At 37.3% G+C, this 215,018-nt stretch overlaps 9 protein-coding genes across 9 annotated transcripts; 5 read left to right on the plus strand and 4 right to left on the minus strand.

Annotated features, from left to right (window-relative positions):
- The first annotated feature begins 26,718 nt into the window (after positions 1-26,718).
- Positions 26,719-35,928, plus strand: LOC139140036 (peptide chain release factor 1-like, mitochondrial). Its single transcript, XM_070709028.1, has 7 exons — positions 26,719-27,518; positions 29,413-30,054; positions 31,084-31,166; positions 31,543-31,729; positions 32,374-32,537; positions 33,607-33,724; positions 34,323-35,928. The coding sequence occupies exons 2-7, from the start codon at positions 29,478-29,480 to the stop codon at positions 34,685-34,687; spliced, it is 1,494 nt and encodes a 497-aa protein (XP_070565129.1). The 5' UTR covers positions 26,719-27,518; positions 29,413-29,477; the 3' UTR covers positions 34,688-35,928.
- Positions 35,929-37,124: 1,196 nt separating this feature from the next.
- LOC139140037 (UDP-N-acetylhexosamine pyrophosphorylase-like) lies at positions 37,125-74,047 on the plus strand. The gene is made up of 11 exons (XM_070709029.1): positions 37,125-37,252; positions 38,787-39,086; positions 50,004-50,208; positions 51,918-52,093; positions 53,202-53,374; positions 55,289-55,482; positions 62,489-62,629; positions 63,360-63,545; positions 65,703-65,775; positions 68,301-68,385; positions 70,495-74,047. Exons 2-11 carry the CDS (start codon positions 38,816-38,818, stop codon positions 70,521-70,523), a joined length of 1,533 nt encoding a protein of 510 aa, XP_070565130.1. The 5' UTR covers positions 37,125-37,252; positions 38,787-38,815; the 3' UTR covers positions 70,524-74,047.
- Positions 74,048-78,872: 4,825 nt separating this feature from the next.
- On the minus strand, positions 78,873-97,749 carry LOC139140039 (deubiquitinating protein VCPIP1-like). Its single transcript, XM_070709032.1, is given in 16 exon segments — positions 78,873-82,151; positions 82,652-82,839; positions 84,181-84,369; positions 84,856-85,072; positions 85,662-85,740; positions 85,742-85,971; positions 86,428-86,658; positions 87,274-87,463; positions 87,989-88,132; positions 88,816-88,903; positions 89,213-89,422; positions 89,814-89,925; positions 91,429-91,559; positions 92,212-92,340; positions 95,614-96,484; positions 97,560-97,749. Coding segments are annotated over 15 exon segments (3,945 nt in total). The 5' UTR covers positions 96,473-96,484; positions 97,560-97,749; the 3' UTR covers positions 78,873-81,203.
- A 289-nt stretch (positions 97,750-98,038) lies between these two features.
- Positions 98,039-123,681, plus strand: LOC139140038 (protein phosphatase inhibitor 2-like). The gene is made up of 4 exons (XM_070709030.1): positions 98,039-98,194; positions 106,207-106,368; positions 114,790-114,884; positions 119,592-123,681. Exons 1-4 carry the CDS (start codon positions 98,124-98,126, stop codon positions 119,810-119,812), a joined length of 549 nt encoding a protein of 182 aa, XP_070565131.1. The 5' UTR covers positions 98,039-98,123; the 3' UTR covers positions 119,813-123,681.
- Positions 123,682-128,344: 4,663 nt separating this feature from the next.
- On the plus strand, positions 128,345-132,221 carry LOC139140042 (large ribosomal subunit protein uL11-like). Its single transcript, XM_070709035.1, has 5 exons — positions 128,345-128,543; positions 129,759-129,832; positions 130,389-130,569; positions 131,192-131,391; positions 132,147-132,221. Exons 1-5 carry the CDS (start codon positions 128,507-128,509, stop codon positions 132,150-132,152), a joined length of 498 nt encoding a protein of 165 aa, XP_070565136.1. The 5' UTR covers positions 128,345-128,506; the 3' UTR covers positions 132,153-132,221.
- Positions 132,222-133,175: 954 nt separating this feature from the next.
- Positions 133,176-153,033, minus strand: LOC139140040 (SPRY domain-containing protein 3-like). The gene is made up of 9 exons (XM_070709033.1): positions 152,966-153,033; positions 145,943-146,181; positions 142,866-142,990; positions 142,105-142,255; positions 140,367-140,549; positions 139,738-139,945; positions 138,997-139,111; positions 138,027-138,186; positions 133,176-137,406 (listed from the first exon to the last, which is right to left on the minus strand). Exons 2-9 carry the CDS (start codon positions 146,177-146,179, stop codon positions 137,272-137,274), a joined length of 1,314 nt encoding a protein of 437 aa, XP_070565134.1. The 5' UTR covers positions 146,180-146,181; positions 152,966-153,033; the 3' UTR covers positions 133,176-137,271.
- Positions 153,034-153,227: 194 nt separating this feature from the next.
- LOC139140041 (protein XRP2-like) lies at positions 153,228-176,008 on the plus strand. The gene is made up of 9 exons (XM_070709034.1): positions 153,228-153,421; positions 165,767-165,884; positions 169,502-169,593; positions 170,828-171,000; positions 172,548-172,651; positions 173,447-173,575; positions 173,949-174,020; positions 174,260-174,359; positions 175,073-176,008. The coding sequence occupies exons 1-9, from the start codon at positions 153,351-153,353 to the stop codon at positions 175,240-175,242; spliced, it is 1,029 nt and encodes a 342-aa protein (XP_070565135.1). The 5' UTR covers positions 153,228-153,350; the 3' UTR covers positions 175,243-176,008.
- A 12,660-nt stretch (positions 176,009-188,668) lies between these two features.
- LOC139140043 (uncharacterized) lies at positions 188,669-199,845 on the minus strand. Its single transcript, XM_070709036.1, has 7 exons — positions 199,660-199,845; positions 194,300-195,320; positions 193,196-193,528; positions 192,165-192,484; positions 191,852-192,007; positions 191,029-191,184; positions 188,669-190,703 (listed from the first exon to the last, which is right to left on the minus strand). Exons 1-7 carry the CDS (start codon positions 199,699-199,701, stop codon positions 189,507-189,509), a joined length of 3,225 nt encoding a protein of 1,074 aa, XP_070565137.1. The 5' UTR covers positions 199,702-199,845; the 3' UTR covers positions 188,669-189,506.
- A 2,383-nt stretch (positions 199,846-202,228) lies between these two features.
- On the minus strand, positions 202,229-212,159 carry LOC139140044 (uncharacterized). The gene is made up of 7 exons (XM_070709037.1): positions 211,968-212,159; positions 208,642-209,627; positions 207,697-208,023; positions 206,386-206,741; positions 205,533-205,688; positions 205,046-205,201; positions 202,229-204,723 (listed from the first exon to the last, which is right to left on the minus strand). The coding sequence occupies exons 2-7, from the start codon at positions 209,087-209,089 to the stop codon at positions 203,452-203,454; spliced, it is 2,715 nt and encodes a 904-aa protein (XP_070565138.1). The 5' UTR covers positions 209,090-209,627; positions 211,968-212,159; the 3' UTR covers positions 202,229-203,451.
- Positions 212,160-215,018: the final 2,859 nt, after the last annotated feature.

A 215,018-nucleotide genomic window follows, 5' to 3' on the forward strand; every position in this document is an offset into this window, starting at 1 on the left:
AATGTTTTATTTTTCTTTTATTGCTACAAATGTAGCAAATAAGCAAAGTGAATCAATTCAAAGTCTAAGCATGATGTCTTTTCAAGCCTTTCACCGCCATTGTTTGGCCCAAACCCATTGTTGTCAACAATGATTGTAGACCTGTTTACAGGGAAGTAGAAGGTGAGCAGGTATCAGTCCTGAGATTTGTATTTCCCCTTTTCTCTTTCTCAATATTACCAGTACACCTACCAAATTGATATGAGTCACGGAATTTCCTATACCAACTGAATATCTCCTAAATCTTAACATTCTACAGAAATACGACTTCTTGAAGCAAATTGCAATTTAAAGCTTACGTATGAGAAAACTGATTGAATTGAAGCAAAACTCATCTCCCATTTTCTTCCATTCATGCACTTATCATGAAAACGCTATCCCTAACCGATTATTCTGATAAAGATCTGATAGAATCCATCAATGGTACAACTGTTCATAAATGGAAGTTTTACTGTATTCCTACTTTTTCATTATATTTCATGATTTATTACAGAATGGAGAAGTTCAAAAGAATTCAATCACTTATCTTATCAGTCATATTTTATTGTAGCAGACTATGTAAGATAAAACCCAAATAGGGAACAGACAAATAGCTACAGACTGTGTTGTTAGCTTGCATCATTGAACATCATACAAATCATACTCAATATTTAAGGTAGCACATGCTTCGAAATTGAAAGATCGGAACTATTATCTAAACTTTCCTCAAGGGAATTTCGACCATTCTCTTTCAAAGTTGAAAATAAAAATTGGGGTTAACTGTGCATATATCGGTACTATGGAAACAAATTACCTCAAATTTACTGATATTTGAAATTCAAAATGGTTGACCATCCCTGTATGGGTAAAAATAAAATTTCTGATTTTCACAAAAGTAAGATGGTGGAAACTTTCTTCACTCAGTGAGCTCCAAACCGATTCAAAACAAGTGGCAGGTCAGCGCAATATTGTAAAAATTTGAAGGTCTGAATATCCATCCCCAAGGCGCATTCTACCTCAGTGGTTGTCCATGCATGGTTGTATTGACATGTATGTATACTGGAACATATCGGACAACTGCAAAAACATTGCACAGAAAAAATACATGTCCATGAACGTGCTCATGTATTCAAGGAAACTCATGATATATGTGGAAGTTCAGGAGAAATACCTAACTTATCACTGACACAACATGACAGTGACCAGCAAATTAATCTAATCCCAATGACTGGAAGAGATATATTACATTTCAAAACTAACCCACTACTCTGGTGTGTAACTTATTTTTGTTTTGATTGAAAAATAAATTTACAATTGAAGTGGATTGTGGCTTACTTTCTTCAGAACAATGGAATAAACCTCAGCAATATTAAAAATCTTTCAGGCCTGACTTTCTGGTAACTTATCAGAGCTGTCCCTATATAATGGGGTTAGGCTTGAAAGGGTTAATAAGAATAATTAAATCATGTTACATTATAAAGCTGATTACAAACTGCCTTCAACTTCAAGGTGAAATACCACTGAATGCTTTTAGTATTGTAAGCTGTACTCTGATACATTCAGCATATCACAATCAAACTTCCTACCGACAATTTTCTGAATGTCCTGGAGAGAATACAATACTAGTACAGTAGGTAAGGTCAGGTAGCATGTCTATCGGAAGCTAATGCATTGTACTTTAAAGTAATCTTGAAATAGGGTAATTTACAAGCACAGCAATTGGCTGGGGCTGAGTTGGGTCTTTCTAAATTCTGGGTAGTGTACAGTTTCTGATATCAAAATGCAAGTTATAAGAGGAAAGAGTACACTAGATAAAATGCAGAAATTTATAAGGGATAAAAATCATTTGACCAGAAACATTACTATTGATTATGGATATAAAGTCTTGGAACGTATGAACGGCATAATTTGTGGAGTGAAATTGAATGAAATGCATCTTTTATTTCTGCAACTAACAAACATGTTTTATGAACTTGTGTAGGCAATATTTTTTCTGGAAATTTATTGTTCACTGAAAGAGATTAGTGATTTTATTAGCCTGACAACCAGTGCATTGAAGATTTTTCTGGAAGCTGATTTACAGTGTATGTTTATGATACATTCCTTTCAGTGGATCAGGCTTGCTTGTATCAGGTACAACCACTCTGTAAACCTAACCGCCTTTAATGATCAATGAAATCTATCACATTCAGCAAGTTATTCATGCAATATTGATCTGGTATCATTTAAATATCACTCACATTGTATATAATTACACTTTTCCTGTCCGATGCTTTTCAATATAGACATAAAAAGATTTTATTATGCCGCATTTGATGTACATATAACAACTGAACAAAATGTCTGTCACAGTAGTTGCTTCTTTGTTTTGTGGTGATTACAAGTTGCCAGCCTATAAATAAGTCATTCAAAAATAGAAATTGTAAGGAAAAACTTTAGACAGGCTAAAACTCATTCATTATCTGATCACAAAATATTCTTCTTTCAAATCACAATGCGTAAGGACTGGGTAAACTTCTTTCATAATCTGCTACAATGTGATGTCAGGCAGGATGAATCCAGACACAAGCTCCTGGTTCAGTACCATGCTAAGCTTATCACATGAATAACTAGAGTTCATATAATTCTCTTCAAATTATTCGGCTGCACTTTCTATTGATTTTTGAGGCATAGAAGGGCTGCTATACGTCATATCTTTACACGATATATTTTGATAAAATATTAACGAGTTTCTGTCGCTGTCACACAACAGTGTAATGTGCACTACGTTACTTGTACAGTAAATACACATACAGTTATCATTCATGATTCATACCCACGGGTCAACCTCCCACTATTGAGAGTTTGAAATGATTCATGTCTCTGTATTCTGCCACTGAGTGAGAAAATGCCTACCTAAAATGTCCCATCTGATCTGAAATATCCATTAATACTCACAAAAATTGTAATTATAACACATTTTTGATAAGTTTAATCCATTTTTGATAAGTTTGATGCAGTATGTGATAATGTGATACAATATCCTGTGTCCTTAGTAATTCAAAAATGGCCATCTGATGGTATACCACAACACAATCATAATTGGGTGATTATGATAAAAGTATGAAATAAATTTTCTCCAAAACATTCTATTTGACCTCTGCAAAATTTTAACTAATATTTTCCATATACACCACCGATCCAATGATGGCATAGAAAATAACGGGGAGTTGACATGAATGGGGTGAAATCTGTAAATGGATTGGTGACACAAAAGAATATTCTGTTACCATTAAATTGTCCGAACTCAATTTGGTTTGATTATTGGATAAACAATATTTCCATAACTTGCCTATGATAGCATCTTGATAAAATGCAAAGTCTTCGTCACTAGTAGTAGTAGCTGGATAGCAATTTTGGCTTCTACTTTACACATGCACATAAAACAATACAAATTTGAAAATTTAATCACAAAGTTATGCCGGCAGTTCATGTTTACCAGCCATGCATGTATCAGTCAATATAGAACTTATTCACTGAGTTATTTTGATTGTGTTGCTACTGGTATGAAGGTGTGACTATTATATATATCTTGACTTCATGTTCCACAACTTTGGAAATTAACTGACTCATCGGTTCCTTCTAGCCGTGTACACATACTTGACACTGTGATCGTTATATTGGTGCTTGTAAACCTGTATACCAGTAATAATTTACTCAACTCTTTAATAATCAAATTTTGGTATAACCCTATTGCTTTCTGCAGCAAAGTCAGACCTCTTCAAAGAGAAATGGGGTGATAGATTAGGTTTTTACTGAAGAGCAATGCTGCCATGTACAGCATACCGGTAGTGCCTGTACCAATATGTGAATTATTCTTGTATGCTGTAATCAACATATAACTTCCTGTGTGGAATTGTGACTGTTCAACATTTACAAAACTACCTTAATTTGTGAATTGCCAGAACTTTGATATACATGCATTTGTGGGTCACTTTGAATAGTTGTTTTCCTTGTATATTTCCTAACATAGAAATGAAACGATTACATATTTTATTATATGATATATGCCACTGGCACTGCTGGTATTGGTTAGGAATGTTTACAGGGAAACATATAATTCCCTAAATAATAAATGCACATAAGTAATAAATGTCATAGTTCATTTGATATGCCATGTTGTAAAGTATGATGTCTGTTCAGTTTTTCTCACATGTTGAAACATTATAGATTGAGCCTACTGTCACTGGTTATTTTACAAATTAAATAGGAGGGTATCTTTCAAATGTTGTATTGGCATTAAGGCAGAAAGCACCTCAGGTACAGATATTGGGACTATCAAAGTTTTGCAATTCTTTTCTGATATACCAGGGTACCATTTGTGGAGGTTCATGTTAAAGCTCTTAGTTTTTCGAAATTTGAAAATTTTATTTTTCTCTGTGGAGTTAACACAGGGATGATGGCCATTTTGAATTTCAAATATCTGTATATCTTAGGTTATTTTCTTTAGTACCAAAATTTGCACGGTGATCCCCCGATTTTTATTTTTGGTTTTGAAAGAGAATGCTTGAAAGATTCCTTAAGGAAAGTTTGCGCAAAAGTTTAAATCTTTCACTTTCAAAGTGCATACTGGTACTACCTTAAACAATGTGAAGAGAATTCTTGGTGTGAATTTCCTTGAAATATGAAACCTTAATGCTAGAGAATTAAGAATATCCATAATGACAGGAAAACAGCCTCACATAAAAAACCTTTTAGATTCTGCTAAGATGACAATTTTTTGACCTAGATGATCGGTTCATTAAACAACATTCCTATTGTGCCACAGTAACAGTAAGAGGAGTTCTTAACAGTTATGCTGGTTTCCTTGATACTATAAGTGAGTGGGCAGGACTGATAGAATTGTTCACAAGCTTCTGGTACAATGTGGAATGTAGTTATCACGGAACCATGCATTAGCGTGTTGGTCTCAGCAAACACAAGATATAACAGCAATCAATTTCTACCCCTGCTTGTGAGTCAGGATTAGTTTCACAAATAATTACAGCTATTGACTGTGTAGGAATAATTTACAAACCAGTGTAAACTAAGTTCACTGTAATGCTATAAAGGGCTAGTAGCTATATAATTTTGGATGATTTTTTAAACTATTTTTTAATATCAACTACATGTACATTTTTACCCCACAGCATGTAAAGATAAAGTGTTCAACTTGTCAACTCAGCCTATTCATGCGTAAACTGCATCGTTATTGTTGACAAATGAATTGTGGTCCGGACTAGAATTCAAATGTAAACAATAACGATGCATTCTACACATACACAATTTGTTGACAAGCTAAATAGTGTGTGTTTCAACATGCTTTGCGGAATATCCAATCATCCATAGTTACAGCTACTGGTCCTTTAAACCATGCCATGTTAGGAAGCCACCTGAACCAAGAACCATGAATGTTTCTCACAATATGTAAGAAACTGTACTATGGTAAAATTCCTGATGCAGCTGAAAACTACCAGTGATTAAGCCAGTCTTATTCATATTAGGTAGTAATGCGTCTGTCTGTAGATATCTTTTTTTGGGTGAATATTAGAGACATATCTCATTTGATGATGATGACATCATCAAATGTACTGGGACCCACAGTATTCTACAGTCCTATGCATGTTCACATTTTCCTAAATATACAGAATATATCACATACTTATTCATCATACTGTACATGTCTTAATATACAGTAACTGCATTGTACCAGTGGCCTGATATCACACATACACACAAACTCACTCTTTCTCTTTCTCTTTCTCCCTCTGATACAACATATTCTGCATCGTTGACAAAATGATTTTATCTATTTCATAAATAGTGCTCACTACTGGTAAAACTACCAATTTGCCATTGTGAGGGGCTTCCATTCATAGAGTACCTTTCTAAATGAGTAATTCTTGCTTCTTACAGCACAAAACATCAGACACCCAACATCATATAACATGATCAAAATGTGACGCAAAACTTCATCGGTAAATGCTACAGGACGCGTGTTTAACAAAATTTCATTTTTTCTTTCTGCAGAATTGACTGTGAAGACCAGGACCATGATTGGTATAATATACGCACTTCATTTTCCTAGCATTTGAATTCAGCAACTTTTATGTACATATCTCCAAAAAGCGTTGATTCAGATTAGTTATTTTAGTCAGTCTGATCATGTCTACATTGTTACGGGTATGTTGAAGCGGCACCACTGTAGTACACAAACAGACACTGGTGAATATTTTGAAGAGCTTACTTGTTCAGAGAGATAACATTTAAATTCATTCTTGTAGACAGTAACATCATTAAATATTTATTAATGGCAAGCGATGTCAATCAGGTAAAACTGCTTCGCTTGAGGCACACTTTCCCAAAGCAAATGTCAGGAATATTTGACCCAGATACAAAGGGATTAGTTTGATATTGATGGAAATACGGTGTTTTCAACAATAAATTTCATTTTCATATGATTTTGACTGGTGTAAAATTTCAAAGTGATGCATACTAAGCAGCAGACAAATCTTTTTTCCTCAGATTTGTAGTCTAGAGTAAAAGTGATAACGTGCATTTTAATTCCTTTCTTTCAAACTGACCTTTTGCTTGCAAATATATCTAGATAATCCCACATACAGTATTAAATAACATGATACGACACCAACCTTTACAGTTCAAAGAAGATTTTTCTTCCCTGCATATCCCGCAGGGCATACCCTTCAATGCAAGGTACAAAATACCCAACATGAATGAATACATGTACCGTTTCACATTTCATCTTTTCACGCCTTTGTACAACAAAAATTTCATCTCTTCGCCTTGCACAAGCCACCGACCCAGAGGAGGCATTAAGTATATCTAGAGCCAGTCTTTATGAGATGCTGTCTACACTTGCTAATAAGGATCTGTATGCCTCAACTAGGGTAGCTTCCTCTTTCTGAGATGTCAGTTATGCTCCTCTGTCAGTCCATGAACCCTTAGTTCATCTTCTTTTAAAGCAAGCATTTTTTGAAGTACCTTCAAATACTGAACATGTGAAAACACTGAATTCCCTAATGGTTATAGGTCCCATAGCATTGGCTTAATCATCCTCAATAAGGTATCTATTATTAAATTTATTCAGAGGAAATATTTCTAGCCTGTATTGCATATGCTACCCAACATTAAAGTTTCTAAATTATGTTGTCTTTAAATATTTTTTCCCATCTACAATACTTGTAAAAACGTACATGTATGAAGAGGAAACATCATGGTTTTGAGTAACAAGAATATTTATATAACAGAAAAAATATACACTAAAAAATTGTAAAAATTACCAGTCTGAAAATCTTTTCATGAGTAACTAAACTATCCTGCAAAGCAATACAGATAGATGGATTAAAACTATTGAAACTACAGACTAATCTGTCTCCTTTATCACAGTATGTCTGTATGTCTATTTTGGTTGGTAACGGAAGTTACTATGGGCAATATAGTTATGGTTCAGTGCACTGTACATGTATCTGACTCCAGACAGTCAGATGGTTATACAGTACTCTGAGAATGTGATGTAATTACACAATAGAGTCTGAATTTTTTAGTCAGCCATCATAACAATCAATCAAAGAGAGAAACATTTCTATTTCCCTATAAATTTTTATGGAAAAATTGATCAATATTAATGATGCAAGAGTCAAAGGTGAAAAAATGAAATGGCAGTGAAATAAAACCCTACTTTTGCCTCAACTGCAGCTCGCATTCTGATAAAGTCTGTGACAAGAAAGTGGTTTTGTGAAGTGGTTGTAAAATACATACAGTGCCTTGTTTCCATCACTGTGCAATCACGTCAAAGTACTACAAATACAGAATATGTACAACTGGGTTCAGTGCCCTTGAAAATCCCTTAATCCTACATTCTTGCCAATAGATTCAATCTATAGTAATCCGTTTGAAGTCTCTAGAGATTTTTCATGGGGGGAAATGAGAATCTAATTTCAAATTTCAAATGCAAAAAGATAATATTATATTGATACAATGATGTCAGTATTCCACTTCAAGAGATTCATTTGCAATTCTTCAGTAATTCCAATCTAATCTTTCTTGCCATTCTATTCACATATATTTCAGATAATGATTATCACATGAAGCATCTTGGATGCCACCGTGTACCAAAACTCTGGTCATGTAACTGCTTTTGCCCCATGACAAATATTGAGGTGAAGTACATGAATATTGCATCACGACGCCCACCAGCATCAATTTGTCAAAACACATCAACCTATCTCCAACTCACCCTAGCAATATAACCCCAGGAGTTCAAACCTGCCTTGCCTTGTGCACACAAATGTAAAGTCGTGTATTTTTTGTAATTACTTGCCGAGACAAGTATTCAAAATAGTTGGTTTTATTTAATAATATAACTAACCACACCGTGATATAATGAGATGACTGGTTGAATAGGTCAATATTAGGATTCTAAGCAAGGAATCAATCATCCAATTTGGAACTTGCCTAAGACTGTTACAGATGAAGTGGAATGCGCTTGAGGGCAGACGATGGATGATTACCAAATTGCTGATGCTAAATTTATCCTTTAATGTGAGGATGAAGCAATTTATTTTCTTTCTTTGTGTACTTTACCTGAAGAGGTATGTAAACTTCGTCCATGGGGGAAAACATTTCACTACATTAGACATGTTGTTGAAACCTTCAATCTTCATTGGGCAATACTGAAGAAGGTAAACTGTGAGAGAGCTGACATGTACCATTGATGTTAGGAAACCCTATCATGAGAAACTACATCTCAAATGTTGGTGACAAGGGGGACCCAAACTCTGAGTGATCTGATTCAAGCAATAAATCACTCACATGATGGACATACCCTAACATTTTTACTAGTTCACAACATAATTATGTAAAGTACCATAGCCATGGCACATACGGAGTATGTTAACTTTAGACCACGTCTGCTCTGCTCAAGATCTGCATGCAAGAATTATCAAACACAAACTGGTTGTACAATTCCAATTACCTTTGAACATGCAGCACTATCTGGGTACACTCCACTGTACAAAATTACAACATAATCAAACTGTGAAACTCTGATATTACTTCACACGTGGAAGACACAAGTGATGACATATTCAGCGATTTAGCTGAGAAAACTTAGACATCCTACTAGGTCCCAGCGTCCATATCATCATGTAGCATTCAACTGCTATTGAGTTTTATCTCAGAGTTTGATGGTGAACTTTTCCAAGGCAGATTGCAGAAGCCCAAGAAATGATTGTGGCATTTTATGAGCAATTGTAATCTTTTCCCGGCAGTCTAATCAAATTGGAATGGGCGACCTACCACTTTCTGGATGATCCTTGGACCATGATATTACTTGTACAACAGCCTGGTAAGCTTTAGGTTAATCAGACAGACATGCTAGGGGCAATATCTTTACAGCACACTTCATTCCAATTTTTTAACTGTCACCAACGCAAAATATGTCCAGTCGGTGGAATCATTTATAATTCAATTCACTTTGCGCAATCAGGATGGGGAACTATGCACGTAATTGGATCAGCAACTATCAGTGCAGAAATATCTCAGTGAGCTTCTCAAATGAGGGTATACAAGTTGAACTTTGCTGAAATGAACACTAAAAACTGGTAGCTGGCTTTACAGACAGTCCTGCAAAGTAACTGTTCACGTTACATCCCAACATCAGAGATGAATATGTTGAACAATACGGTATGAAGCAGTCCACATTTGAAATGAAATATGTAACAAGAATTGCCTTTTTGAGTCAAGATTAAAATAATTTCCACTTTAAATATAGTATGAGAGAGACATATATATATGTTTGAATAATACTTTATGGTATACAAGGAGAAATACTGATCTTCACTAAAGATTTGTGCCAGCCATACATTTGGTTGTCATGACTGTCACATGTCTGCCTTGTATGTATTTACAAATATAGACAAATAATATAATATAATATAAAACTTGATTTTGCTGACAGTTGGCTAATCCACTGGGAGAGTACTGTATCTTATAAATGTTGTCACTGTACACATCACCCAAAAAACAATTTAATACATGAGCTAAATATTTAAAGAAAACTTTCACTTCATGTATTACAAAGTTCCGGTGGTCATACCGAATAGCTTCAGAAAATATCAATGATACACCATCTAACAAAGCTAAAACCAGCATCAGGATCAAAGTGAATGTCTCAGAAACAAAATATAGAGTCAATGCCTTAGCTACATTGAGAGCATATTCAGATTGTGATGAGTATTGGCTGAAGAAAATTTAGGATTTGTCATGATGAGTATAGTGTGCATGAGAAATTGCTGAGTTGATAGTAATCATCCAAAATTTTAAACAAGCGAAGATGGCTGATCTAAACAAAAACAATGTAAGAGGGGGCATGTGCATTAACCCTTTTCCTGCCAAGTCCATACTTCACCACCAGGTCAACATGGTTAAAACTAATGAAACACAACATATTCAATATGATGTATTTTAACATAATACTGTTCATTTTGAAGGCTGTTGAAAACATAATACTGTAAAGTTGATTTTTTTGGACTAAAGATGCTATAAAAGACCAAACCAAGTGGGTGAAAATACATCATGTTTTGGCTCAATACCACTTTTACTGACTTGGCTGATGGGGAAGTGATACAGTTATTACTGTCTGGCAGGAAAAGGGTTAATATCAAAGCATTTATCACCATTAGTATTGTACATGTATAAAGACTTGATAGACCTATCATATGATAGAAGTACATTTTTCACAAACCAAGGCTAGGTTAATTATTGTCTCACCTGCAATCACTGCGACATCAATATAAATGCCAATTGTTTCATTCATTCAAAGTCCCAGTATCCTGTGATTAGTCTTTGGAAGTTTGTGGGATCTCATGGCAACTGAAATCCTGTGTTGGAAAACAAAGAAAAAAACACTTTCTGGATGAGGAGAAGGCCTTAATTATTTGACATAATCATAGTACAGTGTATATCCATAATCCACCATCTTACAGTACCGGTATATTAACATCCACGTACTGGCACTCTTCCATACTGGCATTATCTGAAATTATGGATACACATGCATAGGGTATATCACAATGGTTGTGATAAATTAAATATATCCTATCCTGCTTGTATCAGGGTATGTGAAACACGTTTACACTGTCTTTAACATGACACTCTGCTAGTTTGTTTAGATGGCCTTGATGAGATACAGTACACTTCCTTGAACAACACAATGTATGCATGGATCAAACAATGCAGCTTTTAACTTGAAGAGGATATTTTGTTGACTTTATAAATTCAGATTTATTAATAGAAAGTGCATATCACGAGCTGTACTCTCATTTTGGCTAGTCACAAAACCTTACATTAAATATTTATCCATTAGTCTGTGCTTGAAATCAATATACCTCATTTTCTGTTATGAAGACTATGTTTAGATCATCAACTTAACACATTAGACTAAAAGATTGGAAACACTGGATCCTGTAACTCCAGGCAGTATTTCTTGAAACTGTCGGTTCTTGACCAGATTATTACAGGCAATGTGCCCTAAAAAATATATCCGTGGATTTCTAGATGTGTACAATGTACCGATATAAAACCAACCTCAGACTATCTTGGTTGATACTTTGTATACTTACGGTACATTTATTTGTCATTGGGAATAATAGTAACACAAACATGCCATTGAAATGAGAATGAAAGTAAAGCCTGAATATACCAGTACAAAAACAGTCTGTGTAACATGTCTACCAAATCAGAACCTGAAAACCAGGAAGGCTTACATTTGCAACTAAGCTGATCAGGCACTATTCAAAATTTGAAAACATGAGTAATCTCAATGGCTGTAGGGAACTGCTAACATCTGATATAAACTAGAGTTCATTTCCTGACTGAGGACAATTTTAGGACAGGGAAAACCAAGCTGTTGCAACATTATCCACTTATCTACTCACAGCAGGACACGTAATCACTTCAAAACATTCATTAACCATCGCAGTGAAGGAGCCTAGAATCAAAGTTAAAAATAAAAATCAGGCAATGCTTTTTATTGCGATTTTGACTTAAAGTCAAGACATCAACCAGGTCTCTTTCTTCGGACAGAATCCAATGTGATGGTACAAATGGGAGTTCAGTAATGTTTGAACTGGAAAATATTTGGTGAAAAGATCCTAATTATGTCAAATGCGAGGGTTGTGTGGGTTGGTTGTTGGTCACAGGCAATCTACAGTAGAAGCAAATGACTGATGACTGGAATGTTTGCACAATGCATTCGAGGACACAATTATCAGTATGAATCAGAGTTTTGTAAATGTCACGTTCTCCATATAGTACTTTAATTTTTCGTTTCAATCAACTGCAAGACGCATTCGTCTGCATGGCATTCTGATATTGCTTCTAGTAAAATGATAATGCTACAGAAATGTTTGCAGCTCTAGGTGAGACTAACGCATGATTTTAAACAGCTTTTAGGAAACGGTGCACATAATGGTACTAGTACATATACATGGAAATGGAGCTGTGCATTTACAAAACATGAAATTAAACAGAATCGTAACTCAATGAAACTGACGCTGGTCTACATAAATGGTATTTTTTCTCTGATTAATAATTTAAAAGTAAAACAATACTCAGCTGATTAGAGGTGATAGGATTAATTAACTGCGCATAATTATCGTCAGTGTTACTGATGACATCATCAATTCAGTGCATGGTACATCAGCCAGTTGTTGTTCAATAAAGATGAAATTTCAATTTTCATGTTGCTTTCTCTGCAACATTTAGGACAAAAACAGAACATTCCATCAATTATGGAAACAACTCTGGAAAAAAACACTGAACTGAGCTAAAACAGTTCAAGATGCCCCTGAACACAACTTCAATTTTTTCAATCGCAATACCTATACCACAGGCATTGAATGCACAAGATAACAAGCTTTCCATAATAATGAATGATGAACACATTTTCTGGATCAGTGAATCACATACATCACTGATTGATAATGACAGCGGGTAAAATACCCACATGGGACTAAATTAGAGTGAAAATGTTGCTCTGCAATTACAGCCCACCAGCCATTTTCCTCCAGTTCTGATTTTGCTTTTTATTACATATACCGGTACGATGACGACAATTTTCACTCCTACACACCAAGCTATTAGTCCCTAAAAGACTGACTTTACAATGTACATATGCCATGCTGATCAGATGGCATCAAAAGCTGTGGGTATATAGTGAACAAGAAAGACACCAAATCAGACACTGCATTTTATACAGATTCAGAACAACAAAGATGAGCATACAGAACAGTCCCACCATTAGTAATTATCAACCAATTCTTCCTCCTGTAATGTAAGAGGAAAGTTACATTCTAGACTTTTGATATTTTTATCAATTTGATTAATTCTGTAAAGGCCTCTCCCTTTCAGGCATGTTGAAATATGAAGTATCAGCTTCGCAGACACAATCAATGTATGATGTACAATATGTGCTGTTATTTTGACAAATGAATTCTTGTCAACACCACGCTTCACTTGTCAACAATAATATTACATATTTTCATGCACAGGCTGTGTTGACAAGCAAACATTGGACATTTTGAAATGATTGGGGGAGAATTCTATTTTACAAAGACAAAAAAAATAATAAAATATAAAATTGAATCAAAAGATATAGCCTATGACGTGTCATCAGGTTTTTCATACACACCACAAAACAACCAACAAGCCTGGATTATCGGACCATTGGCTATAATTAAATGTTACAATTATCAGTGACCAGTGCACTTGGGTACTTTTGTAAATATACAATAATGGCAGAAACATCAAATTTTAATCAACAATATTCATAATCACAAATTTATTATTAACACATTTATTTTACACTTTTAATTAATAATGCTTTATGGCCCTGTGGGTATAGTTTGGATTCTACAGTGAGAACCTGATGAAACGACATCTACAACCTTTCTTTCAGATCTGAAACTAAATTATACATCCACTTAATCGGCCCGATTAAAATTTAACCTTGTCATTCTGGTTTCAGGCCGTATTATTGACCTTTACACAGGGGTCAAAGCTTGGACTTCTTTGGACAGGATATTGCAATGATTTCATTTCCTGAAGACGTGAATTTCATAGATGACCTTGACATTTTACACAAAACAGGGCTGGCACTTTCTCTTGATGGTTACAATAAATTCAATGAGCAATGAGATACAATTATAGGGTAGACACTTTCAGCTCTTGCATGGTGCAGAATGTTAACATTCTTTTTTTGCAAGGTCTGTAAAATGCCATATTTCTAAAATATGCCTTGGCTTGGCTGTTGTCTCAACTACCATCTGAATACACCAACTTGCATGTTTATTGGCATAAATATTCTACATGTATTGCTGTAAAAATGAACACTGTCTTAAGGACGTCTTTGAGGTGCTGAAAATGACGCATGGCAGATCCTAAGTCATCCATGAATTGATGCAAAATATATGCTGAGCCGACCGGTACTACATACTAGCCCACAGGCATAAAGTCTCAGCTAGCAATTACTGAAAAATAATTGCTTCAACCAAAAATCCTGTCTTGGTAACAACTTGTTTCCCAAAAGAAAAGGTCCACAGTGTCAGGTAGATAATGTAGGTGCAGAAACTCATGGTAACAAATCGTATGCTATAGGAATACTTGTCTAAGAATGTTTAGAAATGTGTTCTTCAAAGTGATTTATTTATGTACAGGGAGGACATGTACCAGGTATTTAAATTTTTGATGTTAATATTTTTCAATGGTTGATCTATTTCATTATCTTCAACAAAGCACATAAAGTGAACACTCTGTTAATTTTCAGAAATAAATACTTGCACCTTGAGTACAAGAAAAACACAGGCATCAGCATCAGATGTGCCTTTTCATAAACAACACCAACAACAGTTTGTTTTTACCTTCAAAGGGAAGTGACATTCACTACAATCTGATATTCCTTAGTAAGATGGATAGTGAGAAAGGACAGACTGCATGATATTGTGTAAATATAATGAACTATTACACACAGTGCCTGAGGTACAGTATGGTACATACTGCTTTACCGATAATACACCCTAATGGTGTTATTTCCCATGTTGAATTCTCTGTTTGCAAAAGCTGACAAAAAGGTGAAAAAATCATTAAATAGAGTAGTTGCAATATTTTCAATGCTTTTTATCTTGCCATCAAAAATGAGCTAACAACATTGCATGCATAATTGTTGCTGTAATAATTGCTTTTTGCTCTTCTGCTTTTCCTGCCAAGAAGAAAAAAACATTACATTTTGACATTTATACAATTGGTCTGTCATCTGTTTACATACTTTCAATTTTCTTAATGGATTTCATCATTTTCTTCCTTCAGCTTTTTTCAAATGACTTAAATATAATATACTGATGCTACCAGGTGTTGCCATGTACCTGTGATGTTTTTTCAACACTTAGAGTTTCACACTGAAGTCATCATTGAAGTTTAATTTACATATAGTAGGGTACGGGTTCAATTCATTTCAGGACTGGGTCACCATTATTTCCTGCTTCTTGAACAAAAAATGAAATTCCATTTAATGCTTTCACTACCAAATATCAAGTTCAAAGTTATATTGTATACCATTGTTTTTAAATAGAGACCTAACACATAATGTAATACATGTATTCCCAACTGTCTTCAACTGGGAATGGACAACACTGTATATTCCAAATATCTATATAGAGACTTGCAATGCATTATTTCCCCCAGTTTTCAAGTGGGAACCTCCAATGTATATTAAATACTGACTGTTGACTGTTTCAGATGCATACATTCATTGCCACTGTTTTCAAATAGGAACCAACAATCCAGATTATATTACTGTTTTAAAACGGACACCTACAGTTAATTATACACCCACCGTTTGAGACTTAAATACAGCATATTTCACTCTTTTCAAATAAAGACCTATAATATAATACATCCCCATATTATGAATGTTACATCATAATTCTTGGAACCTTGAAAATACATCTAAGAACATGCATTGCGAATAAAAGTACGGTAATGCTGATTCAACTTTTATAGAGTAAATGATTGAAATTTGAAGAAGCCTTTGTTGGTTAATTTCTCAAATGAATTGATAATTCTCTCTAAAAGGAAATTCTGCTGTAGTAGAGAGAAAACAGCTGCCATTCATGATTGGTTAAATGTAAAAGTAGTGTATCTATCGGTTCATCTGAATACAAACACATTATGATCAGACATCACATAGTCAACAGTGATGTGTTTGTGTTTCAGTCTTTCAAATGCAACTGTAGCTGATACACATCTCTTGAACACATACGGAGTACCATTTTCTCAAGGGTCTATGGGAGTACTCGAATCTTGCAAATTGAATCTCATCAGAAATTTTGAACTTTCAAGGCTTGCAATGGAATAAATAAGTGCATATTCAAAAAACCTATTTCTTCTAATACAAAAAATAAAATGGTCAACCACAAACATAAATGTGTGATATGCAAAATGTAAATTTGGTACATGATATTCAAATACAAATTTGGTACATGAGTGATATGCAAATGCCAATTTCTGTACATGAGTACATGTATATGCAAAATGCACATTTGGTACACGAGTTATATCAAAATGCAAATTTGGTATATCTACCGGTAGAATATGCAAAATGCAAATTTGGTAATGAGTGATCCGCAAAATGCAAATTCAGTACATGAGTGATATGCAAAATGCAAATTTGGTACTGTGTGATATGCAAACTGTGAATTTCCCAAATTTTGTACTTCACTCCAGAGACATTACCCACTCTTGTGAGCTACGGAAAATATTTAATTCAATTCAAAAAGTTTCATTTTTTTCGGACATTTATTGAACTTTGTAGATGTTTATATTACTGGTGGTTGCCTATAAAATTTCTTTAAAGTATATTGCCTATCTAGAAGAAACAAGGATACTTTTACATGCAAGATTTACATCTAACAAGTTTCCTGATACATTGACATCAACCCCTTTCTGTGTAGTTGTGAAGGGCAGCATTCCAGTAACAGTGGTCCTAAGTCATGTCACCAGGGTTCCCTTGAGAACGTTGATGCAATCACATCAGAAGACAACAGATACAGTGCCACGTTCCCATACCATTTACTATCTTCGCAAATCATAGTGAAGAACACTATGAATCATAAAGATGTACAATTCATTGGCAGCAGATACATGTATTTCTTCACAACAGATTTCAGACAGAGCTGTCAATAGTCATGAAGAATTCAAAAGGCCATCTAGAATTTTCACTGAATTGACAATTTTAAAATCCACGACATTGTTGAAGGCAATTTTGCTGAAATAAGTGTTCTAGTCATGCACACATTTGTACATTTACACCGTCAGAGAAAATCATCCTTGTTGTTACAAGTTGATTTAATCCAACGAACAGAACACCCAGGCTGGTACCGTATCTTCAATCAAGTGGCATGTACGCCAACTATATCTTAACTGTGCCCCAATCAGCCATTAGAACACTGGCCGTGACAGGAGTATCGTACTAACTGCTGTTGCCATGGCAACAATCTTGAAAGTGAACATTGAGTGCATTTCAAGATTACACAGCAAGTACCACCAAAACTGTAAGAGCTTTTCAGGCACAAGTAGTTGGATGTGCATTTGTCTGGTATTGGATCTGAAATAGCTGCCACTTTCTGTGCTGCACAATTCACGATGTGTTGAAACCAGTTGTATTGAGATGAGAACATTTTTCACATCTGAAGGATGTTTACATCTCATTCTCACCAAATTCATTTCAGAAGCAAATTTTCACATCTTTTTTTGAAAATTTTTCTAGCTTTTTTGTAGATAGACCTCTTTTAAATGTACAATCATTAGCGTATCACATGAGGAAACATTGTAAAATATTATTTGTGTACTAGTCATGGTGTGGAATGCCACTGCATGTATCAAAACTCTGTGTATACCAAGATCTCATTGTAGAGGGGGACATGATTCACGCTTGTGTTTATTTAAAATTGGTTTTGTTTTAATATGGGGAATTTACCCAATAACATATCCTGGAGAGAAAACATCAGAGTACCGGCAGGTAAGAAATTTTTTTAAACTAAATTATAATTTGTAAATCTTTACATCTTATTATGCATACAACATGTATGTCTCTGGCGTGAATTAAATGTTAGTATCAGTCCATTTACTGAACAGACCTAGACTTGTCTCTGAATTCTCCTTATTCAATACTCTGAAGTGATATATTAACTATGAGACAAAAGTTTATTGCTAAAAAACCCGAAAAACTTGAGACAACAATCATATATCATTCAAAAACAGTGGGTACATACACGTGCATCTAGCCTAATTATTTGTGATGTCACTCAAACTCTAATCAGAGCACTCTGACAAATGCACAGAATGTGAAAATTAAATTGATATTGGGCTGGTAAAGCTCTCATACTCAAGTAAATTGCATATTTGTGCATGACCACACAGCGTATCTTGAGAACTAACAGCACATAATGAATTAGATTATGATTACAATCCTTGGGTTGATACCAATTGCTGCCGATGTGTCAAATCCAACTGTGGTACAAAAATCCTTTCTATGCCATGGATTACGATCAACCTGAAACACGTTAAATCGTACCAGACGGACAATTTATATATTTTGCATTTATGTCATTTTCTCATGAAAAAATAATTAGCTTGATCACTTCTGAAAATCACAAAATGCCTTGCAATTTACAGAGAATATATAAATACACTCTTGATACATGAAGAAATACACAAGGATAGATATACATTTAAAAAACGTTAAACAGGTATAAACCCATGCATATACCCATTATTTACAACGTAGTCAGACATTGAGGCTAAATATACTTCTCTTACAGTGTTTCACACTGACATTTACTTGAACACTTGAGCTCTATTATCTCACATTTATTTATGTTATACCGGTACTTGTATTGCATATTAAAGGCCATACAAATTTTTTTGTTTTAGGGTAACCCGACATACAGTCTTTCAGACCTGCCCACCAGCAAAGTCCTGCCCAATGGATGAGCAGTTGGCCATATTATCAGAAATATGTAGATTTATCTTATTTTTGCCTTGTGTTACTAATCTGAGCCTGAAAATCTATTCCTGAATTTCTCCCAAATGATACGCACTGTGTACACTGTAGCCAAGCTGAGTACTACTCCAACCAACTTAAACTGACTCATAGTGGGAACAGAACATGTAGTAACATTATTACATATCATGTATCATACAATAAACCTCATTTCAATGATGAAATACCAGATTTATTACCTGTACACGTACATATGCATCACACAGGGAAACGTAGATCTGCATTCTCTTATCTTGGATTGCTTGAGGTCTACATACGGTACACAAGGGAATGATTATCTTAGCTGTAAGGTATTGACAGTTTTCAAATCACCTGATATACGTACTAGCTGCTGTCAGAAAAACCAGCTGGCCACAACCTTTACTGAGCAGTGTACTCACTATTGTACAGTGGAAATATCAACTCTGTGGATATGAAGCCACTGAATATCAGCCTGGGTATTATGGTCTGCACAGCACCGCAGTATTTTTGACAACTATCCTGGGTAACAATATCAAACCACTGACTATCCATACAAATCAATTGTCAAGGTAACTGTAAAATGTTTCACTTTACAGTAAATTTTGATCTATAGCTGTTAACGCAGTAAAACAATTATCGTTGTCTGCATAATAGAAATCAGCTATTATCCCATTGAACATCTAATTTCTAAAGCATATTTCATTTCATGTGCTTCCACTAAAACTTCAGCAATGGAATGATCAATGTACCGGTATGGGAGTATGAGTCTTTCCATTTTGATAACTTGCATTATTACATTTTCATGAAGCATCACCCTTAACAAAACTAACACAATCGAAAAACACATTTAGACACCTACTGGTCGTGATGTACATATTTACATATTCCAGTACAACTGGATGCAAGGATAAAGTAAAGGATATTACATATTATTGCTGTTTTGCTGTCTCATATTCATATCATACAACAACCAATTTTACTGATTACATTCCTGGTTCATGCACTAGTTCTGAGAAAACACTTTTGTTTAATTCTTACAGCCTTTTAAACGATATGACTCTCAAATAATACATTTTTCAAAGAACTTTTATCTACATATGCAAATTAGTTGTAACCAGTATCTTGACCTTGCTATTAAATGCTTATCTTTGTGGAGCTGGTGGTTGCATGGAATTCTTGTTGAGAGCGTAAATTTTTTTCTCTCTTTAAAATTATATACAGACCACTATACCCATCTTATTTCTGCGCAAACTAGCAATGCTTCATCGTGATCATTTATAAACTCACTTCACCTAAATTTTTTGAGAGTACCTGACGACAAAGAACTGCCAGTCTGATATGAAAGTCAGAGCTAATAATCAGCAAATTATACCATGGTATAGCTCATAATCCGTGTATGAATCGACATTGAACTAAATCTAACACACTCTTTACATTTGCTGTCAAACCAGAGACTGAGTAAAAAAATTTGGACAATTTCATCGGTCTACCGGTATTGTGTGAAAATCTTAAATTCATTAAAAATTCAGAGCTGGAGTAGGAAAAACCGTTCCAGCCTGTCACAATCACTCAATTATCGCTATGTTTTCATTTCTCATCAAAGTGATTGCAAACAATCTACGCTTGTTTGCACGACTATTTCTCAATTTCTGCGGTAATGTCCTTCCTGAAAACATTAAGCTGATTGCCTCTGGTGGGGGAAAATTATATACTAGATATTTTCAAGGAATAAACAGTAAAAAATAAAAATTTGGGTCATGAAGTCATTCTAACAACTTATGATTCTCGCGAATAGTGTCAAACACTTTGATTGGTTGCATTTATTAAATAAATTGTAATACAATCAAAGCTAAAATACCTTGGAGCAGAAAATTTTTCATACTTTTAGCGGTGTATTGTCAAGCTGGGCCTAGCTGCACACAGCTGTACTACTGATTTCCATGGGAAGTCTCTTAATTGACGATATTTTTATGAGCGATTGATATTTTTCTAAAGTGAATAAAAATAGCCCCAGTGTGATTCTTACCCGACAGATCAATAATTCAGCGCATACAAAAGTGACTGTTTTGCTTAACGATAACGTGCAATCGTGGATATTCCATTTTGGATCTTGGCCGCACAAAAAAATTTGCATCAGCAGATAATATTTAGATGAAAACACACATGGCATACATTTCAATATTTTAACGACAGCCATTTACGCTGCTGATTGACGCCTGTGAGTTATAAAAAATCACTTTAAGAATATCTTCATCTCACCTTTACATAGCATGTGGTTTTCTCTCCCAGTCGGGCCCCTCTTCTCTTTCTCCTTGCCTGGCTCATTACATATTCATGAACAGTATTAAATCTTATTATCGTGTGTATGTGACACAACTTGGGGAAGACCGACACTGAATGGAAGAGCCACGTAAATTGATTTGCGGCAATTAATGGGCACTCAAATGAATTGGTGACATACAGCAAGTAGCTAGGCTATCATTAGATGCTTCACATTTGAAACATTTAGGTGTGATTTTGGGGTTGTTCAGTCATAGCTGAAGGCCCCTTGTATTAGGTTCAGATATTAAACTCTGCAGATGTACATCCAGATAGTGATCTTGTTCGTGGGCTATGTTCCACCTCATTAACGAGATGTCCAAACAACATGTAAATCTCGCTCTTACTTATAATTTATTATTTAATTAAACCACTTACTGTTTACAACCTCTGAAACCTCCACAAAGCATTTGATTTAATTATTTCTGTCACTCTAAGAATAATTTTTGGTTCAAAATAAACTTCAAACATTTTAAAAATAATCTGAAGCTCTATGTATTATCTTATCTTATAAATACTTTCAGAAAATGACGTTTATAAAGTTTAATTTATGTCATTATTTAAAAGTATTTGTTGTAGACATCAATTTGCTTCCATCATTTGCTTTTATTAAAATGTCCCATTGAAAAGATATTATTGGGAAGAGAAAGCCATCATGCCTTCTCTGTGTCCTGAACATACTATGGTAACATTTTTAATTTGAATAAACACAGCCAGTGTAGTAAAATTATACTACAGTGTACTATAGTATAGTAATTGAATTTGCTTTACTATCACTACTATTGGGTGAAAATTTAACAAATTTCATCAAGTGAATAAAAAAGCAATGTTCAAACTTTTCACTGCTAAAACTTGTCAATAAACCCCTTCAGATCTGATAATGATTGGAAAAATTATGAAAAATTACAAATTTTATTACCACTATACTACATAAATTGCAAAGAATTTTAATCAATTTAAAAAAAAATGTAATTCTTTTAAATTGTCAGGGGTACCTTCAAAACTTGTGCCATTCCTAAAATGACACTGTAGCCAATATTTTTTATAAATCTTACAACTGCAGATGTAAATTCTCATATGCCTTCTGTAATGTGATAAATTATCAATTTACAAGCAGAAGGTGCACTCTTACTCTAGCAACCAAAACCAATTTTCACTCAATAGTATAACGTTTCATCGGGATGTAATCTACCTATTACTATATGTATTACATGTAAACTCCCCTCAAATCTGCATCCAGTGATGGAAATATGATTGCAGCCTGGAATGTTATTACTAAATAACCTAAGTAAGTCTCACTTAGATAAGAAAACGTGCCATTTATCAATGAACAAGTGCTACATGATCACTGGTGTCACAGCTAATGAGACTTTCTAAAATACCAGAGCCATAGCAAACCTCAGGCAAAGCTACATAAATACTTTTAATGATAGAATAATCTCATTGGCAACAAGCTTAGATGAACAAGAGTTTGTCCGACTTTTGCCTTGTTCAAGACTGATCCATGTTTTATCAAAACAGAAAGTAAAAGACACAAAGTGATACAACTAAGACTGGTTTGTAAATTTCATTTAACATATTTTCTCCTGTAAATGTTATCAAGAAAACAGGACAAAAAATCTTCTCATTTTAATCTTTACAAATTAACACAAACAACACCACACAAAATCATTGAATCACAGCAATAGCAGTTCACAGAATTACAGACTGTTCTCTATTTTCTGAAAACTGAGAACAATTGATTTAAATCAAATTCTCAAACTAACATACTTATCCATTAGAATTTACACCATGGGCTGACAAATTTCATCCAAAATTAAATTAGTTTTGCTGAGATAGGTTTATACAAAAGTAGTTTATCACGGTTCGCATAAGAGGATTTTCAGCTTTTGTCAGGGGATAGTCAGCCATACTGAGTCACCTAGTCAAAGGACTGACCCCATTACATGTTCGAGACCCAATTTCCAAACTAAGGAAGAGATGTACTTGCCTTGACATGACCTTCTAGGTACGAATTGCTTGATGCCTGACACTTTCATTTTGAGATAAGAATTTTTCCCCTGAGTTAAAATCTGTGTTTACATTTTCTTTCTGCAAAGTAGCATGTCAGCTCCGGTATATAATGCAAGGATAAGCTGTAGAGAACCCTAGACTGACTGGACAGCAATGTAATCAGTTGTTGTCAGGCATCTCATGATCAAACATTTCTGTCGCAATATTTTATCGCAATATCACCATGAAAAAATGAAAACATTTTTCTAACTCGTTCATTTTTAAAGCAGTTTCCACCATGCATTTCCATTTTACATTGGATTAATAATGAATAATATGAATAATAAATATGAATAATTTTTTTCATGGTTCGTATGCACGAGCTTCGAAACATTTCTTCAAAATAATGACGAAAATTATGCGGGACCGTCACTTTATAAACAGGTTTTGTTTCAGGAAATAAAATGTCTAACACATACAATTATTTGAAATTGAATACAACTGCAGTCCATAACAAGATTAAGTATTGATTTTCATAATAGGAGCTGGCATGCAACCTCTGGTCTTGTGAATATGAATTTGATGAGTCTATATAGACAGTCATTTCAAAAAATCGCATTGCTGAGTTGGAGACTTCATTTTCCTGAAAATCTGCCACCAAGGACATTCTGCCCTGCATTATAACCCATCCAATATTTCCAGCAAAATAAACTGAACTTGAACTTGCTGTATGCGATAATAAAAAATTTCTCTGTGACTCACTTCAAAAGTCATGTTGGTAAACATACGCATACTTTCCAGAACGACAGTGTTTCAACCTTTCCTAGCAGATGGATCAACAACACTGGGACTAAAAGACCATATCTCTGTAGCACTGTTGTACTACTTTGCTGAACAATACTGCAAAGTATTACTTAATATTGATTACTTCCCATCAGGCATTTCAATGCAATACTCAATTTACCCAAAATAAGCCTCAAGTAATATTAATCTCAAAACCTGTCAGAACTGTGAACAAATAATTGTTATTTCAGTGTTAATTTTAGAAACTCAGAATTTGGTATCCATTCGCAATAAAAAAGAAATTGCTGAAATTCAAATTTAATATTTATATTATCCTTCTTGAAAATATACAAATATTCTTATCAAATGCACTTCATCGGTAAAAGTATCAAAACTAATTATGGAATAACTTACATTACACGTTTGATAAAAACTTGGCTTTTCCAGTAAAAGATCGGGTACTGAACAAGCAAAATGAGTTGTAGCTGGCTGCAGTTTGTGTGGTACAGATTTTGAACTTAAATACTTAAGACAGACACTGCTGGTATAATATCTCATCTAAGCCAGCATGGTGTAACAGATTCATGTCCTGTCATGAGTCTGTCCTCTTGTCTCTATTGTGCTACTCAATGCCTGGTATGCGAGTCAACGCCCTCTCATGGCAGTGCCAGCCATTGTGTAACCCAGTACAGAACCAAATCTCTGCAGAATTTGAAATTTTCCCCATTCCATAAATCATGAACAATTTTCACACTGTCAAACCGACATGAAGATCCCATTTCATCATGAGTTCTCTACCTTTAAATTAATCGCAGAACATTGAAATGCAAAACAGAAGCACCCATTGTAAGGAATACATATGTCATAAACTATCCCTTCACAGTAGTGCTCTCGCTCAGCCCCTTACAAAAATTTTCTGATGGAATTTGCCCAGAATTCGCTTCACTTGAGGTCACAGTCTATGGCAATATATAATTTTAAACATCCTCAGTCGACTCAGACACAGGCAACTTACAAACGATATGCAACGTATCTGTGATGAGACGCTCATGCAGAACAGTTGAATATCTATCCTGAACAAAGCTTGAAACGTATCACGCAGTCGCTAGTAATCAATGAATATGAACTAATATTGTAGTTGTTTCTGATTCAGGCCATACAGAAACAAATAAATCAAATAAAAATGTGTGGCATTTGACTCTTAAAATATTATAAGTTGCGAATGTCATTGATTTCAATTGTTTCTGCACAAATGTACTAAATGTATTCTTCTGTGTTAATTAGAGCAAATAGAAATGTGTTGCACAACAAAACATTCAACAGCCCACTGTTTCAAGTTTGACTTCTAAAATGAATAGAACTGTTGTCTAATTGAATAATCAAATTAATTTATCATCTTAAATGATACTGCAGCATTTGCTCTTAAGTTTGTGTACTTCATGGATGATTTTATCAAACGTGAAGATTTCATTATTAAAATGTTTATAGCGTACTTGGCTGGAGAATTTATTGCAATTTTGTTGAAAGGGTTAGTGCACAAAGTAAACAAACAACATGGCTTGGCCCAGCCAATCCAACACATTAAGGTCAGCGACAAACCAGTAGCAAAGAGGAATCATACACCATGAAAAAACCAATCGTCTCCTTAGTAACAAAATCACTGTAGAGGTGACTGCTATAATACACTACACTGAATCATGGAGTTCACTCCAAGACTGCATAAAATACAGGCACATTACGACAGGTATAAAAGTTGTCAGGAACAGTGAGATACTGTTTGATTTTATACACTCCTTCATACATAAAATAGCTAGGACTTATCGGCTGAGATATACAAATTGTGAGCAGTTGTCAATGATGTAATGGGATTGACTTTGAGATTGAACGCTTAAAAAATCAATGATGCAGTACAAATAAAATTATGATAACCTGTGATATCCTGCTGCTATCATCAATTTTCGACGCTTGGAGATGAAAATATTCGACCTAGGGAGGTTTTCAACGATCACAACACGCGCCTGGCAATGTATACAATGAATGCCAAATCAATATCCGGTCACTCTTATCAGAGTTATCTGTGTCAAAATCACGAATAGGAACCACGGGTCAATAGCACTTCACAAGACACACTTAATTGTTCCAACAACAATCTGATGGCGACGATAAGATGTTTATCGCAAAATAAATTTTAATTGAAGTTTAATTCTTAATTCGGTCATGGAAACTTGATGATACGTAAAAGACACAAGTTGGGATTCCCTCGAATACCGAATATGAAAGTTATCCGAGAGAATTACCCATTTGGGCATAAGGCTGTATTCATCCAACAATTTTCACACGTGTAATTGACGTAATACCTATTAAAGTTGTCCGCCAAAAAAGTTGGGCAAAATGTTAGGATAATTTTGATTTGTTTTATTTTCTACGCCCCCGGTCTACGCCTACGTAATTTTGATGTAAATATTAGCACTTTCACTGGGTCAACCCTTGTCTATTTTTTTCCCGCACGAGCAATCACGACTGGTGTTTCAAAACGTCACAGCATGACTCGTGCCCTTCGCCGCTCGAATCATGGCTGTCACTCTTATGTTTCAGCTGCACACAGGGGGACTGGCTGGATCGGTGGAAGTATCTAACTTTCTAGGAATGTATCTTTCGCGTAAGCACAGCCTCCACGGCTACGGCCTGCCTACATTGTATGTGATTGTGAGTGCTGTCATAAATTTCCTGTCGGGTTTTATAAACGCACTCTGCCAAGCAGAATCGACCTGTGCAAGGAAAAAATTCAAAATGCCACGCTGGCAAATAGAAATTGTGACACTTACACTAAACTCGAAATGTTCAGCACAGCAAGTTCGCTTTCGTGCACAAATCGTGTAGAGAGAGACTCCGGATTACCTGGTCGCCATGTTCATTCAAGTCGACACCTTTTACCCAGTATGCATCATTCAGAACTGACGACGTTTAGTTATGAGTGTTGTATGCTGGGATACAAAATGTCTGCGCCCATCATATTATGTCGACCGCATGGGCAATAAAGAAGAGTGGTGAAGGAAATGTTGTAAATGCATTACCTTATAGGGTTTGCTAATCTTACGCTTCAATTTATAGCTCTCGAATTCATCCAACGATTTTCTTACGTGAACTACTATATCAGGGTTCGCGATTGGTCCATGTTGCCTGTGCATGGTGGAGCGCTGGAGGTACTGTGATCAGTTACAAACAACAGCAGAAGCTACTAAGAAGTACCCTGCTGGGCTAATGGCAGTGTCGGTGATCGGCACCATAGGTAGGAAGTCGACACTGACCTCGACCACCTTGCTATTGGTTATAAGTTAAAGATGAATGCTACATAAACATAGGGAACACCCTGACAAGTTTCGAGTGAGAATACCATTTTTACCACAGGAGCTTGGCTCATCGCTAGGCACACAGTCCATGTAGCCGACAATGAGATGCAAATGATATGCGGTCAAGGTCTCCTCAACTAACTTTCAGCTGGTTCTTCACTTTCTACTATTTTTATAGTATTTTTTACAAAGGCACAGACTTATTCTACCTGCAACTTAAAACTGATAGTGATTTTGTAGCTCATTCTTTACTATTTTTCATAGTTTTTGGTAGCCGGTAACAGACACTTCGTGTTCGTGTCGGCTACATGGACGATCTGCCCATCGCTAAGCAAACTCAAAGCCTCTATGATGCTGTTGTATCATTAGGGCTTCGGAAAGCGACGAGCCAAGCGCCTGTGATTGCAATGGCGCAGATACACGAGATATGTAGCTGCAAAATTGTAGCTCTACAGTGAGGCGGTCGGTGAGTTTTGGTTTTTGAGACATCGCTCACCAGTAGAGCTACAATGCCGAAGGCCCTGTAGCATACAAAATAAGCGCGCCACACATGGCGCAGCATTTTCACTTAAAATCCCACATATTTACTGCATTTGGTCGTACCAATTTATCACTACTGAAGACTAAACACTATACTACACTAACCTTGTCGTTTATGGGGTTTGGTATTAGCACAGACACGTCGATCGCGTTCCATAAACGTTTTTCTGGGAGCCGCCATTACCGGAAGTTGGTAATGGCGGCTCCAAGAAATGTTTTTGGAACGCGATCGACGTATTTGAACAAATACAAAACCCCATACACGACAAGGTTAGTGTAGTATAGTGTTTAGTCTTCAGTAGTGATAAATCGGTACGACCAAATGCAGTAAATATGTGGGATTTTACATGAAAATGCCGCGCCATGTGTGGCACGCTTATTTTGTATGCTACAGGGCCTTCGGCATTGTAGCTCTACTGGTAAGCGATGTCGCAAAAACCAAAACTCACCGACCGCCTCACCGTAGAGCTACAATTTTGCAGCTAACGAGATATGTAGGGGCAAGGCACAGTGGCTTGTGGTAAGGTACAGTGTACACGGCGGGCAGCCTTTGCAGCGTTGACTTTTGTCCTACCATAGACAGTACCCCTCTACTGTCTATGGTCCTGCACACAGGTACCGTGGTAGTTGACAGTGCTTCTAGCTAGTGTAGTGCTGTCAACTAAGGTGGTGCCTGTGGTCCTACATTACAGGGGCTGTCCGCTTTATACCTAATCATATGCGTCTACAACATAAGGTATGAAAACCCTGCAGCAACACAAGGTTGGCAATACATGTTCAACCGATGATACTTACCTCCCATAACTTGCTAAACTTAGGTAGATTGGCACTCTAAAATATATTCCCTAATTGCTCTTGTGGCAGCACACTTTAAGAAAAGTTATGTTAATATCATGATTTGACTATGAATATTATTAATAAGATTTTTGCCATTTTACTAGGGTTGAGCTTTCTACTGCACTTTACAGTACTTGGAAAATAACTGAACGGGTATCGGTCATACTTGATATAGCTGTCTATGTCATGTCCAAATATAACTCACACTTTATATGTACACATACTACTGGTACCAGTTTTTGGTCTCCTGCTGTAACTTTTACATGCTCACTAAGTAGAAACCCAAATATATGTCAAATCATGAGGAACACGGGAACAGAGATGTTCCATGTCTGTGGTAATGATAATAGATCTGCCTATTATTTCATCGAGAACTGAGTTTTAAACTGTAAATCTGTTTGCATGATTTATTTGAAGTGTGACTCGTGTTTTTCATCCTTTTTATTCCATTGCCAGGATATCTGGAAAGCTACTGACTGAAAAATCATCAATGCTAACAGAGTTGGATTCCTTTCCTTACCATGATGTCTCTGCTACATCCAGACAGCATTGTTAGACTTGTAAGGATGTACCAATGTATGAGATTCTCAGTAAATCAGTTCAGGAATCTCCATTGCAGATGGATCACAAGTGATGTCTACAGACCAATTTTCAGAATCAGAAATGATAACCTGTGCAATCTGTGGGTGAAGAGATGCCAGTCGGCGGAAAAATATCATACACTTACTAATCAACAGCACCAGACTCATGGTCTTTTGCCAAATTTGGAAAGCAGGTATCTTAAGCATTCTGAGCTTTTCCGTTGTAAATGCTGTTTTAGCAATCACAAGCTTGTGACCTGGGTGAAATGCCATTACGGAACCCATGCAAAATTTGCGGACTTCTCACTGAGTGATTCCAAAGTCCAGGAGTACTTGTCTAGTTTGCTGGCAGAGTACAGTGACATTGAAACAGAGTTAACCGGAGAGAGTACTCTGATGGGCAAGAAACAAAGATCTTTGCACAAAAGGAAGATAGAGATTATGCCAGTGGTGGAGAAAATCAAGGCATGGGAGCAAAAGAAATCAGAACTGGAGGAAATTTGTAATTTACTGAAAGGTAAAAACTGTATTCACTTATTTGCTGTTGTGCAAGATGTACTTGACACTTCTTTTCATATCGGAAAATGGTGCTAAGGCATTAACTCCGAAGAATTGATGTAAATGAAATTGACTCAAGGTTTTGTACCAATTTCACTGATACTGCCAATGACACTTACAACATTTACAACACTTTCAAGGGCAGAACTAGACTCTCCACAGTCGCTGTGCCTTGTTTTGTGCGCGCCCACGATGGGCCTGCATTCGAAGGCTACGCTGTGCTAGCTGTTAGCACGCGCTGCCAGACACAGCGACTGTCGGTTTTTGCAAGTATATGAATATTCATAAGGGTAGTGTCGTCAAAAGAAACACCTATCTAACGGGGCGGAGAGAATTTTTACTAGTAGCTGGTAGACTTATATACACAGTATGTTTTTATTTTTAATTTTTAATTTTATTTGGCTATGGTAGGCCTACTTGTCATTTTTTTTTTTGATTAACGGATGTGTGCAGTTCTATAAAGTACCCGGATCAGGCAGAAATCCGACCGGTCGCTTGCAAGAACGTCCAGACCCTGGGATTCGTGTCGCGTCTCTGAAGGGCGCGCGCGTGTTCCAACAGGGAAGAACGCGAATCGCAGGGCAGAACCTGTGTAGCATTGTATCTAGGTCAATTGCACTTTCATTGTCATTTACAAATGCTTAGCGATGCTCATTTAAATAAATATGCACCCCTTCCCAACCAATAATGGATGAAAGGAAATTTTGCACAACATAATGTATGAGGCGAAGCAGAGTACATTATGTTGTGCAAAGCTGTTTTGAGTCCATTTTGTGGCTGGGAGGGAGTGCATTATTGCTATAGTTTTTGCAATGCCAGGGAATTTGTGGACGTAGAAAACATCTGGGCCACAATACTGGATAATCAGATATATTATCAGTAATAATCTAGGGGTGATGACATCACAGAATTCACTAGTGACAAAGCTCACAGTAATATAATTCTCATTAAGACGAGTTTGACATGATAATGCTTTCATCCTCCGTAGATAGCAATGACAAAGAAATGCAACAACTGGCAGAAGAAGAACACAAACAGTGTATTGAAGATTTAGATGAAATAGAAAATGAAGTAAGTTTAATAATTCCTGATCATAGATCTGTTTATAATAAAAATTGGTGTTTTTAAATGACCCACAATTTATCCTTTTGCTTACTTAAAATTATTGAATTGGACAACATTTTGTCACTTTCCTTGTGGTACTTTTTTTACGAATGGTGCAATTATTGTTGCTGGGAAATAGCAGACTTTTAGCTCAACACAGTAATCTAAAAAGTTTCAAAGTTCATTTTGTGTGTAACTTACTATAAGGAGTTGCTTTCATTTTACTCGTCATGACTGAACAAGGAGAGTTGTGACAATGCATATAGCGCCCTCTATGTGTATTCTTAAAGTACTCTTGTTTATTTTCAAATTAGCAAAGTCCTGGATCTATGTACATTTGCAGATCCTGTCCTCACTAGTTCCATTGGATGACACAGACAACACTGATGACATAATTGTTGAACTGACGGCTGGTGTTGGTGGACAAGAAGCAATGCTGTTCACAAATGACATCTTCAATATGTATCGCAGATATGCAACCTTCAGGGGATGGAGCTTTGATGTTCTTGATATGAGTGATAGTGACATCGGTTGGTACATTTCACAGTTCTTGTCTTTGTTAACTGCTATTTAAAGCACTGGTTATCATTTTCCTCACAAAAGTTTATCTTCAAAATAAGATACATCAAAGTCCTTTCCAGGTATATCACACAGCATATGTAGTGCGTTATCCCAAGGCTGACAAATTTGCAGAACAACCATTCCAACATTTTGATATTTCGATGTGTCAATCACATAATGCACAAACTAATCAGGTTGATGAATTAAAAATGTTGAAGTACAACTTGTACAGTCACAATCCACTACCTTGATGTATTCACAGTCTCCAGACTGACAGGTTTACCAGATTTATACTCATCTAATATTGTTTCCTTAAGCTGCCCTCTGGTGGTGACCAAAAGCACCAGCATAATTCTAATCATTGAATTTTGCAAAACAGCAAATCACTGATGATCTTATGTTGGAACCTCACAATCCCATCCTTCGCTCTTGTCCTACACCGAACAAAAACTGAGGAAATGCATTGAAGTCTGGTAGTAAAAGGTATATACAGTGTATTTGCCTTGTCATTTCTTTAACCTGACCTCAGGCCGTGTTTTTCATAGGCAAGCTTAACTTGGTTGCACAAAGTGACATTAACAAATCAAGCTACAGGGCTCCTCACTCTTTTCAGGTGGAATGAGAAGAGCTACAATTAATGTGAGAGGTGCAGAAGTTTACAAGTGTATGAAGTATGAGGGCGGTGTTCACCGAGTGCAAAGGGTACCCAAGACAGAGAGACAAGGCCGTGTTCACACAAGTACAATGACAGTAGCAATACTTCCACATCCAAAACAGGTTAGAGCCTCAGTTATCGTGATACTTTTGTCCACATACTGCTGTTCTACTATATTTGGAAAGGCTTCTTACCCTTTGAACTCTGACATCTCATTTCCCATGACATCATCATAATCCATGTCAGGATGTCTTTCCTAATGCTTTTCGTTAGTTTCAATCAATATATTTTGTCAAAAGTTAAACTTGATAAATGTCTCTACTTAGAGTGTACAGTAGAAATCTGGCATAATACATAAAATTATCAGATCCATCCCACACTGTGGAGTGTTCTGAAGAATTATGAATCATAGCTATACTTTTATGACTATGATATTGCAATATTGCAAGCCAAATTTATAAGCACTGAATAGATGTTTCATTGCATCATTGCATCATGGGCCAATGGCTGGAGCAGTGGACGCACAATCACAGGATGGTGAGTTGGAGCCCCAGCATGGCCATGGTGTTGTGTCCTTGAGCAAGGCACTTTATTCCTCATTGCTTCTCCCCATCTTGGAGTGATGGGTACCTGGTAGGACAGTGGTTGTAATGTGTGCGTTTAGCTCTGCTAGCCTGCACTTATTGACTGCACATGTGAGCTGTTGTTTGCTCCCCAGGGGGTTGAGTGGTATCATATTAAGTCCAGTGACCAGGGGCAATAATAATTGTAAAGCGCCTTGAGCACATGTACTTGTGGATATGTGCGCTATATAAGAACCCATTATTATTATTATTATTGCAATTTGAAACATATCTGGGAAACAGGTCATAAAAATTCAAGGAAGATGTGCCTTTACAACAAATCCTATAGACCTAGACAATGCATAGACAATACCAAGGTACTGTCTATGCATTAATCTCTGAATCAACACATTTGGCTTTTCAGTGAATGTTCAAGGTAAAAAAATTCTGTGATTATGAGAATTTAATTTAACCTTGAAAGTGTGGAAATCACAAAGCCTGGGAATAATACCCATATCCTAAATACTTGAATATTTGAAGAAAGAATCATACAGTGCTATTAACATAACATGTTTTTGTTGATTATTGTTAATATTCCGTACTTCTGTTTCTTTGTCATTACTTGAAGATCAACTTGTCCTTTGACCCAGGTGACCTGAAAATTGAGACAAAGAGAGCAAGTGGAGCAGGGGGTCAACATGTCAATAAAACAGAAAGTGCCGTAAGAATTGTCCATCTACCGTCTGGTGAGTAGCAATATAGCCTAGAATACTGAGTTATGAAACCTGTGTTGTGACAATCTTTTCTCTTTCACATCTGCCAAAGCTTTTCCACAAAATGTCAACATTTTCAAAAGGTACAAATACACTCACTACTCTACAGGTTTGGATTTTCTTTGATGCAAGGGTCACTGTTGAAAGTGCGGTCGATTTTCAAAATTCAAATTGTTGTACATTTGGTACTCTACATCATGAAACACTCTGAAAAATTGACAAAAAGCAAGGTGACAATATTATACCTGCCTTGCTAAATCTGATTTTATGTTGATTCCTCACACAAATAAAACTGGTCATTTCTTTTTACCTACAGTTTGGTTTATTTGTGATCTGAACTTGTAGAAGTTAGTTTCTGCACATTTAGTGTTTGTTGCTGTATGTGGTCATTGAAAATGCACTAAGATTAGCGTATATATATGTTAAGCATCAATTTTGCTGGAAACATTACTGTATCTGGTAAATATTTGAACATACTTCAAAATGTTAACTGTGTTTGGTTAGTTCTCAGACTGTCTGGTGAGGCAAAAGGTTGAAAGGGCTTGAAAGAATTTATTTTATCAAATTTCAGGTATTGCTGCAGAGTGCCAACAGGAGAGATCACAGATTAAGAACAGGCAAATAGCAATGAAAATGCTGGAAGCTAAACTTTACAACCGGCAGCTTCAAGAGCAACAGAGCCGAGAACGCCAGTCACGGAAACTTCAAGTTGGAACATCAGCAAGATCTGAGAAAATAAGAACTTATAATTTTAATCAAGATAGGATCACAGATCACAGAATTGGTATCTCTGTTTTCAATATTGAAGGATTTCTCTCGGGAGAGGAAGATCTCGATGATATGGTACAGTCACTACAAGATTATGATAGTATGGAAGCTTTAAAGGAACTGATTGAAAACAATGCTAAGAGTAGTGTCAAGGAGAATAAAACATGAATTACCAAAGTCTTTGTTTTTTCAAAATTCATATGTACTCAAAAAGTCAAATTAAATACAATAGTGAAATTTGAGGTAACGCGGTTTGTGATATTGACCATAGCTTTAAAGTTTTACAAAAGGGTATACTGTGCAGCCTCTTCTCATACCCTTGCCGTGTTTCCATTGGATTGCACTTGTGACAGTGACCTTTGCAAGGTAGTCATTGACTCAACATGTATGTTTTTAACTATTTGGTGATGAACTGTGATGTTCTCAAAACTACAGAAACTTTGCCACATTCAAAGAAGACAGTGCTCACCCAGTCTTCATTATGACAACGATGAGACATTCGTTCAGGGCCCCTCAAATAGCTCTATTAAGCAACTGGACCCCCTAGCATTGTGTTGATTTGTACAATTGCTCAGTGTGGGCCTAGTGTTTCTTAAGTCTTGCAGAAATTTTTCTGTCATTATATATATTACATACATGTACATTTTTTGTCCACTTTGATTGGACAGCAAAAACATAATCCTACAATGCAATGTACTGCATGACGTGTATCACAAAGGATATAAAAGGAGACACAAATGGGAGTTCGATGAGTGTGTGTCAAATTAAAAGGGGCCAGGATGTTTTGAATTACTGCAATAACATCTTTTTTCATGAGTTTATGTTTGTGAATACGTAGCACATATTTTGTGTCAAGAAGTTATGGTGCATTTCAGCTGTATGTCTGATTCACAGATGAATGAAAAGACCTTTGAAGCAGTAAAATACATTTTCACAGCAAAAACATTCAAGAGGTACTCTTTTCAGCAAACTGCAGGATACTTTTAAATTGCAGACCTGCATGTGCTTTCAGTATTGGACAAAAGATTGTTCCGAAAATGAACCTGAAGTACCAAAGTGTATGATAACATTACTGGTATGGCCAAGTGAGACACAAAGATGCTCTGTATCAGCTCCAAGTTTCTCAGTTTTTACAGGCCATTTGAAATGCAAATCATTGTTAAAACAACAGTTTCCAAATACAAATCATGATTTAGACTACAAGAAGGTTAATATTCTTTCATTGCTGACACACTGAAGTTTTATCAAGCCTCAACCATGGTGCTCCCATTTCCCTGTGTTTTAGGCCAGCAACTCCCATCACAATCTCTCATGAACCACGGGGTACAACAATGTATCAATTTTCATCAACAGGAAAACTCTGTAACAAAGATAATTCTATTTATTAAAAGTTGAAGCATTACAAAGTGTTTGCAGTTTTCTGTAATTCACTAGCACAGCAAAAGCATACAGCAGTAAGAATAGTCTGTGCTTGTGCATTATTTATGAAAATGGTAATAAAATAACAGCAGCTGTGTTACAAATACTGCTAGTACAGGTGTATATTTCATTGCCTAACAGTTACAATTGAAAATATGCATATTCCCCACAGTATCCCGGTAGATTGTTTGTGGATATGTATGGTTTGTGGGTTGGCATGTATGCCCCATGTTTAGACATCAATGTGGGATAAACATCTTTATGTGTTAGAGATAGGTACTCACTAAATTTATTTGTCTTATTATTATTCATCAGTGTTGGAGTCCCACAGGTTAACCCTAATGTACTAATATGCTTTAACCTGATTGTATCGTTTTCAATAGCAAAGCCGACCCTAATGAAGCAGTGGGGGGGGGGGGGGGAATGTTAAACAGAGTCACATGTCATAGTCATGGGGTTCAAATTTTTAATTGAAATTGAATTTTAGGCCTCATAAATGCCCCTGGTTCAAATTTTCCTTACTTTCACATCATCAAAGAACCTGTGGTTGTCAACTGTCACTAATATAATGAGTAACAAAGTTTTTCTCAAAGTAGTTTGTAGTTAATCCTGACAAATTCATCGCGTACACTATATAAATCTTTTAATATGAGGGTAATGAATCTACTTTGGAGAAGCAGGTTTACAAAATTTGTAAAGTGGTAATTCCGAGTGGCAAGTGAATTTCCATAAATGACATCTGAAGGTCCAGAACTGCGCAGCTGTCAAAACACTAGCTGTGATTGCTTCTGAAAGTCTATACGATTGTCCTTCATCAGTGTACTTCATAAGACCCTGTACTATAAAGTGAACATTGAATATTGATCAGTGGGAATATTTAAATCATGATATTTTAAGATTTGTTATGTTTTCCAACACAATCCTGTCATTTGTACTGAATTTGAAGGCACACGATATTAAAAATTTTGAAAAAGTATGGATAAAATATTATAACATCTTTTCTTCTTTCAAAAAGAAAAGGGAAATGTCGTCTCCCGTCCGGTTTCTACGGAAAAGCTTATTTTCGGGATTGCACATGACGAGGAGCACAAGCACTGACTGCTAACTGACCACCGCGCTGTAAATTTCGCCCTCGTGCGATGGCCAACATAAAGCAATGCATCATGGGAAAGTTGGCCTGAAATAATGACGTCACAGTTTTTGTGTAGACCTGACACGGTAACCAATAAAATATCAACAGTCTGTAGTGGAAGTGGAGCCTTGTGAGCGTAGTGCACAGTGACTGTATCCCCTTCATTGGATAAAACGTGATCGGTAAGTGTGTAACGGGCGTGTTTTCTCATCTTTCATGCGGCTGGTCCCGCTGTGGACCCGGTAAATTCTTTCTGGTAGCACTTGGACCGCTGGACGTTTCGATACAAGTGCAACCGTCCAGTTTCCGTGACACACGATCTGTAGCCGAAGAGAAGGCCCTACGCCCGCCTCACTCGCGTCAGCGCTGGGCGCTGCCACTGTACCGGCGTCCCCACCCAAGCCTTTTAAAAACTACGTCCGCACCGTACACATTTTCGTGTAGCCATTTCATGATGTATGTAGCTATTATTCCCGTTCATTTTATTTTATCAAGTTCTTCCTACCACAATTAATTTTGCCGTAAAAGAGATATCTAATATAATCTACGGAGACAAACCACTTTTGCGCCTGTGGATGTCGACAGCGCAGCGACGTGTCCGAGGCAATACAGGTTTCAGATGAGTACTGAATCCCGTACCCCTCATCGACCTTCATAAACGAAACCTTGCTATAAATGTGAGTGTGTAGGCGTTCACAGTGTCAGTGCATAACTTGTGCAGATCCTCTTTATCACTGGTTTGATGCGTAAATCATCTTGCAGAGAGGACAACTCAACGTCTGAGCTGTCGCTATGTCAGGCAGAGGCATATTGTTTTACTTGTGAACCTATGAACCCTGTTCTCCGCTAGCTGCATGCCAGTGCCACGTCGTATTGCAACGTTGCCGTATACCCCATCATCTTCATACTGTAAACATTTTCACTGCCACGTCTTCATGCCGCCAGGGCATAGTAGACTTGCAAACAAACTTATCATTTTGATGCAATAATCACAACAGACAGTCACACTGCACAACCCACACATACATGCATGCACACAGCAGGGTAGTGGTACTTGTACTCTGTCATGGATGTACCACACAATCTGTGGCACGTCCATGGTATACTAAACCATATACCAAGTTGCTGTGGGTCTGTAACCGTATCGTATACATACCACTCACTTAAACATGGTTACAGTAGGGTTTTGGACCTGCAGCAAATACTGAGTGTTGAAACTTTTTGGAAACAAGACAAATGGAATCTATATAATACTCAATCCACTTTCTGATAGCTCAACCTAGATGCAGTGCTGTAGCTCGAGGTTTTGCTTGGGTATGTGGATCAGACAGCAAAACGGTACCCCACATACCCAGGCAAAACCTTGAAATACAGCACTACAACACAGCTCAACCCAGAAGTAAAATATCACATGCCCAATACCCTCACACTAAATCATTAGACATTGTGAAGAAGTCTTGACTTATCTTCAGGTCTTGCATTCTCTGAAGTCTGTGAGTGTTTTGCAGTGGTGTAATGAGTGTTGATTCAATAGTGAATTGTGGGGGCCGCTGAGCTTGTTACCATGTGAATTTTCAGACTTTAAAGCTTGTATAAACTTCATCCAACAAAATTTTGTTTTGTGGCCATTGTCATTATCATAATATGTGTCTTCAGGACTTTGAGTTAGCTTCCATTGCTAGTGATTACATTCTAGTTTTTTCATTCTTTTGACAGTGTTTCATCGATCAAAAACTGAAGAAATCATGGACATCGCAAAATTAAAGGAAGAGATAGAGACACATGGTCAAAGTCACCTCCTAAAGTTCTGGGAGGACCTAACTCCAGAGCAGCAGAAGTTTCTGTACGAAGACATCAAAAGCATAGATCTGGCTGAAATAAACAGATTTTATAAAGCAGCGACAGACTCAATACAGAACACAGAACTTATTGACGACAGCATGGAACACATTCCATCAGAACAGTTTGGTTCAGTAACAAGGGACGGAAAGAAGATTTCAATGTGGGCAGAGGAAGGTTAGTTCCATTCATTGTGCAGATCCCGGTGCAGATGCTTGTTCGATGAAGCTGCAGCAAGCTTCTCTCTTTTACTGTTTCTTTATGCATACACTTTTGATTAGATTAGCTGTTATGGAAATAGAAGCTCTCAGATGGATGTTAGATCTTCATCAGCATCACCAATAATTGATCCCACTCCTGGTTTGAAGTCTGTAACTTCAAAATTATGCAATTTTAATATAAACCCTTTTCCTGCCAAGTTCATATTTCACCATCACATCAAGTTGGTTAAAACTAGTGAAGCAAAACATGTCCCATATGGTGCATTTTAACAAAGACTTGAAGATTTTAAGGTCCCTGAAGACACAGATACAGTAAACATGACTTTTCCAGACTAAAGCTGCTATAACATACATGTACCAAGCCAAGTGGGTGAAAATACATATGGTTTTGGCTCAATACCACTTTTTACTGACATGGCAGATAGGGAAGTGGTACTATCTTGCCGGTAAAAGGTTAAAAATTCACGTATACTATCTGTGAAATCTATCAGACTTGCTGCTTCCTCAAAATCGAAGAGACATCAAAGTGTGATAGGATCATACTTGTTCCTTTTTGGTGACAACAGTTCACATATCCTCCTAACATCCATACAAAGATACAAAATTTATTTATGATCCAGGAACACATGCAATGTAGTGCTCATCAGCTTATGTTGGATTGAACTGAAAAAAGTGAAGATATCCGAGAGAGCAAAGTGGTCATGATCATAGATTTCCATCAACATTTATGTGGTAGTTTTCCATGAGCATTATTAGATGCGTCATAAACCAAAGTTTAACCTTCAACTGTAATGGATAGTTCAATCTACAGTGGTCTGTCGTTCAGCTGCAAGGTTAATGTTGTAATGCATGGCATCTGCTTGAAGTAGATAAGTGACCAACCGGTAGAAAGCTATAGCACATACATGTAAGGAAATGTAGATCTTGCACATGGGAAGAGGGGTGATAGTTTTGTGCAGTTGTGATTTATATTTTTAAGGTCACTGAGTTTGATAGCAGTCACATGTTGTTCTGCAGCAAAGTATGAATAGTGTAATCCTATGAATTGTGCAGTGCCTAGATTTTATTCACAGTTGGGTATGCTACCCTGATAAGCACACTCCAATATGTGACTATTGGTATGTAAATAGGAACACCTGTTGTCCTTTTTTCGAGTGAAAATTATTGTACTGAATCATCAGTTGGAAAGTGTTCAGGCCTCGCAAAGATGTTTTCATTTGGGACGTTACAAAAATATATTTAAGCTAATCTATTGAAATGAACTGTCAGATTTCCAAAATGGTTGTCATTATATGTAAGCTTTCCAATCATGATGACCAAAGCTTCGACTTTTGCCAGAGTTGATTCATGATACGAGTTGTTAATGCAAGCAGATGATACTAGCAGAAATGTATGGCTACTCATTGAAGTACACCAGATACATACAGTGTCTCCTTCAGACTACACTAAAATATTGTTATGTAGGTCATTTCCCCCACACTCATCATGACCTGAGTTCAATTAGTCTAGAACATCTCAAGGTCACTGCCCTTGATGACCTCACAACCTTGAATTCAATTAGTCATGTTTGGAATGTTCTGGAAAGTTGATTAGTTGTGTAAGGGAGATAATTTTAGAACAGTAATTAGCATGTCAATAAAAGTTCTAGATTGTTCTTACATGCCTTTATAAAAGGGACGTGCCAGCTTCCAGTCAGACTTTTGGGATCGTGTCTCTTGTGTGTTACTAAACTCCAGCAGTAGTCATTCTCTAGACTTTTCAAGACCTTCACTGCCAACGCTGGATTTATACTGTGGACTTTGTGCAGCTTCAAGCCTGCAAGGACTGTTCATTCATCCAACTGACTGTTACAACTCTGAGACTGGAGCTTTGCCGTCCCAGCTGAGATAAGTAGTCTGTACACTTTTAAAGCTTGTACTCTATCCCTAACTTAGCAATTAGTTTTATTTTTGTAATAAATTTGTTTTAAACGTTAACTGCTGAGTTCACCCTTTTGTTCGTTTTCTCTGCACGTAACAAATTGGGGGCTTGTCCGGGATACGAATATTTTGAGCCGTTTGACAACATTTTGCCTACCTTTTCAAAACTACTGTATACTGTGAACTCAGCAAAATTCAATCATGGCGGAATTCAAGCCAGACGAATTTATGGATGACCTTGATCAGGACACATTTAATTCCCTCAGAAAAGACAACCTCATAGCACTGGCCAATTCCTTAAAGTAGATGTCAAAAGATCTATGCGCAAGCGAGAAATACAGTTCAAGATTGCAAAACATTTAGTTAATCCAGGCCATTTTGGGGAGTCTGCCCTGAAAGATTATGAACCTGAGTCTTCCTTTGAACTCAGAAAATTAGAGTTAGAAATACAGGCAGATTGGCACGTGAAAAGTTAGCAATGGAAGAAAGACAGAAAGAAAAAGAATTACAAATGAAAGAAAAGATTGCAAATGAAAGAAAAAGAAAGGCAGGAAAGATTAGAAATGGAAGAAAGACAGAGAGAAAAAGAATTGCGATTAGAAGAACAGCGATTGCAGGTAGAAATAAAACGTTTAGAGCTTGGACAGTCAGGAAAATTCTTCCCTTCAGACAAGTTTGACATCACTAAGCATTTCAGGTTAGTTCCCCCTTTCCAAGAAAAGGATGTTGATAAATATTTCCTTCATTTTGAAAAATTGCTCAGAGTCTGAACTGGCCTAAGGAGTCCTGGTCTATGCTTTTGCAGAGTGCTTTGGTGGGTAAAGCCAGAGAAATTTACATTCAGTTGTCAGTAGAGCAGGCTTCAGATTATGATTCTGTGAAGGAATTAATTCTCAAGGGCTATGAGTTGGTGCCTGAAGCTTACCGTCAGAAATTTAGGGATTGTGAGAAGGTGAAGGATCAAACTTATGTTGAATTTGCTCGAACAAAAGAACAACTGTTTGATCGTTGGTGCTCTTCTGAAAAGGTCAGTCAGAATTATGACAAATTACGACAACTTGTTTTGATTGAGGAATTTAAAAGGTGCATCCGGAGTGACATCAAGACGTTTATCAATGAACAAAAGGCAGATACATTGGAGGTTGCTGCACGTTTGGCCGATGATTATTCATTGACCCACAAATCTTCATTTCTCAGCAAACCATCCCAGTCCTTTTTCTACAGAAACAATGCAGGTAAATTTAACTCCAGCTTTTCATCCAAGAATTTCTCAAAGGAGAGTAGAAAATCAAATGACAACAGTTCACAGAATTCAAGTAACACTTCCACATCATCAGATCCCAAGTCTCAATCTCCTTCTGACAAACAGTTCGGTACACTTTCTTGTAATTATTGTAAGAAAGACGGCCATTTAATGTCAGATTGTTTCAAATTGAAAAGAAAACGTGAAGGTCAAAGTGGTCAAAGTGGATCTAAGCCCACCGGCTTTATTTCTTCATCAACTCAATTAGAGTCTAATAATTGTGCAACACATTTTCTGAGGTTAAATCCCTCTCAACCCCAATTAATGAGGTCAAGGTCAATTCTTCTCAAGATAGCATTATGGGTATTTTCGAGCCATTTATTCATAATGGTTTTATATCACTTTCTAGTGATTTCTCTTCCGCTACCCCTGTCAAAATTTTAAGAGATACCGGGCTTCCCAGTCTCTTTTGTTGGCAGATACCCTGCCGTTTTCTGAAAAGTCATTTTCAGGTTCTAAAGTTCTTATTAAGGGGGTAGATTGCAATGACTACATTCCTGTTCCTCCTCTTCATAATGTCTATTTGTCTTCGGACTTTGTTTCTGGACCTGTGGCTTTAGGTATTAGGCCTTTTTTACCTTTTGAAGGGATTCACCTTCTTCTTGGAAACGACCTTGCGGGGGACAAGGTCATTACTAATCCACTTGTGACTGATAATCCTAGTTTAGATCAGGATCCAGAGCCAATTGAACAAGAGATACCCGATTTATTCCTTCATGTGCCATTACTCGAGCCATGTCAAAGAAAACTTCCGAGAATCAAAATACTCTCAAAAATAATGTCACAGATGTTGACTTAAATGACACTTTTCTCAGTCAGGTGTTTGACACGGATCATTCCGTTATCCCTCGTGGATTTGAAACTTCCAGTAAAACTTCTGCTGACCAAAGTCAGACATTTTCTAGATCAAATCTCATTGCAGAACAACACAAAGACCCAGATATTTTGTCTTTGTTTGACAGGGTAGATGATGAAGATAAAACTTCAGATAGCTCTGTTTCCTATTATACAAAATCTGGTATTCTCATGCGTAAATGGAGACCTCCAGATGTTTTGGTTGATGACGATTGGGCTATAAAACATCAAATTGTGGTTCCAAAGCCCTATCGTGCTGAAATATTGCGCCTGGCCCATGAAACGCCCTGGGCTGGTCATTTGGGAGTAAGGAAAACTTATCATAAAATTCTCAGTCACTTTTATTGGCCTAATCTCAGGCAGGATGTAACACATTTCTGTAAAACTTGTCACACATGTCAGATGGTAGGAAAGCCGAATCAAGACCATTCCAAAGGCCCCTTTACAGCCAATTCCTGCATTTCAAGAACCATTTAGTAGGATTCTAATAGACTGTGTTGGGCCCCTACCAAAAACAAGATCAGGAAATGAGTACATGCTGACAATAATGTGTACATCAACTCGGTTCCCAGAAGCCATACCACTGAGAAATATAAAGACAAAGACTATAGTGAGAGCTTTAGTCAAATTTTTCACTTTATTTGGCCTCCCTAAATGTGTCAGTCCGATCAAGGCTCCAACTTTATGTCTGGAATTTTCCAACAAGTAATGATCAGCTAGGCATTAAACAGTATAGGTCATCCGCCTATCATCCAGAAAGTCAGGGTGCTCTTGAGCGATTTCATCAAACTTTGAAAAACATGATTAGGACCTACTGTTTTGACACAGAGAAGCAGTGGGATGAAGGAATTCATTTTCTGCTCTTTGCTGTTAGAGAGTCAATTCAGGAGTCTCTTGGTTTTAGCCATTTGAGCTTGTATTTGGACATACAGTCCGTGGCCCACTTAAGCTCGTTTAAAGAGAAATTCCTATCAGACGATGATGATTGTCTGAATATTTTGCAATATGTGTCAGATTTTCGTACAAAACTCTCTAAAGCATGTGAATTAGCCAGAGAAAATCTTGAGTCATCTCAGCAGTCAATGAAAACCAAATATGATAAAAGCACCTCAAAACGGAAGTTTGAACCAGGTCAAAAGTTCTTGTTCTACTTCCAATTCCTGGCAAACCACTCCATGCTCGTTACTTTGGGCCATACCTAATTGATAAGAAATTGAGTGATTTAAATTACATCATAATAACACCTGACAGGCGAAAACAAAAACAGCTATGTCACATTAATATGCTTAAGCCATATTTGGATAGGGATAATCCTACTATAACTCAGCCTGTCAGTGCAGTCAGTTCAACCATTATGAAGATAGTGATACTGAAACTGACTTGAGTGAAAATACTCTAAACTCAAAGCTGGGCTCGGTCAAGCTTCAGAACTCAGAAATCCTGGAGAAGCTGGAGTCTACAAAGTTGGCACACCTCCAGCCAGAACAACAACAACAGGTGAAAGAACTGCTCCACGAATATAAACACCTGTTTCAAGATGTTCCAACGAGGACAAACGTCATCTATCACGACGTTGATGTTGGGGACAGTAAGCCTGTAAAACAACATCCATACAGACTGAATCCAACAAAAGCGAAATATCTCCAGGAAGAAGTCAAATACCTGCTGGACAATGACTTTATTGAACCCAGTAAAAGTAACTGGAGTTCGCCGTGCATACTTGTTCCCAAATCAGACTCACAGTTATCGTATGTGCACGGACTTTAGGAAGGTCAACACTTTAACAAAGACAGACACTTTCCCAATCCGAGGATTGATGACTGCATCGACCGAGTGGGAAAAGCCAAGTATGTGACAAAATTTGACCTACTGAAGGGATTTTGGCAAGTCCCTCTGACGGCTCGTGCTCGTGAAATATCCGCCTTTGTTACACCAGACGGATTGTTCCAGTACAAGGTGATGCCATTCGGAATGAAGAACTCTCCGGCAACGTTCCAACGGATGATCAACGACGTCATATCCGGGCTAGACGGGTGTGCAGCCTACGTTGACGACGTCATTCTGTATAGTGACACCTGGGAGGAACACATCAAGCTCATGCGGAAGTTCTTTGAGAGACTGAGCAAAGCAATGTTGACTGTCAACCTTGCCAAATCTGAGTTTGGTTGGGCAAGGGTAACTTACCTCGGACATACTGTAGGACAGGGTGAGGTAAAACCTGTTGATGCCAAAATCAGTGCCATTTCAAGTTTTCCCATACCAAACTGCAAACGACAACTGATGCGCTTTCTCGGTATGGCTGGTTACTACAGAAAATTCTGTCCAAATTTCTCCACAATTACTGAGCCTTTGACTAACTTACTTAAAAAGAAAGTAAAGTTTGTTTGGTCAGAGCAATGCCAACAGGCATTTGATACACTTAAAGCCATACTGCAAAGTGCTCCAGTGTTGTCTGCACCAGATTTCACTTTGCCATTCAAATTAGCTGTGGATGCTAGTGATACGGCTGCTGGTGCTGTTTTATTGCAAGAGGATAGTCATGGTGTAGATCATCCTGTTTGCTATTTTTCACGCAAATTTAACAAATCCCAGAGAAACTACTCTACAATTGAAAAAGAGTGTTTATCTTTGATATTAGCTTTACAGCATTTTGAAGTTTATGTTACTTCTTCAAATCAGCCAATAGTGGTTTATATTGATCACAACCCTCTTGTTTTTCTGCAGAAATTTAAAGGCAAAATCAGAGATTGCTAAGATGGAGTTTAATGTTACAGGAGTTTAATCTTGACATTAGACATATCAAAGGCAGAGACAATTTAATTGCAGACTGTCTCTCTCGTATTTAGAGTTTATTGTTGTTCACTTTCAAGAAGTTTTACTTTAGAGTATAAAAAAAATTGAGTACTTAATCTTTTCAGATTACATTTGTAAAAGAAAGATTTTTCTTTGAAAAATTTTCTTTTTTTGAAGAGGGGGTGTGTTATGTAGGTCATTTCCCCCACACTCATCATGACCTGAGTTCAATTAGTCTAGAACATTCTCAAGGTCACTGCCCTTGATGACCTCACAACCTTGAATTCAATTAGTCATGTTTGGAATGTTCTGGAAAGTTGATTAGTTGTGTAAGGGAGATAATTTTAGAACAGTAATTAGCATGTCAATAAAAGTTCTAGATTGTTCTTACATGCCTTTATAAAAGGGACGTGCACAGCTTCCAGTCAGACTTTTGGGATCGTGTCTCTTGTGTGTTACTAAACTCCAGCAGTAGTCATTCTCAGACTTTTCAAGACCTTCACTGCCAACGCTGGATTTATACTGTGGACTTTGTGCAGCTTCAAGCCTGCAAGGACTGTTCATTCATCCAACTGACTGTTACAACTCTGAGACTGGAGCTTTGCCGTCCCAGCTGAGATAAGTAGTCTGTACACTTTTAAAGCTTGTACTCTATCCCTAACTTAGCAATTAGTTTTATTTTTGTAATAAATTTTGTTTAAACGTTAACTGCTGAGTTCACCCTTTTGTTCGTTTTCTCTGCACGTAACATATTAAGGACCTGGTGAAAAGAACATCCTTGCATAGAACTTAGAAGTGTAATCGATCCTCGCAACGCATGGCAAAACATTTTGGAGAACTGGAGCACTTATTGTCACAGCAAGTGCCTCTTATAGGAAATGTAAAATAGGGAACTTCTGGTTTTTGTAAATGTACATCATAAGTTTGACCGGTTCCTGTACAAAAGAAAATGTTCATCTATCGTCTTCAAAACAAAAATTGAATCAACGTACTCTCTTGAAGAAGAACGAGCTAGAATGGACTTGTTATAGTCAATATAATGTTTAAAACGTGCCCATATTGCATACATCATCCATCAGGCACTGACTGAGTGATTAATTCTATGTACAAGTTTTGAATGAGCCAGCTTGTGCATCAGCTTTGTACATTTCAAATGAAACTGAAAAATGTGATTCATCTCCCAGCTTTGGGTAGGGCTTTTAAAAGTTGTTCATAAATCCTCTCCCAGGCAGGCAATGAATTTGTCCTGTCAAAAACCTACCAATATTGATCAAACTCTGAACACGGACAAAATTGATGTCCACAGTAAGCAGTTTCCAGTTGAGGAAGATGCTTTAGAAGTTTGGTAAAATATTTAACATATCTAATGTTACCCTCTTCACCTGAAATATGGTAGGGGAAATGCGGATATACATAGCACTGTATATGTATATTTCACTACAGTAAAACTGATCTTAACATCCCTCAACTTACCAAAGAGTTTTTCAATATGTGAGGTACATTCAACCCAGTACATGAGAACATAGACCCTTGTGTCTTGGTCCAGGCATGGAGGTAGCAGAGTCTCTGCTACCTCCATGGTCCAGGGGGCTATGCTTAGACACAGCAAGTTTGAGCAGACGTTTACAGTTCAGATTAGCTTATTGTCCTGTCAACAGTTGATGTTGTAGTGCAATGTACTTACATGGAGTGGCACGATTTAATTTCCTTTATCTCGATATTCTGAAATGTGTAATTCAAAGGGAAATTATAGAATTTGAATTATAGAAATTAAATAGATTTATCGGTATGAGACACCCGTTAATAAAGTTGTTGTCAAGATATAATTGTGTCAACCAATATCATGTGAATAGAAATATCATCATATCAACCAATATCATGTGAATAGACTTCAAGGGAACGTTACATGTATGATAATTTAACCAACACATCATACCTATATTAATACTGACACATCATACCTTATGGTAATACTTTAATCACACATCATACCTTATCTCATCTGAAATGAGTAAATGTGCAAATGACATGCAAATCTGGTTTTAGTTCATTGTTCGGAGTAAGAGGATCATGTATGAGGCATCACAACCATAGATATTCATAGCCAACCCATACTGGTATAGCTCCACAGCTGGTGCTTGTTTGAATCAGTGAAGCCCTGCAGGTGATGTAATTTGTACTTTGACCTCACCGGCCTGTCTGCTACTGGACAGTGCAGGGCGTGAGTGTGGTGTGATCCAATTGTGTTCTTGTGTTTGTGGTCAGGTCATGAACCCCATGCACAATGAAATCAAGGCATTCATAGCCATAGGTGTTTGAAACATGGTCAGGGACTATATGTGAGATATAGCATTCTTGTCATTAGACCTGGTCCTGAATGAAGACATAGGTATTCATCAGAAACAAAAAACACACATAAACAATGATATGCTATAAAAGCTTCAAAACTATCATCCAAGAAAGTACTACAAACAGATGCCATCTCCTTTTCTGTAATTTTCTTATTCAGGGAAAGGGATTGCATATTTGAAATCATAACATAGTACCGGTAGCTACATTTTTCTACAGAGATATATTTATCTGATGCACATGTTGCAAGTGTTAATATTTGTTAACTTTTAATCCGTCCTAACAATTTGCTTTCAGTTTGACCTAATTACACATACTTTACTGTGAATCAGTTGTGAATTTAAAACAGATTATAATACAATGAACAGGTAATAGCCTGAATTTTCTACAGATGATGATGACTAGTTTATGGTTAATTTTAGAATCTGAATATCAACACAAACACTGACCAGTGTAACAATATAATATAGTCCCACTTTCAAGGAATAGATGACATTATATATCAAATATGAAACTGCACTTACATATTATATGATATACTGTCCCTTCATGAATTGTGGAGGGACCACAACATGTATGATAATCATAGAAAAATAAATTGCTGACAAGTTTGTACCAAGAAATGTTGTCACTCGCCATATTTGGATTTTGTACTCTCCATATATAGAAAACTGGCATATTTTCTTAAGACAGGAGTACATGTACAAGAAATATCAAAGTTTGCAAAGCTAACATTGGACAATGAACTAAATGGGAGTGGTCTTTGATTGTGTGAATTGGTAAATGAAAGAAGCCCTTGCTCTATAGAGATGTAAATACCTGTATGTATGGAAAGATACCCATTGTATTCATGACCTTCTTGATCGGTATTTAGGTTACTAGTGGAACAAGGCTACAAAGCAGACACACCATACAATATGTCATAAAGCAAAATGAAAATTAGAATACTCATCAGTGAAAAAAAATGTCTGTCGATGCTGTTGTGGCAGGGAAAACTGAATAAATGAAATTAGTCTATTTGTCTGATGTGTAATTCAGCATGAAACAGAAGTTTTAGCAAACAGAAGCGAAAACAAAGAAAATCTTTAGTGTTTGTATTGCAAGTGGAGGCAGCGTTTTGGATTTCTCTACCATGGGTTGAATACCAGTGTGAACGCTGCATGTAGTTCCCAATGAAAATAAGAACACCCTGCCAACAACATACAACTGTCATTCTAGTTGACAAAACCTTGCATTAACTTAAATCATTTAAATACTGAACAGAAATTCAATCAATCCCTTTTTACCAATTTGAATTTTTGTAAGCATCTTTGTTAGCCATTTACCCATAGATTCCAGTAAACAGACCAGCAATCACCATTGATAACAATATGTTTGGGCCAAACCAAGGTTAAAAAGTATGACAAATTCAAGTTCAAAACAAACATTGTTCTCTGACCATCAATTAGCGTTGTTGATGACTTACAAAATCACACTAAACTTGTTTTAAACAGTTGCAGCTGTAAGTCACATTGGGTGCAGGGACTGTGTGAAAGTTCATCAAAAATTTTGCATGTTCAGAGCTAAATTAATCTGGTATTTATGTTTTATAATCCCCTGACAGGAAAAGGATTAAAATGGTGATTTTTTTTTGTGTTACAAATGTAAATTACAGGTTTGAAGCGGATATCACTGGGCAAGGTGTGTGTGCTGCTGCTGGCCGGTGGACAAGGCACAAGACTTGGTGTCAAGTATCCCAAAGGAATGTATGACGTCGGGCTGCCTTCCAAGAAAACACTGTACCAGCTACAGGCGGAAAGGATATTAAAACTTCAAAGGTTGGCGAATCAAAAAACAGGAAATAATGGAGAAGTGCCATGGTAAGGCTAAGTTCTGATATTTGATGAACAGATTGAAATAGTTGTAAGGTCATTTAATACATTACACATTACAATAACCTGAGTACACAAATTGAATTTGAAAATGATATATGTTTTATTGTACATGGATATCATCATTAATATGTAGGAAGTACTGGTATCTATCAATCATATTTATAGACAGTAATAGGTTTGACAGGAATATTATATTTAAAACATGAGATGCAATGGCTCTAGACTTTCTTGCTAGAATTGAATGATAAATGTAGGTCACAGAATTGAAAATAATTTAAACCTTGAATATGCAACTTTACAGGGAAAATTACTGGAATAAGTAGCCTGTTTGTGTTCAAAGGAAATGAATGTACCATTAAAATCAGACTTCAGTGACCCTAATTGAGATTTGCTGTTTATTAATTTACATACTTTTAGAGACACAAGATGTAAAAGTTATGTAGACATTACTGTTGTGAATTTTGCATCATTTGAAAATTTGATATTAATCATTCATGTCTTGAAATATGCTGATAGTGTAGAATATAGTCAACAAAAGATAGATTTTGTCCCAACTAGTCAGAGACAATAGGTAAAGAAAGTGATAATGAAAATTATTACTTTATCCTTTACAAATGTATGCTAATGAGAAAACCAGGTACTCAAATATATTGCATACCATGATGTGCATTCCAGTGATCTTATATTTAACTCTTGTCATACATTGAGAATATATGTTGTTTGTAGTAGGTATTGAATTGTTTTCATGGCGTAATGCCAAAAGGAAAACACAATATGTCCTCTTCAACAATTCTGTTATGAATCCAAATTAAAGAAAGTCAATAAGGTCAACAGGTGGTCGGCTATTTCTGTCTTTAAATAAAAAACAGCAACGTGGCACTGCAGAAAAATGTGGTATGATGTCATGATGTAAAGATATGCATACAGTGACAGTCCACAAAGTACTGGTATTGAAACCGACAAAGAGTTCTAAAATAGACAAAATTATCCTAAATGGACAATAGGTCTAACTTTCAATAATCTATTATCATTCTTTATTCTCTATAAAACAAGCCAATATTTTAATCTTGTTACATGTAATTAATGTATGGTGAAATACAATTTTTGCCAATAAAATGCGGTGATGTCGTTGACAAGTGAATTGTATATATAGCCTAGGCTAAAATTCAGTTGACATCGATACATAGACATTACTGATCGCACATACAGGCTGTGTGGAACATAGACATTTCAACATGATTTATGAAGTAGAAAAGGACATAGAACTAAAATATCAGAAAAACGCATCCAAAGTTGATGGACATATTTTAAATGGATGTACACAAATATTTTTAAAGGATGACAGTCAGACTTGCAGACTGTTGAAATAAATGCACATACAGTTACAAAATGCATGAAATATGCAGTGTTATTAACTGATAAATAGACAGTCACGATTAATTGCTCTCCACCAAAAATCTGATAAAAAAGGTTAGGAATTACAGTATATTTTTCTGTTTTAGCCACTTTTCGCTGATATATATATGTTTACTGTTTTGTAAGCTAGAAGAATTGATATATATATTTACTGTTTTGAAAAGGCTGGCATGTTTTGCTATGACTGAAAGGTACAGCTTTCATCATAGGAATATTCCTTTTCAGTTTGCTGGTGTTTTGAAATTTAAAATATTACACACTGTTACTTTACCTCCTAGGTATATCATGACAAGTGAGCACACGCTGAAACCAACCAAGGAGTTCTTTGAGAAGCATGACTATTTTGGGCTGAAAAAGGAAAATGTGATTATGTTTGAACAGCAGATGTTGCCATGTCTGAGTAATGATGGTAAAATTATCATGGATGAGAAATGGAAGATTGCTCGGGCACCAGGTAAACTGGCAATTTATTACTGTGGGACACCACAGACGCACAGTTTGGTTTTATTATCTTAACAAAAAGTGGACTCTTGATAATTATTTCAGATTTTTTGCTGAGAGCGGTGAAATGACACATGGTTTACCTTTTGCGGGTGTCGTGAATACTCACTAATGTGAAATGTTTGAAAAAGAAGTTTCATATCTGAAAAAACATGAAGGCAAAATGTTAGATCCTACTAGTCCTAACAGTACACTTGAACAACAATGAGTTTAGCTTACTCTTGAAACTGAACATTCACTTGGAAAGAATAGATAGGCAAACACTTCAAAACCATATTCCCAGTGGCCTAAAACACATCGACCTTTTGTCTGTTGACAAAATTTCATTGAACTTGAAATGAATACAAGATTTGCAGTTTTCTATCTTCCACGTTTTTCTCATGGGCATAACATTGGGTAATGTTAAAAATTCGTGAAAAATGCCTACCCACCCTAATCCTTGAAATAAGTCAGTGAAGACTGATGTATTGATTATTTTTCAAGTGAGTGAAAACGTAATATTGATTATCAGTCAAGTCTATGGAAACATTAGTCGCCATGTTCCAATTTTGTTTGGAGTCAATGAAAACTTCTCAGTTGTATTCCAAATCAATGAAAATAATGTTTCAATTCATTGAAAATAAACTGATGACGTTTCACATCAGTGCAAATTGATAAATTAGGTACTTGTTTGTTTGCTAAATTTTACTATTGAAATGGCAATATCAAAATTCATCACGATTTCGTTAAAAGAGCTACACTGTAATCATATATACATTACTTCTTTCCAAAGCTTTTTACCATGGTTCCCCTTTTGATAGAAATACAGTACATGTAATTATCAAGAACTAAAAATTTAACCGTACTATAAAATCATTTGTAGTATTTTTCAGAGCTTTGCAAAAGCACTGAACAGAACTGATAATGCAATACTGTATTGTCACTAGTTACGAGATGCATAAATCACCTGCTGGCAAAAAAAAATTTCTTTTCTGAAACAAAATGGAAGCGGTACATTGTTATATCGCTGTAGCATTGGGACAAACATTTACACTATGATCACGTTGCTTTCCATCCAACAGACGGCAATGGTGGTCTTTACAGAGCTCTGGGAAAGTGCAAGATCATTGAAGACATGGAAAGGAGAGGAATCAAGTACCTGCATGTGTACTGTGTTGATAACATCCTTGTCAAGATGGCAGATCCAGCGTTCATTGGATTCTGCCTTAGCAAAGGGGCGAACTGCGGTGCTAAGGTGAGCGCAGTCATGTGAAAATAACAGCTGTTGCTTCTAATTAAATTATTATACTTAAGGAATGTTTTAGTATGGTTACGTTTGGACAGATGTGCATTGTGATTTTAGGTGGGAGAGATTTGACAGCTATGCTTGTTTAAAGTTGGGTAAGAAAGTATTGTATGTTCAAATCTTTATAATCAACACTGTGCCATTATGGAATATTAGACAGGCTTGTAAAGCCTTGATTGTTGTAAGTAGTTTCTGCACAGAATGAGTTCAAAACATGGAAATGGAAAGAATATCCTGTGTAGGAATGTCCTGGATTAATAGAATACATACATTTTTGCTACGGAGGGTTCAACTTTCTCAAATGCCTGAGTTGAAATTCAGGTTGGCAACCAAACTCATCTTAAAAACTGCACTACAGAAAATTTAGATTTTGAAAGAAAAACCTGGCAGACTAATGATCAGCTTGTTTTCTCAGAGAATCTTAAAAAAACTCACAATAGCTTTTCAGAAAACTGGTTGTAATTAAAATGTAAAAAGTTGTGATATTAGAGAAGCCATTTATTTTTAAAATGAAGATCTGACTTGTCTACAAGATGCATGTTAGCATGGTTAGATGGAGCAGGCCAAGTTTGACATGTTATATAGTGTTGTAAAAGCCATTTCCTTTCCAAGTGAAATAAGAACAGGTATAATCCTGATCAGATAAAACAGAAAGCAAATTGTTTTTCCTTGATTTAAATTCAAGCAAAAACAAAGTTTTGCAAGGAATGAATTAGATACACACACACACAATGATAGGTGAACCATATCAGGAAATGTACATCTTAACAAAAAAAATTCCTCATCAGTAACTTTTATTTATTATTTCTAGTTTGATACGCTATAAAGACATTTGCAAAAAGCAACAAAAGTTTTATATGGGTGTAAATTTACAAGTTATGTAAATAAATTCATTGGTGCTTGTTCCATGTCCTTGTTGTTGTCTCAAAAATACCATGCCATGTAGTCGTGCACACAAAGAAATAATTTCATCAGAAGGTATGATTATCCAAAAGCCATCACAAACTGGATTTCAGGTTTCAACATGTTAATTAAACACAATTCTCATCGACCAAAACTGTTAAAACTGATTTCATAAAGAGAATTCTGTGCTCGGGTTTGTGAAAAATATTGAAATAAACTGTTCCATGTATTATTAAAAACTGTAACTCTGTTTTAGAACAGTGGTATCGTTAATTTTCTGGCTGCATTTTTTCTCATTCTCTGCTTAGTGTTCCTTTGTTTTAACTTTCTTTCATTGTCAAAAACCTAAAAATTGATGTGAAGACAAAATGAGAGGCATATTGTAAACCGTTGGTATATTTTAGGTTTTGGTAATATAACATTACAGAAGAGGTCAAAACACCATTGTTCATAATGTGTTGATACTGTCATAGGTTACACTGGCAGTTTTAAGAGATCTGGAATCAACAGAGATAGAATTACTCCTCTTAGATAAATTCACATAAAAATGCAGTGTAGTAGTTTTTTTGGAACAAGTCTTTTATGTATTGTCTCTGTATCTAGGCTATTGTATGGGGCAATTTGTGGCAGACAGGTTTTTCGAACAAATTTGTACTCGTAAATTCTTGGCTGAATCACAGCCTGTGAATAAATACAATGAAAACATGAAAATAAGAATTATCACTATGCAAGCTTTGTATGATGGAATGTCTTCATGTATGATGTTACATAAAATGACAGCCAGATGGTCAAATTTTTAAATTTAAGGAATATTTTCTCCAATCAAAAAGCAGATGTGTGGCCCTTTTGTGAAGAATTCTATTTTTACTTCTCAATATTAAAAGAAAACAGTGTTAAAACTTATTTCAAAGTACACTGCCTCCTAATACACATGCCATTTCCCTTTTGTTCCCTGAGCAGGTTGTAGAGAAAGCCTTTCCAACAGAGCCTGTAGGTGTCGTGTGCAAAGTCAGGGGCAAATACCAAGTTGTTGAGTACAGTGAAATCACGCTGAAGACAGCTGAGAAGAGAAACGAAGATGGCAGACTCACCTTTAGTGCTGGAAACATCTGCAATCATTTCCTAACTCTGGACTTTGTCAAGCAAGTTGTAAAGTAGGTAACAATTTCTAGTTTTCAGACTTTAAAAATTATATCAAGGTCAAGAGGTATAGCTCAAGGTAACAAGTGCTTGGTGATAAATTTCAAAGACTAAAATTTTCACAATTCTGTGCCCGTTTTGAGTCTGTATGAATTCAGTTTCATACCTACAGAAAAAATAAAGATATCATCATCTTTTCTTTGTGAAAATGAAGAAAATTTTTTGCCCCATGGAGTCATGACATCTCCAAGAAAGGCAGCCATTTTTAATTTCAAATAAACATGAATATTCATCGAGTGGGGCCATCAGTATCTGACATATTCTGTGCTCTCTGTTTGAACATTTCACTGTCCATTTTCATCCTAGAGACTGCAGCTCTGATCAAAGACTACTATATAGTAGTTGGAATGAGCATTTGGTTTTTTATCTGAATTCAAATTAATGTTTTCTGTGTAGGATGGAAGGTGGGGATGGGGATGAAACACTAGATTTGTATTTAAGTTGAAGGTCTGCCCTCTTTTGTACAAAAATCAGATGAGTGACATCATAGCTGAAATGATAAGATTAATGTGTGTCTGAATCTTAAGTCAGCTGACTGCTAGTGAATTATGTAAATAAATAAATTATTGATAGAGAAGAAATCCAAAATTCACAAAATAATAATGTCAACTAGAGAGATATTACCAAATAATTTAAATACCTCAAAATAAATCAACCAGTTATTAAATACTAGTAGTATGGAGAATATGATGCAATGAAATTAAACTGCAATTTTGGAGTTATGTAAAACAAACATATCCATTATGATGAGTTCAGCGAGTCCTCTCTGTCTGTCAGGTGTTCTCAGAATGTAGTTTCATTTCCAAACCTCATGTCACTCGTTTGTTGAGAGGAGTTTAAAGGCCAGGGACTTGATACCCGGGATCAAGTTAATCCCGTTCACCTTTGACATTCACGGGCGGGATCGAATGTTTATGTCTGTGTTAATTACGGCAATGATTAGTGTGCACAGGAGATTGTAAACAGGCCAATGTGTTGACATGCAAACAACAAATTATACGTAACAGAATATAACGGCGAGACCAGTACACTGAGCAGACTGAGAAACATTTCCTGAAGCGGCCCGCGATGCTTGTAGCAATAACAGGGGTACTTCAACAGTAACGACAAAGGTACACGACGCCGCTGCAACTGACGGCTTTATTACGTTCCGAATTAGGCCTACCCTGGGCCCGGGCGCGGGCTGCAACTGTACAATCGCTGCAGCTAAACGATAGCGTAGACGTCGTGCCATTGCCAAGATACTCTGCTATTACCGATCGTTTCGTCTACAGAACTACTAAAAGCCCTCTCACTAAAAAAATAATTACGGTTTGAAATCGTTGAATTAATCTGAAATTAACACCGTGGTGCATTAATCTATAAAAGATTATTAACAGAAATAATAAAATGTAACATCACCGATCATAAGAAACGTGGTGTTGAAGAACATATTTCTTTGAAGAGAAGACTGTAGCGACTATTTTCTGTAAGTATAATATGACTTTAGCAAACTTGCGAATCAAGCATCTGAAGAGTATCTCCAACACTTTTGGTTTTGTTCTACTCTTGTTATAAAATAAGTCAAATTTCGGGAAAGTATCTGTACATTTTCGATATCTGTGCAGCGCAAATGTGTAAACCGACACAGCATCCATCCATCCTATAGACCATGATCAGTTCGCGAGTGCATAAACCACTTCTCTCTCTCTCTCTCTCTCTCTCTCTCTCTCTCTCTCTCTCTCTCCTCCTCTCTCTCTCTCTCTCTCTCGTCTAGCCATTTGATGTTTTATTTTGCCGACATTTATTTAACGCTTCAAGATCACCGCTCGATGTTAATGTCGATTTCGATTTACGAAGTTTACCGGATAAACTTCGGAACTGGAGACATGTCACGACATGGAGCTAGTTATCACCATCGAAAGTCTGTAAACGTTTCTGCTCCCGAATGGACGTATTTAAATGCACAGGTGACTTCGTGCGTAAAATATTGAATTGCAATATGAATTTCACAGTTGAGAAAGTCTATGACTTTCAAACTAGACGTACAAACAACAATAAACATGGCGGATCAATGATATCGACGCATATTTTCCTCGCGACCGCTGGTGAGAGCGACTCGCAGAAATTTTCCAACCTGGCAAGTATGCTGGGTATGTACATGTAAACTAATAACAAAAGTTTAGCATTTTCTGTAAATCGATAAGCCTTTCGAACACGAAAGATTCGGATATCTGAACCTCGACAGTAACTACGCAGCTCGAAAGTTATCCTACTACAGGACAGGAACATTGGTCAAAGCCGGATTTCGCATGGTAGCTATGGAAACACGCTGTTCATTCTTAGAAAGCATGCAATGTACTGCGTACTGCTGATAACTCCCATGGTCCGTGAACTGTTGCGGTCCCTACACACCGTCAGTTGCCTAACATTCACAGGATTCAATCACGTGTGTCTTCAAATTTTGATACATGAATTCTACCAATCATCAACCACGGAACACATAAAAAACAATGGTCTTGGGTACGGGTTCAAGGACGTTCACGAAGAGACACCATCATTGTCGCAGAATTGTTTTGACTAGTTTTAGGAGAATATGGGCGATCTGTGTACGGTCGCACATCAAACCGACAAGTGTACGCTTTTAATAGATAAAAATATGATGTCCGAATTTTTTTTTTTTATTCAACTATATACAGAGTCATCGCCTTCGTTATCGCCTAAACATCCCGGGGTTTTTTTCGGAGAAACTGCAACATGAATATCCCCTAATGCATAGAGTACGAATGTTCATCCAATATATTTATTCACTGTTTCGCAAAACATCTCGTCAGATATGTGCTTCAATTGGCGAACGGACCAAGTTTTGTACGTTGGTCAAAAATAAATGACAATATGTTTGGATATTACATCTGTCATATTAGGACAGAGTATTGAAGATGAAAATACTTTCATCGATCGACAAAGAAGAGAAAGAATGAGTCAGTGAATATCGAATCATAGACGGGAGGATCGAGACAGTCCACTGTCTATAGTTTACTCAATTGTGAACAAAAGTATTTCGATGAATTGACTAATGCAAACAGAAAGGAAATTATATTCAACTTGAAAATAGTCACCGCTTTTCCTTGACATCGGATTCCATGGCAATGGAGCAACACACGATGTCGTTTAGGTCCTCAAAAATCTTTTAATACGGCAAGACGATAATAACAATACTTTTCACCGTACGACAGCAAAATCTCAAAGAACTTGAATCTGAACTTTACATGACAGTTCGATTGGAAATAGCGGCGTGTCGTGGTACGGCGTCTACGCAAGAACGCGCTATGGCTTGAGTGACATACTAGCGGGCACAGGTGCTCGAGCTGCGTAGTCTGCTAAATAGATCGCTTTTCGGCTCGGTCTATCGATCCCGTAGCCGACATGCCCGCACTGCAACCTAAATGAGTGTTTAGGTTGCAGTCGTGGACATATCGACTACGGAATCGATAGATCGAGTCGAAAATCGATCTATTTAGCAGACTACCAAGCTACAGAGCGCCTGTGCTTGCGGGTCTGCACTGCGGTCGCTCCATCTAATTACAATGATGTGGCGTATCTATCATGTTGACATCGCAAACGTTTACCGCTTCACACCTGTATCGCGTCCTTTTTTGAGTGACAGCTTGCAGACCTTTGTTACGGCCGCTTGCTACGCTAGTTGAAGACAAAGAGAAATACCTTCATCGATCAAAATCAGCCTTATTTATGCTCAAATCTTAAAATTTTATCGATACATTCAATCACTAGACATTCATAGTTAGGTATAGGTGCATGGACGCCTAAATTTCTTCGCCTGTGACCATTTTGGCATGGTTTTTACGGAGCGATCGAGCGTGACGCCACCCAAGCCACGCTTTGCATGAACTAACCCCAACGGGGGGCAGCTAGCTATTTATACTCGGCCCTGCCCTTTAAGCAGCAGACATTTGAGTATGTGCATCTTGGCAAAGAAGATGACCAGTCAGTGCACTTCCTTCAGAATATGCAGAGAGGTAGCAGTGACAGTTTGCACTTCAAGGAATAACATTTCTACAAAAAACTACAATATTGAGAAAAATAATCATTTAATACATATTATAAAAACTCCAATATCAAATAATGTAATATTTGACAAATACTTTTGACTGAAAATGATGAATAGAAAGATGGACATAATGGTTCATAATTACATGGTCTGTTGCTAAAAATCCATACAGCTTTTATTATTACCATTATCAATTTATTTCTGCATATTTTTGTTATTTACTTTCTGTCTGTTGAATTACATATGATGGTATGTGTGGCTCATATACAGGGCTGTAAATATTGGAAAAACAAATGTCAGAGGTCATCACATTTTGCAGTTCATGCAAGCTGTGTAATGTTAGGGGTTCAGTTTCGGCAGTAAATAATCTTATGTCATAAATGCGAAGTGTTGGTCATTTGTATTTCCAGCATCCACCTATGCTGTCCACAACATAGATTTCATTAACAATGTACAATAGGAATCAGATACCACTGATGACCTTGGTGTGGAAACAAAGGAAGCTAGAAATTTTTTTCATTTCCTGTGTAGGGTAGCTGTTAATGGGGTGATAATTTTTTTGTGAATTTTGTACAACAACATTCCCATTTTTGTACTTCAGGCAAGCAGTGTTGGTATGTTGCAACATAGACCCTCGAGGGTCTATGGTTGCAATCAGCATTAATGTCCCTGGTGGTGTACCCTTTAATTACAATGGAAATATAAGTATCCCATTTTAGTTTGGCCTCCGCTGTAGAAGGTCCTATAGTTTAAGATTGATATGGTGTCAAGTTTATCAGTGCTAGAAAGGAAAAGAGAAATTTATATGTTAAAAAAGAACTATGAAATTTTTCAAATCAATAAAATTTCATGGTTCTCTTTGTGAACTTCATAGCATATTACATGAGACATTCAACCATGAAACTCAAGCACTTAGCTGCCAAGACATTGCTGTATTTTTGATATTGAAAAATCATTGTGTTGTTGTTGTTCAGAAATACAGTAAAATATGGAAAGACCTTTATAAAGCCCATTTCATGTATCTTAAAGGACAAGCCAAAATTAATGCCATACAAAGAATCCCCAGCATGAAGGTGTTACTTTGTAGGTCAGGTAGAGGCAATGCACAAACAGAAACATACACTGTGTGCTACTTTACAAATATTTGAGGACTTTAACAAAAATATTTGATGAATTTTCAAGTGGCTATTCCAATAATACTGCATTGATATTTTAAAGTACATACCGGTATATAGAATATTTACCGTGCTGTTTTATTGATAATAAGCTGCCATCTGGAACGTTTTAATATTTAATGATACACTGATCAGCCAGCAAAATTATGGAGTCCGAGATGAATTATTATCATATACCCATGCCCATATTGCGTGATCAATATTACATGTTTGACTTTCTGGTTTTTTTGAGTACTCGTACAAAGTCCTGAATTTTTATTCACACGTACAGAATAGGTAAGATTTTGAGAGCTCCACTCAAATCATCAATTACAGTGTTTGTACGATGTGTTCTCTTCTGGAAATCTTAGCTTCTAAAATGGAACAGCTGTAACTATCTCTCTTAACTTACGGTATGCAGAAGTAATAATAGTAAAACTGCTTAAAGGATTTTGTACAAAAACATCTTTACTTTCTTGATAAAAATGTTGAGAAATAAGATGATCAGAATGACTACTTGTGTTTGTTTTTGCATAAATATAACACGGATTGTTAGCTGTTCCTCCCTGACATATGAGAATCAGCTGACAGGTAGAAAATAATAACATCTTCTGAATCTGAAAGTCCTTCAAAATTAAAACCAGTCAAATGATGTCATGTTTTAAACATCTGTTACCATGCATTTCAATCAACAAATATCATATATGCATACAATAGAGAAATGAACCAATAGGCTTAGCTCTGTCCTTGCTTCAGTCTTTTGCAACATATGTATCATTGGGTAATTAGGGTGCATCACCTGATCAGCTCATCCAGTTTATAGTCACCAAACAGGCTTTATGCCTACAGCTGTGCATATCGGCCTTCTTGATGGCCTTCTATGATTCAGAATGTAGCTGGAATGATCCATGTTTGTCGCACACATTCTCCGTGTTTTGAAAAAACCTATATGTATGCACTGGTAAGCTGCAGACCAGCTGTGACCGAGTTCATTTAGAGTTGGGCCAGTGCTAAGCCTTTGTCCTTGCCAAAGAGACTGGGCCAAACAGCTGTAAAATGTAGCAATATAGCAAAACAAGATAAAACATTGGATTCCATTGCATAGTGCATTCTTGATGTGGTTCTTTTATACTCATCAACTTACTTGTGTGCATATTTATCAACTTTAATCAAGATCATTATTAAGTTTCATATTTATCAACTTTAATCAAGATGGTTTTCCAGTTTTAAATCCATTGAAACAGTTAGTGCTTGCCATTCTTTCAGTGTAGTGAATGAAATTATTGAGTCATCTCTGAAACAAAACAAGAAGCCTAATATCCATGTCAAAAGCAGTGTCCCTTTCAGTAATATTTAATCTAGCAAAAAACAATCCCAGTGACATGTATACTGTGAGATTATGACCAACTTATGACATTATATGCAGGAGGGATAGCAAGTGCGTACATGGAGTGAACTGGTCAAAAACTGAGTGGTATACCCATTTCTGGAGTTGTTTACTGTTGATATATTGTAAAAGCATATTGGAATTCTGATGTGGACTTTTCTTTTTCTGAGAGTTTGTATGCTTTCCAACTGTGTTATATCATGCATATAACACAGTTATTTTCATGTTTCAACCAAGCAGATAGGGGTATTTTCAGCATCAGTGTACTGAATTGATATACCTGAAATGTAATTACTGTCAAGTTTAATCTGTATTACTGGATTCTTTATATTTATTTACAAAAGTAATTTTTTTCTTTATTCTCTGCACAGTGAAAATGAAGTTTTCCTGAGGCATCATGTTGCCAAGAAGAAGATTCCGTTCATTGATGAGAATGGAGAAAGGATGACGCCGGAAAAACCGAACGGAATGAAGCTTGAAAAATTTGTATTCGATGTCTTTGAATTTTCAAGGTGAGACAGCCATATTGTGTTTCAAAATGTTGACATGTATGCTGTCTGCTTTAACCCTTGCAATATTGTGGTTTGGCTCAGACTCTTCATTATCAATGGTTATAGTGTGGACCTATCCACAGGGAATCAGGTGTTGACATGTGAATCATCATACCACATACAGAAAAATCACTTTATCCTCAAACTGTTCAGTTCGCAATCGATACATGTACATTTGCAAGAAGAGCCATTTAGCTCAGCGAGCAATTGTTTTTGATATCTATTTTCCATTGCATTGCCCAAACTTTAACTTTGTTAAAAAAATATCATTTTACCCATGTCAATGTTAACACATTGAAAGCATTTTGCCACTTCCTCGTCAGCCAGTGTGTCAGGCAAAAAATAGGTAGTATGCAACTTGAAAGTGAAAGACTTTAACTTTGGCTCAAACTTTCCTCAGTGAAACTTTCAATCATTCTCTTTCGAAATCATGAATAAAAAATCACGGTTCAAGGTGGAAGTTTTGGCACAAGAGAAGCAATGACCCGAGTAACATTTGCCGATACTTCAAATTCAAAATTGTCGCCATCCCTGTGTTAACTGTATGGTGAAAGATGAAATTTTTGAATTTCCAAAAAACTAAGACCGTGAAAACTTTGTTTACTCCAAGAGCTGCAAAATGAGTCCACACAAGCGTTAGATTAGAAAAGTATTGTAAAATATGAGTAACTATGTCTTTTTTTTTATCCAGTGAGTTTGCTGTGTTTGAGGTGCTTCGTGAGGATGAATTTTCACCCCTGAAGAACAGCAACAAGGCTGAGAAAGACAACCCCACCACAGCTAAACATGCGCTGCTGTCACTTCACCACAGGTACATTTTGAATGCTGGCGGAATGATACAGGACCCGGATGGAACACTCATACCAGCAATCCCAAGGTACAATATATATCCAAACACTCACCCACTAATACTTTGTTGAACTCCACAATATACATTAGACTCAGAATCTTTACTCTACGATACACATATAGGGATGACAGTATGAAGGAAGAAAAGAAAGAAATATAGAAATCACAACCCCACATGTTTTAGGATATTGTCAGGGGGAACTTAACAAATGAAGACTTTTAGTTCCAATCACCAAAGCTCTCCCTGAGAAAATTGTTTGCTGTATTCATATTTAAATTTATTCATGGTATATGCTTTTCAGTGATCACCCCATCCAAGTTTTCAGAAACGCCATACCTTGCTCTAGTTGCATATCCTCCAGGGTGACTGAAAACTATTTTAGATGTTTAAGTGTATGTAACCATAGTAACTGTTCCATCAAAGCAATAGTTTAGACCCAGAATTCAAACAGACCATGGTACAAACAAAACCACATGCACAAATGCACATAGAAATACATGTATTTCCATAGTGTATATACATATGAGTTTGTTTGTGCCGGCATCATGTGATCATTTGGGAGTACTGAATCTAACATCCTTGCATCCTACATATTCCAGAGAAGGACTTTTGTTTTTCTTATGCATGAAAAGATGGCAGTTGTATATATTTAAAAGTGGTGTTCCCCTACAGTAACACCCACTCTTGTATGGATTAGCATATCCAGCCTTGTGGCAACAGGAAGCACCAAATCTTCAGAAGAGTGGCATTTCCCGTGAATAACAATGTCTGTAACCGTGTGTAGATTAACTTATGCCACCCAGAGATACAGCGCCCTCTGTGTCAATTTCCATGTCTGCCATTGTTTGTATTATAACAATCTTTGTATTGTTTATCCGTACCGTATTAAATTCAGTAATATGTAGAAGTATGACATTAAATGTATATATTGCAAAGAAAACCGTAACAAGTACAAGTAATTAATAAATTTTAATGGCTGGTACATGAAAATTTACCTTGTACAGTTCTGTTGGAATGGCCGTATGATGTCTATTGTCTGAAACTTCTTTTGCATGTTGAATACTGGCTTTGAAATCTGTCCTCTTTTTCTTTTCCTTCTGTTTTGTCTTTTCTGTGTAGGGATCATAGGTTTGTGCAGCAGCTGTAGTTAGTAATACTGTATAGTGTCATTTCTGCCGTTCTTCCACAGAGCTAGATATTGCAGTTGTTCAGTGACTGAAGGTGTTTGCTATTCAAATCCTGAGTTATAAATATTTGGTGGTTGGTGGTTGAACAATTTATAAGCCACATTTAATGTGCTGCTATCAAGCTTTGCTTTACTTTTGCTTTGCTTGGGTTACGATGGTGCAGCTACCCACTTACAGAAAACAGGGAACGAAGGGTTTATGTCAATTCATCTCATGTGTAAGCACAGTCAATGTCACTCCCCCATTCTTGATAAATCAACAATTCCATCAGTCTGCAACTTAGATGTACACTGTTTATCTTTTCAACAGGGAGTTAGGGTTCTAATCATTGAAAATATCTAATTTCTATTATTGTGAAAATTTCTCAAACTACAAAATAATTGTGTACTTTATGTGTTCCCATGTTCATGCACAAACAATGTCATACTCATAATTTCTAAATATTGTATAAATTCTGTGAAGCAGATTGGTTTCATTACATCGGTTGTCATAAGTGTATCAATATTTCAATCCGTTATAGTTGTACATGGTAGGCTCTGTCACAGCCCATCACTGGCTACACACTACAGACACTGCCTCTTTCCTGCCCTGATTTTGAGCTAGTGTAGCCTGACTCAGAAAGCTAGCATGTACGAGTTCACTGTGCTGCAGCACAAAATCAAGGCATCAGAAGGCCACAGCGTGTGTAGCCAGCAAGGTAGCTGTGAGAGAGCCTACCGTTCATGGTAGTACTTAAAGTCAAGGGAAACTATGCACATCACATTATTATGTAATGTAAGAATTGCATTTGATTAATTTATATTTCACAACTTATCACTGATAATGAACACACTTTAAGTGGAAGTCATACTTTGAATTTAAACTCTCTTGAATGGAATGTGTCAAGGATTATACCAGTTTCATTCGCCAATGCTTGCATGTAACACCACATATAACAATTAAGCCTATACTATCTTACCACAGTAAACATTACAATTCTGTTCTTATTTTTTTTCAGTCGTAAGGCCAGTGAAGCGGACAGCTATCCTGTTGTCTGTGAAATCTCACCTCTGCTCTCATACGCTGGAGAGGTAGGTTTTCCTTGTTAACCTGTTACAAAAGAGTTTATTTCATCATCAAACAGGGTACCAATTTCAATTTTCAGTGTTAGCTAGAATGTGCCTCAGGCACAGATAGTCAGACTCTAAACCTTTTACAGTGTTCTTTTGACCTACCTCTTGTGGGGGTTCATTTTAAAGCTTGTGGAGTGAATAAAGTTTTCACCTGCTTAGTTTTGTGAAAATGAGGAATTTCCTTTTCCCCTAAAGAGTTAACATAAGGATGGCGGCCGTTTTGAATTTCAAATATTGGTAAATATTGGGTCATTAGATTCTCTAAATTCAAAACTTTTAATGGTGGCACCCAATTTTCATTCTTGAATTTGAAAGAGAATGGTTGCTAGTTTGCTCGACAAAAGTTTGAGCAAAAATTGAAGTCTTTTATGTTTTATTTGTGAACTACCTTAAAATCCTCAGCAAAATCTCTACTGAGTGTTTAATATGCAAAATGACACCAGCTAATAGCAGACAGTTGGCCAGCCTTCACTAATCATGATACCTCCTGTGACAGATCCTTTCCGTGTCATATGGTAATCCACATATTAAACCAGGAATAACCTTACAGCTTATCTCTATAATGGCACACATGTTTTAGGATTTGCATCATACATGGGCATTACAGTGCAGTGTTCAGACAAAGTGATGTCTCTTTGCCCTATCAAATTGTAATCTGCACAACTCTCAGAGTAGAGTGGTTCGAGTAGAGTGGTTCTACAGAAATGTATGTCCATATAATGCTCAAGGTTTTAGTAAAGCAGCTCCCTACATCTCCATGTGGCTGACTTTCAACATCAGCAAACATCCTGTGAGAGACAACACTAACTTGTGAGTATCACTGGACACAGTAGGATATTGTGTGGCTTCTACATATCATGGCAGCTCTGATCTTCAATTCGGAATCCTTTCCATTTCATAATCCAAATCCAGCCAACCAGAAATAACCTTACAATTTAGTCTAGTTCCCTGGCCCCTTCCTAATGCTGCTGGCGCTGCACTCATGAAAAGGGTCAGGTATTGGTTATTGTAAGCATGGCTGTCATTGGTCAAATAGTACGAGTGCAGTGATTGCATTGAATTTATTTCCAACTTGGAGCTACCTTTGAATTTACATTTTGTTCGCCCATAGAGTAATTTTACCTCCAAGGTTTCCTGAACCAAGCATCCTATGTTGATATTGAATGAAAAGCAAAAATCACTTATTTTTGAGTCGCTGCCGTACATATGAAAGGAGGGATTGTCTGTCACATCTGAGAAACAACCATGAACAATAATTGTCATTTGATCACTAAATGCCATCATAGAAGAACAGTATCAGAGACTTAAAAGTGAAGTCATGCAAATAAACTTCAATGTTCAATGCTTTGCCGTCTAATTTCAAAGCTTGCCACAATACATATGTGCTGATCACATGATCTTGTCAGGTGACGGGTCATTAATATGCAGTCAAAATTCAAGTCCCTGCCCACTTTTCTGACGCTGCCGTAAATTTTCTTAATCTGTTGTTCAGCCCTCCACCCCCACCTGCAAGCAATACATGTCGTTGTGTTTATCTTCACTGGTGTTTTAGCAGCAATGATGGTCTCAGCCATATTGTTGTATCAGCTGTCTGAAATCATGTGACAGTCCACCATTTTGACCTAAATGGTGGCCCATACCTGACCCTTTTTGTGAGTGTAGTGCCGGCAGTGTTAGAAAGGTGGCAGGGAACCAGACTACTTTACAATTCTACTCTGAAGTGACACTGGTGTTCCAGGATCAGCTTTAGGCACAAGGCTTTGCTTTTGCAGAGATACAAAGGATTGTCCTTGTATCTTAAGATAGTGAAAGTGAAAGACTTAAACTTTTTCATTACACCCCTGATGAAGAAATCGGTTCTGTTTTATGATCAGATTCAGCCATTAGCTTATCTCTGCAGTGGCACACATGTTATAGGATTAACATTACACATAGACATTGCTTTGCACAGATGTAAAATATTGCCCGTACTCCAGCTTGCAAATATAATCTGCCCAGCCATGAGCAATGAGGCTGTAAAACGGTCTGAAAAAATTTCAACCATTTTATGCAAATATTACATTGATTTCTTTGTCATTTTAAGGAACAATAACTGTAACTATGATTTTTGTTGTGTCTTGATTGTCAACACAGCCATGCAGTGTTGATATTGAAATTTAGTCCAGACTGATATTGTGATGCCAACCTTACATGTGTACAGGCTGTGTTGACAAACTGAATACTGGTTGTTTCATCATGCCTATGGGGATAGGACAGAGAAGTGTGGTTGATTCACAGATCAACCATAGTGACAATTTATGCAAAGGTTACAGTTGCCGTCCCTTGAAAATGATTTCAGGGTAATATTGTATCCTCAAAGTGTAAACAATAAAAAAAAACAGTTTGGCAAATAACTGGTGTGAATGAAGTATCATGTGTGCTTCTTTGAGAAAGGTATTGTAAACGATCTTTTCATTTATGTTTTTTTCTTTTTGAACTTCCAGGGTCTTGAACAGATTTGCAATCAGCGGAAGTTTACACCACCGGTTTTGCTCACAGAAAAAATACTGGAAGATTATGAAGACAAAGGTCAACTTATTGATAATTAGAGCAATTTAAAGTAAAGAAGAAAATGAAAACTGTAAAAAACCTTAAAAAAAAAAAGCAATTCTTTCTTTAAAATTCTGAACTCATTCCTCATGAACGCATCAGTGATATAGAATGGCAGCAATTCTATGATTTTTTGGTCTCAAAATGTCATTTTGTACCAAAGTTGGGGATGATGTTTTGCCAGTCAGATGACAAACATAAATCTTTATGAATTTGGAGTGACTCAAAAACAAAAAACAAAGACTGGCAACACCCGCCTCGACTATGGAACTTTATTTAAATGTCACAGAAATTTATTTTATCTGGGCTTCCATCGGTGCTCTACTACTATGCTTGCTTTGCATCTCACATATCTATGCCTGCAATAAAAGCCACCTAAATCATTTTATCTAATTCAAAACACTTCTATTGTTTCAAACCAGACTCATTTATCCTTTTCTTTGTAAGTGTCAATCATAGCTGATGCCCTTGATTTTAGGAGGCACGGTTTTATATTTGTAATGTTAAGTTTATTAAAAATAGTTTTGACTGTGTTTTTAAAGAAAAAAAAAAACTTGTTTACAATGTTTGAGATGCAGCTAAGAGTTGAGAGGTAATAAAAATATCGACATCTTAATTCACATTTTTTTGCGTCTATTTTCAGCAAGTTTTCTACATAACATGAATTTTGATTTTGCATAATTTTTTTTTTGTTTTTTTTGTTTTTGTTTTGTTTTGTTTTGTTTTGTTTTTTTTTGGGGGGGGGAATCATGCAAGAAGTCCAATAGTTTATTTTATTGATTTCAGTGTTTGTGCTTCTTTGTGGTGTGTATATATCACATGACAGTCTCCTGGAGTCACATTGTGTGGTCAAATTGTTTTGTCTGTGATGTCATTGTACAGGTTCTGTGTCATAGATTGTACTTTTGCTGCAAGTCTGCATAATTGCTTTCTAAAAATCGATGCTAATTTTCTTCCTGCCAGTGTGCACACGTCTTTAAATTGTTGCCATAATTTGCATATTTATGATAAATAAATTGATTATATTAAAATGATAATAATATTCCTGAGGCACAAGTGCGTCTTTTGTTAGTAGGCTCTCCCTGGGTAGAACCATGTCTTTGCAATACTTTGTGAATCGGTTCACTGTGGAGCGCTACAAGCGTAAGCTATAAAAGCAAATAGAAATACTGAGACATACAGCAAAGTTGAAAAACTGTTGACTGAAGAATGAATTTTGGATATTCAGCCTGGATTCATTGTAACATTGGCAGTTGTGCAAGTGTCAGTTGCCGTGTTTGGTGAGCTTTGTAGCTACCCTGTACCTGCTACTCACATCATAAATGTGCTGTGTTGGTACTTATGAAGTGTTTCAATTTGTCAGACACTGCCTTTTTTCATGTCTTGCATTCTTGTTTTCCGTCACTGAGGGAGAGGCTGCTGTCTCAACTTTTTCTCATGATTTAATTTTTGCTGGATCTCTGTGTCAGTATTTAGGTACAGGCTAACCCTTGTAAAAACATTTTGCTTCAAAAAAATAGATGGATTCGATCAAGGAACATTTTCTCATGTAGCAGAAAAATTGACAAACTTTAGGAGTTTGCAGTGATTATGTCAATCCTTGGGACACTCTGACACCTCTGAAGTTTGCAGTCACTAAAGTAGATTATCAAAATGCCTGAATGTAAACATTGAAGGTGATCATTGCTAATTTGAAGGAATTTTACGATGTTAACACAGCCTTTGGACAGTTCTGATAATGGGGGCCACTGTATTGACAGGAGATTCAAGAACTCTTGAACTTGACCATGACAATCAAAGCGCACGCTACATCTAGCATGTTCGTTGCACTAACAATACTCTGCCTGCAAAACATAAACGTCATTTTAGAAGAAAAGTCATTTTCAAATAACTGACTGCTCTATGCAGAACATCAACTGTACATCTTTTTTTCATCTTTCCACTAATTGATAAATACAAGCTTGCTATTGTTGCAGGTAACTCCCTGTCGTCATCTCTTGTAACACCTTTTTTCACTTGGCAGAAACAAAAAGCTTTCCAAAACTATCATTGAATGTCATTAAATGACTATTTTCGTTTTTACCGCAGGAGAAACACTGTTGTGCAATAACATATGATGGTGGACGAAAACTCTAAATCTGTGAGAACTAAAGCAAGACAGATTGATAAAGAAAGCCGTTTGCAATCTCGATGCCATTGTTACTACCTCAGTCATGTACTTTATTTGCTGTGTTGTGGCGACTACATCAATACTAACAAGCCATTTTCATTTGTGTGAACAGCAGTAAGCAGTGGCGGCCATCTTTGTTTATTGTGTCTCTCTGCATTTTGGTAAAAATTTTATCAGTACTTTTACGTATGTTGAATATTAGTTTCAAATTTTTTTTTTTCACCAAAACAGGTCTGACAAATAACTGGCAGTTAAATGTGCTTTTAGTTTGTTTGTTATGGAAAAATGTAGTTGATACAGTTGTCGTGCAATGTCTGTCCCAATTTTTGTCTTGTTTCAAAATCACTGAAAAACATTTTTTTATGTTTATATTCTCTTTTCTGATAGCATTGCTGCATGCACAGCAACCTGTCTCATAGACAGATAGCACAAAACACCCACAGTGCATTCACAATACAAAAGTGTTCAAACACTCGGCACAACTTATTTTATACATGTTTTAAATGTATTACGGGAAATGTTATAAATTGTATCAAATTAATTTTCCAATAACAGACAGGTTTCATTATTGCTTTTGTAAAGTACTAATAGAAGGTTTAGAAAGACCTGTCTGCCTTTGATGAGAACTGCAAGTCATGTTTTAATGTCTTGTGGATTTTTATACGGAATCCAGTACACACACTAAATGCCAGCATTGTGGTCCGTTTTTATGTGCAGTGTGCAAAAGAAACAATGTTGCTATGAAATCATCCAATCAGAGTGCTGGTTATGTTTCAAAACTTGCTGAATATAGACAAATCATATTGAACTTTATGTACTGAATGGTGGCTTTTTCTTTCATTCGATTTTGGCATTTGAATTTCGGAATTATCTTCCAAATCTTTATGAAAAGCAATTTATTACAATATTTTTTGAACGGAAGTGGGTTTGAACACAACTTTTGATTTCTAACATCATTTTGTTTAATAATTCTGATGGTTTTATCCAGGAACTTAGCTGTTTTTACTGAGCTATTTTCATACTTTGCTGCACACACAATCAAAATTTTCCATCTAACATTCTTCATCACAATATTTTTAACGGTTATCGTAATGATGTTATTGCTACCAAAGACATTATAGGGGTTGAGGGAAGAGGTATAGGGATGCAAATCAGGAGACACTGTTTTCAAATATTCTAGTTCGAAATCCATTGTTCCAACCACTTTCTTCTTTTCCATAAAAAAATTACTGTCAAATGTATTTGTTGATCAGTATGGAATAGTTGATTTATTGTCAATTTTTTTTTTACATTCCATGCACTTTTGCAGTGAATTATTCCATTGTCTCCATTGCTAATGACAACCAGCTGAAATCATTCCTTTTGATCAATGATGTTGGTGCTGTCTAATATGTATACAATCTAAGCAATGTACACATTATTGAGTGAGATTAATCATTTGCATAATATTTCCAGTCAACGGAAGACCTGTATTTTTTTGTGTGACACATTTTTCATCAACCGTCTATAAGTTTAATGCCAAACTCCCAAATTCAGCTGTACAACTTGTGAGTGCTCATCGAAGAATTTGATGGGTAAAATTTTGCTCTTGTAGCAAGTTTGATGAAAATTTACTTGAACTTTTTGATGTTCAACAATGTCTCACTGAATTCGTGTTATCATATAGTAAATATAATTTTTGACAAAATGAATTTTAAATTTTGTGAATCTAAAGACCTTGGAGACTATTGCATCTTTTAGCCCTTCAGAAGTTTGGAAAAAAAATAAATAAACATGATTTAACAAAGTATTTACTGAATGGGTAGTGACAAAATTTAAAGAAATTCTGGCTTATGGAAAAGCTTTCTGAAGAGCTTCAAGCAAGCGTTGTGTCAATTAAAATGCCCTTTAATGTTATTGTGGATTAATACAATAGAAAGTAAAAAACATACAACTGTATTAGATGTACCTATTTCTATGTGTAATAGTGCTGGGGTCCTGGCTTTCCATTGTGTAATCATTTGTGTTGGTGTGACAATTTTAATCAGCGTCAAGTGCTCACTGCTCTGACTAGACAAAACTACTACAAGCAGGCATTATATTTGTATTAAGTGCATTATTACTGAGATTGGTATGAAACTGGAAAATCATTTGGTTGCAAGTTTGATTGTTTTAAGACCTCTCGGTGTTCTGTCCTGTTTATTTAAACATAAATAAACTAGAATCTGATGGTCAGTAAACTTAAACTGTGATGAATTGTTTTGTTGTGAAAGATACATTCATTTAGAGTCTGATATTCAGTGAAATGGCATCACAACCGCGGACAAAGTTTCAAACTCCTGCAAAAGTTTTGTGGTGAAATAATCTCAGGTCATTAAAGGGTTGAACGAAAGCTGTCACTTGAGGGCGCTCTCTAAGCTCCCCTTCTTAAGAGTGGAGAGCACCCTGGAGCAATGGATCTTTCAGTCTAATTTAAGGGATAACATCCATCAGTGTCTTTTAAAATTATTTCAGTTGTTTTTGTTTCATATGAGCAACTATTCATGTTGTTCTGCTCAATGAACTGTTAATGGCTACCCTCTTAATCATCAGATCTCTACTCCCAAACTGCTTGTAGATGTAATAGTAAGTGCTTTGATGACATAATTTATAGTATATGCCAAAAGTCGTGCCACGAGATAAATTCTGTTATTTATGATACACACCTACATGACATATACATAAGGTGTGAGTGGATCAAGCTGCAATGATTGATAATTAAATGTGTTTCAGTAAGCAGAACAACAAATTACTCTTCACATGAAAAGAAAACTAATTTGAAAACAGTTGCTTTGTCCCTTTCAATACTTCATTATCAATGTCAAAATTTCTGTTGGATTAATGTCAAGTTCACTGGAAATGCATTAAAACAGCTTGTTGCTACGTAAGATTGGTTTAGTTCATATCCACAAAATCTAGATGTAACTAAAATTATCTTTATTCTGATAAGTGCAATTTCAACACCAACAGGGTGGCTTCTTCCAAGAGTTCCATCAATTCATCTCACCATCAAAAGAGAACTATATGCGTGCTATGAATTAGTGTCATACAGTTTTCAAAATACAGATGTCAAGTTAATAAGACATGCTACTCCAATTTTCCTGGAGATATTAAAATATTTGAAAGAGCTTGCCTTATATGTGACAGTTCAGGAACCATATCGCATTTCAAATCACCATGAATTTGTATTTTTCTTAGTAAAGGGGCAGCATGAAATTGCAAAACGTGCATCTCCCAGACCACAGTGTGATCTGCATACAATTCTCAATGACACATGGTTATATCTTGATGAGAAAAACAAAGCCCTAAAACAAATATATTATATGCGGTTGTTTGTGTAATTTTTTAAATCTGATGATGCAGTACTAGTGGTTTTGGTATTTGTAGTGTCACTACTTTATGTAATTTTGGTGTAATTGTCTGATAAATGTATCGTGGATGCGTTTAGTAATACTTCCTTTCTGTCTCTGATCAAATACACTTTTTCCATTTTTCTTGGTTTTGTTGTTCAAGATAACATACTTTTGTTAAACATACTCAGTCCAAAATGCGTTTAATTTTACTGAAAATGTAATGACACTGTGGTTCAGAATAAGTAATGTGTGCGGTATTTGTTACTAACAAACACTAAAAGTGAAGCTGACAAAAACAACCAAATTCCATACAAATGAAATGAAAATATTTCAAATTTTGAATTCAAAACATTTGGCCATATTATGGTACTGTCAGTGTTTAAAAATTGATTTGTAATATTTCATTTATATGAGGCAAGTTTACCAGTTATGGATGGAACATCAGCTATATTTCAGTTCATTTTATTTCATTGGATGTGCCGATGTCAATGTAACTGGTTGATTATTTGATTCATCGTAGCACAATTGAAATGTAGTTTATTTTACTGTAAATTATAATAAAATATTGTTAAGTTTATGATGGTACTGAGCTGTCACGTCATTCATTCCTGTGAAACCAAATCCCTGCACTTCACTGTGGTGACAGATTGGAAGATAGGGGGAAGGGGGTAGAAGGATTAACAATGTTTTGAATACAACCTATAGCTGGCTTTTTCTAGATGGTGACAAGTGAATTCTGGTTCGGACTAGAATTCTTGCTACCCTCAGTAGCTTTTGTCTTGTGCAATGGGGCAAAGTAAATGATATTGAAATGCATTGTGGGTAAAATGTCACCTCACCACAGCAGGAATTCGAGAAAGTGATCTCATACTCATAGATACTTTTGTCTCAAATGTAATCACTGTTTGGCAAAAAGCTGTGTTTATGCATGAACTATATAGCTAACCTCATCCATCCTTACATCATTTTAGGCATTGCTGGCATTAAATTCCTGTACCACCGAAAAACTTACTCTTACTTCTGTAATCTTATGTAATTATCTGTAGAATCTGTCATATTTAAAGTATGGTTGACTGCCTGAGACTTTTATGACCCACCTAGGTCCCAAATTTTAAGGGTGCTGAGAATTCAAAAGCAAAAATCATGTATTTTACAAGTATAGAGGCCGTATTGGCGAGCTAATTAGCAGGTTACAAAAACTCTGAAAAAAATAAACAACTATATAGCTAACCTCATCCATCCTTTCATCATTTTAGGCATTAACTGTTGACTCACCACCCCACATAGAGCACAGATAGATACCTTTCACACTCTCATATAAAGGCTGGGACATATACTCCATCGTCTATATACAAAATGTGGTAGTTTTTGTTCAAAAAAAGTACAGGTACCATTTGTACCAGTGCAGCTAAACCTGAACCTTGTTTGAGCCAATAAGGGACGATTCAGAATTTACTTCCAGGGGGGGGGGGGGGTGGAGGATTTTCTATTTTCTCGGTGATTTTTTTCCATGCCCCCCCTAGTAAATCATAGAAAAAATCTATGGCCCCCCCTCATCTTTCCTGGTTTTTTTCCATGGCCCCCCCTAATATATACATGCATGCTTATACATTATAGACATATCCAGTCTAACAAGTTGCAGGAACTGTAGTGGACATTTAATCGATGATATAACAAATCATTTCAGGGTTATGTGACTAAAAAAGAATGATTTGCAGGGACTGCAAGTGGCACACTTTTGGAAAGGGTAGCAATAAACATATCTGGTTGTAAATTTCTGAAGAAAAGTTAATTACTAAATATTAATACTTTTCTGTTATGTCTCACTGATACATATGATGCACACAGAGACAAGCAAAGATGTCAGTTAGAAATGGTGAACAGAAAATCAGAGGAGCAGATAATTGGCAAAGTGATCTTTATATCTTGAAGTTTAATGGTACATCATTTGCAGATATCCAGATATTTCTGGAAAGTGAGATGCACATGTACATGCACACGTTCAGCATACATTTTCATTTGATGATGCTGAATATTTGCAGACTCACCGTGAAAGTTTTAAACATTAGGAATTAAATTGGTGAAAGCCAACTTGTTTTTAATTTTCTCTTTTTTTCTAATTTCGTTGTCATAAAACCAAGTAGCTGCCACTGAAAGCAACAATGCTGAGGAATATTTTAGAACATTTCTTGGACAAAACACCTTATCCAAAACATGAATTCACATGTTATTCTGCTCATTCCATTCACAATCCAATGTTCATATTAAAATGCAGACAACCCCGTGTAAGTCAAAATTCACATTTTGTCAGCAGTATTTTTCAAAATTGACAGAGCATTCATATTTCAAATTTTTTTAACAAACTTTAATTTTAAAATAGTCATGATGTGCATGTTTTCAGATCACACGAAACAATACATGTTAATTTGGGGTTTTTTGCCTTTTCTGCCAGCCATGAAATCTTTGATTATACATCAGAATGAATGGGACACAAAAGTATTAGCATCAATACACAATGTGTAAGCCTATCCACATTTCTCCTAGCCTCATACACACTGAGATCACTTCTTGGACTACAGCAAATTTCTTGTGTACACAATATTTCAACAATCCGACACCATAGCATTGGTGCAGTGCCACATGATCTTCTGGATGCACATACAGGATTGTTATTGGAAAATCAACCCTTTTGTAAATTTTTCACCATATATTTTTGACAGTAATACATAATATTTTTATTTTCAACATTAAAAACTATTCGCTGAAAGCATCTTGAAGATGAGACGGCCATAAATTTATTTTCAAAAAGTTTATAGTAGATGTAAGCACTGTAAAAAGTTATGTACATGTAGAACATTTAAAAAATTTAGAAAGGGTAAAATTGATGAGAATGAAACATAGAAAAAAGGAGCAGAAAAGAAGAGTAGCAGTAGCAGTAGTTTACTCAAAGGATGAAGTGGGTGTATATTTGGGGTAAAAAACCTCAATTTTTGTATTAATGATAAAATTAATTTAAGTCAAAAACTAGACAGTATTTTCTGAAATGTAATATTTCACTTGAAAGGAGAGTATTCATGTAGAAAAAAAAACAATTTTATTTGGCATTATCCATCCTCATTTTAAAATTGTAGGGGTTTAAAGACCGACACTCTAATAATTGATTAAAATCATGATCAGCAAAATTAAAATGCCTCTTATTCAAAATGCCTCTTATTAAAAATGTAAGAGCTTTATTGCCAAACAAAACCAATTGATAGTTGTTGTTTTATATAGCATTTAAAAAACATAATGTGAAATTTCAGAAAATTTGACCCAGCCTGAGTGGAGTTAAATTCTTTGGAAATTTTGAAATTGGGAGGAAAAAGAAGCCAAGAAATCGGGTGATTTGCATACATTTGCATAAATTAACACTTCTTTATCATGCAACTTTCAACTGCTTTACAAGCTACAAGGTAAACCCAACCTTAAAAAGACATTTGCTGTAATTTTTAGCATTTGTTCAATGTTCATCTCTGTGTATCAGCATTTGTTTGTTATTCTATCACTACATAGAACACCCAATGCTGTATTCAGCAAGATACCAGTGTGAACATAAATGACCATTGTTATTGTTGATAAATGAATTCTAGTGTGGACTTGATCTGAGATCTCTTTTCAACAAAAACAACCCTGACTGTTCACTGTAGGCCTATGGTTTGTATCGACATGCTAAATACTGGACATTTCATAACGTTTCAGGGAGGAGAACAAGATACTGCAGTAGATGCATAAAACAAACCAATGTGAATATTACCGAATTTGGCAGCTAAAGGAGTTTAACTAAACATGTTGAGTTTATCTGTCACCCAGGTAGCATCTATGGTTCTCTTTTGTAGAGATCAGAAATTCTGTGCAAATATTGAATTGATGTTTTTTTTCCCTGGCCCCCCCTAAAAGATTGTGGTATTTTTGTCTGGCCCCCCCTAAATTTTCTTGAGAAAAATGGGTGCCCCCCCCCTGAAAATCCTCCACCCCCCCCCCGGAAGTAAATTCTGAATCGTCCCTAAGGAGTGTCGTATGGAAAAAGTTACACCACTAGAGGGCGCCAGCAAGTTTTCTCCAACCTTTGACAGTTGAAAGGTAACCCTGCCACAGATGTGATTTGCAGTGATACACACAATTTATGAATATTCACATGAAGAATGACATTTCCCTGACAGACAGTAAATTATTGCTCTAAACTGCACAGAAGCTTGATCCTTTTCTGTGAATTTTTAAAAATTTTGCTGTACATAATTAGCTAACATCACTGGTGGAATTCACCTTTTGGTATTCTTTTTTAAATACATGTAGGCCAACATATGATATGTAACAGTCTATTGATGGTACTTTGTTATTTTATTTCCTTGTCCTGACAAAGACAAAACTGTAGGTTTGATTCTTATCCTAGATCTCTTACAAAATTATACTGCGACATGTTTTTTGCCCATTTGCACCTTTCACCCAAATCAAATGTAAAAAAATGCTGACGCGGCTTGTCAAGTGTGACAGGCATGAGGTCGACAAACAAACCCTTTCCTGCTTTTCAGCATTGGTTAAGAGACTAAATTGATATAAAACTTGTGAAATAGTGCACTGTATAAAGCAGTTACTCTGATAAATTTTGAAACGGAAGAGTAATCGGAGAGATGAGTAAAGGGTTATACCGTGTGTATATCAATACACACGTGTTCACTGTTAGCTGTTTTGTTTTGACAAATCATGGAGTGGGAAGTGCTTCACCATTTTAAAAGAGAACATTTCCATTCATCTTAAAAAGGATCAGATTTTTAAGGTGGTTGGACCCTTGGTATACAAGAATAGGGGGTGACAGCTATATGGCTTGCAGAAGTGCAAATATTACCCAGAATCCAATAAAAGAGCCATGACTCTAAATATTTAAACATAAAGCTTTGCTTTATTGGTATCACCTACAACACTTATACAACACCATCAATATCATGATACATGAATGATCAACTGACTGACTTGATTTCAACCGAGGATTCTTTAACTTGATTCACAGTTACGTCAGTGTTTCAAATCTGACATACAGCTCAACTCATGTGAAACTAGACACTGATATGTGGTATTGTGTGAAATTAGCATACTCTGGCTTTCGTCAGCTAGGACATGGTGCTCCAAATAAATTTCATGTTTGTTTCATGTGTGAAAATCAGTGTACACCAACTCCTAGAATAGAGAGAGTCATTCTTCACATGGCTAGGAAAATCATGATCTGTTTTTCAAAAGTTAATTGAACATTACAAACAAACCAGCAACTTAGAAACATGATCTTGACAGGGCACTGTAGGGCAATGCTACTTGACAGCCATGCATCTGGTATCAAGTACAGAGTAGTACCAGACTTACTTTCTATAACAGGTCTATCTAGATTTCAAGACAATGATATGCATGAAAGTCACTACAGTGTTCACAGTGGACCTCTGATCAAACCTGGCAAAATATTTCACAGGACATGCAAAACAGGATCCATAATTATGTAGCATTGTACATACGTTACCATGCATAAACCATGTACACAGTTCTGTAGAACAGAATATTACACTCACTACACAAATGTTTTCAATATTAAGAGTCTTGCTTTTCTTTGGCTCGCACCATTGCAGTGATACATATTTGGCAATTCTCTCTCCTGAAGCAAGAAAACAACTTTTAAGGCATGGAATAGTAGGTAGAGTTCATTCTGCAGGATAAAAGCATGAGAGAGAGTTTTCTCTTTCAATATTGTGAGATGATACATATGTCTGCCAAGAGTTTTGATGTTAGCATAAGAAGATACCCTACCAAAATATTAACCAAGCTAATGTTGATGTATGATATAAAGAGGGCTTAATATAAGAAACCTCTCCACACTACATACAGAGGTTAACATTTTGGAAGGCATCCTCATCTCTTAACCATGTATTTATAATGGATATTAAGAGGTAATGTCACCGTTTCATGGGCAGTAGACTCATTAACACTTGGCACACACTGAACAATGCTACAAAGAGACAATCCTAGGGAGTCCAGTTGCTTTATGAACAATGCTACAAAGAGACAATCATAGGGAGTCCAGTTGCTTTATGAACAATGCTACAAAGAGACAATCCTAGGGAGTCAAGTTGCTTTATGAACAATGCTACAAAAAGACAATGCTAGGGGGTCCAGTTGCTTTATGAAGCTGTGGAAAGTCTCAAAAACAGAATAGGCCAAGTGTTTTTTCAGGTGTGTTACTCTATTTTTTCAATCTGTAAGCATGTACACTTGAAGTTTATGCAATAAGCCTGACTGCAGGTGTTTCCGTTAATCTTTCAGCATGTCTGGAGATGCTGACTTATCAAAAAAAAATGAAAAAAATAATTTCAGAACAGATCAACTTTGTCCCGCTAAGCTGAAGCAGGAGTTTACGTCTATCTGTCGGCCACGTCTTCACGGTTAGAAAGCTCAGGAAGAAAATGACAATGAAACCTTTGATTACAATCAGTGGCAGCAGTCAAGAGTGGGCAATTCACCATTCCACAAATCTACAACCAACAAAATTTCAACATTGACCAATGCATAGGAAAAGAGTATTCAGAAATAGGATGTAAATAGTTTCATTTTAGTTTTTGATATCTTGAAAGTGTCTGTTTCAAGGTAGCAACATCACAGAGAAAAGCCTCTAGTATGCTTAGTGATAATGAAGTTCAATTTTACTGCTAAGAAAGTGCAATCGGGATGATGTGAAGTTACCAAAGCATACATAAAACTCATTTTAACTTTCATAGACTACCTTGACATGTGGCAGGAAATGTTGAAAATTATCATCATTTCTCAAATGTTCAATCATTTCTCGATAAGTTCATGATTGGAAGAAATTGAAATAATTGCACAGAGTCGTGTAAGACTTTGTTATACAAACATGTGATAGAAAATCAAAACATCAGCAGCCTGTTTGTCAAAGTCCATCAAATCACACCATCAAGCATAACTCCCACAAAACGGACCTGTGACCTTTGAACCTATTGACCTTTGACCTGTCTTTGCCCCAATAGGAGACCACTTGTCACCGAAGTACAAAGAATTACAATAGTTTGATTTGTCATGGTGTTACTCATGATTTTCAGTAAAAAAAGGGTAAAATTCATTGATGATTTCAATGCCTTGGGTTACACTTTCACTTTAATTGAGGGTAGGGGCTAGATAATACTTTGGACACTGCATAGCGAAAAAAAGGCTGAAAATAGAGAGGATCAACTGTCATCCATCTTTTCTGACTCTAATTTGCAGTCTTTTGTTTTGTCTGTCTCCTTGATGTCCTCCGTGGACTCCCTAGTCAGTATCGTGTATCCAGGACCAACTTTCTTGGCAACAAGATTTCCTTCTGTTTTATCAGATTCACATGATTCGTTCACCACATCCGTAGTGACAGTGAATGGCTGAGTGTCTGTCCTCACCAGAGCTGGGGCATCAGATTCTGACATATCGCAAGCTGCGGCTGCTGTGTGTAAAGACGAGGAGACCTCAGTGTCATTTTCCATGGCAGAAGACGTTGCTAATAAGTTGGGACCAGAACTGTCAGTCAGCATTGGTGAAATTGGAGTGGTTGGTTCAATGTCCATCATATCTTCTGTTTCTGCTTTGTCACCAAGGTCATTCTGATCTATTTCTTCCACTTTGACATCAGTTTCAAGTCTATTACCATTGTCATCCTCAAGGGGGTCAGTTTCAATTTGCTGTTTTTCACTGTCACTCATTTCAACACTTTCTGATTTCACAGGTTCCTTGTCTCCACCCTGTGCACCAAGCTCCAGTCCATTACCACCCATTGTTTCATCGGATGGTGCACTTCCTATCGCACTGCCACTGCTTTGAGTCACACTTGCATCCGTTCCATGTGTGGCCCCGACAGTATTCCCCGACAAAGTGTGCGCCTGTCCCGTGAATGCCACTCGGCTTGATTTTTCCCGGCTCATTCCTGGATTGATCACTCCGCTGGCGCCTGCTGCTAACCTTCTGGAAGAGCTTTCAACAGGCTGTTGAGCGGTGTTTCCATCATCACCACCAACAACAGCACTGATCTTCTCACTGGCCAGTTTAGACAGATTGGCTGGATCATCAACGCCAGGGGCGATAGCAAAGTGACCAAGTGGTTCAAGACACAGTTCTATTCTCTCAGCTGAGGCATTGTATCGAAATGTCTGATTAGAGATAGAAAAAATAAAACCTTAAAGTAAATCACCTATTACAATTAAAGGGATTACTAACTTTGAAGCAGCTTGTCACGATATTTTAAGTTCTCACACTTTACCTACATAAATGTCAAAATTCAACATTCATGGATTCAAAATGTATCTTCTGGTTCACATAATATCACACACAAAGATGCACAATTTTTATCGTTGTCAATTATCTTTACAGATGTTTTTCCCTTTTTCAGAATTTCATAAAATCAGTGGTAAAAATGTTTGTCTTATTCAGAGATCATAAGAATAAATTTGTTTCTCCTCCGAAATCATATGGTGTCAGTTGCATATCTGTATGTAGGTGACATTTTTAAGACTTCTGACACCATTTTTTTTGAAATGTGTGTCAAACAAAATTCTGAAACCATACATAATTTGGTAATGTGTGTCAAATGGAATTCTGATGCCATGATCTTATTAAGTAATAAAGGTCAACAAAATTCTTATACCATTACCTTATTTGGTAATGTAGGTAGGGTGAAATGTTTGTTATCAGCCAATCCAAGGTCTCTCTCCACTTGTCTGTAGAATAGTCCACTTTTGGTAAACAAGTGAGGCATCTTTTGAACATATCCCCATAGGTCAGTCCCAGTCAATGTTGCCATCAACGCCATTGATGAAATTTGAAGGTCTAAATCAGCACCTACCAGGAGAAGACAAAATGTAAAATATGCTGAAACAATTACTCTATCTGGTATTATCATATAACCATACCCATAATGTTCTATCTTTGGTGATGTTTACTGTAAATTATCAGCCATAATATTTTTCATTATCCATCAAGATATGCATGTTAAACATCACAATTTTTCCGATGTTCCCAAAAAACCTTCGCAACTTGCGAGTAAACAAAGTTCACAAATAAATGGCCACCACTCTCCATCTACACTACAATGTTGCCAACATCAAAAGGAGAAGGACTTTGCTGGCCAAGGATACAGGATTCCATGTTGAATCTTGTAATGTTTAATCCTAAAGAAGTTATTTTAAAGGTTGCAATGCAGCCCCCCTACTGGCATAAAGGTAGTGTGCATGTGGTATGACAGTGTGACATAGCCTGTGTGACATCTGTTGACATGGCCACACAGTGTGAACAAACAAAATGGCCACCTCTCCGCTCAGTATGATGATCCAGAGAGTTGTGAAGCAGAGTAGAGTTTTGTATGGATAACTATGGTAACATCATATTTGACCATAAATAGTGCTTCCTATGGGACTTCTTTTGGGTCCTGTAATCTTTACTTATAATGTGTTCATTGAGGTGGGAGAATTGATGCACATGGTGTACATTTCAACGGAAACATCCTATAGTTTATGAATGGAGCCTGTTCTCATAAATATTACCATATTATGCGCATAGTGCAGTTAAAGTAGAGCTAAACAATTCAGGTTTCCATATCATTTGAAAAGTTCAGGGCATGGGTATATCTGATACTCTATATCACCTGCTACTTGATGTCGTATTTGTGTCATGTGTGCTGCATCAGAAACAAGATGAAGACGCAGTGTCTGACATCCAACAAACGACACCTTTTCTATTCACTGATTATGCATGAAACATGTCATATTCCTCTACTCTTTTGAAGACATGTATCTGTTTCTCAAAAGGACTCTTCCTGTATCACATTTACCATTAAAATTTTAATTTGAAAGCAAAATTCACATGGAAAGTTAACTGACAAGATGTAAGAGTAAAGCATTTGAAAATTAGAAAATAATCAAAGGGAAAAACTTGAGATGTAACGTATACGCGTTCGTGGATCTTTACACTGAATGTAGATGCTTAGATGTATTGATCACAATTTAATACAGACACTGTTATAGACAAAATCCCTTGTTAGAAATATGACTGCTCTCCTCATCGCTTTACAGATAAAAGTGAGAAATGACCTGGACCTATGATAATGCAAACCCTTAAAAACTTATTTTAACTTTCTGGAAACTGACAGTCAGGACCCACTCACTGCCTTCCTTCTTAAGTTACCTTGTTCCTGTGCAAGATTTTCCATGCCAACGTTACCTTGTTCCTGTGCAAGATTTTCCATGCCTTGCATGAGCTCACTGCTTGTTGAGCTGAGATCCTGGTGAGCTGTGCTAGTCTCACCACTCCATGCCTGTCTGCCTTGTCTTGACGGGTCATAACTCTCTTCCTGCTGGGTGTCCATGGGTTGTTCTGATATGAAAAACCGATAAAATTTTTTTTTTTCTGTCAGAACTTGAAGGTGTAGTCAGAAGTCAAATGTTTTAAATGTGTTCTCACCTTTTTTTTTTACAATGTGAAAATGAAATCAACTACTAGTAAGTTTTCTTTTTAAGAAATGTTGTACCTTTATTGTCAGAAAATGGAAAATAGCTCAGGTTTGAAGATTATGAAAGTGTGCACATCGTCAGAAGATATCATATTTATAATTGCTTACATGTTCTTAGAACACCATATTACTGCTGATGTGCAGCTGCTCAGTAGATTTTAACCATTTACAGCAACTTAAGGAGTCTGAATCTAGGGCTATTGTGCAGCTGATTGGCTGTTTGGAAACCCCTCAATAACAACGAATTTCAGCCAACCAATTGACTACAAGCTTCAAAAATACTCTGTACATTAGCTCTCAAATTACTCCAATGAGAAAGTACCATACATAGATTGTAATTGAATGACTACCTTTGGGTTCATTTGGATCAGGCAGTATTTCAATCATGACCTTGTCTCCGTGCTGCAGTGGTACCGGCTCATCATCTTTGCCTTCTTCCGGGGCTTTCAAGTCTCTGGGAGGAAATCCATACTTCAGTTTCTGTCTCTCTGCTGGCACCAGTAGTTCTTGCTCTATCTTCATCTGTAGCTCCTTGTAAGTGATGGCTGTCTCTAGGGACATCATCAACTGTAGGAGACAGGAATTACAATACTCATTGTACATGGGAGACAGAATTACAATACTCATTGTACATGGGGACAGAGGCTAAAAGTCTCTGTAAGAGTGTCAGATAGCAATAGCAATACACGTATACCTGCTTGAATTCATCATTATGTGTGCTGAAAAGGACCTAATGATGAGTCTATATTGACTTATCTGAAAGGGGCAAATATTTAGTGGCTATTGATTTTATGTCTCTGCCTCTTTGAACTATGACCTCCAGGGTAACTGATGACATCATACAGGGATTTAATCTTGAACTTGACGAGGGTTAACAAGGATAATCTGTATTTCCAATCAGGTATATCACAAAGTAAGTCTCCCCTTCCTCCCTACAGCTTTGTGTCAACTCTGGATCTGATAAAGACCAGATCAATCTCAGAAATTGTACATGTACACCAAATTTACAGAATTAACCCTCTGAAGTGAACATTCATGTATAAGCACTCACCAGAGATCTTACTTATTAACACAATACAAAAAACATTTGGTTTACTAGTATATTTGACACTAGTAACATCTTAACACTATTCAAATGCACATTGCTTTATTCTACCTGTCTTCCATCTGAAGTGGAAAGCCTGATTTTCTTTCCGCTTGGCCTCTGAGGCTGAGCTGTCGTCTTGCACTTTCTTGGCGGTTTCAGCACCTCCGGCAGTTCCTTTCTTACTGTCAGCATGCTTTGGAGACAGAGGATCTTTCTTTGATTCCTGATCTTGTTTTTTCTTCCAATCTTCTCTCTGTTTTCTCTTCTCTTCCTCCAGTGTTGCCCTTCTCTGTTGTAACGCTGCGTGTGATTCCACGCGTTCTTTGATTTCTTTTTCTTTCTCACTCAGAGTCAGTTCTTCCTTGTGGAAAGTCTTACTCTAACAAAATGACAAAGGTGAAAACAACAAAATGACAAAATGACAAAGGTGAAAACAACACAATAGACTTTCTACCTCTCCTGCTAGAAAATGCCTCTTTGTACCAAGAGAATTTAGTATGAGTCCAGTGAAATCAAAATCATCAGATACGTGAAAGGAAAAACTGAAAAGTTTCAATGTGTTCACACTTGAGCCCTTAATCCAGGGTTCAAGGACTTTCCAGAACTTTCCTGGAGGCTTTCAAATTCAAAGACTTTCAAGGAGCGTAAAGACCCTGTTCATTGAAACATATTACAAATTGGCAGCAAATTATTTGTCTGAAATGTCTCTGTTTGCTGATGCTGTTTCTAAAACGCTTTCCACTCTGATGTTTACAACTTGAATATCTGAATTTAATCAATTAGAACAGAACAAACCTACCAGAAAGACAGTGAAACAAAATATGAGTTGCAATACCTTGAGACCAGTAAGAATCATCTTAGTTGGAGACTGCTCCATGGGGCTTCTAGGACTTGTTGGACCAGGTGAGGCCAATGATCTTCTTGGACTTGTTGGACCAGACGAGGAGTCAGATCTCCTTGGACTAGTTGGGCCTCTGGATGCCCCAGCTTCAGGGGTGAAAGGTCTCTCTGGTGCCTGCATTCCAGCCAAGGTGATGGGTTTGTAATCCTCTTCCTTTCTGGCAGTCTGTCGGCACAAAAAGCAAAATTGTGATTTTTATATTACCACATACAGTACCATGAAACTGAAAGACTCAAAATTTTGCTCAAACTTTCTGTGAGGAAACTTTAAACCATTCCTTTTCAAAATCGTGAATAAAAATTTTGGGTCACCATGCCAAATTTTGTACTGGAGAAACAAATTATCCTACATTTACCAACACTTGAAATTCAAAATGGCTGCCATTCTTGTGTTAACTCTTTGGAAAAAAATTAAATGTTTGATTTTTGCAAAAATATGCTGGTGAACACTTTATTTACTCCAATAGCTTTAAAGTGAGTCCCCATAAATGGTAGATCAAAAGAGTACTGCAAAGTATGACAGTCCAAATATCCATCCTTGAGAACAAAATGTATAAGTATTAAACTACGAGTCAGATAGGAAGAAACACTTAACAGGATATGCAAGTCTTTTGTGGAATTGTTCAACATTCATTAACTCTGCACAGGTTGCACCTGGAAATCATAAGACACTGTCACTGTCAGGCTTCTAGAGCACACACTGAATCCCATTATGAATATGTCTAATACATGTGCATGGGTTTACTGACAAACCTCTCAACAAAGAAGAAAGATAGCTTACCATCTTGAGAATAGAATCAGCCACACTGTGTACCAGTCTCTCACTGCCAAACTCCCCAGGGAAATGTTTCTGTACCATGTTGGATGCAATCTCAAAGGCATTGCTGTTCATGCTGGGATCTGACTCGTACTGAAACCAGTAACAAGTCTCCTTGACTGTCCTGCCACTCCATGATAACTCCACTGGTAGACTGGAAATACACATATAATATATACGATGTCTTTTATCAGTCATTCAATTTACAAGTTGCCACTTGTGCAGTGTGACGACACTGTTGCAAACAACCACTGTTTACTAACAGTTATGTTGATTACATGTCCATACAATGAATTTCCATGCTTCTAAAAGTTTTTAATATTCAACACTTGTAAACCATTTACATTTTTAAACAGAAATTTTTTTCTCCGATTATAACCATGCATTTGCAATCACTAGTACATCAACTGTAGTTGCCATACTGGCTTGAAATTTCTCGACGGAAAGTTATGCAATGTTGAAATAACTCAAAAATTCTCTTCTCCCACTTCTAGTAATTCCCATGTTATGCTATGAACCATTTATTTTACCTACATTCTGAACTTACAGGTAACGAACTTTTAAACTCTGTTAATAATAATGCAGCTGAAAGCAAGGAACATCTTCCAAGGTATAATGTGTTGTTTGGACATACAACATCACATTGTTCCATCACACGGCAAAGTTTGATGTGACTTACCTCTCTGGTAGGTTATCATACTCTTTACCATCCCAGTAATGTTTAAATCCACAGTTACATCTGGTGTCTGGAGCCGGTGTTTTTGTCCTGTCACCATTGATGTACACAACAGATCCATCACCTTTCACCACACGCACTGAATTACTGTCAGAGTATAAGTATCATACACTTTCAAATTAAAATTATCGATAAAACAGAGACAAGGTTCCCTTCAGATCTTGCTTGAATTTGATCATTTTTATTTCTTTACTTTATAATTCAAAACGACACTCACTGAAAATAACCAAAGACTGAAGAATTTTCGCCATTTAAGATACTAGTAATGCAATGACAAACACCAATGAATGACAAAATTTCATTTACAAATGTGTACGATAAACTTCCGCCCAAAAAGACTCCAAGTTATGGGAAAAGGTAACTGCCATATTATTCTTATACTTATGAAAATCAAACCATTGCAGCCTTATATTAAAAGACTGTCAAAGTGTTTCTTTTAGTTACATCTAGCTCCTCTATTTTCTAAATAAATATATTCATTTATGCAAATTTATTCAAGACACTGTTCAAGTATGTAAATAGTAGTGAGATGCTATCAATGTAGCACATGTAATGGCTGAAGATTGTGCACTATGTGAGACGTAAAGACTAGAAAGTTGCCTATGGCAGAGAAAACTGCTATGTGCTAGACAACCACAGCAGTGCCTAACATCACAAAGATGAGAATACAACAAACAAATCAAAGTAAATAGTCAAATCACCTCATCCTGCACAAGTTCTTCGACTTCATCTGTTAAGTATGACTAACAAATATGTGACATTGAACTCACCCTTGACACCATGTACACTGAGAAAATCCACTACTCTTCATGTCTGGTACCAGTTCATCCTTTACTGGATCGTATGAGCATATCAAACCTACAAAAACACACATTGCCATTACAAAATGTTTTCATTACAAAGGCAAAACAGCTCTGATGAGACATGGAACAAGCAGGTAATTTGTTTCTCTGGTACTAAACTTTGTACAATGACTCCTGATTTTTATTCTATATGTTGCTGAGAGAAGGGTTGAAAGTTTCATTGAGGAAAGTTTGAGAAAAAGTTTAAGTCTTTCACTTCTGAGGCGCATAATACCTTAACAGAGTTTTCCAACTCTTAGGATAATTGCACTATCAATCAATCAAACTTTAAAACTATTTCAACTTTTTCACAACAGATGCTCACCGTGTACAGGGAATGAGTATTTTTTGTTGTGCTGCAGTTTCCCATGTGTGTTCTCAGCCAAGTTGTACAGCATACCGCCTCTGCCAAACCAATCCGGGGAGATGTTAAACTCACTGATGGCATCACAGGTCAGACATCGATACAATCTCCCATCATTCACTGCTTTCTGAGCCGCTTCTATCACTTCTTCTGGAAGCACTCCAACAATTCCTGAATTTTAACAAATTATATCAATTGAATGCTCAAATAAATAAGTAAACTAAGTGATGAAGAGGTCACTGCAACAACAACAATTGACATTTCAGTTGATGATGGTAATACAAGCATATTATTTGACAAGAATTGTTATCTTCAATTACAGTTGTTTCCTTGGAACAACTAGCATACAGAAAAGAGGAATGTATTTATATTTTTTCAATATTTTTTCAATTAAAATGTAACACAGACTTCAGGTATATAAGTACAAATCAGTCAATAATGCCGTAACGATTAACTTAAAAGTAAACTTGTAAATTTACGTTTGATAATAATTCCACCTGAGTATTGTTTGTTTTCGTTTACTGTTTGCTACCTGTGTTTGTTTGTTTTTTTTTCAGCTTACCAGATCTTTTGTAGACATATTGATGCATATCAGCCACCAATGCAGGATGTACCTCATGCTTCTCCACAAACACTTCCTCCATAGCATTGGCCAGTCTCTGTATGTATTTATCCTACAGAAAGACCAAGAAATCACTGAACACTTGCTGTGTCTGTATTCTGCCATCACATGCAATAATGACTCATACTTATCTACTTTGATAGCTTATATAATGCTACATACACCTTAGGGACAGATATTTACAATTCTTCTTTGGTAATTTTCAAGCTTATCGTGTAATTAAGTTTTCACTGGCAATATTTTTGTGAAAATCGAAAATTTATTTTGCCCAATAAAGATAACACAGGGATGGTTGCCATTTTAAATTTCAAGTGTCGGTAAATACCGGATAATTTGTTTCTCTGTTACCACATTTTGCATAGTGACCCCTGAGTTTTATTATTTAATGCTTTCTTACAGAAAATGTGAACAAAAGTTTAATTCTTCCTGTTTGGAGGTGCAAACTATCGTATTATTTCTTGTTGCTTTTCCAGTTACCTACCAATATTTGGCAAAAGTAAAAACAATTGGTAAGAGGCAGCATTTTGTACAATCATGAGCTAATGTACAGTGTCTCGGAAGATTTTAGCTAATTGGTTGGCTAAAACTCATTGTTCTTATTGAATCGTTTCTGTACAGCCAATCAGGTTGAGAATAACCCTAGATTCAGACTCCGTAAGTTGCTCTAAACAATAACAATCTACTGATAAGATATAACCTTCCAAGACACTGCACCTTGCCTGTTTAAAACCTATAATTAAAAACCTACGGGGCTCCTCGGAATAGCAAGAGCTTCAGTACTTGGCTGGAAGGAGTCGGAAAAACTCTCTCAATATGCAAATGTTTGAGTTCACTAACCCCTTTGCTCATGATTTACTTGTCATCAGACCTAAAATTTTCATAGATTACTTCTGGTTCATGGAACAAACACAAAATCACATGGAAAGCCTATAGAGATTCATGTATTTCTTTTTCACGGCTGCAAAAGTTATGTGTCACAGTTGGATGTACCAGGTGGTTTGGAGGATTCCAATCTCACAGGAGAGATCACAGAGATATGCACTCTTAGCTAAAAGGCCCATAAGCTGTATCTTTTTTCATTTTATTAGATGCAGTGGTTTGAAATCAAATACATCTCTTGTAAAAATACTTGCCAAAGGGTGAACACACATTTTCAAACATTAGCAATAAACGTACGACATTAGATTTTAACATCTGGCCATCCCAAATATACACACAAGCACCTAAATTTATTCAAACAAATCCATCACCAAGGATTGAAACTGACATTTTTAAAGACAAAATGGCTTAATTACAGGAATCCAAAACATCTCTCCCAAGATTGAGTGGCATTTATTGGTAAGTAAAATGCAAAAATATGCAGCTAGTGCGGCTTCTATGCAGAATTTATCCGATAAACTATCACATGGTTTGCCATTTTTTCTCTTTTTAATATGGAGGCATGTCATGAATACAATGAATCACAACAGGGAAGCAACTGGGAAACTGGGAAGAAATTCACACCACACAGGCTCAACATAGGGCAATGACACATTCTGTTTTGTTGTTCACCTACCCCAAGGGTTCTGTCACCACCAATGGTACACACATCATCTAAATCAAACTCAACATATTGGTTTATATGCTCAGGAGGCATACCCCATGCCTTTGCTAACATCCATCTAGGTATTCTTGGCAATGGAGCACCTAGCAAATACAGAAGAAACGGAAATAAATTTTAACACCAACCTGCCGGGGGAGGGGGAATTTTATGTTTATTTTAGTATCACACAGGTATTTATACGTCAATAAATATCATCAAATGCATGTAGGAATTTCAAAGAGAAGCTGCCCTCCCATTTTCTTGAATGTCAAGGTCTCTAATACACCATTTACCATACTGCATGATAACTTTATAACATCTTGCATTGCTGAGGTTCACAACTTCACACTTGTCCCACAACACAGCACAAACATTCCTTTGCCTAAGGAGAAGGTTACTGCATAAAAAAATATGCATGTATGTTCCACTTAACTTCATATAACACTTGAATGCAGAACTTGATTTGTTTCATATGGTTGTTATTTGACTGATATATTTCAAATCATGATCCAGATCATCTTTACGCAGTTTGTATAAAATCCTTCTAACAATGTAAATACAAAGGGAAAGAGTTTCTTCAACTGAAATACACACTTATTATCAGTCGCTGAGCAATAAAATATTCACATTAGGGCGAAGACATTGTGTGTATACCAGTACACAATCTTTAAAATCACACTCATGTATAAGAGTGTACAGAAAATTTTTTGCTTTTTTCCCCCTTCCTTTTTCAATACAAACCACTCAGATACATACCTTTGACCCCTACTAATGGAATATAATGGTTTCTTCCAGGACTGCTCCAAGCTATACAGATTGGTTTATTCAGTTTTCCATCTTTACCTCTGCACTTCTCCACCGGTATAAGAGCTGGCAGAAACACACCTGGCATCGGACAAACAAATAGTGAAGATATTCTCCATGAAATTTTAATTTTTCATTTGTCATCCAATCTTCATTCTCTGATCATGGTTTCACCCTCTAGTACAATCTCTTCTGACATATTGAACATACACCTGTGTGTGCTAGTTACATGTACTTACACAGGGTTGCTGCAGGGCTACTCATAAAGTATAGATGATACACTTTGCACAGTGTATCAGTTCTTTGAACAGCAAAGAAGATACAACTGTGACTATATTTGTTTGTGTGATCTATATCATGCACCAGCATGCATAATGTCCAATCAACTTTGGAAAAGATTACAATCAATGTATATCATAAATAACTGTATGGAAAACGTGGGTCAGCTACTCATAGGAGTCAGCAACTTGGTGTACTTTGTTTAGGGGCACGTGGTGTTTGAATTTTCTATCTTGCATTTGTCAAGATTCTGGCATGAGTGCCTGAGCACTACTAGTGCCACAATCCCTGTTCAAAAACTAGTTTCGTAAACAACTAACAGCATGCAATCTGTCCTCATGAAATCCTAGTATTTTAGTTAGAAAATGCCAAAAGTCAGAACACGAAATGGCATCAGATGAAAGACAAATTGTTCTATTGGATCAAGTAACCTGATTGACATGGACCATGTCTCATGTGACATACCCTATACACACAGTCTGACTGACACCATGAAAATAATTGTACATCAATAATGTAGACGTCACAAGACATGCACATGTGCCTTAGTGTCCTGACCCTTTGACCAAGAATTCAAACCTAGATATATAAACATTTCACACTTTCAAATTTAGACAATAACTTTCCGCTGGCGATGTATATTTGATGACTTAAAATGCACTAGACAGAGTGACCTACTTTTTTCACAATTGTAAACTTATCAACTGTAGTATACGTGAATTTCAACATGGACAAAAGATTTACAGACAGCAACAACAGTTAAAACAGAATATTTTTTCAGTAATTGCTGGCTACTTTAACCTCTTGATTACCAGAAAGTGGTAAAATTGCTATGCCAAACAGACCTTGAATATGTGCAGGATCTTGATGGAACTTTCCTACGCTAAATGTATATAGAAATTGATCATGACACTGACAGTTTTTGACATTCAAGGTACTGTAGCCAAGGGGTTAAAGTCCATGTGCCACATAACCTATATCCTTCTAAATGTCTTGAGTAATATCATCAACTTGTGTGCATTTCTGTCTTCTAGTTTCAACTGCTTATCAAAGTAGATTATAGAACACTACAAGGAGTTTTTGCCAAGCTACAGTTTGAGACTGGTCTTGCTTGAAGAATGTTGTCAAGATAGTTTGCTGCTACTTGCCAAACTGTGATTGATTGATTCATTTTGTTTACTCTTATACTTTGATCTGTCTTAGCCTGGCCAGCCCAAAAACAATTTAAACAGTGCAACTTTCTGGTTTATGTCACTCTGTATGAAGAGACTCAAATATTTTGGGTATAAACTCAATTCTGGTAAATATAGGGGTGAGTGACTGTCGTGACCAAAAGCCCTTTTTAGAATCTCATTTACTTTGAGGGTCATGTTATCAAATCATTTATCAAGTAATAGCGTATTCTTGTACCCTATTATTTTATGCTTTATCATAGCATTGCACCACAGATCTGAAGATTGTTAGGGTAGACGCATCAAAAGAATCCTCTTCATATTTTTCGACCATGAAATACACTGCTGAAATGAGATTGTAGCTGTCTTGTCCTGTGAAGGTTTCCAGTAATTTTAAAACCATCCTCTGAGATTTTTTGCTGCCTAAACTCCTCACACATTAAATTTTGATCTACTTAAAGAAATGAGTTATTTTAGGGTGATTGACTCTATACAATCTTGAATGCTTAACAATAACACCATCTTACTAGTTAATGTTGACATGAAATACTGCAAACACCAGAGACTGAAGATTCTATTTATTGCTTCTTATGGCTCAGTCCAATTTATCAGAAGATATTAAGAAAGCATTGCAGTATTCCACCACAATTGCTGTCAACACCATACATGCAATCCACCCAATTATTCCCAGAGTTTGAGTTTTGTTACTAGGTGTGTCATATCGGAGAAAATACTGGTAATCTAACAGGGGCATGTTGCAGAGAGACCATAGCGTAGTTCAAAATAAATATTTTGCATTAAACTGCAGGTGTAGGATTCTCTTCCATCAGTTTGCTTTGGACACAAATCATGCAGTCTACAGATGGAGACATTAATTCAAGATTGCATTCAGTGAAAACGTTTCCAGTGAAAGAATGTTATGTGCACTGTGATGGGAAAACTGTCATGGGGCTACTCTGAAGGGTTTAGTTTCATTCTGGTCCTCTTAACTTTGTAATTTTCACTAACTCTTCAAGACACAGTAAAGTACTTGTTATAAATTGTTATAATGTACAAGTATAGATAGTAGTGTTTGGTGACAGTGCTGCTTCCTGAAGACATTCAGCAACAGTGACAATGACTGGTTTCCAAATCAAACGTCAAATATTCTACTCATATAGTGTTAATTTTTACTGAAGCATCATTGAATGCAGGGAGTATGAATTTTATTCCAGCTCTTTAAGGTTCTATGTTGATGTCATTGTATCTAGTCTGTTTTCGTTTTTTTGTTACAAGTAATGACACTGTATCTTATCTTTTAGAGACCAAATTTAAGTTATTGGTAGATGAGGAACGTTCAATAAAATTGACCCATCTCTGCCGGTAATGACCACTGCCATTTTAGAACCCAGTCATTTTAAGCACAGTTGGCTTCTCTTCATTTTATGAACTTTCTGATCCATATAATTGAACATTAAGCACTGTTGATCATAAAATCTGATGCACTAGAAACATAATTCTTTGAAGTTTAGAGGAAGGGAGTAAGACCCAATTTGTTTTGCTTGCATCAAAATCGCGATAAGGATTTTGCTGTAACAAAAACAATTCAGACCGCGAAACCACAACAAATACGATATTTTAATTGCAACAAATGAGATTGCCAAAAGTCATGACCCTGAGTATGACCTGTCTGTTGCACAATTTTGGATTAAGTAATTTTGTTTTGAGGAGGGACGGGGTTGACACCAAACAACATGTAAGGTATTGTTCCTGGTGAGTCAGCTTTTTGCTACTAAACCACGTTTGGGCCATTGAAAACAATTTTTACAGGCCACAACTGAAAGGTTCCAATATCATAGTTGACATGATATGATGATGAGTGCTGTCGGAGAATCACTGATATGTTACAGGGGACCCCACAAACCTGAATAATCAGCCAAACTTGAAAGTCCACTGAGGGAGTCCAGCAGAATGATTGGGCGGTGCAAGACGTTGGCCAAACCAAAGATATGGATGTTGCGCAGTCCCAAAGCTTCCCCATCGCTAGGGATGAATTCTGGGTCACATTCATCAATAATTGTGCTCCACTCATCTGTATCGATGAAGTCACTGAACAAAGCCTGGTACCTGTCCAGGTAATTTTGGAAGTGCCTATGTAAATTAACTCTCAAGGCATGCCAGAACAACTCTCGCCCAACCAGGGCTCTGGACACTGCATGAACAAGGCAATGTCCATCGCCATCAGCATGTAAAGGTATGAGCAGTTCTTCACTGTAGTTATTTATCCGGTGTATTGTTTCAATTGTATCCTGTAAGTATTTCACACTTCCTGTCTGGTCACGTCCATACCCCACGATGTTGATGTGTTCACGGTTGATCTGAAATGCTCTGTCACCGAGTATGGAGCAGTCGAAGATGTCACCTTGATTGAGACTTCTAAGAGGCTGTGCTTTGCCAGCTTTGTCCATTCCATACGTTGTCAACAAGGGACCAAGCAATTTACACTGATAGTTGGATAATCCCAAAAATCGCACTGAATCCGTCCCTTTCTTTGGTACAACGTTACCGAGCAAAACATTACGAACCATATTATGGAGGGCTATTTCCGGATCTGTAACCTGTTCAACATTTTTAATGGTAGACTTTTCATGTCTCTGACCACAGCCAGTACATTCTATGCTAGTGTCCCATGCAGGAAAAAACAGCTTTGTCTTGCATTGCTCATCAGGGCAGAATCCACTGAGTACCCTGTAAGGCTCACGGCTCTTAGATCTTGACAACATCCTGAAATTTGCCTTCAAAGAAAAAAATAAATGAAAAACCACATTACTTTTACATGTTACCGATGGAACTGAAATGTATAGAGACTATTGTTCATGACCAACCAACTTTTGTCAACCTCTGATAATGATTCTTACAGTGTATTGTGACTTCATTTTCACTTTGGGATAAGAGTCTAGAAAGTAACATAAAACAATGTCACTTGCAACATTAAAGCCGTTGGGTAAATTTAAAAGATATGTCGATTATGCTCTAAGAGCTGTGTTTGTTAAACTATCATATATACCAGTGCAGAGTTCTGTGTCTTTACTTGTACTGTCGAGTTGTATGCAATCTTTCCTGAACATTTCAGATATCACAGATTTCTTAATTGAGTGCTTGATAAATTTCTCTCACTGGCTAAGTCCGAAACAAAGTTTACTTGTACAGCCCAGTTTTCAATAGTCCTGAGTTGGCACTAGCAACATCATTGTCAGCAAACTGTGTTTTATATCATCAGGTTGGTCTAAAAACATAGGTAACACAATTCTCATGGGCCAGTACTTGGTTCTAGTACGACAACAAGACTCTACACAATATTCCACAAAATTCCACGAGAAAGTGAACATGCTTTATAAGAAGATCGAGCCATAAAGAACTCAAAATGGGCTGAACGAAGGTGAGCGTTTGTAACAAAACTTGTGGAATCCTCCTGCAGCGAAATAGTGAGCAGCATAAACGATTTACAATCATGAGAGCATCTACTTTCGTTTTTCAATGGGACTTGCAACATGTTCTCGTTTGAAGGGGAGAATGTTCTGAGAACCAGTGCTAAGAATTAACACCGTCGTAATTGATAGGTCTTATAAGGGGGCTTTTGTGCACCATTTGCGCCTGCGAGATACCAAACGTAAGACAATATGCGCAACCGAATACAGGGCATCAGAAAGTATCAGCATGGTAAATGAACATCATGAAATGTGATGTCAGCCATATTTTGCCCTATGAGTACTCATAAGATCTTATCATAATATCTCTCCGACACTGTGTTCTGATATTTGTATCGATATTGTGACAGCTTCGAACGAAGTTATTATAAGCTTAACTTACTTTGAAAGCCTTTACCTTTGTTTGCCCTGATCGAGGGCATAAAACGTTCTCAGTGAGCCAGCACTTGTATGTGTTGTCAATTCAAACACGGAAGTGCAATGTCGATGTCTGGGTCTTGTTTACAATGGTTAGCATGTATTACGTGTTTTGATTGGTCGCTCAAAAATTACATATGCCATATTAACATATGTGATGTATGCTAAATCAAGCTATTAACAGAGGATTGAAAAGGTACTATTATATTTTCCTCGAGGAAATATCTACTACGCAGTGAAATTTCTTCTTTATCACGTTCGAACATAGCACCTTGTGGCGCACGGGTTATCGCAAATTGACCAATCATCAACCGTCTTTCTGAGTGAGTACAGGCAGTCAAATCGAGGTCAAAAGTTAAATGAGGACATGGACTTGACCTCTGAGATTTATGAATCAGACCATGATACTTACGTACGTTCGATAAAAAATTCAAAATAATGGCCATAAGTCTTGTAGAAAACTCTTCATTTCATATTTTTCATCGAAGGACAATATGACACATTCACGCATGCGCGAAAACTCCGGAACATGGCGGAGAAGCAAGTAAAGGGTATTCTCAAAAATGCTAAATATGTCGAGCAACCAGGCACCAAAAGCGAGTAAGTATTGTTTCAATAAATTTCATTGATATAGTAGTGTTCCGTCAATATCCTACATTTCCACGGTTACAAAATAATTAGATGTTCGCCACCGAAACTCAGTGCCGCGCCATCCCTCCATCCACAGAGTGCACACGCGCGTCACGGCGACTGTTGATATCGGTAGACTACTGTACAGCACAAGCTGTGTAATACTTCTTGTCAACAGTAAACCGGCTCGCGCCGTCGCGTGTAAAATGCAGTGTACAAATGTCATCAGCCGTGTCACATTCGCGCTGCATTCTTAAACCGTCCTAGTTATTATACTGTTGTTCACTATCAAGTTCATTTAAGTCATGTGTATATACCTGTACACAATATTTCCTGAACATTCACTTGTAATTGCGGTGTATTCTGGTACATGTAGCAGCAATGAAGCACAAGCATAGAGGTACCTCCGTGGTACAGGCAAACCAAACCTCAAAATGTGAATATTTATTTCCAAATAAACCATTGGCTGTACACTGGAGAAAATGTATATAAGAACAAAGAAAGATAAGTTCCTGTTCCCAAGAGAGATTCGACTTGTTTATGTACCTCTTATTAGAGAACATAATTTTTCCAAATATCAAATTGTAATTTTGGTGTTTTCTAATTGTCTTCTGTAGCAGCATTGACGTGAATGCTATACAGCTCACAATTTGTTTCTGCAAATGTCTTAAAACCAGACCATAAATATGCAGGAAGAATGAAAAATTTTCCTTCCACACAGACAAGAAAATATTCTTCATGTACTAGGACTCACCATATCGCCTTTTACCGTACGGTATATTAAATCACCGTTATCTACCCAAGAAAGCAACAAATGTGATATAAAGTATCATAATGTGATATAAATTATCTTGCCATTACAACAGTTGAAAAAGAATAAAATGTTGTCTTGTAGTATTTAAATTTTATTACTCATTTAAAAAATGCAACCTCAGTTTATCCTCTGTAATTTAGGTATTATACATTAATTTTGTTTTAATTACCTGAATTAACACTTTCTCAATAATTCTGTTTTCCATTTCATCCAATTTTCTGGAAGTACCAAAAAGCATCATACTATAAATCTTGCTTGTGTTTTCATTAATGTTTATATTAAAATTATTGATTCATTTTGTGCAGTAATTTAAAGTGCAAAGTTTTGTCAAATATTCAGTTTAATGTGAAATTAGTCACTGATTGCTATGGACTGTGTCTTGCATGAAGAGAGAAAAAAAGACCCTCAAGGGCTATGCCAAATTGTACCATGCCTTAACTGCCATGTAAATACTGCTGGAGCCAGATTTAATGACCAGCTGATCGGAAAGCGTCATTCATTAATCATGTACACAAAAATAGAAATTCAACATTGTGTATATGGTGTTATGTAGGTCATTTCCCCCACACTCATCATGACCTGAGTTCAATTAGTCTAGAACATTCTCAAGGTCACTGCCCTTGATGACCTCACAACCTTGAATTCAATTAGTCATGTTTGGAATGTTCTGGAAAGTTGATTAGTTGTGTAAGGGAGATAATTTTAGAACAGTAATTAGCATGTCAATAAAAGTTCTAGATTGTTCTTATATGCCTTTATAAAAGGGACGTGCACAGCTTCCAGTCAGACTTTTGGGATCGTGTCTCTTGTGTGTTACTAAACTCCAGCAGTAGTCATTCTCAAGACTTTTCAAGACCTTCACTGTCAACGCTGGATTTATACTGTGGACTTTGTGCAGCTTCAAGCCTGCAAGCCAAAGGACTGTTCATTCATCCGACTGACTGTTACAACTCTGAGACTGGAGCTTTGCCGTCCCAGCTGAGATAAGTAGTCTGTACACTTTTAAAGCTTGTACTCTGTCCCTGACTTAGCAATTAGTTTTGTTTTCGTAATAAATTTTGTTTAAACGTTAACTGCTGAGTTCACCCTTTTGTTCGTTTTCTCTGCACGTAACAAATTGGGGGCTCGTCCGGGATACGAACATTTTGAGCCGTTTGACAACATTTTGCCTACCTTTTCAAAACTACTGTATACTGTGAACTCAGCGAAATTCAATCATGGCGGAATTCAAGCCAGACGAATTTATGGATGACCTTGATCAGGACACATTTAATTCCCTCAGAAAAGACAACCTCATAGCACTGGCCAATTTCCTTAAAGTAGATGTCAAAAGATCTATGCGCAAGCGAGAAATACAGTTCAAGATTGCAAAACATTTAGTTAATTCTGGCCATTTTGAGGAGTCTGCCTTAAAAGATTATGAGCCTGAGTCTTCCTTCGAACTCAAAAAATTGGAATTAGAAATACAGGCAGATTTCGAGCTAAAAAAATTGGCATTAGAAAAAGAAAAAGAATTACAAATGAAAGAAAAAGAATTACAAATGGAAAAGGAGAGACAGGCATTAGAAAAAGAAAAAATACAAATGCAGTTAGAAATGGAAGAAAGACAGAAAGAGAGGGAATTGGAAATGAAAGAAAAAGAATTGCAAATGGAAGAAAGACAAAGGGAGAAAGAAAGAGAGGAAAAGAAAAGGAAAGAGAATTAGCAGAACACCGACTGCAGTTAGAAATAAAACGTTTAGAGCTTGGACAGTCAGGAAAATTCTTCCCTTCAGACAAGTTTGACATCACTAAGCATTTCAGGTTAGTTCCCCTTTCCAAGAAAAGGATGTTGATAAATATTTCCTTCATTTTGAGAAAATTGCTCAGAGTCTGAATGGCCTAAGGAGTCCTGGTCTATGCTTTTGCAGAGTGCTTTGGTGGGTAAAGCCAGAGAAATTTACATTCAGTTGTCAGTAGAGCAGGCTTCAAATTATGATTCTGTGAAGGAATTAATTCTCAAGGGCTATGAGTTGGTGCCTGAAGCTTACCGTCAGAAATTTAGGGATTGTGAGAAGGTGAAAGATCAAACTTACGTTGAATTTGCTCGAACAAAAGAACAACTGTTTGATCGTTGGTGTTCTTCTGAAAAGGTCAGTCAGAATTATGACAAATTACGACAACTTGTTTTGATTGAGGAATTTAAGAGGTGCATCGGAGTGACATCAAGACGTTTATCAATGAACAAAAGGCAGATACATTGGAGGTTGCTGCACGTTTGGCCGATGATTATTCATTGACCCGCAAATCTTCATTTCTCAGCAAACCATCCCAGTCCTTTTCATACAGAAACAATGCAGGTAAATTTAACTCCTCCTTTTCATCCAAGAATTTTTCAAAGGAGAGTAGAAAATCAAATGACAGCAGTTCACAAAATTCAAGTAACACTTCCACATCATCAGATCCCAAGTCTAAATCTCCTTCTGACAAACAGTTTGGTACACTTCTTGTAATTATTGTAAGAAAGACGGCCATTTAATGTCAGATTGTTTCAAATTGAAAAGAAAACGTGAAGGTCAAAGTAGTCAAAGTGGATCTAAGCCCACCGGCTTTATTTCTTCATCAACTCAATTAGAGTCTAATAATGTGTGTAACACATTTTCTGAGGTTAAACCCCTCTTATCCCCAATTAATGAGGTCAAGGTCAATTCTTCTCAAGATAGCATTATGGGTATTTTCGAACCATTTATTCATGATGGTTTTATATCACTTTCTAGTGATTTTTCTTCCGCTACCCCTGTCAAAATTTTAAGAGATACCGGGGCTTCCCAGTCTCTTTTGTTGGCAGATACCCTGCCGTTTTCTGAAAAGTCATTTTCAGGTTCTAAAGTTCTTATTAAGGGGGTAGATTGTAATGACTACATTCCTGTTCCTCTCCATAATGTCTATTTGTCTTCGGACTTTGTTTCTGGACCTGTGGCTTTAGGTATTAGGCCTTTTTGCCTTTTGAAGGGATTCACCTTCTTCTTGGAAACGACCTTGCTGGGGACAAGGTCATTACTAATCCACTTGTGACTGATAATCCTAGTTTAGATCAGGATCCAGAGCCAATTGAACAAGAGATACCCGATTTATTTCCTTCATGTGCTATTACTCGAACCATGTCAAAGAAAACTTCCAAGAATCAAAATACTCTCAAAAATAATGTCACAGATGTTGACTTAAATGACACCTTTCTCAGTCAGGTGTTTGACACGGATCATTCCGTTATCCTTCGTGGATTTGAAACTTCCAGTAAAACTTCTGCTGACCAAAGTCAGACATTTTCTAGATCAAATCTCATTGCAGAACAACACAAAGACCCAGATATTTTGTCTTTGTTTGACAGGGTAGATGATGATGAAGTAAAACTTCAGATAGCTCTGTTTCCTATTATACAAAATCTGGTATTCTCATGCGTAAATGGAGACCTCCAGATGTCTTGGTTGATGACGACTGGGCTATAAAACATCAAATTGTGGTTCCAAAGCCCTATCGTGCTGAAATATTGCGCCTGGCCCATGAAACCCCCTGGGCTGGTCACTTAGGAGTCAGGAAAACTTATCACAAAATTCTCAGTCACTTTTATTGGCCTAATCTCAGGCAGGATGTAGCACATTTCTGTAAAACTTGTCACACATGTCAAATGGTAGGAAAGCCGAATCAGACCATTCCAAAGGCCAATTTACAGCCAATTCCTGCATTTCAAGAACCATTTAGTAGGATACTAATAGACTGTGTTGGGCCCCTACCAAAAACAAGATCAGGAAATGAGTACATGTTGACAATAATGTGTACATCAACTCGGTTCCCAGAAGCCATACCACTGAGAAATATAAAGACAAAGACTATAGTGAGAGCTTTAGTCAAATTTTTCACTTTATTTGGCCTCCCTAAATGTGTCCAGTCCGATCAAGGCTCCAACTTTATGTCTGGTATTTTTCAACAAGTAATGGATCAGCTAGGCATTAAACAGTATAGGTCATCCGCCTATCATCCAGAAAGTCAGGGTGCTCTTGAGCGATTCATCAAACTTTGAAAAACATGATTAGGACCTACTGTTTTGACACAGAGAAACAGTGGGATGAAGGAATTCATTTTCTGCTCTTTGCTGTTAGAGAGAGTCAATTCAAGAGTCTCTTGGTTTTAGCCCATTTGAGCTTGTATTTGGACATACAGTCCGTGGCCCACTTAAGCTCATTAAAGAGAAATTCCTATCAGACGATGATGATTGTCTGAATATTTTGCAATATGTGTCAGATTTTCGTACGAAACTCTCTAAAGCATGTGAATTAGCCAGAGAAAATCTTGAGTCATCTCAGCAGTCAATGAAAACCAAATATGATAAAAGCACCTCAAAACGGAAGTTTGAACCAGGTCAAAAAGTTCTTGTTCTACTTCCAATTCCTGGCAAACCACTCCATGCTCGTTACTTTGGGCCATACCTAATTGATAAGAAATTGAGTGATTTAAATTACATCATAATAACACCTGACAGGCGAAAACAAAAACAGCTATGTCACATAAATATGCTTAAGCCATATTTTGATAGGGATAATCCTACTATAACTCAGCCTGTCAGTGCAGTCAGTTCAAACCATTATGAAGATAGTGATACTGAAACTGACTTGAGTGAAAATACTCTAAACTCAAAGCTGGGCTCGGTCAAGCTTCAGAACTCAGAAATCCTGGAGAAGCTGGAGTCTACAAAGTTGGCACACCTCCAGCCAGAACAACAACAACAGGTGAAAGAACTGCTCCATGAATATAAACACCTGTTTCAAGATGTTCCAACGAGGGACAAACGTCATCTATCACGACGTTGATGTTGGGGACAGTAAGCCTGTAAAACAACATCCATACAGACTGAATCCAACAAAAGCAAAATATCTCCAGGAAGAAGTCAAATACCTGCTGGACAATGACTTATTGAACCCAGTAAAAGTAACTGGAGTTCGCCGTGCATACTTGTTCCCAAATCAGATCACAGTTATCGTATGTGCACGGACTTTAGGAAGGTCAACACTTTAACAAAGACAGACACTTTCCCAATCCCGAGGATTGATGACTGCATCGACCGAGTGGGAAAAGCCAAGTATGTGACGAAATTTGACCTACTGAAGGGATTTTGGCAAGTCCCTCTGACGGATCGTGCTCGTGAAATATCCGCCTTTGTTACACCAGACGGATTGTTCCAGTACAAGGTGATGCCATTCGGAATGAAGAACTCTCCGGCAACGTTCCAACGGATGATCAACGACGTCATATCCGGGCTAGACGGGTGTGCAGCCTACGTTGACGACGTCGTCCTGTATAGTGACACCTGGGAGGAACACATCAAGCTCATGCGGAAGTTCTTTGAGAGACTGAGCAAAGCAATGTTGACTGTCAACCTTGCCAAATCTGAGTTTGGTTGGGCAGGGTAACTTACCTCGGACATACTGTAGGACAGGGTGAGGTAAAACCTGTTGATGCTAAAATCAGTGCCATTTCAAGTTTTCCCATACCAAACTGCAAACGACAACTGATGCGCTTTCTCGGTATGGCTGGTTACTACAGAAAATTCTGTCCAATTTCTCCACAATTACTGAGCCTTTGACTAACTTACTTAAAAGAAAGTAAAGTTTGTTTGGTCAGAGCAATGCCAACAGGCATTTGATACACTTAAAGCCATACTGCAAAGTGCCCCAGTGTTGTCTGCACCAGATTTCACTTTGCCATTCAAATTAGCTGTAGATGCTAGTGATACGGCTGCTGGTGCTGTTTTATTGCAAGAGGATAGTCATGGTATAGATCATCCTGTTTGCTATTTTTCACGCAAATTTAACAAATCTCAGAGAAACTACTCTACAATTGAAAAAGAGTGTTTATCTTTGATATTAGCTTTACAGCATTTTGAAGTTTATGTTACTTCTTCAAATCAGCCAATAGTGGTTCATATTGATCACAACCCTCTTGTTTTTCTGCAGAAATTTAAAGGCAAAAATCAGAGATTGCTAAGATGGAGTTTAATGTTACAGGAGTTTAATCTTGACATTAGACATATCAAAGGCAGAGACAATTTAATTGCAGACTGTCTCTCTCGTATTTAGAGTTTATTGTTGTTCACTTTCAAGAAATTTTATTGTTGTTCACTTTCAAGAAACTTTACTTTAGAGTAAAACAAAATTTGAGTACTTAAATCCTTTTCAAGATTACATTTGTAAAAGAAAGATTTTTCTTTGAAAAATTTTCTTTTTTTTAAGAGGGGGTGTGTTATGTAGGTCATTCCCCCCACACTCATCATGACCTGAGTTCAATTAGTCTAGAACATTCTCAAGGTCACTGCCCTTGATGACCTCACAACCTTGAATTCAATTAGTCATGTTTGGAATGTTCTGGAAAGTTGATTAGTTGTGTAAGGGAGATAATTTTAGAACAGTAATTAGCATGTCAATAAAAGTTCTAGATTGTTCTTATATGCCTTTATAAAAGGGACGTGCACAGCTTCCAGTCAGACTTTTGGGATCGTGTCTCTTGTGTGTTACTAAACTCCAGCAGTAGTCATTCTCAAGACTTTTCAAGACCTTCACTGTCAACGCTGGATTTATACTGTGGACTTTGTGCAGCTTCAAGCCTGCAAGCCAAAGGACTGTTCATTCATCCGACTGACTGTTACAACTCTGAGACTGGAGCTTTGCCGTCCCAGCTGAGATAAGTAGTCTGTACACTTTTAAGCTTGTACTCTGCCCCTGACTTAGCAATTAGTTTTGTTTTCGTAATAAATTTTGTTTAAACGTTAACTGCTGAGTTCACCCTTTTGTTCGTTTTCTCTGCACGTAACATATGGTGATATGCCGTCCAAGCCAGCATGACATGAGGCACAATGGTCTTCTTTGAGGCAAGGATTTTTTTATGTTACAAGTGGAGGTAAAGAAAGAGCACACAAAGAAATTTCCAGAAATTTTGTGAAGACATCATGATAACTTAGCAGACTGGTCTAGAGGCATAAAGACAGGCATAAACAAACATCATATTTGCACAACCAACAAAAAGTAGTCACTACTATATGCCCCATGGTTTAATTAATATAGAATGAAATTACCACCGGTCATGTTTACTTCCTCTCATTGCCATTTTTTTCTTTAATTTTTCCCCCTTGCTGCTACAGAGATGGTGTCAAATGGGATGAAATGAACATTATAGCAACACACCATCCGCCTGATAAAGACTATGGTCACATGAAAATCGATGAGCCCAAAACTCCATACAATGCTATGGAGGATGATGACGAAGAAAGGAGAGCCATCGATCATGATGATTTGGCTTCAAAGTAGGTATAGAACATGAGTGACAGTGCGAGTATATGAACCAGTTTTCATACTTTAAAAACAAGCAATGATCTGCATTGAAAAAGTAGAGTCTATGCTGTTGTGTGTGCATAGTGAGTTACCATGTTCATCGTCACAAAATTGCTAAATTTTGTCAATTGGAATTGATCACTCTAAATAAAGAGTCCTAGTGGTACATTTTCAGGGCTCGAAATTAACTTTTTACCCTGGTAGTCCCAGTGGGCTACCATTTTCTGAAGTTGGTAGCCCAGCGACAAGGTTGGTAGCCCATGCATGAATGAAGAGGTTTTTTTTGTAAAGAATATTTTATTTATATCTAGACGATGAACGATTTATTTTCATGATTCTATCCAGTGAGTGAATTTTCTGTCATTTGACATCAATACCTGCGTGATACATGGCCTTAGGAGAACGGTTATAGCATGTGTAGTGGACGAAACGGTGACGCCTCAAAGTTTGACGACCTATTCACACATACGCAGAGCTTTGATGTACGCAATGACAACGACTTTTCACTCACACGTGTAAACATAACATGGCTAAAAATAGATTGGCTATGAATTTCAGGATGACAACTTGGTACAGTCATGTTCCTAATACTTTCGTGGCAATTTTGACTATATTTCCCCCGGAAAGCTAAATGTGTGGATGGCCCGACAGCTTTTTCTTTGCAGTTTGAATAATTTGTGTCCAATTGTGATTGATAAATTGTGACTAAATAAATATGAAAATGAATTTTCATGGGCCATCATTTCTCGAGCCTGTTATCCAAGTACATCAGTTCAGATATAAATGATATTTTATTGAAAGTTTGTCGCAAAAAATTCGACATGTCCTTTCTGTGTCCAGCTGGGTTGACTGTATGATCGTCGGTATAGCATGTGTAGTGGCGTCAGCGATCAACATCATGTCGCCCACTAAGTAATTTCCTGTCCCAGGCTTTGGTAGTCCGTGTGGGCTACCATTTCATGGACTTTGGTAGCCCCAGGGAAAAGTTGGTAGACTGTGGACGCGGGACTACCGCTAATTTCGAGCCTGATTTTTGAATACTTAAAACCATGCACCATGAAATCTTTGGTGATGGTTACTCTATAGACATGCATGATCAGCCAAGCAGCAAAGCTGGACATCAGATTTCAAGACACAGACTTTCATTCATGAAAACCATGAAAGGGTGAACAGGCAAAATTATAACCTAGCTTGCATATTCATCAATGTTATTACAATGTTGGTTAGGTGTACAAAATGTTTTTACTAAGTAGTACATTGGTTGAGAGTATGGGTCAAAGTTCCATCTTTTTTTATGGATTTAAAAAAACTATATAACAATGTCCTGCGAACTCAATTCAGTATTGTTGATACTTTGCAAATGATTTGGTGACTGTAAATATAAACCTCAATGTACTGTGGCCAGAGATAAAGAGTTTGGCCAAGCAGTTTGCTCATTAGCATATATGTATTCCTAGTAGATACCACAAATTACATCACTACATCCTGTATTTCCTGTCAGTGAAAGCAGTGAGACATTTTGTTTGTGTCCAATCTTTCAGCATTTTTTGAGATGCAAAACAATAAGACCGACTCCTCAATTCATACCAAACTGAGAGAAAATGTCTGATGAGAGTGAAATTTATCGCTGTATTAAAGCTCCTTATTTGTCATGTGAATGTATGGCAGGCAGCGGGAGACGGATTGCTAGCTAGCATATCAGAGGCTTTCTGCCAGCAAGCAGGCAGAATTTATTAACATTTCATGAGTGCTGACTACATGCCGATGGGGTCACCACTCTCAGTGTAACTGGCAGAACAGTCTAATCCTATAAAAATACCCTGTGGAATATGTAAACTTTTTTGAAAGAAATATCCTTATTTAAATGTGAAGTATTCGGTCATGGAGTCACTGCCTCTTGGCTTTGATGGGAGTATATGTACTTGTAATGCCAGGCAATTAATAAACCAATGAGTAGAATCAAAAGAAGGCAGTTCTTCAGGAATAAAATGTGTATTTCCACTGTGCTATTATCCACTCAACCAATATTATCATAGTGAGTCACAAACCATTGAAGATACTTCAATGAAATATGAATTGTAATTTAGAAAAGTTTACCAATCCAATATTAGAAATTTAATCTTGAAATGGAAAATGACAAAGTGGATAATTAGCAGTATTTGAGGTCATTATGTGTTTGTTGATTGTATCAGTCCAATGAAACAGTCAATATTACACTGTCTGATCCCCCGAGTGTTTCCTTTCATGAGAGAATAATTGGACAAATGATCTGGTAACACTGCACACAGCCAATTAAGATGTTGAAATTTATTGAAAAGGGAACTATAAACAGGAGGAAAGGCATTGTGCTGGTGGACACTAAAGATGTATTTACCTTGTTAAAAGGTTTCCCATTCTTATGATGTATGGTTTATGCAATTGGAGATTGCCTTTGTCCGAGTAAGTATTCATACATCCCAATTATTCATCACATGTGACTATATAACCAATTACCCCAGACAGAAAAAAACACCAATGAAAATTTTCACATTGCATTTAATTTACTTATTTCAAGCATATAGTTCTAATTGTGCATTGCACATTGTATCCCTAAAACTACTTTCAAAACAGGTGAAGGGCTATGGCCTGGTTTGGTGACAGGGATATAAAGGGATTAAAAGCATTAACCCTCTTGAAATGTGCGCAATTTAATGTATGGCTAAGATTAGGATAAGGAGAAATAAATTTATAACATTTTTAACTGAAATGATCAGCTTCTAGTGATTGATAACCATTCGTGATTTCTCAGGCTACTGGTAAGATTAGCTGTTGATTGATACAATGGTTTAGAAGACATCTATTTGTCAAAATCACTTACTGATACATTAGACAGGTTAAATTACATGTTTAACTCCAATGTGAGAAATTGATATGGTATCAGAAACTATAAGTATTAATAAATAATTGTCTTGAATCACTTGCATGTACTGATAGCCAGTGTACATCTACATTCTGTACATGTTCCTAGGTACAATTACCTGTCAGCTGTGTATTGAACTAGAGCCGTTCACCAGTTCATTGCCTTTGTCCAGATATGTTCATTGAAGTTGAGATTTTTTTGTGTGAATGAAGTTTCCCAGTGACATTTTAGAAATAAAAAAGTCATGAAAATGGTCAAGTAAAAATACTTGAAATCTGCACATGTATATTTATATTTATGATACAAAAAAATTTGAGATGGAGAGAACACAAATCTTGTCCAAAAAAGTCACAGACTTACCAAAATAAATATTAATAGAAGTCAAAAATCAAAAGTCAGATCGAGGTGATAATTAGAAATTTTAGTGATCTGCAATGTAGAAATGAGCAATATACCAATAAATAACAGTTAACAGTCAAAACAAGTCAGGTTTGTTATCAGTGGGACTTTGATATTTGGCAAATAATGTCCTTATGAGTGTAAAGGATATAAGATATCTTCAGTTTTGGATCTCATTGCAAAAAATAGTAAGGCTGTTTTCACTTTTCAGAAGTAAATGTACAGTAAGATGAAACATTTTAGTGTATCTACTGTGATGTTTCCAGTGGGTGCACACAGAAGTTGTGTTAAGCCCCAGGCAAAAAATAAAATCACTGAGTTGACATAATTGTGGGCAAAAGGGCAAAAAGCAACAGCCCTTGCATGTGAAAACTGTCAAGAGAGGCTGATTCGTGAGTGAGAAAAGATAAATTTGTGGGAGTCAGATGCAGTCTTTCACCATGGTAATAATTCCATGTAAATACCTGCACTATTGCATCAAACTACTGACTGGATATAGCCAGCAGGTCAACTGGGGTCATCTGAGTAAGTGGTCCCATGGCAACTGCTTTAATAGTTAATCTAGAGTATTTATCTATGTGGCCATGTGGAACTAATGCCTGATTAAATGAGAGTGATAACACATAACTAAAGAGGAAATTTCATCGCAAAAACAAGTTTGATGTAAAATACTCTACGGCAATATAACAGTCATGAATTAAGAAGTTAAATATGAATTAAGAACTTCCACATTTGGTTTCCAGTAGCTTTGCAAGATTATGTCAGAAATGAAATTCAATCTGTTTTTAATAGCTTAAAATTTGACCTTAGTTATCAGTATACATATCTTTATGATCAGTGCACACTACTATTTCATGAGATGTCACTTTTGAGGCTTACGATACGTGTCCATCATTGCAATTGCTTATTTTATGCACTCATTTTAATCATTTGTATGCAATATAATTAACCTCAGTATCCATACAGGAAATTCATAAAGTAAAATTCAGCGGTTAAAAATAGATTGAAGAAGGCAATAAAAACTTAAAACGTTGAATATTTTCATCTGAATTATCTTGGTCTTTGAGGGAAGTTTGGAGGGGTCACTGGAGGGTGAAATTGAGGCAAATATCATAAATGTAATATTTGCAACACATGGGCAATAACTCTCTTTGAAATATATTTCTATATTTGCTATCTATACATGCTTCTTTGCTTTTAACTCTTTCCCTCCCTCTTTCCAATGTAGAGGTCCAACTTTGCCTCAGAATTGAACAGGACTTTCCATCTTGTGGTGGCAAAGTGGGTAGGGAAGACGAGGCAAATGTAAAGTTGGTCACGCCTAAGTTTTGCTATCTGTTTGTCAATGGTGCATCTGTACCCAGGGCCCTACCAGAGAGCTATGTCAGTATTGTACTGTACATTCCCCTTCATGGCCTAACATTGAGTGTGTTCACCGCTGCGTTGTCAGTGATATTACCAGCAGTAACTTTGAAAATGTTACCTGCATACCTATTCAAATCGTGATGACAACACGACATGCCTTGGGAAATCAAACACTGAGTGTCTGTCAAAGCCAGTGAGCCGACTGATAAAATTTATACAAATACGTGCACATGAATGTTTAGTCGTCAGCGTTGAATAAATGCAACTGCAAGACATGCTGGACCTGTCTTTTTTGAAAGTTACACAATCTGGTGGTGGTAAAATGAGAGTCAAGGAAATAAGCGTCTTGAAACCAAAGACCTAAACTTTTGCTCTAACTTTCCAAAAGGAAATTTCAAACCGTTCCTTTTCAAAATCACGAATAAAAATTAGGGAGTCACCATGCACTAGGGAAACAAATTAGTCAATATTTACCGACACTTGAAATTATTATTTTTTTTTCAAAAAATAAGCTAAAGGTAAAAGGTACACTAAAAACTGTATTTTCTCCATAAGCTTCAAAACAAGCCACCACAAGAAGTGATCCAAAATAGTATTGTAAAAGTTTGAGAGTCAAGATATCTGTCCCCAAGGAACATTCTAACTTAAGGCCAGAGACGTCAAAAATATGATTCCCTTGATTTCAACACATGAAAGGTGGTTGTTGTTTTAAAAATCAGAAAATCACCCCAATAATTAAACAGTATATAAAGCACCAGCATTCAGTATGTAGTATCATGGGAAAGAGACAAACACTTAAATAATGGTGTTTCCATGAACTTTATTAGGTACTAGTATTGTGTGGTACAACAAGAATACAGTCACTGTGTGACCATAAAACATTGAGTTGCATTTGAGTTGCAAAAGTGAGAGGCAGGATTTTCTGATTTGAAGAAAGAATGCTGCCTTGGCTACTGCAAAGTGTTAGCTTTATCACAGTGATCTAGATGAATCAAAAAATCCATTGCCATGGAAACACTTCATGCAATATAATACCTTAATGGAGAGACAGCTTTCAAAAGTGAGGTTTGGTCATACCGGTATACAATAACAGCAGGGGTAATAGAGAATAAAATGTATTTAGACCTAGCCTAAAATGTTATGGTATTGTTGTACTTTACTCATGGAAAGCTTTCTTCATAATTATTATCAACAAAAAGATACAAGGGTAAGTATATGCAATGTTTGTAGGAGAAAGGCAGATTTTGAAATTTAAAATGATAAACCACTGTCTGCTTACCCTGTCGGAAAAAATTAAAATATTTAAATTTTACAGACACACACAGACAGACATACAGACAGACAGACACACACCACACACACACACACACACACACACACACACATACACACACACCACAATGACAAAATTTAGCTTAAAATTTGTAGAGAATAAAACAATTTAGTTTTGCATAACAGACCAAAAATGAAAATCTCAAATTATGATAATCCTAATGCATAATATCCCCAGGGTGCATGGAGTCTGCAAGATTGATTCCTACATTATGTCTAATATTAGATTTCAATGATGATTCATGTGCACGGTGTAAACAAATACAAAATCCATTTCTCAAATCTGCCAGCTAAGCTGATAGCATTTAAGTAAATTTCTATGAGAATTATCATATAGACAAGTAATAAAACTACACATGGTTGCATGTTGCACCTGAGGCCAAATAAACCTTACTGTTCCATAAATACGGCAAATCTGTTTTAATCCATCCTTACTTAGTACTTCTAATCACTCCTGGCAGATATGACGGTAACCAACCATAGCTTACGGCGTAACAGTTCAGATTATAAAATGTCAGTGACTGCACTGTACATGTCAACAGCATTGAAAACATGGAGATGTCTGTTATAAAACAGCCCAGTCTGTGGTTTCATGTTTTATAGTAAAATGTAAATAGTGTATCAATGTAGAATTTCTGAGTGATGACTGTTGAAAAGTATCATCAGTCAGGGTTGTCACTGCTGTGTTTTAACCCTTTTCTTAGTTGTCACATGGTCAGAGGGACTGTGTTTGCCAGGACTGTTTTGTGACCCTTTCATATTAAATGTTCTTGAAACAGTAACCAATTTTCTAGTCAACAACTTATCTTTCAAGAGAGCTAAATCAAAAGCTCACAAGATTAATGTACTTTCATATCATACCATGTAATACATCATACTTATCCTAGAATAAAAGCTACCTGATTGAAATTTACATTCTCTTCAGTCCAGGAAAGCAAAGTACATTGACCTATTTAAAGCAATTTTATCATTCAATGTAAAACATATTTCTTTAGCTAGCATCCATTGTTAGTGAAATTTAGCTAAGTCTGTCAATTCACTAATTTCTCATGACGCTAATTTAAATTTTTCTCAGTGTTTACTATGGTTAAGATGCCCCTTTAGCTAAATTAGAAACTGGCTGGTTGTGATGAAAATTCAAATACATTTAAAAAGCATGCAGTTTATTCAAGGTGTTTTACAGTACATGTATATCATTTTACTGTTTACCAGTGGTTGTGTAATTTAGAATTCCAGCTGAAAAATATAGACCTCTCAGGCTTTGCCAGTTCTATGCTCAATATGCATTGGCTGAAATTGTAAATTATCATTGGTTGGTCTTCATTGTAGCTTATTACAGTATAATGTACATTACTTTAATAAATGCACTGAGTGAAGCTCAGTGACTTTGGTAACTTTTGTTCCAAATAATGGTTGCATCATTGAATTTGAAATGAGTTCACTCTTTCTTTTTCTTCAAAACACAGTCTCTTGGCAATATAGTTCATTCTGGGAAAGCACAGTCTGCAATATCATTCCTGTAATTATTAACCTATCCCACAATTCTGTAAAGTCACTCTTAACTGTTTGCACTTTGACCCCAGTGACCCATGACATCATGCAGGGTTTAACTTCCAAACAAGGATTCAAAGGATTGAAGTAGTCATACCTTTCAAAAACTTTTAACATTAAATTTGGTACAAATCATTTGGTTTTTGTGCACAAGTGCAATCTCTGTTTAAGGACATACAGTGCAAGGCTTAAAGTCGCATCTCTGTCAACGCTGCAGTACCCATTAACTCTCAAACTTTTATATAGTGCATAGGGTAACATATCCTGTAATGGTATAATGACTCATTATCAGTTGATCAGCATAGTAAGACTATACCAAAGTCATACATTTTGCATGAATATATACATTCATTTCAAAAATCAAGTATTGGATGGACTCTGTAATTGTTCCAGTATATTTTTCAGATCAAGTCATGTACATTGTTACAATCTATTGATTAAATCTATAATTTCAAAGAATCATAGAATTATTTAATTTGTTACAATCTATTGATTAAATCTATAATTCTAAAGAATCATGAAATTATTTAATTTGTACATAGAATTATTTAATTTGTTACAATCTATTGATCTATAATTTCAAAGAATCATGGAATTATTTAATTTGTAATAGAAAAGGAATGATTTGGTATTGCCCTATATCCCTTTTATCCTGAATGAAAAGAAAATAAATAGTACAACAGATACAGTGAAGAGAAAGAAAAAATGTAATGTACATCTCAGTGAAAGAGATATTACTGATATATATGTTATGAATTATTATTGCATTGCAGTTATATCAACGTGAGCCTTAAGACATCAGTAGTTTAACATTACATGCAGTCTATATTCGTCATTTGTCTTGTAGGTTAGAAGCTAAAGGTGAAAAGAGATGGTGGGAGAAAGAAGAGGGGGAAGAAGAAAGTAGTGAAGAAGAAACTGAAATGACAGATGAACAGAGAGGTGAGCTTTGGTTCTTCCACTCTGATCCAGAATAGTTTGAAGACTAGCAGGCAATAAAAATAAATAAATAGGCTGGTATGACGATATACATCTGTGTGCATTATATGTGTAATAGCGTAGTGTACATGCACAGCTGTGTAACTGCTCAAATGCTTGGAGGATGGGGGAGGAGGGGCAGATGCTTGAGGGTTGGGGAGGAGGGGGTTTATGAACAGTTACAAGTCATACTCATTCTTTTGAGCTTAATTTCTGATTCATCATGCTGCACAAAAAAACCAAACCCCCGTGGTAATGCCTTCAGCATTTGCTGCAGGGAGGACAATGGTCTTTGGTGATTGTCATTGTCTTCACTGTACTGACTTGGCTCAGGTAGGCCAGATGGCTTTGGTTTTAATTAATGATAATTAAGTATTCCAATTAAGTCTGGTATGTTATGGCAATATAATGTCTTAACATTGCAAGCCTATATACAACATCAGTTTTACCTTCTCGTGTCTATTTATAGACAGAGAAGGTATTAGAGTTGAAAACCAATATGCTGCTGTCAAGAACTTCCGTCTGTCAAGACTTCCGTCTGTCAAGATCCGTTGACGTCATGCCATTGTGATGGGTCATATCATAAACTGGTGGGGGTGTTCATGGCTCAGGTTGAGGTGTGGGAGAACGATTTTGAGCTATGACAAAAATCAAAAGGGACTTAGCGGCATAGCCACAGTGTTAAGCCTTTCTCCAAGGTTTCTTAGTTGACTACAATCTATTACAGACTACTGAGCTGACGTTAGGGGTCCTCACTTTGTGTTTGCTCACTCTGTGAGCGCTGGTGTTTGGTACTGAGTTGCGTGGATATCCCTCATGGCCTCACGTGATCTGGGCCTGTTGCATAATCTGCAGAGATGATCTATATGCCTCCGAGTCTGAAAACTGTCATTGTGTAAGCCTGTCGGCATTTTCTTGCATTTTTTCTCATTTAATTGTGCAAAATATCGGCGAGTACCTCAATATTTCAAGATACCCTTTCTTCCCAATCGTTTCCTGGAGTTTCAGAGTCATATGAACGAAAATGAGTGAAAGTTTTAGACAGGAAAATCGGACGTCAGCCATGTTCAATGTTCACAGTACAATCAGAAGTTTACGTGGAGGAATTAACCAACAAACACAGGAGTGTTCATGATGCCCGCCCTCTAGAGGCAGACCCTCCTATATGAAGTACCACATTTGATGCTTGTGGAAAGCTTGACCACACAATGGAGCATTTAAACTTTTAGAAAATGACAAACTGAATAAGAAGGTATTCAGAAAATGTCAAATACTGAGGAAAAATGCGCAAATATTCAAAATAAACAGGTTAACTGATTGGTCAGCTATAAAAAACAATGAAAATGTTTATGATCAAAAGTTTTTGAGATGCGCACATTTTAACAAATACAGAAATTATTAACATTATAAATATAAGACCAAACTATTTTTTCAGGGATGGGACAGGTTGGAAATGAGGGATGAGAGACAAAGGCACTCCTATTGCTGCATGTGGATGCAGCCACACCATTTCATTTACAGCATACTTATTCACTGTGTTGTGTTCAAGTTCCATATTGTACTGACTGTCATACAAGGATAACATAAGCAAATCAAATCAAATAGAAAAGGATCAATGCTGTTGTGTGGATTTTGCTGAACATGGCTGATATTTCGCCCTATATATTTGGTATCCAGCAAAGGCATATTTTGATGTAAAGTCAAAATTAACACTACATTGCTGACAATATATTTTACCGTTTCTGCATGAATTTTTCTTTTTTAAATTATAGTATATTAGTACTTCAAACAGATTAACAGTTATCGTGATGTCAACCATAATTTTACATCACAAAGACTGTAATTCTGCCAATTTTTTTTGTTTTTCAGTCATTTTATAAATTTTGCACTGCACAAGATGATTGAACAAATTGCAATGTTTGAATTGTAAACTCAAAGAATAAAAATCCTTTGGTCACAAATTAAATTTTTTTTGAAAAGAAATTTACTCTTAAACACTTTTAGCATATATTCTTACATGGTCATGTATTTTAAGGAAAATATGCCTATTAAAAACAGTAATTTCTTCACTTTCAATTTTTTTCAATACTATGACAATTATCAGCCATGAGGTTATACAAACACAAGACCAGATAGGCGTTTTTCATCATTTCCACAGGACTCTTTGGAAAATCCATTAAAAACAGTTAAAAGTGACTGGAAATGATCACTTGGTATACATTTAATTTACAGATGCCAGGTTGTGTATTTCACATGCACTCAGGTCAGTAAGGAAGTGCGTCATTACTATTTTGGACTGTTAATTCTTATTCTGAATTGTTTAACTTTTTTCCACATTGAACTATCTTTAGGCAGTTTATACTGTAGCTTAGAATTTTTTTGATTGATGTATTTAATCATCTTTTGGGTTCTTTGGGTCATATCCACCTCATGCCCCTACATCATCAACTATTTACCAACAACTCCATGCCAACAACCAATTACCTGACCTGGCCACACATTAGAGAAGGTACAGCGTCATTACGGTATTTTCATATTCCTGTCTGATTTCAATTCAGTTTCAACTCAACTGAATTGCAAAGTATCACTCTAAGTTCCCTTGTAACATGTGATATGCGGTCAAAAACACTGATCCAAAGCTGCTCAAGACTAGCCTTGAGGATTGATGCCAGAACTTTCCATTTGCCACATTCTTAGTCTTATATCTTAATCCATTATTGTTATAAACAGCTACATTACTCCATTATGAAACTCTAACATTTGTACAAGTATTTGAAAATTTCAAATTATCTGTCGAAGCATAATAAAATGAAAAAATAGATATTGTGGTAGGTATATTGAGCATGAATTTCAATGATATGTACCGTTTTCCATACAAAAAGAAACTAAAAGTCTTAAATATGGATATTTCCCTTGTGGATTTCACAGAAATAAAGTATGCCAGGTTAGTTGATTCCACTTTGTCAGTAGAGAAGAGACAGAATAAAGAAAATTGCCTGTTCTGTGTATGTTTACCTTCAAAAGAAAATTTGTGACTTGGATAGGGAAGTCTGGTTTTCCTGTTAGGATTAATGGATTCAGTGAAGTGCAGGCATACAAAGGTATGGCCATTCAGAAACTCTCAAAATGAAGAAGAATTAAAAACTGAATTCTGCAGGTTACAGTCAGTCAATATAGAGTGACTTTTATACGTGGATGATATGTTTGTGTGTCTTGGCTGATGATATTTATCAGGGTGACTGAGAAGGCGAGACAGAAGAATACTTGGTTGATACTGAAGTATTTTATAAATCAAAATAATATAACTCTTGCGGGTCCAATTGCTTGACAAAGGTATAGGAAGGCCCCCAAAGGAAACCTGATTGTTTTCACAATGAAGATTCAATGTTCAATGCTTTTCACATTTATCGCCACTGGGTTGTTTTTTTTATTTTTAAGGTAGAATGCGCCTAAGGGAACGATATTCTGACTCAAACGTTTACAATACAATTTGGTCTGCAACTTTGTTAGGGGCTTGTTTTCAAGCTATTAGAGTAAGAAAACATTTTAGTTTTTTTGAAAATCAAAACTTTTATTTTTCCCCCATAGAGTAAACACAGGAGTTGCAGCCATTTTGAATTTCAAACTTTGGTAAATATTGGGTAATTTGCTGCTCCAGTACCAAATTTTGCATGGTGACCCCTGATATTTATTCTTGATTTTGAAAGGGAACGATTTTAAGTTTCCTGATGGAAAGTTTGACCAAAAGTTTAATTCTTTCAATTTCAAGTGAACTACTTTAAGATATACAAGGTAAAACAAATGTGTTGATTGCAGTCATAATATTACATCATATTTCCTATTTCCTGCATATCGTTATCTGGGGAAGCGCCATGGAATATTGTTATCTAGAATTGCAAACACACTGACCCGTCAGTGTTGCCGATTGAAAGCATGGTTTCCGCCATGGTCAGCAGAATAGGTTTGTGGACGGCGGTCTGCAGTATGTCCTCTAAGATGTATGTGGCATTTCTTGGCCATCTGTGGCAATTTGAGAAGTTCTGAAAATTTCTGCACACATGTGAAGTACCGTACATGACATGAAGACTTGCAGCTTGTGTCAAATAAAACTATGTGGTCCGTCACGTTTACAAGGAAAGCATGTTGTTGGAACCTTGTCAAACTGCATGAATGCATTTATGCATGTCAACCCAAGGTACCATATGTGCCACAAAACTGGAAAAGACTTTGATCTTTTGTTCAAACTCTCTGCAAGAAAAGTCAGAACCATCGGCTTCCAGACTTGAATAAAATCAGGGATCACTGAGAAAATTTTAGCACTAGAGAAACAAAATTCCCTAAAATTGACAGATATTTGAAATTCAAAATGGCAGTTGCTATCCTTTTTTTGCAACTCTATGGGGAAATATATAATTTTTGATTTTCACGAAAACAAATAGCTGAAAAAGTTCATTGACCCCACAAGCATAAGAAATAAGTCTGCACAATCAGTATACAAGTAAAGTTTAGTAAAAATAGTAAAGTCTGAATATCTGTCCCACAGGTAGCTATCTTAAACTGTTCACCCCCAGTTACCTGTAAACAGGTCCACAATCACCACTGATAACAATGGGTTTGGGCCAAACCATGGTGATGAAAGGGGTAATATTTTGTTCTGTCAAACATCCACAGAAGAGAAGAAGAAGTTTGAGCAGAAGAGGAAACATCACTACAACGAATTTTACAACATGAAACTAGCCAAAAAACTCATCGAACAAGAACTTGCAGACATGGAAGATGATGACGACGATGAAACACAAGCCAGCACAAGTACGCAACAACAACAGAAATCAGAGAAAGCTGATGACAAATCAAGTAAGACAAGCAATGATGCGGATGAAGTACAACTCTAATTTATAAGGAAAAAAAGAGACAGTTCTAAGACAGAAAAGTCTGTTTCATTTACTATCATGTTATTTGCCAAGAGATGCATAGTTTGAGCAATAACCTGTGGTGGGGAGCTTAAAGAATATATTTTAAAATGTACTGTTATGTTTTTTCTTGGAAACTTTATTTCATGTTCAACTTTCCATAGCTATTATAAATATTCTTTTGTGGTATATATACGCAATTTGTCTTGAATTTTGGTTACCCCCTTGTCTTAGAGCTTGCCTCATCCCATGCTGCTCAAATTGCCAAAAAGATTAATGAAAAAAAGTACAACCAAGGGTCTTTTCGAGAGTTCTTATAAATTATATTTTATTGTGAAGTATAAAATTAATGAAAGATTATTTTTGATTGCGTAGTGCTGGTGTAGTGATGGTAAGGTGGGTATTGCAAATCAAAGCCATTTCTCAGCTGTAGACATATATTTGTCTCGTGACAAAGGTTGACACCTGGTGGGTTTTATAATTAGCAGTAGATAACTTAATGGAAAAGGTTATCATGTAGTACACGGTATTCACATGTTAGCTAATCCACCATCACCACCAGTATCCCTCCCCTCTCTCTATCTGCCCATCCTGCTATGGGTTCTGTCTTGTTTTTAAAAGTCATTTAAGTTTGCATTTTACCTCATTTAGACGTAAGTTAAGTAAGCGGAGATTCTTTCGTTGCTGAAATGTTGAAGCACTGTGCCTTGCTGTAATGATCCACATGTCTGAGTGGTTTTTATTCAGAACAGCCTTATAAGGTATTTGGGATATTCAGCAACTGAAAATGAAGGAATTTTCAGATGTTCTGCTTTCAAATTACTTGTTTATTTACATGTATACACATGACATGCCCTAGGAATTTCAGCTTTGGCGTTGTGTTTGACTTTTGGCAAAAGAATCCTCCCCTCTAAACGCTGAATACATGTGAGATTTTTGTATTTATTTGTCAAGGATTCAATTTTAGGGTTTATGGATCACAGAATATACCGGTATTCTTGCTTTTGCTTTGTTCCTATGAAAGGTGAGACTCAGACAGAAAAGTTATGGGGAAAAAAATGGAGTACTTTTTCTTCAGTGCTTGAATTTAACAGACATAAAACCCAGCTTCAAACATGATTTTTAGCAACCATTCAGATTTCAATTCTAGACTCATGTTTCACAAGTGATGATGTTGTCCATCATGTTTTTTAAAAAGATAATTTTCCAGATGCAATAATTGAGTTTGATTTATTAGAATGATAGTAAGACTCCTGTAGTCGTGTAATTATTACCACCGATGGTACCAGCGATTACATATTTTCCGCTTTTTGCAGATTGAAAGTCAGAAGTCTAGTGACTGCAGGGCTCAACAAATTGCTGTAAATATTTGCATATTTTCCTCAATAGGCTGTTAGAGTTTTGCCACTGTATTATCATCTATTTCAACATGCGTAATTTGAGTGTTCAGAGCAAAACGTGAATTGAAAAATCTGAGAATTTGTTCCAAAACGGTCACTTGCAGCTGAACAAAAATAAAGGAAAGCCAAAGTAGATAAACATGTAGTTTCACTAGAATGAGACATCTTTGAAAACTCATCAGAAATCACACCGAATAAAACTACTGACAGATTTATGGAACTTGGGGTACTGGATAACTCCAAAAAGCTCAAATATATTCATGTCACCTGTTTCTCAAATATACACCTATTCATGAAAAGTATCATATTCTTAAAGTTTATTGTAAGGCAGTGTTCATGTCTTGATGTTAATGTTCTGCAATTTCATTTTGTTTCAAGAAATTCAGTTCAAATCCATGCAGTTTTAGGGCTTGTGTTTGTACATTAGTGTCAGCAAGATCTTTGTGCTATAGACTGTAGAAAATCAAAGCTACTTGCAGTGTTTTGCAATAAGAAATTTAGACCCGCACTCATGAAATAATTCCCCTCTTTACTGTACTTTCTTCTCTCTCTCTCTCTCTGTCTCAGTCCTCAGCAATTAAAGGTAAAGTAACTATAACTTTTGATGGTTTGTTTCATTATATTTATTTTTAAAAACAAAAATAGTGAAAAAATTGTGAAATAGTAAAAGATGATAAAAAAAAAATTAGCTAGAATTTCTTGTTCTACTGCCAAAAACATGTTGAGATACACAATGTTGAGATTGTCAACTCAGCCTGTACATTGTTATCATTGCCCAGTGAATACTAGTCTGGAGTAGAATTCAAATGTAAACTACAATTGTGCATTTACACAATGTAGACAGTGTGTTCACAAGCTAAGTAATTGATGCTTTCACATGCTTTTTGGAGTTGAACAAGAACTAGCAATTAGCATATAAAATGAAAATAGTGAAAAAAATTCATCAAAAGTTACAGCTCCCGGCCCTTTAAGTCGGGTGATTGCGTTTGCACTTTGGGATGGTAAGGAGAGAGGCAAAATTTCTGGTCACTCATCCCTGGGCCCTGTTACCCCTATATCTAGACGTGTGGTTTATCCAGTAGTATAATATTCACACAAATTAACAGGTCTGTTGCCATGCCATTGTTTGTCATAACGGTAACTCAACTCATCAGTACACTGTTTGGCATAGGAAATGCTATCGAATACAGATTGACAATCACATAAATGGAGGCTTTATCAAATGTGTACCTCAGAAACTTGTATTTACTCAACAGAAGATTCAGAAAAAATATTTGAAGTGTTTTTTTTCAGCGTTTACAAGATTAAAATTTAAACAAGATGAACAATCTGTGTGCAGCCAGAGTATCTTAATGATGTTTTATTCATGAGAATTTTGAATAAGAATAAATTTTATGTTTAGAGGTGTTGTCCAATGATGGTCCTAGATAGTCCTGTACTACCGAATTCCATCCACTTTGAAACAAGTCGCATGATGTATTCCATATTTTTTTGTGAATGTGTAAAACTCATTTGTGGTAGAGCATTTCTTTGAAGGTTTTTACTGTACTATTATACTGTCATCAATAGAGTTTTTTTTTGAGGTTTTTTCAAAAATTTTGTGCATATTTTTCATATCATACAAGTACTGTGATTGAGAATGTAATGGTGCTTTGTTTCAAGCAGGTTTTGATTTATATGTAAAGACATCTCTTACCCTGTTCATCCCCAATTCTCTGTAAACAGGTCCACAATCACCATTGGTAACATTGGGTGTTGGACCAAATCACAATGGTGAGAGGGTCGAGCAAGTGAGAAATCATTTCAATTACAGTAAAAAAGCTCCTCTAGTTGTAACTTTTCATGTATTTTCAATAATTTTTGGTTTGTCTCTAAAGAATACATTCTTTCTCTACTTTCATACTCTTGTCGAAACGTCCAGAGTCCATTGCGCAACATGTCATCATATGTGTGCAATGTCCATTGACAACTGAATTTCAGCCTGGATTAGAATTCAATGGTCAATAAAACCATTGCATATTGTATGCAATGTATCTGTTTACGAGCTAGTACAATTGTCAGTATCCAGAATCTGAGGGAGAAGAGCATGAAAATAAATGTTTTTTAAAGAACAAGAAGAATGAAAACATCATTGAAAAATACTGCGATTGTTCCTTTTAACATCATTCATGAAAGTATATATTGAGCAATGAAGCTTGACAAAGCATGTGTCAGTGAACTTGAACTTTCCAGAAAGTTTCGCAGAACTGCCTTTACAGAGCTCAGATTTTTGCTTGAAATATGTTCAAACGTGCAGCGAATGCTTTAAATATATTCAGTTAAATAAGAAATGCATTCCCTACTGCCATGAACAGTGGAGACTTTCCATCCATGAGCTAGTAGTATCTCAAATTTTTCATCAATGTACCTAAATGTTTTTTGAAATACAAAAATCTTCATTCCTTCCCTGTGTATGTGTATTCATGTGTGTGTGTTAGTTAAATATAACTAGAAAGGTAGAGTTAAAAATACAACCATGGTTCTTACTGCTTGATTGAAAGGAAGGGTGTAGCAATATGGAAAGAGCTGCTGTTTAAAGTTAATGCAGTCAACATTGCATCTGTTATTGTATTTAATAGAGAAGGTGGTTTCATTTTTTTGGAATAAAAAATTAAGGAGTGAGAGTTTTGTTCATGCAGGGAGAGTTGAACATGAAAAAGGCATATCATAGCTGTATGGTTTCTATCTCAGCATGGAAACATGTCCAGATGTGTCCTTTCAACACAGTGTAGGGAGTACAGTTTAAACCCTTCACCCCCAGTTCCCTGTATACAGGTCCAACTTTACCATAGAAAACGATGGATTAGGGACAAACCATTGTGGTGAAAGGGTTAAACCTCCCCTGTATGCAGGTTGTCATCCACTGCAGTGTAAACAATGGATGTGTACCAAGCCATGGCGATGAAAGAGTTAGGTTGTGAGCAAAGATCTCTCTGTACCTCATGGTTGAAAGCGAATAGCTGATAAGTTCTGTCGTGTGAAAAAGCTGCAGCTGCAGGGCTACAAGTTCAACCGTTGCTGTTGTCCTATTTACATGCACAGAGTTGGTCACTTTAAATCAATATAACGTCCTTTCAAGATTCTTAGTGAATTTCCTTCTTAAACCCACTTCCCTGAAAGTGTGGCTGCATTACTCTGGACGTTTCTCAGTGGTCAGATCTGACCTCATCGTTGTAAACAAAGTGGGGATTGCACCTCATCATCTTTGTTTGTTGGTTTGAAAGTACAGAACAGAACTTTGGCATCACAAATTGGGGATTGCACCTCATCATCTTTGTTTGTTGGTTTGAAAGTACAGAACAGAACTTTGGCATCACAAATTGGGGATTGCACCTCATCATCTTTGTTTGTGGGTTTGAAAGTACAGAACAGAACTTTGGCATCACAAATTGGGGATTGCACCTCATCATCTTTGTTTGTTGGTTTGAAAGTACAGAACAAAACTTTGGCATCACAAATTGGGGATTGCACCTCATCATCTTTGTTTGTTGGTTTGAAAGTACAGAACAGAACTTTGGCATCACAAATTGGGGATTGCACCTCATCATCTTTGTTTGTGGGTTTGAAAGTACAGAACAGAACTTTAGCAACAAAAATCACACCTGTTGACAATTTGAAATGAGGTTCATAGTCATTTCAACATTCATGGAGGTACTTTTTATAAATTATACTTAACTTTTGTTGTTAAAATTTCTCTCTGAGTGACCGAGTCCTTTCATTTCAAAATGGTTGATGTAAATGCTTTTTGTTTATGTATTTAATGTATTCGATGTTGTTTATTTCCAGAAATTAAACTTTTCTTTATATATTTTCTGATATATTGTTACGATATTTTTGAAGAGAGGGAGGGGACCCACGACTACCATACCAGTTGTTACTGTTACATAGAAAAATTATACATCAGTGCAGTAAAGTCCGCCCCCCCATTTTTAGCTCCTCAGTTTTATATACTGAGGAGCTGTTAGAATTTTTTCTATGTAGAAGTCCACCTGTTCCATCGGAAACAATAGGCTTGGACCAAACCATGGTGGTAAAAGAGTGGCATGATGCATGGCTGGTTATTTGTATGATGTCAGAATTACGGTATTTTCTCAGCTTAAAGCGTTCAATGCCAGTGCACGGGCTGAATGCTATTACCTTCAAGGGAGAGTTTAGATTAATGTACTGAAAACAAGGTAAAAAGTTGCAGAGCTGTACCATCACATGTATTGCATACTCCCACATTACTTTGTAGGAATGCCAGTTCATGTAACTTTATCATTATTTGATGACATCATGGTTTTACTTTTTATTTCGTAGAAAAATAATCAACTGGCCACGTTATTGCTATGGGTAGTGTCGTGTTATTTGCTATGACAATGGACAGCTCAATGTTCTTTGACAAGCAGAATAAATGTATGTCTTTCTGAAACCAATACAACATAAAAGCGTAGACCTCAAACTCCCCTCCCCTCCCCCATAAAACAGGTATTTGGAGTAAAATTTGAATATTTTTTCTGACATTGAGACATTCACAATGTATGTAGCTTAATGAATGTCAATGTACAGATTTGCTTTTGCCGCAAATCACTTCCTATGTTGCAGAATACAAACTTTTAAGTCAGACACTTTACTTTTCAAACATAAGCATTGAGAAGTTTGTCGTCAATGAACATGGAAGGAAGAAAAAAAACTTGAAGAACAATGAACTGAAAAGGGAAAATGCTTATTTTCATTAGCCTTGCCGGTTCTCCCAAAGTCCTGTACAATGATTGGATAGAAATAAAATTACACAATGTTGTGTACAGCCACTGACGCAACTCCAGATAAATTCAACCATTGCTCTTAGTGTACTTTAGTGAAGACTTCTTTTAAAAACCTGTCCCTACGGACACCTCTCTAATCAGGACACCTCTCTATTAAGGACAGATTTATCAAACCAAAAGTTACACTTTAAATAGAATTTCACCTGTCTATTAAGGACACCTCTCTATTAAGGACACTTTTTCCATTCCCGAGGTGTCCTTAATAGACAGGTTTCACTGTACATTCATCGTATATTTACTGTGTGTGGACTATGTAAAGCCTTTAAAATTTCCATTAAATTTGTGAACTTTTTAATGTTATGGAATATTTGCCCTGGCACTCTTTCTTGCAGTTCTACAATCCCCTTGGGGTAATATTTTTTGTCTTTATTTGTATGTGATAACTTACATGTCACAAAGTGGTGCAAATGTTAAGATAATAAAAGAAGAGTGTTGTTTTATGAAATCTGGTCAAAATATGTTTTAAATGTATATGTGCATCTATGTATGAGTGTGTGCATGGATATAGATAAATATTTACACATATACATGCTGCTATGTCTAGTATGCATATGAATAGTATATGTGTCGAAATATATGATTATACATACATGTATTTGCATATATCAAATATTTGTATATTTAAGCAATAAAGCACATCCAGCGATGGTATACGATGAGATTTTGACCAGTACATGACATATATACACGAGCAATAGCGCGTGCATGCATGAAGTGAACTTGTCAAAACAGAGTGGTATCGCTGGGTGTGCTTTATTGCTATAATATCATAAAAGCATATCAAAATTCAGGCAGGGAAAGTCAAAAAAGGATCATCGCTCAAGCCAAGAGCTCGTGTGAGTGCCAGCCATGGTATATCGTGAATATACCACTGTTCTTTTCTCGTCTTGACCAATCAGGTCGTTGTATTTCCGCCATCATTATACTGGATATAGATATATGAATAAATTTGTATATGCACATGAAATTGTGTATGTATATATAAGTTAATATATTTGTATATGTATAATTATATCATACCAGTATATTGATGGTGTAAATGCAGTGATCTGATTGGTCGAGATGTGAAATGAACCGTGGCATATTGGCAATATAGCACGGTTTGCACACGCACAAGCTTTTGGCAAGAACAAAAACCTATTTTGACGTTTCATTCCAGAATTTCAATATACCGTTATAGATCACACCCAGCAATGGTATACCATTCGATTTTGACCACTTCACTTCATATATGCACTCGCTATCACAGGTGCATAATGCTTAAACATTTGTCAATATATGATTTAATCTATATGTGCATAAAAATATAAATATGAGTAAACACAAATAAACATCTGTCAATCATTGTATAAGTAAATTATATACATTCATATATACATATACCGTATAAGAATATAAATGTGTGTGTGTGTGTGTGTATATATATATATATATATATATATATATATATATATATATATATATATATATATATATATATTTTTTTTTTTTTTTTTTTTTTTTTTTTTTTTTTTTTTTTTTGCACACACACACAAACCTGAACATACATAAACAGATTATCCCCAGTGGAACATTTGATATTAAAAATAGCAGAAATTTGATTGAAGCACACTTCCTCCACATCTGGGTGTTGCAGGTTTGGTCGTGCTCGGGCAAATCCCCATCTGTAAAAAAGAGTGATTCACAAACCGATCTGAGTATGTACCGTGCACATCTCTTCACAAGATTACCCCTGTAATATACATGATGTACATCAATACACTTCCAAATATTCTACAACAGTAGATATGGAAACGAGAACAATATTCTTGATGACACATCCTTCACAGTAAAAAAATGTCCCTATCAGTACATTTATATTGTAGAGGCAGATCTAAAGGTGAAATTGCATGATTTTCTTGTGACTTACAAAGTTTTTATCTGTATTGAGGAAGGAGCAGACAGGGTCTGTAAGCAATCTTCACCTCAGAAATTTAACTGTGTGAGTAATGGACTCCACTGGGATTTTCAAAAAATCTCTCGGCAATTCGAGTTTAACTGGAATAAGTAGTTGTATTCACAGTCACTCGTGAGCTATTCAGCTCTGGGACTATTCGCCCAATAGACGTGTGTACAAACCAAGCATAGGTACACACGTCTATGGGGCGCATAGTCCAAGAGCGGAATAGATCACAGGTGACTGTTGTTGTATTGAAAGGCAAACGGTCATGCATTGGCGTCACTCAGGGAAAAAACGAAAGTCACCCGCAATATTGCATGGGGGCGCTAGTGCCACTCGACTGTTTGAAACCGTACTCCGCGAAGCGATTTGTCTTTTCCTGTGTCGAAATAGCGGTGTAAAGTGCAACTCCTTTGGTCGTGTCCATAATCGGACTCATCCACACTTTCACCGGCTTTATTTTATCAAGTGAACGTAACAGACAAATACAACAATGCCTCCCAAGTTCGATCCAAATGCAATTCACATCGGTAAGTGTCCCTGTCATATGAAGTAGGATTGTTTTTCAACACGATGTTTACAAGTGCCGTAAAATTCAATATGGCGACTCCCATGGATCACCATCATGGGAGAACATACTTCACCATAGTTATGCTTCACCGCACTGCGATTGACATGCTTACGTTGTTCAAGCACAATACACTGTTAGGAATAAAGCTAAGATAACTGTTACTCTAACTGCTATTCCCTAGCATTGTGAATTAGGACATATGACTGAACATGAGACGTCTGTGATTGATGTTGATCTTCACGTTGAGCCTAGTCAACCTCCAATCTGAATCTTCCGAGGTTCAGTTGAATTGCTCGCATTCATCAACACGACACAGTGTAATATGTTTGATGACTGCGTATGCTTTGAAGTCCATAATTCTTGTTCTTCATGATTGCAATGATTTCTATGGTAAATTGATTCGAATGTGTCACACAACCCATCCTACTAATTACTGCCCGTCACTGCCCGTCAGGAAATTAGCCTTCCAATTACTGTAATCAGTCGATATTTCAATACCAAAGACCACTACTCTTTGTAAAAACGAACGAAATAATATTCCAAGATCCGAAAAATGTTGATTTTCGAACGAGTAGCAACGCTAATCGTGTGATCGTACATGCATCACCATTGGCCATACATACTGCCCGTCGACGTCCGACCACTGCCCGTCACTGCCGTCGGGAAATTTACCTTTCAACGACTGTAATCAGTTGATATCTCATATCAAAAACATTACTTACTATACAACCAAACAAAATTGTCGTCCCAGACCCCAACAACGTTGATTTGCGAACGAGTGGCAACGCTGATCGTAATCGATGTCCGAACACTGCCTATCATCACTGCCCGTCGAGTAGAGAACTTAGCGCTCCAATATTCACGTTAGTTCTGAGACAGGACTCGGGCATTTGGAGTAAAACAGACTCTTATTTTGTAGCTTTCTATTACATAAGTGGTCTTTGGTATTGATATATCGACAGATTACAGTAATTGGAAGGTTAATTTCCTGACGGGCAGTCGACGGGCAGTGACGGGCAGCGACGGGCAGTAATTAGTAGGACCGTCACACAACCCATCTCACACAACCGGAGGTAGCTCTCTCCTTCGCCCAATGAATGAATGAATGTGTCAATGCAAAACATTGCAGTGTATCCGAAATTCGCTGTGATTTATTCTCCATCTGTGTTTCCAGTGTACCTAAGAGCAACTGGTGGTGAAGTTGGAGCAACATCATCGTTGGCCCCGAAGATTGGTCCGCTTGGTCTTGTAAGTAAAATATTTAAATACTTTATGATACGTGTCATCGCTGCATGTTTCAGTGGTGATCGAACATTGTTACAATATCATGAGAAGGAAAAGTGTAAAGGCACTCACAAACTTGAATATTTATTGCGTTGTGGGCAATAGATACATTAATGCTAACCAGAACACTATCTAGGGTTATACAGTAGGCATTTCCTTTTAAGGCTCTCCACCACCCCCACACCACAATCAAAATTTACAGAGAGGGCTCAAATCCTCCTGAAAACATAATTTGCACTGACCTAGCTGTAGCAAGATCAATAAGCACATCATTTAGTGTGAGTCCAGACTGTGTCAGCACATATTAGGGAAAGCGTGTTATGCTTTCAGTGAAATGAATTTACTCTCTTCAATGATAATGAAAGTTGAACGCAAGCATACACACTTTCTGACTACTCTCCTGGACACAAAAAATAGTTTGTCAAGTGTTATGTCAATGTATTTGTCATCTCCTGCATGAAAATAATTTTTAATTCATCACGATAAAACCCACTTTCTCTTCCAATCCTGTTTTTGACAGTCTCCGAAAAAAGTAGGTGATGACATAGCCAAGGCGACTGGTGACTGGAAAGGTCTAAGAATCACAGTAAAACTTGTCATCCAAAACAGGCAAGCAAAAGTCGAAGTAGTTCCCAGCGCATCATCACTTGTCATTAAAGCTCTTAAAGAACCACCACGTGACAGAAAGAAGCAGAAAAATAGTAAGTTATCTGATACTTCTTTCACAATTTTGTAAGTGAGTCACAGTATTTTTGGAATGTCACAAACAGAAAACAGCATATTCAACCAAATGCAACATAGTGAATAAGAACTTGTTTATATAAAATGGTTGGTCAGACGACAGTGTGTGGTTGACTATACAGGGTTAGTAGCAGGAACATTTGATGATTTTCTTTTCACTCCTGTATCGTGTTCTATTCTCAAAGCATCTTCAGATAAACAGTATTCAGCTTGTCAACATAGCGTGTACATGTGTAGAATGCATAATTGTTGACAAGTTATAAGTCTGGACTTGAATTCAAACTTACACAATAACAGTGACTGGTACATATGCTCTGTCCACAAGCTGAAAAGTAGGTATTTTTCAACATGATTTGGAGAGTAGAACAAGAACTTGCAAATGATAGACAGGACAAAAAAGGTAAAAAAATCCTCAAAAGTTACAGTTACTGTCCTGTTAAAGCTTTCACGCATGTAAAGAGCTGAGACGGTAATAATGTCCCCAAGTATTTTGTTTGAGTGTTTCAAAGTACAAAGCATTGAAAACAATAAATGGTATGATTCAGTCTCTGTAAATACTCTCTTCTCTCTTACCATCCTCAGTTGTACACAGTGGTAACGTCACCCTAGACCAAGTTATCGATATTGCACGCATCATGAGGCCTCGTTCAATGGCACGCCATCTCTCTGGCACTGTCAAGGAAATCCTTGGAACCTGTCAGTCTGTGGGATGTACAGTGGAGGGCTGCCCACCACATGATGTCATTGAAGGCATCAATGATGGTGAATATGAAATACCAGAGGTATGGTCAGATCAGTCATAGGGTATCTTGCAAATGTACCTCAGATTTGTGTTTTGCTGTTTCACACGTTTTCTCCTGTCAAACCTGGGCCATGAAAGAGTAATTAATTGTCTTTCATCTGTAATGGGACTACAGCTTTACACCGTCCCAGGTGTAGATGCTGCAAAGTATTTGTTACAGTGGTTTGTGTTGAACCGTTGACAATACGGGAACTAGACACACTGTCTGAATTGAGGTGTTGGCGACATCAATAGAGCAACTTTGCGATAGTTAGAAAATTTTTCTGGAAGGAGGTCACGCATAGTCAAAACAACACCACGAATCCACACATATCCCACTAACTGTCCACAACTTATCATTGGCAAGCGTCATTTGTGCAGACCTGGTGGTGGTGTTTTGACTACATCTGGCCTTTCAAATTTGACCTTTTAGATATTGTCTGGTGTTACCATCCAGACCATAGTTACACCTGACAGTGTTAGCAACTCCTCAATATAGACAGCATGTCTAGTTCCTGTATTGCCAACAGTTCAATGCAAACCACTGTATATTGTCCTGAAATAGTTTCCATCCTGTAATGTAGAACTGAAGTAGGTATATTTTTTACATAAAAAATGCAAGAACTCATTTTGTAAGGGATTTCATTCATGGAGATACTTCTTTCATAGTTTAATGTCATTTATTGAATTCTACAGCCAGTACGGAATTTTATTTATGTGACATCGTTTTCTCTTCTCTTTTCTTCTTTCTTCCAGGAATAAATGTTCAAGTGAAGAATAAAATATTGCACCAGTGAAAATACTTTTGCAATAAAGTAAAAAAAATGTAAACACAGTCGTGTGTTTTGTCATTGGAGTGAAAACAGCCAAATGATAGTATGAGAATATAGTGTTGTGATAGATGGTATGCTCAGAGTGATTGGTATCAAAGTAAACATTAGAACCTGGTATTACAGCCAGTTTTGATTAAGATGAAATGTGGGATTGACTCCGTCACTTGAACTTTTCACATCCTTCTGGTATTCTCAGTTGATTCTAGAGAATGTACACAAATGACATCTGAGTTTGATTTAAGTCTTGTTGCTCAATGGCTGATATGTTATAGTTATCATTGAGCAGTTCTTTTCCAAACTCATTTGATTTCCAAATAGCTTCCTCTTTTGCATTTTTCACTCCCGCGTGCAATACATATATAGTTGACAAATTAAAAGAAGTTAATCTTACAGGCTAGAAAAATATGCATGTATGTATTATCATCCACATCAATAACTTGAGAACTGCAGCACCTGCCGTCTGAGCATTTGGTATGTAGGTGCATCATAGGATGGAGATGTGAATTTGTTCAAATGAACGTGGTGTTGAAAATATGCACACGAGGTTCAAGTAGGAAAATCAGTCAAAATGCTGAAACTTGAACCGCTTGCCAGTTTAATAATTTGTTCATAGATACCTTGTGCAAACTATACAAATTTAATCATTTTGGGGGATAAGTACCATTTTCTACGAATATTTTTTGGCCCAAAAATTTTCAGTGTGGTCATTGTTTCCATGGTAGAGAGGGGAGGACCACAGAAATGACCACAATATGATTGTGTAAAAGACCCAACTCTATATTGGATTTTAATCGGATTGTGATGAGAAACTGCATAAATATTCATGCACTCGGCATAGTCCTTGTATTGCAAAACTTCCATGGCGTCTTACCGGGTATAAACACAGACACTCAAGATGTGTGTGATGAAAGGCGAACATTAAAAGTATGTGTACAATCACACAAACTACAGGTTTCCTTTCATACAAATGCTTTATTCTGAAAAATTATTCCAAGTGTGAACACACTACTGTGCATTGTACAGTTCACAAACTGATTGGGCAGAGAAGATGACAATGAAACTTCCAAAAAAGTACAAACTTTAGCTTTCGGGACCTATCACACACAAGACAGTTTCCATCTTTTGTTGGCAAGATGGACAATTTCTTAAAACAGGGTCAGAGGAGAGATCCCACATAATTGTATCGCTATGGTATTGACTACACCAAAGCAAAAGAATTTTCACAATAATTGAAAGAATGTGATTATTGCTGTTACTTGAAGGTCAGATCAACTCCGGGCAGACTAAAAGTGTATCACATCATCAAACACCTGTATCAAATTATTGATTGATTAATTACAATGCTACAAGGATTTCATTTGTACCTTCATAAAACTTTTTAACGCGAACAAACCCTCTCATGGATTGTCATTTGAAGTGAAGTTACATTATCTTCGTATATGCTAGTGTACTACAATCCCTTTTAACTGAACCTGGACAGAAACAGGGAAAGACTAAGGATATGCTGTATTTATTGTCAAGGTAAAACCAACGTCCCACATCCAGGCATAGACCCTCGAGATTTGTTTTCTCGAGGGTTTATGATCCAGGTCAATGCAATTATTTGCACTTGACCTTGTTTTTTTTTCCTTTCGGTTATAGGTAACGTCTGACAAACTACATACATTCAGTATTGGAAACACTTGCAAAGTTGAACATTGGTCCAGTAGTACCGGTAATTGGAGATGATACATTTCTCAAAATATCAGCTTTGCTTTAATACCATGAATAATTTTTAAATGAAACAAAGTACAGTAGAGTAGTGGAATTTTTTTTGAAACAATTTTTGGTGTAGTTTTGACACCTTTGCACAACATCTTAAGATAGACTAAAGTTTTGTTTTAAACAAGTGAATACAACAGCTGCAATATTTACCGGACAAGCTGTACTACAACCGTGTCAACTTGGCTCATTTTTCCTCCGCAAACACTGTATAAAAATAACATTTTCAAATATCATACTTTGTATTTTCTGAAAGAAAGACTTTCAACGTTGCCTGTAAATTACACAATCACAATACCAGTGGGTGCATGTGCTCATGAATTACGTATACTGTTGATGACTGGTCTGTACTACATATGGTGTGCTTTAACGTCTGAATATGACAAAACAATGGAATTCAACTGTTAAATAAAATGAATGACATACACTGTGAATCTTACTATGGATGAACACTAATTTGAACAAGAACACTGAAACTTGCATGTGAAGCTTTTTAAGGATAACTACCATCTACCCTATAAACTAATTTCCCTCACCCCACTTTTATGACATCTACATGTTGGTGACGTCCCTCTGCTGTGCATATTAGGTCTATATGAAAACAAGACAAATTCATTTCATTTATTTCAATTTGTACATAAACAGTGAGAGGTCATCATGATGTTATTCATTTTTAAGTATTGAAAACGCAGCAGCCATTAGATGTAGCTTTTTCGTACTACAATGTGTTCTGGAGATGTGAAACAACAGTGATACAACTACTTGAGAACAGCGCCGCCAACGGCCAACTGCACATACATCTTGATGTGCTCTCACCTATCTACTAAATATCGAATGAATGTGGGTATAGAACACCACTGGACATTCAGGAAGACAGCTTGCAACATTTTATCTATCCGACTTAGGCTGAAGATGTCCTCTAAAGTTACTATCAGGTATCTAAAATGAGAGTATCACAACGGAATCCTACCCATTCAAAGGTAACAGCTATACATAACCCATAAAAATGATTTTTATACATCATGCAATTTGGCTTTGAGAGTCCCACATAACCTCTTCCTACTGGCTTTGCAACTTGCCTTACCCTTCCACCTGCAAGTGCGCCCTCAAAGTTTGACCTGTGTATAGAGTTTGCAAAGCTGGGCGAGTTGCATTCTGAAAGCCCCACAAGCTGTATCTTTTTGCATTTTATGTACCAAAAATATACCATCCACTCTTTAGAGTGATGTTTAAGATTCCCATTATTCAGCCATATGTTTCTTTGAAAATGCAACACTTTCAATCCTTGGATTTGGCCGATAATTCAGTTTTGTACAGTTGCAGTGACCATATATGACTTGCAAGTCGAAAATTATTTAGTTGTTAAAATCCAATTTACGATTTTATCGCCAATGTTTGAAACACATTCCGTGGTCACATTTCAGTAAGTATTTTTACATTAGTTCCTTTTGATTTCAAAAGCCATCCGATCAAAAAAATGCAAAAGATACTGCACAATCTAAAGAACCTATACACACACAGCTGAACTATTTTGGGCGCATCTGTGCATGTCAGGGCAAAGTGAATGGAGAGGCCATGAAAGAGTCTAATGTAGCATTGAAACAACACAGATTGTCAAAGTGGAAATGTCACAAAAACTGAAAGGATAAATTATTTCAAATTCCGTCCTTTCGTCCAATAAATAAGCATAGGAACATTTCCTTCTGGAAAATAAATATCACTGGTTTCCCTAATGCTTTGATAGTCTGTATTACGGAACAATCATAGAAATACAAGCATTATCAGTGCACCTAGTGCATGCATAACATCAAACTATGCACCTGGTTACATTATGTAGCACCAAACTTATACCATTATAAATTGCTAAACCTGCAACCCTGCTTTAATAGAGTTCATCTGTATTGGAAAACAATTGCAAAGTACACCCATGGGTTCATTCTTGTAAAACAGTAATAAAAATTATCAACATGGCTTTCATCATGTGATACATACAGTGTTTTTGCAATTAGAATGTGATGTAAGTGGCCGGGAAACGTTGTCACATTCTGTTACCCCTCTCAAGATTCTGGTGTTAAACAACAGGGATCCCTGGATTATGGATTCCCAGTAACATTCACCAGTGGTACCAGCATTACCCTGTTCACACCCCTAGTCCACAATCATTGTGGTGAAAAGGTCAGAGGTCAATATCTCAGTCCCGGTGATTGAGCACACCCACTAATATTCACTTGTACCCATTCCCTACAGTCTGAAAATGACAAAAGAAGTTTAAATAAACTCCCTTTGTCTTTCCATTTGCATTTGCATCTCTGAATGTCACTTGGAGCCAAACTCCCCACCTAATACCCCCCTAATTTTTACACAGACAGGGGTGTTTATTTCCATATCTGTTACCCAAAGAGAACTTCTCACAAATGTTACTGTATTATCACTGTATAATTGGCTATTCCTTAATAACTTGAGTGAAATCTACTTATGAAAGTGGCGTACTTTTCATGAACTGAGTGACCCCTCTGAGTTCAAGCTGTCAAATGAATGCTACAAGTTTCCATTTGTACCTGCGCTGGCCCTTTTGACAAGAACTCTGCAAATACCACATGAGGGAGGCAAATTGTTTCCAAGCTGACAGGGACTATCTTTGAAAACACGGCAACATCAAGAAAAAGTAATGGCTATTGATGACAAAAATAAAACAAGAAACAGATACAACACAAAGACGTTATAAACACTTCAAAATGTTAACTTTTGAGACAGATACAACTTCAAAACTGCAGAAAGCATAAGTAGGATAGAACCGCTTCTATTCAGCATGAACAAATAAAATAATTCTTAGAAAAAAAGCTAGACGACCATTCCTGTTCTGTACAGCTAAGATAATACACCGCAAATGTACATGAATTTATCAGGTATTTTCCCTCTAAAGTAATATAATTATTTTCACTTCATAGAATAATTAACTTATATAAAATCCCAAGAACATAAATTTAAAGACAAAATAGTACTAGGCATAATATATTTACATGTAAATGTAAGAACTAAATGTTCTCCTCAATTTCATGAGTATTTCTGCTCCTTCCAAGCAATAAAATATAGTAAAATATCTGTCCTTGTCACAGAAAAGACTTACAGTTGCATAAATTTTCAGTGAACATGGCAACGTTCATGACAGTAGTGAACATCCAATGGAATGGCTCGTAACAAGTTTAAGTCAAAGAAACATGTGATGACATCACTTGCTTAGTCTTGTCACATGACCCATTTCAGCAAATGGCATAAAAGGATGAGTTTCAGCCTGTCAGGGGTTTCAGATCCACTCGCACTTTTTCGTCACAGCTGAGCATTCCGATGGTAGGGAAGAAGCCACCCTGTGGTATCCTCACTTCCCGTCGGCCAACAGTTTTGCCGTTACGAGTGAAGAAAATCTGGTGAGAAAGAGATGCATGGTCAGTGTATGGTTTTAAAGCAAAACCATATCTGGATACTATGATACAAGGTAAACTGGGATATGGTTTATAAGTCTTTTCTTTGCACAGGTCTCTTCTTTTTTCTCTTCTGAAAAGCATCATTGTATCTCACATATTCCTTCATTTTTGTATTTAGCATATTCACAGAATTAAATAGATCAAGCATGTCACATGAAAGGCAGAGTTGAGTGAGCTACTACAATGTCAGATCAGCCATGCTAATGGTGACAATCTCCAAGAATAATTTTTTTACTTTGTGAAATCATAACAGTCAGATTTGTTAGATGATTTTAAAACTGTGTAGTTCTTCTTTTTACGCATTCCAACAAAAACATGACTGCCATAAGTGCTAACATTCCACATAATCTCTCTCTGTCTCTGTCTCAATCTCTCTCTCCCTCTCTCTCTCTCTCCCCCACCCACTGACACACATCAAGTATATTCAATAACTCAGTACTGAGATTTAATACCAAATGTTGGTAACTTCAGCAAGCTGCTATTGTCAACTATCGAACACACACAAACTATCATAAAGAGATTTCTTCCCAATATTTAAATTAGCTATGAATTCTATTCACCTGTACTTTGACGCCGTCTTCTTTGCCATCTTGATACCACTCTTCATCTTCTGAGCTGCTGTCTAAGTACTCTTCCAATTCATAGAAATCATTGACATGGTCGTCTTCATGACGATGGCGCTCTGGCTCTTCAGCTTTGTCGTCGTCACTTTCAACGTCACTGAAGAATCAATATTGATGAAAGTTTATGTCACCTACTCACACAGGGTACATGCTACACAAATCCATGTACAAAGAAACAGTACTTCAACTTGGGATGATATCAAAATCAATTGAAATCAAAACACATGTGTGTTTGTTTCCTAGAACCCACCCGACCCTAGAAAAACCCACCAAACCTAGACATTTGTTTTTGCATTTTCAACAAATTTCGATAAATTCTCTAAAGTTTACCATATTTAATGGGTCTCAGCCAAAGTAAAAACAAAAAATTTCCTCAGAACTACCTACCTACCATAATATAGGAGGCATGTTACCAGAAACACACACATATTTTTATTTGGAATTATTGAATCACCTCCTAGAAACATCTTGTTTTACAAAAACTTGTTTCAACCACACGTTTCCTAGAAACAAGACATTACCTTGTCTTTCCAATAGTTCAACTTACATGTACACCAAATAATTACCAGCAGACATTTAGAGAAGCTGCTCACAAGGAATTGTGAGGAATGTTCACAACAACTGACCGTTTTATGTGCTCACCTAAATTTCCTGTCCACAGGGCCACAAATCACCATTGATAAAGTTGGATTCTGGCCAAACCATGTTGGTGAAAGAGTGAATTCAGTAACGTGCATTTCTGGAAGCCAATCATTGATTTTCATTTGGGATCAAGCAAAAAACACTGTACGACAACTACTGACACTACATCAGAAAATATGGCTGAGATGGCTGTTTTACCATATATGGATATATGCAAATTAGCATTGATTGAGCAACTCTAATTGGTGGGTAACAAATCGTTTACCTTTCAGCTAGATAGTCTCTTGGAAACATGATACCACAGCCCATGAGATCACCTTTGTAACACCTTGGTCCAAATGGATCACCAATGCCACTGCCTTTGAATATTTTGCCATCGTCTGATGGAGAAAACAAAACAAGAATTGTTAGAAGAATTCATATAAAACTTTCATCAAGTTGGTATTTAGCATCAAGTTTTATTGATGCTCTGCATCAGATGTTGGTGCACTTTGCTAGTTCAATTGTGAAATTTGCATGTGTCACAAAGTGTGATCATAAAACATTTACATAAATACTTTCTGCACACAAAGACTTTTTTCAGTTTCTTTGGGTATTCAGCGAAGACAACACATTTTTGATGTGACAGGAATATCACAAGTATTAGGAAGAGCCTGTGCTGACACACAGACACTTGTAACCCTAAATGTTTACAAATAGGACTGTTAACTGCAGATCAGGCATGTGAGTAGTAGGTCTGTCTGTCTGTCTGTCTGTCTGTATGTCTGTCTACATTGACAAGAAGAGGTACTAGTTAACTTGATTCAATGGACCTTGTCAATCTATATTGACAAACTTCTGTTTTTTGTGTTTTAGCCATTGCTCATGATATGCATACATTCAGCTCCAGTTTCATCAGAGTTTCATCGAATGAGAGAGTGACTACTGAAGCTTACACTTTTTAATTTCCAACTTTAATCTGGAAATTTTGTTTTGTTTGAAAGATACCAATCATACAGCACTGTACCTGCATGATAGGCGATTGATCCCTTGTTCCAGCCAGGGTGTCTGTGTTTTGGATAGTCTCTGTGTGCTAGTCCTATGGCTATGTAACAGTTCTTCCCTGGGTCAACAATTTCTATTTCAAAATAGTGACTCGTTGGGGTCAGGGGTTTCCGGGCTTGTGCCAGGCCGACATCGGCGATACTGCGACCCCTGCCAACATACTCTAACATCTGATAAGAGGAAACGTGACAGGATTTATTAATCAGAACATCAAAATGTGAACGAAATATAGTCATAAATACATACACTACCATAAAGAAACATGTGCACATACATACAGATCAGCAATATCAGGCATTTTAAAAGTACATATAACAGACATTCATATACATACACACTGAACTGACACAAAGACATACACACACGTACATAAACATATGCACACACATATTACAACCACTAGACATACATACATTAGCTATACTGAAAATTCCACCATACATAAAGCATATGAAAGCTACAGACATATTCTATGCTATTTTTCAGGCCTACTCTTTACCACTGCATTGAGCGTTTCCTAATAGGATCAGCAGATCAGACCAAATCAGAGCAGTTATTTATTGAATATAAATCAACCAATCAAATTCTCACCAGTCCATTGACCCTGACATCATGTAACCTTGCCCAATCATCTTCACAGCTGTCAATCAGCATGTCCTCCTCAAGGTTCACCCAATCAGCATCCATGTGGAGTTTGACCTCCTCCCCGACTGAATGCATACCCACACCAGGGAACAGCCCACCGGCTGGCATCGGGGCCATCACTGTGCCGATCTGCAATCGAAACCAAACAGAACGGCCAATTACACACATGAATGAACTAGAAAATTACTCCAATGTACATCAAACGCTACTTCACTAGGAAATGGTTTTGCTGGAACGATATATAGATATACTGTACAACATGACTGCATATATTACCGTTATTTATCTTTTTGCCATTTATGTTGAACATGCATGGAAACGTTATTTTCAAATATGCACTCCTTTCAAACTTTGAAACTCCATTTCATTTACATTAATTGCTTGTAAATTTGATATTTTATAACCAATCTGATACTTGTATCATTGCATGAACAAACCTCTCTCAGCACAGCTTGCATAGCATCTCTCACTTCATTTGTTATTTTCAGCCATAGTGATATTCATTTTCAGTGAAATGCTAAACCGATGATGAATCACTCCACAAAGATACACACATATCTACTATGTGACTCATGACACTGTAAAAATATGTATTTACTGTCACACATACAATGTGATGCCCATGTTGAAGGGTGTACACTCCAATGCCATATCTATGCATATGAATATGAATCACTGAAAATATACCGAGCTCCCTTTCAGAAAGGGATCAATTATTCAAATTGTGTGAATGATACTGCAATTTTCATACAAAATGCTTTTACTTATGATGATAAAATTGTAGCAGACAGCTGATCTAGAAAAAGTAAACCTCGTGTCACATACATTATGTACATTTGTACACTGGAGTTGTATTGTTCATCTTCATTTATGGTAACATCAGAGGAAAATTTGCATAATATTAGTGAAGGAAAGGCAATTATAAAGCAACTTCAATCACATTTATTACTCTTTCTGGCCCAGTACACATAATTATCAATACTTCTGCAAGTAAATGGCTGATTTAATTGTACTGTTAATTAAATGTTAATGAGCTGCTGGCTTTTCTTCCAAACTGTGACCTCAGTGTCAAGGGCAGATTGGTTACATTGGACATTTGCCATATTGACAATCCTTTTAGTTCATGTTGGATATGTAGGAGTATAATTCTTTTTCAGCTTTTTGACAACAAACAAGGCATGTTTTCTATTAAATACATTAATTCAATATCAAACAATTTCACTGACAAGACAAATAATAAACAAAATTGAGAAACCTGGGTTTTACCGAGTATGACATATCTTAAGACAGTATATCATGAGTCAGCACATAATGTCTACATCTGAAAGTGAACTGGCAATTTTTCATTCCATGTCACGACGGAGGCTTGTCAGTTCATATTGACCTATTTTCTGAGTTTTTAGCTTATATTTGAGTCTCTTGCTATAGATTTAATCCTTACACTGACATTGACATTGGTATATCCCCATTGTTTTATATAGGGAAGGGGGATCCATATACAGGAAATGGGGGTGTGAGGGTTAAGTATCATCACAGCTTTGCCTTGGCACTGCAACATTTGATACAGTAAGATAAATAATTTTGTACAGCAGATGAGCAAATTTACGAGGCAGCGCAAATAGTGTACAGTGGTTTGCTTTTAGAATAATACGTATTACTGTCTGTGACTGCATAGATTACTCACTTCTTTCCCATTCCGTGTGAAAAACACCGGCACGTTTTGTCTGACACCTTCTTCGTAATCTAGCTCATCAAACTTGATGCCGCAACCCATTCTGTCCCCGTTGTGGCACTTCGGACCGAACGGCCGTCCGTGGCCGTTGGCCTTGAACAATCTGCAGAAACAGAAGAGAAATACCTGAGATTTGAGCAGGAGTGACTGATACATGGTGATACAGCTACAATGAATGAACACACTGTTCACTACACTGACTTTCAAGTTGAACACAGTGACTCATCCGTCCATCGGGCATCTCTCAATGGTCACGTCAGAGTCTTTCTATGATGAGATTTGAATTGCATTGACTCCGGGGCAGGGCAAGCCTTCCCAGAGTAAAGTCACTTGCTTCATTAATGAAGTTTTGATGATAAAAAAAATGAGTCTGAATGAATCACAGTGAAAGACTTGGTCATCGCAAGAGTGGACACACTCGTAACTGGATCATTGAGATGTCTACAAAGGCTGCTCATGGCTGTGTGATGAAAGAAAATGACAGAAAATTCTTGGCACTGGGATTTTAATCACCCTTCATGGGATTTTTTGAGTTGCTACCACCTGATAATCATTATAGACCTTTGAAAACGAGTAATTGGAACCAGTAGATGTCTATATTTTTAATGATAATTATCATCCACTATTTTTGTAAAGTGACTGTCTGCCTGTGGACTTCAAAATGTGATCACTTTAATCCATTCTGCAGCACACCACTACCATACTATACTTACTTTCCATCATCTGCATGGTAGCCGATAGAATCAGAAAACCACCCTGGCTGTCTTTCCAGTTTGTAATCTTTGGGTACCAAGCCCACGCCGATGGTCCCTAATTCGCCTGTGTCCACAATTTCAATCTGTAAATAATCACATATGTGTAGTCCAAAACTATAAATCAATGCATGATGTCACTTTCTGAAAGAAGAAGACTCAGAATGAGATTCTACACTGTGTAATTTCATTTTTTTTTTAACTCGAGATCTGCTTACTGAATGGTGTCTTCTGATAACCAGATTTTCATTTGAAAATACGGTACAATCTCATTAAACAATCACACAAGAGTGTAGATTGTTTTTATACATCCATGGGCTTTGTGTGTTTTACTAGTAGTCAGAATCCAAAACACTATTCTACCATAATCCATGATAATCCTAATGCAGCACAGCTCTAATTAACTGCAGCTAAAAAGTGATCACCATAAGACATGCAATCCCAGTATTACAGCTGTATATATATATATTATATATATATATATATATGTACTTCACTCTAGCACGGCATGTGAGGAAAAAAGGAAAGTTATTGCCGCATTACCTAGCTTGTGTGAAGACCGGTGGTAATAATTTACCAAATAACGGCGTTCTATGTTGAAGTTTTCTACCAGTCAAACACTGAGTCATCAGCTATAGCATATAAAATGCACATTCAATTTGTACGGATTTTTCACATGACTGGTATAATACAAGAGGTAATACCGAAACGAGAACAGTGTCACAATTTGTGTCGGTATTTACCGTTCTGAAATACAGATTTTTATTCCAAGTGGCTGCATTTTGCCCATCAAATTGAATCAATGCAGCATTATTCACTTTCACACAGTGCAGTTCCCCCATCACCGAGAGGTGGCATTGCCCCCTCGACGAAATAGCCCACTGGGCGTTTTCTCACAGATTGAATCACTGAACGCCAGCAGCCGAGACTGATTGTGTTGAATTTCCATTTGTAGCTTGGAGGAAGGCAATTTGTACAATTTGAATTTCTTTCTACCTTGACATCTCAGCATAATGAAATTGTATCTGCATTGAGATTACTCGTCAAGTCAATACAAGCATGTGCCTTGTCTTGGTTTTAATAATTCACTTATTGCCGAACAATTGGCAATCAAGCAGAAACATTGACAACTAGTATCTAGCGGGTCACAGTTTCGAGGGACAGTAATTGATAATTTTTCAGGATTTTTTGTCCTCTTCATCTACAACTTGCCAAACCCTCACAGCATGTCAAAATTCACAGCTTTTCCTCATCAGTTTACCAGAGCCATTGATAAACACACATACACAGTGCTACATATAAGATGTTTACAATACAACAATAATGTACAACTACTGTATTACAAAAAATACTGCAAATTATCAAAGGTTTTAACCATTTCAGTGCCGTAATTTTTTCCGCAAAAAGTTTAGTGCAACATTTTACCAATTTTTATGAATTTTCCTGTAATTTTTTGATAATTTTGGACCACATTGACATCACTTTTCATGGGCTACAGCTTTTGATCAAAAGCTTTGGGAAAAGCTAAGTAAGAATTGTCTGAGAATCTGAAATATACTGGCTGGATTATATTTTATAGAGGAGACAAAAATTGTCTCTGTCATTGAAAGAATTAAATGCATGTTTGCTGTCACCTGTAAAATCACTTCTCATTCCTCCAGGTACACTGGCTATACTTTAGAATTCGTCAAAGACAAAACTGCCTTTTTTTGAGGTTCAGTAAAGCTACCATGAAAATATGGCAGAGTATGCTTGTTGTTACTCAGTACTTTCTTCAAGATATATATTTCAAGTACACCACATGGCCGTGTGCAGCATTGTATCTTGCAATGAAGTAGGCCTTCTTTTGATGGACAGTTCACAGTGAATTTTGAACACTTTACCGATCAATGATAAAAAAATCTGGGTAGATTTCCTGATCATACCATAACTCCCCATAGACTGAACAGATGTGGTTTAGTTACCACACTCCTTCCATCATTTACTGCAGGATATTTCAAAATATGCAAAGACAGGTCTTCCTGTATGTGTACTTTAACAGATATGGTCAACACATTTATCGATTTCAAGCTACATCATACTATCAATCATCATTGGGAAGGAATTATCATACAGACGACAAGGCTCTGTGGACTTTTCAATTTGAATTTACCATACATTAAACCATAGCTTACAGCTACTTTTCTCTTTTCAGTTTTACAGGCCTGTGCTGTAAGATTATACGAAAAAAGACAGTATTCAAATATATTGTTCAAAATATTCACAACCATTCTCTACACATATTACTATCTGTTTCAATTGCATTGACATAGTGTAGCATGATCAAGGTGCCCTATCCACTTTGAAAGATTTTTTCCTTCCTGAATACAGAAATGAACATGAAAATAAAATATCCACATGACTTAAGAAGTTAAGTTTCTATAGCTGATAATATCAGAACTGAAAGTGATTCAGGTGCATGTACATATTTTTCCCATTTGCATTCGTTCTTCAAATACTAAACAGTGTACAGACATTATGAACACATATCTAGTATACTGGTATATATGTGAGAACGTTAACATCATAATCATAACAGCCCACACTTATTTTTTCACATGCTGGACATTTGCTATAACTTTTGATAATATTTTAATTTTTATGTTCCATGAACTAAGTTTATAATTTCCATTTGTCACAATAAAATACATTGAAATACAAGGTCTTACTTAGCCTTGCCCACACAACTCATTGTCTATGTGTACAATGTGCGATCTTTTTGTCAGTACGTAAATGTAAGAGTAAAATTCACTTGTCAACAGTAACAGTGGACCCTCTCTTGTTCAGGCCGTGTTGACAGTTTGAACACTGGGCAATATGACAACAGTTTGGGAGCAGAACGAGAATTGCACAAACACATCGAAAAGTTTTTTGAAGATACATAAAAACCTAAAGCTGTAAAATGGGATTTTAACTTTTCTTGTCCATTCAGTTTTTACATCAACAAACCCATACAACACATCTCATACATATCATAGAGAAAAACTGACCGATCTTACCTCAAAATAGCTGTGATCCGGAGTGAGGGCTTCAGCAGCAATGTATAGACCCACCCTTTGTAAATGATCCGGCTGATAGCTGAGCACATCACCATCGATATTGACTCTATCACTTCTGACTCGATCCCTGTGGATTTCGTAGTCCACAGGTTCGGCCCTCCTCAGACGGCCGCCGACGTGAATTCGCCGAATCCCGCCGTTCCTGACTTGAAGTACGAGTCCATTACCCAGCTCCATGCCTTTGCAGAGAAAACCACACAAATGCAGAGTTACAATCTGAGGGGGTTCTTTTTAAAGTCTTGCAAGAGGGGGGAGTTATCTCATCTGTAAAAGCTGTTAACACCAGTAGTATTCCCCGTTACACAAGATTACATTTAAGGCCGTACAGTCTCCATAATACATTAAAGATTTCCCCTGGGCAGACAGCAATTCACACACAGGGTGTATTTGTAATCTAATGTTTCATATGCGGTGTTCAGGCGACTCCATTTACAACCAAATATTGCATTATGGTTACACAATCATGTATCATTCAATCTCAATTAGCATCCGTCATTTTTTTTTTTTCACTCTCTCTGCAAGAGCAGAGCCACTCATCAAGGGACATGTTTCCACTGATAAACGTATTCATATACCGTCAGACACCTAATGTGTGATTCAAGAATACCTAAATGTAACACATATGTGGGATGAATAACAAGTACGTGTAACCAGGGATGATAATGAACGTTGTTATGCAGAATAGGTACATCTATTTGTATAAACACTCTAGATGTTGGCAGTTGGTCAGGTACGGCAAGTCCTATTAAGCTCTTTGATGTGTCTTTATGCCCGTCATGTACTTCTGAATCCAGCTATGCAAAACGGAAGATTTTCTGTGCCACAGTGCACGAGGATCAGTCAAATTAAATGCAGTGTTGTGCATGATCAACTTGAGTTGTTATGGAAACCAAAATACATGTAATGCAGATGAAACATCGTTATACTCAGAGATGGAGACAAAAGTGAAAACATGGCCTTCATCCTTTTCAGGAAAAAAAACCAACCTAATTTACACTTGTACGGATGCAGACCACAGCTCTTTGTTGATTTAAAAGTGGTTACCATGCCAACAGATGTGAATGATGGTTTCCCCTGGCAACCCTGCACTGGCATGTCATCTCTGAATGTTAACTCCATGGATACAAGGGAGTAAGTTGAGTAATGATGCACAAATCTGTTCAAGCTGGTTTCATGACGCCCCATCAATTCTAATGCTTTAGTACTCCTGAAATATCACTACAGAGATGCTGGATTCAAATTGCTGGGCAACAATTCCCAGCGAGAATATTTTTTAATAAATTGAAAAGCGGACTAAAAATTGAACTGGTGAATAAAATAAATATAAAAGTAAAGTTGCAAATATGTACAGGCACCACACACTGTCCAGTATCACACTTCTGGAAATGACAAAGACAAGTATGTCTAAGCTACTAAAAATTTACTTTAAAAATGCCTTTCAGTACTCGGTACAGAGTAGGTACGGTACATGAATAATATACAGTGAAAGTATTGATTATTCACTGGGATTTAATTTCACAATTTTCGCTGATAGATGAATTCCGCTAAATTAAATCCCAGTGAAGGTGCTTAATAGCAATTGTAGACTCTTTTTTAGGGTCTATGTAGCAATAGATTATGCTGTTTTACTTACGAATCAGTGAATTTAAATCCCAGTGAAAATGTTAATTATCGATAGATTCAATCGTTTTAATGACAAGTAAATCAATTTACTAGAATCCCAAAACAGTGAAATTAAATTCCAGTGAAAATTAATGCCGTCACAGTACACAAGTTTCTTTAGACAGTTGGACTTAGTTACCTACAAAAACAAACCACTGTTTTGAAATAACATGTGTCATTTCTGAAATAAACAAGTCATCGTTGATGACACAGTCCCCACTTGTTAATGGGTACTTTGATTACAGGTCCTCAGAGAGGATAGAGTCCTATTCATTAGGTCTGTGATAAATATACTTTGATACAGATGGCACTCAATGGCCAAGAATGAGTTCCATGGTGATGAAAACATAAAACCAATGTAGGCCACTATCCTAAAGGTCATTAAATGAGTCAACTGGGAATTAGTTGACAGGATGTTGCAAAACATTTTTTCATACTATCCTAACACTAATAGATTATCACCGGTACCATATTTCATAAAGTTTAATGCAGTATTTACAACACTATGAGATCAACATCTGTGTCAAGTTTCATCAAATTTGACGTTGTATTTGTGGATATATCACTCTAAGTCTAATTAGGAAAGTTCATTACATATGCAATTACAAATTAATTAAAATGACACTGATAAATGTCTTTTTCACTGTTAAAGCAATGTGAGCTTAACATCTGTACAAAGTGTCATGAAATTTGATGCAGTATTTCCAACTTTGAATAAAATCAGTTGAGATATGCCTGAATTATGGCTCTGTACACGATAAAATCGTAACAAAATGGCCGCACAGCAGCCATATTGGATCATATCACAAAACAAATTGACATGCATATCTATGACATTGGTCAATGTCCTTGTACCAACTTTGAATAAATTCGGTTGAAATATGTCTCAGTTACGGCACTGTACATGAAAAATCGTAATAAAATGGCCGCCTGGCGGCCATATTGGATCGTATCACAAAACAAATCAACATGCATATATATGACATAGGTCAATGTCCTTGTACCAACTTTGAATAAAATCGGTTGAGATATGCCTGAGTTATGGCTCTGTACATGAAAAAATCATAACAAAATGGCCGCCTGGCGGCCATACTGGATCGTATCACAAAACAAATTGATGTGCATATCTAAGACATTGGTCAATGTCCTTGTACCAACTTTGAATAGAATCGGTTGAGATATGCCTGAGTTATGGCTCTGTACATGAAAAAATCGTAATAAAATGGCCACCTGGCGGCCATATTGGATCGTATCACAAAACAAACTGACGTGCATATATATGACATTGGTCAATGTCCTTGTACCAACTTTGAATAAAATCGGTTGAAACATGTCTGAGTTATGGCTCTGTACATGAAAAAATTGTAATAAAATGGCCGCCTGGCGGCCATATTGGATCGTATCAGAAAACAAATCGACGTGCATCTGTATGACATATGAAGTAATCCTTGTACCAAGTTTGAATGAAATTGCTCCAGGCATCTCTGAGATATCTGCGTGAACGGATGCACGGACGCACGCACGCACGGACGCACGGACATGACCAAACCTATAAGTCCCCCCGGACGGTGTCCGGGGGACTAACAAAGATGCATTCTGGGATTTCACGCATAGGGTGCTTGCTGCGCATACATGTACATTTCAAATGTGATCAACAACTCATCATGACTTTCAAAACTCATCTTCAGTCTAAGATTTCTTGTTGGAGTCTAAAGTTGTAATACAATTATGACTATTTCAACAGTCCCACAAGACACTACAATATGATTCTTTCCATGCTCAACAGCATACATTCAGTATGTTGCAAGCTTTAACAAAATCTACATGTAAATGTAAATGTATTTCTCATCTTGGCATCATGCTGAACTGAGTTTTTTTCTGTATCAACTTCCTCTCCATGCCATGAAATCATCTGAAAACACTGCAGCTACAATGACTGACAATATGAAACCACAACCTATTCTCCAGCTGGTTTCCTTGAACCAATTTAATCCATTTAAATTTCCATTTACCAGACAGACAATGTGGCGAGGCTGCATTACCCAGACGGCAATACAATTACATCTTCCTATGCATGTTGCGATTCAATAATGTTATATAGTATCGATCAAAACAGAGATAAAGTCATGAGCGATAAGGGAACTGCATATCCAATTTAGAGGATTACCGGATATTATCCCCTACCTCGTTGTTCAGAGCCTGCCAAGAGTGTTGTTCAAAAAATTTATGAACCATGAATTTCTACACACCAGGAGCCGTATGAAAAAGCTTCGCTCTTTCCACAGACATGATTATTGAAATACTCCTTAGAAAAAAGGGGTGAATATTTTGGGTGTTTTAATTCCCCGTGATATGTAACAGTAGATCTTAATATGTCAGTGAAAGATGGTAGAAGCTAATGTTGGCATTTCAACAAGTCTTAGAGTAAAATATCATTGATATCATTGAAATCATAGACAGTCTCACTTCTACTGTCTATGTTGAAATACACAGAACAACCTGCACTTCTAATATTTTAGTTTTGATGTAAAATTAAAATAATAAGTGAATCATTATGTATAGTGGTCAAGGATGAATTTTTGTATCAACCACAGCAAATTATCTTCCTTCATACATTTTGCCATAAAAGTTTCTAGCCTAAAGTAATGACAACAAATATATGCAAAGTGAAAGTATATCTTCACTGTTCTAGGCACACACATTTATTCCTGATGTAACTTGCAACAAATGGCTGTGGTTTGTCAATGATTTACGACATCAAACTGTGAGCTAAAATTCATTGCTCCTCTAAAGAGAACTAAATATGCAGTTGGCAAGGGAATGTTGACCTTTGCTACATTTTTATACCTATATGGAAATTCATTGTGCAAACAATACCTACTTTAATACAGTACAAACTATTTCAGAGATCTCCTTGTATACCATAAAATTACTGTCAGTGACTTTATAGGAAACAACTGGTGCAGAATATACAATATTATTATTTTCATTAACACTTTTTAGTTTATTTCCTTTACATTTACGATTTTATTTTATTTTAGACTGCTTTTATGAGTTTGTCTTATATTATCTTTTCCATGTTGACAAGTATGCAACACTTAACTTTAAAGCCAGTGTACTTTGGACATTTGATGTTTGGCACAGTATTTAATCTCACTGACACAAGCAGCATTTTTATTTCATGGTTTACAAAATTAATTTTGAAATGATCATTAGCATGTTCACAGTGTACATGTATGTATATCTATATTGCAATACAAATGTAATGAAATAATTCTTAGGAGTTGGCCTAAACAAGTCTAGGAAGATGGCATAAATTTGTTAATTTGTAGACTGAAAGAGGGTAAAATCCAATCCCAGCACCTAATCTCTCAGGTATATTTCATTTAGTTTGAGAAAAACTCCATTTCAGGGACAAATGTTTGGACTTTCAAATTTTTACAATACCTTTCTGATCTGCCACAGTCTAATTTTGAAGCTTCTGGAGTAATTAGAATTTTTATCACCTTGGATAATATGTAAAAATCAAAAATTTCATTTTTTTTCATAGAGTTAACATTTTGAATCTTAAATATTTGGTGAATTTGAGTAATTTGTTTGAGAGATAGCAAAATTTGCAGGTGACCCTACAGTTTTATTCTTGATTTCGAAAGATTGAAAGATTCCATATGGAAAGCTATACCACTTGTAAAATGATGCCGGTTGTGATGAGATGATGGTGAAATATGAACTTGGCAGGAACTCAATCATGACAATATTGTCTATTGTACCATTACCACACCACCTTGAGTATCTTGTGACCTTGTACTATTCTGTAGAGGAAGAACTAATCTAATAGCTAGGCATCAATAAGTTAAAGAGAAGTTTACCAAGGCGAATTTTTTAATGTGTGCTAACTATGGGGTCACTTCTTACTGAAAAGCTATTTTTGCCCTTCATGACTCTTGCGATTTTTTACAAAACCAGACAAAAAATAGTGGCAGAAGTTGCAGTTTAGGGCTTCATCAACACTGTATTTTGAATCATGGGAAAAAGCAACAAGCTTTCATCACTTGATATTGCAGGGACCAGCTTCTGATGGGTATGGTATTGTCCACTCAAGTTCATGCCAGGTCGTGCGTATTTGCATAACATAAAAAATTGTTATGCAAATACACACAGCCTACATGCCTACCACTCCAGGTTACATTAACATATTTGCTGTACAGGCAGACAGAGAAAAGAAAGCTTAACAATGTTTAAGATTCAAGAATATGAAAGGATTTTGACCAAATCACAATGATACTAAACAACGTTTTTGCAAAACTTTTGTAATTAGACATTTGTTTGACACACTGATGCTATGCTAAAAAGGATGTTACATTTAGTATTTATTGCTTTCTCGTGCAATTTGACAAGTTCAAAATTGTAATGGAAATCCAGCAGGCCTCACACATGAATTTTTTTTGCTAATTTATGCAGGTTCCCCAACCATGGAGGAAATCACGACTGTCAAAACTTTGATTCAAGCCTATAACTTCTTGATTGTGTACAAACAGCCCAGTCGTGGTCATATGATAAACAAAAGACTTTGATTGAGCCTACGTTTATGGTGATTTTATCCTCAATTGAACTATTAGCACGCATTCGCAATCAGACTATGCAGAGCACGTACACATAACACGTGATCTCGATTTGATGTTAACCAGTCACTGAGTCAGACTCAGAATACAGTGGGTGCTGTTCGAATTTGTAAACATGTCAGCATTTAAAACCTACTATGGCGTCATTCAATGCCATATTTTAGAAAGTCACAATAGGAGAGCTGGATGTAGTCAATACAAGATTGTAGATCAGTCAATTTTATACTTTAACAGCGAAGTGACGTAAACTGAGCTTCTTACACTTCTAATTGCAACAGCACAGTGACGTGAACACAGATAAATCGTTCAACTTGTACTTGGTGTCATTTGGCATCTATCCGAAACCAATTCTGTACCTTGGAGACAGCAACTCGAGCATACCTCATGCCGTAACATATACCTTGTGATTACTATACAACAGATGTTATGAGTGAACGCAATGCAATTACTGGAGATAGCCGTAGCATGTGTACATATATATATGAATCTACGTACAGTATAAAAATAGCATTTACGGAGCAGTTTAACTTCCGGGTTCCAACAGTCACAATACTTTGTGCAATCGGTTGAGTGTCAGGTGGACTTGTCATATCCAGCCGATCTAGACCAGCTTTTTCAACATTAGGGTTGAGCAATATCGATTGTGGTCGTTTTCTTAGAAGTGTATGCTCATATTTACCTGAGTCTCACATGGACGGCGGAGCAAATGTTGTTCTTCGTGGTATCGTCAACGTCGTAAATGGGCATGCGCGAATAAAATTTGCTGTCTCGTAATTTGCGAGAGGAAAACGGGGTTCTAATTTTAGACCTTCCATGAACACGTGAACTCTCCAAAGCGGCTGTTGGGGATAAATTAAAACAAATAAGGACAGTGTTGACTAATATATGTATGTTTTAGACCAGATATATCGGAAATGGTTCAATTCTTTTGCCACATTAATTTTATCACGTGACGTTAAACGAGACTTTAAACAAGGAGCGTCTGACAAGAATCTGCGGTGTTGTCTGCATAGAAATATTTGCTGTCCAGTAAATTTTTTGTAAATTGCTTTTGGACCGCAACAATGGGTTGTCTGTGGCCAAAACCGGGAGACGAGTCAGGACAGCAAGATGAAGCACCGAAAGTTTATAGCTGGTAAGGTCAACTTGGAAATATATTTCGCCCGTATATTATTAGCGTTCGTTGAAATAGGCTCAAACATGTCAAACCAGCGAAAGCCAAGGCTGACCCTATCTGACATTCCACCGGTCAGATAGATTAACATATGTCGTGGCACAGTTGTTTTGATGTTAATGTATATGATATTATTTTAAGCATGAATCTGATCGCACGACAATGGCTTCACACAGTAATTAATTATTACGTGCGGTCATTGAAAGCCAGTGTGCTACCTCCATCGTTACTGTAAACTATGGAGGTAGATCTCGCTTCAAATTATTCCACCGTGGTACGCAAAACACGGTGTAACTGCATGTACGGCTAGAGTAACTATGTCGTAAATTAAAAGTGTAATTACACAGGTGTATTATTCTCGTGTGACATCTCAAACATGGTTGTTGCAGAGTTGCACCCGTTGTCAGAATAATCTCGACGGAATCGCACTCATAGTGCAGTAAACAAGTGTTGTTGGTACTATTATCCTTACTAGGCTAGGCAAAAACACGTTGCTGAGGGCAACGAAAGTATGCACCATGGTGCCACCAATGTTGTAATTTATTTAATTTTTTTTTTCTGGTTGTACATCGCATTAGAAACTTCTGCACGGGGTCCAGACACTTCACACCAAAACGACGTTGCTCCACACAACTTTGTCCCAAAACCATTTCATACCAAAACCACATCGCCCCAAGTATAGTTACTGGGGTAGAGTTACGTAACTGTGCCCCAAGTACTACCTCATCCCATACCACGTCGCCCCAAATACCACCTCATACTAAAACCTAGCAGTGGAAACGCAGGTATCTGTTGGCAGGGTAGTGTGCGTCTATGCGGGTCATCAAAAGGTCAACCCCGTGGCGGGGTTGACCTTTTGATGACCCGCATAGACGCAAGCGGTTCCCATACACTTCGCACCAAAACCACTTCGCACCATACCATCTCGTCCCATACCATTTCGCACCAAAACCACTTCGCACCAAAACAACCTCGTACCAAAACCTCTTTGCCCAAAAATCACGTCGCCCCAAAACCATTGCGCCCAAAAACAATGCCACTTCACTCTCCAATTTATTGCTAAACGTAAAAGCTGAAAATAACCGACCACTGCCAGTGAAGTTTTATATCACCTTTCTATCATCCCAGGACTGAAATCTTGAAATTGTACACATTTCGAGAAAATGACATCGCATCGTGCAATACCGCGCACGGCACCTGAAATGTACCATTTAGTAGTTTGCGTGTTTCTTTTTTTCCAATATACCGTATGGTTTCATGGAAGAATAAATGGTTCGTGGTAGCCAAGTTGTAGGTAAAAACAACGTTATGATACATCGTGGCATCGATGTTTTAGCCTGTTTTAGGACGAGTTGACGGAACTATACTTTAGTGAAGTGGTTTTAGTACGAGGTGGTACTTGGGGCGAAGTGGCGTTGGACGAGGTAGTACTTGGGACGAGGTGGTTTTGGTGCGAAATGGCTTTGGGACGAAGTTGTGTGGGGCGAACTGGTTTTGGTGCGAAGTGTCTGGACCCCGACGCACGCTACCCCGCCAACAGATAGCTGCGTTTCCACAGCTAACTAAAACCACTATGCCCTCAGTATATAGTACCTTTATAACTCGTCCTAAAACAACGATGCCAAGATGTATCACAGCGTCGTTTTTACCTGCCATTTGGAAGCATTACTGTGTCAGGACATTTTGGCTACCATGGACCATTTATCCTGGAATAAAACCATAAACAGTAGAATTAGAAAAACAAACTACTGAATGCTAAAACTCCGGTGTCTTGTGCAGAATTGTGTGATGTCATTTTCTCGAAACGTGTACACTTTCAAGACTTAAGTCGGACTCTCCTTGGATGATAGATAGGTGATGAAAACTTTGATGGCAGTGGTTGATTATTTTCAGCTTTACTGGTTGATGATACTTTGGGGCGAAGCGGCTTTGTTTTTGGAGCGAAATGGTTTTATGGCGACCTAAATCTTAGAGCAAAGAGGTTTTGGTAAAAGGTTTTAATGGTTCGAAGTGGTTTTGGTACGAAATGGTATGGGACAAAATGGTAAGGTGCAAAGTGGTTTTGGTGCGAAGTGTCACGGAACCCCTCTGTACAACCCACTTGTCTGAGGGAATATCATGAACAGGTCATTAGGATTTGTCTTTTTTGGTCAGCAACAAATATGCTCGTATGTTGATGCTCATGCTACCTTTTTTGCACAAGTGAGATCATGGAAAAATGTTGAGAATCTCATTAGAAAGTTGGTATACTTTATTGCCGTTGATGGTTCTTGCACCATTACAGAGATAACAACTGTAACTTTTGTTGAAACATTCATAGTGTTTGTTCTATGAAACAATAGAAAACATTTTTATTATTCTCCTCCTTTGAGTGTAGTTTTGCAAAGTTTAACATAGCCTATACAATTTTATGCAATATTATTGTTGAAAGTGAATAACATTGGACAGTACACAAAAAGCTTTTTTAACTCAAGTTGAAAATTGGGATTTCAACATCATTTTAGAAGCTGGGCAGCACCAATAGTATTAATGTTCAACAGGTTGTTGTCCTTTTATTTGCAATTTTGTAATGTCCTGATTGACCGGGTGACAATGTACTGATATGTTTTGACCAGTTACAAAAAAGAAATTTTTTAGGGGGGACACACAGAAGCTTGACAGTTCCATTGAATGACAGAAAGTTACCATGCTACCTTTGATAAGGCCTGTGAAATGGACGATTTGTTCCAAGGAATGACTAGTTTCTTCTTTCCAATTTGAAGCTGCGTCTATGTTGCAACTGCAATTACTTCCTGATTGCAATCTTTTGTGTTTTGTTACCAATTTTTATAGTGTCATTGTATTGTGAATATATTTGTCGTTTTTCAAAGAACTATTCAGTGTTTGCTTGCACACACCATATATCTTCCAGTGAGTTTGTTTTCAATGTCATATAATTACATAGGGTATTACACTGGTTTTGAAAAGATAGATATTTTCTTACCTCTACCACCTTGCCAAGAAGTAAGAGGAACATATTTTTTTATCTCCGGATTAGATTAAGAATGAAACTTATTCAAGGGCATAACTTCTAAAGGAAAATGAAAGCTTTAATTGTGTATACATTTTGTGCAGTGTGTCGTAACTGTAGCAGTCATTTTCACTTAGCATTGCTGCAACACAAAAGTTGCAGTTTTCCCACCCCTGAGCTGAGCTTCAATCACTGCAGATGCAGGTACCTTCCATTCCAGTCTCAAGAAATCTGTGTGAGGGCGCCCTTCGATTGTTACCAGAATATTGTGTATACATTGATGGGTGCCAGTAATACACATATGATGAGGCAAACATACTTGGTAGTAGTGATGTTTGTAAATGTAAGATAATATCAATTGACCTGATTTCAACTGCTGCAACAAACACAGCCAAGTGCAAAACAGACAAACTATGTCCAAAATGCTTATCAACAGCTACCAATTTTGAGTGTGTTATGCCATGTCATGCTGTATATTTAGGTAATTTCAACCTACAATCACTTGCAGCACTATGCAACTCCAACATGTTACTTCAAATATCTCAATAGCAAGGTATTAGATATGGATAAACTGACAAAAGTCAAGGCAAAATTATCTAGTCTATCTAAAATTTAGCATGTAAATTACAAGTGTGTTCTCCACAATGATTCCTCCGAGTTAAAATATTTTCAAAGTTGGTTGAAAGTTCATGTTGTGCAGACCACTCAATCTCTTCATAATAACTGCCTTTCCAATAGCATTCTATTGTACATGCCAATCATCTGACCCTCTAAGCATCAGCTGCATGTACATCCTGGGTAACTGGAAAAGAATCTAGAGAAATGGATGATCCATTTCTGTAGATTCTTTTTGAGCCACCCCCACCCTCTTTCTGTTTCATCTACATGTACTCTTCCCTATTTCCTTTCAACCATGAAGTCTCCCAATTTGCCATCTACATTACGCAACAAAATAACAGTACTCTTCAGAAAATAAAACAGCTGTTAACCCAAAAGATTGTGACTGTCCTGTAGCATTTTCATTCTGCAGTTCCAACTCTGCACTCATTATTGACTTGAATCTCCCCAGAAGTAAAGCATGTACATCTAATATCCTTTTCCAATACTGGCTCACATCATGTGTGCCTACCTTCAACGGCCCACTCTATGCTGCAATTTGTACTCCTTTATGATGATGAAATTGGACATTTGCCAATTTACTGCCAACCAGTTTACTTCAGGTTGTCTACCTGTACAGTATACCACAATACCTGGTACAGGTGTAGTATACGTGTCGGCGATCATAATGTAGTCATATTTAAAACAATATTAGGGAGGTGACAAGATAAGGCAATTCCTATCGATATCTTTGTGATATACTCTCGCACAATAAGAAGGAAAAATTCAAGAAAAGTTATGTCAGTTAGAAGATATACTGAAATGCATGCAACACAGATTTGTGAAGGAATTTGTACAGTCAGCGGAGCTTGAAAGAATTCGGTCATCTGTACATTGTACTTGTCATAGTGTGATGATTTTTGGGACTACATTGTTTTGTGCCCATGTATACCATTCATATGTATGAGTAAACAGTGATCCTTTCACTGGCGTATGGATATGTAAGTGCTTACCATGTGCTTTTGGAGTTATGGCGTTATGCAATAAAGGTGTTAGTGTTCAGTTGTAAAGAACAAGACCTCGTCGTGATTGAGTTTGAGTATCGGTGGATGCGAGATCATGACAATTGGTGGCAGCTAATGGGATTGACGAGGTAGGCGAGTGCCAACGTCATTCTGAAAACGGACCCGAAGGAATTCAACTCTGAAGTAAGAGGCAAGTTTGCCGTGCACCTGTTGCAGATACAGTGCAGTGATTTGAGCGCGGGAAAGTCACAGAGCCAGTTGAGTCGACGGACTGACTTGTGGTTGTTACTGTAAGTAAACTGTTGTGACTGAGAACCGAGTTCAGGCAACTTGTGAATATTCCTGTGTCTATAAACTGTGAACTGAGGTCGGAACTAACACAAATTGATAACTGTTCAAGACTGTCATAGACGGTACAGTTAAGAGAACTTTGCATGTGTAGTGATGGAGAGAGTCTGTCTGCAAGTTGAGCAACACAGAGAACTCTAGTACAACTACAGTTTAAACGCCAATTAAGAACTCGTCTGGTGATGAAGTAAGTCATCAAGATAGACAGGGAAAAGCCAAAACAAAATAAACGTTGAGACACTTGTACGTCGTAAAAGTTTGCAAGTGTAAAGTGAAACTCCGAAGCGACCTTCACTTGAACGTCTACAGTGAGGGGCCCATTCAAGGTTGTGTGAGTACCAGCCTAGGATTACCTCGTATACGTTAGTGTGTGTAGTGGTGGAAATACCCGCATGGTGTGCCTCCCGTATATGAACCAGCCAGTGGAGTTCTAACGAGTGGTGCATTTTGAAGTGAAGTCGAAGCTATTGGCATAGCTTTGCTACGGAGAAGACTGAAGGAAACCTTACAGTGAAATTGACTGTGTTTACGGTGCATTGTGAACATAGATGTGTGGTATCGGACTTGATAAATTAACCACAGAGTAAAACAAATAACATTACGGTTATTGTGTTTTCAGTATTTGCATGTCAGCTGTATGTATCAAGGTGGTTTGCAAGTCAAATATCAGAAAACCTGAATATAAATTAATAGTATTACGGCTGTTTTCAGAGACACTGAACAGTTACTTGGTTGCATAGCAACAAGTGTACTACTATTGAACTGCAAGTATATTGTAACACATTGTGTGTATTAATTGCAAGTGAATTACTTCAGTTACAGTGTAATATTCAGTATTTTTTGAGAGAGCTTATTTGTCTGTACTTTCTTATCAGCATTTCAGTGCTGCAATACTAAAGCAGCTGTGTATGTATTTTGGGTATTGTTTACATTTTGTATATTCAAAGAGTGTCCTTTCATTGATACCTGTTGTGGTATATTATCAGTGTTAACTGTTTTACAGTTATTTTGGCTGAGTTGTGTACTGAGTAAGCCTAAGGGTGTACTGCAGTAAGCCAAGATGAGTGACACTGAAAGACGTGAAGGTGACCACAGTGCAGCAGAGGCACTTGTACAGTTGGGGACACAAGAGCCAACCCAAGCTCCTAATCAAGACATGTTGACGCTTGAAAGGGAACGGCGTGCACATGATTTGCGGATCAGAGAAATGGAAGAAAGACAGCAGAAGCAGAATCAAGAGTTTCAGAAACAGAATCAAGAGTTTCAGAAGCAGAATCAAGAGTTTCAGCTTAAACTCCTGCAATACAGACAGAGTTAGCTAATGCTAAGAAGTCAGAGTACAAGGGACCGAAAGTGCCAAAGTTCGAAGAGGTGAAGATATTGATGCATACCTCAGAACTTTTGAGAAATTAGCCAAGGTACATGAATGGCCAGAGTCAACATGGGCGACTAGATTGGCTGGACTTTTGGCGGGAAAAGCACTTGATGCGTACTCAAAGTTACCCCCTGCAGAGAGTGAAGATTACAAGAAAGTTCGTAAAGCGATCTTGAAACGGTATGAACTTACCGGTGAAGCATATCGTTCAAAGTTTAGAACATCAAGAAACAGAAAGATGATTCCTATGGTGAATGGAAAACTGTTCTTTCTGGATTTCTAGACAGATGGCTAGAAGCAGTAGATGTCAACAGTTTTGATAAACTGAAGGATCTGATGCTAGTTGAGCAACTGCTAGAGATGTCCCCACCTTATCTGCAAGTATGGTTGAGGGAAAAGAAACCGAAGAATTCTGAAGAATTAGTTGACATGGCTGATCATTATGTGGAGACTCACAAGAAGAGCGAGCGTACTAATGGACGTCCTCCAGACGTAAAGAAGCAACCCAGTCAATCAAAAGATAAAGCTGACTCTAAGCAAGGTAAACCAAGGAGTATTCTCACATGTTACTCTTGCCACAAACCTGGACACAAAGCCAACAAATGCCTAACAAGAAAGTCACTGAGGAAAGACAGAAGGCTTACAGATGTCGCGTCCAGCAGTTGGTGCCTAGTGGATGTCGTGATATGGCCAGAAACCGTGGAAACCGACACCGCTATCCTGGTAAGGTGAACAGTCAGCATGCCTGCATACTGAGAGACACAGGTTGTGACCAGACAATTGTCCATTCAGCTCTTGTACCTCCAGATACATATGTAGATGATCAGTATGTGAACATTGAATTCGCTGATGGTAGCAGTAGACTCCTCCTTTGGCTGTCATTCATATACAGTGTCAGTGCTATGAAGGTCAGATTTTGGCTGCTGTGTTAGACACTTTACCAGAGGATGTACTTCTTGGTAATGACATTGAAGACACTGATGACAGTAGTTGGTGTAAACCAGCGTTCTTCGTCACCCGAAGACAAGCACAGTTGAAGCAGCAACAGCTTCAAGAGGAACTGATCGATATTCACAGAACTGGTGTGCAGCCAAAGCCAGTTCATATAGATGATGTTGTACCACTGAGTAACCGACAGTGTACTGCTGATGATGAGTCAGTTGATATTGCAGTGGAACAGATGAATGATATCTCTGGTGTTGAACATGTTGTGCCTGAGGACAATAGGGAAGCGCACACAACAATGGAGAGACTGAAGAACCAGAGAGACTGAGTCAATGACTCGTGACACTGAGTCACTGACGGAGGTCTGTGATGAGCAACAGTTGAGTTCTGATGCTGACAGTGGTGGACCAACCCAAGAAGTGGTTGATGAAGACTTTCCTTGTGAAGAGGAAGTGATTGATGTCTTTGACATAGGGCCCACTAAATTGCGAGAGCTTCAGAAGAGTTGTTCTACTCTTAGCGGACTTCGCAAATTGGCAGTCGCAGCGAGCCAAGTTGCTAGTGAGGATATATGCTTCTATTGGAGAGATGGTTTCCTGTATAGGAATGGACATCAAAAGTCAAGCCTGGGCGAACATTGAATCAGTTGGTAGTGCCAAGACAGTGTCGTGCAACACTACTTCGCCTTGCTCACGATATACCTCTTGCTGGACATCTTGGGGTAGAGAAGACGAAGACGCGCCTCCTTCAACACTACTACTGGCCAGGAATCTTTCCAGATGTAGCCAAGTATTGTCGTACTTGTGAAGCATGCCAGAAAGCTGCTACAAGAAAAGCTGGTATTAAAGCTAAACTCATTCCGATGCCTGTGTTGGAAGAACCATTTCAGCGTATAGCTATGGACATGATTGGTCCATTACCTGTAACGTCACGTGGTAATCGTTTCGTGTTAACCATATGTGATTACGCTACGCGATATCCTGAAGCCATACCTGTACCTACATTAGAGGCAAAGAGGATAGCTGAGGAGTTGGTTACTGTGTTTAGCCGAGTTGGAATACCAAGAGAGATATTGTCAGACCAGGGTACTAATTTCCTGTCACACTTGATGGAAGATTTGTGTAAACTGTTGCACATCAAGAAGTTGAAGACATCGCCATATCACCCGATGGCTAATGGTCTTGTGGAGAATTTTAATGGAACATTGAAATCCATGTTGAAGAAGTTCGCAGCAACGAGCCCAGAGAGTTGGGACAGATACATTCCGTACTTGTTGTTCGCATATAGAGAAGTGCCGCAGCAATCTACTGGCTTCTCTCCATTTGAACTTCTATATGGACGCCAGGTTAGAGGACCGTTGGCAATCATGAGAGAGTCCTGGACCGGAGAATTGCCTAGTGAAGAGAACTTAGCACAGTTTGTTGTTGAGACTCGTGACAGATTAGCGCAGATGACAGATCTGGCTACAGAAAACTTGTCCACCGCTCAGAAGAAACAGAAAGTATGGTATGACCGAACTGCGAGAGAAAGAGAGTTCCAGATAGGGGACCAGGTGCAGATTTTGTTTCCATCGTCCACCAACAAATTGCAAGCACAATGGCAGGGACCATACAAAGTAACCATGAGGATTTCTACAGTTGACTATGAAGTAGAGATAGGAAACAAGAGGAAGAAGAAGAAAGTGTATCATGTGAACATGTTGCGAAAGTGGTTTTCAAGAGAAGGGACTGCCTTTCTAGTGAGGAAAACTGATGAAGACTATGATGAGTCTGTGCCAGTGGAAATGGATGTTTGCCATTTGATGTCTTCCGAGGAGACATGGAAAGATGTTGAGATATACAGTGGATTGACAGATGTACAGAGGGCAGAAGCAACAGCGTTGTTAGAAGAGTTCGGTGATTTGTTTACTGACTGTCCTGGACGCACACCACTCATAGAGCATAGTATTACTACAACCACAGAACAACCTGTTCGGCTCAGACCCTACAGACTTCCTGAGTCTTTGAAGGAAACGGTCAAGGTGGAACTGAGTAAGATGTTGAAGGCCGGTATAATACAGTAGTCACATAGTCCGTACGCTGCTCCTATTATTCTTGTGAAGAAAAAGGCCAATCATGGTGTTTCTGCGTTGACTATCGCGGACTGAACAAAGTGACGGAGTTTGACCCATTTCCGATGCCGCGTACAGATGAGATGATTGAGAAGTTAGGGATGGCCAACTATATAACCAGTATCGACCTAACTAAAGGGTATTGGCAGATACCTTTGGACAGAGATGCCAGAGCCAAGTCTGCATTCATCACACCATATGGCCAGTATGAATTCCTTGTGATGCCCTTTGGTATGCAAAACGCCCCGCAACCTTTATGAGGTTGATGCAGATGGTACTTGATGGATGTCAAGAGTTTGCCAGTTCATACTTTGATGATGTTGATACTGCCGATCAAACATGGAATGAGCATATTGAGCACCTCAGACAACTATTTGTCAGAATCAGAGATGCGGGACTGACAATTCGACCAAGCAAATGTAAAGTTGGATTTCCAGAAGTTCCAGTGGTTGGACACATTGCAGGATGTGGCAAAGTGAAACCCCAGCCAGAGAAAATTAAAGCAGTACAGAGTTTTCCGAGACCAGTTACGAAAACTGATGTCAGAGCGTTCCTTGGCCTAGTTGGATACTACAGGCGTTTTATACCCAACTTTTCAAGTATTGCTTGTCCGTTGACAGAGTTAACCAAGAAAGGTGTACCTACACGAGTAAGCTGGACCACAGAGTGTGAAGAGGCTTTTACAGAGCTGAAGAAGTTACTGACTTCGTATCCTGTGTTGAGCAATCCTGACTTCAACAAGCCCTTCATCGTCCAGGTGGATGCAAGTAACAGAGGGATTGGCGCTGTACTTAGCCAAGTTGATGATGACAACGAAGAGCACCCTATTGCTTACTTAAGTCGCAAGCTCGCTCAGAGAGAAATTAACTATTCTACCATAGAGCGGGAATGTTTGAGTATTGTTTGGGCTATACAATCATTGAGACATTACCTGTTTGGTAAGCATTTTATTGTTCAAACCGATCATCATCCATTGCGTTGGTTGTTACATATGAAAGATAAGAATCAGAGACTTTTGCGATGGAGTTTGATACTTCAAGAGTACTCATTTGACATTGTTCATCGTAAGGGTACTGCAAACAGTAATGCAGATGGTTTGTCTCGTGCATGGGCAAATTAAAGCCCTAAAAATCATTTGAGCCATAATGTGATGTGCTCCAGACTTTTGCCATTGACGACACATTGAGTGTTATTCTTTCCCAGTGCTCTTATGCTTTTTCAGAAACGGGTTTCTGACTTCATAAGGGGGGAGGAATGTGATGATTTTTGGGACTACATTGTTTTGTGCCCATGTATACCATTCATATGTATGAGTAAACAGTGATCCTTTCACTGGCGTATGGATATGTAAGTGCTTACCATGTGCTTTTTGGAGTTATGGCGTTATGCAATAAAGGTGTTAGTGTTCAGTTGTAAAGAACAAGACCTCGTCGTGATTGAGTTTGAGTATCGGTGGATGCGAGATCATGACACATAGCCTATCACATATTTTCAGTGGTAGCCACACAAAAATCAAATGTAGTATGAATATTGCATGGTGCTACTGATGTGTTCTGAGTGAATATGGCTGAAATGCCCCTTGTGCTATCTAAGTTTTTGGTGATGAATATAGGAATGATTGAATAAAGGTTTGCAGCTACACCATGGAAGGTTCCTTCCACTGCAGTGATTGTTTATTCATTCAAAAATATACCAGTAATGTTACAAATTCTAGAAATTACCGTATGCTCAGTCTTTACTTCATAAATTTGACATACGACACAGCCATCATGAAAGAACGAATGAGTCAATACACTGGAGTGCAGTGGCAATCACACAAATAGTCTGTAAGCCAACACTAAGCCAAGGGTGCTCCTGTATCAGATCCAAATCAAGTAAAATTTTCCAAAAAGCTGAGGGGTCTGTGTTCCCTAGCAGTAAGCCATTGGTGTGTGAGAGACTGCTGAGTGTTTACATTCACGGATGGTAACTCTTCTGGAACATTCGAGCAACCCACCGGGTAGATGATTGTCTGACAATAGCCATCACTGTATACCTCTGAATTAATTTTGACCTCAAGTGGGCCATACTCATAGATGTGACTCTTTGGAACATGAAGGAAATTTGTACATAGAAGAATTACTCATTATCGACAACTCTTCACTTGGTTGTTCCAAGCAGAAGGCAAGGGAGATAGAATGTTGTGTGTCACACATAAGGAGACCTAAGGGAACAGTCAAATAGGAGCTAGATATATACTTGAATAGATCTGTATTTTATAGTTTTAACTCCTTGGAACTGTTGCTAGCGAATCAACAGGTTAATTTATTCACCGCACTGTCAAGAGGTATTGTTGTGTCACAGTGGAATGCCAAGCTGACCAAATCTCCCGGGGCATCTCGGTATTATTAACCGTGCATGTGTTCAACAACTTGTCAACAAATGTAAACATGCATTGACAAGGAGCTACATTGACCAAACCAGGTTGCGCGTTCATGTCACATTGTGTACCTATCATGCGGGAGGATTGACTTGAGATTTGCTCCATCTGAAATGTTGCTACTGAGTGTTCTGACTAGGCATTTCGCGAAAGCAGTAAACTGAAAGTGTTAGTTGTCGGATGACGTGTGTGTCTGACGCTGCTGTCATGAGGAAAACGTACCCACCGATGGGAAATTTACACCTTACGAGTCCATTGTCCCAGTAGAACGATAAAGATGATCACTCGACTGGAGTCTCGTCATTGGGCTATTGTGTCTGACATTATGCAATTCATGGCTTCACTGACTTGATGTTACGGTTGGATAGCGCATGTAATTAAAAACGTCTCTATGAGTAACGCAGTTGAGTATCACAGCAGTTCCGACAACTCCAGTCTCTTTAACTGCCTCTTCCATCCATTTTCTACACTGGATAGGGAACGCAAAGACAGACCAGACCCTAAGGATTTCACCATTGAAAACCTGAAAGGTGAAACGGTCGGCAGAGTACCTGGTACAATTAACGGACAACAGTTCATTCTCAATAATTGCGAGGTGAGTAGATACTCTCTTCTCCAAGGTCAATCTGCCATCTTTTACAATGTACAGGTAACACAACACCTGTATTTTACCTTACTGTGGAATGTTCGCTGTAATATACCACCTAGATAATGCATTCCTTACTGGATACATTGTGCATTGTCCTCGATTCATAAATGTGCCATTTAAGGTGATTTCAGTTTCTCCTGGACAAAAAAAGCTTTCAGACAGACATTCCTTAGAATTTGAATATCTGCAGTTAAAGTACTCACGGCTAGGGAAAATTGAAAGAGGTTTACGTTAATTAATCACAGCTTAGCCGAACTAGCTTTCAGTGGGTTTTTATATTGGCAGTGAGGATTTTGTTGTTTGCAATGCACTCATGTTTATAGAAAGGCCACATCAGACGTGTGTGATTTGCCTTCAAGAAGAAATGCAAACCAGAAATTCAAATGAGGTAGCAGTTCCATCAGCATGTACATGTACTTGGAGATGAAAGTGTTCTTTGTCCACTGATATTTCATCAAAATTTGATTCATATGACCAGAACATGTATTTCATTATCACATTGACATGAACTTCTGTAAATCAAATGTCCATAAAATAAGCCATGGCAGTTTGCCTTGATTAAAATTTTATTTTGGTCCGATAAATCATGTAGAGTCAGTGGAATGCGAAAATCCCCAGAGAGAAACTGAACAAACTGGATGTGTTCACTAAATGGAAACACGAAAATTGAAATTTTAAAAGACAATACATGGAATAGATATAGCTTTAGCAATGTCAGCATGCATTTTTATATGGTTTGATTTACTTTAATAACAAGGCATACATATGTATTATATAGATTATGGGTGTGATCAATCATGTCACATTGCAATATTACAGCTATAAAGTGGCAGCATACATAAATTTCCTTTTACACTTGTGTACGTCATGTATAATACAATGGATACCTTTCAATGCCTGCTAAATACCTCTTTATACATTCCTGCGTCAGCGAATACAAACATGGTGATAACAGTGAATTGAAAGTTGCCACCAGATAAAGAGGTTAACAGCATTAATTTGCATGTTACTTTAATAATTGTAAGGATGCAAATTTCCTTGTAATGAGGTAAAAATTTGTGACCAGATTTTCTCTGTACTAAATTCATACATTGTGCTCATAGGACTCCGATCTCACCAAGGTAGACAACTGTATTGATATACACTGTACTTACTGTGTTGATATGAAATTAAGCCACTGTAATCATACTCTTCCCTTGCTTTTCCATTTCAAAGATAAAGTAGATTGTACTTTGGAAAATTTTCATGGAATTTAATGATAAAAAGGAAATGTGGTTCACAGAAACTACAAGTTGTTTCTGTAAATCTGTATCTTTTTCAGCTTCAGCATGTCAAATGTTAATCCATTGATTGTGATACATATATTTACAAAACAATGAAAATAATATGTGAAAACAGTGAACTCCATGTATGATGACACTTCACCCTGTAACCACCATGGTTTAGTCCAACCCAGTGTTTTTCAATGGGGAGTGTGGACCTGTATACAGGGAAATGGAGTGCATTGATACTTTTTGATGCGTTTTGAATTTCGTTATACTTGATTTACATGCAAATTAAGTTTGAAGTGAAAATCAAAAATTTTATTTTACCTGATTTACATGCAAGTTCAGTGAAAATCAAAGTCAAGCAGTTTACTAGATGTTCATTATTGCAATGCTAGCATACACTTAGGTCTTATTATCCATACATACAGCAAATGCAAAGAATTGGGTAGGTTTTATCCTTAGGCAGCATTTTCCAGATATAAAGAATGAAGTTTTGTTTTTTTCTGTTTGGCTTTGAGCCACTTGTGGAGGTCTTTTTTTCAAATTTCCATTCAGCAATTAGCAATCAATTTTAGACCAAGTATATGTATAGCAAAGGATCAGTTTAATACAATGAAAGCCATCTTTGTGTATGCACTGGGCAGAAAGTCTATGATCATGGCTTTATCATACTGCTGATACGTTAACATGTCCAATTACATGTGTGTCTACTAGAATTTCATAAAAAACAGAGACTCTTTGGCAAGAATGTTTATTCAGGCATTTCATATTACATTAAAGGCTTGTCAATCATCCAACTTTATAATTCATACTATAATTGTCTGCACTTTGCAAAAATTTCCTTACCAATTGTAAGATAAATCCAACTAAAAATTTATATTGTTCATACATGTAGGAAAACAATAAATCTGTATGTGTCCAGCAAGTGCGTTATGCTGGCACAGCATCAGTACAAAACAGTAGAGCAACATCCTCTGATATTGATAAGCAAAGCATCAATAAGCTCAGTGCTATGACAACGGTGTATTGATGTCCTGTATTGTGAAATATAATGTGTCATCTACAGTAGATATTGAACAAATTAGTTTTCCTTTGAATTTAAGGTCAATATGAATGTACATCTATTGAATGTTTACCTGTCAAGACATTATAGAAAAGGTCATTTCAAAGTAAAACTAGTGACAACTGATAGGAGAATTGAATAAAGTGCTTTGTAAAGTAGAATCAGAGGCAACTGAAAGAGATAGCAGAATTGAATAAAATGCATAGCTTTTTCAGCTTTAAGCTTTATTTTTCTGTTTTGAGTTTCAAACAAGCATAGCCAGTCTATGACTTTTATAATTCTCTCATTATTTAAAGGGAGGGACTTGTCGGCACTGTACCTGTTTGAATTTTTTATTTACAAACAATTTATTTCATGCTTGACATCTAGATGCATTGCGTCAATAAGGGTGCAACATTTAAATGTTATGGTATACCGGGGGTATGTCATGACAAACATGTTTTCACTTTCATCAATCACCAGTGTACATATATCTGTAATACAATGTTAACAGTGGTTGTATAGGTCCCATATACATGTACATGTAACCTTCTAGGGGAGTTCCGACAACCCGCCTCTTTTTCACTGGACTGTTGCAATACTAGGATTTGAAATATCACAATCAGGAAGAAGAATCAAAGAAAAAGATGCATTGTATTTCTGCATCATATTACAATCAATAGTTCTGATGTCATCACTTTGTAAATCTCTGTAAAATCATATGATCATGAATGTCATGTGTACAGACATAATTTCCAAATTGAAATCTGTAGATGAATACAAGGATAATCAAACATATCTTTTCATAAATCTTGATAATTAATAATGCAGTAGTAGATACCATGACTTCCAGTTCATTCAGTAAAATATTGAGCAACAAAAATGGAAGGCGTATCAGTTCAATAGAACAATCTGTTTGTGAAGTTTATCCAAAAATGACAACAACTTCTAAAGAATATTGGAAATAAAACTAGATTATGTGAATGAAAATAATTACATAAATTCACAATGCACCTTCAAACCAGAATTACCTTTAATAATCGCTTCAACAGTCATGTCTACCGAGAAAATATTATTTCAGTTTGTATAAATCCTCGTATGTCAATAGTGTATGAATTTCTAGAAGACTAACTCTTTTACTGTGGACAAATTGTATCATTTCAAATATTTTGTGAGCATACATTGACATAGTACATCAGTTGAAGTGGACACTTCTAGTTCAACAAATGCATGTACACATTGTTATCCCACAGGATTGTAACATCTACATTTATGACCATTCAGCTACAATCACAGTGGATGACTGTATAAATTGTAGGATATTTATTGCTCCAATTAAAGGAAGGTATGTCATTTCTTAAATATGTTTCTAGGTGTGTGATTAGAAGCAAACCCATTCTTGGTGACCCCAAAGCTTGTCATGGAGTCATACCAATAGCAGGTCAAGCTTATATACATGTCATTAAAAATTGAAATCAAAACTGGGCTATGAAATTTCTAATTCATTTATAAAAAGCTTAGAAAGAATTTCAAAAGAACTTCAAAAAAAATAATCATAAATAATTTAGATATTTATGTTCAGAAATTGTATCTCAAAATTGCATTTGTAAAATTTGCTCCTGACTCTTTGATGGCAAGGAATCAATTATTACTGTGTACACACTGCAATCAATTGTGATATATCAAATTATTCAACTAGAGGAAAAAGTGCCTGTCTTCTAATATTTTTTTTCATGAGATGTTTGTCATAATATGTGGAATAAATTATTACTGCCATTGTGGCATGTTAGAACTTCATTTTGTGGTAATGAAGCTGGTTTTCCAACTCTATCTACATATATCCCGGAGATAAAAACCATTAAATAAAATAAGCTTTTGGCAAAAATAAACGAGCAAGATATGAATAGGTACTGCATCATGTTTTCAATATCTGCATGGAGCATTAGTAGTTCCTTCCATGTGCTGCGGTTAGATCAATCTTCCTTAGATCAAACATGAGACTTTACTATGTATACCTTTGATTAGAAAAATATCAAATTTTGATGGCAGTTTTATCATCCCACAGTAGACATGGTGAAGCTGTGTGTGTGTCTGTAAAATTAATATGCAAAGCTATATCTGGTGATTTTGTGGAATGAAAGTCATTTGACATGTGTAAATTGTAGAACATCCTTTGTGATTCGAAATGGCAAAACTGTACCATTATTTGTCCAAATAGGCACATGAAACAGAGTGAATGTTCCAAATGTAAAAAAAAACCATGTCTTGCCGATGTTTGACCTTGCTCAACATCAGTCTTAAGTGACTGCTATTTGTGCTGGAAAACGTGCATGTACATTAAAATTTCAATGATAGGTCTTTTTATGGTATGACGATGGAGACAATAATATTGTCTATTTAGTTAAAATTTTCACTATAAATGTAAATGAAGAAGCATAATATATGGACACACATACACACATGTATGAAATTACTTTTGTTAGAAAACAAGGTAATTTAATCTTGGCTTTATAAATAATTTATTACATCAACGATCAAGTCGTGTGCTATATTGTGTACATATTGGCATTTTACTGTAGTGTTTATTTCCGGGACTGCAAAGACTGCAAGTGCGTAGTAGCATGCCAACAGTTCAGGACGAGGGATTGCAAAAAGATGGACGTGTTCCTATGCTGTCAGACGCAGCCAATCATCGAATCATCGACTGGTATGAAATTTGGATGCTTTCAGTACTATTATCCAGAATTGAAAGGTAAATTTATATTTATTAGGGCCTTGTCTACTTTATTGAGGTCTTGTCTCCTTCAGAATAAGGTCACAGTTGACATCAGTGTTCACAAAGGGTGAAATCTGTTCAATGCAGAAACGTCACAAAAGCCTTCAAGCCATTTTATCTTTTTCTGTGTTAAGGACATACTGGTACTTGTGAGAGAACACAACAGCTTTTTGGCTATCAAGTTACAGTGTTTTAAATGGCTCCTTTTAGGCAAACTTCCAGCAAAAACAGAATTATCATTCTTTTCTCATACTTCATACTGACATGTATGTTCAGTCATTTTGAAATTATTGGAGAAGTAGCGTATATTGATACAAACCTTAAGATAAGTACCCTGATTTAAACAAATTGCATTAGACAGCTTTCCATTTCTCATCATTTCTACATAATTTCTCACTTTCAAAATTGTTATGATTTATCTTTTGATAAACATTTGTATGAAAGTGTGATTAAAAATATCACTGAGAGTAAAAGTAGGATTTCCTGTAATATTTGTACATCATTCATGATATTTCATGGTTTTGAGTGTCTGAGAAAAGATCTTCAGTAATCAAAACTTGCAGCATGAGCAGATGAAAGATGAGTTGTGTACCCTGCTTAACCTTTTCACCATAATGGTTTGGCCGATACCATTGTTATTAATTGTGATTGTGGACCTGTTTACAGAGAATATGTGAAACCCGTAATTCCAATGAACCATATTACCATGGCAAACAAACCCACTCACACAAATGCACACAGAAATGTGCATTTTCAGACACAATTGTACATGTGGGTATGTTTGTACTGAGTCTGTAGCACTCCATGTGTCCTTTTTATTCCAGAGTATAACAATACAGCATGAACAGGTTAATGAAAAATGTGTCTGGAATAGCCCCTTCAACAAAAAAATGTTTTCAACACTTTTCTGGTCTATTGCTCGTGTAGGTCTATTTTGAAGGGTGTAAAGTGAATGCAGTTTTCACCATCTTGTTTCAGACTGAAAGATTCAGTCATATATGGGTACATGACCAACTCCAACACTGACTTTAGTATGACATAAGGCACCATTGTTGAATTCCCTCCAACAAATTCTTGTTGCAACCAATCATATTATATGGTTGAGTTCATTGACAGCATATTTGGACAAAAAGATCACTCACATGGCCCATAGAGTGGATGATAACAAAAACTTGTTATCTTGTAACTGGATATGATAATTATTTGAATTAGGCTAAAACTTCATTATGAATGTTCGAGAAGCATACTGTATCAGTTGTAGGTTGGTACTTTATTTTATTGAGTTCCGTCAGGGATAGGATAAGATACACAACCTATACACAACTGGATCTCTCAGCATACATGTACATCTTGATTGTTTTTATGAATCAAAAATCAAATTACTTCCACTGTTTGTCACATCTTAAGTTGGATAAAAGGTCTCAAAGAAGGAATATCCGTGAACTATTCTCTTTCCTGACAATCATAATACCAATGAAAAAGTCTGCATACCAACAGGCTAATTCTTTGTTTACTTTCACCAGAACATTTCAAGAAGTCAGATCTCAGTGTGTACAACAACAACTGGAGTAGCATACATGATTTCACGCCAGTGCCCGGTGAAACAAATTGGTCACTTTTACCAGCTGTAAGTAATTTCAAAGTCAATACTGTATAGTTTTACAGTTGTACAATATTTCACAGTTACTCTGGAGTAACCATGAATAGGTTTATACTACAGTCAGCATTGCCCTGTCTGATTCCCATAAAAAGGATGCTAGGTACTTGAAAGTGTCTGATGAAGCTGCCGGGATATGAACCTCATGCAGTCCAAAGTCCTCACAGATAATACATAAGGTACATGCTGTTCACACAGGAGTTGACTGCCGAAATCAGGACTGTTACAATATACGTGCATAGACTTGCAAAGAGCTCTTTCTGACAGTGGCACCTCTTCATCAGTCAACAAAAAGCTCTATTTTAGGGAACCTATTGAATAAAGACACCGTTAGCCCACTTTTGAAAGTGTTTTACATGATACATGTATAAGGCAAAACTGATTCATCCACTGAGTTAAAGAAAAAGGAGTTGCAAAATGCATCATAAATTTCCTTATCACAGAATTTTTTTTCTAGCCCCTATTGACATTATGTTGGACCTTATGTTCCAATGTGTTTGTCTATATTAGTTCTTACTGTTGTAAACTCTGAAAGGCAGATCAGTTTAGGTGATTAAGATGGTGAAAGAGAAGAAATCTTATGAGTGATACTGAATTGCTGATTGTCAACACAATTTGTGGCAATTTTCTCTGTGACAATTATTTGATCAAAGATATTGTTATTTCTGAGTAACCATTTCTGTATGACTAAATGATTTGTAACCAACGATTCCAAACTCTTGGATAACAATTGCGCAATACCTTTTCTTTCATTGCTTTTGAAAGGATTTGAAGTTGGAAGACCTTGTGCCAAAACCAACAACTGAACAGTTTGCTCAGATGGACTTATCAACAGACTCTGAGAAAAGTGTTGTACCTCTCACAACTGGTTCTAGGAGGATAGCATCAGATGAGGTGAGTATTTGGTACCACCCTGAAATCATAAATATGATGTACATTCTCCGTTGTCAATAAGTAATCATTGTTTGCTTTGCTTGCCCAAGCAATACTTATTACTGCATTTTGTGTAAATTATTACAAAGGGCAAGGAAGCCTCTCCTTCAAATCAAATTCATCAAAAACCTACCGACAAACTTTTTAACTTGTTTTGCAATGAAAATGCCGGGGTATTTTTCGGGCAATGGGCAAACTGTGCGGAAAATACTGGACAGCTGGGTCAAATGTACAGATTTACAGTACCTGATACTCGGAATCAGGATATTTTGAGAAGCCTCAAATTACTATAATTATCATCATTTGAGATGTAATCTTCATTTTTCCGCCACAGTGTTGTCTGGTCATTTGTTCCAAGGAAGCTGAAGATAAAGTACAAATGTTCACAGATAAACTCAGAGAAGAGGTAAGACAGCTTATACTAATATGCAACAAATATTGACCTATTCAGAAGGCAATACCTGTATGTTGACTGCTGATGTGGGCGATATACTACACTTGTGACTGGCGCACTCAATGAATTATCACCAAACCTACTAGAATTGGCTATCAGTTTTATGCATGTATAAGATTTTTTTTTTCTTTTGACATTATGAGAGAAAAATAGTTGAGTATATGACTGAATTGTTTGAATTCTGTTTACAGGGGTCATGTATTCTGGTACAGACCAAAGAAGTAACTATGAGACCTGAAGAAGCCAATGTTATACTGGGTGACCCTAGGTATTCACAACTTGTTCAAAGTGGTGAGTTTTGACAGTTAAATAAAGATAATGAAGTTAAAAAGTCCACTGTACATGTTTTTCCCCATAATATTATCGTTTTGTCTAATGTTTGTCTGGGATGTATATTATATCAGTAAGTTCATGGTGATGATTATTTTCTCAATTCTTTTTTTTCAAGTGGTTTATTCCAAAGACATCTTTTGAGGTATATGAATTTCGGGATCAAAAATTTAATTTCATAGTTTTGTGTTGATATAACATTGATTGTCAGAACTGTTGATATGAAATGGAACATGTCACTCATTGGATCTTGTCATTGGTAGCTTCAAGCCGCTGGTTCTTGGCATTATGGCCTCATCTTGATCCGTACATATTTTGCCTGCCTGCGAAAACAAAAAATTTGAAAAGACTATGATAGTTATAATTTTGGTGTACAAGAGAAGCATTTCAATAATGCAGAGCAGTATTTCTACTCCAAGATGCTCTACAGGTAACCCCTGAAACTGTTGTTGCAAAGGAGCATGGGGGTTTACAAAGGAAGACAGGAGAAATTGTGTTGATGAAAAATTACCGGTAGCATTTATATACACTATAAATGGAGTGCAATGGAAATATCAATAAAATTGCAAATAATGCAATGAACAATGGAAAATGGAACAGACTGTAATTAACACACATTATCTGTATACAATGGAAATATGATCGGCAACACATATATGTTTTGTTATTTACAGGCCCTGTGATAGGTTTACAGTACAACGGTGATAAAGTTATTGAAAAGTGTTCATCTGTCCTTCAATCTGTCATGGGCGACTCCACTTACTTCATATCGCGTGATGCTGAGAGTGCCCAGAAGAACATTGATGATTTCTACAGCTATGCTGATATGCAGATGTCAATGTAGAACATATCTCATTCTCAAATCAAGAACCACCCTGGTACACCTGGAGAACACTGGGTTACATCTCCTGGCGGTAGTAATCAATGCTCACTTGGGGGTGCCTTCCATGATGATCAGATACAAACATACCCCCTAAGATAATGTTAAAATCTCTGCAGCATGGACCGAGTGTTCTCTAGTCAGGGCAAACTCCCATGACAATTTCTTCAAAGACTGTTGCCTTGTCTTATCAACTTAGTGACAACATCATGTAGTACCTTGCCATTTTCTGTGTGCAGCTTGTGGAAAACTTCCATCTTTCAAGATTCCCAGCGCAAGATATACTTAAAATGAGTAGAGAAATACTAATTTGCTGTGTGTACATGAGCCAGGAATACTATGAAATGCAGCAGCTATGTATAATGTGATCACTGATTGTTCAAATGTGACTACTTAATCATGGGACAATGGGGGCTAGATACACTACATTATTATTACTCATGCTCTGCACAGATTCCAGTTTTCTTTAACAAAAATCCTATGACGTCCAATCTTGTAAACTGATGTGTTTGTTTTGTATTTTTATAAGGAGTAAGTTACCAGACAACTTTCCAAAATACACCAAGTATTCTCATGTATTTTAATTCAGCTGCAAAGTGTAGGCTGTTATAAACTTGAAATCTGTGCACATTATAAGATTACTATTTTAAAAAGAGAAGAAAAACTTTGATAAGGTAAATCAGTCCAAGACTGCTGTGGTAGTATGACAGAAGAGAAAGAGACCAACATTATTAATGAACAAAGTCAGTGTTTTTTCCCCTTTGTTTTCAGCTATAGCCACTTTCCAAGTACATACTAAGAGGGGTGAAAAAACAATTAATATCATGCTTACAGCGTGCACTACTTAATCAACATCATCAGGTCTTCAGTACAAAAACTTATTTATGGTTTAAAATTATTCTGTAGGTTTAGATTGGTGTGTAAATTTGAAATAATTTTACAGAGGTTGACAAAGACTGAGAGAATGTAGGTAGATTTTACTACACACCTGGTATGTCCAATATCTGTCCCAGTGTAAGTTCTCCTGCTATGGGATCTTCTTTATGTTGTATCACTTGGAAAGATCCTTGTCAATAGTTTAATGAATATGGCCATGTGAAAGACGTTTCTTTTTAAACCTGCATCTCAGTAATTTTAAGTGATCAAAAGGTTTTCACATATTGGTTGCTACCCTGTCAGACTGGTTGCATGTCTCCTTCCCTTCCATATACATAATACTAGAACTGTTTTAAGAAGTGCAAGCTTTTGCCCTGTAATTAATGCATCTTTATCTGAATTTTACCCTCTTCCTTGCCTGGATAGATGCCTGAATGAATACATACTCGGCTCTTGTACAAAATTACACCTCTGTGGCAGTGTGTATGCAGGTGCTGTTGCCTAGCAATGGCAGTGTAGAGGTTCAACTTGTAACCATAGCCACATTACGGTTACAGACCAGTTATTGTATGTTCTGTATTGTATGTGTATGAAATATACCAATATTCCCTGTATGAAATGAGAAATCACAAGTTCAATCAGTGTTATAAAGGGAATATCATTCCACTGTACGCTGTCACCTTTTGAATCATGACCAGACCAGCTTTCCAATAAACTATGAAATTGTAAAACTGCTGTATTTTAATAGGGAAACCTTCCACCTATATCAAAAAGCATCATCAAAGAATTATAAATTATTTAAACTAACCAATGATATAGTAAGCTTTAGGTTAAATAAACCATGAGAAATTATTCTCATCAAATTTTCCATATAGAGCATGAACAAATATGACAAATGTATCAAATGAGTTTGACCTTCAGAGAACAGTCAACCAAAAGTGTCAGTTTAATAATGCCAGGAAGGGTTTCTTCCTAAGAGTACAATGCTGTTGCCATGTCAACACAGAGTAGAGCCCCCATCTTCTTCAAGAAGGTGCACTTTTAAATTTTCGCAGAAATTATCTATCCCTATTTTAAACTCAGTTGGTTCTTAACATTTCCAGAGTTGTCAAACATTGATACTAGGCTATGAATGCACTCACATTATTGGAAATCAAAATAATTGTTTTGTAATGCTACAACAAATGTTATGAACAGGTTGGCTTTGAAGTGTTAAACCAATGACAGGTACTTCTGTGACCTTTGAAGAATATATTATAGTCATTTACTCATAGCATCACATTAACTTTTAGATTCTTGTCCAAGCATAACTGTATATAGCCGTCCAATGAAACCCAACTTCAAAAAAGACATTCCCTCCATATTTATTGAACATTGAACATGAATGAATGCATCTTTCAATTAATATTTGTCTTCAATTTTACATATTTACTGTCAGGTACTTACTGTGATATGATTGTAATTTTAAATTGTACTTCTTATTACCATGTAATGGATGTACACTTTTCAACGTGGTAATTTTTAATTGTTGATACTTACATGCTAGCTCTCTGCAGAAGTAAAGGTTTCTTTGTCACTATGGTGGAGATTCCTTTAATATGAAAATTGCAAATTATAATAAAACGGCTGAAAGTGTGGAATTTCCAAGACTATATATTGATAAGTTTTGTTTTTGATCTTCTACTTCAAGAAATAAACCACAGAAGTAAGTAAGCATGTGAATACAATTTTTACAACTTCAGGAAATTGATTCACTCAGTCTTCTTAATGTAATATTTGATCATGCTGGAACAGTGGTCTATCAATTTGCTATTTGTAAAAAGTGTTCTTTTGATAACTTTATGTCAGTGCTTTCAAATTAATACTTCATTGATTTCAAACCATGTTCTACTGTCTGTATTTCAATGTTTCTTTTGGCTGAATGAAATATCAGATCACTGATACGTATTCAATCACTTTCCAAGCAGTGGATAGCACAAGTTGACAAAACAGAGCTGTATTTAGTGTTTGCCTTGACCTTTAACCTATGGCAGCCACCGTTGGTATCCTTCAGAGAACAGTAGGGTTTATAGAGTTTTTTTGTGCAACAGAAAAGGTACCAAATTTGAATATTCATTTCCATCCCCTTTAATAACAAAATACATCACTCCAAAGTGGCACATATGTTTTAGGGTACATAGTTTAGCTGCGGAAATAAACGTTTTATATTTGTCATTTAATCTCTGTACATTGAGTAGGCTGCATGCTTCACTGCAAAGCTTGGGCATTTGATAACAGAGAGATTTACAATGACACATGAATCATTATTGAAATAATGTTGAGTGATATGTCTGAGGAATTGAAAGAGCAGGTACACAATCAAATGAGCATCATATGCTGATTTTAGAGATACACAATATAGATATTCTACATACTGTTCTACACTTAATATCATACATGCCAAACCCTTGCTCTGATATTGTATTTGTATATATTGCTCTTTTCTCTTCCATCAACTCAAGCTTTGTCTTCATGTTGGTACAAGAAGCCAAGTTTTAGTGATAGCCTAGTCTGTCAGTTGTGACAACTGCTTGACTTGTATTCAAATTCCGTAAAGTGGCATTTCCTTTCCAGAACATGTTTGTAGCGTTATTTTTACACCTCTGTCCATATTTGACCTTGCAAGTACGTGTGGAACCTACAAAAATTGAAAAAAAGAAAACAAAAGACACTTATGGAGAATTTTTGCATCGAGGTATCTCAATAGAATTTTACGTTTTGAAGATCAAACATTTGTCTCTGGAGCTCCCTGTAATCTGAGTGTAGGGAGTGCAGTGTACAGCAGCTGAGTGATGAGGCATGTGTTATGCTGCTAGTAGAATACCATGAAAATTTCAATCAGAGAGATCACACCTTCAGAGCATGTGAGCTCAAAGTTTGAAATGATCACGGTTGAGACACAACAGATTTTAACCATCCACTTTTTTCTGAATTTTTCACAATCCGCATTTAATTTCAGGGTCAAATATGAACTGTTAGCATCCACATAGGATGTAAATAAAATGTTACAAAAAGACAATGCCACCATAAGAAAAGAAAACTCTTGATTCTCCTTTTTGATTTTACAGTAATGGATTATGGTAATTATGTGCAATCCAAATGACCCGATGTATGAGAATGACTATTACATTATAAGTAAACACATTATTTGCACAAGTTTTGAGTCTGCAAAGTTACTTCTTCAGAGAAAATTTCTTACAGGGGGCTATATTTGTTGGATAGGTTTCCCTGGATGAGGGAAAATGCCAACTTTTTTGCACAGTGTCATTGTTGGACAAAACTTGAAAGAAATGAAACAGACAGGGTGTGAGAAAGCTTTTTGTAAATATTTGCATTCACAGATCTTAAAGAGCCAATGAAATCGAATTTCTGCCATTTATTTAACTTGATAAGAGGGATTCACAATGACATTTTGACCACGATACTTGTGCAGCCCGCAAAATCCTTGATTTATGATGGACCCTTCAGATTGACTGTTTTTGCTGCTAGATCTAGTTAGCACCAGATAAAGACACAACTACTGGGAGTGGACCCTGAAGTAGGGATAGCTGACTGTAAAAACTGAAATGGTTCTCATCGAAACAAGCTGATGATGATGTCTCTTTGTCACTATCGGGGAAAGTGTGAAATACTTTATTGACATAGGTACTGGAATATCGGAGAGTGTTCGGAAAGCCAGGAAAAAGGTCAACAAGTCCACGGTCCTATGTGGAAGGACCTAGACTGGCCCCCAGTCGCCTGGCTTTTCTCGGCAGCCGATTTACTGGCTGGCCAAGCGTCTGTTGGCCATCTACGCAACAGCCTACGATTAGCGCGATGTAAATGTTTGACAGACTTAGGGACCGTTCAGTTTTTACGGCTGGAGGGGGGCGGCAAAATCCAGGGGGGGGGGGGTCATTGTAATTTTGGAATCCGCGAAGGGGGGTCATCGCTTTTTCACTGGTAGGAAAGGGGGGTCACCACATTTTCAAAAACATAATACCAACAATAAAATTCACTTTATGCCATGGCCATGATCGACCCTCTTTACCGGCGGGCCGCCTTCGGCGGCAAACTACAATAAATATACTTTATGTATTACCCATGACCCTCTTAATGGGCAGACGCCTTTGATGGCCCACTCCAATTAGGTTTACTTCATGCCATGGCCATGATCGACCCTCTTTACCGGCAGCCGCCTGCGGTGGCCCACTACAATAAATTGACTTTATGTAATACCCCCTGACAATCTTAATGGCCGGACGCCTTCAGCGGCCCTGTCCAGTAAAGTTTACTTTATGCCATGGCCATGATCGACCCTCTTTAGGGATGGACCATTAGACCTTGGGAGGGGGGTGGTCACAATGAAATTGTGAAAATTTTTTTTTTACTATTGTAAATTTCTGAAATTTTTTTTTTCCAATTGAGATTAGCTGTGCAAATTTTTTTTTTCAGAGTAAATTTTCAGATTTATAATTTTTTTTTCATTCGTCGCTGTCTGAAGATAAAGAGGGCAAACATGTGGTGCCAAGCACCACAAGCGGCCACGCAAGTGGTCATTGGGAAGAGGTCAGGAGAGGGGTGTCCCCCTGCTGCTGTTGGAGCTTTTGAAAAATAGAGATTAAAATGGTGTTATTTGGTGGCACTTGGGGAGTATTTTTGCGGGGGGAGGTCAGGATGGGGGTGTCCCCCCTCCTGCTGTTGGAGCTTTTGAAAAATAGAGATTAAAATGGTGTTATTTGGTGGCACTTGGGGAGTATTTTTGCAGGGGGGTGGTCAGGAGGGGGGTGTCCCCCCTCCTGCTGTTGGAGCTTTTGAAAAATAGAGATTAAAATGGTGTTATTTGGTGGCACTTGGGGAGTATTTTTGCGGGGGAGGTCAGGAGGGGGGTGTCCCCCCTCCTGCTGTCGGAGCTTTTGAAACATAGAGATAAAAATGGTGTTATTTGGTGGCACTTTGGGAGCATTTTTTTCGGATTACACATCTTCCTCTGAAACATGGTCTTCTTGCTCCTCAGTAGCTTCGTATAGTTTTGAAAATTGACTATTTTGGTTTCCTGGCTTCCCTTTCTGACTGCGTGGTGAAATGCCTACATTCACCCCACCAAACATCATGCATATCTCATGATTTACAATTGATTTTGACAAGCTGAGAAGCTAAAATAAGCTAAATAATATAGTGAAATTTGCATATTTGTGTTTTTAGAGCAATTGTTGCCCTTTTTTGATCAAAACATCTATTTCTCTGTAGCAGCATGTCCAAATTGATTGGATGTGTATAGATGTGTCGAAATTTCAATATTTGTCTTTTTGGGCAATTTATGCCATTCATGGTCAAAAAATCTGTATTCTCTGAAAGGGCTTGTCCAATTTCTTTGAAATTTGCTACACAAAAACGATTAATCATGCAGATTTATTCAGTATTTGCTATCAAGAAACTTTCAAAGTTCAACCCTTTTATGTGTTTTTGTGTTGGGATTTATTGGATAGATGGCAATCTACGTAGTGTATTGTTGAATGTTAAAACATGTGTTGCTGTTGTTATTTGAGGCTGTTTTTTGAGAAAAAAGAATTGAAAATGCCTTTTTAAAAGCAAAATAATACATAATGACTTGATATGTTGTTTTATCATTATTGACGTGTTTCTACTTGTTCACCCATTCTTGCATTCATCATTGTAATAAAATGCTGTGAAAAAAATGAAACTAATGTGGCCTGCATCTGTTTACCTTGATCTTAAAAGGCAAATACAACTTTCTGTCTTGACAACCATACCATAGTTTCAATGTTTTACCTAGTGTACCTGCTTGGTTTGTACGCAGTAAACAAGTAGAAAACAGGCTCTATAATTTCATAATTTTCAAGTGATCAGAATACAAAAGTCCTGAAAAGATAAGATAATCACAACTTCCAGTATAAGGGATACAGTCACTCTAAATGTATAAATTAAAATTAAAAATGTGCCGGGAGGATGTATTAAAAATACAGAAAGTTGCTTACTGTCGGTAAAATCTAAAAAAAATTTAAAATTTTAAAGACTTTTGCAGATTTTTTTTTTACGCCTTGTCTTCTTATTTATTTTTTTTTTATTCTGCAAACTAGTTTGAAGATTTTTTTTTTCCTAACTTTCTGCTCTGAAATTTTTTTTTTTCTGTTTTTGACCACCCCCCTCCCAAGATCTAATGGTCCGTCCCTTACCGGCGGGCCGCCTTTGGTGGCCCACTCCAATTAGGTTTACTTCATGCAATGGCCATGATCGACCCTCTTTACCGTTTGGCCGCCTTTGGTGGCCCACTAGAATAAAGTTGACTTTACGTAATGGCCCATGACCCTAAACCGGAGGGCTGCCTTTGGCGAACCACTCCAATAAAGTTTACTTTATACAATGTCCATGGACATAAGTTGTCTATGGAAATGAAGTTAAAAATTGCCTTACCCTTACAGTCATCCTAATTAACAGACGTTTCAATAGATGTGGCTGAGAAGTTTGTGCACTGGCATCTCTGCTACACGAATAAAGTGCGCCGCGTACCGGAGTTCAAATCCAAACCGTCTTGGTAAATTTGAGATATGGGTTTTGGTTATTTTTCAGCGGGGGGGGGGGGAGGGGGGGGGGGGGGTTCATCAATTTTTTTGTCTGACAAAGGGGGGGGGGTTGATCTTTTTTTTCACGAAAAATGCAGGGGGGGTCTATATTTTTTTGAACACCGGCGACAAGATTTTGCCGCCGTCCCCAACCCCCCCACCCACCCCCCCAGTCGTAAAAACTGAACGGTCCCTTAGAGCAAGTCAAGGAAGGACCCTAACCGGCCAAACAATAGTGCCAATTTCATACGTTGGCCCACTATCCAGCAAACAAACTATGACAACAGAAATGAACACAACACGTCCGTGGTCACTGGGGCGATTTTTATGCGTAAGATCATTTCGTGGGCACTTAAAAACTTTTCTTGCGAAACCTCCCACCTGGTACACGAATTCAGTATTCTCTTGCGATTTAAAAACTACATGTTATCCAATTTGTCACTCACAGGTTGATACTCCTACTACAAGTGAGTAAGTAAGTAAGTAAGTAAGTAAGTAAGAAAGTAAGTAAGTAAGTAAGTAAGTAAGTAAGTAAGTAAGTAAGTAAGTAAGTAAGTAAGTGATTGGTTGAAATAGTGTTACTGTCTTGCTATGCCTATACCAGCGTGTGGTATATGAAGTGAAAAAATCGTCTTCTTTATCATTGTGGTCGAAAGGACGAACATAAACACTCAAAAAATTGCGGAGTGACTTGACTTTCCCTTCGTAAATTGAAGTTTGGAAAAAGTATATCTGTAACTTTTAAATGTGATATTCAAACTCAAACGAAAGTACATAGCATATTTCCAACAAAGATATTGCCGGCCAGTTTAGCTAAATTTTACAAGGTAGTGAGCGCCCTCTAGCGGGAAGCGTCCGTATTGAATAACGAATCACTTTTTTCGCTAATAGTGAACAGCGGCGAAGATAACGGACAGTAGATTCGTGATGCTTTAGTGTTAACACGCGAACCATGAGAGCCACAAAACTGTTTGTCGGTTTTCGCGTCTACCTGCATGTATGCTTTGCACAAAAATTAAGGAAGGAAGGATTTTAGAAGAACAAGCTTGTTTCTCAATGTTTGATGATTTTTAAGCACCAAAACATCTCCAAACAAGAACCAAGGAATAACATTTCTGTGTTCTGTACGCCAACTATTTCTGTTTAAATTACAAACTTGAAAGCAAGTAACTTGTTTCAAAGAATTTGAAATATTATAAAAGCAAAGGAGCTGGGTATACACTTAGAGCAATAAAAAAAAACAATGCCAATGAGAATGTCCGTTTAACCATTTACTAATAATGATTTCGTCCAATGCCATCGTCATCGATGGTGACTGTGCAGTGTTTACAAAGCATTTGGAACGAGTAGATCAAGTTTATCTTGTAATCGCTGGCTTTTACGCATATATTTCTTGCCGAGGAAAGAAAATACGTAACGACTTTCTTTCCTAACTTTAAAACCTATCGCATTATAGTCCAGTCAAAATATGAAATGACCCACCACAAATTGCAACAGAATTTATTTTTTCACTACTCACCTCAGAAAAACCCAGAGAAAAACATATCAAAAGTCTTCCAAAACCAAAGGAGTGGAAAAGTGCCTAATTTGCATAAATCCAAAATGGCCACCCCAGTATAATAGGTTCAATGCTTTTGGCCACTTACTGCCCAATATTGGTCCGATTTTGGTAATTTTTTTTTTAATTTCCATGTACCTTGTACATTTTCATCATATTTTAGACATGTTTACAAAAATTCCATTGTTTTTATTCACAAAACAGGAACATAATTGTAAAACAATGGTATTCTCACACACTATGTCTTCCAATCAATACTTGTTTCATGATTTTATAAGGTGCAAATGTCTGTAATGTTAAATAAATAAATAAGTAAATAAGTAAATAAATAAATACACAAGGATTGGAACAATGCCTAATTTGCATAAATCCAAAATGGCCGCCCCGGTATTATTGAATCAACACTTATGACCACATATTGCGCGATATCAGTCCGATTTGGACAATATTTTTTTTATTTTCTTATAAATTGTACATTCTCTTCTAATTTCCAACATTTTAGGGCATTTCCCATTGTAGTTATTAATAAAACAGGTACACAAGTCTGAATTTCAGGGTAAAACAATGGTACACAAACGCACTTCACCTTCCAATCAATACTGGTCTAATTTTGCAAGATGCTAAGGTATGTGGTGAGAAATATATAAATAAAATTGAAAGCAATCTCAGTATAACTAATACAGAATATGTATCCATTTTAATTTTGGTTGTTAATTTGCCAATAACCTATTCCCTATTTCACATTAAAAGCCACCGGCTGAACTCACGCATTTTTTACAACATTCGTCCTATAAAAAGTGGGCGGTTTATTCATATCAAACAAAGTCAACCTGGTTTGAAGTCTAGTTATATCTAGTGTGTTGATATTGTGTTACCAGGGTACACTGGTTGTCACCATAGTTGTGAAACTCAACATGAGGTTCAATACTAGCTGGTAATTGTAAAATTACCAGTTTCCCAAATGCTGTTTATTTTACCCAAATTGTAGATAAACAGCCGAGCCTGAATTGACAAAGTGTGCCAGCGCGGGAGAGCCAAGCAAAGGGAGAGGGGGTTTAAAGTCTCCTGGAAAGTGTACAGATCACATTGGAATTAAAAAGTATTGGTAGAAAAGGAAAAGCAACTCCACACATCGTTCATATTTGGGTTGTTTGTGTTTTGTGAATGATATTGTGTATAATATAAGTGTATATCATGTTTTGCTGTTTTATGTAAAATGTTGCTTAGCCATGGCGAGGTACCCGTAATCTACGTGTCTTGTGTTAATCCGCACTGGCGCGGAGAGATTGCTGTGACACTATGATCCTTTGGCGCTACGTTTCGAAAACAGACTTTTTCTTCATCAGCCACTTAAAATTCATTTTTGATTGGTGAGACCAATTGATTGATTGTTAGATTTTTTAATTTTGGTAATACGTTGTTCCACTTACGTTTGTTGTTCAAGTAGGGAAGCTAGAATGTCTACAGTTTGATCTCGTTTTGTTTGTGAAGGTTCGTGTGACCCTCACCTGAGTATGAGCTATTGTAGTTTTTGTGAAGTCTGGCGCTTATAAATGTGTCACCTATATTTCTGTTCCTTCTAATAAATATATGCGATTATAGGTTGGTTTTGGAACATTTTTTTTTAGTATTTTGTCTTTTTCAAGTTCACTCCAGTTTTCTGTCAGGGCTTGTTTGATTTTTGTCGTTTCTATGTACGGGCTATATGTTGGTATTGTTGGTGGTGTTATTTCTTTCTTTTTGTTGTTCAAGCAATCTTTTTCTGCTTTTATGATCTGTCTCTCTGATAATGCTTTCTATTTCATTTTTTTGTATTGTCGGTCTTGTAATTTTTCACTAAATTGTGTGACTTTTTGTGTAAAATCGATTTCGTTGTTACATGTTCTGATGTATCGTAATGATTCACCTTTGATCAGACCTTTGAATGTTGCTGCCGGATGGCATAAGTTTCGTTGTAAGAATTGAAATGTATCTGTTGGCTTTGTGTGTGTGTTGATGTCGAGAATATTCTCTTTGTTGTATCGACGACCTTTGTAGATAGGTCTAAATGTGTGATTTCTTAAGAGGAGCTTTCAAACGAATAATTGAAAGTAGGATGCATTTTGTTGATTTTTGATATGAATTCATTGAGTTTGTGTTGTGTTCCGATGAAAATCAGAAAAACATCGTCCCTGAACCTCAGCTAGGTCGAGTTTTGTTGTTTGTGTTTCTGTATTATTCTCGTTTCTGTCTCATGAAATGTAATATCTGCTATTTCTGGAGAAGACGGGGACCCCATCGAGCATCCCCATATTTAACAGTAGAATTCATCGTTGAATTCGAATGTGTTGTTTTTTTTAAGATTACTTCTAGAAGAGCTATCATGTGTTTCGTTGGTGGTTGCTTGATTATGTAACTGTTTGATGATCTTTCCTGATTTAATGCTCTGCCGATTGATTCAATTACCTCATGTGGTGTATTCGTGTACATGGAAATTACATCCAGTGTTACTAGTGTCGCTTTGGCCGGAACTTTGATTGTCTCAATTTTCTGTATTAAGTCTGTTGTCTTTGGTGTATGTTGGTTCTTTCTTGACGATTTTTTTGAGAAAATGGTCAATGAATTCTGATATGTGAAATGTTAGACTAGAGCATCCACTTATGATTGGCCTTACTACGAACATAGCTCCTGGTGGCGGCACTTTGTGTATTTTCGGTAGAAGGTACCAAAGTGGCGTTCTTATTTTTCTATCAACTGGATTCAAATATTCATATGTGTGATGGTCAATGTGTTTTTCATTGTACATTTCTGTTATGAGATTGTGTACCGGTATGTCTTCTATTGCATTTTTTGTGTCATCTGTTGCCAATTTTGTGTAGTATTGTTGATCGTTAAGTTGACATTATCTTATGTAATCATCAGTGTTTAAAATGGCTGTCCCCCCGTCCTTTATCAAAAGGTTTGATGGTTATCTTCTTGTTTTTTGATAGCGTTTTGAACACTATTTGTTCTGCACGTGTCATGTTGTTTTTTTGTGTTTTGAATAGGTGTGTTAACAATAGCCAATTTTGTTGCTTCCAAATAATTTTCTAGTTTTGTGTTCTCGGTTGTATGTGGGATCCATTTCGAGTTCATTTTGACTGGGTGTTGTACGGTCTGTGTCTCATGATATATCGGAGTCTCATTTTCGGAATGTATATTTTATTTCCCCTATAACAGGTGGATTCTGTTAGGACGATTTGTTGTGGGAATGAATTTTAAGCCTTTGCTAAGTACGTTGATTTCAATGTTGGTGAGTTTGTGTGTCGATAGGTTCTTAATGAATCTGAGTTGTTTGATGCAGTGCTCAATTTTGTTCTATTGTGACTTTTCGTTATTTTTGTCATTCTATGATTCTTGTTTATGTGTTTCCTTTTTTTATCTTTGAACTTGGTCATACTAAGACTCAATACAAAGCTGTCTCCGGCCATTCTGTCTCTCTCTAATCCGAACCTATCTCCAAGTGTGTACCCCAGAAAACTCTGTTTTTTTAAACGTAGCGCCAAAGTATCGTAGTGTCACAGCAATCTCTCCGCTCCAGTGCGGATAAACACAAGACACGTAGATTACGGGTACGGCTCGCCATGGCTGAGCAACATTTTACACAAAACAGCAAAACATGATATACACTTATATCATACACAATATCGCACACAAAACGCAAACAACCCAAATATGAAGTGGAGTTGCTTTTCCATTACTAGCAAAGACGAACAACAACTGATGAATAATTTTGTCTTTCTTGTCTTTCTTTCTTATTTATTTATTTATTTATTTATTTATTTATTTATTTGTGTATCTATTTATCTATCTATTTATCTATTTTTTTATTTATTTCAAATTACAGACATTTGTATCATATAAAATAAAACAAGTATTGATTACAAGACATAGTGTGTGAGAATACTATTGTTTTACAGTAAAATTCGGACTCATGTTCCTGTTTTGTAAATAATAACGATGGAATTATTGTAAAAATGTCTAAAATATGAAGGGAATGTACAAGGTATATGGAAATAAAAAAAAGTTATTAAAATCGGACCAATATTGGGCAGTAAGTGGCCAAAAGCGTTGAAACTATAATACCAGGGCGGCCATTTTGGATTTATGCAAATTAGGCAGTTTTCCACTCCTCGGATTTTGGAAGACTTTTGATATGTTTTTATATGGGTTTTTCTGAGATGAATGGTGAAAAAATAAATTCTGTTGCAATTTGTGGTGGGTTACCCCCTTTTTTGGCCTAAAATGACTGGACTATTACACGGATGAAAATAAATTGACCGTGTAGGGCCTACAGAATATGAGAATGAACTCATCATACAAACTATTGAAATGTCATGTTCAAGTTATTCTAACTTACAAAATTTAAAAAAAATATTTCATACTGTATTGTTAAAAAGACATGGAATGTGTTTTAATATTTGGAAGCATTCGGTTTAAAAACTTGTTTTAAAACGTGGAGTACAGCAAACAAGTAACTATGGAGAATATACGGACAGCCATAAAAGGAGAGTATACCTTTGAACAATAAGGAAAACATCTATAAACAAATCTACGATGTCCAGGGCTTGGCAAGTAAAATATGGATCACAGGATACTTATTTATATAGTCAATGCCCCTAATCAAACACAATCATGAAAAAAGAACGTTCGTGGAACACACTCCATCGGTCACTTTTGTAGAGTTTTGATGTCGGTAGTGGATTTTGTAGGCGGTATTCCGGATGATGTCTCCACAATCGTTATGAGTGCAGTAGTAGTATGAAGAAACACTTTGGATATCCTCTGGAGAAAATAATAGTTTGAAGGCCTTTACTGGAATGTGATTTATGCGAGTATATACTTTAGATCGTGCGTAAGGTAAACCCTTGAAACTCTGAATTTGTCAACGCTAGAAAAAATGCACTATCGTAATTGTATTCGCGACACAAATTTAAGCAGATACGTTTTGTACAATCGTAACTCAATTGACTATAAATGCAATAGTTACATTATCTACTACCCTTGATTTATAATTGATTTTTTGTCATCGTTTCCAACATGTATAGTGACGTTATTTTAGCCTTTGATAAGAGTTACACCTTTGCCTTTCTTATTTAAGTTTTAAAGTTAAAGGTTGCGTGCGAGTGTCTTGGTATTTGCGAAGAAAAATCTTTGATACATGATCTCCATCGCTATTCACAAATTTCGTTCGTACTCCGACCGTTAGTCAAGTGAAGGCTGTGTAACTGAAATTGGCTGCCTGACATTGTTGACCTTCGCCTGCGTTGCTTATGGAAAGTTGTTTGCCGTCTTGTTTGTTTACTCCAAGAAAACTCTGGCTGCACTGGGTTGCGTAAGCTTTGCCTTTTAAGTAATGCAACTTGTGAATTTTCCTCTCCACAAACATTCTGAAGCGAACTCCCTTCTTGCTTTCCCACACATTGGCCACTTCTGATTTCAGTCCCGGGATACGCTTGCTGTGATGTGTGTGTGGCGTTTATATTTCTACGTTTTGGTATGGCTCCCTGAAGACCCACCTCTTGCCACTGGCTTCCTACTTGACCGTTTGGTGATTGTTGTCGAGTAGACCGTGAATCGTTGTCACTGCCTGGGAAGACAATCATCTTTCCACGTCTGTTTCTCGAAACGTCGAATCCTTGTTGAATGTTAAACCATCCGTAAATGTTGTCGCTAAGCAAACCCTGGTTTTCCTGAACGCACTGCAGGGAGAGCTGAGAGTTCATTGGCGGATGCCATGGTAACTGGTATATTTCTTCCTCCGCATCTTCGTGCCTTGAGTCTTCAGTTGCTGCTAATAAATCACGTGGTGCCCTTTCTCGTCTCCGTCTCTGCGGATCAGCCTGCTTCTTGAGATCATCTTCAATAATGGTAGCAGCATCATCTCTACTCTTCTTTCTTAGCAACGTGGCAAGGTCTTGAAGTGATCGCCCATCTTCTTTCCAAAGCTGTATGACGATTTTCGTCGGGCTGCCGTTGTTTTGTTGAGCGTGATGTCGAATCCAGTTCATTTGACTAGGTTTCAAATCCAGTTCCGCTGCAACTTGCTGCCAGTCATTTGACATTGCATGCGGTACATCCAGTAGCATTTGGACAGCGGTTAGAGCACCGTGCGTCAGTTCGTCACCGCAGTATCTTGCTTGTGTTTCAAACTCTGCCTGACGTGGTAAGACTGCAGTACAGCCCCTCAAAGCCAGACTGGCGCCTTCATTCTCCAACATTTGGTTCCAGGAGGTTTGTAGGGAAGACGATTGAGTGGAGAGTACATTTACACTTTCCCGCATCAGCTGATCATGACAAATGTACTTGGCAACATCTGGTACAACTGTTGGCATCGGCACCAGCATTTTATCGCAACTTTCCTGCAAGTGCTAAAAAGGAAAATAAAATTATCTATTTATATATATATATATATATATATATATTATATATACTCTGATAAATAATTGTCATTATTGCTAGCACAACTGAGTATGTTCTCCTTTGTCGATATTATATTTATCGAGGTCACAGTATAACTTGTAAGAAGGCAAAGTTGACTACAGTGTTCGGGATTTTGGAACAGTAGGCCTACTATGTCATTGTCAATGTCAAACAACAAGTACGGCCACACTTTAGATAATCCGCATTGTGTCGCTAAACTGTTTAAAGAAGTAAAAGTCTGAAATGAGTGTCTGAGCGATCGGTGAAACATACCATTGTGACAGACAATTCGATTGGATTGCTATTTTCCTGATTCACTTCTATTGTTGCCCAGATATCTTCAACCGTCTGGTCTGTTTTCAAGATGACAAAACAACAGTTCGGTACGCTGGAGTTTCCATCAGCCCACAGAACCTCTGGATCAACAACCTGGCATGACAACACAATAAGCATCAGGTGTGTTCAGAATGCAACAAAACTACCCTAACCTAGATATTGAATGATTACGGTATGCATTTTGTGTATCGCCTGAAATTCAATTAGCAGCGTCTCTACGTATATCCTTTACTATCATTCAGTGTATTCTGTTATTCGACAGGAACATCGTCGATACTTCCTGATTATCATGCTGAATGCTGCTTTTCAACTCTGAAAAACACATTTATTGAGCAGATATAAAATACCAATTATCGCCAACTTTGTGCTTTCATGCAGAATCGTCGGGCCTTCTTGGTTATCTTACGTTTTGTTATTTTTTTGTATGTTGTTCAAAATGCATTTTCTACAATAAAATGCAAATTTTTGCTCAAACATGTCTTCTCGAGGCAAATCACAATTGAATTCAGTGAGTATTATCTGGGGTCCAGTCAAAATGATGACGTTATATTCTAACATAGCATACAAGATCACAGAGGTCCATGAAATGTATGACCACTTTTTGAATTTCGTTGTACAATACGTTCCGAAACATTTTGGACGATAAATTCTCAAAACCAGAGCTTTACTTCCTGTACGAAGTGATCAAACGATGATTCACCATACCGAAAGTACACATGTAGGTTATGAATTACAACGTTATAACGTTAGTTGCTGTTACCTTTTCATCACTTCCCATGACCTTCCACTTCTCCACAGGTTCAAAACTACCAAGCCTTATCTTGACCGGACCGCCACGCTTTTTTATAATGATCTGTCGGGGTCCATCGCATCGGGATCCGGGCTGTCGAACTTTCTTTTCCACTGCGGATATGAGCTGGAAAATAGTAGAAGTTTGAACTGTACATGTCAGTGAACGAAAAATGAATTTGTATATTTCGTGCAATGACAGTTTTTAGCCGGGAATGTTCCTAGATTTCCCATATAAAAGGCCGAATATTTCCAAAGATGTTAAAATATCGTGTTCTGCTTACTTCGTCAGAGTCCTTCGCATCACTTGGTAGCAGGTACAATCTCACTGTTATTTCCTTTGCCGATGATAGGAGCGGGGAGCAGTAGGTGAATGCGTTACAACAAATGCTACTCGGTTTAATGCCATCATCAAAGCGCACTTCTCGTACTTTTCGGATTTGCGCCTGTCGTTCCCACTGCGTTATGTCTGCGTAGATCGCTGAGCTAGCTGAGCTTATTCCACTCGTTGACGACGAGAGATAAGGATATGGATAATACGGATCATCGTCTTGATCAGTTTCACTGTAAAAGTCTTTCGATGAACGAAGACATTTGTTGCTTCCTGCGGCGGGAACATACGTATTTCAAGTTATGAAAATTTAGTTCATGATACTACCAATCTATCTAGAAAAGGTATCGGCAGAAATAATAACAGTGCACTATAACAGATCAATAATTTATTTCCATACCTGAGTAATTGTTCAACAAGAGGGACTACGAATATTGCAGCTAGGGTCACCTTGCTTAGTTTGGCTTCCTAAAGAAAGTGATTACCTAACATTTACAGATGGTTGAAATTCAAAATTACCGCCATCCCTATTTTAACTCGATGGCGATAATGCAATTTTGCGATATTTAAAGAGTAAGACTTTTTTTCTGCATTAAGAGCATTAAAGAGCGTTAAAATGAGCTGCCCCCAAGTGGTAGACGAGAAAAGTATTTTAAAATTTGAACGTCCGCATATCTGTACCCGGTGCGCATCCTGACTGAAATCCCTAGACTTCGCACGCAAAATGAAGTGTGTTATAAAATTTGAAAATGAAACAAAACGTCTACACAGCTAAACTGTAATGGAATATATTAGTGAGGTAACGCAAAAAACAGTAACACTGAACACTGTGCCGGGGCACTGTGCCTCGCACTCAAAACAGACATGGATACTAGTAAGATGTACATGTAAGACGTTATTATTTTGTAAAGTTTGCACCTAAATAATGCGGAGACAAAATATAGCCTCTAATGTTTACTAAATAGTCTGTAAATATGACATCACCTTTGAATCCACTGTACCCATCAACAGTATTCCCACCGTCACTCGCACCTTTATGTGTGTTTTCTTCACCAAGATCGTCCTTGTTCCTACCAGTGTCACCGGACAGTTGATCGCCGTCAGTGGCATCTTCTTTCTCATCATAACCACTACTGTAGTCATCCTCTGCCTCCTCCGTTGATTCTTCATCCTCCGAGTTGTCTGGACTAGTTGTTGTTTCCATAGTAACTGTATACCAGGTAAAGTGCTTCATAAGCAGCAAGGTGTACGCGGGTTTTATCACACAGAGTAAATTTTCAGACACCAAAGGCATCTTCTTCCAAGATTTCGGCTCGCCTTAGTTTCGGAAATAAGGGAAAATAGGGAAAGAAACATAACTACCTTTTATAGCTTTTATATATAAAAGAGGACCACACGATGAAAGACACTAGAACACACAGGGACAGAGAGTGGAAGGCAGCCCTCACACATTCTTAGTGGTTGATACGTGACTCGTGATAGGATGTTATAAAATCAAGCTTTGTGCCAGAATATCATTGTTTGTAAACCTTTTGATCTAATGTACAACTTAGATGTCATTTGAGTATATCGGCCCAACGAAGACGGGTAAGCCGCGAGATTTGGACCAGTCCATATCGTCCGGTATTAATAGCTTCTTTAAATTTCATCGTTGGCAACATTGTAGATGAAGGTGTTGTTTAATTTAATTGTAACTATCAAGTGTAATAGGGAATTTGTGAATTAACGCAGACGTTTAATGTGCTTGAGGGAGGCTGTCGTTGGAACAGGGCGTGTACGTGCGACTTTCTTGTTTACAAAAAAATGCATTTTATGCATGATATCTAGATGCATCATGTCAACATAGCTACAACATTTAAATTTTCCGATATTCATAACACAAGTATATGTTTTCACTTTCATCAATCGCCAACGTACCCTAGATACAGTGTTTACATCGGTCGTAGGAGTCACTGGCAACCTTCGAGCAGAGTTCCGAAGATAGCCTCCCTTTACATGTATCTATATGAACTATCAATGCTGATATCTATGGTGAACGTCACTATACCATGGAGCAATGCGTGGGCATGGGTACATGCGCAGACTTACCAAACCCAGTCTCGCTACAGTACACAGTAACCTTGGTAACACCATGGCGACCGGTATGGCAGTGTGGTAGTCGTAAGAAGACAGGTTGCTGGAATTGTAAACCGTGAGGACCTACACAAACTATCCACGTTGCTAACTGCTCCGTTGGTGCGAGAAGTGGTACATCGTCCTTTTCACCGCTTACTGCTAAAAATATCTCCTGTGATTTCTCAGGTTGAAATGCGTATTCAGGAACAGAAAGCGTCAAACCAGTTGGCGGCAAGAACAACTGCCCACCTAAATGATCGAAACTATTCCAAACCTTGTACATGTGTGGAAGGTAGTTGTAAGAGGGACGCGAGACAGAATCACTGTGACTGCCTTCTTTCAGCAGCTTTCCTTCACTATCGAGGTCAACTGTTGTCTTTGGCCGTCTATTTTCCTTGGCAATTCTGACATTCTCTGCGGAGAGGTAAGCAGGGACGTTCATACAACTGAAGCCGTTCGAGCAAGGAGTGCCGACATTGTTGAAGTTCGTGTTGTTTTGCAAAACTTCGACATCTGAAACTAGCCCAACATGACAAGAACACCTTGACTTGTGTTTAAATTTTACCTTTTCGGCATCGCTGACATTCTCCCGAAATGGTGAATAGTTTTGATCGATATACTGAATACTATCACTCTCTGTGCACGAGTATAGGTCCTCACTCAAACGATCGAATGAAACAGTTCTGTTTCTTTGTGACTGTTTTCTATCTTCGCATAAGTGAATCCCGCTGTCTGAACTCTTTTCCCGGGAAAAGATCGGACTAGAAAGAGTACCCCTTTCAGGATACGTAGATTCGACATATATGCCATCCTTAAAGTCTTCTTCTCTTCTCCCAAAAGTTAAGTCTCCAATACTCATATAATCACTGCTGATACTCGATGTATCATGGGAATGATATAATGTCTGGTGTGTGTGCGCTGCATCCTTGTTCTCGCTCAGTTCCCTGTAATCAGTCTGTGTGCCATCTGGTTTGGATTTTACGGTTTTTGGAATCTGAAATACATAAAAGCGAAAGTATTGGTATCGAAATCACAAATTTGAAACTTCGAAATCACCCGGCGTAACCAGCCTCCGAATCTGTGCAACTAAACAGTGGAATCTAAAAACTTAATTTCAGATCCTATCATCTTATCGTCGAATCAAGCCAGCTATTATCAACCCGTCTTTGAATCCCCTTGTCCTAGTCAGTGACCTAACCTCGGATATTATCACCATATGTTTGAATCCTCGTAAGCTAACTTAATGTGGATATGCTGACCTGAGAATATGTGAGCTCAGTTTGGATTTGATTTAGCGCCATTAGACACCAGTAGTCACGGTTGTTAGAAATGCTACTGACGATGCAATCGTGATCGGCAGAACGTCTTCTAACGCTTCCTTTGCGACTTCCTTCGATCTCAAACTGGAAGAACTTTTCCAGGCTAATACCTCTTAGTTTCATTCAAATTTGTGTTAATTGCTTGCATGCTATAAAAATTCTGTGCACGTCATCCTAATGATGTATAATGTGTCTATGTCGTAGAATGAGAATGGTGTCTAGTGCCTTATAGATAGAATGGCCCTGGCTATTAAAGCGTTTTCTTTGACATAGTATTGGAATTTCAGTCATTAAAAATTGATTCGGCAACATATTTAAATGCTTTTGTCATATATGAGAGAGAGAGAGAGAGAGAGAGAGAGAGAGAGAGAGAGAGAGAGAGAGAGAGAGAGAGAGAGAGAGAGAGAGAGAGAGAGAGAGAGAGAGTGTGTGTTAAGAAAAAGTGGTGTATCTTACTGTATCTTACGCCGAACAATCGATCAAAGAATTTGGACTCGTATCTTCCTTACTTTCTAATCCCCTTATCCTAGTTGACCTCCATTTGTGTCTGGAATGTCTGAATCTCTACGATATATTCCATTCGTCAGGACTTATCCCCTCTCCTTGCTCCCTTTTATGGGTGAAGTTGTATTGCACTTAGCCTATCAGTAGTGGGAGGGCGCTCCTGCTTAACCTTTCCACTCATCATGTTTACAAAGTTTGTACTTTGAACACACTATTCATAAATTTCGCTTACTTTGGATACAGATTCAGTGAACTCTCGTCCAAAGAGAAGTATTGAGTATTGAGTATTGAACTCCACTTTCGCAATCTTCACTTCTAGTATACGTATCAAAAATGCGCTCCTAGGCATAGTATATTTTTGTAAATTTTTCTCAGTCTTTGTGAAAAAACTATGTGCAGATGGCCAATTTTATATCTAATTTTAGTCCATAATTTCTAGACATTCTCAGACATCCAACCCTTCTCCCCTGAAGTTTTCGAGAGCCCCTTAGTCTATCTCACATTCGAGTGACGTTTGGCCATGCTACGCTGCGGATCAGGAATTGGATCAATCGTTCAAGCCTAATTGAAGGAACCGTTTTATTTCTTTTGCCACGAAACCTCTAAATTTATATGCTTATCTAGCGCATGCGGAAGTTCATGCATGGTTCGCGTCCGTGGTTGTCCAAATAACTCGGTATGCGATCACTAAACTATCAACGCGACAGAGTTTACCGAAGTTTATTCCCTTCGTTTGTTCAGTTACATTTTTGAGCAACAATCTAACACCCTCCTCCCCGAGTTCCTCCGCATTCACTCCATTTTTGTGAAGGATGCCTTCCCTGCATTAAATAAATGAAACAGTCACATGATAAAGGACAAGGATGAAGTAAATACAACACAAAAAAAATTCCAGGAAAAATTCCAGCCTTCTGTTATGAGATCAAATTATTTTTTCCCTTTCACCTGCCGACAATTTTCCCCTAAAACCCTCAACCCTCAGACTGCCATAGTGCATTCAATGCGCGTATGTGTACAGCAATGGAATTTGTATACAGCTCGCCCAGAATGCAGTGCGATGCTAAGGGTTCGTTCCAGGAAATTGTACAATTGCGAAGCTATTTTTGGAAAATTACAGACACCGTAATTTTTTCTAATATTTGCGGTTATCACAATGCCGAGCTGTTTTGACTTCCAGGCAATCCGATAGTTCGTGATGGGGGAAAACCTATACGCTCTGCTACCATCGTTTGGTCGCAGAAAAAACGGTGCAAACTGGGAATTGTACAGCGAACAGGTTATTCTTTATAATACGCAGGGAAACTGATAAGCTTCAATATTTCCGAAGTTGTTCAACCCCGACCAACATTGTTTTGTTCATTTCGAGATTCCCTCTCGATACAATTTCGAGTAAAACACTCCATATATCGCGTTTCGATACAGATCCCCATCCTACCACAGTAGAAAATTCCTGCTCTGAAAAAGCGTCTCAACAGCGGCTAATCACCGCAGTGTATGAAAGTTCTCTTTCGTTTGTTAGTCCCCGCGGACGAAGTCCGGCGGGGACTTAGGCATAGATTGGGTCCCGTCTGTGCGTCCGTCCGTCCGTCCGTCCGTCCGTCCGTCATCAACAGTTTCTCAGACACTGCTGAACCAATTTCGTTCAAACTAGGCACAAAGGCATAGCACTATGACCTACAGATGCACGTCGATTTATTTTGTGATACGATCGAATTTGGCCGCGAGGCGGCCATTTTGTTGCGATTTTCACGTCTCAGACATCCTGGAGCAGATTCTGTTCAAACTTGGCACAAAGGCATAACACTATCGCTTTCATATCCATGTCAAATAATTTTGCGATACAATTCAATATGGGCGCGAGGCGGCCATTTTGTTGCGATTTTTCATGTCTTTGGACCATAACTCAGACATCCTTGAACAGATTCTGTTCAAATTTGGCACAAAGGCATAACACTATGGCCTACATGTGCATGTCAAATTATTTTGCGATACGATCCAATTTGGTCGCAAGGCGGCCATTTTGTTTGCGATTTTTCATGTCTTTGAACCGTAACTCAAACATCCTTGAACCGATTCTGTTCAAACTTGGCACAAAGGCATAACACTATGGCCTACAAACGCATGTCGAATTATATTGCGATACGATCCAATATGGGCGTGATTGCGATTTTTCATGTCTTTGGACCATAACTCAGACATCCTTGAACCGATTCTGTTCAAATTTGGCACAAAAGCAAAACATTATGCCCTTCATATGAACACCAATTTATTTCGTGATATGATCCGACCAATATGGCTGACAGGCGGCCATTTTTTTGCGATTTTTTCATGTCTTTGAACCGTAACTCAAACATCCTTGAACCGATTTTGTTCAAACTTGGCACAAAGGCAAAGCACGTACTATGGCATGCATATGCATGTATCAATTAACCTTGCAATAGGATCCAATATGGCTGCAGAACTGCCATTTTGTTGGAATTTTGCATGTCTTTGAAGCGTAATTCAAAGGTCATTGCACCCATTTTGTCCAAACTTGGCACAAAGATCAAGCACTATGGCATACATGTCAATGTACTTCGTGACATGTTCCAATATTGCTGCCCGATGGCCATTTTTGGATTTTTTCATGTCTTTGAGGCTTAATCATATGCAAATATTCCTTAACCAATGTTGTTGAGACCTGGTACAAAGATAAAGTACTATGGCATACATATGCATGTCTACTAATTTTGTGCTATGATCCATATGGTCAATAGACAGCCATTTGATTTCAATTTTGGTGTGATTTTTTATGTCTTTGAAACATAAACATAGGTCACTGTCTCTCGATGGACTGATTTTGTTCAAACGTGATACGAAGATAAAATACTATGGCTGCATTCTTGTGCACATTAAATTGTTTCATTATATGATCCGAAATGGCTGATGGCTGATTACAACAACATACCCGATCCCATACCATTTCGAAAATTCCACCAAACCATGTGTATAGTATGTGCCGTCATGACACTAGAGGCAGTGAGGGCATCATTATGTGTGATGTAATCAAAAGTTCCTTCAGTGGTCATTACCGGCAGAGATGAGTCATTTATTGAATGTTCCTCAGATAACTTTATTATGCAAGTCACAGGCCTGATGCAACCGTTGCATCGATGTCATTCCAAAGCGACCTATAGACCACAGCTTCCTAAACACAAAAGATTATAACAAAATGGATAAGCGGGGACTGTGTCATCAACGATGACTTGTTTCGTTTACTTTGTGACCTGCAAAGAAGATGTTTGGTTTGTTGAATCCATCAATGTTGGTCGTCATTTCCCACTGTACTAAGTCACGGGACCCTGGCTCAGCAATCGACAGATCATTTTTCCATGAAATGGTTTTGTATACTTAGACAACGCACTGACTCCTTACCGCAACTCAGGTTTGGGTGTAAATATAAACACAAAGAAGTCTATCATATACAGAGCAGCACCAGAAATACTTGATATGATCTCGTAAAATACTTACACAGCTTCGCAGTAACTTCGATAGACCCATTTTCCGACCCATTTTCACCAGTTTTTGTCCTTCTTCGACGGTTTGTATCAGCTGACACACGAGTCTCCCTGGCCAACTTCTTAACACTACTGGCGAGCGATACAATTAATCTCGTTTTCCCTTTCTTCTTAACCGCTGGCTGTCGAAGGACGGTATTCCACGGTTTGACAGAACAAAAACATTAATTTTTGTTCGATATGTTAGGATGACGGGATTATGTTAAGAACTGAACGGTGTCTGTTGCAAAAGTAGAATCCACTTTATCGGGGTAATCGATCCGAAGCTTCACACTGACCTATAGCCGTGACAACAGTGAAAATATAGCCCAGCTGATCCCAATCTGCCGTAACAATGCTACAAAACTTGTCCTTGTATCAGAGTACAGCCCAGGGAATGACGTCGAATGACGTCGAATATTTATCGCAAAAGTCCCCGTGACTCATGTTTCAAAATGAAACCTTTGTTGTGTACTGGGTTACGCCCCCGGGTTAAACCCATCTGATTAGACACGGAAATATCGGGTATAAATGGAAGGATCACGTGATCCTAGATGTTTGGGCCGGGAAGCGTAATACGGGTATGTCGTTTGGCCAAATAAACAATATAAACAGAGTGACTCATTTTGTATCTTATGTAGCTAGCAGGAAAGCTTCGTGTCTGACTGAAAAGAATACCAAAAACATTACTAGTATAGTGGAAATAATGCTCGTTCAGTGTCACCTAAAATTAGTTCTAATGAACTTGGTACAAGTCCGACAGGGATCAAAATTTAAGAATGTTTCCATTTTATTGCTACATTTTCTATCTGTTGGCAAGTAAATGAACATAACGCTTAGACTTAGTGTAAACTGGGCTTCTGGGGAATAGTCTATCTGTATCATTTCTGCGAAGTCCGTGACTCTCACTTTTCCGCCATTACGTCACGCAAAGGTTATTCAAAAAGCACTGGAGGTTTCATTTTAAATATCGCCCATGAACTGTCCAACGATTATGACGATACCTGAATTTTTGACCACACCGGGGGTACATAAACTTGCTTCCTAATGACACCGACACAGAAATCCTTATTGGATCAAAAGTCGATAAATTTCTAACTTGCAACTGTATATCCAAAACTTCAAACACTATGAATGAAGTAACGAACCACTCGTTCATTTCAACGCCATTCACATGTTTTATTATGGCACATTGGAATTTACAAGCCACGGATTTTATGATCGCCTATACTTTATAATACCCCCCTCCCATAACTATATACAAAGCTGTATGTGTGATGCATTATTTTACATAAATACTTCCTGGTTCTCCTCCCTGGCTCAACCTGTGGCCGTTAGAATATTAGTGTACTATAGACTTCCTGTTTTGCCCCTTGTGCTAAACGCACGTTCTAACAGCTGCTACGTAGAATTACTATATATACTTCCTGGTCCTGTCAACGCGCTAAGGGAGCGAGCACAATTACATGTAACGACATAGGTGGGGCAACGGGAAAAACCCTGTGTTCAAGGTGGAGGGGTTCGGCCTTGAAATTCCAGAGTACCATGGGGGCTTCTAACTTTTTACTCAGTGAAAAGTAAACAGATAAACCACTCTTGGTGGAACAGAAAACAAAACTTGCATAAACCTGTTTTCTGATTTTATCCTTAAACGATCCTTGACATTCAGCAAAAGTGATGCGGCGATTTTCTTTTTTCCCCTTTCTGTTTTTTTATTCCTAACAATGCTGGTTCGGCACTACTGATGCAACAGTTATTGTCCTTTATCACTGGCTGCATAATACGTCTGTTTTCTTTGTAGCATTTTTGGACATGCAAACAGGGATATCAAGAGTAGCCTGTACTGATGAGTACGTAACAAATTAAAAAGACATGACGCGGGGGTTCTGAAATGACGCCCGTGGTAAGCAGAAACGATCTTCGTTTTTTGCCTAATGCTGACTGTTAGGATGTGGGCGTGAGAAATTACAGTAACGGTTGACTATCATAGGGCTTCTAAAATGACAATGTTCTAGATAAAAGACGATCAGGCAAACTAATTAATCTAACAGATTATTCAAATCTCTTTCCATTGTTAGCTTCGTTGACTCAATTGTATAACACACCGATAATTTGGACGAAATTTAAAGTCATTTCTTCTACACCTAAGCAAGTTCGCAAGTGGAATAAACTTACATCAATTGTCAAACATATGTAAAGCACAGATAGCACTGATTCTGTGTGTGAAAATATTGATAACGATTGGCGCTATGGCAACCATGTATAGTGACATGACACTTTTGGGTGTTTTCACTTTCAATCCCCATACTCTTATCAAGTAGATTTACGTTTGAAATATGATATACATGGTGGATATTGCATATGTGTGTATAGCCTTTATTAGCTTCCGCTTTGTGTGTATGTGTCTGTGTTACATATATTCATGCACTCTCTCTCTCTCTCTCTCTCTCTCTCTCTCTCTCTCTCTCTCTCAATAATAATAATCATCATCATCATCGTCACATCATCATCATCATCATCACCTTCATCTTCATCATCATCATCTTTATTTCAGGAAGTGTGCACCAGTGTAAGAGAAATAAAAAAGTCCGTGTAACAAATGACAGATTTGGTGAAAAAGACAGACGAGCAAGCTAACGTTATCAGACAAGGACACAGACTGAGACGGAAAGGGAAAAATCAAGCATACGGTACAACAGCATTTGAAAAATACGTCGACTTTTTATAAGGTTGCTTGAAACTTTGAATGGAGAACCACATCAGCGTTTATGATCTGACTGACAGACTGTAGTTACTATTTTGTAATCTGACAGTAAATATGCACAAATTTCGTTGAAGAACTTGGAATGATGTACTAGTAACATTATTGCAAATGAACATACCACTGGCACTGCAATCCCTAGGCAAATTCATTAAGATACAGAAAGCATTCGATTATAGACAACCCTAGGGTTATTCATACTCAGAGACTGTATCGCCATCAGAGTTGGGAAACAATACATTAGTGCAGTAGGTACCGAACAACGACACTTTGACAGCATTATTACAATTTGCGCATAGAATAAAAACGCTTCATTCTTTTCCAAAGGTACATAGATTGTCCACGACTGTTCCTTTGAGAATAACGTTTCTTATACACTGGTCGTTTCAGCATTTTGATGCACCGACAGACCAGTAAGCCTATCTGACAGAAAACCGTCTTATTGCGTACTATTTAAGTGTAGAACCCCATACGTTTAATTCTGTTCAAATTTTTCAAGGGTCGCTAATGATATTGCAAGTTGGAGATACAAGAAATCGCATGTTCATAAAGCTGTCTTTATCTTTAAAGTTATTACGTGTCGGAAGACAAATCATATTAATTTTCATTTTGTTCTGCAGTTGCATCGAGTATACAAGAAACGTGCCCGTCTTCACGTGAAACTTCCTTTTCCTCCACGTTTATAAACTACTTTCTATTGTGTCAACAGATATCAATACGTGACAAAAACACACATTCATCTATTTCAGGATATTAAACGTTACTTCCGCAATGTCTTCCTCGTTAAATTATCAATTGTGTTTCTTCTATCATATTCAGCGGAGACAATCTGACTGTCATTTGCTTATTTCCTCCAGTGTTTCCAGCCTTCTCTCAATCAGCTATGCTGAATACAGTCCAATTACTAGACTCCTGACTTCTCTCTTTGACAAACACATTACAGATGCCGCCAAAGTCCGGAATTGTCAGCCTAGTGCAATTACCACTGTGTGATTGAATCCATCACTACTCGCAATCTTCATCATTTGTCTTATTCGATGCTAATTGAAGGCTGTGTAACTGATGCTGACTTCCCATCATCTGTACCTCCCAATTTTTCTCATTGCGCAAGTTCGATGCCTGTCTTCCTATTGGTCGTAAAACACTCCGGCGCGATGTGTACTTATGCTCGTTTGGTACATGAAATGGAATACGTGGTGTGAATTCTGATGGAACAGCAACACGACCAGCGTCAACGTTTTGTAAGTTGCTATGACTTTGATTCCGAGAACTCCTTCGGGTCTGTTCAGACCGGGTCGTAGCACCGATGCTTTCCTGTCGTGGTACTTTCAGAGAGGTACTTCTGTTGGACAGAAGCACACCTGTAGACCTTGTAGTGTCATTCTTCAGTTGCTGAGTCAACTGTTTGTTATTTTCTGCTCCATGAGAATCTCTCCAAGTACCATAGCCTCTTTGCAGAATATCTCCAGATGCATCAGGTGCACAGTCCACTGGTTCTTGCCAAGTTCTTGAGACGTTGACTCCTTGCTGAATATTCAACCAACTGTAAACATTATCAGAAAACAAGCCCTGGTTTTCCTGAACGTACTCCAGGGAGAGCTGGGAATTCATTGGTGGATGCCATGGTAACTGGTATGTGCCCTCCGCTGTATCACCGAAAGCCCCACTTTCTCGAAGACAGAATTGCGATTTCAAATCTTGAAGCTTTGGGTCTCCAGATGCTGCTAATAATTCGTGGGGTTTCCTCTCTCGTCTCTTTGGAACAGCCGCCTGTTTCTTGAGATCATCTTCAATAATTGTGGCAGCATCATCTCTACCCATCTTTCTAAGAAACGTGACAAGATCTTGAAGGGGTCTACCATCACCTTTCCAAAGCCGTATCACAGTTTTCGTCGGGCTGCCGCTGTTCTGTTGCGCTTGATGTCGAATCCAGTCCATATGACTAGGCTTCAAGTCCAGTTCCGCTGCAACTTGCTGCCAGTCATTTGACATCGCATGCGGTACATCCAGTAGCATTTGAACAGCGGTTAGAGCACCGTGCGTCAGTTCGTCACCGCAGTAACTTGCTGGTGTTTCAAATTCTGCCTGACGTGGCAAGACTGCAGTACAGCCCCTCAAAGCCAAACTTGTGCATTCTTTCTGTAATGTTTGGTTCCAAAAGGTAAGTGGTTGGCTTAACATAGGCTGTCCTTGCATTTGCTGACTACTGTACGGATAGAAGTCTGATACAGGTACCAATTTTTGTGACTGTCCTTTACCGCTGGTCTCCTGTAAATGCTTGGAGATACAAAAACACTATCGTATATTTTCCGAATGATAACAAAAATTTGTTGTTTCTATCATTCTATCATACTATAGGTTATGTAATGGTTTCTTGGGTTTCCAAAGGTAAACTCATCGACATGTAGTTTCCCATGTTTGTCTGTCTCCCTCCCTCCCTCCCCCCCCCTCCCTCTCCCTCTCTTTCTCCCTCTCTCTCTCTCTCTCTCTCTCTCTCTCTCTCTCTCTCTCTCTCTCTCTCTCTCTCTGATTACGTATATAAGTACCATACATACATACATACATACATACATACATACATACATACATACATACATACCCTCGTAATGTACAATTCAATTGGAGTACCAGTTCCCTGTCGTACTTCTATCGTGGCCAAGAATTCGTCCACCCCTTTGTCCCTTTTCAGCAAGGCAAAACAGCACGTCAAGGCATTGGAATGCCCATCTGCCCACAAAATCTCGGGATCTAGAACCTGGAACATCAAAAAATAGACAAGCGAAAACAAAAATCAAAGTATTAGCATCAAGACAGCGAGAACTTTATCTGGATGGTGCAGTAAAATTTTTATTGTAACATACCCTTGATAAATATTAAACAGTCAGGCCAGTGACGATATGTATATGACATACTGTATATCAATATTATGTTATTTATTCGATAATATTATGAATATGCTCGTTGTCTCTTTCTCTGTTGCTCCACGTACACTTGTGTCTCTCTGTACACCAATCTGTACAATAGCATGTGCATCTGTCTTTAGCTGGTACATCCATGCTTGTATTGTCAAAATATATGGTTGTCACCTTGTCAGTTTGTCCTCTAACTCTCCAAGTCCCTTCAGGTTCAAGGTCATCGATTTTTACCCCGATGGGATCGCTGCTCCTATTTATTATAATCTGTCGAGGGCCATCGCATCTTATTCCAGGCCGTTCTAACCTATCTTCCATTTCTTCCAAAATCTGAAGATGTGTCAAGAATGATCTATAACTCCTGTGTTTTCGACGCACAATAGTTGAAGTAGTCAACAACTATATTACTTTAACTACTCGGTTCATCTATCCATCTATTATTTTCTTCATTATTTTAAACACAGCACCCGACATTTGTTTTCAGCACGAACCTCGTACACCTTTTGATGCTGATTACAGCATTCCACACCATCTCACAGAGACCTGCCTGCGGTTTATCTGTCTGATAACCAAGATCTGTCGCAATTTGATGAAATCAAATGTGAGTATTGGCTCGTTATTTTCCTCTTTGTTTTGCGCATCGTACTTGTCTTTGGTTGATTCACAGTCTTTCTGGACTGTCGTTGTTTTTTAACTTTCCTACAGGTTAGGGCAGCGAACGTGAAAAGCAAAGCAATGACCGGAAGGTAACGACTTTGAGTACATCTCTCTGCATCTGAATTTCATCAAATTGGACATTCCGTAGCATAATTATATTTCCTGATGTCAAATTTCCTTTTCATGAGTGATGACAAGACTAAAGATACAACATCGACGAGAGTGTTAATTGACAATGTATAGTAAACCGCTGATTTGCCACTGAATACATATTTTACATGGAAAAAAGCTTGCTATCAATCTTTCAGTGATGTATTTACATAGGATGCGTGAGGATAGTTAAGAATGACGTGTAAAATATTTCACCCACCTTATCATTGCCCTGGGTATTACTTGGAAGAAGGTAAAGTCTGACAGTGATGTCACTTTGTGACGTCAGAGGTGTACAGTATGCAAACGCGTCGCAGCAAGCGTGTACAGGTTTTTGCTCGAGGTCCAATCGCAATCTCGAGCCTCGAGCACGATTGTTGCGCCTCTCGAGATGCTTTCGATCGCTTCTTACATGTCCGGCAGCTTGGCCCTCATGACCTCGACGTTGCAAAGAACTCGATGTACTGATACCACTTGAGGTGTAATCCTGAGACGCGTCACAAGAATTTGATGTCCCGTCTTCGAATTCATTCGACGGATCAGGATATCCGACGTCGCTGTGCCAGTCTGTTGGCTCTGTTTGGCGATGAAAAGAAATATTCAGCCATTAGAAAGTATGCAAAGAAAATGTGAAAAAAGATAGGTGAATTGCAAAGCGATGTGTCATTGAAAACACTACGTGTAGTTAACTATCGTAAAATGGTTTGCAGCACTTATAAGTATCGTACATTTGTAAAGACATTTACACCAGGTCCGTTCGAAATTTCTCAACGCGTTCTCGTTTAGTGCCTTCGCCTTCCATTCAAACAAACTGCCAAAATATCTACCTCAACCTCACTATCCTGCACGTTGTACGCTTTCCGAAAATCTTTGTAGCCTGTTATATACATGAATTCATTCTGGATTTATGTAGGCTGATATTTAACATGAGCACTACAACTGCTACAACACACTCGTCAACCGTACCAATACTACTGGGCACACAGTCAAAGCGGATAAAAGAGATCTTACGAGGTTTATCAGTTTGCTAAATCTATAGATAAGCAAATATTACTAGTATGTTTCAAGTTGGTTGGGGCAAAATTGATGTCGTACTAGAGGTACAATGCGCCCAAGGAATAGTTTTTCGAACTCCGAGATGTTAAAAAGTTTTTGCTGGTTAGCTAATTGGGTGAATTCATTTTGAAGCCTTGGGAGTAAATACAGTTTCACCCTGTTGAGGGTCGAAAATGTATTTCTTCAAAGAGTAAAAACAGAGTATAGCGGCCATTTGAATGTCTAATATTGGTAACGATTACGTAGCTTCGTTCAGTAAACTAAAATTTACACCGTGGGCCATTATTTTTTTTCTTGATTATGAAAGTCTCTTTCAGGAAAGTTTGAGCAAAAGTTCAAAACTTTCCATTTCCGTTTCGAGGGGCGTACAAACAATGAGTCCCTTTTTTAAATTTCATCATACATGTATGTACCTTTGGTGAGCTAAACGACCATTCCTAACACCCATAGCAAATGATATTCTTTGTGACCCCACCTGTAAATCCGGTATTCCCATCCGTATCATCGTTTGAGTAATCTCGCTTGCAGCCATTATCAACGTTGTTTTCATAGCCACTATTGTCATGAGATGAGTAACCTTCGGCCTGGCCACTGTCTTCGTCACCGCCCACGTCGTTGCCGCCGTCGCCAGCATCAGCGCGTTCTTGTCCAGGCTCACCGGGGTTTTCAGGATCATCGGTCGATTCCATAGTGATAGTGTACCACGTGAAATGCTGCATTAGCAGCAAAGTCCACTCTGGTCTTACGATGCACAGTAAGTGTTCCGACACCAATGGCATCTTCTTCCAAAACTTACGCCCGCCTTGACGTGATGGAGAGTCGAAAGAGATATATTAAAACTGTAGAGATTATTTTGTGTTGGCGAGAATCAAGAAACAGTAGAACAATGATTGGTTGATTGATCAATCTATGGCATTTACGTTATTAATTTATATATATATATATATATATATATATATATATATATATGTACGTACGTACGTAGGTATGCATGTATGTATGTATTATTCGTACGATGTATTCAACGTCATCTATCTATACTTTTCTCAATGATAAAGGATGCAGGGCTCTGTGCACTACTACAGAAACCAAACCTGAAGAGTTATCGACATTTAGAGTTTGAAGTCATCGCCGTGTTGATGTAAAGACGATACAGTGCTGATCATGACATGGTTGCTTGCTGCAGACAGAAAACTGACGAATTTTGTCATTTTTTTCTGTAGCGTGTTGTCTGATCTCTTGATACGAGTCTTTTGTTTGTTTGTTTCTATACTAGTATATAGTAGCAACACCACCTTTACCGGAGCAGCGTAATTCGTGATGTCATGTCAAAAATTTCGGAAAATGTATCTTTTGGCATGTACAGAATTGTGACGTCATTAGGAATCAGCCCCCCTTCATTTAGTTTGTCCAATCTTACCCAGTCCAGTTTGGCTGCAGTACACGGTAACCTTGGTAACACCATGGCGACCGGTATGGCAGTGTGGTAAACGTAACATGACAGGTTGCTGGAATTGTAGACCGTGAGGACCTACACAAACTATCCACGTTGCTAACCGCTCCGTTGGTGCGAGAAGTGGTACGTCGTCCTTTTCACCGCTTACCGCCAAAAATATCTCCTGTGATTTCTCAGGTTTAAGAGCGTATTCAGGAACGGAAAGCATTAAGCCTGTCGGTGGCAAGAAGAGCTCCCCTCCCCTTTCATCAAATTCACCCCACACTTTATAAATTGGCGGCATATAATTGTAAAATTGGCGGACTGATGAGTCGTTGAGGCCTTCGAGCTTTGTGCGACTTTCTACCCTCAATGGAAACCTGTCTTCTTCCCCAAGGTCACGGTCACACCTCTGTCGCATCATGGCCTTCATACACCTGACATCTTCCGGTTGGAAATACAATGGAGCATGCGTGCCTTCGTTTCCACACTGTTCAGACGTCGGGGAATCTTCGATAATGCGGTTAAGAGACGTGGTGGATTTTCCATCAGGTGCGCAACTAGAGAAATAATACTCAGACGAGACATCTTGTGACCATACTTGCCCGTCAACTGTCGGTATCGGAGTGAAGTACTCAGAGTTGTTACTCTGACTGCAAGACAGCTGTAGTTTTTCTTCATCAAGCAATCCACCCCAATCTTGATTTTCCGAAGGCGAGACGCCGACAGGCTTGGAACATCATCAGCGTAGGTATACTGTCCTTTCGAAGCTCATCCTTCAAGTGTGCCTGCGAATCAGTATGGATACTGTACAGACTTTTACTGGTATCTCGATGATAAACCCCAATGTTCAAACTTTTCTCTTTCATGACCGTTAATTCATCTATAGACATGTAAGTGCGATCAACCGCCTGAAGTCCGTGAAACTTGGCCGCTGTTTTGTCTGCCTGGCAGTTTTTCTGAGCTCGAAACTAAAATTAAGGGAAAAAACATCATAGTTAATATCCTTTTGAAACTATAAATGCAAAGATTTGATCTTGGCTCTGGTCAACATTTTTATTTGGTGTTAGATCTCCGATGAGTACTACGCGCCAATTTGAGATGACGTACATCGTTCAACAAGACAGTCACACCTATCACACTTTAGGATCGTCGAACGAGGGCGCTCTTCGCCCTAGCAGATAGAGCCAGCCTAGCACATGAATCTGCTAACACAGTTAGGCAGTATATTATACACCCATCAACGGTATTGCATATTACATGTTTCCTCGATTACTGATATACTTAGGGCTTTTCACGGTCTTAGTTTTTCGAAAATCCAAAATTTTATTTTTCCCCATAGAGATAATAGATGGCAGTCATTTTGAATGACGACGACCCTAGACTTGGTTCAAGTCGGTGAAGAAAAATGTAATAGTTTCTCGTGTGTCTCCCCTATTTTATATAAACCTATTTGGAATTTGGAATTTGGCAGGCCAGGTTTTCCTAGCGATTGAACGCGTTACCTCTGAGTCTGCGCAGTAGTGAGTTAGTTTCTGTCGGATTCCGGGAGAAACTCCCCTGTAGCGTGCATCCCACTCATCGCGTACTACACCCCACTCACGCGTTTCACATGAACGCAGAACACAAATCATCGCGTTCACTCAACTAAAACATTCACAAATCACAGACTTGAACCAAGTCTACGACGATCCCTCCCTTTAACGAAAGTTGGAATTACGAAGTTTTTATCTCTAGGCCTAAGTTTTAAATTTATCAACCGAGTTGAAGACACGTGAAATTTGTAAGTTGTATTTGTAAAATTTTGAACGTTCGAATACTCTGTCCCAGAGGCGTATTCTGCTTGACTTGTAAAGTAATGGACCATGAAATGTTCGAAGGGTGTGGTCAGAATGAAGAAATGCAGTGTGTTTTGATGTTTCAAAATTTTGTCATATTTTCTGATATGAATCAATTTCTGTCTCCTACACATCTGTACACGGACAGTCGGACAAATGAGCGTAAATAGGTAAAGGGTTACAGTGCGTGTCAATGTGATGAAAATCAGATGTAGAAATGGTGACGTTTCCAGCCCTTTGCTCATTCTTTGCTGTTCTCTTTAAGGTAGAACGCGCCTCGGGGACAGATATTCGGACTCTCAAACTTTTACAATTCTCTTCAGATATACTCTTTGTGGGGGCTCATTTTAAAGCTCTTGGTGAAAGAAAACTTTTCACCGGCTTAGATTTTTGAAAATCGAAAATTTTATTTTTTCTCCATAGAGTTAACACAGGGATGGCAGCCATGTTGAATTTCAACTGTCGGTAAATCTTGGGTTATTTTTTTCTCTGGAACCAAAATTTTCACGGTGACCCCCGATGTTTATTCTTGATTTAGTAAGAGAATGCCTGAAAGTTTCATTAGGGAAAGTTTGAGCAAAAGTTTAAGTCTTCCACTTTCATGACTTTCGAGATGCACACTACCTTAACAGCACAGTGTGCGTGCACCTCGCGCAGAATAGCATCATTCAGGGACGCGCTAAAAATTTTGGCGGGAAACGCCGAGGGGAATCCCCGTTAATCCATTACGTATTTCTCTTACCGGCAGCGGCGTGGCCTTGAACAGGCGTGTGTTATCTGCATGATCTGATGAAATGGTGCATGAAGCACTTTTCTTTTGAAAATATCGATTTCAGACATGCGTCGAAATATGAAATACATTGAGTACAAGAGAAACCTCGATAAAGTTTACAATTTAGCAAGCAAAATATACTCCCATTTTCCGTGCCTGATATCTATCTGAAATCACCAAAAATCAAACAGACATAAAATCCTTGCTTTAAATGTTGGTAAATGGGTCACCATAGAAAGCCCACAAGTCTCCCATCTGTGTTTCGATAAAGATCGGGATCCGAGTATGTTGTATGGATCGTTTTATTTCTTTCGTACTCTGTCATTTTTATCTGTCTCCCGGGATCTGTCTTCCTCGGGTAGGGGCCTATGGGAGTTGCGGGATCGCCATGTGGGTTTCGACATCACTTTGCAATCACATTTTAAACACGCAACGTGAGTTTGTTCAAATTTAATTTCTTATGTTTATCATATCTAATAAGGTATTGTAAAACTCACAGATTTTGGAAATTTGGGCAAGAGTATAGGGTCAACCGAAGTTGACAGATAGCTGGTTCAACAGATTAATAACCTTACAGTGACAACAACATAGTAACTTCTTATTCTCCGAGATAAACTTCCGGACAAATACAGCGTGGGCGTTGTCACTTACAAGTTACATGTAAGAGTGAAGCGAAGATTTAGAGGCATGGGTGTACTTACACAGCCACACAGTAGGCCCATCTTGTGCTTTATGGTGTTCAGTACTCCGGGATTTTGGTTCACGTTGATGCGATCTTTTGGACCAGGGAGTCACGCCGGGGAGTCACGTCTTTGTGGTTGGTGCGAAAGATGAGGTGTCGCATTTCAGGTCAACACGCTGCCGTAGATACAAGTATTATCAAAGTATTTGCAAAGCAGTTCTGGTCACGTGGTAACCATTCATACACGAGACAGCTTAAATGTCTCTTAATGATGACGTCACGTCGACAGCTTCCGGAAATCCCCTGAGTTGATAGAGCTGTGTCAGCATTTACACGGTAGTGCATTTTGGCCAGTCGATTCGTAAACAGTTTCTTCATCACACCGTACGACCTGCCAAAACTGAGTTTAATTGTTACAAATAAACCAGAAGTCTTCATACTTTTTTCCACTTGTTACGACACGAGAATCAAATAACACCAGATTTTACCACCTTTCTTTTAAAAATTTAATCACAAGGTACTTTCCGTGATCCAAAATCGGAAGCTGCGTGGGATGTTTTCGTCTGAAAAATTTTGAGCCCCGAAAACATATGTACAATAGGATACCGTGGACATAAGGTGGTATTACGTGGTAAAACGCCTACAGAATGAAAATGAAGTGTACATGTTTTGTACTGGTGCAATGCAGCGCTGGCCACAAATAGTTCAAAAGTTCACCGTAACGAAGCCCTATGAATAATTCATAACACTTTTCAGTACATGGCATAAACGTAATGGGAGGACAGAGACAGAAGCTGACAGAGAGGGAAAGGGGCTGATACAAACTGGCAGACGTTAAGACGGAAAGAAAGACAGACTGCGGAGCGCTAGCGACAGACAGACATCATTTTACGTTTGTTCAAAAGTGTCTTCAAAGAAATCGCAAGTCAGAACCGGAAATATCTCGTGGTTTCCGGTTTGCGGAAACATGATGATAAATCAGAATGATAACAAATCAATTTGACCTGGTCAGAGAAAATATATTTTTCCTTAATGCAGACTGAGCCTAAATATTGGAAAACTATAGGCAAACTTCCTAAAAACTTGGCAAGCGCAGAAAGAAAAATGAACGGTGGATTTTATGTTTCTTTTTCTTCCTTCTTGTTGAAGTCATTATTTCAGAGAGACATGAATATCTGTAGGTTGTCTACAGTTTGTACGGTTTATATGCGATGAACTTGCCTAGTTCCTATAGACGAAGTATTTTTGCCTTCGGAGATTTTGGCCTTCGCCAAAAATCTCAATCTCCGAAAGCAAAACACTTCGTCTATAGGGACTAGGCTAGCGATGAGCGTATCGGAATATACCGTTTGCATTTCAGGGATCGTGTGAGCGCCCTCAGAGCATTACTCATGTTCGTTTTCAGAAGACTTTAAGTTAATAGCAACTACAAAACCAGATTCTATAGAATCATTTCTTCAGAACTATTTACATCATACGTGTTGTGAATATTCATTTTCCAATATCATATACATTCACAAGGGGATCTAATCATGATCTCACGCTCACCAGTTTTGTTGTAAAGATCTTTTTCCATAAATTATGATATAAAAAGAAACACTCAATTTTTTATTCTACTGTCAAACACGTTAATGATGCTAAATGCAGTTCCTTATCAATCAATCAATCAATCAATCAATCAATCAATCAATCAATCAATCTATTATCTATCTATCTATCTATCTATCTATCTATCTATCTATCTATCTTTCTATCTGTCTGTCTGTCTGTCTGTCTGTCTGTCTTTCTATCTTTCTGTCTAGATTTGGAAGAGAAATGATTTCAGAATTGATTTCAGCTTTCTATCAAGATATCTCGATACTCATCTGATATAAGTATCCCAAAGGCGATTAAACGTAAAAGATGTCACCACAATGTAATTCCCCTAACTTCGTCACAAAAGTCCCATGCCAGCCTATGGTGTCTGCGATCAAACACCTGTTCCCCAGCTACCCCATCCTCTCCCTCCTCTCGTTCTTGAGCCTGTCAGTCTTCTTATCTTCAATCCATCCGGTTAGACTCCCTGGCCCGTGTCTCTATTTGCTGTAATGCTTTCAAGGTTGTGTACTTTCACGATTTCTTCTTTCTTTGCATCAAAAAGGTTTATTGTCATGTAAACAAGAAGACGATGCGTTCTTAATGTGAGATATCACATCTTTCTGTTTCTTCTGTTTGAAAATAAAAATTGTTTAAATTTAACTCTAGTGAACTTGCATTTATAAAGGATTTTCCTCTTGCAGTAATTATGAGAAGAGCGACCAAAGCCACGTCATGCTGTTGGTAGATAATGTACGATTATCAGAGCGATGAATATTCTGCTTGTAAAATTACTCATTGTCGGCTGATTGCATACACAAGCAATGCGTATTGACAAACTTTGCATGACTGATATAATTATCAATGACTGGCGTCCATTTAATACATGTTGAAGTCTTCAAGACCCCACTCTTCAGAATCTGTGGCACAGGCAGTTGTGATGCTTTCCAACATCCGTATCACAGATTCCAGCTTTCCATAGCTATTCCAGGGACTAGATCTTTCTCTCTGCTTAGCTTAGTTTATTCCTTTGTTTGTATTTTGATTCTTGTTCTGTGTCAGTGAAATAACCGTTATTTTACAATGTTTTATTATGGTGTTTTCAACAACCTAGGAAGACAAGCAACAAATAACGTCTGTTAGATTTTTTGTAAAATGAATTTGAAAACGAGGTCATTAAACCTGGGGAAGAGGTGGAAGGCGGGGGAGGGTATTAGTGGGGTATGCAGTGGCAAGGTAACAGTATACATTCTACGTAAATGTTTCTCTGTATACATTTCTATTCATTCTCTATACAGCAAATCTCTGATTTCAAGTGACCTATAGCATTATCCAACGTAAACAAATGCAAATCGCTGTCCAATAGGACTAAATCCGCTCTAACGTCTTCAATGGTGTTTTACACGGTGAACTTTGCCGCTAGTCACAGGAAACTAATTCGTGTATAAATTACAATTAGCGTATGAAGAGAGTGTACGTTAGCAGAGAGTTGTAT

Source organism: Ptychodera flava, chromosome 9 (genome assembly GCF_041260155.1).
Source record: "Ptychodera flava strain L36383 chromosome 9, AS_Pfla_20210202, whole genome shotgun sequence".
Lineage (NCBI taxonomy): Eukaryota > Metazoa > Hemichordata > Enteropneusta > Ptychoderidae > Ptychodera > Ptychodera flava.

Excerpts from the sequence above, each read along its gene's own strand:
- LOC139140036 (XM_070709028.1), top strand. The coding sequence starts at position 29,478 with ATGATGTCTCTGCTACATCCAGACAGCATTGTTAGACTTGTAAGGATG. Across the intron at positions 31,730-32,373 it reads TATGAGTGATAGTGACATCG|GTGGAATGAGAAGAGCTACA; the intron begins GTTGGTACATTT and ends CACTCTTTTCAG. Across the intron at positions 32,538-33,606 it reads TACTTCCACATCCAAAACAG|ATCAACTTGTCCTTTGACCC; the intron begins GTTAGAGCCTCA and ends CATTACTTGAAG.
- LOC139140037 (XM_070709029.1), top strand. The coding sequence starts at position 38,816 with ATGGACATCGCAAAATTAAAGGAAGAGATAGAGACACATGGTCAAAGT. Across the intron at positions 62,630-63,359 it reads GATGTCTTTGAATTTTCAAG|TGAGTTTGCTGTGTTTGAGG; the intron begins GTGAGACAGCCA and ends TTTTTTATCCAG. Across the intron at positions 68,386-70,494 it reads GGAAGATTATGAAGACAAAG|GAGAAACACTGTTGTGCAAT; the intron begins GTCAACTTATTG and ends TTTTTACCGCAG.
- LOC139140038 (XM_070709030.1), top strand. The coding sequence starts at position 98,124 with ATGGCGGAGAAGCAAGTAAAGGGTATTCTCAAAAATGCTAAATATGTC. Across the intron at positions 106,369-114,789 it reads CATGATGATTTGGCTTCAAA|GTTAGAAGCTAAAGGTGAAA; the intron begins GTAGGTATAGAA and ends TTTGTCTTGTAG. Across the intron at positions 114,885-119,591 it reads AATGACAGATGAACAGAGAG|AAGAGAAGAAGAAGTTTGAG; the intron begins GTGAGCTTTGGT and ends AAACATCCACAG.
- LOC139140042 (XM_070709035.1), top strand. The coding sequence starts at position 128,507 with ATGCCTCCCAAGTTCGATCCAAATGCAATTCACATCG. Across the intron at positions 128,544-129,758 it reads TCCAAATGCAATTCACATCG|TGTACCTAAGAGCAACTGGT; the intron begins GTAAGTGTCCCT and ends CTGTGTTTCCAG. Across the intron at positions 130,570-131,191 it reads CAGAAAGAAGCAGAAAAATA|TTGTACACAGTGGTAACGTC; the intron begins GTAAGTTATCTG and ends TACCATCCTCAG.
- LOC139140040 (XM_070709033.1), bottom strand. The coding sequence starts at position 146,179 with ATGGAGCTGGGTAATGGACTCGTACTTCAAGTCAGGAACGGCGGGATT. Across the intron at positions 142,991-145,942 it reads CGGATCACAGCTATTTTGAG|ATTGAAATTGTGGACACAGG; the intron begins GTAAGATCGGTC and ends GATTATTTACAG. Across the intron at positions 137,407-138,026 it reads AAGACGGCGTCAAAGTACAG|ATTTTCTTCACTCGTAACGG; the intron begins GTGAATAGAATT and ends CTTTCTCACCAG.
- LOC139140041 (XM_070709034.1), top strand. The coding sequence starts at position 153,351 with ATGGGTTGTCTGTGGCCAAAACCGGGAGACGAGTCAGGACAGCAAGAT. Across the intron at positions 172,652-173,446 it reads ATTGGTCACTTTTACCAGCT|GATTTGAAGTTGGAAGACCT; the intron begins GTAAGTAATTTC and ends TGCTTTTGAAAG. Across the intron at positions 174,021-174,259 it reads CAGATAAACTCAGAGAAGAG|GGGTCATGTATTCTGGTACA; the intron begins GTAAGACAGCTT and ends TTCTGTTTACAG.
- LOC139140043 (XM_070709036.1), bottom strand. The coding sequence starts at position 199,701 with ATGGGTCGGAAAATGGGTCTATCGAAGTTACTGCGAAGCTGT. Across the intron at positions 195,321-199,659 it reads CGAAGTTACTGCGAAGCTGT|ATTCCAAAAACCGTAAAATC; the intron begins GTAAGTATTTTA and ends TATGTATTTCAG. Across the intron at positions 190,704-191,028 it reads TCGAATTGTCTGTCACAATG|CACTTGCAGGAAAGTTGCGA; the intron begins GTATGTTTCACC and ends TTTCCTTTTTAG.
- LOC139140044 (XM_070709037.1), bottom strand. The coding sequence starts at position 209,089 with ATGAAGGCCATGATGCGACAGAGGTGTGACCGTGACCTTGGGGAAGAA. Across the intron at positions 206,742-207,696 it reads TGGGAATACCGGATTTACAG|AGCCAACAGACTGGCACAGC; the intron begins GTGGGGTCACAA and ends ATCGCCAAACAG. Across the intron at positions 204,724-205,045 it reads TTGAATTGTACATTACGAGG|CATTTACAGGAGACCAGCGG; the intron begins GTATGTATGTAT and ends TGTATCTCCAAG.